The sequence below is a fragment of the Phaethon aethereus genome (genome assembly GCF_964289735.1).
Source record: "Phaethon aethereus genome assembly, chromosome: W".
Lineage (NCBI taxonomy): Eukaryota > Metazoa > Chordata > Aves > Phaethontiformes > Phaethontidae > Phaethon > Phaethon aethereus.
This window is the reverse complement of record NC_138581.1, coordinates 1,361,564-1,649,921: the sequence shown is the minus strand read 5'-3', so window position 1 is coordinate 1,649,921 and position 288,358 is coordinate 1,361,564. Positions and strand designations below refer to the sequence as shown.

At 47.4% G+C, this 288,358-nt stretch overlaps 3 protein-coding genes across 4 annotated transcripts; 2 read left to right on the top strand and 1 right to left on the bottom strand.

Moving 5' to 3' along the window:
* Window positions 1–54,012: 54,012 nt before the first annotated feature.
* LOC309415164 (thioredoxin-like protein 1) lies at window positions 54,013–72,988 on the bottom strand (the record flags this gene model as incomplete). Its single annotated transcript, XM_082012600.1, has 8 exons — window positions 54,013–54,153; window positions 61,112–61,216; window positions 64,051–64,223; window positions 65,491–65,560; window positions 65,940–66,062; window positions 69,349–69,522; window positions 70,609–70,705; window positions 72,891–72,988. 8 exons carry the CDS (start codon window positions 72,986–72,988, stop codon window positions 54,124–54,126), a joined length of 870 nt encoding a protein of 289 aa, XP_081868726.1. The 3' UTR covers window positions 54,013–54,123.
* A 15,247-nt stretch (window positions 72,989–88,235) lies between these two features.
* LOC309415201 (WD repeat-containing protein 7) lies at window positions 88,236–220,958 on the top strand (the record flags this gene model as incomplete). Of its 2 annotated transcripts, XM_082012652.1 has the most annotated exons (27): window positions 88,236–88,397; window positions 89,571–89,677; window positions 92,899–92,977; window positions 93,526–93,700; window positions 95,576–95,652; window positions 98,757–98,876; window positions 99,059–99,204; window positions 100,247–100,349; window positions 101,354–101,495; window positions 102,028–102,276; window positions 103,813–104,033; window positions 104,767–104,962; window positions 106,095–106,309; window positions 111,459–112,228; window positions 112,786–112,874; window positions 116,546–116,635; window positions 118,637–118,755; window positions 120,326–120,449; window positions 127,651–127,764; window positions 150,827–151,048; window positions 172,825–173,011; window positions 183,220–183,337; window positions 184,155–184,304; window positions 184,948–185,030; window positions 193,108–193,207; window positions 218,003–218,107; window positions 220,755–220,958. In XM_082012652.1, the coding sequence occupies 27 exons, from the start codon at window positions 88,239–88,241 to the stop codon at window positions 220,956–220,958; spliced, it is 4,464 nt and encodes a 1,487-aa protein (XP_081868778.1). The 2 variants fall into 2 exon arrangements, with proteins under 2 accessions (XP_081868778.1, XP_081868777.1); XM_082012651.1 differs by lacking the exon at window positions 116,546–116,635 and having other exon boundaries at window positions 88,239–88,397.
* A 60,481-nt stretch (window positions 220,959–281,439) lies between these two features.
* On the top strand, window positions 281,440–286,144 carry LOC309415243 (alpha-N-acetylneuraminate alpha-2,8-sialyltransferase ST8SIA3; the record flags this gene model as incomplete). Its single annotated transcript, XM_082012708.1, has 4 exons — window positions 281,440–281,618; window positions 282,301–282,423; window positions 284,587–285,144; window positions 285,862–286,144. The coding sequence occupies 4 exons, from the start codon at window positions 281,440–281,442 to the stop codon at window positions 286,142–286,144; spliced, it is 1,143 nt and encodes a 380-aa protein (XP_081868834.1).
* Between the last annotated feature and the right edge of the window lie 2,214 nt (window positions 286,145–288,358).

The following is a 288,358-nucleotide window of genomic DNA, read 5'->3' as shown; positions in this document are numbered from 1 at the left end:
TGCAGCCGGCGGGCCGCGGGCACTACCTGCTGCTGGTGAAGAGCCCGTGTCCAAGCAGCCACTGCTATACTGATTAAAGTGGACTTGAACTTTGAAAAAGCGTTGGAAGGATTTATTAGCACTGAAACTGCATTCTTGCGTGGAACAAGGACTTCTTTTGATACAGAATAATTTCTTTCTGTCTAAAACCTGGAAATTTAGAAAGCCTTTCAAAATGCATTAGCTTTATCCAAATAATAAGTAAATTCAGATGTTAATGAGTGTGGCTTCCTGAAAAAATGGGGGAAAAAAAGCAACATAGAAGGCTGGATCTCCAGCAAATGTAAAAAGGTTGTTTACACTGCTGTAACTTATTTATTTCCTGTAAAAAGTAACTTCAATGTTTTTGGCCTTCAACCTGCAAAAATATGAGCCTGTGCATGAAGGAACAGCGTGTGAAAATGCCTAAGGAGCCATAGGTGCTGCATCCTTTACAGCAGTCATTTCTGCTAATAATTATGTTGCAGACAGATTTAGCTGCACCCATTTTACAAACAGGAAAACTGAAAAGCAGCTACATCTGCTTGGCAGCTGTGTCAGCCTGAGATAGGCACAGAAATCCCAGTTTCCACATTTATTTTTATCCAGATGAGATGGAATTGATACGAAAAGCTCAGTGAAATAAATATGAAAAAGAGGCCATCGCTCTGATGGTGAGGAACCCGAAGTATACTGTGCCGAAGATCGTCTCTGTGCAATATTAATGATTATAGATGATGCAGAAAAATGTTAAGCACTGAAAAAAAAAAAAAAGAAGAAAAAGAAAACTTCAGATGTGCCTCACTGGGAAACTAGAAAGGACACAGCTTCAAGTAATGATTATTTTTATTTAGGAAAACATTATACAAGGGACTCTTTCCAAGGAAAGCAATCTGGGTTGTGTCTGGGCTGAGTACACAATGTCATCCTGTTGCAAAAAAAGCAAACATCGTACCAAGACGTATAAACAGCAGTGTCATGTGTAAGACACATGAAGTAATCCTCCGCGCCAGGCAGCGGTGGGAAGGTCCCAGCTGGAGAACCGTCTCTGGTCTGGGCACCGCGTTTGGAGGAAGCCGGGCACCAACTGCAGGGAGAGCAGCAAGAACGATCGGGGGCCCGAAAAAAATGACCTGAGAGGAAAGATTGAAAGAGTTGGGCTTGTTTAGTCTAGGGAAGAGGCGGGTGAAGTAAGACGTGCAAAAACTCTTCAAACATGTTTGAGGCTGCTGCAGAGCGGAAGGTGGTGGGCTCCTCTCAATGCCCGCCAAATACAGGGCAAGGCCACGTCCATGCCGGCCAACCTGCCGCTGCCGGGGAGCGCCTCGGCAAGCACACAGAGCTTTCCAGGCGCAGCCGCCCGCGCCGCCCGTCTCTGCTCCCTCCTCCAACGCGCCTTTCTGCCGGGAGAAACACCGTGCAAGGCAGCTCTCCCGGAAAGCTGCGGCCTTGGCACGCGGCACCGTGGCATCTTCTCGGGGGCTCGTGGCAGCAATGGCTCCGTGGCAGGAAGAGGTGGCGGCCGGGTGGAGCCTGTCGCTGCCGGTTATCTGGGCGAGGAAGAGGAGCTGCTGCGAGTGGAAGAAGTTCCCTGTTCGGCGACTCTCTGTGCTCTTGTCTTGTCTGCGGTGATCTCCGCACGCTCTTTTAAGAAGCCTTGAGATCCTTTGAGATGTTGGTTCATGTCACTACCAAGCTAAAATCAGAGATATTGAAAACTAATTGGAATGGACCAAAAAAGAAGCAGCACAGTTACCTGTTTTCTTTCCCTCTTTTTTCTACCCACGACAGAGCCAGGGAGTTAGCAGAGCGTATTGAGCCGAACTTCAGCACGGAGGTGGCTAATCTCTCCTTCATGCTTCTGTACTTCTAAAAAACTGTGCAAGTGAGCAGAAATTCACTGTCTTTCAGCTATCCTGCGAACAAGGTTGTATCCCAGGACAGCTGCCCCTTGGGGAGGAAGAAATTTGTGACCTCGTTTAGCTGAGCAAGCACATCAGCTGCTGGAGTAAAGACGCTGTAAGCATTTCCAGCCCAGCTGGAAAGGAGGTCACGTCGCAGGCGGGCTACCTGCCACGCGGGGGGCTCACCGTGGGTGCCGCGCGGCCGCCGGGAAGGGCAGGAGAGGCCAGGGCGAGGCAAAGGGAATCAAAGCAGTTACGAGAACTCGCAACAGAGAGAGGAGAGCCATGCACAGCGGCTTGCAAAGCTGGGAAATAACTTGTACCGTCAATAGTGCCGCTTCGTTTTAACGCAGCCGGCCGGCAGCGTGAAACCGCCCGTCGGCGGGCAGCGTTACACTCCCGGGCGCCTGGGGAAGGCTCGGAGTGACGAATAAATGAACGAGCAAGATCTGCTGTTTGCTGCAAGCAAAAAGTTTACCTAGCTGAAAGGATGCGGCAAGGAGAGTTAGGCTTCTGTGAGACCCGTTTTCATTAGGGTTTACATCGCAATTTTGCCTAATTAGTCTCCAATAATTAATGCTGTGAGTGTAACAGAGATGTAATCAGACAAAATGCTGGTAAGTAAACCCCATGGAAGCCATACATCTTTTGATAGTAATGATTATGTTCTTTTTTATTATTAAAGATCCCATTAGAAAGAATTTATGATTTTTTCCCCTTTGTGAGAGAAATAATAAACATTACATTGGATGCTCTTATTTTTGGTATTGAGCAACCGAGTATATGTAATTAGCCACAGTTAAAAAGAAATTTTGCCTGAATGGCTTTTGGGGAACATTACATCCCAATTACAACCCTGTGGAATTTTTCATGTGAAAATACACTATCAATAAATAACTCAAATACAGTTTCTTTGAAAAAACATTTAGGTCCTGAGGAAAACGTGCAGGGAAGGAAAATGATGGCGCTGAGGACCTGAAAACCCGCGGGAGAGAGGGTGGTACCTGCGCCAGCGGTAGGTACCATGGCGAGTGCCTTCCCGATCCCTTTTCCAGGGGATTTCTTCACTTCCTGGGAATTCACCCGCGAAGGCTGAAGCACCAGCGCGCAGCAGACCCACACCGCGGCACGCTCCGCAGAGGGGACCCGCACCCAGCCCCCTTCGCCAGCCCGCGTTTGCCCACTGAAGCTTCTCCTCGGCTACAGTCCCATTTCTCTCCCACTGGCGTTGGGCTGGATGCTCACGAGCACATTAAACATCTCCCCCCGACGAAGCCCCAGCCCAAAAAGACTCATTCAGACAGAAGAAATTAGCCGTGCAGCTTTGCTCCAGTCAGATTCAGGGCGGTGCCATAGAAGTCCGAAGGACCTGACTACATGCAGGAGACGCAGCGCTTGATCCTGCGGGTTTCACAGTGGAGAAACAAGTGCCTGTTGGGTTTGTTAATGTTCTCTGGAATGTTTGAGCCCAGTCCTTGTGCTGTACGTGTTATCTGTGTCCTTCACAAGTGTGGCCATGACCATGATCTGGGGGGAGTGGTGCTACCCCCGGGCTTTCCATGGCTTCTGTGACCGGGGGAGGAGGAACATCCCTTCGGTTGCACAGTGTGGCCTTACGTGACAACCAGACACGAAGCACAACCCAGGCAGTTCATGCAGAGCCTTTTGGTATGAAGCTGCCTGACCTACATGCCGAGATGCTTCACAAGCATTATCCCCACCAGTAGTCAATAAATGTGACAGCGGCAGCACTACCTGCACGGGGAAGTGAGGCTCCTCAGCATCTAGTGATAAAATGTCACATAATACAGCAGCCAGCGAGGGAGAAAATGAAATGAGAACTGTTAAAAATGCCAAACGTTTGTTCTTTGCTTTTTGCCACAGAGAAACCCCCGGGGTGCTGGCAGCAACCTGCAGAACGGTGTGTTAACACCTCCGTGTTGCGTGCTTCCCTCTCTCCTACCGCAGCCTGGGAGGGACAACATACAATGGGGCAGTTTACGGAAAAACAACAACCCTGGAGTATAGAAGCCCATCAAGAATTCCTCTTCAGGGTATAAAGGATGTACCTACAGCTGGAGGGACACCAGTCAACTGGGAGGAACGCAGATGGGACAGGTGGAGAGAGGCCATGAGGATGAGCAAGGTGCTGGGAGGTCTTCCATGCATGGAGACCACCAGGGCTTGGCTCATTCATTCCAACGAGACTGAGAGAGAAGGATGTGAGCTGTCCCTCGCAGTGTATCAGGGGTGAACACTGGGGAGGAAGGGGAGCACTCTAACCAAAAAGATAATGTCTTATGGAAAGAGAAATGGGTTTCAGCTGCCTGGAAATTGGAGATCTCACTGTCAGAGCAGTAAGGTTTTGCCTTCCAGTGGGAGAAAATGCTTTTAATAAAAAATCGGGTTTCATCAGAAGGTTCAATAACAGGGAATGTAAGATGGGATCCCAGGATCCAGGGATGAACCTCATGGAGGTCCTGGACTGAAACATGGACCCTGGGCTCACCTTCAGTGGCAGCTTCACAGACGACAGCCACAGGCGGTATGGCACAGAAAAGCTGCAGGTAAGTGTTACTGCTTTTATCCGCATGTCAGGATCGGAGAGTTAATGCACCGGAACCCAGGCTGCTCCACAGCTTCCATTCGCATTCTCATAGTGGGATACGATGAGCGGTGAGCAGCAGTGTATTTGCTCACGTCAGTGATGCCTACAAGAGCTCAGGCTGCTTTTGAGGGCCCCACAAGCCACCAGAATGAAGATGATGATGGCTGTGCTTTCAGTTAACCGTCAGGAGGTGTTCTGTCTGCGTGAGAGGCTGGGAGTCCGAGCGGATCGCCGCCGCCAAACGGGGACAATTGCCACGCTTGTCGTAAGAGCAGCAGCTCCAAGAATTGCCCCTTCCTTCACAAAGGTGTTACTGAGACTCGCCCAAGCATATATGAAAGTACAAAATTGCAGAACTTACTGAGGGGCTCTGAGGAAAGAAAGCGAGGCAGGGAGATAATTAGGAAAGCAAGGATGATTAGGGCTGAGGAACAGGTATGCCAGAAAGCTTTGTGGCTTTGCAGAACACGAACAGAGACGCCCGCTCAGCCAATACTATAAAAACGCCATCACCTGTGCAGCTCAGATGCGAGCTCAGGGAGCACCAAGTCCTAAGCATAGTCAGAGCTTACACCGTTACAGGCTCTGCAGCTCAGCAGCTACTTTTTGAACTCAGAAGTCAACGGCCAGCTTTGTGAGCATGAGAAATCGCATGGCGACGTGATGCAGCCACGGAGATCTCTAGCCAACTCAGTCAACGTGCTCTTGTATTCTGGACAAACTCCAAGCCTTGAGAGGACACAGAGTGCTCCCATGATGAGGTGATTGCCTGGATGAACCAGCAAGCATGAAGAAAAAAGTCACATTGAGGAACTTTCTATGAAAAAAAAAAAGTGGTTCAAAACTCCCATCCTGTCAGTAATGGGAAACAGGAAGAAGGAACAACTTCATGATAACGATGACCTCTCTGAGAACAGGATCTGCATTCCCAGGGTGGAGAGGCAATGTTCCAGCCGATGGCAAAGCCAGGGACTTCTGGGCATTTCCAGATACCACTAAACATCCGATCTAACACTGCACCGTGCCTTCCTCGAACAGGGAAGAGCCTACACCGTCCCCGTGTGTTGCCTCAGGGGGATGCTGGAAGACTTTCCCTCATGCCAAAGAGTATCTGCTCCTTCTGTGGCATCTCATGTCTGAACAGGTAACAATCACTCTGGGGGGATGTCCACGTGGGGATGCATGTCTTCCAGCTTTGGGGGGAAAGCTCTTTCTCTGTTCCCACCTCCACCTCTCCAGCAAAGCTCTTGAGTCCTTCACCCTTTCAGGCAGCTGCACTGGAGGGGATAACCCCTCGCTCCTTTGCTAACTTGCACACCAGACACCAGCAGAGCTCTGGAGCTTCCATGAGAAAGCAAAAGGGAGAATATGAGCCTTATCGCATGGTCACGCACCTGGCAGAGGCTGCAACCCAACCAGTGATACCTGACGGTGGAAGAACTGAGCATCAGGCAACAGATGATGAGAAGTTTCTCTGTGCCTGGTGTACTGGGAAAACACTGAGCTGAAGTATTGTGTTGCTGTAAGGTGGGTTTTACAATGAAGTGGACATCCAAGACTAACCTCGGAGTGAGTATCCTCACCAGGGAGAGCTGCAGCCAAAGGCCAGGGCTGTACTGGGCCCGGTTCAGCACTGGTTCTTGACCCTTGGTCTGCAGCGTTCACCAAGAGCAGCTCCGGCAGAGAGGGAAGGAGTCAGGTCTGCAAACCCTGTGCCTCCTCCACCAGGCTGCTTCTGAGACACAGCTTTGGTATTTCGCAAGTATGTTGTCAATGGTTCCAGCTTTGTCCAGACATAAATAGCAAATTTAATGGGACAGACGCCGTTTCACCCCCCACAGCACCGTGCTTTCACAGCTCAAGGTGCACGTTCATTCCTTCCACGGGTGCCGTTTCTGCAGCTGCACTTGGAAGTGCTTTTAATGGAAAACCATTACAAGAGGAAATCATTTTGAGATCATTCACATGCTCGGAAATTCTGCTTCAGTAGACATTTAATGCAAATTTCAGTCAGTATCCACACTGAAGTCTTCGCTTGTTGGGAGTTGATAAATTTAAATGGCGCTTGCCTTAAGTGAAAAGATCTGTTTTATACTGTAGTATTCGCTGTGGATCTTAAAAACAATGCATGCACAACTTCCGTTTAATGTATGAGTTCATTTTTTAATTTCAAAAACACAGACACTTTTTTAAGCGACGTGCAGCCATGAATTTGGCAGACTGCTTAATTCCGTATACAGTAAGGATGCAGCAGCGAGCCTTTTCCATTTTGAATCAAATGGAATTTGTGATTTGCATGCACCTTTTGAGTCAAAATCAAACATTTGCCCTGGATTGGCCCTAGTTTAATTAAAATGATGAGGATGTGTGATATGCTTTTGGTCTAAGGCAAAAAGGATGCACAGCACTGAAATTTGGAACAAACATAAAAAAAATTGAGAAATGCATGGTTGGAAGTGATAAGAAATGCCAAGACTATGTATTACATGGGATCACGGGATGAAAATAGAAAATATCCTAAAAAAATTCTGGCTTACTGTGAAACTGTTGTCGGAAGGTTTGGATAGGATTACATGCTTTATGGATAATGTTCCTGTAACTAGCACTGTCGAGGTTTGTAATCTTTTCTGTGGTCTTTCTGTAGAGCTGACGGGGATGCTCATCGGTGTGAGCAGATTTGCCCCTCTCGGTTTGGTGTAAGGGACAGGGACGGGGATTTTATCTTGGACTTGGGCTGGAAGAACTGGTGGGTATCTTAACATTTGCACAGGTGTATTTGCGTATACATATCCATTTCTTTTTGTGGTAGAGGGCACCTCTCTCATAAATGTAAGGTAGCTCATTTCTGATGAATATCATCCATCTTAAGACGAGGCAACCAAAGGTTCTCCCTCAGTTATTCCCATCGCCTATGTCTTTGTGCAGTGCAGGATTCAGGAATTCTGGGTATCAATATTTCAAGATCTTGATAAACTGGCTTTTGAAAACCTCTAAGCATGAACTTCCCTTCAAATCACAATGTCCAGAAATGAGAAATAGGGGCATGAACTCCTACCCCAGCCTGCAGCAGCTTGCCAGCAAGGAGGAGGTGCTTGCTGTGAGCTGCTCGAAGAGCTCCGTTTCAGTGCGTGAATTACCGGACGAAGAACTTAATCCCGCTTCCCGATCATCACTTTCGTATAACTACGTCTGCTTCATCCAGCCTCGCCGCGCTTGTTCTCCACTGTCCCTTGTGACTCACCTTCTTGAGTCACTACTCGGGTTGAAGATAACCAAAAGCGGGGAAGGGGGGTAATGTTTTAAGAACATGTTTTCCCAAAAAAAGTGTATTTTAAAAAATGTAATTGCAAAAGGCTGTTAAAAAGAGAAGATGATAGAAATAGGTTTTGTTTTCACAAGAAAAAATTGCCAGTTGAACAGCTGAGTTATTTATGGTCTAAAAGCCCGTCACTTCTAAGTTGCCTGTTTGATACCAATAAAGGAAAGAACAAAGGAAGATTTCATCTGCCCTAATTTTAGCCATCCAAAAGCTGGTCTCTGGTTTACCCTGGTCACTCTGGCTGCTTTTGCAGTCATCAGAAAGACCTGGGCTCCTCCACAGACGTTCCATCCCGCCTGCCCTGGACGCGTACCCCGGTCGTGTGCCGCCGGCCGTGGTGGGAGACGGCAACGCTCTGCCTGCCGTGCGGAGGCAGGAGCTGCCCCAAAGGGCTGACATTGCTGCCACAGCTCTGCAGCCATGCACATGCACATGAAAGAAAGCGAAGTGAAGATACTCTCATGCTGATATTGGTTTAAAGGGTCATTTTCGCAACCGCCGTTGAAATTTAGTGTCAGCTGCATACGGCAATTTCATATGATAAAATTCCTTCCCATATTAATTTCCCCCTTTTATGAAGAAACCCACATTGGGTCTCCATCAGCCCATCCCATTTCCTACAGCACCATGAGATCTGACTTTATTTTAATTTGTAAATACTTTGATGTCTGTGGACTTGGCTCTTGTACAGTCCTAAACTACCAGCAGGAGGTAATAGTTTCCAGGACTTAACTTGACTTGATTTCCCACTATTCTTCAGGCTCCTTGATTTGCATTCATCTTAAGGGGGAACTATTAATTTTCAAGCTGAATTTTCTTCTGCTATTGGGCTTGCTGCTATTCCAGGACTCACGCAAGGCTCCGCTCTTGCAAACCAATCCATACACATGGCTTGAGAAGAATGGGTGGAAATGTGAACAGAATGGGCCGAGCAGCGAAACTCCAGATGATTTGGGAAGGAGAGAGATGCGAGGCGTAAGAGCTGGGCTGGGAATGAATTGGAGAAACTGGTGAGGACTTGTCCCGCTGACGCTCATCCTGCCCTTCATGCAGCATCTGAAGGGAGAGGAAGGTGTAAGAAAACTTCCTTTTTTTCCCTATATCTGCAGCAATGTTTCCAGAGGACCGGGTTCCTCCCCTCCCTCTGTCACAGCCCAGGGTCTCACTTTGAAGGCAGGGCCAGTCCAAGAGCACAGTTGTTCTCCTCCTGGTTTCAGTCTCCAGGAGCCAGCGGGCTGCACTCCCCAGGAGCCACATAACATACCGAGGTTTAATCTGAGCCATCAGCCTAACGAGGTTAAACCCTGTGTGAGGATAAAGCCCAGCTCAGCCCTGGCTCTTGCCCGTACAGCAAAATGCCCGGGAGCTAGAGGAGCAAGAGGAATTGGGGGCTGAGAGGAGATGTTCCACCCCCCTGCGGGCAGCTTCGACCAGGACAGGAGGAAAACTGGGCAAAACAGCTCTGTGTGATCGCCTTGGACCCCGGAATGGTGAGTCCCGTGCCCCCACCAGCGTCAAGCACCCTTTTAAAACCCGTAGCGAGTGTACCCGTAAAAACGCCAGCCAGCGCTGCTGCGGGCCTGCCGCGCACGGCTCTCGGGCTTTGCAGGCTGCCGCCGGCACCGCGTCCCTCGGGGAGAGGTGCGGGCCCAGCGCGCAGGCGGGCCCGATGCAGGGCGGCCGGTCGCTGGAGGGAGCGGGGCACAGACCCCCTGGAGGAAGACGCCTCCCGCAGCCCCCAGGCTGCTTGGCGTGCCCGAAGGACCGAGCGCCTCGCGCGGAGGAAAGAGCCCCCGAGCTTAATGCGATTTCGGAAGAGGCATCTTACTCGCCCTCCCTCAAACCGTTTTGGTTAGGCGCCCGGAACATCTGGTCACCCTGTAGCCTTTTTTTTGATCCGATAAATGATACATTTTCTCAGCACGTTGCCGACTGCCAACAGATGAGCTGCAACTGCTGGCACCGGGGAGCCGGCGAGACGTTAACACGCACGGCGTCTCCGCAGGCAGCCCCCTCCCACGCCGGCGCTCGCGGGTGCTGCCGTAGGGCCGCGACGGGCTTTGCCAGCCCCGGCCCTGCGTCGCCGCGCACTCGGACTAAACATGCCCTCTCGCGCAGGGCACGCTCGCTTCCCCTGTAGACAAGAGATTTAGCCCCAGCTGAAGGGAAGGGGGTTCGCTCCATTTTGAGAATGGCGTAGGGTTTGGGCGTTTGTTTTACAGCGAGTCCATATGGCTGCGCTACATGCCCACGGCAGCAGCCCCGCGCCCCGGCTGTGCCGGGGCTGGGGACCGGCACTGGCTGCTGCCCCTGCCACCAGCCACCAGAGAGCAGGAACGGCCCCCGCCACCGCCGACGTGGGTATGCAGCCCCCGGCTGCTTTGGATCTGGAATTGTCGTTACTAGATTTCTCATGCAAACAGAAATCTATTTCCAAGACTTTCATCATTAGCCGTTTGTGGAAGTAAGGAACGCTCTTCCTTCAGAAACTCCCAGCAGCGATGGGCCCCCTCAGCCCGTGCCGGCGCGTGTGAAAGTTACCCGTCACGGCTGGTGCCGGCGGCCGCAGCGCTGCCGAAGCAGCGGCGGGTCCCCACCGGCTGCTGGGGTCGGTCCTGCGCATCCCCAGGCAGCGCACACGCGCCTCGGGCCCGTGCCGGGGAGCGTTACGTCGCGAGGCGACCTCCCCCAGGCACGCGCTGCCCGGCGTGAAAACCACCCTTAAACCCAACCGCGGGCGGCACCGGGAGGGAAACGGGTGCTGGTGGTTGCTTTGCTGCGACACACCTGCGGGAGGATGTGCCAAAGCCCCCGGGGCTGGGAGGGCACCCAGGGCCCGCGGGACCCCCGGCACACCCTGTGCGGACCTCAGAGAACCCGCGCCTCCGCTGGGGGCCCGGCTGAGCCCCGGCCCCGCGGCGAGGGCCCGTGGGTGTGGCGGCAGCGCTGGGGAACGCCTGCGCCGGCTGCAAGCGACAGCGGGAGAGGCACTGGGACGCCCCGGAGCCGCTCCCCGTCCCGCGTGCATCACCCGCACGCTGCGCATCTCCCGTCACTTTGGGGAAGAAATGCCTGACGCGGCGGCTTTCTCCCGGCGGGACGGCCGCATCCAGCCTTGCCACGAAGCACTTTCTCGCCGGAGAGGTGCAGGGTGTGCTCCCCCGGCACTTCGGGTGAGTTGATAACCGGTAGCGGTCCCAGCTCACCCCTGGCTCAGTCTGGGGGTCCTCTGGCACCTGCCACCACAAAAGCCTCGCTGCACGCAGTCAGATGGCTTCAGCACATGCTGCGGTAACCTGACTTTTCATCTCTCTTGTGTATTCCCCTACAAATTTGTTTAAAACGTTGCTATAATGTCAAAAAAGACCCTTAGGATCATCAGGTTTCAGAGGCCTAACTTAAAAAAGAAAAAGCCCAAGGACCTCAGCGTGCCTCGCCAAGCAAAAGGCGTCAGAGCCGAGAACGGTGATAAATGGGCTCCCCAGCGCGGCACCGCCGCCATTCCTGCCTGCTGCCTCGGGCTGCAGGCACCCAGCGAGGAGCGGCCGCTCCTCGCTGCCCGGCCGGGGCGGACGGCAGAGCTGTGCACAGCCACGGCCACCCCAAGGGAGCATCACCGCCGCGCCACGGAGGCAACCCCCGGGGCCAGGAGCAGCCGTGCCATGCGGGAACAGCAGTTGGGGACAGGCATCCCGCAAAAAAGCTCGGACTCCGTCGCCTGCCACGCGCCGCCGCGGCGTTTGCTCGCCTTCGCCGCTCCTCGGTGCCTCGGTTTGGGCTGACGTCGCGCTTGTTTTTTGGCAAGACCAGAGAAAGAGGAAGCCCCGTGAAGCACGAGCCCACAGACGGCGGGTGGGGGGCGAGGGGCCTCTGAGCCCCGAGGTCGCATCCTGCTGCCCAGCGCAGGGTGCGGGAGCCGCACGGCCCCGGGTCTCCTGCGGGAAGGAGAGGGGCCGGTTCACCGCGCGGCAAGGGGAGAAGCCCAGCCGAGCGCAGCACTGTTTGGGTTAGCGATACCCTAATATTAGTACAAATCGTAACATTTTAGAAAGTGCAACAAAATAAGCAAATGCTTTTTTCAAACCTCACCTCAGTCATGACATAAGTATTTCAAGATGTTCACCAAAGTATTACAAATCACAGTGTGGGCCATCAATCTGTCAATGAATAGCACAAGCTTTGGTATTTTCGAGTGATATTTGAAATCCTAACCCCATAAGAAAATTAAGTCAGGCAATAACATCCTGTTTTCCGCAGAGAGCGTTCCGCTTCCCCAGCAGTGGGAAAAGGCTGCCGGAGCTGCGCTCCTCATTCCTTAGCAGAGCATGTAATGCAAAGCGCCAAGCATTAAGCCCTTCTGTTTTACACTGCACACCGATTTGGAAGCAAATACTTTTCCGACGACATCACCGAATTGAAAGCACTCTGCAAATCCGAAACCCTCGCGCAACACTGAAAATCCGAAACCCTCCCGCCCCGAGCCCACGCGGGCCTCTCGCCCGGCTTTTCGGGGTGAAATCCGGCAAAAGGCGTCCCGCGGAGGCGGCGCTCCTCCGTCGCCCTTCTGCCCGGCGCAGCGGGGGAGAAGCCCCGCAAAGCGCCTTCCCTCGCCCGCGCCCCGCAGAGGAGCGCGGCCCCGCGCCGCGGCCGCCACGCGCTGCCTTCCCTCGACGCTGCCGTCGGAGCGTCTTCCCGAGGGCGGCAGCGGAAGGCGAGTGTGGCGACCGGCGCCTGGAGCCGAGAGACAGAAAAGCCGGAGGCACAACGCCGCCGCGGCCGGCGACGCCGGCGCGCGGGTACGAGGCGGTGCCCCGGAAGGGGGGGCTGGCACCCCTCGGGGCACTCCCGAGGTGGGCCCCACGCAGGGGTCCCGCCTGGCCCGCACGGAGAGGCAAAAAGAAATGCAGAAAGCAGCGAGTTCCGCCCTGCCAAACCAGCCAGGCAGGCTGGTTCTTTTTTTAGCTGTTTTGTGACTGAAGGGTCTTCCAAGAAAAGAAAGAAGAAAAAAAAAGCCCAGCAGTTGGACTGAGGCTACCAGTGAGAACAGCTGAAGGGCCGAGGACGTAGCCTCAAGGGGTTTTGAGAGGGTTTAAATCTAGACGATTCACGACAAAGAATAAAAATCGTTGAAAAACAAGAAAGAAAAAAAAAGTTTAAAATTGTGGAAAGGCAGAGCGAGACACCCGAAGCAGCAGGAGCGGCGCCTGCCCGCGGCGCAGCCCGTACCCCCAGCTCCTGCCACGGGCGGTTTGCAAAGGACCGGCAGCAGGCGGCTGGGGCGAGGGCTGGCCCCGGAGCCTCACCTGGGGGGCTGCCGCCCCCCTCCCCGGCGCTCAGGGGAGGGGAGCATCGGCCCTCTGAGGCTGGAAACAAATATATGGCAGATGGTTTTAAAAAAAAAAAAAAGCAATTATCAAAGGGGAAGATTTTGGAACATATCCTTTGAAATAAAAATTTGTTTAGCATTTTTAGCAGCTGAAATAATTTTCAGAACATCTGATGAGAGATTTAAGTGCTTCATTTCCTCCTCTCACTCGCCAAGCCATCCGTTTGAAGATTGTCTGTGGCACATCTAGTTCTCTGTTTTATTGCTATTGGTATTTTTCATTGGATAATGGTAGAATTAGAGATCAATGGAAGAGAGGTATGAACCGCAATATTCCCGTCCGTTTGAATGTGCGGGCGCTTTTGAAATGCTCCGCGGCGCTGCGGAAGATGGAAGAAACGTATTCTGTGATTCTTTAAATACAACTACATGAAAGTATGTCTTATTACATCTTGCCTTTCTTCCCCACTTTTCTCTGTTCTTCTGTTCTTCCTCCACAAAAAAAAAAGGGGGGGGAAAAAAGGAAGAAAGAAGAGGGAATTAGCCGTCTACCTTGTCCGTTATCCATAGGAAGTGCCAGATCACTGGAAAAATTAATAAGATCACGTACCTGAGGGTGAGAGTGTACCCCCCCATCACAGGCTGTGCCACGTGACCTCTCTTTGAGCTTTGAGATGGCATCTTCATTTAAAGGCTAGAGAAGAAAAACCGTCACTCATTTACCCAAACGTTGAGGACAGATCGCAGCTAAAAATTTGCAATTTCTTTTTACCTTGAGTGTGTTAATTTGCAGTTTCAAAATTTCCAGCCCTTTTCTTCACAGGCTGCTGCTGGAGTCGGAGCCACGCCGGTTCTGCCGCCCCACCACCCGATACTTGGTGGAATGGGAATTCAGGTTAAATTCACCAGAGCTGCTTGCAGCTGCCACTCGAGATGACCAATGGCTGGAGATCCGTGCAAGAGGCATTTTTGTGTCAGAAGATGCTTCTTAAGAAGAGTGAGAATCTAAGGGCTTTAAGGACTAAGGTAAAGAGGAAATGAGGCAAGTTCCTGTGTGCTGCACTCGCCCAGCGCCGATTTTTAGCATTTTCTGAAACTTGGGACTAACTGCTAAAGCATCCTGATGTTTGACAACTGCTCCAAAATATTCCAAGCCTGCACAAGGAATCTGGATTGCACGGAGTGAATTGGAGTATGAACTCAAATAGCTTCCATCAAGGCAGATCTTGAGTCACGAAGAGGGCTTCCAGCCCACCCAGCGCAGGCGAGGGTCAGCTTACCTGTTGCAACTTCTGGACTCCGAGTACAAGTAATATTCACAATAAAACATTCATTACTAAAAGACACGCAGCAATAGGAAGCACTTTCTCCTAAATTCAGATTCGGTCTATACGTAATCACCGGTGCCAAAATTCAAGACGAGGTCCCAGCTGCCATGGATTTTCCACCCATAGACGGTGGCCGCCTTCCCCCTGGCACCCGCCCGAGCCCATGCGCCGCCAGCGAATGCGGACGCGGGGTCGGCAGCGGGTCCTTGTGACGGCAGAGGGCACCCCGGTTCTCCGGGGCCGTTAACCTCCGCATGGGGGATCCCTGGGAAACGTCTGGAGATGCTCCTCGTTCGATGGCGTGAGCCTTGGGAAAGAGGACAACAGGGATAACAAGGCCCTGAGCGCCAGGAGCCCACTGCCGGGGCCGGGGCGTGCGGCCGCGCCGCCCCCGGCAGAGAGCCGCCGCGGCCCTGCTCCGCGCCGGGCGCCGGGGCTCCTCACCGCTCCTGCCCCCGCGCCGCCGCCTCGGACCCCTCCTGCCTTGAAGCCGCAGCAGCCGGTGCCCGGGAAATCACCACCTGAAGAAAGGGGTAAGCAAAGGTGAGGAAAAAAGCATTGAACTACAGTCCTGTCCCCGGGGAACCGAGCGGTCAGAGGTGCTTAGCTGCAAAGGCTTCGCTTCTCATGGGAAAAGGAAGGATAATTAACCTTAGAGCTAAATTCATCTAATGAGAGACTGAGAATAGGCGTTCCGAATGTTCAGTGTAGTTATACCTAGGCTGAAGGATTTTTTTTTTTTTAATTATTTGTTCAAGCACTGGCACAGGCTGCCCACGGAGGTGGTGGAGTCACCGTCACTGGAGCTGTTAAAAAAACATGTGGATGTGGCACTTGGGGACATGGTTTAGTGGGCATGGTGGTGTTGGGTTGGTGGTTGGACCTGATGATCTTAAAGGTCTTTTCCAACCTTCGTGTGGTTCTGTCATTATTTTTGCAATGTAGAGCTGAGTAGAAAAAAATCCCAGATGTCAACGAGTGGACCTAAGCGCCGTGGAAATTACAACAGAATCCAAGTGGGCCACAAACCCACAGTGCTTCAGGGGCAGAAATGCCGCGTGGGAGTCAGAGAGGCTTGGCGGGACCGTGCAGTGTCTGGCAGGTTTGCTTCGGGAGGTGCAGCGGGGCTGCGGTGGCTGTGGACGCCCTCGGGGCACGAGCCAGGAGCAGTCTGTCGCGCGGCGGGTGCTGACCCTCCGCAGGAAATCGCGCCTCGCTCCCGGCTACAGCACATGCGATAGGAATTCGCCCCCCGGCATGAGAAAAACAGTTTTCCTGAAATCCTGCCGTATCCCCGGGGCGTATCCCCACGCGGGCCATGCGGCGGGTCAGGATGCAGGGGAGCCCGCAGGAAGCCGATTCCCTGGCCGGCGGCAGCCGCAGCCCCACGATGCCAGGGAAACATGTGAGGGAAATGAAGCAAGTGCTTTCAGGGGAAAACTGAGGAAACGCCACGCTGGAGTCAGAGGGATGATTTAGCAACAACTGAAACGCAGCCATCGGGAGCCGGGGCTCTGGGGTGGTGTTCATGCTCGCGCTCCCTGAGAAAGGTGCTAACTTTCCCGGGCGGACGCTGCCCGGGGTTCCGCGAGGGGCCGAGGTCAGCGCCGTGGCAGCCGGGCTCATCGCAGGAAGGGTGCTGCTGCAAAAAGAGAATCCCTTTTTCGCCCCGATTTCGCTTAGCTGAAAGGGCGCGCAAGGGCGGCGAGGGGCTGGGCGGCACAGAAGCCAATGCACTTGCCTTGGTTCAAGGACCGGCTGGGTACGGCAGCCGGGGCTCCGCGCACCGGGAGCAGGCACGGGGCAGCCCCGGCCGCAGAGCGCGACGCCTGCTGCGCACGCCGCCTCTGTCCCGCCCCAGCGAACCACTTCGGTGCGTGGGACCCGGCGCCTTCCCTGGGAAAAACTTAACTTAGTCTTGGGGCGACTTCCCAGGTCTGGGAGTTCTTTTTTTATTTTTTTTTTTTATTAGGACTCTGATGTAGGCAAATCTGTGGCTTCCTAGGACTGAGATAAACTAAAATAAACATGATTTAATCAAGGAGACTCAGTCATGAAAGATGAGTGCAAAGGGGGGTCGTGTCTGGGAGTACACTAAATCTTTATGGATTTTGCTGTGCAGCTACAGGGGGACCAAAACAGGCGGAGATGTGACTCACTCCAGAGGCATGAGGTTCTCATTTAAAGTTTTCATGCCTGTCGTCTTTCCCTTTTAATATTTTATTTTAATTTTTTTTTCTTCTGCAATAAAGACTGGAGTGGCTGTCTTCATCTATTTCGCTCGTAGATTTTTCTGATTAGACCCCCAAGGAAAATGAAAAATGCATTGGGCATCTAAGTGCGACTCGTGTTTCCTTAACCGGAGCGTGCAGCTGTGTGTGCTCAGCAGCTACTCCGTAAGAAACCAGGGTGGTTTGGAAAAAGGCTCCCGCCATCTGGCTGGGAGGGTGCCCACCCTTTACAGGACTTCCCTGGGAAGCTTCAAGGTTCAGAACCTGGTTTCTTTTCACCTGACATCCCCGAGTAGGAAAGTGCCTCTGATGAGCGACGCGGTAGCTGCTGCAGGCACGCGTTTAGGAACGAAGCAGTTTGGCCCCGAGCCTGGGCCTCCCCGGGCTGGCCGAGGAGCCTTGGCAGGGCGGCAGGCTCCAGGGGCTGCGCCCGCCGGCCCCGAGCATGCGGCGTGGCCAGGGCTCCTCCTCGTCCATCGGTGGCTTTCCATCCTCCGGAGACTCCTGAGACAGCGCGAGCTCCGCTCAACGAAGCCTCCCTGTTTCGGTCACCAGCTGCAGGGGATAGAGTGGGATAGAGCTTTTAAGCTCCTTTTTAACGCTTAGTACTGATTTCTGCATAATTTTCTTTGCCTATTCTTATTTGTGGATATCAGGGAGGTGTCTGTTTCTCATCCAGGACAATGCCAGTCATTCCAGAAGCCTTTACCTTCAAGCGTGCGTTGCCAGCACAGTCATTGCCGAAACCAGGCAGCCCCTCAAAAGTCCGAGGCACTGCTCACGGCACTCTCCTGCGGGAAACGTGTCCAGGTTTGGACCTGATATGACACTAAAACATTGAATACAGAGGAACACAGAGTATTAGCTAAAAAAACCCCCACGCTATGCCTTGTAATGGTAGCGGAGGAGCGTCTCCTGGAAGTGGTCTCAGACGGGCTGTAAGGCAGTACAGGTGGCAGGGACCCCCCGCCGGAGCAGCGAGAGGTATCGGCTCTCCCATTGCGCAAAGGCTGGCTGGTTTCTGACGTCTCACTTGTCCCCAGCACTCAGACCTCTGAATTACAAAAGGAGAGGCTATTGGCCAGAGAAGCCGTGCAGCTGGACGCTAGCCGGCTGGCAGGGGAGAAGCTATAAGATTTTGCTTGCTCCTGCGTCGTGCAGGACCGGGCACCGCTCTTCGTGGCTTTCAGAGGCCGTCACGTGCCGCTCGGGTGAAGGGGCGGGAGGCACAGTGCCCGGCCCGGTAGCTTATCTGTGTGGTGCCCTGGCCGTGTTCGGAGCCTGGGCCGGGCTACAGCAACCCCAGCAGAGCCCCTCTGGCCCGGCCAGCCCACACGCGTGGTTTAAAGCCTGCTGGAGGAAGAAACGTGGTCCCGTCGCCGGGAGCCCGCAGAAAGCTCCCTGCATCGCTGCGGTTCTGCCGACGGCCCCCGAACCACAGGGGTTTTACCCCTTTTTCATTTGTCCGGCGGGTTGACACATGTGACGTCCCTGCAGCGAGACGCTTCCAGATTTGCTGAGAGTGGAACGGGTGTCCCCGCACTTCTCCGCTGTTCCGAGGCGGCTGCCCCGTGGCCGCCCTCCGGCACCGCGGCCGGGGACTGTGCCGGCCGTTTAGGCAGCAGCAGCAGCGCTATCTCAGCCGGCCGGCATCTTCTGGTGCCAGCCCCGCGCTGCTGCTCCTGCGGCCTCCCCGGAGGCAGCCGGAGCGGCTTCGGTGGGAAGCGGTCGGCGTCTCCATGCGGGACAAGGTTGGCCAGAGCGAGCCAGCCGTGCCCAGGAAACGGAGGTGCCGGCGCCGGGCGGGTTTGCCCACGTAAGAGGAGCCGCAGGGCTGAAAACTGGGGCACGTGGTGAGAAAGCTGAAAGCTACTGCCTGGTGTGGGGCTTCTTGTCCGCAAACGGTACATTATGCTAAAAAATAAAACAGTCTATGAAGAAAATTCATTGAGTTGAGCTGGTATCAGCGATTCGGGATAAGTGAGTCCAAGGAGATGAAGCATGTTTAATGTAATTACACATCCACTTCTTGTGATGTACGAGCACGCCAAGCATCACTAATCCCCCAACAGATACCTGCAGGGAGGACGATCACGAACAGCTGTTCGGACCACAAGAAGTGAACCACACGAGCTCCCGGTCCTGCAGGCGTCCCGCAGAGGCGCTGGGGAGCCAGAGCTTGTCCAGCAAGTGCAAGATTTACAAGGAATTAAACAGTGCTCCGTAAGGAAGTACATTAGTTTCTTATATAAATCGCACCGCCAACTCATTTATTATTGTAATAACCTTCAGCATTTCCATTATTGGAGAGGACTTCTCCTGAAATGAAAAATGACTTCCCTAACTCAGCGCATGGAACTTGCCGTCATACCCGGTTTGGCTTCTTATTTCAGATGGCACGAAAGAAGACGAATAAAGCCTTACGCCCGAAGAGTGCTATTGATTGCAAACTAATGCGTTGTGTGAGTTTATTGTGTATTTGAGAGTTAATAAATAAGAGAGATAATAATGCAAACAGTACCTCTCCTCTTGGCTTACTCGAGAAATCCCCTACTTGGTGGCTGCTGAGGACAGTTAAGCCGCCAGCACAGTTGTTTACACGTAGCCCATTTAATTACGGGTACCTATAACCTTTCGATCATTTCCAGCATTATTAGAATGGTTTTGGAGTATATGAACCACAGAAATTAAGTTAGTGGCTCTTTGAAATAGGGATGTATCAGGTATGACACATACTCATCCAGGATACACTTGCCACAGCAAACATGTCCCTGTAGCTAGGAGGATTTTCTGTAGTGATTCTTAGAATCACAGAACCATTAAGGTCGGAAAAGACCTTTAAGATCATCAAGTCCAACCATCAACCCATCACCATCAAGCCCACTAAACTGTGACCTGAGTGCCACGTCTACCACTCTCTCAGTAAAGAAATTTCTCCTAATCTCCAGTCTAAACCTCCCCAGCACAACTTGAGGCCATTTCCTCTCGTCTTATTGCTGGTTACTTGGGAGAAGAGACCAACCCCCACCTCACCACAACCCCATTTCAGTTCTTCAACACCTGGACTTGTTCAAAATGCAGGAGTCGATCACGAGCTTGAAAAAAAGCATGTATATTATAACCATTTTGCATTCTTATGATAGGAACGTATTCCCTCACCGCAGCAAGCTGGCCATGACCCAGCCCTGCCACGTGCCGAAGCCTCGTGAAACGGCTGAGCCCCGAAGCAGGGCCATGCCCGGGCGGGTACGTGCACCCCTGCCACCTCGTACAGCACCTCCGGCGCTGCCACCCCCACCTGACGCCATACTTCATCACTGCTAACAAAAGCACATTGATACCTCAGCTGTGTTCCGCCCTAAGCATGTGCGCACAGGCAATAGCGCTTTTTCTACCGTTACCGTCCGTGCGCACTGTGAGCGGTAGATATAGGTCAGGGAACCATTAGACCGGATAGAAATCAGAATTGAGATTGGTTTTCAAGACAGATCTGATCAGTTCAGATAAAAACAAAATCTAGCCATGTTTGTATAAACAACTCGGACATAATTATTTTTAAACTATTGGCCAATGTACATGTTGCCATGTGTGTCCTCCTTTCAGGAATTAATGTCTTTTACTCATAAGCCACCTACTGCTGTTTACTTTATTAATGACATTCTGGTCATCTCTCCTGAGGGCAGTAAATGAAAGCTAAATTTGGCTCACTGTCTTCATTTCAATGATTTAGTCTATCAGGCACTGACTTTTTATAAAGCTGCGCTAAACGTGGGCAAATATAAAGAGAATTATTGTTTACTGCTAATGAGCAATCATGTGGCAATAGCTCTGTTTTGCTGCAGGAATGAAGAGAATTTTCCATTGTTCTTTCCCAAAGACAGCGCTGGTGTTATACGTGTCTGATGGCTCTTAGTCACGACCTCCGGTAACCACCGCAGAGAGCAGCCGTCACCCCACACATGTTGCAAAACACCCAGAACCACCCATCGAGATGTTTCGGGGAGGCTGGATAGTTTCACTATGAGCAAAAACGAATGAGTCCTCCTAAAAGAAAACATATTGACATCCTCTAAACAGGTCACTGCCATACTAGACGCGATAATACGTTTCTTAAGCTATACATTTTCTCCGGTCCTTTAGATGTTCGATAACGCCTGGACCACCCAAGTTAATTTAATGCAAATGTAATTTAACAGATTCCTTGTGTACGTCTTCGAAATGTCTCCAGCTCCTTGCAATGCATCTGTCTAAAGAGGAACAGGATTTGACGCTAGCCCAATTCTTTAAAGACAGGGTGGAAACGTACAGTAAAAACCTATTATTTACACACGCGCACACTTCTCACGGATCTGATGTGAGTAGCGATTGGATCATCACGGGCTCCTTCCCAGCACTGCTGCACAGGCATCCCTGCGGGAGGATTATCCAGGACGGGAGCGGCGGCAGGAGCCCACGCAGGTCCTCCGACAAGGGACAGACATTTTGAGGTGGCAAGAAAAGAAAGGCAGCACAGGTACCGGCTTCCACCAGCTTTTAGCTTCGGACGGCGGCGGCTGAGAAAGAAAAGGCACGGCGCTCTCATTCAGACGGTGCAGCACACGTCTCGCAGCCAAGGACATTTTCCAGCAGCATTAAAATTTGGTGCATCTCAGACAAAGCGAAAGCGCGTGGGCAGGATCCCCTCCGGGCAGCAGCGCGCCTGGGCGGGCGACGGGCACATCTGCGCCCAGGCGCGCCGCTGCCCGGAGGGGATCCCAACGGATCCGGCGCTGGGCACCCTCCGGATGCTGAAGCATCCACTCGCTTTTCTAATCCTCTCTGGATGCTGAAGCATCCAGAAACCGCGGCAGCAAGAAGCAGCAGGCAAATGACAGCTACGTTTTTACTGTACTCGATGGAAACCAACTTGACTCACCAGACCAAACATTTCAGCTCAAATAATGATTCCCATTAAAGAAATGACAACCCCGCCTTATAATGTGCAGTGTGTAAAGGAAGGCATTTAGAGTATGGAAAACTAATTGGTTGAGGAATCAAATTTGAAAAATGCAACATCTTCATACAGCAGTGGGAGTGCAAACACTCCTATTTTAATGAGCTTCCTCTAAAGGAGGCTAATGTGTAATATTTCTCTGTATGAGTTTGCATTAGAAATCTGCTGAGGTGGGAATACTCATTACCTGCTACTATCTGAGCTTTGCACAAAAATACGGGCTTCTCCTGAGTAACCTGACGTGATTATCGATGGCTTGGGGAAGACATCGTGTGATCGAGGCCTGAAACGACCGTCGCGATGTGCAGGTGTGCAGTGAAATTTTCGCAAAGATGCAATGACTTCTTAGAAACTACGGACGACGAATATTAAACGAATCTGGGAAACTCTCGGTCCTGATGTCTCAGTTCAGCCCCGTCTTTTCCGCTTGCTTTCTAATGAGTCTCGTTTATACTGCTGCAAATGTGTTTTTCTCCTCATTTCTCCATAATTCTGGAGGACGTGCACCAACTTCAGCGGGGCTGAGGACCCCCTCGCGCAGGCGAGGTGCGGTTGTGCCGCCCGCCGGCCGGGCTCGCGCCGCAGGCGGGACACCCTGGGCGCTGCAGCCGGGGTGGGAGCCGGCAGCTCCGGCTGCGTGCCGAAGGGTAGCCCTGCTGGGTCCGGCGTAGGCAAGAGGCGGGATGAAACATCAACGGACGTGTGAGACTGGCTTTCAGTAGGGACCGTGCCTACAGGTTATTTGCTCTTATCTTTCCTTGTACAAAACCCCGCGAAGCCAATTTATACAGCGCAACGCTGACCTTTGAAAAGCGTAACCGCAACGTTCAACAAACGGCATCTTTGCAGCTGTATCCTACTGTTGTCAGCCTCCTTTCCTTCAAAGGCGACGGCATCCACGGCTTCACCAGGACTTGCAGCATCTCCCTCCCTGCTTCGCCACGCGCCGGCTTCTCCTCCAGCTGGCGCCGAGCTGGGGCGCTCCTGGAGAAGGGGCTCCGCGCCCGCCAGGCGTTTCGCGGGGCTGCCGGGCCGTTTGAGCCGTGGAGATTGCCGGTGCCAGAGGCCCTGCGGAGGAACGGTCAAACGATTTCTACGCCCAACAGCGCTTTTCGAGTTGATGAGTTTTTTTGAAATTAATTTCTGAGGGCTGACTTCTCAACACCAAAATAGAGCCGCCCAGCGCGTGCAGACGACACAGATTAAGGCTGCGGGTACGAGCGGAGAGTCCAGCTGTAACCGAGACGTCCGCAGCGTATGGAAAACACTGTGAAAAGGAACCGTGGCTACTTCTGCTGGCCGCTTAAGTGGGAATTTATTAACAAATATTGAAACAATAAACACAAACTCCTGCTATCCTGAATCTGTAGACCAAAACGGCCTGAAATGAGGAAAACCTCAGGCAGGTGCCGTGTGTGCCCCGCAGCTGCCGCAGCCCTGCCCTCGGCGAACCGCGGGAAGCCCCTGCCCGACCACGGCTCTGCCGCCGCCGGCTGGCGCCGGGGGCCGAGCCCAGCCCTTCCCACGGGGCTTTTCGTTCAGCAAGCAGAGCGGAGGGAACAGTCTTGAGCAGTTAAGCATTGTGATCTACTTCACACAGATCACAGACCCTTCAAGAAGCAAAAACCACAGGCATTTTGCTGGCAGGAGAGTGTATGAGGCTGGAACAGGTTGGTTGTTTCTAGCGGGGTGTTCTTCTTTTATTATTGGCTTTATACCAGGATGGACCCCAGTGTCCATCCCAACATCCGAGCAGACCAGGAGAGCTGTGCAAGCGCAGCTCCTGCTCTACGGGGCTGCAGCTCTGCCTGCAGCCTTCACGAGAAGAAGAAAAGGTGACGTCTGTGCTAGCAGGGCTTTATATACGTTTACATTCCTTTTATTTAAGATTAAAATCCCTTTCATGGTGATCGTATAAATTTCCGTGAGTAAAATTAAAGAACTTTTTCCTCACCTTATCTTCAAAAGCTGTAGCCAGAACTGTTAATGAATATGCTACTATGCTTATTAGAGCTGTTGTTTGTTTGCAGTTAGCTAAAATAAATTTGAAGAAAGGCTTGCCAGATGCCTTTTTAAAAACGGTGGTAGAAAAAAATGCCACTTGGGCATGGGTGTTTTGGAAAGAATTTTATTTGCATGCCTTTATTTGTTTTTGTTTCCAGCTTGCTTTTACAAATGTTGAGAACCTCAAAGAAATCTGGCCTTGCTAGGGCTCCTTCTCCAGCCCGCGGCACTGTGCTGAGCGGTGCGCAATACTTCAGGCTTTGCACGTCACCCTGAGAGCTGTTTATAAACCACAATAAACGGTGCATTTATAAGGAATGCTTGAGCTTTCCCACAGCAGACACTGCTCTTTACCTGAATGCGGAGTTTGGAACGTGCTTCTTCATCAGAGTGTTGCAAACCCAGAATAACTGCTGGGAAATAACAGGTAAATCCCACTGTGAAGCACTTGCGGTCGAGCGGGCTGTGAAGCCGGGTAGTAAGACCACCCTCACAGGCATGGGAAAGCACAGTCTTGCCACCCCTGCAGCCCCCCACCATGGCCACGGGACCAGCGTCTTCGCTAGCCAAGCCCGGCTGGAAGGTGCCCTGGCTCCTTCCAGTCACATGGAACCGAGGGGCACCTGCCTGCCTGCTCCCCGTGGGTCCCCAGCTTCTGCTCCTTGGACCACCGGTGGTCCATGGACAGCAGCGTGGCAACCTTCCTTGAAGCCTTGAACCTTCCAGACTGGACTTCTTTACAGAGAGAGTGGTCAAAGCCTGGAACGGGCTTCCTAGAGGGGTTGTCGATGCCCCACACCTGTCGGCATTTGAGGCGCATTTGGACAGTGCCCCTGATAACATGCTTTAGCTTTTGGTCAGCCCCGAATTGGTCAGGCAGTTGGACTGGATGATTGTTGTAGGTCACTTCCAACTGAAATTATTCCATTCCATTCCGCTCTGCTCCTGTTGGTCGCCATGTCCACAAAAGGCAAGGAAGCACCTACCAGAAGTGTCAGGAAGAGGTGACAGTGGCCTTGTTTCAGAGGCTGCGTCTTCATTTCCTTCTCTGGCTAGGGAGGTGGGGGAGGCACCCGTGGCGGGGGCTTCATCTCCTGAATGGGGCAAAGAGAGGACGCTTAGAAGAGCGGTTGGAAAGATCGGGAGAGCACTTTAAACCTGCCTCCCGGCCACCTTGGCATATGCTGGCGGGTCTTCTGTGGCTGGTAAGCTCAGGCAAAACTGACCTGGCAGCGGGACCTGCCGCGTCCCCTCGACTCGTCCCCCGCCCGCTGCGGAGCGATGCCCGGAGGGAAACTGGAGCGTCAGCCTTCTCAAGCAAAGGGAAAAACAGGCATTTTCCTGAGTGGGTGGTAGGAAAAGACATGGGAAAGAACTACGACAGAGACAGGACAGTTAGTCCCGACTGACGGAGATGCTTGGTTGGTTGATAGTACCCAGACACAATGCTGCCTGTGAGGCTTATCAAACTGCTAGGTCAGCACATAAATATTTAAAGGAAAAGACTAAACTGAGTTGCTGTTTGATAGAGAGGGCCATTACCAGTGTAAGTGCGAGCAGCACCACGCTGCGGTTCAGCCACGCAGGCTAGCAGGGCCGGACCTGCAAACGCGGGGAGCCACGCCGGCCCCGTGGGCAGCCCGGGCAGGGGTGCCCCCGGACACGGAGCCAAGACCCCCGGGAAGCAGGGCTGGCCGGCCCTGGGGTGCCTGTAGTGCTTTTGCGGCTGCGAGGCCACGGCCCGCAGGGGCAGCGCTGGCTCCCTCGCCCGGGGGGCTGCAGCTCGCAGCCACGGACCCGCAGCGGGGAGCAAGACCCCTCCTGCCCCCCTGCCTCATCGTGGTGCTTGAGCCTCCGCGGTTCAGTCCCTAGAGATGCCGCTGGCTGTGCCCAGGGCAGAGTGGGGCCCCGAGCATGCCGGCACTGTGCTCGGGAGGGCACCGTGCCCTGCCCCTGCCGGGCTGCCCCGCGAAAAGCACCGGCAGCCTGAGGAGGGGGCAGAGCAGCCCCCCTGGGACACCCCAGCCCGGCCTCGTGGCGGAGCCGGCGGTGGCACTTACTGGCGGAGGAAGCCCAAAGCACGCACTCGCCAGCGCCGTGGCGGGAGAAGCAAAACTATGCTGCACAGCAGGAACAGCAGTCTGCACGTGGGGGGACAGGAAGGCAGCTTCGAAATGAAAAACATTCTTTTGTCGAGAAAGAAGAGCCCCCGATCCCACTGCCAGCCTCGCTGAATCCCCCGAGGTTGCGAGGGTTAAGGGAGAGCAGAATTTGGCCAGTGGCTGAAATAGATAAGCCATATGTCTGCATGCTCCTGGATGTGGAACAGAAACAATTACGTGATATTCCTGCTGATAATAAACCTACTATCTTACCACTAGAAATTACAGTTTTTCACACTTATTTATGTTTTCAGTAAAACACGTTGCAAGAAAATTGATACTACGTCGAAGTTTTTGTTTCGTAAGGAGCATGCAAGGGATTTGCCATGGCAGCCTTCCTCGGACCTGAGGGCAGCTGAACTAGACGGCGCGGCAAGCCGCAGCCAGGCGGCGGGAGACGGGGGCTCCTGGGAGGGGACCGTCCTCCGAAACGTGGCGGTGCCCGGCCCTGCCTGGCCCCCGGGGCCCGGCTGCCCACCCGGGGCCAGGGTGGGAGGGGAGCGTCGGGCGCACGGCGGCACGCATTCCTGCCGGGGTGCCCGGCCACGGCGGGGGCCGCCCGGAGCCCGCCCCCATCCCCTGCACGCCGGCCCTCGGGCGCAACGGCAAGAGCATCCCGGGGCCGACGCTGCGTGGCGGCTCTTTGTGCGAGGCACGCTGCGCGCCAGCTCTCACCAGCTATACGTGTTTACATTCCTTCTGCTTAATATCTCTGTAATCTTCTCTGGCATCATACACTAGTAATTTTTCTCCTCCTACTTCACACTTCTGATAAGCCTTCTGGTCCCGCAGCAGATGCATTGTGAATCTTGTACTTCTAAGTATCTTGCATATGTTTCATTAAAAGTGTTTGTTTCTTTGATAGGCTTGAAGTTCTTACGTGAAAAAAAACTTTTTGGACTTCGCTTGGCAGCACCCGGCCCCGAGACGAGTAGCGGCGTCTTGGTACAGGCAGTCACTCACTCGGGGTCCCAATAGCCGTCATTTTGCCAATGGACTCGCTCGTCCGACGACGACGGCTACGATGTGCACTGGCACCCAAAGATAGCAAACGGGCTTTTTATCCGCTACCCTGTGCGTCTGCACATGAAAGAACATGGTGGGAGGTGCCAAATGGGAGCAGCAGCAATCGGGCTGTATTTCACCCGCCGTTGCCTAGCGATGGGAAGCGCGGGCAGGCTGGCATCTCCCGCAGCGGGGGCACGAGCCCCCGCGCTCCCACCCACGGCGGGCCAGCCCCAGGGAAAGGGTGGCCGGAGGGGAGCGGGCGGGGGTAGGGCACCCTGGACCCCCACACGCACCCATGGGGAGGGATCACAGGATGACAGAACCGTTAAGGCTGAAAAAGACCTTTAAGATCATCAAGTCCAACCGTCAACCCAACACCCCCACACCCACCAAACCATGTCCCCAGGCGCCACGTCCACACGTTTTTTGAACGCCTCCAGTGCTGGTGACTCCACCACCACCCTGGGCAGCCGGTTCCAACGCTTGACCATTGGCTTGCGGCAGGGCTGCTCGGCCCTCTGTGGTAAACTGAGGCACCGCCTGCGCCGGGGACCGTCCTGCCTGTACGCGGGTGGAAGGGCTGCCGGCGCCCGCCCTGCACCCTGTCACCCCGCACAAGGGCGGCACGTGGGTCCCACCACGCCTCACGGGTGCCTGGTGCCCTTGGGGCTTCAAGGAGCCGCGGGGCAGGTTGCAGGGACTGGGACAGTCGGGTCGCATCCAAGCCGGGAAGAGGCTGGAGCGCAGCGCTGCCAGCGCGCGCCGAGCCGCGGCCCCACATCGCTGCCACCACTGCCAGTGCCACCGCCAGTGCCACCGCCCCCCGGCACAGTGCCAGGGAGCCGCCCGGCTGAGGGGTCACCCCGGCCGCTCGTGCTGCGTCTGAGCGCCGGCGCAGGACCCGGGCAGACACCAGCACCCGGCCCGTGCCCGCTGGATTTTGGGCTGCGCTGGCAGCTGCCCTCCCCGCAGCGTTTCACCTGACGCCGGCAGAGCCTGCCCCGCAGCCGGCTGGCCGTGCGCGCCTCCCGCCCGGGCTGCACCGTGCCCCCGCAGGGCTCGCCTCCGGCCGGGGCGAGGGGCAGGACCGGGGCCACCCTCTGCCCCCCACACAGAGAATCTCTCCACAAAGCGGCCACCTGAGGCTTTGCCCCTCCGCTCCCCCGTGGGAAACGGGAATAATAATTGCAATAACAACAGCAGCAACACTAACAGCGATGTTTTCTTTTGCGCTTGTACCCAGCTAAAGTAACGAGCGCGGCGCATGCAGGTGCAACAGCCACACCGCTATGAGCCTTAGTATCGCTGCCTGCTTCTCGCCCCGCGTGATTTATTTATTGCCATGCGTATTACCATCCCTTCCACGTGGTGCAGGCATAAGTCTCTTCCAAGATAAACTAACTGTAAAAATCAGTTCTTCCAATTATTGCTGAAAAAGGTGCAATTTAAAGGTAGAAAAGGGTGAGCATCTTTTTTCTGCCTCGCCGGCAGAGACCAAAGTCTCCCCACGCCCTCAGCCAGGAGGAGTCAAAACGCTTCCGCAAACCTCCCTGCAGGCGCGGGAGGCCAGATGATCCCGCGGGTTTCTGCTCGCTCCGATGGTCAGTGAGATGTGGTTGGGGCAGCGCGGGCGCCGAGGACTTGAACCCTGCTCCAACCACCCCGCGCAGCGCCAGCAAAATTCCTGCCTGGATTAATAGCACTGTGTGCATATTTTTGTTGAATTACTCCCAACACAGCTGCCATTCATAAAATACCTAGGCCTGTACTTTTATTCCTGTTGGAAAATGTATTTAGTTACAATTCCTATAAATGTGGAGATGTTAAAAATAACACAGTATCCTGCAAGCCCTAACGCATATGGTATTTTAACTTCCACTAAGTAACAGAATCAGAATCACAGAATCACTAAGGTTGGAAAGGACCTTCAAGATCATCAAGTCCAACCATTAATCCAGCGCCACCATGTCCCCTAAACCATGTCCTGAAGCGCCACATCCACATGTTTTTTGAACACTTCCAGAGATGGCGACTCCACCACCTCCCTGGGCAGCCTGTGCCAATGCCTGACCACTCTCTCAGTGAAGAAATTTTTCCTAATATCCAATCTAAACCTCCCCTGGCGCAACTTGAGGCTGTTTCCTCTCATCCTATCGCTGGTTACTTGGGAGAAGAGACCAACCCCCACCTCACCACAACCCCCTTTCAGGGAGCTGTAGAGAGCGATGAGGGCTCCCCTCAGCCTCCTCTTCTCCAGACGGAACACCCCCAGTTCCCTCAGCCGCTCCTCATCAGACTTGTGCTCCAGACCCCTCCCCAGCTCCGTTGCCCTTCTCTGGACACGCTCCAGCACCTCAATGTCCTTCTTGTAGTGAGGGGCCCAGAACTGAACACAGGATTCGAGGTGCAGCCTCACCAGTGCCGAGTCCAGGGGCACGATCCCTGCCCTGCTCCTGCTGGCCACACCATTGCTGATAGAGGCCAGGATGCTGTTGGCCTTCTTGGCCACCTGGGCACACTGCCGGCTCATGTTCAGCCGGCTGCCAGCCAGCACCCCCAGGTCCCTTTCCCCGGGCTGCTCTCCAGCCACTCCTGCCCAAGCCTGGAGCGTTGCGTGGGGTTGTTGTGGCCAAAGTGCAGGACCTGGCACTTGGTCTTATTAAACCTCATACATTTGGCCTCTGCCCATGGATCCAGCCTGTCCAGATCCCTCTGCAGAGCCCTCCTACCCTCCAGCAGATCAACACTCCCACCCAGCTTGGTGTTGTCTGCACACTTACTGAGGGAGCACTCGATCCCCTCATCCAGGTCATCTATAAAGATATTGAACAAGTCAAGTAAGAGTATCCTAGATTATCTAATTCCACATCCCTTTACAAAAGCAGGATTACACCTCGTTTCAAGATGCGTTAGCCCTGGCGAGGAGCACGAGGCCGTGGCTCGGCGCAGAGCCGGGCTGGCGACGGGCGACGGCACAGGTCCCGCGCCCCATAGCACCCTCCTCTCCGGCCTCGCGCCCTGGGGAGAGCCGTTGCACAGGGGGATCCGAGGTTTCTCACCACTCCGACCAACTCTGAACCTGGAATTGCACCTGATGAAACCCTGCCCTTCGCCCGGTCCCTACCGAAGCGGCCGGGAGGGACCGTGGGCGTCGCACCGAGCCACAACATGCGGCAGCTCTCTTCGGGGCGAAGCCGGGTCAGCACCAGCAGCCCCGCTGCCTTCTGCGGGCAGGCAGCCGCACCAGCTGCGGGCAGCGCAGCCATTTTTTACGTCGACTCCATCTCACCTTGGCTTCCAGGCGGCGAGAACTTAGGAGGGGCCTCCGTCCTCGGCAGTCCATCACTGCGGCGCTGGCGGGGAGGAACAGATGCTGCTTGCTGCTCACGCTGTCCTGGAGGCTGCCGAACAATTTGGGCGTGATGGATGCGGCGCTCCGAGCCGGTTTCCAGCTGCGCTGCGGGCGGCCCCGGAAAGGGGCTCCGTACCCGCCCGGCCACTGCCCGCCCCCGGCGGCTCTTCCAGCCAAGGCCCCCGACACCACTCCGGGGCAGACCCGTCGGCAGGCCCCGCTCAGGCGGCTCCTCCGGATCCTACGGCTGCTCTTCGGCGCGGCGCGCGTGCGGTCCGCTTCAAGCCGCCGGGCCCGTCCGGCAGCAGCTCCGGCGGGTCTGCCCCATCCCCTTCCCGGCAGCTGCCGGCGTGCCCTGCCCCACCGCCCGCGGGAAACGACCGCTTTCTGGTCCGGCTGGCTCAGCCCTTTAACAGAAAAGCATACGCACCCGCCTCACTATATTAAGACCCCGTGCAACACTCAAGCTTAAATTTAATTAACTGCAATTATTTGCACAGAAGTCAACGTACCTGTTCCCGTCCCTAAACGTGTGGTAAGCCCTTTAAAGCAGCGAGGCCTTCGTTTGCGCAGCGCTTTCCCGCCGCCCCCGGCCCCCCGCGGCCTCTGCCTCCCCGCGCCCGGCACGGCTGCGGGCGGGTCCGCGCAGCGAGAGGTCCGTCGCTACCCCCTTTGCGCCCAGCGGGGGCTAAAGCCCAAGTCGCCGAGGAAAAGGCCGGACGGCGCAGCCTGTCGCGCCGACCGGCTCAGGCGGAGCCCTCCCCGCCACCGAAAGTCATCCTGCCCCCGACTGTCCCGAAGTTTCACGTTCAATTTTTTCTGATGTCGTTCATGAAAAATGGTATTTCCTTACCCGTCACAGACGATCTTTTCCCCGGCAGGTATGCTGTCGAACATGTTGCATTCACAACACGACACGAAGTCTAAAAATCACAGAGAGACTAATTACTGGAGGAAAATTACACCAAAAGACCGATTTCCTGGTGATGGAGATGACAGCCCGGCGCCCGGCCCCCCGGCCGGTTTGGGCAGCTCGCCCGCAAGACGCTGTCACAGCCCGCTGCCCCGGCCCGAGGCCCCCGCCAGCCCCTGCGCCCCGGCACCGCTCCCCTCCGGCGAGGGGAGGTCGCGCCGGGATGGCTCCCGCGTCCCCTGCTCCAGCGGGCGCTTTGCAAATTCTTACGCGGAACGGCGGCTCAGCTCATGCCGCAGTAGTGACAGAGGCAGTCAAGTAATCCTTCAACCGTAAGATGTTACAGAAGAGCAAAAATGCCACAAAGATAATTTATATGAAAGCTGAGGCGCGGTTGATGAAGTAGTTCGTATTTACCTAGATTATGTACAATAAATGTAATGTATATCATTTATATCTATATAGTTCTAATTTAGTCGGAATCGGAAAATAATGCGCCGTGAATTCACATGAAAAACAATTTTGTACAGGAAAATTAAAATGGTAGAGCATATTGTTTTATATGAAATATTGAGCTGTGCAATGATGTTGTCGTATGCTTTAAGCAGACTTCAGTAGGAAAAACATATTTGTTCCCTTTGGAGCTTCTTTATAAGTGTATAAAAGCTTTAATTTCATATGGTCATAAACGGTGGAATTTCACAAAAATGCCATCAACATTTTTCTCCCTTTTCCCAGCAACATTAGAACGTGACAGACAGATACTCAGAAATGCACCACCTCAAACTTTGTTTCTTCTGTGTCAAGTTGTTCGGAGAGCTATTCTTGCCCGTTAAGAAACAACAATTATGAAAAACTACTGAAGATTTCTAAAAATCACTCTTGGGGGGGAAAAAAGAAACCCAACACACTTTGCCCGCTCCGCGGTGGCACCGGAGGCTTTGAACCGAGCGATGCCCGGGCTCTGCCTCGGCGGGGGTTCAGCCGAGCAGGCGGCGGTCGCCCCGGGGCCACGCCGGCAGATGCGCGGGGGCCGGAGCGGAGCCCCGGCACTCGCCGAGCGCCGCGCACGCCCGCAGCCCGGCGACCTCCGGCTCCTGGCCATGGGCTCGGCCGACACGCAGCCCGCTGCAGCGCGAGCGGGCGGCCAGCAGCTCAGGGAAAGGAGGCCCCCGCAAGGACCGTCACCCTCCTCACCACACCACGCAGCGCCCCGGCATTTTTTATTTAAGCGAAGCACGGTGCCGCCCCGGCACTTCGCCCCGCGAGACGGCTGTTGCCGTGCGTGAGGTGCCCGCAGAGCACGCCGTGCCCCTCGCCAGCCGCAGCAGATGCGGCCGAGGACAATGACCTCCCAGGCTGCAGGAATGAGCGAGAAGCTGCCGGCCACCACCCGCCGCCTCGTGCCGCAGAGGTACCACCAGAGACCAGAGAGAGCCTGCCGAGCTCTGGAAAACCTCAGGAAACGAGTCCAGGATTTTTAAAACGTGATGGGGAAACTACGGCGATATTGCTGGCTCCTGGTCCGCTTGCGGCCAAACAGAAAGCAACTGCGAGCGCCCGAGCTGGCGGGCGCCGCGGGCAGACGGTGCTCGCCCCACCGCGCTCGGGCTGCCCGTGGGCCCCGGCCTCCCCTGTAATATTCAGGCCACCTCGGCGTGCGGGGCGCGGGCGCGGTGCCCGCGACGGCTTGCAGCAACGTGTCCCTGCAGCTGCCAGCACATCGCCAGCCCGCGGTAACCGAAACCGGTGCCTGCAAAGGCACAAAGCACAAGCCACCCCCTGAACCAGCATGGAAGTTCAGCGGCTCACGGAACCGCTGCCGAGGTACGGCCAGAGCCTCCACCGCGGCAGACTGGGGCCGGAGGGGACAAAGCCAGTGAAATAAATGGCCAAGAGAAGGATTTTCCCCATAAGCTCCATTTTGAGACCCCACCTTTTCCCCTCCTGCCTTACGGGAACACTGCGAGTGTTTTAGCAACAAGCTACCTGGAGGTATGGCAGACAAGGAGCAGCTTCCAGCATCACGTGGTGTAAAAAAGACAAACTAGAAAGAGAGAGCTAAAACAAACCGCAGGCCACAATAACACCCACAAAATCCTAACGAAAGCCAGCGGCTGGGCTCGGGGGTCACATACAGACCCCGACGCACGGCCTCGGTTTGCACGTCGCTCAGGTCGCGGAGGTAAAGGCGCCTCTGTCCGCTCCTGACGGGGACGGGGGCACCCCAGGGCCCCCGGGCAGCGGGGGCGAGGGGCGCACCCGGGAGGAAACCGCCGACTTCTGCCAGATTTTCACGTACGCTCAGTCAGATGGTGGTTGGGGGAAGAAAGGGAGCTGGGGTCATCGTCGCAGCTTACGCCGTGTGCCAAGCCGCCAGGACGCTGCCAAAGATGACGGCGTCTTTAAGGTGTCGGTTGAAAACCCCTGGTATTATGAGCTGGAAAAGAACTAGCCTTGTGCAGAGGTAGAAAGTAATTATGCGATTCTTACGTAAAATACGCAAGCTTATTTTCCAGGAACGATGCAAGGCCTTAAAACGACGTCTCGATTTCTTCCCATTCTGGAATACCCCGGGGATGTCTCGCTCTTCCGGCTCTCCAGGGCCAGAGCCGGCTTTTTCCACCACTGGAAGCCAGAGCCAGGAGGACTTCTCAGAGGGGAAAAAAAAAAATTCTTAGATCAAATAAATTTTAAGCAGCCCGCGTATCTGTGTGTAGCACATACAGCTCATCCAAAACGCGTGCACGTGCACATAACGCACGTAAAAAAGATGAACTTGGAAAAGAGTAGTTCCGTATTAAAAAAATACGGAGTGTTAACACAGATGAGGCGTGAGACGCGGAAAGAGCGCCGAGGTCAGAAGCGCCACGACCAAGGCCCCAGCCCGCCGCAGCGCGGGCGCTTAGCGGCTGCGGGAAGCAGCACGACGTCTGTTCCGCGTTAAATGGCCGGCGCCCCGCTTGCGGAGGGAAGCGCGAGCCGCTCGCCTTGGCTCACGCTCTGGCTGACTCCTCCTGTCCAGGCTGCGACAGACCCCCGGCCGCCCGGCCCAACGCCCGTGCGCCACAGCCTGGGTTTGTGCTGCCGAGCCCGCGCCGCTCGGCGAAGCCGCCCTCCTGCCCGGGCCACGGCCACACGCGCCCTCATCCCGCCGCACCTCCCCCCGGCCCCGCTCGGGCGACCCTGCTCCAGGCAATCCCGACGCGCCTTTTCCCCTCCCCGTCCCCGGGGCTGCCCCGCAGGCACACGGCAGCGGCTGCCCCGGGCCGGGCCGGCAGCACGCGCGGCATCGCCACCTTCACGTTTTCGAGCCCTTCGGGAACGGCGTCAGGGGGGTCAACGGCTCCTCACCGCTGCCTGGCAAGAAACGGGGAAAGAACCAGGCTGAGGTAAGGTACAACTCGCCGCGCAAGTATCTGCTGAACCTGCCCTGGGAGCTTCCCGGGAATGTGTTTCCCCAAGCTACCGCTCGTTATTTTAGACTATAAATAACAGGTCACCTGGCCGTGAAGGACGCAGAAGGCACTAGCTACAGTCACACGCTGCACTACAGTGATGTATGAAACGTGTTTCGCTGGGAGTTGCTGTATTACTTACAGTTGCAAGCAAGGTCTAGCTTTCAGAAAAACAGAGTGATAAAATACGTATTTTAGATCTCCAAATAGATCTTGCCAGCTCTCAAAATGGCCCACAAATTCATCTCACAATTATGACTCCCCTCTTTTCTTTCATTTAGCACCATCCCCTCCAGGAAAAAAAATTCCCCAGGTTAAAGCACTTTGGAAAATATTCCACATATGTGCTCACACATAATTATTTTTTCCCTCTCTCCAGTCCCTCCTTCATCCACTCAGTTCTCCTCACCTCTCCAGGTTAAGTACTTTCCTCTGCCAAATACCCCTTTGAAATCCATTCCACCCGAAACGTCGATGGCTTTTAACCAAGAAATAAGGGAAGGACCGGAGGGGGAGCGCCGGTGCAGCGTACCTGGGCACGGCGCGGCCGGCAATATGCCAGGAGCGGCCCTGGCCATGCGAACAGCCGGCGCATGGTCCTCCTCCCAAGTCAACGACGGCCTGCAGAGACCTCGTAGCCGTGCGGAGCAAACCCCGCTGCTGGCGGGCACAGGGGAGGGGGTGTGGAGTCCCATATTGCGACATCGGTGGCCATGGTCTACTCAACCCCTGCAGGACCCGTCCCATCAGCAAGTCTGGGCAGGCCGCAGTGTCACCAAGGGGTACCCAGCAACTAGGACAGATGGTTGACGAAGGGCAAATGGAGCAAAAACGTTTGCTTTTTATTAAGAAAACTAATAAAGTGCACAGGCGTTAGTTTAAAACAATTACTTGCTGCTTTCGCATTAGAAGTTAGCTTCTCAATTAAAAATCCCAAATTGTTCTTCTCCTGCTACATCATCTCCTCGTCTTGCTATCTGCCAGTTGTAAGAAGTTCCTTCTTGTTCGTTTTCTAGTTGCCACTACTCACGATTTCGCAAGGAGAGAACACGACCCTTATCATTTCTTGAAGGTGCAAAGACTGAATATAACCAAGAATTATTTCCACATGCCTCATAAGCGAAGCAGTACAATAGTCATAATTGTAACATCCTCCACAGAACAGTATTTCTGTTCTGAATAGAGCAGTGTGAGAAATTCCTATTAAAAAACTTTCATTTTTTCAGTTGTAAGCCATCCTTTTCCAAACCTCCCCCCCTTTTTTTTTTGCTTTCCCTCACAGACATCTTTTTAGTTTCCAGGTTTGCTTATCATTCAAGTCACAGGCCTCTTCCCAGCCCCAGGACAGAGACTCTTTGTCCATCAGTGGGACTGTGTCGCTTCCGTTTATTGACCTTTTCTGGCTCAAGCAGCAGCCCCAAGACATTAGACTTCTGTAACCATCAATTTTGCACCTCAGCGCAAACTGCCCCTTACGAAATAAGGGCCCAGAGTGCAAGGTGGGCCAGGGAGGAAAGCTGGATTGGACGGTCACACAACTGGGTGGATTGTCCACGTGCTTGGTTAGTTAAACTTCACTTTTTGCAAGATCTAAGGCATGTCTGTGTTCTGGTGATCGGATTGATGATCAGACGATCACCCCACGCCTGCGCTTACCTTGATACCTAGATCACCATGCAGGACTTCAGACTTACAAAGATATAATCCATGAAAAATGAAAAGAGCAAAAGACTAGAAATGTGAGAAAGAATAAAGTAATACTTCCTGAAAGTTCACTTCAGGGAGAGAAAAAAAAAAAAAAAAGGCATTTTTGCAGCGAATGGTGTACTTATAATCTCGCTGTTTCACTGCCTGAGACTGTAGAGTGGTCTTGGTGAGTAAAATACATGTTGCAAAGGTTAGAAAAAGTCACTGAGCAATTTCTATTGTCTGGTTTTTTGTCAAGATGCTGAAAGTTGAACAGTTCCCCCGGTGTTAATAATACAGTATTAGTTACACATGACTGCTTTACTGGAGTTAAACCAACACGACTCCTGCTCACTCAGACCTGAATTTCTCCAGTGGCCAGCTACTTAAGAAAACAAAAGCCTTCATAATTTGCAATATCGGGCAGTACTTAGCATGACAGGAGCCTTAACAGAGCAAGTGCTATTTTGAACTCTGAGCATTTGCAAAACATACCACAGGAGTATCTCTGCTCTGAGGTGAAAATTTGGGAAACCGTGAGACTGGGTACTTCAGAGATAAGGCTCCTAAAGAATTCCTGCTTGAAAACAAACCTCATCCGAGTGGTAGACTGATGCACAGATGCTCATCTATAAACCAGCACAGCTCAGATGGGTCCAGACCATTTGTTTTGATGATCTGGGCGTTCACAAGTTAAAAAATCTACTGCTGAGACTTTCCAAGAAAGATGGACTCTAGCAAAAAAAGGGATTTCCCGAGGGAAGGTCAGCAGAGCTGGCAGCCCTCAGCATGCTCCCAGCAGTAGATTTCCTCACTTTGCAGCGCCAGGCAGGTAGGTTTCCTTGGCAGCTCCTCCAGGATGATACCTGTCTCCGTAAATCCAGGGCTGTCAGGAAAGTTCACATCACACATCATCATCATCATGGGAACTGGAGAAACTCAATTTCCCTCTGCACTAGATGCTAAATATTTTCCATCTTCTGTGTTCGGCTAGGTTGGTTTCATACTAGTGTGTCTGAATAGAAAATTAGGCCCAGTAGATTTAACAACAAAATTAGAAACATTTCTAGCAGAAATCAGTTTTAACTTACGCATTTACATGCTCTTCAGTAGACGCGACAATATTATTTTTATGAGCAGCAACGAACTCTAATATTCACCGATAATAGAAGGGATCCTGGAGAATCCTCTTCTCCAGCCTTCCACGTTGTAAGACCAGCATTCGTAGGGCGAGCACAGCGGGGGCAGAGGTTCCTGGGCTGAGCGCTCAGCCGTGCAAAGGGTGCAGCCCGGTGCGGAGCCGAGCATCTCCTCTGGCTTTACACCAGCTGTGAATGTGCCGTGGAGAGCTCTTCTCTCCTGTCTCCATGCTTTGTCCCAGGCCTCGCCTAGGACAGCCATTAGGGGTTAACCCTGGAGGGCAGCTTGGCCCCCCAGCCGCTCGCTCACCCCTCCCCAGCACGACGGGGAAGAATCAGCCAGACAGAAGTGAGAAAACCGGTGGGTTGAGATCAGGCGAGTTTAACAGGTAAAGCACCTCCTTCCCCAGCTTTTACTGCCGAGCGATGCCATGTGGTCTGGGATATCCCTTGGCCAGTGGAGTCAGCTGTCCCGGCTGCGTCCCCTCCCAGCCCCGTGTGTCCCCCTCCCCAGCCTGCTCGCTGGCGGCGCAGGGCGAGGAGCAGAGAAGACCTTGACACTGTGCAAGCACTGCTCAGCAATAGCTAAACCATCCCCGTGTTATCAACACTGCTCTGCTCATGAATCCAAAACATAGCACCATACCAGCTACTGTGAAGAAAACTAACTCTATCCCAGCCAAACCCAGACAAGAGCAGACAAAAGTTATAGACAGGGTGTCCTCTGCTCTTTCAGGAACATCACTGCCAAAACCAGCCGCTCTTCCGAGGAATACGGGCTCAATTGCACGTGAATCACCCCACCACAGTACGGACAGGCAGCCCTGACCTGGTTCAGCACAGGTGAGCCCCAGCTTGCCTACATCGAAACACAGTCAGGAGTTTTACTGCAAACAGCTCCAGAGCTCTGCTTTGCTGACCCAGGATTTGGGAGCATTTATGGACAAAAGGCGGGAGCTTTGACGCTCAAAAGTCATCTGCTTGCATCCCTTTCACCATATACCAGCGTTTGCATCCGGTACAACTTTAAAAACACATTTGCTCATCATTAGCTCTGCTATTCCGCATGGAATCCCATAAATTACAGCTGCTGCTAGAAAATTAAGATGTATATAGGGAAATCATTCACAAACCCTGTATCTGTTGCATCTGGAAGTTCTGGAGTGTTGATTAGTTAAATACGTAATTATGAGATAGCCTTAAAGGCAAAAATTGTAGGCAGTGACTTTTGCTAAGGAGTCTCCTGTTGGTGTTATCATATAAAACATAAAATGCTGCGAGTCTAAAGAAGAAATTTATCTTGAAGAAAAAAGTTAAAAGACTTGTGCTGAAGATAGGACTTCTTTAGAACATTTCTTCACAAGTTAGATAATAATTAAATACAAATTAATTACTCCCACAAAGCATGTCATTTAGGCAAAAGCCTGCGTTTTTGAGGACTGTCAGCATCTTGTTCTGCAATTACACAGCTTGGAAACATACAGTTTGGTTCCATTTTTCCCAGTATTGCCTCTAGACTCTATATGTTAGCGCCAATTTCAAAAGAACCCATTCATTCCCACACGTAACATGTCGGCAATACAAATAACATGTTGGCGCAAGCTAGACCCAGAGGGACTGAAAACCAGAAACCCAGTATGAGCACCGGGAAGCGACCCAGAGAGCCAGCAGCATAACTGAAACCGATCTGCTAGCTCCCAAGTACGGGACAGCACTTACCCGAGGATGGAGCCCCGCAGAGGGGAAGGGACTACTGACCAGCTTGACGTTACGTCCATGCTTACGCACTCCCTCGGACAGAAACCTGAACAGCAACATCAGTTGTTTTTAAAGTCCTTCCTTATTTTTTTTTTTTTTAATAAAAAACATGCTAGCAAGGCAGATGTTTTATTCTTCCCAAGAGTGCTTGCAAAGTGGGGTTCAGTAACCACGTAACGGTAGCCTGCCTTGTGCCTGCCTTCAAAGCGTCAAACCAGGACTCACACAACATGTGGATGAAGGGCAGGCAACACAATTAAATGCATCCAAAAAAGTGAAATTTTTGCTGTTAGAGAAATTGCTCCATGGCAAAATTTGGCTTTGTATTGAATCATGAGAATCCAAAGGCTAAAAATATTTGTGTAATGGAAGCTCCCAAATATTTCTGTTTTAAAATATCAACATGACCTTACGGAAATAAAGCATTTTGACCATATACGTTATTTTAGATACTACAAAATGCTATCCTAAAATCAATCAGAAAGGTCATTTTCCATTTTGTTTGTGAATACTTTCAACATTTCTTTCACTGAAAATTTTATGAAAAGTGCAACGTTCCCATAAACCATTTCAGCTTCAACAAAAAGTATATTTTCCAATGAAAAATCATTCAAATGTTCTTTTCTGCCAGCTTTAACTGCTCTGACTTGTTGAAAAAAGCTCCGGGAATTTCTAGGGGATAATTGTTTTAACCATTCAGCCTCACAGCTCATTATCACGAGTTCTTTATCTAGAAGCAAATCTCTGTGAACATGAGGAGTCACTGGGAACTCTCAGGTGCTTTGTGCCTTTGAAAAATCAAGCCATTTTTTTTTTCCCCCTCTGCCTTCTGTACTGGAAGCAGAATTATATTAAATTACATCATATGATAATTTATTGTTTATGCATGATATCGGAAGTGCTGATTGAATATCCAAAGTATGACATTTGAAATCACATCTTTATTTCATTCCACAGTAATAAAGGATTATCGTACCCTGACATATTTATAGCCTTGAATGGAGGAGTCTGTTATGTGCCAGGTAATTGTCTGTTGGCTCAACCCACAGGCCCTGGGACTTACAAGACAGAAGCAACCCATACGGATTAATACCAAGTGTGGCTGTGCAGCTCGATCTCGCCATCAGCAAACTGACGCGAAACCTGGTCCACGGACCCCCGTGGCTGCTCCGGCACCCTGCTCTCAGTCTCTACCTTCCATTTCCCCTCTTCCATCTCAAAAGATGTAAAAAGTGGACATAATCAAAAGACTTTTTTTTTTTTTTTTTTTTTGGCAAAAGAGAGAGAAAATTTCTGCTGAAGGCTTATTTATTTAAATGAAAGATTCACCAAACAGTAGTAGGTTCCTATCTGTATTTTTTTTTCTGTCAGGGATAACTGACACCTTCAGCTTTTTCAAATCAACAGCTTTAAGACATATTTAGTTACAAACATTTTTTTTTTCACTTAAAAGTCAAAATTCAAATTAAGTGCTACAGGGTTAATAGAGGAACATTTTGATAGCTTTCAACTTTTTTTCCTTCAGTTTGTTGATCCATAGGAAATTCGGGCAGTTTTTGCCCTGATTTGGGCTAACAGCATTGTTGGAACCTAGAAAACCGCAGTGGGACCAGTTTTAAAGAAACTCACGTGTTTTAAAGAGGTTTTAAAGGAACTCACGGTTACCTCTGCAGCCAGAACTGCACCGTAGGCACTCGCTGTCGCATGAGGAGCGACAAAACAGGTACCTCCTACGTCGTATTGGAAAGAGAGGGACCGCACGTACACAACAAATCCAGGTTTCCACGGTTAGCGTGGGGTGGGCGATATTCCCCCTGCCTGGCGCCGCCGCTCCTGCTGCCCCCGCGCCCCCCAGCCCTCCCTGCCTGGCCGGCCCTCCTCAGCGCCGGTGGCAGAAAGAATGCAACGCTTCCATGGGCAAAGACGCTCCAGCAGCGCTTCACATGCAAGTGGATGTGAAGAATCCGATGAAGTGCTAGATTAGGGCTTTTAAAATAATTGTGATAAATGATAGCATCTGCACGCACTAATTTCCCTCAAGATGTGTTAGATTAATTTTATGAAATTAACGTCCGGAATAGCAAACATTAGCCATTTGTGTGACCAACGCTTTGAATCCGTTTGAGCTCTCGCAGTTTTGCATGTGCTTCCAAGCATTTTGAATCCAGGGAACAACTCAGATTTAGCAGGGGAACCACGGAGGGAGCGCAAAGCCGGCCTTCTGAGCAAGTTCTGGGGAATTCACGTTATGTGGGTACACTGATAACTTGGGCACTTCAGTGTCTACTGGAGCTGAACTGAGCATCTAACCAGGACACCCAAATTTCAGGGCTTGGCACTAATATTTTATGCTATTATTCTTACGTATTAGCATCCTTCAGTTGCATGCCATGCTGCTCACGCTGAAGGGTGATGGATCCTTTAATCACGTTTGCTGAATCCTGTGAGTGACTCACGGCTGAGGACAGGCAGTTCTCAGAGCTAGATGGGACCTGTCCTGGGCTTTTCAGCACCGTGCATATTACTTATTCCCACAGAAGACACAGCTGAAAGGGATGGTAGACTATCGGTTCACTTTCCTTTTGACAGACTGCAAGGAACAGAAGGTGATTTTTAGTGTCCAGAGACGTGTGAAGTGCTGCAATCCCCTGCTCCTCCTTTTTCTCACGATCTGGGACTAAATCTCCAACGCCACCAAATTGACATGGGTTTTTGAATACACACCGACTTCTCATCTGGTTCAATGTGCTTCATCACAAGAAACGAGATGTCTGGGAGATATGAGCATCTGGAGGAAGAAAGCTGAGCTGAAACTCAGCCCAGAGGAAATGGAAGTTGGAAGAAATACGATAACACTTAGCAGAGCAAGCCAAGACCACGACTCTCTCCTCTGCTGAGGGAATCCACACTCCTGCTGCCAAAATCTGGTTACTGCAGGCATCCTACTCTGCTGGTAGAGCTGGACTGTCATCAAACAAGGAGATGATCCATGTACTGGCCCCATCCCTTCCAGACCTACCAGCACCTCATCCAACACCTACAGAATGAACTCCAGGCAGTCCTCCTACCTGAAGATCAAACCCACCAGACCTCTGCCAAACAGCAAGCACAAGGGAAGCAGAACAGGTTCTGTAACTTTATCACAGTGGTGAACAAGGCCTCTTTTGCTGTCCTGCTTCTGGACCGCACCGGATCCTTTCAGATCCCTCCAAGTAAGGGGGCTTTTTAATACAGCAAGACCTCCGGGACTCAGACAAGGAGGGGCTGCAGAGCAGCCAGAGTCAGGGCCTCCCATTAGGCCCGTGGTGAAACAGAGAGCCTTGAGCAAGAGATGAAAAAGGGGTTCTATGAAGAATGCAAAACTGACCCCGTTATTCTTTGAAGTGCCCCTGTACCTATGTATATCAGCACTCAGGCTAAAACACGAGTTACCAGGAGCTCACCTGCACGGGTGTCTGCTGCTGGCTCTGCAGGTAGGGCAGAATTTCATTATGCCCTACAGCAAGATTCTTTACCACCACTTTTGCACAGCGCTTCCAGAGCCAAGGACATAGAAAACTTAGAGAAAAGCTAAAGAGTGAAAAATAAGAAAAGACACATTCACACACCAAGATAAGAGACATACAACAGCCTTAACTGCGTACGGCAGACGTACCTACACCTGGAAAGAGGTCCATGTTCCACCTGTTTGGCATTGAAGGTGCAATGGCCAAGGCCCCCTCCTGAATCACTGAAGACTTTCCAGCTGGACACTTCATTCTGAGAAAGAAAACACACGAGGTACCAGGATCACTTCATCTGCACTCGAATTCGTACCTCCAACACAGACCCAGCAGAACACGCCTCCGTTTCAAAACCCTTGTTTTTTCCTGTCCACTGTATATTCCATCACGAATTTCAAGATGAAGCAGACGCCTTGTGCAGGCAGAACTGATGCAGCCCTGAGTCACAGCGTTCAAAAAAGAATGCTTAACAGTGATTATCAGTGTCTGATAACAATTATCAACTCATGTTATGTATTGAATGTATTTGGGTTTATTTACCCAAATATTTCTGTAAATTGACCATAGGAATTTTTTTTTTAATAAATATTACACACACACATAAAACATTTACATAGATGTGTGTGTAGATAGATGTATACACACACAGGACTTTCACACTTATGTGAACTGGTTATTGAGGTTGTATCATGATTGCTGTCAGCTCTTGCTTCCGTTCTTGGTTGTGATCTGAGGTCCTGACCTCACCCATAGACGTCCCTGTACGGTCCCCAACAGCTGCATTTCAGTAGAGCTCTCCGCATACAGAAGTAGTTGTCCGTAAGTGTTGTGTTTTAGCTGCTGTATCACCACTACACAAGTACTCTCCTCTTTGCAAGCTCATGCATATGTATCAAGTTAATTTTCATTTTGCTAATTTTGAGGAAAAAAAGCTGACTTATGTTAGAAGAACTTGGGCTTGGGAATGGAAAGTGACAGTAGAGAGAAGGATTTGTGGGGCTTTGGGGTTTTTTGGCTGGATTTAGCTATGAACACACCAATGATGTAACACAGTGACACAGGTACCTGCCCAGCCCCACTGAACACATTTTGTTTGGAATCTGGCTCCAAGATGGCCCGACGGGTCCCTGGGATGAGCTGGATGAAGAATTCGCTGTTAGCAGTAAGAGCGTGCTGCAGCAAGCTGCTGTGACAGGATCCATTGAGGGCTACACGTCCAAACAAGCAGATTGTTTCACAAGAGAAGAGGCTGGTGTGCAGCATAAAGCACTGACACGGTATCTGCCAACCCCGCTTTGCTCCATGGCTGGCAGCACTGGGACTGGTGGGAAGGCAAGTTTGCTTTTCTTCTGCTACCTTGGGCATGAGAGGAGCTGCCGGGCAGGAGCAGCCCAAGACAGAGCTGCACAGGCAGCACCTGCTAACCAGGGGTTAGGCAGTGAGTGCAGGCAGCTCATGGGGAGCAGGGAGGGGGGGTAGCTACAGCCTGTGGAATTAATCTTCAGCTTTTGGGACACTTACGAGTTTTCTAACGCAATATGTACTTTCCTGAAGCATCGATGACTGTGGTTACAAGTGGAATTAGGACAGGAGCTGCATAGATGGAATTTGGAGAACCCTGACCAGAGACAGGAGGATGAAGGTTTTGCAGGAGCAGCAGTCCAAGTGCATCGAAACAGCCCCTGTCTGGGTTTTTAACCTTACCTTCACAGGTCACAGCAGCAGAGGCCATAAGCCACGCTCCAGGAGGCACTCGAGTGCAGCATTAGCCACTCGCAGCTGCAGTCTCTAGTATTTGGTGGCCCTTAACAGCCCTAATTCCTCACATCAAGCCACCTCTAACATCTGCTCGCAGCCCAAAGAGAAAACATTTAGAAATAGAAGCTTGTTCTACCTTAAGAGACAGGGCTAAATACAACAGAGCACTTCTTGTAGTTTTCCTGCAAGGAAAAACTTTCCCTTCTCTGATGCAATTACGCCACCCCAGCAGCATCCCTCCAACAGCCTGGGACGCACCGGCATTCAGTGCTGGAGGTGGGCAGGCCTTGCTGTGAACCCAGGAAGACCTTCCCCACCCCATCATTGGTACCACACGGTAAGTTATGTCCCTACTGTCAGAGCACTCCTGCTGCCACGGAGTCTGCAGAGCACGGGAGTGGTGAGCAGGAGATGCCGGCTGCGCGGGCCGTCGCCCTTCGGAGGAGCATGCCAGGATTAAGCTGCCAGTCTTGCGGGGCTCTGTCCAAAGCAGAGCTGCAGCCTGCGAAACAAAAGACAACAGGCAGGCTGGAGGAGATCAGTGGAGAGAGCTGTTCTTCATGGCTACGTGTGCAGATATGGGAAGAAAAAGAAAGTTATTTCCCTTCCACACCTCTCACCAGGGGTCCTGCAGCAGCAGGCAGGTTTTGAATAAGCCATCTAAATGTGGATTCACTCTGTCAGTTACAGATCTGAATTAGAAAAAAAACATTAGATTATCTGTCAGAGTGCCTAATAGAGACACATAGTTCAGATACCTCTGAAATGTAGGTGAATTAATTTAAAACAACACAGACATGCAAAATCATACAAGTTAACCTTTTAACCAGATACATATAATTTCCTCTTCTTTTCACATCTGCAAGCGGAGAGGAAATTTCCTGGATAAAATGTAGCTGCTATAGCAGGGCTGAAAGGAAATACCATGGTAATAGAGCCAGGGCTATTCAACATTCGTACACTGATGGCAATTCTGTCTCTCACAGTGCCGTATTTTCAAGGACTTCCATAGATCTACCTGCGTCTCCCACTGTTTTCACGCCTGCACAGAACGCAGGCCCTGCAGAAAGAATCTCTGCCATCTCCCCCTTCTAAACTGGGTCCTTTTTCTGTTGGAACAGCAGTGTTAGCTCTTTCTGCCCACCGAGAACACCGGCAATATTCAAAATGAAAAATAACATTTTACAGGTGTGGAAGGACGCTGGCGATGCCATTGCCTCGGTGCCTGGTGTGTGCCATCCATTCCGCTCCCATTAGCGGCTAGAACTCAGCACACATTTATGAGCAGTTTGATTTTGTCTCTGCATTGTTTTCAATTAGAGGCTTTTTTGCATGTGACGCACCAAGGGAAAAACAACACTTAGAGTTAGAACTAAGGTACTCCCGGAGACAAATATGATTAATGGGATAATCTTGTAGATTACAATAGTTAGAGGCAGTTCCTGCCATTTCCCACTCTCCAAGGACTGGTTCTACTCACATCCAACACAGACAGCTGCAGATTCCTCAGCACCATTAGTATCCAATGTAGGACTATGTTTGACATTTTAAAACTCCTGTAATGTGCATTTCTATAATTGTGTATTGTCTAGACTGAGTTTTACAAATCTGATCTTAAACAGCGTAATTTCTCGATTGAGGGAATTTTTGCAGTGCTAGTTGCATACATGCTCACCTTTGCATAAATATATGCACACACACACCCGCAGTGCTCACATCAATTGTAAATAATATCCTTAAGTTAATCACATCCTAATTAAACAATGTTCGAGTCTTATTAAATAACCCCATTGTCAGTGAGGAGTACCTGACGGGTACAGAAGTGATGGCTCCTGACTTCCACCTGCGTTTCCCTTCAAGCAGAGGGCTGCAAACACATGTCAGGAGGCACCTGATGAACTTCAGGGCAAGTTCCTTAAGCTGTAAAAGTGGACACCACAGGAAGGATTAATTGTGATAGCTTTTGTTGGATTAAAACTCAGGTGTCGACTAAATTAAATATGGCCAAACCCTCTGCTACTGAATTTGGGTTATTTTTCTCTGGCCCTCTACATTCTGCAGCACTCTAAAAAATAATGACAAAAGATAGAACATGTTTTATCACGGAAAAATAATTTTTGGCAACTATCTGGCAGACCACCATTTCAGATTCTGGCATGAGAATACAAGATTATTATTTCCAGTAAGGTGATCAGCAAGAAAAATCTCTCTGTAAACACTGGCACACAGATTATCGGCACTGGGCTTCAGTCAGCAGCGCGGTGAAAGGAGTGAAGCAGAGCGCTTGTTTCAGAGGTTTGTTTCCGATCAGCTCATAACAGCTGTGGCAGCATCACCCACACACAGTCACTTCATCAGATGGCTTTGGGGCTTTTTTTGTTGGGTTTTTTTGTTTGTTTGTTTGTTGTTTTGGTGTGGCGTTTTTTTTAAGTGTTCACCACTGGAGGTGGTGGGGGAAGGAAACACCAAACCAGAGCAAAACTCAGCAGCAACTTTCACACTTCCAAATTTCAGAAGGCACAAGATTCAGGTGATATATTTTAAAATAACATAGTTGATTGAACTTAAATCACCTAAACCTTTGCAACACTCTGCTGTTCCGACCAAATGCAAGCAGGAGCACAATTTAGGCACAAGCCTGACAAAAAGGTGCTGAGCGACCTCTGGGCTTCTCCCAACCCCTGCTCAATACAGAAGCGTGGTGTAATACGTATTTTTCAATCTCAGAACTGAGCGCTCATTTTGAGTACTTTGAACATTTTTTTTTTCATTTGATGCCTGCATAAACTATTTATTACTGCTTACCATAATTCACATGAAGGTTTTTTTTCAATTATATATGCAAACAGAAACTTCCTACGGAGCTCAAAATGTCACCCGCTGTCCTGTGGTACCACCCATCTCACGGCTTCTGTAATTGACCCTCTCCGATTGAAACATTTCTGCCCCAAATACAAAAGCAGGAGAACCTGGAAGCGAAGGGGTAATAGCTTTGGGTTTTGGCTTCAGCTCTGCCAAAGCCGGGGGGGTTGCTAGTTAAAATTTCATTTGAAGTTACTCATCTGGCCACAGACAGGTTCTTCCGGCGTTTGCCCTAACTCGATTTTCGATCGACGCGGGCTTGCTCTTGCCCTCTGCCGTGGGGAGGCCGGGCAGCAGGGGCGCCGGGACGGAGCAGCGAGCGTCCCTTCCCCTCCGCCCAGCCACCCGCCAGCCCGCGAGGAAGAGGTCCCCACGGCTCCCGCGACCGTACGCCCCTACCGGGCGCGACGAGCGCCCCTCGATCGCTTCAGCACTTCCCGATTTTCGTTTTTGGGGTTTTTCCGCGCTCTGCGGAAGGGCAGTAGCCGGGAAGGCCCTACGCTGCGCCCCGCCGCCCGCTCAGCCGCCTGGCTGCTGCGCCGCGCTCCGCCGGGCCGGCAGCGCCACCTGCCGGGGGTGGGCGGCAGCGCCCCGCCGGCACCGGCCGCGCCGCCCTGCGGGGGAGCAGGGCTGCGGGGCGCGGGCGGGCCGCGCCGCCGGCTCCCCCAGCAGGGAGAGCGCGAAACGCAGCCCGCGGCCCCGCAGGGAACGGCCGCACCGCTGCGCCTGCGCTGCGCGGCCTGCCGACCCTGCGGTGGCGCAAGGGGCTGGCGGGAAAGGACCGCCCAAGACCACCTAGGCCAAGGCCATGCCCGGAGAAGGGACATTGGGGTGCCAGAGCCTCGTCCGGGCCTCCCTGGGCAGCCAGTGCCAGGGCATCACCACCCTCATAGTCAAAGATTTCTGCCTTAGATTAGTCCAAATCTTCCCTCTTTTAGTTTAAAACCATTACCCCTTGTCATACCGCAACCGGCCCTGCTAAAAAGTCTGTCCCCAAACAATGGGCATTGCTGTTGTAATGAAGAATGCCAGGGCAGGCCGCAGGGCAGGCCGCAGGGCAGGCCGCAGGGCAGGCCGCAGGGCAGGCCGCAGGGCAGGCCGCAGGGCAGGCCGCAGGGCAGGCCGCAGGGCAGGCCGCAGGGCAGGCCGCAGGGCAGGCCGCAGGGCAGGCCGCAGGGCAGGCCGCAGGGCAGGCCGCAGGGCAGGCCGCAGGGCAGGCCGCAGGGCAGGCCGCAGGGCAGGCCGCAGGGCAGGCCGCAGGGCAGGCCGCAGGGCAGGCCGCAGGGCAGGCCGCAGGGCAGGCCGCAGGGCAGGCCGCAGGGCAGGCCGCAGGGCAGGCCGCAGGGCAGGCCGCAGGGCAGGCCGCAGGGCAGGCCGCAGGGCAGGCCGCAGGGCAGGCCGCAGGGCAGGCCGCAGGGCAGGCCGCAGGGCAGGCCGCAGGGCAGGCCGCAGGGCAGGCCGCAGGGCAGGCCGCAGGGCAGGCCGCAGGGCAGGCCGCAGGGCAGGCCGCAGGGCAGGCCGCAGGGCAGGCCGCAGGGCAGGCCGCAGGGCAGGCCGCAGGGCAGGCCGCAGGGCAGGCCGCAGGGCAGGCCGCAGGGCAGGCCGCAGGGCAGGCCGCAGGGCAGGCCGCAGGGCAGGCCGCAGGGCAGGCCGCAGGGCAGGCCGCAGGGCAGGCCGCAGGGCAGGCCGCAGGGCAGGCCGACACAGAGGGTATGCACGCAGGCACAAGGCTACCAGCAAAGCTGCCCTCAACTGCTGCAAAGAAGCAAGCCTGCTGTTTGCTTCTTTGTGTAGAATAATCTACCTCTTCAAACAGATTTCAAATTAAAAAAAAATTATAATTTCTTGTTCAAATAAGGTCAACCATTACAAGAAAGCTGTAGCCACTTGAACTTAGAGAAACAGTATCCACCCAGACTTAGCACGAACCAGTAAGATGCCAATCAAACCAGCCACAGGCATTAGGTAGCTCCATTCAATCAACATTTCATCAACACATAAATTAAAATGGTGTTGTGGTGCATTATCTGTGCAGCCTTGCTAGGTTCGTTTCAGGAATACCCTGCATTTCGTTAAAGAAAAATCAAGAAGTGAAAAACTTTCCAAACTCTGCCAATATTCAAGGCCAATTAAGTAGGAGTTGCTTTGACATCAGTCCCAATTGATAAAAACTACAACCAAAACAAAAATAACAGAAGTTTGAAGATATCAAAAGATAATCAAGAGGCAGGAGTACAATTAATGCCGGTCAACACAGCTTTATAAAAAAAATACGACCTTAGCACACTAACTCATCTATATACACATTTTTTAGCAAGATTCCATACTCAGAAAGGTAATTAGATATTTATTTCTTCTATCCTGCTCAGCTTTCTGATTAAAACTGGCATTCTGACACCAGTAAAACAATATATTAAGTACTTTAGAAAATAGTCCAGAAGTAGCTGGAATAGACTCGCTGCCTCCACACATGTTCACAGAGAAGCTCCCTGGAAAGAAGGTGGTAAAACCAGCCCTGCGCAGCGCTCCGACCGGGGATTCAGAGCTCAGCCTGGGACCATCCTGGATACCAGAATCCCAGATAACGGAGAGCAGTGCGAGAAGAGTACCTAAGGATAATGCACAGAGCTACCTGGACTGCTCAGTATCAGACCACTGCAGCAAAATGTTTCCTTATACAGACAACTTGGATCCAACTCTCTCCAGGCATGCTTCTGTACGTGCATTTTTGTTTAATGAAAACCTTGCATACTTTGTTTTATTTCAGGTACAAAGCATGCTGAGTCTTGAATGCAGCAGTGAGGAAGAGCAGTGGAGCAATAGTGCATCCACTGTGTTCTTTGCACAACATAAACTTCTCCTACCATTTACCACTAAAGAAGAAACCTTATTCCATTGTTCAGTGTTTTCATGTTGTGGAATTCAAGGGAACTTTACTGGAGATTTGATACCAAGACAACCATTCTGCCATTAAAAGCTACAGGGGAAGAAGAAATCACACATAACTATGTTCCAAACCACCTTTCCAACATGCTGGCATCAAACAGGGGAACACTCTCCTGAACTTTAATAAAAATACATGTTTTAAGAATTATGTACAGAACAAGTCACTTAAAGTGTCTTCCTTCATGCCATGCATTTTTGCATGCACCAAAAATTAAGAAATACCCCAGTTGAAAAGACTGTTCCAAAGTTTCATCCACAGGAAAAAACATATTTGGTAACAGAGTAATATCTTCAGTAATAAATACTCATGTTCCCTAACGCAAGTGAATTTTATACTATGCAAAGAGCTGATACTTGAGTCAGTACCTAAGTATTTTATTGGCATATCTCAAAAATATTCTGCTAAATCCAGTTACAAACTGGCTGTTAAAGAAAACCTGTAACTTTTTCAGAAGTGGCATTTGCTGCTGGTTAAGTTATTTAAACCCTTTGGACATTGGGAGTCTTCTCTCATTGTATGTACACTAGAAGGTCACAAGTAATAAAAAGTGCTTTTTTAGGTATAGAAATCAAAATACCACATCCATAAAAGCAATGCAAGTTCTGTCAGTGTACTTCCCCCTACACATGCTTTAACTAGCCCAGGACATTTGTCTTCAAGACAAGCCAGTGTAAGACATTCATACAGAATGGGTTCTCCACCCACCAATTCCATGACCAAGCTGTTTCATCGCTCCCAGCATTGCAAAGCTGGCCTGAGAAAAAAGGAGGAGAGGAGTCTTCGCATTTCCACTTCTTTATCACCTCTGACCATACTCTTGGTTTCCTCCTCACCACGCTTTAAGAGGATGCGTCACGTCTCCTATTGCCCACAAAATGTTAAAAGCATCTTCAGCCGCGAAGATGACAGAAGTAGGAAATGTGATATTTTGAAGGAATCGGGCAGATTAAAGGTGAACCTCCTTGACCGCAAGCGCTTTTTCAGGCTTTAGCTTCTAACCATTATGACTTCTTATACTTCTTCCATTAATTCAGAAGCCAATCAGTATTTAGAGGTTAGTCTTTCAGTACCTCAAACTTATCAGAAGTAAAAACATTGAGGACTATAAACATGACAATAAACAACTTCCCTAGTGCTGTATTCACTCTCTCTAGCAGTCTTTAGATCAAGCCCAGCAGCTCTCTGGTAATATATGCTTATTAATCTCAATACGCAAGTAACATAAAGGACAAAGACGAGACAAGCCTACATCAAAGCTTCCCAGTGCACAATATCTGCTAGCAATTCAAGTCCCTGTTCTTGGTCTTTTCAGTGCATCCACCCAGGAACGTTTTAACATGGTGATACTCTCCCTAAGGGCTCGCACTGCAGACGAATTCTGTCATGCAGTCCCCATCCCGATACCCTGGCCAATATGCCCAGTCCTGGGGAACCCCGTGACTAAAGAGCCTCTTGGCATTTAAAGACACTAAGCAAACTTCACGGCCAGCTTGCCAACCCTGAAGGAAGCAAGAGAAGGTTCACAGTTAAAACTATTCTTTAAGCCACCAGTTGAACTAGGACGCTTGCTATAAAATACACGTGCACCCACAGATTTTCAGCAACCTTTCAGCGTTTCACTGAAAGTGCAACAGATCAACCTTTGCTAGAAACAAAGCAGCACGGGGTGGGCCAGCTGAAGGGGACAAGGGGACAGGGCTGCTGGCAAAGCTGGGTCAGACCTTGCTTGTGCATCAAAGCACACCAGTGATTGCTGCACACACGTGCCACTTACCTCAGCAAGATTTCTGAACACTATAGCAGCTCCTTCCACCATCCTGTCCCAAGCAGACACCAGCCTTAGGGTGTGTAAGTCGCAAACTGAGCGGGCAACTGATGTAACCTAAGGACAGTGAACATCAGTCAGCTGTAGCTTGGCCTAGCAACAAACCATCACAGTCTCTGCATTATTTGAACACAAGCGGCATTACGGTTCCCTTTTAGGACTCCCATTAAGTTACGACACAGATAACTCGTCAGTGTGACTTTTCCCGTCAAGAACAAAACTCAGAAGCCCCAGGCCAAGCAGCTGCATTGCAAGCACTCATCCTGCGAGACCCACGTGCACCCACAAACGCCACGTATGGGTAACGCTGCTTAAAAACCAGCACTGCATCGTAACTTCAGTTTTGTGATTTTTAGCTCCTTGTGCACAATTCTACCCCATTTTCCATTAAGTGAAACATGTGACAGTTACCTCTAAACATTTATTTAGATCTATGTACATCATATAATTATGGAAGATAGGCATCATGCAACCAAGGAAATCATAGAAGAATCTCAAACAATATAAATTTGACTAATCTTTTACAAAGATGAGAATCACCAGCTTATCAAATCTCTCAGGTATAAATATTATGAGGTAAGCAATACTTAAGATGAGGCACTTAAACAATAACCCAGAAAGGTAATTAGTGTACAAAGTTATAAACAGGAACAGTTATTCATATTGCCCTCAATTTAAAAAGGATTTATATTCTATATACAGCGTGTTACATGCCTTACACCCCTCACTGAAGCAAAATATTAAGTATGGAAGAAACCAAGTCATCGCATGCCATTGACTGTAAGACACGCAGAGGAGTATCTTGGAGTTTGCAGTGATACAGCAGGGGAAAAAAGTGCCTCTCAAAGAATGTTTTTCTAGACAATCCCCAGTTTTCTGTCTGGAGAAAATATCTATGCTAACAGAAAGTTAACTTGGTATTAACATACAAATCTGCCAAGCCAGAAGAGAACTACCCTACTGCGTTCAAGGAAGGAATGCCAATTAGGACAGGATTTAAGCCTTAGTGGGATTTATGGTAATTAGAAATGTAACAAATTTAACTTTACAAAGAAATTAATTATGCCAATTAAAACACTTAGCAAATTTTACTGGGAATTTATACAGTATTATACATATATGGTGCTGATCAATGCCCGATTTATTAAAATTACTTAGGGCACACTTCCAAGAAAATTTACAAAAGTAGTATAGCAATTCCAATTAAGATGCAAAATTAGCATTTGCAATAAATATTTCCTTATCAAGATCCAGACAGAGGAAAAACACCCAATAAAAGAAATAAAGGATTTATTTTCAGGTGGGGTGCACAAACATCTAAAGCTCCATAGCTGCACAGCTTGCTGGAGTCTTCCTGAGAAACAAGGTCTATATTTTCTAACAACATTAAAAAAAACCAAAACACTTGCAAAAGACTCAAGAGTTCTCAGAGCTGAACAGCTTGCATCAGCATGCTCTTTGTGACAAATCTGCAAATTAATGGAATGGTAACTTAGAATACGCTCCCTCCTCCGATGCTCTTTGAGGTGGGGAAAGAAATAGAAATTTCCAGAATAGGTGAAGTTATTCCTAAGTATCTGTGTTTTGTGGGAACTTGATCTTATAACAAAGTAGCTTGGATTTTATTTTTTGATAGCCTCTGAAGGCCATCTATGTTTTACTTATATTTGACATTTTAAACTCTCTGAACACATGCAAGCTAAAGTTACACCTTCTGTTTCTAAAGACAAGCCAGTTGAGTTTCGCAGTTTAAAATGGAACAAGGGAAGAGCCACAGTTACTAGAATAACAAAATTAAACTTAGCAAAAGTAATGAATTTTATTTACAAATACATGTATGAGGATTACAAGAGAAACACACTAGGGAAACGCCATCTCAACAAAAGCAATGATTTATTGGTAATGGCATTAAATGAAACAGATTGACAGTCTCTGGTTATCGTCAAGCAATTATCCAGGAGTTGTAGATAAAAGTGAAGATCTCTCTAATTGCGATAAGGCCTTCCAGTGTCTTTTGCGTCCTAGTGGCTTTCTCCTTTTTTGCCAACTACCTGATAAGAGGAAAAAAAACAGAAATAATGTTCAACCAAAAAAGTCCTGCCAAGTATTGTTTAAAGTAAGTCTCAAAATAAACAAGTGCAACTGAATTTTCAACTAAGTTAATGCATTTAAGCATGCATAATTGTAGCACTTGCAGAAGCCATGATTCCCTTTAAAAGTTTAAGAGGGATGCTAGACACACCAGAAACCTTATCTTTAGTACTAATACAGACAGCAAAGCATGAGTCTTGTTTTGAGAAGAGTTAGAAAACAGTAACTGCAAAAGAACAGACTATGCTTAATAACATGTTATATAAAAAGCATTCAACCTTAATACACTACATAAAATACTACAGTCGGAAGAGAACCACTGGATGCTCAACTGTAAGTTTGTTCATATCTCTTGGCATCCTTGCTATGTACCTCACTGAGAATGTTTACCCTATAATGCAGTTCAAACTTATAAAGCAATCTGGAAGTCACCTGATTTTCAGTTATTCCTTGTCAAAACATTATTCCTTACCAAGTCTCCTTCCAATCTCCAATTCTGCAAACTCCACCTGGAATCGGTCAGCTTAGTGCTTCCCTTTTCTGAAAAGATCACCACTGCCACCAGACTGGTGAGTTGATTTGCCAGCCAACAGCAAGTGCGACTCCAGCACTCTATATACTGCTATGCAGGTTTAAAGTTAGCGTAGTTCACTGCAGAAGGGTATCCAGTCCCCTTCGTTAAGATAACTGAACACAAAATCCTGAGGGCAGGAAACGATGCCATTGTAGTCACTTTTCTGAAAGGATCCACACAGAATTCTAGTGCTCTTGCAGACCCTTGAAAAAACAGCCATTTATAAGCCAAACCAAAAGAAAATAAGTCTTCAGGTCAAAGACTTCAAACTGCAGGAGGGGCCTTGGGCAAGGCACTGATTCCCAACTCATTTCTGTCTAACTAGAGAGCAGCACTTGTGGCTCTGGCAAGGTGTAGTCAGAATTCACACAGAGAGATTTGAAGATCACACTAACAGAGCATAGAATTTCCCATTACTACTCATAATAATGCTGAAAACTGTGTAAAGCCCTTCTTGCATTCTAACCAACAGACTGCTATAGCAAATGTGTTAAGTGTTAATTACCTCTGCAGTTAAATAATAATATACCACACAAGATTCATGCAGGCAAAGTGAAATAGAGAACCAGGGGCAAAAACAAGAACAAACCAAAAATCCAAAATCCAAAACACCCAGAGTCCTGAACTAGGGAAGCCTCATGGACACACTGGAAGAGTTCTTCTTGATCCTTCCCCTTTTTTCACTGCTTGTCAAACTTCAAGAGGGAGACTTTTTCCACTATCCAGCTGCTTTTGGTCAGCTGAGTTATCACCATCACAAAGTAATTGATATCTACTGACGAAAAGTACTTTTAAAAACCATTTTCACCTCCAAGGAACCCTTGACCAGGAGCATTTCACCAAGCTGTAAATTCAACCTAATGCTTAAGGTCAGGAAAATTCTAATCTGACAACATGAGGGAAGAAGAAAAAAAAATCAGAAACCCGATCACTTGCATTAAGATCCAATTAATCAAGTTTAAAAAAAAAAAATAGTTAAAATTGTCAAGAAGCAGTATTTATTCTTTGTGTGTTTCCAAAGCAAACAACTGTGTTCACACACAGATTAAGCAAAAAAAAAAAACCAAAACAAAACAAAAAAAAACCCAAAAACCCCACAGTTAAGAGATTAAAGATTAGGTGTTAGCAAGTGTGGAACATCAATGAAAAATATTGCTATACCAGTCCGAATCAGAAATTGACAACTCGCCCATGTGTATTATCTGTGAAAATCAATCACACTGATATGGACATTTTGTAATCACAGGTCAAAGAAACCCATTTTCTGACCATCCCACTCCACACATTCCCAAAAGTAAATGGGCTATTTAAACTCAAACCAAACAACTGTCATTATTATTTTCGCAGAAGTAGATACACTTTCCTTCCTTTTAAAGAAAAAACCTGCCATCTAGTGCATTCTAAGGTAGTGGTTACAGCCAGTCCCACACAAAAGATGACTGTTTTGGAGCAGGCTTTTCTTCAATCATTCGGCTTTTTCCACAAAGCATCGGTCTCGGACCTGACAGTGACAAAGACACAACCAACTCTATGGTTCGTTACCAAGAGTAGGACCAGAAACACTTTATTACTGAACCTTCTGGAGCAGAGTTGGTTTTGTTTCTTTGTTTTAAATATATAGAAAGAGGTCGAGCAAGTTAAAGTTAGTAGGATGCTGTTGGAGAACCCTAATCAGGCCCATATGTACAAACACTCACCAGCTCCTCACTGTGTCTTTCCTGAGCAGATGCCCAGTGCCACTAGAGGCACAGCAGAGAGTAGTACTTTGCAGCCCATTCTTGCTTGCCTACTACTACTGACGGGTCACAACGAAGAACACCATTAAGCTCCACTAAGATACTAAAAGTCAAGTCCTGGTAAAGCATTTCACAAGCTGCATCTCAAACAGCTTTATAAAATTCAGTATGGGCTGAAAAATTAGTTACAGAAAATAATTTGTAAAAGTACTGTATGGTATGCCTTTAAAATGTCAAGTTCAGGATAACAGTGGGACAGAAATTTGGTAAGACTGAAAGGTAAAGAAAAGTGTTTAAGGTAAGATTTGGAGTGGGGAGTGGAGGGCAAAGAGGAACTGATGAGTCAGAAAGTAGAGAAGGCTTTTCCTGATGATAGAAGGTGCAGAGAAGGTGGCTCTTGCATCAGTGCTGAGATTGTGGAAAGGGTGAAAGAGATGCTAGATGAGCAGAGGGAGCAAAGAAGGGAGTAGTGCAAGACCACTTCAATCTTATTATTACTTTTTAATTTCTTCTGCCTTTTTAGTTCTTTAGAAATGGGAAGTTAAGCTGAAAAACAAACAAACAAAATGTTACAAGAAAAAAAAGCAGCAGCATGTAGTGCAAATAAGCAGTTCTGAGTAGAAAGAAAGCCTTCATTCAAGAAGGGACAAAAAAATATCCCACAACCTGTTGATATTGATCTATGTCCCAGCCTCAACACTGAGCAGCAGTATGTTTTATTCACTAATAAAAGTGAAATAAGGAAGAACTATACTGGACATCAACAGTTGCATGCTCTTCCAAAAACAAAAGCATGTTTACAAGTTCACCACAAGATTCACAGGAACCCACATAATACTAAGCTATAGTAATATAGCTAATACTAATCAATAGTAGAAAACCCACAGAACTTGCACCTTTACTCTACAGTTTTAGCTGCCTGTCCAACAAAGTAGACCAGCTGAGCATCTCTGGGCATCAGAAGCAAATCTCAGATGCAACCTACTACAACTCAAATGCTGCCCACTGTAGTAGTTTGCATAATCATTTATGCCTTAAGCCAGACCCTGTGTGGACAAGAAACAGCAGCATGAACACTTCTGGTGTTAAGGATATTTTTTAAAACAAACAAACATGCCTTTAAATCAAGCTTTTCCAAAAGCATTTCAGAATATATTAAATACATATAAGAAGGGAATATTCATCCTAGTCCTCTGCTGTTGAGGGCCTCTTCATTTAAACAGGGCAAAGAATAGGTCTCTCCCTACTACTCTCTGTGCTTAAGTCACTACACTGTAGTCAGTTCTACGCAGAATTTTTCCTTGGTGACCTTTTCTTCCATCACTCCGAAGACTTCCCTCCTCCCCAGAGGATAAAAGTCAAGTTGTACAAGAAGCAGGACACACACAACAATATTAAAACAAGTTTGAAAGTAGCTTTTATAATTTTACTCACTCAATTCATCAATACCAACTACATGCAAGAAAATGAAAGAAATTTTTTTTTACAGTGAGACAAATCAATCACTGGAACAATCTCCACAGGGATGCGGCAGAGTCCCCATTGCTGGAGGTTTTCAAGATCCAATCGTACAGGGTGCTAAATAATCTCATCTAGGCTCCCTTTCCCACACAAGGTTGGATCAGGTGATCTCTTGATGTCCCTAACAGCCTAAGCTGTTCTGTGGTTCTATCCATGTCCAAACTAACTTGAGGCCAAAATCACTAATGAAGGACTGACTTAACTATACCTGCTTAGTACTTCCGTTCTTTTTCAGAGTAGATAAATTTCAGCTGTTTGATAGTACAGTTTTTACGTACTGGAAAAAAATGCCTCATTTATATTAAACACATGAACTGACTCTGACCAACAACAGGCAATTCTTCTTGCAACCCTGTTGGGGTCAAGCAGAGCAAATATCAGTTTTCCTCAACTGTCTGAAGGACATGAGACCTGCAGTTATGCACCTTAATAATCAACTGCTGAGCAGTGAGCTGCTATAACTAAAAGCATGCGTTCAGATCCCACCCCAAATGGGAAGCAAAATACATTAGCCTGATCCTTAGCACAAGTCACTCAAACCAACGTGTTGGTTTTGGTTTTTACTTCAAAACTGAACGTGCATACAATCAACTGAGCAGCGATGTGATCAATCGTAAAAACGTGACTGAAATCACATCCATGTCCACTTCTTAATTCAAGCCCTGCAAATAAAATATTTAACAGATTCTTACAAACACTTCTCAAACTCAAGGAAAAAAAAGGCATTCCCCCATCTTGTGGTTCATGTAGCAATACTATTTCTATCCTAATTAGAAGAGACCTATGAAGAGTAGAGGCAGACTGAGATGAGGGAGTGAGACAGATGAAAGCCGTGGAGCAGTGTGGGTAACTACTCAAGGAGATGAAAAGAATAAGGTTTCCCAGTTAACCTACAAACTTAAACATAATTAATGTCCAATGCTATATTAAGGTGTCACAACTGGCAGGATCACTGAAGAGAGGAAACACAAGTTAAAATTCCTAAGAGCACTGTAACTCTGCCAGGCTACACATCCCATTTGTTATGATGAAATATTTTAACAGCCTAATACTAAACCTACATATTCAGGAAGCAAAATAGAAAAGTTACATATAGAGTCAGTGAGTATCAGAAATGAGACAGGATTAGCCACTTCATAACCCAGTAATGCCTGCTCCTCTATTTAAGGCTGTTCTGACCACTTCCTCAGCATCCTGACGTTGCCAGCGCAATGCTAACACCATGGGACTGTTTGGTGTACATATAGTCTTGTATGTAAGTTTGTACACCCTCCCTTCCATTTAAATGTGTCAAGCCTTTGTGTCTTGTGACACACTCCTTGATGGTGCCAAGACATTCATTCACCTGCAAACTTCAAGGAAGCTAGAATTGTTAACTGGCATAGTATTTACCGTTTACCATAGTATTACCACATAGCAGCTTCCAAGCATCCACACTGTATCTAAAACACAGATCTGTAAATCTCCTCTAACTACAGTAGAGGGATGAGATGCCTGGAGACCCATGCTATTTTTAATGCCTTTATAGGCTTTGTGTGAGGGCAAGGGTGAATTAAAACATCCACTCCCCACACAAACATGGACTGGAGCTCTGATTGTTCCAGCAGTCAGTTTCAGGCTAAGGCAGTACTGTGTCCACCACACTAACACCTTGTCCATGCAACTTAAATCACTGTAGGAAACACATGTCATGGGGGCTCAACACTGGTCGCAAATCCATGTAAAATTCTACAAAGAACTGCATTGCTTTACCAAGTGCACCCCAATCAGGATTACCAATTCAAAAAAAAAGAAAACAAACCAATCACTACTTTAACAATCAGAAGGTCAGGTTTAAAAAGTGCACTTGTTAAAAATAAACTTCCTGTACTTTTGAAAGCAAAACTAATTTACAGAGTTTACAGAGAGCTGCAAGTGAGACAGACATCAAATACTGAGTCAGAGTCCCATCCCCCTCACAACAATACCAGAAAGTACTGCACATTAAAATAGTAATTGCACAACTCATTGCAGGGGGTGCAAAAAAAGCCATATAGAACAAAAAAATGTAAGCAGATTGTAGATCTATTAATGTATTTCTAGTTTTGGGACAATTGGAAGTGCTGTATTAGTAAAGTCTAAAATTGATATCCAGTTAACTTCAGCACATTAGAACAACTTTTTCAATTACTTCCAAGTAGCACTGAAAGGCAGCAAACTGTTATTAACTTATTACCTGCGAAGATATTAAGTTTTACATGTAGAAGTTAAGATCAAGTTTTGATGTTAACAATTCCAAGTATGTGACAATTTGGCGAGTGTTAGCGTTTTTAACCTTCTGAAGTTATAGGTTATTTGTGTAATAAATTCTGTGGTGCTTTCAATGTTACTGGTCACACACAGTAGTTTCTAGGCAGGTGTTACAGCAGTATTTGCCTCTTACAAAGGCTACTAAGTTTTAAAGCAGTTTATTTTAAAAAGACTTACTACATTTTGAAAAAGTTGTAAGTAGCTTTAAAGTGTAAATCCTTTCAAACCCGTTTCACATTCTCAAAAAAAAAAAAATCAAGAATCTAGAGTGCCTTATTGTCTGGGCTGTGGAGGGTGTCTAAAGTCATACTGTAACAAGTTGTTTGCTTCTTCATTTCCTCTTTAAAAAGCAGATATGTTTAATATAAACAGACACCTTGTGACCAAATATTCTCCAGGTCTCAAGCTTAATGTTGCCCAGTGAATAAAATCCTTCAAAGTAGAAGTAAAATCAATCACAAGGAGTCTGTTTTTGTACATGCAATTGCTTCTCTACTTCCTGAACTTCATCAGAAGAAAGTTTCAAAATCATTAAAAAAACATACACTATAGACAACATTGTAACTTGACACTCCCTCAAGTTTTCACATATACATTCTTATCATTTTTTAAAAAGTCGATGAACAAAAACTTGTAAGCAAGACGAAAGATCTGTAAGATAAAGCTACACATTTTCTTTTGGATGCCAAAACTACCTTAAGTTATGGAACTGTAATAACAGCCAAGTGTATTTCTCCTGTCAATACATTTTTGAGTAGGTTTAAAACATTCAAAAGTGCTTTCAGGAAGAGGACTCACTCGCTTGAAGTCATTCATATTTGTTGCTTGGACTGGAGTTCCAATAAATGTGAAGTATGTGATTCTTGTTGTCTCTTCATCGCCATGATTGGATTGGACAAACAACTAAAGAAAAAGACCCAAATACAAGAGTTAAGGTAAACTGTCCTTCCCTGAATTAATATATAAAAACGTTAAGTGCCCAAGATATTTTAACTAACTAAATTAACACTTTTTCCAATCACAAAGGCCTCTGTAACCTTTAGAGAAACTACTGTACTCTTATTTTAAATAATGATTACATAGAATGCTGTTATTTTCCTGGTAATTTGTTGTTTGGATTTTCCCAGCTTTTACCTCCTACCTGAGACCACATTCGGCAAGCAAAAACAGCATTTAAGAAGTCATAATTCACTATTCACTGGAATCTGCCTTGAAATGAAGTTAAATATCAACTTAACTATGCTTGCTGAAGCCCCCAAGACTATTCATGTGTAGTTTACTATTACAGATTGCATTATTATGTGTTTTACAGCATGAATATTAAATCTATGAAGTTATTTTAGGGTTTCAAAAAATACCAAACTTCTTTTGAAACATGAACTAAGAAATTATTGCTGGAACCACTACACTTTAAAAAACGGACAAATGAAAGAACAATTTTTTGCATGAAGTAGTATTAGTAAGGAACTTGGAGCAATGAAGTGTTTGTGGATCTTTCCACACTTCATTGTGAGCATGGAGAAAGGAGGAATGAGAAAGAGAGAGAGTAATGGCATGAGAAGCAGAGGAAAAAAAAGGCGAGGGAGGACAACAGGTAGGCAAGGGAAAGCATGCATCACACCCTTTCCACAAGCCATAGCCCATACCTATCAAGACGCCCTTTCTGCCTCCAAAATTGCCTGTGCCATAGACCACTAAATGCTGGAGGGTACGCATCACCACATGCCTGCCTTATAAATTTTTCTGTGACAACACTGGATGCTTGCAAGTGCATGACAAGCAAGACGGACCGCTGATCTAGACCAGTACAGACATTCACCCCTCCAAGCAGCTTCACTGTAGTTGGAAGACCGTGTATTTTCCTACACAAACAAGACCTATGGAAGGTGAGGGTTGAAATGCTGAAGAAAGTACTCTTCAGACAGGAGCAGAAGAGCATGTCAAGGACCAACTTTTGTCAAACAGAGGTGTACTGCAGTGTGTTCAGAGATTCTGTCTCAGTAATGATATGAAAAGTTCAACAAGTACAGAGAAAACAAATGCCACGAAGTAGCAGTAATGAAGAGAAGCACTCAATGAATAGGGAAAACCAGCATTAGAGGTGATGAATTATACGGATTAGCAACTACAGGGTATAGAATTAATAATTAAAAAAGTTAACTAACAAACCTAGCAGCGAGATAGATATGTATCTATGTATGAAGTATGAACTTGCTAATACTGACATGGAAATGCTCACTAAGCATGTCTGATTATTCATGGCAGAAAAACAGGACAATTTGTGTATATGACAACTTTGCCTCCTCCAATTCATTAAGAACCAAATGGAAGATTTTTATTCACAGGGCTATGTAAGCAAGCAGAGCTTCATCACCTGCGCTGAAAAGCTAGGTGGAAGACAAGATGATTAGCTGTCTTGGTTTTAGGTCTTAAATACAGAATTCAGGTTTAGCCTGGAAACTAGAGGAGTGCTACTGCAGCACTCACATGCAAAGAGTGCAAACAAGCAGAACATCTATTTGATCACCTTATCACTTGCTTAGTGTTTGCACATCATCCTGTCTAAAGCTGACACAGGATTTTATTAAAGAACAAATACGTAACTTGTACTTGTCAGCACAGCTTTGTAGAATATAAGCCTACATGACCTACCTCCATTTCATTTGGGGAAGGATAAAGTTGGTCACAAAGGGTAACTCCATAAAAATAACAGGTGTGAAAAGGAGTTACTTAGGTTTGTCTCCCATTACATTTAAAATAATTGCTAGTAAACTGCTAGGCATGAAAGCAGCTGACTGATCTGAAATGCAGTCCAACAACAGTGGTTTACAAGTTTCAGAAACTTTTTTACAGAAGAAAAAGTACGATGGAAAGATTAATGGTGGATCAGTGTTTTGGAGTTACCTGTAACTCATAATAAGCTGAGTGGCTTCTGTGGCCAGCCTACTAAAATATAATTTAATTCAATCCACTGTAAGTCCATACATTGGCAAATGCATAACTCCGGCCACAAAAAGCATTTCCATAGAAAGAATTCAGGGGTCATATTGGAAAAACAGTTCAATGCAATACTGCAGGAAACAAGGCTAGCATAGCACAGGATGATGTCAAGCATAAAGCAATTCCAGCATCAATTTAGTCATTGCACATATTGCACTAGAACCTGTATTTTTAAAATGGAAGAGGAGAAACTGCACCTGCGTTTAAGAGTCAAAAACCCTATGTGAAATCTGCAGAAAGTCTCTTACAGCAAGAGAATTAGAGAGTTCATTAAAAGACAAAGGTGCTGCTTTGATTACAGCACTTAAGAACCCTCTCAGAGGGCAGGTACTGAGTTTAAAGATATGGCAAGTGCTTCACTTGATACTCAGAAAACTGTCATTTCTGCAATCAGGTTACTGAGAAAAAGGATTCCTTGTCTCCTCAACTCTTCAAATGAAGACAAGATGCCTTTTAAGAAGGTGTATTAGTAAAAATGCAAGTTGTGTTAAAACAGCATGCTAACTCATGAAGAGGTGAAAGCAAACCTTATGTCTCATACTAGGTCAGAAGAGACGCTGCATGCACATGGCCTTGTGTCACCTTCAATTCCTGAAATGCTTTTAGCACAAACATACAGTATGCAATTGGCAGACAGAAACTAGGAACATTTGCAATGAAAACAACAAACATGCACAGCTTTAAAAGCAAATTAAGTTTTCAGCCTGCACAGACATCGGAACAGCAGCTTTACTTACAGTTACACTGTTAACATTCTGAAATTTTACATAGCGAAGCTGGACAATACCATCTTCCTTAATATCATCTGGTGTCAGCTCCAGGGCTTGAGTTGGTTCACTTCTTTCTGCTTCTTCAAAATCCATAGATCGAGGAAGGTTGATAAAGATTTTTATGTACTTTGGACCTTGCCCTGTGTTAAAATATAGAAGTGGTCTTCTGTTGTTTAAGTATATTTTCAAAATGCTGCTTGAGAAGCCCTCGCTTATCAGTGTCTAGATGCCACTCAAGGAAGACATGAGCAGAAGTTCTAGTATCTTATCTGCCAATCTTACATCACCACCCTGGATACTGAAGGACGTCCAAAGCTGCACTACTCATGTATGTGTCAGAGACAGAATTCTACAGAAAAAAATCCAATACAAAATCTAAAAATAATAGTAGCTTTGTTGTCATATAACACCTGAACACTATGTAATTTTATAATGTAAACTCAGTTACCATAGAAACTAAGCCATGCCTTTCAGTAGCTCTTACATTAATTCTTGAATTAAATGTAGGTTTTTATGTCTTGGTTTAGCCCACCTACGGGCTAAACACTAGCAATTGCTTTGTCCCCCGAGAGCCCCCTCTCAGCCGAGAACGGGGAATTGGGGAAAAAGAGGAAACTTGTGGGTTGAAATAGAAACAGATTTAATCTAACAATAAAGCGAATATCAATACTAAAGCAATATAAGGTACCCAGAGTTATACTCAGCCCAGACAGTGGTGGTGAGCTGGGCGCTCCCAGCAGCGAACGCCGGCTGGCAAACCCTGCGAGCGGCACAGCTCCCGTGCGGGGAGAGCCGGCCTCGGGAGCAGAGCAGCGGGCGAGACCCTCCAGGGATGGAGGCCATGGAGAGAGAGCCGCTCCCGGCAGACTCCCCAGCTGCTGGCAAGCACGACATTTATGGTATGGGACACTTGTGTTGGCCAGCCCAGCTCAGCCGCCTTGGCCTCACTTCCTCCCAGCTTCAGCACCTGGCTTTCTGGAGACTGCGGGAGGCCTTGATCCCTTCAGAAACCCACGTACCACGGTTGGCCACGAACTAACCCAGAGTGTCTTATCAGCCTTGTTCTCACAGTAACAGGTGCTGCGGTCTTCCTAGAAATGCAGCTTTCCTGAACAGGAACTGATTTCATGATTCTATCCCAGCAAAATCAGGACATCTCTTTGCAGCATATCAAACTGTAGCAAATACTTACATTTGTGTCATACCAAATATCCATGCATCAGGTCAGTGAAAAAATTAATGAGATAATTTGTTATGCAATCAATTTACAACAAATTTACTAAAGCTACTGTGGAATTCTCAGAAGGTAAAAGGTTCCAGGGACAACAGTGTCATTTTTAGAAAAATCAGCTAAACATGGGCAAAGCTTTAGTTTCAAAGATATGATTAAGCAGACACTTCACTCACCGTTATCTGGCCCCTGAATTTTCATAGAATAAAGCTTGACAGGTTGACTAAAAGCTACAGTAATAAGCAGCTGTGGAGAAAAAAGTTGCTGTTAAATAATGTTTTCTTCTTTCTTCTAAACAAACATAGCACAATAATTAACTGAAAGTAAGTCTGAGCTTTGAAATAAGTTTAAGCACTCACCTTCAATATATTCCACACATGCGCTAGTCTATCACTTCAGAATATCACTAAATGCTACTAAATGCTTGGAATTTTTTTCCATACATAAAGGGATGTGAAACTGGAATGCTACAATGTCCTTTGTATACCAGTATTACTTACATCCTACTACCATCTCCCATTCTTTCTTACGCTACCATAACAATATAAAGCAGACAAATTCCAAGAAAAATGCTTGCAGACCAGACCACCATTGAAAGTATCTCACTTAAAAATATCTACTGTACCTGCTCATCACAGTCTGATTCCAAGTAGGTAGAGTCTTTACGTAAACAATTATCAAATCCATGTTCATCACTCTCATTAAGACATTCACAGCCGGCTTTATTGATAAATGGCATTAAATCCATCTGGAAGTAAAAGCAAGAGTACTGCTGAGTGCGTGCGTAAGTGCACCATGAACTCATCTGGGATTAGTAAGCGTTGGAGTGAATGAAATTCTCCATTCAACAGATTAGAATAACAAGACACACAGAAAACCTCAGGGGCTTATATCAAAAGACATTATGAACAAAAACTATGAATACTATAGTACTCTGATGTATCCAGTTCATAACTGAACAACATTTTTGCCCCTCTATTCAAAATCCCCACCCCTGCAATACATGCCTGCCATTCTGAGAATAAGAAATTGGGTACAGGGAGAATTTTCAGATACAGTTTTGATAAACAAGACTACAAAGTCCTAAATCACCCCACAACATAGACAAACTGACATTAGACTGGAGCTATGATCAACTTAACAGAAAAGAAAAAACAAAACAGAAACAGGCCTCCCCAAAAATATACAAATTAAAAGACCACCACTATAGTTCTTACCAGGCCTTACATGCAAAGCTAGTCTTACTTTATGTCTTTTTCAGCACTGTATACAAATTAACTTTATGAAACCTCTTCTTACTCCTTTCTCTATACGCTTCGGTAAAAACACAGAACAGAAGACAGAAGCTACAAAACTCACCATGAACCAGTTTGTTTTATTGCTCAGCTCTTTTGTAAAGGGTCCAGCTAAAAGCTTTAACATACATGCATTCTCAGATCAAAGCAGGCCACTAACTATGCTCCAAGCTTCAACTAGTTAAAAGGTGGTATTATTGCAGAGGCAGAATAATCTGTATGAATTTCCAGATAACCAGAATTTTTTGCCTGCAACTAAAGTAAACTAAGTCCAACTGAAGCACAGTAAGCCAGACTAAAAATCAAGTATTTCATATCTTAAGGCCTAAAGATAGAGTATCAACATCTCACATGGTACAAGTGGTACAAACTCAGGATCAGTGTACAGGCATAGAACAGTCCAGACATAAAAAACTAAAGGAACTTTTAGGATGACAGCCAAAACCAACCTTCTTAAAGGCATATATTAGGTCACAAAGAATAATATGCCACTCTTGGGGAAAAAAAGCACACACTAGCTTGAAAATTACTGCGTACAACAACTCAGGCTAGATCTTCACTGTACAAACAGAATCCAAACACAGGCTGCTGCGAGAATACAACTCATTTCCTGTATGCTGCTTCCTTTAGCTCTTGCAACTATGTTTTTCTGAGCAAAAAATACTTATCCCCCTCCCAGTATCCAAATGAAGGCTTCGCTTGCAACCCACATGCTCAGTAGATACAAGGTAAGGAGAAGGAACACACAGCTGTGCAAGAGAAGAAGGATACTTTCCTGGAGCCAAAGGCAGTCCAGTTTGGGTCAAGCATATCCTAAAACAGGCCTTCAGCCTACCACTTACAGGTCAAATAGAATTCCTGCTTGGCTCATACAGCCCTGAACATACTCAGGGCTTGATTTGTAGGGGTAAGACACCACCTCCTGCAAGATTAACTTTTAATAGAAGATGGTGTGTTCATCTCAAAACCCATCTAACTAAGCAGACCTGAACTTGCCACTTCAATGATTTTCAGTGTGTTTAGAGCTCCAAAGCTAACAAGCCAAACCTTTGTCTTGACGTTCCCATAGTTCCACAGAGGATTTCACAATAATTATAAGTGGAAGCATTCACACACAAAGCGAAGTGCAACGCATACCGTACAACAGTTAGCAAGTAGCTAACAGCTAGAAATTCAATTGACCTGTGCTCTTGCAGTTTATTTAAATGAGAAATATTCAGCTGGATTTGCACCCTGCTTATGTTTGCCTGATAGGATACAGCTAGCTATGAATTTACTTAACCTCCAGAAAACCTGGTTTTGCATTTAACAATATAATTTTGGGTTCTATAGATACTCATCACAGCTAAGTCTAACATGTAAGATTTGCTGATGCAAAGTACTGTGCACACTATAGCAACTAGCTAAGCACTGAACTGTGACATACGACTTAGGTGAAATGTAATACACTGTGTTTATACTTTTGGGAGAACAGCAGACAATCTCATTTAAGGAGTAATATTACACCAAGGACTGCTTGGAGAATACCACTCTAGGAAGGTGTTTTGTCACATTAGAGTTCTCATTTACATGTGTTTGTTAGTACAGCTGTCAGACAGGCTTATGATTTGCAACACACCATTGCTTTGAGGTAACATGAAAACATACAGAACATGGTGAAAATAATTTCCTGAGAGCACCAGTATTTCTAAACAGATTGCTCTCTTCCTGAAACTTTGGCCAAAACTCCAAGTATCCCTACAAAGTTTTGATTTACCTAGAAGACATGGGCAAATCATGTAATGAGAAAAAAAATCTGTTCATGAATACCACTTTTTAATCAAAGAAAATGTTACAGTCAAATTTTAGTTATGAGAGATTTTGATGCAAGGTTTAAAAGCCATTCAGTATTCCTGTGATATATTATTTACTTTATAAATTTTTATATCCTTGTCATTCTTCTACAGGCAAGAAGAAATCCAAAAAGAACACTCTGTAGTACCATCCACTTTCAAACATTAGCGATTAGGCAAAAAACCCCACCATATCATGAGAGATGATTTATCTAACAATACTGCCTCAAAGGCATCCTATTTTCAGGGTAAGCTGCTACAGAGGAAGATGGAGCTGAATTGTTATGAAGGTTAATTCATTTGGCAACAGAATCTCTCGGTCTTTTTTTTGTTTGGTTACCCCTGCCAAGAGAGATGAAATAAAGAGGATTAAAGAAAGGGTAGGGAACAAGAAAGAAAAAGGAAAACCCCAAATGAACCTACCACCACATAAACAACATCAAGGATTTCTTAAGGAACAACTAGAGCAACTTTTCAACATTTTTGACAACCATGTTGAGCAACGTATTTTCCCATGGACATTTTTACACTTTTTAAAAAAAAAAGTTTTAGGAAGACAGTTCAAATGTCTGAGAAGAAAGCAGAATAAGCAGCTGCAGCAAAAAGTTCATCATAAAATATTAAATTCATTATTTTAATGAACCAAGGGCTATGTGTGGAGATTTTTCTTAAACATTTTACAATTCTATAACTACACTTACTAAATACGTACATGTTAATTTTTTAATTTTGTCTGAAAAAGGAAGCCCAGACAAGTGATCTTATCAAAGCCATGGGGAACTTGCAGTTTTGCCTGAAGTAGCATTATTTGACTTAAGAGTATGTTTAGAAAGCAACAGATTTTTTTTTTAAACATTCAAGTTACACAAACATTACAAAAAATTATCTTAAGAGAAGACATGCATACATATCCTTTTGGGATATCTGTATCTTCACTGTTTCCAGGATCATTCTCCAGGTGCTGTTTAATTTTTTCTTCTAAACCCACAGCATCTGCTCCTTGATACTGGTCGATTCGCACTTTGTTTCGGAAAAACAGAAATGTTGGTGTTGCTGATATATTATTGGTAGCAGCTGTTCCCTAGAATGCATAAATTAGTTACAAGTGTTACCTAACACAATATTATCAATGCTTCACCTAGATATGAATGCACACACCAGATATTAATCAAGCTCCATCACCTCAAATAGCACAAAAAATATTTGTTACTTTTTTTTTAAATTGTTGTGCAAGTTAAAACTATTTAATTAATTTAAATTCTTCAGATCTTCCTAAACTCTTATAGACTTGGGCATTCTTTGGATGGACTTCACATTGTCAGCAGATTTGTTAGTACACCATAAAAATCACTTGCTCTCAGAAGCAGAGGATGGCTTAATTTAACACTTTTATTTTACAAGCTTTCTTTACACCTGCATTCCTTCCCCCTCCCAAGCCACATTGATGTACACCCCAGAACTGCAGCACAATGCTGTAGAAGGTGAATTCCATTTGACTTCTATCTGTATTCATACCTGTTAAGCACTCATAGTAGTTTTTCCAAAACTTTCCATAATTTAGTGTCATTTGCAAACATTGTTACCACTTCTATATTCATCCCTCTCCATTATAATTTGTAGTAATTCAAGATGCTTCCTTTCAACATACCATTGTTAATTTTTGTTAACGACCCTTAAGTCGATCAATAGCTCATCTGCAACACTGTTGTCTGTTAAAAACAGTTGAGTAGTACTTGAGAGGAATCTAGTCCCACTAATCATATCAGTTTATTGCATTTTTCATTTTGCTCAATAATTATGTCAATATTTGTTTGGAAAGACTTACTCTTTTTAATTCATACTGGTAGTATCTTCTACATTTAACGGTATTATCTAAATAGTACAAGCAGCAGGAACTGTTAAACCATCTGTACGCTGCTTAAAGGAAGGACACCACAGGGGTAACTGCAAGAATACTTTTCTAAATAAAAGTGCTGTTTGTTCACATCTTGGTGCATATCCTAATTTTGGAGAACTTCACAATATGGCTATCTGTCATTCACCAAACATCAATAGCCACAGGATACTACTCTTAGTATACCATCTGAACAGTTTTTGTTCAAGTTTCCCATTCACTACATTACCTGCTCTTCCTCTTACAACTGAAAATATGTTTTTGAATACCAACCTGGCATTGATGCACATCTACTTCCAAAAAAGTTGCCTGGGGATATTTGTTACTCAGAGCATTGAAAGCTGGCGCTATCCTTAAACAAGGGCCACATCTGTGAAAACAAAATGTAGTTTAAGTTAACTTAATCTTTTTTTGAAAAAAAGTCTGCCCCAAATAGAATTTGCACATTCATGTTCTTACTGATATCCTTGGTAAACGTAAAAATAACCTTCCTACCTGGTTGACAGATGACAAGCAATCCTGGTGATACAATTAAGAATGACATTTAGAAACAAATCATGAGGTGTTAATTCCCACTTCCTCAGACAGTTTCAGTGTCACATGATTAGCTTCACCTATTAATACTAACTTCATATTTTTCCATCTAACGGGTTTAGCTCCAGCATCTTTTACCATAAGCCAAAGTCCTGCTAACTAAAGTGACACAAGTGAAGGCAGAGTTACCTGCTTTTCCTGAAATAGCAAAAAAATACAGAAAACTAGTACTAGTGCTTCACGTTATCGCCTGTGAAAAAAACAGTATCCACAGTAAAATCTCCACATATGACCTGAAATATTTAACGGTAATAATGTATTGAACCTTTAGCAGGACTTCTTTCTAAGTTAAATCTCACCTACTACAACTGTAACCAGTTACTAACATACTTATCTGACCCTGGTAGAGCAGACCTGACTTCTGCTGACATAACTATCACCATTGCTGAAAATACATATTTGTTAATTACTGTACCTTTGCTGGCATATATGAAGTGTACAGACACAACTACTCCCGCAAAGAAATATTCTCACAACTCAGCTTGCTGTGAAAGGAGCTCTTAAAAAAGCAAAACAGCAAAAAAACCCAGTAGAAACTCCCTCCAACAGCATATAACTGTAGAACGGCACAGACAAGCTCTGCTCCACCTTTCCTATTCTATCCTGACAGCGAGGGTATGGATCCATAGCAGCGTAGCAAGGATATTTATATGCTAAGACATCAAGCCATTAAACTAACTGGAACCTAATATATTGGGTCATCTGTAACCAAAACTTTTTCCTGGGCACACAAGTATGCAGTATTAATGAGCTCACCAACACCTCTACAGTTATGGGTGAAGGTGACTTACCTAAAAAAATAAACCCAGCCCCATAACTAAGCAGCAAGCAGTCAGGCATCATATGTGTGTATATTAATGCTTTTTTCAATACCCATTTGGATACACAGCTAGAGATTCTTGCAGCCTCTTCTTCCCAAATATAACATCTTTCACCAGCTCTTTCACAAGATTAGATCTGAACTCTTTTGAACTCCAAACAGCCATTGGAAACAGAATGGTTCAACTGCACATTTAAATAAGGGGTGGAAAGATGAAGAAAAAGAGTATAAGCAATACAAGCTAGGACTTTGACAATAATGAGGTGCGCTCTGAAGTCCAGGACCCCCAACACTATCACTACTCTCCCTAATGCTGCAGATTACTCTGAATAACTGCATTTCCGATATTTTCTTTGGTCACCAATTCACCCAGATTGCACCACGGTTGTACCTGAAGTCCCTGCTTAGTAGGGGGAAAAAAACCATCTGCTTGCCCTGGGCAAAAAGGATGAGGATCCGGCTAGGTTTTATTAAGGTGGAAAACGTTTTTAACAGAAACCAAGCAAGCAGCAGTTGCCTGTACCCTCTGTGAACAGTGGCTTCCCAGCCTGCAACCCGGTTTTATATTAGCATATTGCCCCATGTCCTCAGAGCGCTTGCAGAATGACAGGTTCAGAGGGCAGGGGAAGTCGGCTCAGCTGCAAAAAAGGTAAATTTAACACCAGAAATAGGAAACACCGTTACAATGCTGTGACTATACTGATATGCTACAGATAGGGAGCATCACTTGTGCTAAAAAACAATTGATTCACAACTCTTACCCGCAGCAGCCGGCTAGTGACCAAAATGATGCAGCATTTTACCAACTAACTGCACTTCTCAAGTTCCAAACCTTGCCTCAAAAATTAATAAAAACACCAACTCCCTCCCCAGGTTCCCAGCGGTTCTCTCGATCCCGAAGAGCCTTCTCAGCCTCAAAGCGGGACGGGAGCGGCAAGATCACTGACGGGGCGACGCAGAGACGCCTCCCAGTGGGCCAGGCCCAGCTCCCGCTCTCCGCCGCCTCAGCGGGAACGAGGCCGCGGCGGGAGGCCTGGAGCCAGGCGCGGCGCGGGGAGTCGGCCGCTGCCCCGGGATGCTCCCCGCGCCGCCCCTGCCCACCGTGAAGGGATCGGGGAGCCCGTACCCCGCCCTCGCTCACCCCCGCATGGTGAACTTCACGACGGCCAGGCGGGAACCGGCAGCACTGAGCTCGGGCTGGAACTCGGTGTCGTTCGCGATCACCTTCACGCCCACCATCCTCACCGGGCGGCGGCGGAGCCCCGCACTAAGAGGCGGCGGTGGTGGTGGTGGTGACGGCGACAGCGGCGGCAATACCGGCCTGCTATCTGCAGCGTCACGGCGGGAAGGGGACGCCCGGCATGCACCGCTCGGCTCAGGGCGCAAGCGCGCCCGCCACGCCGCTCCCAGCCCAGGCCCACCGGGCGGACATGTTGAGGGCGGGGCGCTACCTCTCACGAGCGCTGTGCCCGGTAGCCGCCATTTTGAGAGAGGGCAACGAGAGAAGGGGCGGGGGGGGAGCCACCACCATGCTGTCAGCCATTTTAGTTAGGGGCAGGCGCGGCGAATTGTGGGAGGCGTGGTTTTGCCATCTTGGTTTGGGGCGGTAAACGGCTGAGGAGAAGGAAGAAGAGTGGCTGTAGCCTGGCCGCGGGTCCTGCCTGCAGGAGGTCTCAGTACCACGGCGGGGTGCAGTTACGGAGCTTGCTGAGCTGGCAAGGAACTAGACGCCACTGCCTCCTCAAAAACAGGGAGGACAGCCTGTGCGTGGCCTTCCTGCTCTGGGACCCATGCCAATGTTTTGGCCAAGACTGGTTCCAGCGATGTGGAATTAAAAATAAGCCGTGTTTTATCCTGCAAGTCTTCTGTTAACAAGAGCTGAAACAGAAGAAAGTAGGTCCTACTACTCAGCTCTGATTTTTGAGGATGAGCGGAGCAGCACTCTGAGCAATGCTAGCTGCTGAAGCTGCCTTTGAGACTATTAGTACAAGATGTACAATATGAGCAAAGGAACTCACTTGGTTGTCAAAACACCCCATCCCACCTCCTTGACAGATGTTTCCTGCTGTGTCTGAAGCTCACCAATGTGTGTGGCATACTATAACAACAGAACTACAGAACTGCTGCAGCTGGAAGGCAACCTGAGAGGCTGCTTGTGCCCTGGCAGCTGCAGGTGTGCCCAGGCAGCTCTAAGCATCACCAAGGATGGAGACATCTCTGGGAAACCTGTCCCAGTCTTTGACTACCCTCAAGGTAAAGAAGTTCCCCTTCAGTAAAGACGGCATCCCTGAGCCTTCTCATGAATGTCTACATTGGTGACACAGATAAAACAGTCTAGTTAATGTTTAAAGTAACAAAATGAAAATGGTTAACACTTTTATTAGCACCTTATTTTAAGAAAACTTAATGCTTTCTGTAACTCAAAAAACATCCTTGAAGCCTTTTATAGCAGCTATCTTAAAACAATCTCTCTAAACAAGAGAGTAAGAAAAAATACCTACTGCTGTTGTGATACAATACTGCATGACTTTGACCAACATTGGCTACAGGAATTTATTATTATAGGACAACTGGAGAATCTCGATTCTCCCAGCTGAAAGTAATTCATATGCTAAATAGGCTGCTGTTAACACACAAGCATCTGTTCTTGGATGATGGGGCACCCATACTCACTGGCCAGGAGTCATGTGGCTGTATGTAACTGGCATATCTATACAGATATATTGATATATCTGAGCATTACTTTTATCATCAAAAACATACCAATGTAGTAACAATGTCTATCCATACTTTTATGTTCCACAGTTGAACTGAAATTGATTACTAATTCAATGGCTATAAAAATTTGGAGTTGCTTTGGTAGTATGGAACGTATCTGATACCAAGTCCCCATATAGGGAATGTGTTAGTTTTAACTGCAGAAATAATTTTCCCTTTTCTGCCCTAAACAGCTGCCCTTCCCATATTGATGTACACTGTTAAACAGCTGATGGGAAAAAGAAAACCACCACTGAACTGCCATTAGCATCAGCATTTTTGATGATTTGTACATAACCAAAAGCAATTATTCACACATACCAAAAGTTAACAGTAAAAATGTTGGTTTGGTTGCAAAGAGAATAAAGAAATACAGTCAATAGCATACCACACCTTCTTAGCATGGTCTGTTGACAAGGCCCAGAGGACAAGCCCAGCTTATGTAGGCTGCAATCTCCAAGACCTCTGCTTTATTTCATCTAAAAGTTGGAAAACGTGTAGGGTAGGAATTCCCTCAAAATGTGCTAACTTAAAAAATTGTCCTTGTTTTGTCATTGACTGTTTTTTGTGACATTATGGGGATGACAATTCTCGTTTGGAGACAGGTATTACTTTTTTTTTTTTTAGGGTCCTGATACTATCTTTTTTCATAAAGCAAAGTGACTGCAATAACAACTGCAAAAATTAGGAGTCATAAATGCTTAGAAGCAGTAAGGGGAAAAAATAAAGAGGGATTAGTGGCATATATTAACCATGTTCCAGGATACACTAAGTAAAAATAGAAATTAAACCCAGAACTTTCTGTACCCCATTTTGCAATGTCATTACTGACAACTTACCAATGCGCTTTATACACCCCGCACACGCTTTTGTATAAATTTCCCCTCGAGCAGGCGTCAGAGAACCGCATTTTTCACGCTCAGAACCCGACGTGTTTCCAAGATACCGCCTGACGACTTCCATCATTTATGAAGCCCTTCAGAAACTGCTAAATGTAAGCTACTCCTCACGGCTCTCCCCTTACGAGCGAGCCCTGCCGAGGGGCGGGGGACGCGGCGAGGCCTTCCCCTCAGCGGGGCCTGCAGCGGCTCCGGCGGTTCCAGCTGTCCGCTCCGGCCGCCGGCACCCGGCCCTCGCGGCGGCCCCGCCTCCCTGCGCCCCTCGCCTGGCCCCGGCCCCGCCGAAGGCCCCAGCCCAGGCCGCCTGCCTTCCGGGAACCCCCCCGCCGCGGCGGCAGCAGAACGGGGCGCTCCGCCGCGCGGTTTCCATGGCGACGCTGGCCGCCTCTGCCTGCCGTCAGTCACGACGGCCGGGGGCTTTGCGACAGTAGTGGTGGTAGGAGTCGCGGCAGCCGGCGGTGTCAGCTGGTTGCCGCACCGGCCGCTGGCGAGTGAGCGCGGCGGGGGCGCGGCGCTCGGGGACTGGCCCCACCGCCCCGGCGGGGACAGGTGAGTGCTTGTCGGCTGCCGACAGTCTCCGGGCGGAGGGCAGCCTCCCTCGTGGGCGGCGGCGGCGGCGGTGCTGGGTAGGGCTCGCTGCCTGCCCCGGCGCTGCCCTGGCCCCCGGCGGCTTGGCGGCGGCCCTCAGGACCCCCAGTGCGGCGGGGCGGTGGCGCGGACCGCCATGTTGTGCGGGAGGGAGCGGAGGCACCTGCCCTGGGGCTATGGCGGCCTGCGCTCCTGGCGGGAGGGGCCCGGCGGGCGGCCTGCGGGTTCCCGGCCCCCGCACGCGGCGGAGGTGGGCCTCCCCGCAGGGCTCGGCCGGGCGGCGCGGGTAAACGGAGGTTTCGTGCGCTGGGAGGAGGGGGTCAGTCACTCCGCGAAAAAGGGTGGCGGCAGGACGCTCGGTGCGCGGCCGCGCTCGGCTCCGCGCAGACGAGCGGTGGGAGCAGCGCGGCGCGAGCCTCCGGGCCTCCTCGCCGCAGCCCCATCGGGGCCCTCGGGGCCGCCGCAGCCTGCGGTGGGAGCCTGGGGTGGCCTCGCTTGCGCGGCGGTGGCAGGAGCCGGCTGTCCGCCGTGACGCTGGACCTGCCAGCGGGCTTCCCCGGGCCTGTCCTTTCGGTGAGTTTCAAGCCACAACGCACCGTGGGCTTTTTGTAATGCCTCGCGTGGGTGGTGGGAGTCGGTAATAAGCGACCGCTTATTAATAGGGTGGAGAACTCTTGCTCTGATAACGGAAAGTTATCTAGGGAGTGACTTTTCATACAGAAATATCTGGGGAATAATCATTTGTAGGAACTTGAATTTCTTTTAATGACAAGTTTTCATTACTTCACGGCCTCTCTATTTTCTTTTTCTGAGACAGCCACGATATTATTGGCCACTAGGGATGTGATGTAGGGTTTACTTTGCAACTGCTTTGGATAACTGTCCTTCATGTGATCGTGACAGTTTTAGGCAGGAAAAAATATATGTGGATTTGATGTGTCATCAAATTAAGTGTCAGAAAAACCAGCAAAGAGCTTTCAAAGGTATCTGTTAACTACAATGAAAGATTTGTAGTTCCAAATTATTATTTCCTGCTCTTTCTTGTTTTATAACCTTCTGTGTATACAGGGAGTGGTGGAGTCTTTTTGGGGGGATAACCAATCTTTTTTTCATATTGTTAAATATTTTTAAATCAGACTTTTGTAGTCATTCACTCAGCTGGGGCAAAGGGCAAGCAATAATCCTTAATTGGATTGTCACTGTTGTTATTGCCACCTAAAGGTTAAGGAAGAGCTTGTGTCTTAACTATTTACTTTTCAATTTCTGGTTTGAAACACAAGTTTGTATTTGTTGCATTTGTTTTTGATCCTGAGTGTATTGGGATGGCTTGACAGTAACATTTACAATATTTTTATTTAAATTACTGTAATATGCAATGACCAATTCAAGACATAGAGCCCTGTAACAAGTATTGTTTTGGGGTGCTTGAAATAGAAATATGTTGTACGATGTAGCACTGCAATTTGGAGATAGCTCTTGCAGGTAAATTGACTTTGGGGGACATAGAGGCAATGGCTGCACAATGTTATGGAGAAACTCCTGATTTAGGGGAAAAGTGAAGAAGCCTTGAGGTGATGGAATTTTGAGTCAACAAAGTACATGGGGATGAAAGAAGGCCAGGTGCTATTAATGTTTTAATCCTTGGCCAGCATAATGAGAACAGTGGTCTGGTTTGTTAGTCATTATTACCTTGATGGAAATCACCTTTTCATTTCACATAAACTTCAGTGTAACCTAACAGTTTTGACCAAGTTCAAAATAGTAGGTTAGTTTTCTCCTGCAGATATGCTTAGTTCTGTTTTAATGAGTAGGGTTAGTGAGGTCAGTGTGAATACTCATAGTAGTAAAATAAGTATGCTGTGTTTCTGAAATTGGTGCCTTTCAAAAGTCCTTGCACCTCTTCATGATGGAGGGATACATCAGTTCTCCTTCATAGCTGTTGGGGTTTTATTGTGTATATTGAAAAGAATGTCAAAATAAACATGGTTGCCAGTTTAACTCCCCAGCTGCTACCCCCTTTTGTGTGTATTTGTGTGTGCATGCATGTCCATGTGCATCCGGGTGGCATTAAAACTGCTGGTTACCTATCTTTGGTTGCTGTCACCATGAACAAATTGTTTCTTGATTGTATAGTTAACAATTTATTGCATTCTTCACCTGTTTACTCATACCACTCCCTTAGTGAAAAATTACATTTTTTCAATACTTCTTTTTATAAGCAGTTTTTAGCATAGTGTTGCAATAATCTTTTTGTAGTTGCAAAAGAAAGTGTGCTGTTAATTGGATAAACTATAAAGGTACAGTTGTCATTCTCTAAGTTTTGCATTCAGTGCTTACCATATGCAAGCTGAAATGATAATGATTTGATGCATGTGTCAAAGCGTAAGATCTGTCCTAATAGATTGTTTGATAGTATTTTGTATCGTGCAGACCAGGTCCAAAATTTCTTTTAGCTAAAAAAACCCCAACAATAAAAAAATCAGGGATTTATTTGCTGAGAAAGTATTACCTTTTTAAAAGCTTTCACAGACTTCCCAGTTGGCATCGATTTACAAAGGGTGAGTTGTGCATAATGAAGATGACAGCCTCCTGCGATGAGATGACGAGCAGTGAGTGTTGTTTAGCTTGACTATAGTAAGGCTTCAGCACAGTTTCCCATAAGATCCTTACAGACGAGCTGCTGATGTATGGGTCTCGTTAAGTGGACTGAAAACCCACAGAATGGTCGGGCTCAAAGGGCTGCTGTTGTCAGCATGATGTCCAGCTGGAGGGTGGTTGAGCACTGAAACAGGTTGCACAGGGTGAGGTTGTGGAGTCCCCATCCTTGGAGCTATCCAGAACTCCACTGGACACAGCCCAGGGCAGCCTGCTGTAGCTGGCCTGGCTTTTGCAGGGGTCTGGAGGGTGTGATGTCCCGAGGTGCCTGTCAACCTCAGCTGTTCTCTGATTCAAACTTGCTTTGTTAGATTAATGATAGGTTAAGGAAGCAAAAATATTTCACATTTGATCCCTTTGTAGTGATTCAGGACTAATTCCAAAAGAGACTGAAAATTACTGACAGGCCTTCAGCGACAAGCAGAATTTAATTGACATAGTAAACTTTACTGACCATTTGTATTTAATAACAGAAATGTTTATTTTTTCACAATATATTTAAAGAAAGGCATGATTGTCTAAATATGTGGGTTCTTAGAGTGAAAAATCTCTGCAGCTCTGGGTGAAGTACTTAATTTTCTTCTCCCTACCTCATTAATCATTTTTCTCCATCCCCAAGTATTAAATGGAAAAGGTAACTTGTAATTAAATCATCAGATTTTTAGAAAATGGACTGGATTATTCAAATGGAAGCCATGATATAACAGAAATGAGCCTTTATCATAAATGTATGATTGTTTTTATGTAAATTGTTTTAGGAGGGGTGTTACAATGCTTAACTAATGTCTTTACGAATGAAAGATTCTGTATGCATGAAAAATATTAGGCATAAAAATTGCTGTTCACTTGAAAATATGCAATCCACTTAGAAGATTTGTCCTGATGTCATGGATGGCAGCCATCTCTGTACTTATTGATGGCAACTCTGAATAATAATGTAATTTAAACACTGCTGAAAATACAGAAAAATGGCATTACCATGTGCTAAACATTGATAGGTTAAGAATAAATCATCCCTTTCCCTATCTGAGTTGCTTTGTTTGAACATAAGCACAGTTACATTTATTTAAAAGCAGATGTTCATTTGGAAGCCTTTAATGGTTCATTTTGGAGCTGTTACATACTGAGAACGTATATGATAAAGAAACAGTCAATTCATAGATGTATTTCTTTGGCAGATTCTTTTAGTGTCCACACATATCCTAAGATTAATTCTTTATATGCATGTGCTTTAATTGAAATAAATGTGTTTGGAAAGAGTTGCTCTTGGCTTTTTGTGCTTTTTTAAGACTAAGGTAGATTTACTTATCTTTTCATTTCTTTCCCAAAAGATGCATTCCTTTCTCCTGGCCTGCCTCATATCCCGCCCTTGTGCTTGGCGTACCAGGATCTGTCTCCCCGAGGAGACAGGCTGTAGCGCAGCACAGGGCTCACTGAGCTCAGTTCTGGCAGCGTCATACCACAGTGCTGTAATGGGACATGAAAGTACTAATCTGACTGGGTTTATGCACAGCTGATACTCTCTCTCTCTGTTTGGGGAGATATCGCTGTGATTTGTTCCAGACTGCAGTAATTCCTAGCGCTTAGGTGTGCAGTGCTTCCAAAAGTGCCCAGGTAACTCTGAATTCCAGCAGGGTCACACGTGGCAGATAGCAACGCGATGATTGCTTATTGCTCATGCACGTAGACTACACCTAAAACAGGTTTCTTTTTGGTGACATAACTGAAGTTACTCTCCTGATTTTGTAATTCTAGCAATACTAGGATTTTTAAAGTTATGTGTGCAAACTGTTAGGGCTAAGTGCTGTAAGAGGGTGAAGAATTTGTGTGGTTCTGCCTGCCCTGTCTGTGCTTTGAAAGTCGTCAGCGGATCAGATGAGTTGGGCAGTGGTGTTTAGTTGTACTGAAGGACGATGTTAATTGTACTTTCTGGTTCTCTCGCCTGCAATCCGTGTTCTGTTCTTCTATCCTTTCCTTTAGCTTTGTTTTCTGCTTGTGCAGCCTGCAACATCATTATCCCTGCTGCTTCTTAAACCTTTCCTCATATATCTACCCACTGAAATATTTGAGGGCAAGGAAATCTACGTACGCATCAGATGCTGTTCTGGCCACAGCTGTTTTTCTTTCCCTGCACACAGGGAATGGAAATACTGCCAGCTAGAGCATTATATCCACCTGCTAATGACAGGTGCAAAAGGAAACTGGTTTTATTTTCCCAGGGCAAGGCAGAGGGGAAAAGTTATTCTCACTAGCTCCTTGTCTTTCTACCATAAATTAATTTTGGTTTTGTGTGCTTTTTCTGGCTGTAAAAATCCTTATTATGGATGCTGTTTCAGCGCAAATAACTTGAGGCTTGCAAGGTTTAATCACGTTTCAAGGCTTCCCATCATGACTGGAAGTTGTGGGAAGACTTGAGGAAATTGCAAATAAAATGTTCCTTCAACAGGAACAGTTTGTATACAGGTGGAGGAAGGTTTGTGGATTTATTATTTTTTTGCCTGTCTGTTGCTGTCACTTGGAAAGGTAAAAGTATGTGTGAAAACTGAACGGACAGGAACACTAAGCATTTTTAAAAATACTGGAATTCGCTTCCAAGCGTGAGTTGTGGCAGAAGCTAATAACCCATATGATAAAGGCTTTGAGTCCTGCTGTGGTTTGTATGCAGAATCGGTTTTTTTGGGTGTTATTCTGGATTGGTGCATATTAGGTTTATTTTATATGACAGATAAAGTAGAGGAACAAAAAAATTACATGACTCTATCTTTAATCTGTTATAGAAACAATTGTTATAAAGCCCTCTGACTGTGCATCTGACCTTTGTCTTTATACCTGTGGCTATCCTACCTGGTCATTCTCCTGACTGTATTGAACGTAAGCTACTGTTAACTTGAAAATTTTCTATGCATCTGCCTTGTCACTTCATCATCAGACTTTGATTTGACATTACTATTATGTTTTCTGATTGTAATTTCGTTCAATAAGTTAGCTGTGAATAGTTTATCATAGCTTACTAGTCCTGAAAGTGCTAGTTAGTGTTTAGAGGACGATGGCTTGAAAGATGTTTATGTGAGTCTTTGATTCAGTATTTAATATGTTGTACATAAGAAATCAGTTTAATAGCTTTACTCAAATAGGAATTTATCCCAGATTATGAAATTTGCCTAAATACCAGCCTTAAATAGTGCAGCTGAAAGAGTCACTTGACTGTTCTACCAGATCAGCATATTATTTTTTTACTTTTTTTGGATCATCTGCTAATCTAAAGTATCACTTCCTCCTCAAATACAAAGAGCATAGCTGAGATGTATTTGTCTATATCTCTAACTGGCTTATATTTTGACAATATAGTGGACCTAGTAACGAAAGCATGAAAAAGGCTGAGGTACTCAACGCCATTTTTGCCTTGGTTTTCACAGGGAAGATAAAAATCTGTAGGAGCAGAGAGTGGCTAATGTGATTGGGAGGCTGCTCTCTATGGTTGGAAGGTCGTGGTGATGGCGCGAAGTCCCTGGTGGCTGTGGAAAGTCCTGGATCTGAAATGGCACACGGGCTGCACAGCAGCTTTGCAGAAAAGGAGCTGGGCATCCTGGTAGGGAAGCAGCTGTGTGTCCTTGTGGCCAAGAGAGTTGCATGCTGGACTGTACTAGCAAGGCTGTGGCCAGCCGGTCAAGAAAAGGAGGCTGCACTGCGGTACTGTGTGCGGCCTGGGGCTTCCTGGTACAAGGAAGCTGTTGGTGTGTTGGAGTGATCTGGTGGAGGGCTGCCAGGGTGGTTCAGCCTTCATGTCTGCAGTTAGGTAAAGATACAGCAGCAGAAAACTGGACATCTAGGATACTTCCATTTAAATGAAAAAAATAGACACATCTTTATTTTATATTTCTCTAATTGTTCTGCCTGGCGAAACACGCCTCACTGCTCTGGACTGTTCTGGTACACCCTCAGAGAGATAGATGGTGACGCATGGGTGTAAGTAGCGGTTATCCGCTGTAGGCAAATAGCGGAAGGGCCAGCTTTAGAGGGGATTTGAGAGACTATGGGTTTGTTCAGGGTTGTGCAAAGGGACTGAAGAAGAGGGGCTTTGACTCCAAAGATGTGAGTGGAAATAACTTCCTAAGGCACTGCAAATGGGAGTGCTGCTGTGATTTACATTGCAACTTTCACCTTATGAAAAAGCAAATATGAGGGAGAGAAGAGATCCTGTGTTGTGGGGCAGAGAATGAAAAAGAGAGCCTCCACTTTTGTCAAGTCTTTTCAGGAGGGTCTTTTCCCACATCCCTGCACCTGCGTATTGTCTCTTTGAGACAGGTAATTTGAAAGTGAAGTAAAATAACTACAGGTATGCATTTGTATATACACATGTCTATATACACACATACCCCCCTACATACATGCAGTAACACCAACCCATTCTTTTATTGGGAGTTTGGAGGAAGGAAACTGGGATTCTGGCACTCACGGAAGTGACAGAGAAAAACTTAACAATCCCGATGAAGACAGAGGGGTATTAAGCAGGAAGAACTCAACTCAGTTTGACATCTCCATTTTCCAGTTCAAAGTTCCAGTTCCCTTTTCTGCAAAAATAGTTTATTCTTGAAAGGTATAAATGACTAGAATGTGGGATTTCATTTATAATGACTCACTGTGTGCTTTTTGACCATTTGTTAGTTGTACAGTGTTTATTTGCTGCTGCAGTTTGTGATCATTGATGTAAAAAAGTTATTGATTGCTTACAGACAGTGAGTGAGTTTTGGTTTTTGCGGGGGATGTATTCAGTGTTTGCCAATGATAGAGAAGGGTTGTTCTTTGTAGACTGAAGTCTTCAGCTGTTAAAATGAGCTTGTGGTACTTCCTGAAAACGAAGTTTTTAATGAAGGCATTGCGGTACCATAATAAAAAACTAGAAGGAAAGAGGTAGTTTTTCTTTTTGCTCTCTCTCCCAAGGGTTGATATGAAATATTTTAAGAATTCTGCTTCTCTTAGATAAAAGTTTTGAAATATGAATATCTGTAAGCCTTTAGAAAGTATTTTGCTGTTGATGTTTTCAGTGCTTTCTCTGCATGGAAAATATAAAATACATTAAGTTACTTATATGTGCTAATACTGTTGTGTGTTGTAATATCCTATATGTTCCTTTTGAAAATTCAGTTTAAGTATATATTTATAGTGCTATTGATTTTAAAGTTTTTTTTATCAGTAGTTTGGAAGAGCATTAAACTGACTGCAAAATTTCAAGGAGCAATTTTATCCCCTGGTAGGGGATCTTCTGTATTTGTTCAAAAGTGCAACCATTTGCATTGCTGAAGCAATCAGGTGACATGTAAATACTGTGACTTGGTCCCTGAACTGTGAGCAACAGGAAAGGAATGAGAACGTATTTTTACATTGCTTACCAGCATTTTTCCTCATACATTTTTCATCTCTGAAATTATTGATGGATTGCTTTATTATCCATTAAAACTTAGTGCATAGATCACACTGCTGATCAAACCCTATTTACTGTCATGAAAAAAACACCCTTGGAGGAAGTGTGGTCGAACAAGTGCTTTTGAGATCACCGTGAACCAGCGTGTGTTCTAGTCGGGGGTGAGAGGAGCATGCTGTGTGTTACCTGCGGGGGCTGCCGTTGTGGCATCTCTCAGGATTAATCTAGGCAGTTTTGCATTTCTGCTCCACCATAGTGGAGCTGCTGAAGGGAGCTTTTTGCAGGTAGCAAGGGAAAAACACTCAGTAAAGAATATTGCACCGTGATTGGTATTCAAGTGCTTTAATATATATAAAGCAAAGAAATTTCTGTCTCTCCCTACCTTTCCTAGTGTGTCCTTTGTTTTATTTCATTACAAAAACTGGGTGATAAGAGTTAGATGGTGATTTTTGTTCTTGTTTATGATTGCATGTTTTTGTATTACATCTCAACTCTTTATTTCTGTTTTTCACTGTATTTTTATGGTAATTTCACTCTTAAATCAAGTATTTTTAGAATTGTAGCTCTTAGTAATGTCACCATGTTCTTTAAAATTTTTAAATTATTTAACGGTTCTGTATTGTGATGGCCCAGACAGAACAATTGATCTATCATTGCATAACAATTAACACTACATTTACAGGCATGTTTTACAACTACTAATTCCAGGGCAGCTTTTAGGATGTTGCAGTAGATTGCAACTGCTTGATTGTTGGTCTTTATTTATACTTATCCATTAAATAACAACTCTGACTAAAATAAGTAGTTGTTAATAAAGATAGTCCAATTGGATGCAAGAAAAGAGTTGGCATAAAATGACATTTCATAGTAAGTGAAATTACTGCCTTTATGTTACAGATTTTGTGAAAAAACCTTAACGCATTTCTCACTTTTCGGAAGTTCGAGTACCTCTATCTGGCCCTGTAAGGTGTTTTACGGTTCGTCATACTTAGCTATTCATTACACTGCTCTTGCTGCCTTCCCTTCCCCCATTTTTCCATGTACATTATCAGGTTCGATTTCTCTGGCTGCAGAGGTTGGTTGCACTAGGAGTACAGGCAGCATTGGTCAAAATTAATTAAAAAAATACTTTCTTGTAGAAATCGCACTGTAATTTTCATACATATGAGATTACATTAATTTATGTTAAACTTCATGTAGTATTGTAAAAAACAATGTTCTGAAACAGAAGGTATTTTTGGTACAGAAAGCACTTGTTTAAGTGTGGGAGTCACCACTAGGAATGGCCAGGGTATTGTAAGATCAAAAGGTCAAGTTCGTGGCTGGTACAATCAAGGTCTCTGTAGTTGCCTCTGCTTATATCAAATCTGAGTTTGTCTTAAAGGGGAGACACCAAACCTTGCGTGATAGTTTTCAGTGGAACAGAAGTTTGATTAAGTTCCCACAACTTCCATGGAAATCTGGAGCTCATGCTTGTGCTCCCTTTGCTAAAAGGGCAGGCGGGATTGCTTTGTGGTGGTTGGCAGTAGCTGGGCAGAGGCTTAGCACGACTCCACTAGGTTTGCTAGTTAGTTCCGTATAACCATGGCGGTTGTCTGATCAGAGTATCACGGGGACACCAGCAGAACTGTGGTTATCACAGTGGGGAAGTAAAGTTCTAGTGAACCCGACTTGGATTCAGGATGACCTTTATTCTTCCTTTGTCATAATTCAGAATTTTTTTCCCTCCTCTGAAGTGCTGTAAAATAGGTTTACATATCTGTGAACAAATGCAAATATTGCCGGATTGTTCAGCCTAGAAGAATATGTATGTATCTCTAGAAAGGCAGGAAAATACACATTTTAAAAGATATTTCTTCAGTCAATCTTGCCTGTTTGCTGTGTTTTTACACCTCTAAATTGGAAGTTCTGCTGTGGTTTGAGCTGCAGTAAGTTCAGAACATAAACCTCTGCAAGGTAGTATATAAGGAGCATTTCTTTTATTTATTTAGTACAACCATTTTGCCCATTCATTTATCACAAAATTCTCCAAGCAATAACTTTATATAACTAAAACTTTTACCGCAGTGGAGTGGCGTAACTCCTACAACTCTGTTTGAATCCGGAATAAGAGACCAATAAGAAAACATCAGTAATTCTTGACATATTTTCTCTGCTTGATGGTTACACATATCATTTTTCAGTTGTTTCTGAGAGAGTAATAGTAACTGGAATAGCTCTTACGTACTTCTTATATAAACTTATCGTTAGTAGAATTGCACTATAACTTAAATTCCAGCATTTTTGCAGAATATACATAAAAATATACCCAAATGAGTTATGAGCTCAGCTGGTTACCTGGAAAGCAGAAGAAAGCCTTGTATTTACTAGTTCCTTTCCCTGTGCGTGGGCTTTCTTGTGTTCCCTGCCAGGGGGGTGCAGGCAGGCAAGGAGGCAGGCAGTTCCCAGAGCTGCTGCTTGCATCCACCCTTGCCCAGCCATTGACAACATCAGTATAAGCAAACTCACATTCAAGGATTGTACAGAATCAAAACACTGAAGTGGCTGGCAGGCTCAGAATGCTGATAACAAAAACAGTGGTTTGTTTTGGTGTTTAAATCTTGTGCTAATCCTCCTAACTGGTTTTTATTACTGCAACTTGAATTTCTATCATTTCTTCCTCTCTGAAGTTACGATTCAAACACGTTTGTTGTTCTCTATTTCCCAGTCACCAAGAAAATTTTGGCTTTGACAGATAAAAATTTTCCCATGTTACTTGTGTCAATATACTTATAGGATACTAAATGTTGCTGTGAAGATAGTGTTGCATCTATTTCTTCTTGGATAGTGCCCAGAATCTTGTTCAGATGGCAAATCACAGTGATTGAAACTACCTTCACATATTTAATAAGCACATCTAGTGCTACTGTGCACATCTAGTGGATCCTGAAGTGCTATAGTGCAGGGTGTCGCAGGAATAAGTCAGTGCCTGCTTGTTGAATCTCAGTCTCTAAATCCCTTCAGTTCTGGTTTGGGATTGGGCTCATGGTGGTTGGTAGCGGTGGAGAAATGAGAGAGCATCAGAAGTGGTCTGTATTTGCTGTATTCTTTCTTTCCTAGCTTTCCTTAGTTCTAAATAGTGTTGATAATGCTAGTAAGGATTTTTTCCCCTCAAAGCACATCTTTTGATATTGCCTGTTCTCATTCCTTTTCCATCACCCCATCTAAGGAGCTTTTGCTTGCATCTGTCTCTGCTAATCCTAGAAGGCAGTCTATAGAAGTAAATCTTGAGCCACCGACATTAGAGAGGCGACACTTTGAAAACATTTACCACTCGGGCTTAGAAACCAGAAACTGAAAGGTTCAAAACTGACATACATTTTTAATTACACTATTTCTATTTCTAATTGGCTTTTGTTTGTTTAGTTAGCCTCTTTAGCTGTGTGAGAGGTGGTATGAACTATCAGAGTAAGAGTATGAGTTAAGGAGTGGCGTTAACCTTGAAAATGTTTTCTCCCTCTAATTTCACCTAATGCAGGGTACTACATATTCTGACACAAATATCCATTTGAAAAAGCTATGTCAGTGTGACACTGTTCTAACAGAACGGTATTTTTGGTAAGTGCATCGTTGTCTATAGAAAGCTCCAGAGCCTATTTTTGACTAAAGGTGATTGCATTTGCAGATGGGGATGAACCCTACTATCGGGCATATAATAGCTGCTGCGGCCCTGGACTTAAAGCATTTGTTACTTCAAAATTGTTCTAAAAGGAGTGATTGTGGCAAAAGTACCTGCGTGCATAGGGATATATATTTGGTACCTATACATGTAGGGAAATTCCACTTTGAAAAGTATCTTTTGCAAAATGTGTAAGAAGTCAAAATTGTGAGGTTATAATCCTATCGCAGTTCACTGTGTTTTTTTCAATTCACAAAGAATTGTATTTGATCCATATACGAAGTTGAATGCATTCTCTGATGAGAGTAGGGGTGAGATTGTATACTGTAATTTATTTGAAGAGTGGCATACATGGTGACTATGTTTCGTTTGTGTAAAAAGTTTATGAAGTTACTTCAGACCAATTTTTAAAGTTTTTGCGAGGATAAGAATGTGCTAAGTGCAGGAATGGCATACCTGCTGAGATGTAATATTTATTATCTTGATTACATTGGCAGGAGTGAAAGCAAAATGGCAGGAAACAGCCTTGTTCTGCCCATCGTCTTGTGGGGCCGCAAAGCCCCCACGCACTGCATATCCACCCTGCTGCTCATGGAGGACGCGTCAGTCATTGTCACAGGATGCCACGATGGACAAATATGTCTCTGGGACCTTTCTTTGGATTTAGAGGTAAGACTAAAGTCTGTATAATCTTAATTTTATTTGTGTTTAAGGTGTGTACCATTGTCGCCAGTGTGATTTTATTCTTTGATATTATAGTATCCATTCTGGTCTTCAGTTCTTTCTACACCCTGTTCGCCTGTCCTTTCTTCTTCCCTCTTATGAGCCCTGTATTGACGCTACATGCTTCCTGTAGTGAATATTTCAGACTAGCAAGAGACACTTTTGCTCTTGAACTTTATTGCTGCTCCTGCAGTAATTTTTTTTTTTAAGTAATTACTTCCTCTTTTCCGGAACTGCTCTAAACTGGTTGCTAATCTCAAGTTTAGCTGCTTAATATTGTTTTGTGAAAACAGATGCCAGTGATCAGAGGACTGTACTTTAATAACCTTTAAAAGTTCTCTTTTTTATTCAACCATTTTTTTCCTTGAAAGCTGAAAGAGAAAAAAGCCTAGTAGCAGAGGTAAAGGTTGATGATTAATTGTTTTATGCCAGTGGCTGCCGTGCAGTAGAAACCTGCAAGTGTCTGTTTTGAATATGATCTTGTAGTTTGCCTTGGTACAAAGAGTTTTAAACTCTTGGAATGAAATAGCAAAACAATCCTTTCTTTGAGGGGAGAGAAAAAAAAAGGCAGCATGCTTCACTGAATACCTAAAAATCTCTGAGTTACCCCCATAAATTATGTTTGTCTGGTGTATTTAAAAAGAGAGACCAGGAGAAAGCAACTAATTCTTTCTAGAAAGGACAAATAAAGGGCAGTTTTCTTTTTTATCTTTATGTAAAGCCCATGCATAGATTAAACTTATTTATGAATATATAGAGTTGTGAACTATACTTGATTGGGGGAGAAAGCTATTGTTGCAGTACAACACAATTTTTTCATTCAAATTGGGCCAAATTCAGTTTATGATTTAAAAATATAGATAGCATGAGTTTGCAAAATGCATTTTTTCACAAATTTGCATTATGGTATTAGGCAGAAACTTTTTTCATGTTACTATAGCAGCGTTCTGTGCAAACTCTTAAGATTATATATCTGCTGCTATGCTAATTGTGTGTATATAGGTATTAACACACATATATTTATATAATAGGTAAAATGGATATCTGGAATACGTATATTCTGGTTAAGTAATAGTGCCTATGCTGTTTTTACTTCACATTTTATTTCCCTGATTCTAGATTAATCCCAGAGCTCTGTTGTTTGGTCATACAGCCTCAATTACTTGTTTATCAAAGGCCTCTGCTTCCAGTGAAAAGCAGTATATAGTGAGCGCATCAGAAAGCGGGTGAGTTTCCTGAGGATTTATTAATATGCAGATCTGTTAAAAAATGGAAATTGAGGGTAGAGGAGAGATCAGTTTGTTTACATACACAGTATTTTTTACTAAGTATAATGTCTCTGTATAATGCCTAGTATGGTGTCCAAATGGTGGTACTTCTGCACTGTAGATACTGAGTGTGGTGTGAATTTTGGATTCGTGGCCTGAAAAGAGCATAGGGAAGTGCCGGTGATGCTGGAGGGCTTCCTCTGATGTTTGTTGTACCTTGGGAGGCGGCGGCAGGATGCTGCATGTTGTACGTAAAGCAGTATGTGGAGCACTGCGTGTGATTTATGTTTGGATGGGCAGTGAGATGTGTGACGTTGTTTCCTTCAGTCAAGCAAGGCACTTCTGTGCTTTCTGTCATCTTTTTGCTTGAGTGAGTTGGTCAGTTCAGTTGACAGTAGATCTGTATTTTGCACCTTTTTCTCAGCTTATCCAAGATCTGTTTCTTGAGTGAAAGCAAGCTTGAGTTGTACTGTAGCTTGTTGGCAGGAAAGGATTCCTAACATGTTTCAAATGGCAACCTGTCACACAATTTTTCTGTATTTCTGTTGTAATGTTTGATTTTTATCCTTAAGAAAAAGAAGTCAAAAACATTTTATTTTTAAGTGGTTTTATTTACTAATCAGAGCAACTGTTTAGAGGGTGGAAGGGGGAAGGATTTCTCATGCAATTGACATAAATGGGGATTGCAGTCAGGTAATTTGAAGAAAATAAAATCTTATTCTAACTTTTAAATATACTTTGTACACTCACATTTAAGCCTAGATTTTTGGCTAATTTCTGGAGAAGATGCACAGTTTGATAAATTGCAGGTCAAAGCTTTGGGGCCAACTAGTTTTGCGGTTTATTAACTCACGTGTTATTTCCCTCCACGTCTTCTCCTTCCCATCCTCTACCCCAAGCTGAGTACAGGATCTTTAGTAACTGACTACCCTCTGCTGAGAGAGCACTTTCAGCTGGCTAAATAACTTGTCCTACTGCAGTTTCATGCTGTAGCTTTTGCTGTCTGAATTCAGTTCCCCTCCCACTGTGGAGAGATTTTCCCCATGCCCCTGGGCGTTAGTAGCCGGCAGGAGCTGGAGCCATGCTTGGCAGCACAGCATAGCTCAGGCCGGACGGGAAGAGGGCCCAGCTTAAACAGCCTTGCAGAGATGAGGAGCCCTCACCGAGACATCTTCCGGTGCTTTCTCAAGAGCTCTTCAAGGCCAGACAGCAGTAAACAAAGTTGTTCGTGAGCCCAGGCCAGCCCCTGCAAGTGGGAGGATGCATTCCCTGTGTCCTTGTGTATGCACTCGTACTCTGGCTGGCTATATGAAAGCGAGTCCTCGTTACCAGTGAGCAGTTTCTAGGAAACAGGCCATGGTCTTGGTCTTCTGATAGTATCATTCTGGAAGGCAGGAGACTTTTTTTCCCCAAAAATATGAGCCTAGTTTTCATTCAGGGAGTTGGAGTAATTACTGCTGTTATCAAGCTTAGAATAGTTTCTGAGTTCCTAAGTAGAGGTGCCAGCACTTCAGTTATAAATGAATTGTCTTCCTCAATGAACTTGCATTGAACAAGATGGGTTGCCCTTCACTCAAGTCTTATGGCAGGCCTTCTCATAATATTGCTGATTTTTAGCACCTCTTTCTTGAGTCTTAACAGCACAGGGAATGCTATGTGTTGAGGTATGGTATAGGTTTAAAACGGATTAGCTCTCTTTGTGGAGATGGTTACTTTTATTCCAGAATAACAGTATTTTGGAAAGAAGTTGTAATTACACATCATAATATTCCTTCTTAAACTAGTGAAGACATTGAACACTTTAATGTGGTATGCATGCGCAATTTCTTTTTAAAACATGCCTTTCCACTTTGCCTTTTCAAAGTTTGCTTTGAAAAGTTAACATTTCCAACTCTGCTGCCTTTCATTAGGCAAAATATTTAACCTGAAAGTATTTGCCAAGGTATTCCCTGAGCATCAGTCTGTTCTTGAGGGTTGCTTTTTCATTGATGCATGGAACTTGCTGTTGACAAAAAAAAGCCAAAAAAGTACAAAAGTACTGAATGACAGACTTTTCTGCTGTGCAAAACAAACTTGTAAAAGGAAAAAGAAGTTTGTGAGGCTGCAGTTTTTTTATTTCTTTATTTGCTTTGTTTTTAAAAGGCTGTTTCCCAAAAGGTGGATCTCCAGGCTGAGGCTGATTTTGATCAACTCTGGTTGGGGAGGAAATTTCTTAACCTCTGCCTGTATAAATGTAGCTGGCCAGGTGTAGGTCTGTTACGTATCCAAATAAAATAAAGAAGTTTTTCATCTGGAAAAGGTGGGGAACAATATGACTAAATAATCTTAACATGGAAGTTGATAGTAGAATGTGTCAAAACTTAAAATTTCCACCTTGTACTGATTTCAGTACTAAGTAATCTTTTCCTTTGGATTTTGAACCAAAATATGTTTTTTGTTGTAAAATGATATATCTGATGTAAAGGGGAAAAAGATGAGAAAGCAGCCGGCAGATTCTGTTCTGATTAAATTTTAATATACATTTTAAAGTAATATTTTTTAAATACCATAAATGGGGGAATGGCTGCTAATTTGAATGAATACATAGGGGTAACTGTAATCTTTGCTTATAAGAATCAGAAATCAGAAAAGTATCTACTGGTACTATTTATAGTTTGTTGCTCAGTGCTTTCAGTTTGCCCTTAGAAGTGCTGAAGAGTAGCAGGTGATGCTTCTACGTCTTAACAGCCTGGGCCCTCAGAAAAACCCACAGGGCCCACTGCCATCTGACACAGATCTGTTTTCTGTAATACTGTTTTCTTCCTCACAAATGCAGAGAAGGCAAGCTAATCTTTGGGTGACTTAGGGCGTGTGGCAGAAGTATATGTAATGACCTGAAACATTTGTGAGAAATTCTCAGTTACCTCCTTGAGTTTACTTAATATTTTTTGTTTACGATGCACCTTGACATTTGACTTGTTTCCCCTTATCTTTTTATGGAAGAAGAGGTTGTGTAGATTCAGATAGAAGGACTGGAAATTCAAGTTGATTTTGATAAAGTTTTCTTTATCTAAATACTGTCCATATAGTCACTAACAAATTGTTCAAATGGTTAAGTTTCTTCCAGTGTAAAGGATTTTTAAAACCTTGGAAGACTGAAATATTTTCCGTGTAGTTTTAATTTGCCTTTTCTATTTTAGGGAGATGTGTCTGTGGGATGTGAATGATGGGAGATGCATAGAGTTTACTAAACTAGCCTGTACACATACTGGCATACAGGTTAGTACTTTGTGTATGTTTCAGAGGACCTCTTCTACATTGTAAAGCATAGATAACTGTAGATTAGTTATCAAAACAAGGCTGTTTGGTTTCTTTTTAGGCTTAATAATGACACTATATGCATACTGAAGTATCCCATAAATAGTTTGTGCTGTATCATCAAATGTCCTAAAGCTGGAAATACGTGTGTGCCTCAGCATTTGAAAAAATGTATCATAATTAATGAGAGAGGCTGGAAAGAAAGGAGGAAAGGGAGAAGATTTTTGGAGGAGTACTGCCAGGGGAAGTGGGAGCATGAGGATGATCTTAGCAGGGAAGGCTGAGGCAGGCTTTTGTCAGCTACAGGAGCTGGGTGTACAGGGCAAGGATTGCCTTGGAAGGGTAACAGGAGAAAGGAGGCCTCTGCAAAAAGTTCTCCTCATCAGTGCAGTAATTTTTAAACATACAGGCATTAGAATATACTTAGGAAGTCATGGTTTTGATTAAAAATGAAGTAATCAATGTCTCAGAAGGAGTGTAACTTTTGTATTTTGTTAATATCCATTTAGTTCTATCAGTTTACAGTTGGGACTCAGCGTGAAGGGAGACTATTGTGCCATGGACATTATCCAGAAATTCTTGTTGTGGATGCCATCAGCCTTGAAGTTCTTTATTCTTTATTATCAAAGATATCCCCTGACTGGATCAGCTCCATGACTATCATTAGATCCGATAGAACACAAGGTAATTATTTTAGTTGCTTTTATTATGTCTTTGCCTCCCTTTAAGAGAAATGCTATTTTCAACTTTTCCAAGAACCTGGGGAGTAGCTAGACTGTTACTTCTTGTGAACTTGGACAACACCCAGCAAGCACTAACCCTTACAGAAAAGCAAAGCATACATAGTTGTTTCTAGTCCCTGAAAAAGAGGCTAGGTTATTATCTATGCAGTATTGTCTCTATTGTTGTTCCGTCAAATGGGAGTTCTGGCTCTGGCTAAAATGTAACTGCTTTCTCATGAACAGAACCTAAAATTTAGCCACCACTCTGTGTGCACACTTGACAGGATCCAGGCTCACCTAGTGAATAGATTGAGTTCTGTCATCTTCAGCGTGTGCATGTGCTGAAACCTGAAGGACAAGGAACCTTCCTATAAGAAGAGTGTGTTTTTCGTTTGTGTGGGTTTTTTGTTGTTTTGTTTGTTTGTTTGTTTAAATAAAAGCGCTTTCCACTAAGGTGATAACTTGTTTTCTCTTTGAGAATTGGGAAAGAGATCTGGAGAGCACTCTGACAGCTAGAGCCTGGAAACTGGCACAAGACTGAAGGAAGGGGTACAAGCACTCTAAATGCTATGGCTGTCATCTGCATTACTAACGTGATGTGTAGAATACATTTGAGATCATTTGGCAAACTATACGTTATAATTTTTGAGAAGATACATACCACGAGTATTTCTTTGCAATTAGTAGCTTTATAGAAAGCACTGTGGTAACATTTTCAAAGCTATTATTGTGGGAAACGTGTTTAAGGAATGTGCTGATTAAAGTACACAATAGGATTAAAAAGCCTGAAGACTGTAGAGGGAGGAACTTCTAAGTGTAATGACAGTCAGTTTAGTGGAGAGGAATGTCAGTAGGCTTATGTTCGGTGGTGGGTTGGTTGACACAGTTTGAAGTGATACCTGTCTGTGCATCTGTTTTGCTCTGCTAGTTTGTGTTAATTTGCTACGCTTTAAATTCTGACAGCTGAGCAGGAGGGGTGTCGCATTCAGGTATTCTTGTTGTGGAGACCATAATTCCCAAGAGGTTTGGGAAACGCTAAGGAAGAAAATCCTGACTTTTATCTTGAATTAAGGCTGATGGCAGTTGTATACTGAGTGTTGACAACGTCCTGTACTGGGAAAGCTCAGATGCTGTCCCCACAACATCTAAGTTGCTGGAACAATTGGAAGTGAACTCTGGTATTAAGTGTTTCCTGATACTGCCTTTAATTTTATTTCTTTTTTTTTTGTAATCAAGAAGTTACCCCTTGGATTTTGGTCTTACACCAGACTTGTCTGGTAGAAACAGGAATGTCTAGAAAGTTTGACTAGCACTTGATATACCTTTTTCTTTCGTGAAGGTAATGACTGTAGTGGAGTAACTTTACAGAGATGCCCTTTGGGAACCCACAGTCAAGAGATGCTTGGGCAGCGATACAACTAGAATATGTTAAAATTCATACTCCCCACGCAACTTCAGTGTCCCCGCAGGCTGCTGTGGGCAGGCAGCTAGGCATAAGCAAGAAATCCCCTCTTGCCTGTGGGGAGAGTGATGGGATAACACACAGTGTCTGATAGTCGTACTAGAAACAACTGTGACTTCCCCTCCCCCATTTAATTTGAGCCCTAGTATTAATTAAGAGAGAAGGGAATGAGACTGTAAACGCAAAACCATGGAATTTGTGTATGTGCATGTGTGCTTCTGGAATACCTCTTTGCAAAGCAAACACTTCAGGAATGTTTTGATAAACTTTCATGTTGAGGTACTCTCAGTACATTTTTGTACTCGGATATGCGCAAGTGTGCAACAAAATGAAGACCACCTTGTACTTACCAGCCTAATGTTTGTTTTTCCCCAGAGGATACTGTTGTAGCAGTCTCGGTGACTGGCATCCTGAAAGTGTGGATAATAACCTCTGAAGTTAGTCGGATGCAGGTAAACAAAGGTTTCTGAATTAATGATATTTCCTGTTGTGATGAAGGGAGAACTTCTATTAATGCTGTTTCCTGTTCTTCCGGCTACCTAGTGATACTACCTTTTTTTCCTCTTTGCCATTTGAAAATCAACTTCCTTGATTTTGCTTTGCTGATTCTTCAAGTTACCAGCAGAACTCCTAATCTTTCTCATGTTTGGCTTATCAAAATTATGACTAGGATAATCTCTGATTTCTAAATTTTTTTTTTATTTGTACCATGTAATGATTTGTGTTAATATACAAATGTTCTGTACACATATTTTTCTTTTAATTTTTCCCCCCTCTTTAAAAGTACTTTTCTTTTGTGAAGTCATCTTCTACTACATTTCACAGGACTTTTGAGTTCCAAAGGGAATTTAGTAACAAAGAATGTTACAGTAATGTTTAATTTTCCAAACTGATACAGGTGCTGTACTGCATGCATAACTTTACTCAGTACAGGCAAAACTTACACTGCAAGGTCTTGCGTATAAAAGTACTCATTAGTTGAAAGAGATGATGCTAACAAATACATGTTTACTCTGTATAGTACAGGTAGAAGAAATAAGTCACAGAGTTAAAGCTTGCCCTGTACTGCACAGGAAGTGTGTGTCTTAATGTGGTGGTGCCATTATAGGAGTGACTTTATCACAGTACTTTCGTTTTTAAGATTAAGTTCTCCGGCACATTTCTTGTGCTCTTAAAGATATCTACATTTAACATCTAAAAATTTTTCATTATAGTTTTATTATACTATACTATATTACTATTATTAATAAATTTAGTATTAAATTTTATTTATTATTAAATGTAGTATTTTCTTTGAGAAAGATAAGTGCAGTGTTGGATTACCTACAGTTTGCTTTGTTATTTGGCAGTTCCTGCCTTCCTGTTTACTAATGAATAAAAGTCTTAAAGGAGATTTGATACATGACTCGTAGACCTCTGGCAAATTAGCTGTTTGCAGAAACCTCTTGTAAAAGATATACCCGACTATAGGTGTTTATGTCGTGGTTTCCCAGCAGCGGGAAAATAACATGATATATAAATGAACTATTTTTTTATGAATGTGTTTATTTCCAGAATATTTATAATGCAAAAGCAACACAGTTTGCATTAGCTTGGAAGACCAATATAAAGGATTCCTTGCTTTTGGCCCTGTCAGGGCTGGAGGTGGTATTCACCTTTGTTTCATAGTTTCAAACTTGGTGAAAGTATGTTTGCTCTCAAAGCATTTTCTGGAAACCCTTCTCATGCAGCTAATAATGTTTCAGCTAACATCACATTTAACAGTTTCACTTTAAAAGGCAACTGTGAGCAGTGAGGAGTATTGGCTGTTATGAAAGTAAGAAACACAAAGACATAACTAAATGGGATCTTATCACAGTCTAGTCTATCTGGGATATGGGGAACCTTGAAAGAATGAAATGTGAGCTGAATCTGCTTAGTTTTTTGGCTGATTATCTGGATGCAAGGTAATTCATTGACACTGATGATACTAAATAGGCAACACTAATCTGTCCAGCTGGGGAATTTGTTAGACTTAAGTGACAAAAGAGGATACCACATGTTCTTGCAGGTTGTCTTATGAGGAATAACAGAATAATAACTTCTACAAGTGTTTGATTTTTCCTTAGAAGTTAGCCATCTAGCATCTTATGAAACAGCATAGTCCCTTTTCCATCACATGGTCTCTGCCATGTTCCTAAGTTCAACCTGAGCAAGAAAAAGAATCAGCTGGGTATTTTCTTGTTATCCAATTTCCATCTGCATGTTGTGCTGTGTTTCTGTGTTTTCTGTGAAACTCAGCTTCAGATGCTGGTTGCTGTCACACTGTCTGAGCACTTAAATGGTTTCTGTGTAGAACAGAATGCTTATTCCCCATCTTGAAGATGAGGAAATAATATTTTGGGAAAATAATTTACTGCAGAGGTTTGTAACAGTAAGGAGTTATGATCTAGAACATCTGGGTCCCTGCTTCTCCCTTAGTTGCCTGGCTATCCTGGTTTTCTCTGCCCTGTCTCAATACAGTGTTTTTTTTATGAAAGAGAAGAGCCCTGTGAGATTGGTTAAAGTAAGTGTCTTTGCAGGCAGGTCTTTCTGTAAGTCTCCTGTTTATACCCACAGCAGGGTATCTGCAACCTTCTGTTGTTTCAGCCAGGTTTTTGTAACTGTAAGCCAAACCCTTCAAATGATGAATGGCATGGCTGTCCCTCCTTCCTTCAAGGTATCCTAAGTCAGAGTGAAGATGGACAATCAGTCAGATGTGCAGCTCACAACTGTGGATTAGGTTGGGAGCTAGTTCATATGTGTTCTGGATTTGGACAAGTTAGCAGTGACCACCCTCAATACAACCAGAAGAGAAGGTTTTGCTCTGAGATGGGCTCAGACGAATCAAGGTACGGAACCAATGTGATGGACCAGTCTGATACTCAGACTCAGCAAAGGGTGTTTGGCCAAATGGTTAAGCTCCCGTGCTATTTGATAGTGCTAGATTGAATCTCAGAAGAATGTCATCAGCAGTGACTGAATCTTAACCTCTGGCCAAGGGTCAGTCTATGGCTGAAAACTTTGCGATGTGGTCGTGGTAGTGGACATGAGGAAGGGAACGGGCTCATGTGTCCAGCAGTTCAGCGCTCTGGCTCTGCTGACATGCTGGTCGGTTACTTGCACCTGATTACGGTTAATACATATACTCTCTAAATAAAAGTGATAACCTCCTGTTAGTGTCACTTTTGTCTGTCTCTACAAGCCAATTTCTTACCTATCACTTCTATTAGTTCTGCGCTTCGGCATATGTGCTATTCTTGTACTTGTGACAGAGTCTGCAGGTTTGACTCTTTATCATGGGAAAGTTGGTATTTTACATATGATATTAATCATAGGAGCATCAAAATAAAATATTAAGTGTTTAAGTTAAAATTTACAGAAACAAGCTCATGACTTAAGCAAATTTAAAACCATTGAGAACTGTCTTTTTTGGAGATGTGGCTATTACAGAAGGTAATATGGCTGTCTTTTTATTTAAAATGATACACCTGAAATTAATGTGGTTAATTTAATGTTGGTTTTGTTTGTTTTTCAGGATGCAACACCAGTATTTGAAGAGGAGTCAAAACCTATTTATTGTCAAAACTGTCAAAGCATTTCTTTCTGTGCATTTACCCAGCGGTCGTTATTGGTAGTGTGTTCCAAATACTGGAGGGTAAGGCAAGCTAGCTGCTTTTTCACTGCAGAAGCTGATTTAATTAAATTTACAGTAAAACATTTAGATCAAGATGCTTTAAGTCCTTTTAATGTGGCTATATTGAAACTGAAATTAGCTGCTGTCCGGGCATTTTAATCTGTAGTTGGTTAATGACAACAGACTTCTCTGTTTCTTTTCAGGTTTTTGATGCTGGAGATTATTCCCTCTTATGTTCAGTCCCTAGTGAAAATGATCAGACCTGGACTGGTGGTGACTTTGTGTCAGCTGATAAAGTGATTGTATGGACGGAAGATGGACAAAGTTTCATATATAAATTACCAGCCAGGTAGTCAATGATGAAATACTCCATTTATTTATTTTTTGAGATAAAAACATGAGCAACTTTGTATCAAAATAAAAGCCAAAGATACTCAGTATTTCTTCAAAGTCATATAGATGTTGCAGAAACTACTATTCCATGAGCGTATGTTAAAGTGTGGGTCCCCTGAATGTATCATGGTGAAGCAATGCTCAGTAATTTAGATTGCTTCAACCAAGATTGCTTCAATATTTTCTGATATTACACTCTTTTTCACTTCCTAATGGAGCTGTGTGATGGGAAGAGGTACATTTTGCTGTTGAACAAGTGTCATAAATTACAATAAAATATAATTTAAATATTTCCTTAACCAGGTCCAAATGAAGAAGAAATAAGATTTTGCTATATGGAGTAGAATGGAAATGATGATTGTATTGTTGTAACAGTGTGTTGTTTCAGCCCATTAAGAGAAGGCACCAACAGCTGAGTTTGTGCATGTAAATGTGAAAATATAAAATTAATTTAAAATTAGTATCAAAGAGGCTAGATAAATGTAGAATGACAAAAGTAAAATAAAAACCTTTTTTAGTTTTCTTTGGACATCTTCATGACATGCAAACTTCTCTGTTCTGGGTAGACATACAGTTTTATCTTGGAGATCTTTGAATATTCTCACATAAATCAGGCGAGGACTGCTTTCTCACCTTCTTATGTGATAAGAGCATAAGGATGCAAACAGATCTATCTGATGATCTGTCAGAGGAGTCCTTGGGTTTGGTGTGTTTTGGTCCTGAGTCTGAGGCCAGAGGTGTTGAAGCCCAAAGCAGACCTAAAGCCAGGCTTCCTTCATTTTTTTTTTTTTCCTTCAATTCTGAACGTGTGTGGGAACCGAGCTGGATACATCTAATGTAATGTGAGTAATCATCTGCTTTATGCTGTATTAACAGTTGAAAAAATATAATGTTTAAGGGCTTGGGTGTTGTTTTTGCTTAGTGTTATTCAGTGATGTAGTAATGGCTTTCTAGTAATGTAAGGAATTTTATTCCTCTGTCTTTGTTCTTAAACCCAGCTGTCTACCAGCTAGTGACTCATTTCGCAGAGATGTGGGGAAAGCAGTAGAAAATTTAATTCCACCTTTATTGTACAGTGTGTTGGACAGAGCAGATAAACAGGTAAAATATATTTGTTTGGGGTTTCTTTTATGGACTTCATTTCTCTTTGGGAGTTGAAACATGCGTACATCATGACCAGTTCTTTTTCAAAGTAGACCTTTAGGATTTCTTCTTTCCCTAGAGAAAGTAAACAGATGCAATTTCCGTGCTGTTTAGTTTGGTTTGGTTCTTGTTGGTTTTCAGATAAATGCAGAGGTTAGTCTCTAGTGAAGTGAATCTTCAGTTCCTATATACTAACAGTTTATCATTCATCAATGCCTGGAGAATTAGAAGTCAAGTTGTGATGTGCATGATGATTAGGCAATAACTGAGCATGTACTTTTAGAGTCACAACTTTGAATTTGAAAGCTTAAATCCTTGCGAAGTAAAGAAAATACACTTTTGTAGGCCGAAGTCCTCACTGAGCTATACTTTATTTTTATATTGTACTGTGAACTGTATCTGCTATAAACTAATACATCTAAGACTGCTGTATAAGTAACTCTGATTTACAAATGCTGTTATTACAAGACTATTGTAGGAATCCTTTTTTTATCTTAACCATTTAGTCTGTTGTCAGATTTGGACACTGAAACATTTATATGCTTGTGGTTTTTTTTTTTTCTTTATACTGTCAATCAATATTAAAACTTTGCTTCTGTCATGGACTGTGTTCCTTTTGAGCAGTGTGTCTTCAGCTCACCACTGCAGTTAGAATGTTCACAATTGTAGAACAAGCACACACATATATAACATGTTCTAAATATATTTAGAACAAAACCATATGTATATAAAAGTCTTTTTTCTTCTCCCCTAAACCTGTGACTTATTTTGTAACTAAGCACAGTTTCTTGTGATTCATATTGCTGTATTTATTCTTTCTCCTGTGAGAAAGATAAAGCATAAAGTAGCTCGTTTTTGTCCTGCTTTTAGAAGGTACAGTGGATTATGTGGGGCAAGTATGTTTTGAGGTTAGTACCCGATTTGCATGTGTTCTGAGGTTGTTAATTATGTTTCTTTAACAGCTGCTAATATGTCCTCCAGTTACTCGGTTCTTCTGTGGACACAGGGAGTTTTCCTACAAGCTGTTAATCCAAGGCGATTCTTCAGGGAGACTGTGTATTTGGAGTGTGCCTGATACTCCTGAACAACAAGGTAGTGCAAAAGGTATACTGAATTAACAGACATCTTGCCAAGTCTTTTAATGGGCATCTCTCTGTTTTGTTATGTGTTTTGTTGCTGGGTAAAACATTGCTGCTTTTTCTACAAATTCATGAAGCTGGCTGCTTTTTTAATTGTTAGCTTCTTGTAAGAGTTGTAGTAACTTAATTTTTTTCATATATGCTCAATATCTTAATTTACTATGAATATTTTTCAGGTATTGAGTTTTAACTGCTTTTTTCTTTTTTTCAAATACTAGCTATGGTCATTGCTGTCTGCCTGTGTAACTTCCTCTTGCAGCTTAAATCATATACTTTTCCATATGTTGTTTCTGTGTTACACAGTCAGTAAATTAATCTCTAGTATGTAACTTTTAGTTTGTTCAAAGTGTTATAACATGGTGTATTTGAAGTTTGAGATCTTGCCAGAAAAGCATTCCTAATTTCTATTTTTTTTTTTATTTGGTTTTGTTTAAATCCTCCTCCTGCCTTACCCCTTCCTTTTTTTTTTTTTTGTGTGTGTGTGTCTTTTTAAACAGGGCTGCAAACAATAACTTCAATATCCCTCCAGGAAGCTTTTGATAAACTTACTCCTTGCCCTGCTGGGATTATAGACCAACTAAGCTTAATACCAAACATCAACGAACCACTTAAAGTTACAGCCAGTGTGTATATCCCAGCACACGGGCGTTTGGTTTGCGGTCGTGAAGATGGAAGCATTGTTATTGTGCCAGCAACACAAACAGCTATTGTTCAGCTGCTGCAAGGAGAGCATATGCTTAGGAGAGGTATGCGAATAAGCTTCGAAAAGCATGGCTGGGTAACAGCGTGCGCCTGTCACGAGATAAATTAAAGTACAAAATAGTTGCATGAAGTAAACGTTAAGTCATTTTACAGGTAGAAGTCATAGAATTGTCGTCTTAACAACTCTGATGTTCTATTATGTAATGAGAAACCTATTAACTGTGGCCAGCTTGCATCAATTTGAGGGGCGGTCCCTTCACTGGAAAGCCTTGGATTTTTCTCCTGGGTTTTTGAGATGCAGTAGCAAAGATGTGGCATGGGACATCTCCTGTCTCTTCCAGAATAGTTCTGGCACTGCGTTCAGCTGGGGTGTCTTCGTGGGAAAATAACACATCTGAAAGAGAATTCCTCTTTGTGTATTTTGTGGTTAGTTGAGTGTTATGCATTGGCCTGCTTTTGTATATTTTGGTTCCATATAATGTTATTATAATACTTTTGTGATCATAGTTGCAGAACAAATATTTGGGTTTTGATTTTTACAAATGCTGATAAATGAAAAAGTAATACGTAAATATATTTCTGTAAATATACCTATGAGCTTGTCAGTTATATATGAAGCTGTTTGTTGTACTGTTTCCTTTCTATAACTGATTTACTCTACATAACTTCATACAAAAATGATTTTTTTCTTAATGTGAAGTTTAATTGCATCGAAGTTGATACATTATTCTGCAAATAAGCATTGGTGGTTCATACCCTCATAAAGATACAAAAGTACCTGTGTGAATTCTACGTAAGGTTTGCTGTGCCTGCTAAAAAGCATAATCACATAGAAGAAAAAAGTTAAGCTATACCATGCAGGTATTGCATAGAATACTTGATGCTGGTATTTAATTTACTGGGCCCTTTTTGTCGTATTTACCATCTAAAGAAGTCAGTTTTTCTAAGCATCTTTTGCAATAGTTAAAAGGTTAGAATGAGAATGATTTTACTATTGTATTTGATCTCAGTGAACAGAAGACATTCTTGCTCTGTGTTCACAAAAACTATTTTCCTATTTAAATTTAAAATTGATGTCATTAACCTGTTCTGCACAAGCACCAAAAGCACAACACTGCAGACTTGCATGCTACTGTTGTGGCTGTGCAGAACAAGACTATGAAATTTTGCTGGTACTGGTCCTTTTGGTTACAGCTTTGGATAAAAGTCATCTGTGATGGGGAAGGAAATTTATTTTTCATATCTTTGTGGCCTTTTTAAATTATTTGTTTTTCTGGGATATTTTTTGGGGGGAGGAGGCTGTTTTAAGACAGCTGAATTACTTTAAAGTGAGATTGTACAGCAAGACAAAAGGGATTATTTGGTACATGTGCAGTAAAAAAAAAACTATGAACATTTAAAAAAAAGACAGGCCTAATTCTATAAGAACTCTGTCAGAAATTGCAGTATGTCTGTATTTTTTTTTTTATCAAGAACAGTGTTTTGGATTATTAACTGTTCTATTGAATTATATTTTTTTTCTCTGTTTTTCTTTTTTTTTTTTTTCCTTTCCCCCTACCACCCCTTACCCAATTTCACAGGCTGGCCACCTCACCGGACTCTCCGAGGCCACCGAAACAAAATTACTTGTTTACTGTATCCTCATCAGGTTTCTTCTCGTTATGATCAAAGGTATTTGATCTCGGGTGGTGTGGATTTCTCAGTCATCATATGGGATATATTTTCTGGAGAGATGAAACATATCTTCTGTGTACATGGTGGAGAAATCACACAACTTCTAGTTCCACCAGAAAACTGTAGTGTAAGTCTTACATAATATGTCTGATAACCTGTCTCACTTTCCATAAATGGTACAACTCCTCAGATCCTTCTCGATAATGTGTGTAATATGAAATACTGAAGATTTAGTACTGTCACAACGTATAACTCTTGCAGACGCTTAAAAGGAGTTTAATTGTTCTTTTAATCTTGGTTTTGTTTGCATCATGTTTTAGCTACATAAAGGATTAAAAGCAGTGGAGAATACTGAGTAGCAAAACCTAGCTAGTGAAGGAAATGCTTGGCATTTTATCATATACAGCATTAACAGTGGGAGGGGATTTCCATGACGTGGAAGCAGTCCTTCCCTGAAGATGTTTGAGCATGTAATAAGCAAGCATTCCCCACCCGTCAGCCCATAGGTTTTAAAGGCAGTTTTGTCTTTCCTAACTTGGATGAGTCGGTAGAATTTAATGAACAAAATGACATTGATTTACTTGAAAATGGTGCTTTCTCTTTTCTGTTCAACAAAACAGGTTCTAGTACCTGTTTGCTCTTAGTGATGTGCAAGGGATGGGATTCAAGTGAGTTTCTGCAAGTGAAATTCTGTTTCTAGTGGCCTCAATGAGTTTAGCCATAGATTTATGAGCCTGTTTCTTGTTTATAAAATAGGTTGTTGATCACCATGCTTGGTCCAGTGAAGAAGAGACTATTAAATGCAAACTCTCTGCATTATGGTTAAGATTTCTTTTCTTTTTTTTCCCCCCTTTTATTAGGCAAGAGTCCAGCACTGTATTTGCTCTGTTGCCAGTGATCACTCAGTAGGCCTTCTGAGTCTGCGGGAGAAAAAATGCATCATGCTGGCATCCCGTCACCTTTTCCCTATTCAAGTAATAAAATGGAGGCCTTCCGATGACTATCTGGTGGTAGGATGTTCAGATGGGTCTGTGTATGTCTGGCAAATGGATACTGGTAAGGTTAAGTTCAAAGATGTTGATTAAACAATTTTTTTAATATATATATATATATATATGGTTATAGTTCTGTTTAAGTTGCATCTGAGAGAAGAGTTAAATTTTTTTGCACATTTATATTTGGAAATTTAGCACTCCACACATTCCTGAAATTTGTAGATTATGCAAGCTTTTGTTAAATATATATTTTAGTATTTGGAATAACTTCTTTAATTTTGGAGAGGTATAGCTTGCTGTGGCTATCTTCCCTCTATATGTTTTCCTAGTTATCTTTAGAGACACTAGTTAATGTTGGCTGCACGTGTAATGTCCTCTCAGTTTGTTAGTGTCTGCTTCCTCAGCAGTTTTCTTGAAAGCTTGGTGTGTATGTCCAACACCTTGAATCTACAATAATTTCCTTCATCCGCAGAATGAAGAAAGTGTTTGTCTGGGTTTTGTTGTTTAGTGTGGTGTGTTTTTTGGTGTGTTTTTTTTTTTTTTTAGAAAGGGACTGATGGCTAGTTTAGGAAAAACTAAAAATGAGCTTGAACAGAATGAGCAACAAGGCATAAAATAGCTTTGTTGCAGAAAATTTTGTGATATTTGAAAGGGAGAAAGTGAGGGGAAAAATGTATCAAAATATATGCAGTATATAATTACCTTTTAACTCCTTAACTCACTTAAGGAAAAACCACAAACCTGCAATAATGCCTGAATATTACTTTCAGCTTATTGTGAAAATTAGATGAGCATTGTTTTTTATTGAAGCTCTAGGAAGCAAAGAGGAACTTGAGATCTGTCGTGGAAAATTTAATCCACACAGGTGTTTGGGTGGGAGAGGGAAATCGGAATGATTGAAAACAGCCTTCCACTAAAAATGCTGAGCAACTGCAGTCATTACTGTCTGGTCAGTACAGAACCATACTGTGGGGTTTTCAAACTTGACTTTTGTTAATGTGTTTTTTCCTTACGCACTTCAGCTTCATGGAAATTTAGGAGAATTTCATCCCTTTTGGAATATTAGTTCTAAAAATAGCTGCTAACACAATGGAAAACTTTATGCATTGCACCCTGTAGTATAAGTTATTTTTGCCTTTTGTTGTACTTGTGATATTTTGGGCATTCTGAATTGTTTCTGCTTTTCAAAATAGGTGCGCTGGACAGGTGTGTGATGGGAATAACAGCAGTGGAAATCCTGAATGCTTGTGATGAGGCAGTCCCAGCGGCTGTGGACTCCCTGAGCCATCCTGCCGTCAACCTGAAGCAGGCCATGACTAGGCGTAGCCTGGCTGCTCTGAAAAACGTGGCGCATCAGAAACTACAGACTCTTGCCACTAACCTGCTCGCTTCTGAAGCGTCTGACAAGGTAAGTTGTGTTTCAGTTTGTTTTTAGTGCAGCACCTGGAACATTTATTTCCATAAATAATTGAATAAAATATGGGGAGTCTTCATCGTTGTAACTGACAGGGTCTTATCCAATGCTCTCTGAAATTTTAATAAAGACCTAAACTAGCTTTACCTGGCCTGGGGTCAGTCTCAGGAGTTCACTATCCTTGAACAAAAAGTATCAGCCTGCTACTTACCACTTCGGTATGTGCTCCTCTGTATTTTTTCAGGCTGAATTTATTTAAAATCTGGATTTAGTAGCATTTCATGGAATCTAGACTATTTGCTCAATTGTGTATGTCCTGTTAATTTATGGTATTGATGGGTACACAGGGAAACCAGCCTGTGATCCATATCCATCAGAAGCAAATCTCTCCCTTTTGTTTTGTGCTAACTTTGAGGAATGGAATCAGCATTGATATGTTGTTTTCCACTTTTTCCCCCCATATTGGACATGCTTTATATGTTCCTGCAGGTCTTGCTAAATGTGGAACTGGAGCTTGATTTTATTTCATTTTGGTAATAGTTGCTGTGTGACAATTCAGAGAAAGTATTATTAAAATATATGTACAAATAGATATAAATAAAGCCAAAATAACTTAAATGCTGAAAATTAATTATGGTTTGGGAAATGTTTTAAGTGTTTAATGCTAGAAGATATTAATGGGCTTAGTTGATTCCTATATATTTCAATGCTTAATGTTTACGGACTTTTTAAAGTTACGTGTCTTCATTTAGAAAACACAACTTTACAATTTATATCGATGTTACTGACTACAACAACAGGCTACTTGCTGATCTGAGGAATAAGTAAATGCTTTTCATTAAGAACTCTGCTAAGCAGACCTTTCTGATAATACCATAATGTATTTTCGGGTGTTAGAGCAATAGCTGGACAGTGATGGTAGTTTAGTGGTGGGCTCAACAGCATATCAGTGCAGATCGTCAGAGAGCTTTAAGGAAGACCATTCTCTTGGGCTTTGCATCATGCATTTTTGTTTTGGCCAAATACAGAGAAAAGGTAAGTCCTGACCTTGTGAGCGTTCTATGAGCTTTGTTACAGAAAAAATATGACCCCTGACTTTTAGATTTTTGCCTTTCTGTTAAAGATTAATGGAAGGAAGTGCAAAATTATCTTGAAGGAAACTAGGGTAAAAAATCCTTAGAGTGGCATATTAGAGAAGTAAGAAAGAGGCTTTCCTTGCCCTGAGCAACTTGCCCTAGTGGATACAGCTTTGAGCAGGGGTTGGATTGGAGGATCACCAACCTTAAGTGATTCTGTAACTGCATCCTGCTTACCTTTGCTCTTATTGATGATTCCAGTACTCTACCCTTCATAATAACCTTTTTCCTAATAAAGACCTGTCAGAGTACACAGGTAATAGAGATACACAGGTAATAAATTTGTTTATTCTATCAATGCCACTCAAAAATGTTACCCGAGTTCAAGCAAAAAGAGCTTGTATTCTCCCTTTTCTTTCCCATTAACGCAGACTTCTAATGTTCTGGTCGCCTGGGCTGCGACCAGCAGAGAGCAGCAGAGCTCTGCTCCCGAATGGGCTTTTATCGCTTGTTTGTTTATTTCGCTTTCTTCCCTTATATTCTGCTTGGAAAAGCATTCCCTAGAACACCACCATCGTGTTTCTACAAATATCTTATGTGCTATTCCTGACTGTTCATGTACATAAGTATGAATGTTGCACTTGTACGTGCTGTGCAAATGTATGTGTTTTATGTGCAGGTTCCTCACATTTAATGGAGGTATTGCTGCCTACAAAGGCATGATACATAGCACAGCAAAGTGTGTTCTATACCAGAGGTCAATGATGATCAATAGCTAAAACATTTTGCTTATATTGTTGCTTCTAATTTTACCATTATGACCATCACCAGACACCATTTCATAAGAAATTACCTGCATTACATTCTGAGGAAAAAAACTAGGTTTTTTTTAAAAATAAATAAGGAATATGTGACTAAATCAGGCCGTTGCAGAAGATAATTTGCAGCTATTATTTATTGACATTTAATTATTTCTATTCTGGTTTCTATTATTTGCTTTTCATGGCAAATTTATTTAAGAAGCATAGTTTATTTGTTCTCCCAGTTGACCACAGGGAAAGGAGCAGCATGTGGCTATTTGTGCTAGTGTTGATTGCGTTAGGCCCTGGTTGCTTGGCTGGCGCAGCAAGCGAGCCAGCGCTGCAGCTCCTCCGAGAAATGTAAGAACAGGGAGCGAGAAGGATGGCCTCTGTTTAATTTTCCTTTCATAATCCCTGTGACCAAATGTGAATTTTCCTTCTGGTAGTGCCTTGACTTTGTTACATAAGTGAATTAATTGTAATGTGAGGACAGACAGAAGTTAAAAACTACTTGAATCTAGTGGAATAGCAGTTGGTATTGAAGATTTTGCTGGGTCTGTATTGCATTTTTGGAGAGTCTTTTGATGTGTTTTGAATATTGCTCTGTACGTGCGCTTTTTGTATCTGGTTTGTTCTTTACAAAACGAGTGCATTGGAATAATGTAAAATATTTATGTGTGTTTGTTGAGAGTCATCCTCTGAAAGTCAGGAAGAACTAGTGAGTGCAGCAAGCAAACCAGTAATTATACTTGCTCTTCTCCACTTCAACACCATGCAGTAAAATATACGTGGGTATTCATTTTAAGTAAGCAAAGTATTAGCAATCTGAAATTAAGAGGCTACAGATGAAATAAAGTATTAGTGTGGTAGAAAAATGACGATTACAATATCAATTAAGACTAACATAGTGGATTGTTTTCGATAAATACACTTCCAGTGTATTATGTTTAGACAGGATTAAAGGAGCAGTTTTTTACTCTTTTTTTTTTTTTTTTTCCCTTGGCGTCTTGGTGTGAAACGGTCAAGGGAAGAGGTTATTCTTGAGTTGCTCCAAAGTAGCACTCCGAAATGAATTGCGAAGAAGCTGTGGCTGGATCATCAGCTGCTCAGGGTAACAGAGCCTCTTTCAGATAGATCGGCTTCCAAATATAAAGCTCATGTAAAACTTTGGAGGGGCCAATTCTTCCTGTGAAAATTTTTACTGTAAAAAGCAATCTCACATTGTTCAGGGTTATACAGTAACCCATGGCCACAGAAAAAGCAGAGTACAAGGGAGAAATCTGTGTGCATGAGAACCTTGAGAATTAAAATAATATGCTTATTTCAAAGCCAGGTTCATACACTGGACCAATAACTGAACATGGTGTGTTAGATATTATATTCTTTCATGTTAACAGCATTTTGGGGGACTTTAAAGCTATAAAGGAAATGGAATATAAAAAAACTACTTCAGTTTCCAAACACATGCTGTGAAATTTGTACAAAACTTAAAGCAACCAAGTAGTTGTAGGACTAGAAATGCTTACTGTCTTGAAAGAAAGTCCTTGAGAGCAAATAAATGGTACATATGCACATCCAATTTTCCAATTACATGATGTTAAGTAGAATATACATCTGTTTCTGTGATTCATGGTGATAAACGTGTTAGTGTTCAGAAGTAGAATAAAAAGGGTTGAAAAACGCAAGATTCTACCAACGGATGTTGGTAGAAATAATGTAGTTTTACAGCTCAGCAGATTTTCAGTGGTGACCGCTCCCATGGCCCAGAGTATTTAAGGCTTCATAAGATGTGCGTGTTGCTTTACGTCAGTGAACAAAGGAAGCACTATATCAGCAGGTACATAGAACAGGGTACAAACCTATTACCAGTTCGTGTATGTATACAGAATATTAACATTTTTGTGTTACATGTAACGTGTATGTTATTTGCATAGTCTGTGTATGTGTGTATATGTAGGCATACCTATTTGTAACTATATATACAGTGTATATATAAAAGCTGCAAGCTTTGTTAATTTCTAAATAACTATCCTGCTGTAAAATGTGCTTTTGTGGTTTAAAAAAGAACATAGAGAATGGAAATTGGAGAGCCTACCAAACCGAAAGAGTTTATATTAATGTTAAGGCTGTTGAGTTATGGATAAGAAAAGATTTAGGAGCCCTTAGCTGTGTTGCTTTTATTGGTGATATATTAAGAACTTTTGGGTCATTTCTAACTTCAGTAAAGGATGATGTTTTCTGAACAAACCATTTAGCCTATATCAGTTGTGGAAAAAACACCATTTCTCCTGCAGCCCTTCTTAGGCTTGTGTAGGGTGATGGTTTTTATGTGCTCCCTTAGATTTAGCTGTCGGTTGAGCACAGGGTTTAACTTCCGCAGTGACTAATACAGGCATCAGGAATGCTTTTTCATCACTGAACCTAGTGACTGCTTCTCCTGCAGGTTTGTCTTGCTCTGACTTTGTAAGTCCGTGCATCAAACATGCATATTCAACCTTAAGTCTTTCAGGCCGTTAAGTAAATTGTAAAAAAGGAGAAATAATACTTTACTTACATTTGAACAAGGTTTATTTCTGTTAAAAGTTTGTTTTCCACTTGTTTGAGGAAACTAAGTACTTGAGCATAACTCTGTGTTGCTTACGGAGAGAATAAAATTCTCACAGTACTTAAAAACCTATGTTAATGTTCTTTTGTCCAATCCCGTCTTCTGACTTTTTTCAGCTTTTATCCCTTAGCATTTTACTTTGCTCTTTCCTTCCCACCCCGCCTCTCCCCATTGGGAGGAAGGGAAGGACAAAAGAAGTAGACTTTAGTGGAGTGAAAAGTGACACACTATTTGCATATCTGGACAAATTTATTAGTAGCTTCTTTTTCAATGGCATAAATTGATGCTATACTTCCATATCCAAATATGAAATATTTAATGAGTTTTAAGTTTAATAACAAAATATTGAAATTTTATTGTTTCTTGGAGTATTAACTTTTCTTTTAGATTTCATGAGAAAAAAATGTGAACCTCTGTTTTATCTAGAGCTCTATTTATCTGATAAACTGTTAAGAAGTCTGAAATTCCTGACATTGTGAAAAGTGCTGTAAAATTCTTCACTGATGTTTTCAAAACATTTGTCATAACGTGTTTTATACTTATGCGCAAGTTTTCGAACTTTGATCATCCAGATCTTCCTTATTTTTTGAATTAACTTCATGGAAAAAAAAGTAATCCAATTAAAATTTCAATTTTTTTTTTTTTTCTATTTTTCTTTCCAGGGGAATTTACCTAAATATTCACATAACTCCCTGATGGTTCAAGCTATAAAAACTAACCTAACAGATCCAGATATACATGTGCTCTTCTTTGATGTAGAAGCACTGATTATTCAGCTACTGACTGAGGAGGCCTCCAGACCCAACACTGCACTCATTTCTCCGGAGAATTTACAGAAAGCCTCTGGCGGGTCTGACAAAGGAGGGTCCTTTTTGACTGGTAAACGAGCAGCTGTCCTCTTCCAGCAGGTCAAGGAAACAATCAAAGAGAATATAAAGGAGCATCTTCTTGATGATGATGATGAGGATGAAGAATCGGTAAGACAGAGAAGAGAAGACGGTGATCCAGAATATCGCTCTAGCAAATCTAAACCATTAACTTTATTAGAATACAATCTAACCATGGATACAGCAAAGCTTTTTATGTCCTGTCTTCATGCCTGGGGCCTGAATTCTGTTCTAGATGAGCTTTGCCTTGATCGTCTTGGGATGCTTAAGCCACACTGTTCAGTGTCTTTTGGCCTCCTGTCCAGAGGAGGCCACATGTCTCTGATGCTTCCTGGCTATAATCAACCAGTAGGCAAACCATCGTATGATAGCATGGAGTTAGGCAGGAAAATGTCCCTTACAGAAGGACTGGGAAAAGGGACGTACGGTGTGTCACGTGCCGTCACGACTCAGCATCTCCTGTCTGTTATCTCACTGGCCAACACACTGATGAGTATGACCAATGCAACTTTTATTGGAGACCACATGAAGAAAGGTCCAACCAGGTATGGCACATGTTCACTTCAACTTGTGATAACTTTCTTTCGGAGTCTTTGTTTTAATACAGTCTTTTATTTTGTTTAATTTTACTGTGGGGTTTGATGTATGAAATGGCTATGGAAACCTTTAGTACCTAGATGGAGTTGAGTGTATTTCTTCTTTCTTCAATGTAGTATTTTTTTATGCCACAATAACTATATTGGTTTGAATTGAGTTACATAAATTACAACATTAATAGAATATGGAGTTGTATTAATATATGTGCCAGCAGGTCTGAGAGGCCGTTTTTGTCCTCCTTTTTAGTGTTTATTCTTTTTAAAACGTTTTTATAATGAGGAGGTCAAATTCTAAATAAATCAGTACATCGAGATGAACTTTTTAATCACCAAAGTATAAGCTTGCCTAGGAATTGTAAATGAGTTTGGTTTTTTTCCCAATCTGGCTGGTTTTTACAGGGTTGCTTTTCGAAGTTTGTTTAGTCACAGTATCTTTAGCAAATAATCTTTTTTTTTCTCTCCCCTATTCTCTTCCTTCTTCCCCTTGATGTACATTTTGTGTTTAGGCCACCTAGGCCAGGCACTCCTGAGATGTCAAAAGTGAAGGCACCCCCTTCAATTTCAAGTCATGCAGTACAAGGACAAATTAAGCAAGGTAAAAAAATCACTTGCTTTGGAACGATTTGATATGTCATTTCAGCTCTTGACATTGAAGTTATTGCCTTACTATCAAGTGATAAAAGTATTTCTAGCTTCTATGTGGGAGTAAAAAGTAGTGTAATATCCTAGATAAAAATTCTAATGACTAAGACCTTTTTAAGAATCAATATAAGATGCTGATACTGTCATGAAGTCATTCCCTGACAATGAATTTTTGCATATTTTAAGTGCTCCCAAATATTCTGGTGTTGAGGTGATAGTAAAAGGTTTGAAGTTGTAACAAAGGGCTATACAGACTAATACAAAAATGGTTTTGAATGTTATAAACTAAAGCATAAAGGTAAACACATCTTAAGTATGTATACATTTCCTGTCCTTCTTATGAAGGAGGAACAAACACTTTTATTTTAATGCTACTTCTACCACTGCTGCTATTTCATCACGTGCGGTTACGAAAGATGGCAGTGGATGACACTGAAGGATCCTTTAATAGTCTGCATTGTATCTTTCCTTTCACGAGTATAATGGTTAAGTACAAGAAGTAGAACAACATGTGATGTAAAAAAAGGATGTACACAAGATTAGATGTGAATTTTCCACTGGGGTAGAGTCAAGCAGGGACTAGAGCTTCATCCGAGCAAGTAGGAGCACACGGAAACGGTCCTGCTGGGACTGGAGAGATGAAGGAGGAGGCACCTGCCTGCTCCCTCTCTAAAGTAGAGCCGCTGTTTGGTGGGGCAAATGAGCTACTCAATGCCAAAAATAAAGTAACTGTAAACCACAGTGACGTGGCCAATTCTGACTGGGCTCAGGAGTAAGTGAACTGTTGGGAAGAGTGTGGGGTGACTTGGAGGCAGCTGGTGCAGGCTCGTGATATGCCTGCGGTGCCTGAAAGAGAGGGGTAGGACTTACCCGCTGTGTAACAGGGGAGTAAAATCCACATGGGACCAGGTGAAGGTTGTTTATGGCTTGAGGAGAACATATTTTTGTAACCTTTGCCATGCATGGTTTGCTGTATGATAAAACAAAGAGGAAAGGTATACACATCATTGCTCTTTTTACAATTCTTTGGGATTTTTGTGGGTGTGACCCCAGCTGTGTGCATATACTGTAGGGCAGAAGACGGAAGGTTTTTCTTTTTTGCGATAATGTGTTTGATTCTCTTTTTAACCAATCTACAAAGCAGATATCCTTCAGGACTTATTTGAAATTTCCTTTGAAAATTGCAATTATCTTTTATTTTTAACTTTTAACAATTAAAGACTTTTCAAGCTATATGAATACAGAAAAACTTGCAATTTGTAAAATGATTGGATTTTGCAGCATACAAATAGTTTGTGGTAAATGCCACAATGACAATGTACAATCTTTAATGATGTATGCACATCTTTAAATATATCTTTAAACTGTGGAACTGCTCCTGTATTAGAGAGCTAGTAAGCACAACAGGTAACATATCAGCTGTGTGATTTTTTCTTCACTCACATGCAAAAAGGGGTGATGTTTATATCTGAGGGGGGAACTTGTGCACCAGCAACATTTGTGGGTAATTATTCTTTTCCTAAATATAAATATTGATTTACAGTGATTTCTGGTTGGAAAGGGAAAATCAGTTTCAGGAGTGGTATGCATCAAGTTTTTTTTTTGTGATCAAGCGTGCTGTGTAAATAGAGAAGTAGCAGTGGGTAACAAAAAGCAGAAATAAAAAAAAAAGGGCTCTTGTCTCAACATGTGGGGCTTTTTTGTTTATTTGTTTTGGGTGTTTTACAGCCATTTACATTTCCTCATTGGGAGATAATTATTTGAAAGGTCAGGATTTCTCAGAGATGGTGTCTATACGGCAAATTCAATACAAGAGAAAACATATTCATCTCAGAGAGGGTCTGTGTTTTGTTTTTAAATATATAGTTCATTATGGTTTTTCTTTCCAGAATGATAACTATGTGACTTCTCTTTGAAATAGCTTTGCTAATTTTGGGAATAGACATACTTTAGTTACCTGGTGGAAATATTTCTAACTTCATGAGAAACAATTGATAAAAATGAAATTCTGTGTGCTGTCAAAAATATGGAAAAATACTCCTGTTCCTGAATTGTCATTGTCTTCTCTGCCTGGTGGCATGTCTTGCATGCTCATGGGGGAAGATGGGTTTGTTTCTAAGTGGTACTCTGAGGTCATAAGTTTTCTTGGTGTCTTAGCTTTTTTTTCCTCATTGTACACTACTTGCAGTACCTTGCTACTCATAAATTTCTAGTGCTATTTTTCTTAGAAATCAATTAGAGTTACAATTAATGCATTTTATGACATGCTTGATCTCCATCAATTTGACCTGTATTTGTCCTGAGTTGAGCACAGCTCTGGGCTACTCAGCTACTGGGCCAGCTGCTTCCAGTACAGTGACTGTTGTAATCACTGATGTTGGAAGAGAGCTGACAACAACAAAACAGGGCAAAAAAGGAACTTCAGAGTAAGACTTCAGTTTCAGTATGGGGTGGGTTTGTGTTTTTATAAAGACTTTTTTCGTAAAATAAATAGCTTTTTTAATATGCCTATTGAAAGCAGGTTTTGCTGTCATGAAGTGATTTACGCTAGTCGTACCATCACTGTACACGTGCCATCATGATGCATTTGTGTGGAAAGTATGGAAAAAGTAGTTTTGATGCAGATGTCCCACAGTGACAAAAGAAGTTCACTGCATGAAAAGCAAACAGGACATTCAGAAGACAGTGCTTAATCGGTTCCGGAGCTTGAACCCATTGTTGTTCTGCAACGGAATAAAAGAGGGGGATTAATTTGAAGATACTGGTGCACGACATATGGTAATTTCCCTATAGGAAGGAAGTGTCAGATAGTGACCTCTAAATCTCCATGTTGACCTCAGGCTGTAGCATGTGTATGCCATAAGGTCTGCGCATCTTTTCATGTGATAATATTAAGTCATGAAGCATTAGTGGAAGCATGATGTTAAGAACTGCTTTTAAATTATATTTGCACCAAGATATGATGCAGTTCACAAAATAAATGTCACAGATACTGCTTGAACTGTGCTTTTCTATATTTGCTTGCCTGTAGTCATACACTGTACGCTTTGTGTGCTTCTGCTTTAGATTCTTAGTCCTTTCTTTGGTATAGGCTTAAAATTATTTGAATGGGGACACATGTAAAATGAACCTGTATTAAAACTAGCCATCGGTAATACATTCGGTGACATTTTAGAGTGACAGATGGGCCAGCCCAGGTTTAAAAGGGGTTATTTCTGGGGTTATTGATGAGTACTGCAAATTCCAAACCTATCTAAATATGGGAAAAGCAAAGGAAGCAACAGTGAAACTCCTGGTTTTAAACTTCATAGTCAACTGTGTTGTCGAACCACATCTAGCTATCTAGAGACACATTTGTAATCTCTTTATTTACAGGTACTTTTGTCTTTTCAAAACAAAAAGCAAATTTCTGTTAGTGTATCTGTGTTTCTCTGCAGTTGCATGTCTTCCTCTCACTGGCATTGCACTTCTTGTAAAACCTAGAATTTTTTTAAGTTTAGTATTATCAGTTTCCTCCAGTTTTTTGTTTTTCATTCTTCAGTGATACTAATCTGTTTTTCAGAAGCTGCTCTCCTCACTTTCCTTTTTTTTTTTCTCTTTATTTCTCCTTCTTTCCTGTGCAAGTTGCTCCTGCTGTTTCTTCTAGCACTGAAGCTGGTCACTCTGGCTCTGACACTGCTCCTACTTTACATACCTGTTTCTTAGTCAATGAAGGTATTCTTTCCTCACTTTTCTATCTATTTGTCTTTTACTTTCAACTAATGTCCTTTATCATTGTTACGACATGACTTTAATTTGATCTATGTAGGAATTTTTCTTTGCAAAAGGGAGGCAAGGGGGGGTTTGTACTTTGCCTTTAATGCTGGCAGAGGGTGAGCAGATCTAGTTTGTGTGTCATGGCTGGTCTGTAAATTCAGTTCTCAACTAGTGTATCAAAGATATTTCAGATCTTGTTTGGGTTTGCTGTTGTCTTTTGACAAAAAAATCTCAGCCCTTTTTAAGTAGGGAAAAATACACGTGCCTTTACCCATCGGTAGGTCGTATGTGCAGGAGAGAAGCCACAATATATGCAGTGTGTTCCACGCTGGTGCCATGTCCTGGCTCCCCACTGTGGGTGCGAGTGCCGCTTCTCCGCATGAAGGTCCAGCCCCCTGTAGAGCCTGCAGAAGACCTGCTGGGATGAGTGTGGGATGGTTCTTCCACTCCTGAGATGAACACCAACACTGTAGACCAGCTAACAAATGGAAAGACTAAACATTTAATGCTCCTCTTAATGAAACAGAATCAGTTTGGTGTAATTTAAATGTTCTTTTTGGTGTTTATGGAAACTTAGTGTTTATTTGAACCACTTGGCTTATGTTTTTGGGATGATTTTTTTTTCCTAATAAATATTTATCCACATTATGAAGGATTCCTTCTGCCCAAAAGATTGGCACAAAAAACAAACAAGCAAACAAAAAGCCCTTGTATCCCTGTAGGCAAGTTGCTTTAAATCAGAATTTTTATGCCTTATTACTAAGCTATAAATTCCTGCTTTCATGCATCGCAAGTAGTAGAAACAGCACTCTCTTAAATTGGAAATTCCTTTTTTTAATCCATTTTTCTGTAAGGAAAATTGATATAATGTTTCTTTTCTTGTAGCACCATGAAGAGCTTTATTAGTGAAAATGTTTAGATTTTTATGCTCAGTATTGCTGACAATTTAAAAATATAGATCTATATGCTCACCTGAAGTATTTTGCCAGTTTCTCAAGTCAATGTAGAGCATAATACTAAAAGAATTCTTTTGCCTAGGGTACTTCACAAGCATTTTTACAAGCTATGTTGTTTGAGCTTGATATGCTTATCTTAACTGGTTTTATCTACAGAATATGGCAGACTTGTAGTATGAACGTACCTGAAGTAAGTATGCTGAAGTAACATATAGCTGGAAAAATAAGGAAAGCGGACAAATGTGCACTTGTTCATACTTGCATACCTTTTAAAACAGGACAGAAAATTCTATGGAGTCTTTCTAGTGGTAATTCATATGCTAAGTTTTCTGTAGTTGAATTATATCACACTTGCATGTAGGACGTTAAATATCATGATAAGTAATGCTAATTATGGTTTGAACAGGGCATCTAAGTTTTGAACTCAGAACCATGGCTTATGCTTTTGAAAAAAATCATCCATAATACTTTCAGGGACTTTTTTGTGTTTAGTATGTATGTTGAATATATTCTTAAGGCTGCAAGTTTAAAACCCAAGCATGCCACTAGATACTGAAGTCTTTTTGAGACGAGATGGGGAGGAACAGAGATGTCTGTGTTTAATCAGGACTGACTTCAGGCAGTCTTCTGCTGATGTCTCTCTTGACCCTTGCACATGTTTGAGGTCTGATCAGCTACTTCATGAGGCGTGATTTATGCCTGGAGGAGCTCATTCCTGTTCTATACCGAAAGCACATGCTCTGTACAGCCTGCTCTGAGGTCAGCTGGAATCTGTAAAGATGGGGTGAGCCCCGGGTTCCCACGGCAGAGGAAACAATTCTGTTGTTCTGCTGCGAAATTGGTTCTATTTTTTTTTTTTCTCTCCCTCTTTCTCCCACCGTCTCATAAGACCTACTGCATACCAGGCCAGTGGCCAATGTAAATTTACTTGATGGCATTTTAAACTTAAAATTGCTTAAGTGTTTTATTATGTTTATCTTCCTGTTGTGATGTGTTTTAACAGGGTGGAGCCAGCTCGCTGCTATGCATTGTGTAATGCTCCCTGACCTGTTGGGACTGGATAAATTCAGACCACCTCTTCTGGAGATGCTGGCTCGCAGGTGGCAGGATCGATGCTTGGAGGTGACTTCAGTAGTGATTTTGTACTGCTAGGTTTTTGGGGCTTTATGTTGTTTTTTACTGATCACGTTTTCCCTTGATATAAAAAAATTTACAATTAATTTCTGACACAAGTTCCTGCAGGTTTTTTTCAGAGTCAGTAAGTTAATTTTCCAGTTAACCAGTCTATGTTGAAAAAGCAATCATGTCTAAATATATATATGGGAGTTTTTTCCTTCTGAATGCTGTACATGTTTGTTTTAAGAAATTATTGGATTAAAAACTTTCAGCATTCCATTAAGAATTTTACTAGGATTAAAAACTAGGCTATGTGTTTCAAGAGACTGCTGAATTGCTTTATTTTTTGGAGCATGTGTACAGTGGCCAGTAAATGGTTTGTCACCCAACTGTTTGATAAATGACTACTGGGCCTTACCACTACACCTGTGCTGTTGTGGCAAAAAAAATTGTTGACTGTGCAGCTTCCCAAGTAGGAAAGGAGTAACAGAGCTGGGCTGTAGACTGTCAGTCCTCAGTGGTCCTGTAACTGAATTGGGAATATGATTTTTGCTACCTGAGTGCCTGTTCTTCTACTAGATAGTATATGATGAGAGATGGTTTCCTGAGAGGGTAATTACTTTGAAACTCATTAAAATTTGTAAGCAACAGAAGTCCAGTTACTGGATATGCTTAGGTGTCAGGGTAGTGTGTTTATATTCCATTTGTCCACAATTTTTTATTTTAGCGTGATCAAGTCACTTAACTTCCTTGTGCATTAAATCTTTCAGACTGAAAACAACATATGTATTTATGAGTAGGTGTTTATGAACTCTTCAGGTGGAACAAGTGTTATTAATGGGGGCAAATAGTACAAGATAATATTTTATATTGGTGTAAAAACACAAATTTTTTTTTTTAAACTTTCAGAAACAATTTATGTATGTTTTCCTTGGCTTTCATTGTTCAGTCTTCCGTTACATGTAGTACATGAGTAAATCTCATGTGAAAAAAGAATTTGAGGGGTTTTCTTTTTGTTATGCTCTTATATTGCAATATTCATGACATTTAGGAGACTTTACTCATTGCACATTTGGAATCTTGGACCGCACTTTGGATATGCTGTAGAGAAGGGTGATCACAAATTGCTTCTAGAAAACTAGAATTTTGGTGGCCTTTCAATGCCTCAGCATGAACATAAGGTTCAGCCTTATTTCCCCGAATGAGAAATCTGTGCTGCCGTTCCCTTCACGGGATGGCGATGGCCTCGGTCGGTCTTGCTGCCTTGCTGCGAGAGGCACGTCTGTGGAGGCCGGCAGGAGGTACAGCTGTTTGGTTTATGCACTGCACTCGTGCCAGGGACCGAGTTGTGACGTTCATCCCCTGGTTTTCTCAAGGGGCTGCACATCTTTGCTGTGTCCTGTTGAGAGTTGTCACAGTGGGAGGAAGTCCTACTCATGGTTATGTTGCTTCTGTGTTTAAGGTGTTAAAGCTTTTTCTTTTAAGTGGTGCTTTTTGTTCTTGCTTAATTATACTGAAAGCATACTGATAAATATTTGATATTTGAGTTTGTGTGACACTCCTATTGGCTTTACAGGTAAGAGAAGCTGCCCAGGCCTTGCTGCTAGCAGAACTGAGAAGAATCGAGCAGGCAGGTCGGAAAGAAACCATTGATGCTTGGGCTCCTTATTTACCGCAGTACATTGACAGCGTTATATCACGTAAGTAGTGCTGTGTTAAACCTCAAAATAACTTGGTTGCTAGATAAAAGGAAAAAATGCATTTTGTACACGAAATTATCAACAGTACTACCAGTATTAACAGTACAAAGAACAGCCTAGGGGAAAAATCTAGCATTATATAGAAAAGTTTCTTGAAACTTTCAGAGTAATTTCACAATCTTGAAATCACTTAAGGTCATGAATGTTGATTAGGTAAATCGAACACTTCAGTACATACCATGGGGAGTGGAGTGCCTTTTGCAAAGGCTGCTCCTGCTGTTGAGGGGCTAGGCTGTAGTTTGGAGGTTTCGGGGAAGAAACCTGCTATGGAAAGGGCTGATAAAATTACAAAGTACTGGTGGTAAAACACTGACATTGCTTTTCAAAGAATATATAATTAGATTATAGAAACTGTTATCAATGCATCCTTTGGCACCTCAAGACTATAAAAAGATTCTGAAAGGATCAAAGGAGAAAAGAGCAAATGCAGGATCATGCAGTATATGTCCATCAGCATCTGTTAAACATTGGATGCAACTCCTACCCAGTCAGGTGTTCAAAGCCATTGGTTACCAAGTGCTGCAAGGAGATACTAAGTAAAGATTATTCTCGAAATAAATTAAATAGCTACTGACCACTATTTAATCTATTGTATTTTTCTCCAAAATACCTATTTTCATTTCATTCATTGTTATTAAAGCAGAGGTTGTACACACTCAATAAAAGTATATTCTTGGAAGACCTGTCAGCGTCATTGGATACTCTATTCAGTTATCCAGCTAGACACTTGCCTTTATAAAATAATGTCCAAATACATCTGCTGTATATAACAAACCAGTAAAAATTTATATTTTCTTGAATGAAAATGTTTGCTTTTAAGTTGTAGGTGTTCATCTTTCTTAAAATGAGATTCTTTTCCCACTGAAGAATGTAGTTTCTATTCAGAGAAAGATCTCTATTAAATACCAATTGATTTTTGAGAGATGTGTAATAGTCTTATTAAATCTAAATTGAATGCATAAATTACATGGAACGTGGTACTTTAAAGTGATGTTGAGAATTTGTTGGTAGGACTAAGCTGTTGTTAATTACAGCCTTTAGCCATGTAGCATTTGCCTTATTACGGGGATGATGTTGCAGAGTTAGATGTGCAGCCAAGCAGTGAATAATAAGTAAAAGTATGTTGTGTATACATGCCAAAGAGCCTTGATTCATACTGATAGATATTTCTGCCATTTTGTATGTTAGGATGTGTTTTTTAGTTGATCATCTTCTGAGGTTGGTTAAACTCAGTTTGTAGTATACAGACAGCTATAGTTGTCCTTTACTCTCAGGAGTAGCTGCTATCGCAACTGTTGAGGATTACTAATTTCGTTTCTCTGGACTGATACTGTATGACCTTGTTGGGTGCAAGGTTATGGACATAATTGTGTTGGTGAAGTGTATCTAAACCACGCTGTAGTGCCTGCTTTAGCCAGTTAACTGTTTCAAAAAGGAACTTCTTTTTAATGTACTTGAAAACAACCAGTAAGTTGTATTAGTTTCAATAATTTGCTATTTCTGGCACTCCTCATTACTTAATTACATTTGAAAGTTTTAGGTAAGAGTGTGCAGGTCTGTTTTGCATGTGCATCATTTGGAAGCATAATATTTTGTTCTGCCTCTTGTGCTTATGTTTGTGATCGAGTTAGAAGCATGGCATGCGTTTTTATAGCAATGGTCAGGGACTAACTGGCTTAAGAAAAAACTTGAGTATTTTGTATGCATTCAGTTCAAGTATGCATACAGCAGTATTTTGACCTTTGTTAGCCATTAGCAAATCAAAGCATAGCATTTGTTTTAACACTAAATTAGGGTATGCTTATCTATTGGAACAAGAATGTTTTAAAACATAGGGAGAAAATATAAAATAGAGAAATCAGCTGAGCGTGGCTGAATTAATGACTTGAATGTAAATGTTCAATATTGTGAAAGCACTGGTATTGAAAACCTTTCAAACAGGTCACAACTAGCAAATTGGAATTAATTTTTTGTATATTAATGGTGTTGAAAACTATGTGAATTAAGGTTACAGAGTCTGTGGTTCTCCTGAATGACGGGGCTGAGAAGGCATTTAATAGTGTTACTGTCTGTATGAACATACACAAAGATGCTGACAGTCTGAAGAGCAATAATAATTACAGTATCAGAAAGGAGAAACAAAATGAGGAGCTACAAATGTTGCTGTTGTTGGTAAAGAGTGAAGTGTATATATTAGTTACTTGTTAATTATGTCTTACAATGTAACATGGTTTTTAAAGGAGTTATAAGAATTATTTAGGTTGGCCAAAATGGATGCAATAGACTTCTGAAAAGTAGAGTTTTATGCTAGAAAGGTAAAGAGAAGAAATATGAAAGATAAAGAAATACTGCTTTGATTCCTTCATCCTCCAATTTTCCCAATTTTGCCTCTTGATATAGGCGCATAAATTACTGGCATATTTTTGTGTCCAGTATTTGTTATTACTCTGCAATAGTTCTTACATGCATGATGTAGAAACAGTGCTTCTATGACACCTTAACGGGTTTGTTTTGATTAAAACAACCAATAATCACTAATAGAAGCTTGCTGCTAATACAAGATACTTTGTCATATGCATTTGATTGGCTCTTGAATGAATCAACTGTGTAGTTCTAGCGAACAGAGATGAAATCTCTTCTCCATTTGTATATTCAGTGCTCGGATCCAACAGCAATTTTGGGACATGACCCTACTTGTACAGATCAAGCAACTGGCATGTCTCGCAGCGTTTTCATAAAAAGCGTTCAGGGGACTTGAAAGGGATGCAAACTTGCACAGGGTTATCTCTTAATAATGTTTTAACCCATGCAAAAGAGATTATTGTGCCCCCATAGATGGTGGGGTGGAGGAGCGGAGAGAGGGCCGAGCAGATCTTATTTTCTCTTTTGTGGGTCTGCCAGCACACCACAGCTTGCGCTGCGGGGACCGCCTGGAATGGGCCCCGTTAGGCTGTCGCCGCTCCGAGCGGCTCGCTTACAGCTGCCTGCGCAGCTTCTGCATCACACGATTTGCAGTTCAGGTGTTCGGACACTTTCGGCTTCGTTTCACAATGCCTTGTAGGGGGAACAATAAATCTTTGTTTTATTTGGGCCTTCAAATCCAAAATTGGCATGTCAGCTTGTTGACCCCGCATCAAATGGGAATGGATGTATAAATGATGCTGTGAATTAAGCCTATGAGAGATGTTGCAGGTGTTGGTATTTTTCAGGCTCCCACAGGGAGGAAAACAGTTAAGCTTTCAAAGCTTCATCTTGTATCTACTGAGATTATGTCATGCGGCTGTAAATATTTGCCGTGGCCTCCTCTGCTCCTCATTTGCACAGCATATGATTGTTTCTGAAACGCTACATAGTCTGTGGGGCGTTTGCCACGAGGACATGTTTTCAGGTGGAGTTCAAAAAGAGAAAAATACTACTGCCTTTTTCTACCTGCTTATTTTTAAGAGCCAGGGCTATCTTCAGCATCAAACTGATTCTGTAAATTAAATTATCTTTTTAAAGGGACTTCTTTGCTGAATATTGTGTTTCTGTTTTATTTCTTTTATTTATTTATTTTACCTTGGTCAGTGTAAATGTTACCTTAAAACACTGAAGGCACTGTTTTGGGGCGCTGTGCAGTGGGACACCTCCAGGCTCTCGGTGGTGGGTCTGTCCTCCAAGCCCTGGAAGGACAGATATATTTTTAAATATGTGATGTTACTGCAGATAGAAAAATGGCTACTAGGGCTTCTACGGCTTTAATGGCAAGCAAAAGGTTATCTTGTCCTGGCCTTTGTGTGTGTGTGGGATGCGGATGGAGCCGGCAGACAGGCAGCGCGCGTGGCGGCTGGGAGCTGCCCGGGATCGATCGGAGCGGTGTGGAGTGAATTAATGCGAGGCAGGCAGGCTGCCTGTCATGGGCTGCCAGGGTGCAGGCAGTGCTGGTCAGTCTCTACAGAAATCCATTTTCAATGCATTCTGCCCAGAAATTCAGTATAGACACTTCTGTTGCTTCCCATATTGCTAAAACCCAGTTCATTCAGGTAAATGTTTGAATCAAATTACTGTTTCTTTTTAAGTGAAAATCTTACATGTGGCAGCATAAAATTAAAGAAATTTAGATATCCTTAAATTGTATCTCTTTCTCTCTCTCTCAACTGCTTCAAATTACAATCCATGTTATCACTGGAAAGCAAAATAAATATGACAAGTCTATAGTAACGAATATGCCATTGTCAGTTATTTATCAATGTATTTCTGGTAGGCTTATATTTCTGTTAGAAAGTTTTATTTAAAGCCAGATTAATTGAGTAAAACTTAATTAAACTTCCATCGATTTAAATGTGAGTTTTCATTGAGTAAGGATAGTTTGATTGGACCCCAAAGGCTTTGCTATTTATATATGTGGCTGATCGTTTTCCTTGTGCAAGTTTTGGCTTAAAAGTGCACGAAGAAGTAAGGCAAATAATTTTGTGCTGCAACATTTTAATGTATTCAATGAATAATGAGTTTAAGATGACGTAGTAAATAGTGAATTGTAATAATGGTGTAAGTTTCTAATACACTTGTATCTTAATTGTCCAATATTTTTGAATAATGTCATCTGGCTTATTTCTAACACATTCAGGGTTTTATGATCTTTTCACTTCTAAAACGTGTTTCTAAGATATTTTTTGAGAATTATGTAGAAAACACTTGTGTCCAGGAAAACATGTTCCTTCCTACTGGATTTTCATTGAGAGGAAATGATTATTTACTGCCTGGCATATTTGTGTGCTTGCTATTTTTCTCCCCTTTTGGCTTTATCCATTCGGTGGCTTTTGGAGAATGTTTAATCATTCTGATTAAATAGATTTTGATTTACACTTTTATTTTAATTGTATAAAATTGTAAGAAACTTCTCTAATTTTTTATACACTGTACTTAGCATCAACTCATGCAAAGGCACTTACGTCCTTCAGTTGTGTTATAACTAGCCTCGCTAAGCTCTTTAGAAAGGTGTAGCACCTTTAATGTGGAAAATCAGCCTCTTTTCAGCAACCCAGGGCTAGAAAGCAGGGAAAAGAGTGAGATAACAACTAACTAAATAAAAGGCTTTGAATTTCGGCCCAGCCTAAACCTACTGTTTAGGGACTGCTAGACCCTTGGCTTCTACTGACTTGGGTGTTCAACCACAGAAAATGGTCTTTGGAGATGAAAGCTCAGCAGTCAGAGCCTTCACACTGTAGTTTTCAAAAGGCATGCTAACTCTTCACTCTTGGCTGGGTGTGGAAAGGAATCAAAGAATTTTAGACTATGAAAGTGATATTTAGGGAACAGCTAGATGCTTGCTGTGCCTGCAGAGATTAGCAGCTGCTTATACTAACTGTAATGCAAAATGTAAAGCAGTGATTTCAAAAATAACCTCCTCTCTCCCCCTTTACCCACAGACTGACTCCAGTAGGTATATACAAATAAATAGTAGTGTTAGAAAATAGTTGGAACTTGAAGGTGAAAACCAAAAAGTATTTTGGCAAAGCGGTGCTGGAATCCTGATGTCTGTATGGATGCTGGTAAAGACCCCAGGGAGAGATGCCCACGGGCTGCATCGGCTGCACCATAACAGCGAACTCCTTATTTTTTAAAAGTGTCCTGAATAAGGTTCATGTGCAATTTGTAATTGCATGTGATCTCTGTACAGTCATGCCAGCATGTTTAATGAAGTGATACGCTATTGATTTGGCAGTGTGTTCCAATCTGGTTGTATATTTGTTGTCACTGTTTTCCATATGTGTTGACACAACAAAATGGATGTTCAGAAAGTTATTAAAAGGTACTAGTTTCTTTATAAAGAGGTTATGCCAGAATAAGGTTAGAAATTGCTGTCAGACAATCACTGTGTTGAAGTAATTACTTTGCTGTGAATACTCAGTGTTTAACAACAGTACTGAAACAAGTAAGATCTGGAATACTCATGAGAATGTTAAAGTTTCTGAACTGGTTTAAAGATGACCCAGAGTTAAATGGCGTTTGGGCGTGGATTCACAAACCTTGCTGTACCCAGCCAACAGAGATTGCCCCCTTGAGATACTGTCATCTTTTCATTTATCAATCACATTCATATGTTTGGAGAAGACTAGGAAGTTATTACATGAAAACTACTGAGAGCTGAGGTAATGCACGTTAATGATTTCATAAAGATGATCTAAAAGCAGAAGAGGAGCAGCAGCAGGTACAGTGGGCAGCGCTCAGTGCCGAGGCGTTGCATGGTGTGTGTGTTGGTCAGGGAGGGCTGTCTGCAAGGCAGCCATTTACAGAGACTTGATGTCTTGTTGAAATTTGGTTGGTGCTGGCAAAGGGCCGTGGCCCTTTTTTATAATGGGGACTTAATGCCGCTATGCATTGCAAGTGTAATGCCACAGTCCGTAAAGCAGGAACCTCTTCATATAACAAGATTTGTGATAGTATAGGCTAACATAGAAGATGTATTGGGAGGAAAAAAATCGTATCAGGGCATCCCTTCAGTCTGCTTAAAGCTCTTTGGATAGGCTATTTGTGAGACTGTACTTTTTTTACCCTGAGCAAAACACTTCTTTTGACAATGATTGAATTGTGGTAAGGCTCATATAGGGAATAATTAAAGATTATAACTGGTGAATTCTAACTTTAATCGCATGGTGTTATGTGGCATGATTTGGTGTGCACTGTGTAGCTTCTAATAGCAACTAACAGATGCATCCCAACCCAAATGACATGGAATGAGTCAGCTGAATTAATATACTCTGAAGGTCATCTGGAAAAACACCACTTTTTTGGCAAGAGATGAAGTATTGAGCGGGGATGTAAGAGAAGTTCTGCTGGAACTCTGTATTTTGTGGCTAAATAAGTTGTTAGTGTATAATATGTGTATCTATTTGTAGTGATGCTAGAAGATGGCAGAAAAAGAAGAAAATACAGAAGAGATGTTTACAGTGTAGAAAAGACTTTTAAGATGTAGATTTGTGAAAAATCTGCATACAGTATGAAGGGAAACCAGAAAATAGTTGCCCTTTGTTTTATCTGTGTTTCCTAGAGTTACATTGCATGGTTCAGAATATCAAAAGATGATGACTTTTTTTCCTGATCTAAGGATGTTCTCTGCAAATATTACTGACTTTTGCGGGTGTCCGGTTGTTTCTTTCAGCTGGAGTAACCACAGAAGCCATTCAAACTGGTAGTGCAAGCCCAGATTCATTGGGAACAGAGGGAAAAGTTCAGGAAGAAGAGCATGATCTGGTTGATGATGACATCACGGCAGGTGAGCATTAATATAATAAGTTATTTTTTGATACACTAGGTACTGTGCAAAGGAGATGGAATACTGTCTGCCAAATAGCATATTTTTCATGAGAAAACGAAATACTAAAGTTGCTTATGAACAAGAGTGTGCTATTAGAAACAAAGTTATTCAAAAGTAGAAAAGAGCTGTAGACAAAAACTAAATATGTGCTTAACTGTAACTTCCATAATATTATTGTGTTACTTCTGAATCATTATCTGAATTTTAATATATGTGTTTTGAGCTTTTAAGTGTGCCTGCAACAGACATGTTTAGCTTGTAGTTCTCAAAGATTAAAAGCTTTATAAGATTCTTCATAGTTATCCTTTAAATTATTTACCTTGGTGGAAGATCTGATGTAAGGGTGCTACAATCAGTCTGCTTGATTGAATTGAGGGGTTTTTTGCAACAAGTAAGCACTGCGATTTTGTTGCACATAGAGTTCAAGTGTATTTAATTTCTAAAATACTCATTCCTTTTTTACTGTTGCTCTAGTTTATTGTAGACTGGCAGGTAAAGTCAAGAGTTCTGGTCCATCAAGGCATATTCTGAAATGAGAGACCATACAAAAAATATGCATTTAATTATAAGCAGTTATCTTTTGAGTCTTTTTTCATGTTTACTCATGCAGTGTCCTAAGGAAAATACCTATATGCTAGTATCAATATCCTTGGAATTTGAATTATTACGGTATGTGTTTTAGCATAGCATCCTACAGATCGTAGAGTGTGAAAACTATCTTTTTTTTTTGACTGAGCTTTGTATAGATTTTTGTGGAAGTCTAAAAGAAAACTAGTTATTTCTATTGACCTAAAGATGGTTAGTATGACCAATCTAGTTTTGGGTCAAGTCTCTAGTTGAAGGTGCCTGAGACAGGATTATTGCTGGTGGAAAAACAGCCTGTCTGGAGTAGGGACTGGTAAGACCTGTTGGGGGTAAAAGGCTAACTGGAGATAGCCAAGAGGGAGGTAGGGTGCTGAGAATGCCTTTAGCAGCTAGGGGACAATGCAGGACTTGTCAAGAAACAGCAATGAAGAGAGGATGGACCCTTGGAAAAAATAAACAAATAAATGGGCTCGGCATACGTCGAAACATAGATTTCAGCATGTCAGATCAGTGCTTCCTTCCGGAACATACACCATCTCCTTGGCTCCACATCTGTTGGAGACCTTCTGTTTCTTTTTCTGGAAGCTTTAGCAATAGTAGTATTATAAACAAGCATGTGTTACATCTGGGACAGCTTTCTGCCCCTTCAACGTCATATGTTCTTTTCATGGGAAAGAGGTTGAAGATGGAGTAAGTTCCAAATTATGTATGTTTTTTTGCTATGTGCTAGACTGTCGAGTTTTGAGGTTTTCCAAAAACTTAACCACTTAAATTGGTACTGTCTGATGGTAGTAACAATTTTATTTACAGAGAAAGTGTTTCTGTTTATTAAAATTGGTCGAGATTTTAAAAAGTATCCTGAGTAAAGATGAAATTTTAGTCTACAGTTGAATACAATTAGTTTTGTGTTGGTAGAATACAAAAAAAGTTTTGAGACAATTTAAATTTAACTTTACCTTAAAATGATGCAGCTTCTTTCTGTAGTCCTACCAAGGCTAATATTTAATGATTGACTGCACAAAGTAATGCTGGTGTGCAGTGGCCAACAGGATTTTTTTTCAGTTCAAATTGAGATTCACTAAATGCTTTCATTTATCCAAATAATTTCTTAAAAGGATCACTTTCACATCAGTCCTTTTAGAGATTAAAGCATTTTAGCTTAGCTGGCTGAAAAGCACTGAAGCCTGTTTCTGGAAAATACTTCAGTAATACACTACAGTGCCTCCTAAGCATTTAAAAACACACACGCAGGAGTTATTTAGAAGATTGGGTCTGTCTTCAAATGCACTGAAAATACATGCAAGAATAGTCTTCTGATGTAGTAGTAGTATTTATTGCTATCTTTAATGCCTGAAAGGCTTTTCTGGATAACTAAAACTAGAGCAAACGCTTTCCTCAAATAGTTCATGTATGGACAACAGCATTTTTTCCTAGTTGGGCGTAAAATCTACTAGCTTTAGTGGTCAACATTTTGTAATTCATCATGATGGTAAATTGGCTTTTTCAAAAGAATTATTTTTTACTTTTGTAACTTGTGATCTATTTGTATTTTCAATGCAAATTTGGGATCCAAGATAGCATCTAAGTTTTATTTTAGAAATCCAAATAGGTTTTTCCAATAAATAAAGGAAGAGCAAGATACTTTAAGAAGAAAAACCAAAACACCAACAGCATAGCACTGTTAGATACTTGGAGATACAAATGCTTGTTTTTATGTTTTAACATAAGTGCAGCAGCATCTATAGGGGTAGTAAAGCAAGGACGTGGCTGAGCACGCAACAGGGATAAATGGTCAAATGTCACCGAGGCTGTGCAAAGGGCAGCACTGTAGTGCTTTGCGGGAGAAGGATGGACTTCACAACTCTGAGAGTTATATTCCGAAGCCGTTTATTGTCTTGTCTGACTCCAATATATATCATAATTTTTGTTTAGTCACCGCGCACACACTCATGATTGGTTACAGCTTGTTACACACGTTATTGCAATTGGCTATATACAAAATATCACGCGCTGTCCACGCGCCTCTCACACAGTCAGGATTCGCTGCTTGCAGGTGTTCCTGTATTCCTTGCTGCTTCTTAGTTGTTTACCACAGCTCCTTCTCCTCAAGGCCGAGCAGTACAGAGTGATCCCAACAGGGCATCGCTACCTCTGACCCATTTATTCACTTAAAACGAAAATGATAGGGCAGCACAAACAGACTGCCTTTAAAAACCCGCCAAGGTTACTGTGTGGAGCTGTTTGGGAAATGAAGAACTTCAAGGAAGTAACTTCCAGGTTTGCAGGAATGTTTGCCTCCGAGGTGTGCGACGTTACCTTAGTAACGGAAATAACTAACATATGACACACACAATGACATGTATATTCTGAGTATTGTATGGATTGCTCTTATACCTAATCAACAGAAACTTCTAGCAAGTTTAGAATTAATTTAGTTCGAATTAATTCCCAGAGTAACTGTAGATGTTTGCAGACTTAGGCAAATGTCCTGTCGGTGGGTTTTGGTGTTGCTTGTTGTAATAGGAATGCCAGGACTCAGTTAAGACCTTGTGGTGATGGTGCCACATACAATGAAAGATGGCTCTTGCCATGAAAGGTTTATTCTTGTCTCTTTTCCGCTGACTTAGATAATACCACCAGCCTCTTCAGCACTGCATAATGTGGAATTTTTCCATGGCAATCGCATTTTGTAACGATAACCTTATTCACGTTATTATTGACAATGACACTTGCAAAGTACAAACCCGTTCCTCCTTCTAATTAACCATTAATTTTTTAAAATTTTTTTTCCCACTTCCTTGAACTCTGAATGGCATGTAGAGCCATCTCAGCTGCAAAGACTATAGAAGTATTGACTACCTTGGTTTTGTAGATACCAGGTTTTCAAAGGCATACCTCTGTTTGTTAAATCTGCACCTGGACCATTCTGTGAGCACCAGCAGTCAGCTCAGCCAACTTCTTTTCCACTTCTTTGGTGGAAAAGAAAGTACATGCTGGAACTCATCTGGGCCGTTGTCTGAAGCAGTGGGACCACGTACGTGTGTGCGAGGTAGAAGCAGAAGCAAGCCCTAAGAGCTTTGCTAGATGGTTTGCCTAGTTCTGGGAGATTTGGAGGAGTTTTACGTAAGACACACGGCTCTTGCGGAGGGAGAGTTAGATGTCCTTGGAATGCCGTTCCGACCTTAGCAAACAGATTTTGTGCCCCCTAATTGCTTTGGTTACCGACTCTGTCTGCTATTAAACAGTAAACAGTTTATGGGTTTTTTACACTTTGTTTTTAATAGCTGTATGAAAATAAAGTGTCAGTGGGTGGGAAATTCAAGAAACAGACTGCTGTGACTGCTCTTGTGCCTGCTCCTAGGAGGTAACACTGCCCTGAGGAACAGAACCGTAGTACTGACAACTCGCTTAAGCTGGCTTGTTTGTAAAATGGTAGTGCTCCAACAGGTGGCCTGACAGGTAACAAATTAATTAAATATGCTGTTCTTGGACCAGTTATTCTGTTTTGGTATTTCCATAAATACAAACAGTGACAGATACAATTCTCATTCAATTCTACTTGAGCCAACATAAACATTTATTGCTTTAGGAAGCACTGTGGTATAGCATAGTCAAGTGCTGCATCAGGATAATGGGGAATTGAATTGAAATGCAATTTATTCCTAAGGATCTGTCATTCCAAAAAGCTGGGAGGTAGGGCATGTGGACTGCTTTAGCTACAGAAATAAGGCTTACTATTTGGTCCAGTCCATTTTCTGCTGCATGCTGCCGTGAGATGTTAGTGCACAGAAAGGGAAGAAATAATGGTCAGCCTTCTTGTCCCTCGGTGATCCCTTGCACGGAGGGAGAAAGATCTGTTTGAAAATGTCTTGTGGCAGGGTAAGGCAGTAAACAGGTGCTTTAAAAATACTCTTTGTTTAGCCATGTAATCAAAAGGAGTCTCAGTCAAGCAGACTCTCATCTGACTTGTGCATTGTACAGACACTTTTTTCTGATAAGAGGCTGTCCCAGCAGTTGTAGTAGTGCACATACAAAGGTTTATACAGAAAATAAAATCTGGGAATGCTCCTGATAAATGTTCGTCAACTTGAAAATTTAATCTTTTAAATCTTCTGTCAATATTCACAAATCTATTTTTGTGCATAATGAGTACTATTTTTTAAGCAATAACTATCCTTTAACCAGCAAAGTCAGAAGCAGGAAATATTGCTAGATTAGCCTATAGTCTAAACTTGAATATTGTCACTGATTAAAGAGCTATTCTTGTCTGTGTTAAAGATTCAACAGTGTAAGGACAGGGGTTCTGTTTCTTGTGATTCACGTTGCGTCTTGCCGCACCATCGCTGCTGCTGAAGTGCAGCAGTATATGGAATGCATTTGCAGATGTTTTTAACTTCCAGCATTTTCTCATATCTTGCATACTTCTTATTTTACCCGAACTGTCTAGGCTTTCTGATTTTGGTACCATCTAACTATTGAAATAGTTTTAAATTAGTTCCTAGGTGATATATTTTTCACTGTGTGTTGTTACAGTTTCTTACTCAAAGGCTTACACTGTAACAGAAGAAAATATTTCAACAAACTGTGAGCTGAATGTTGTGGACGGTCATCTGTTAAGTCATATACTATGCTTTTTTTTTCTTAAATTTTTTATAGTATGTTGAGCTTCTGGACTACTTTGGTGGTTTCTCTTCATTCTCTTTCATACTGCTGGAGCTGGCTGCTTTGAAGCGGGAGCGACAGGTGCCCTTGCCCATTGCATCCCTCCCGTTACCAGCCAGGCTTGCACTGAAAATTTGGGGTGGAGTGGAGGTACACAACAAATGACACCATCTGTCGTCCCCAGCAAACAAGCCAGTGGCCCAGTGTTCAGCACAATGAGGGTGCCAAAAGAGTCAGTCTCTGGACAAAGTTCCTGCTGGGTTTCTTTTTAAGTAGGTTAGGCTGAACCTGAGCACCTTCCACAAACCCTGTCACATACATTTTTGTATCTCCAAAGCCCACCATAGAGAGATCAAAGAGGCTTTTAATTTGTATTTAATCACTCATTGGGAAACCATCTACCGTATCATGCGCTGACTATTGTGTAAAACGCCAGAAAAGTGAGGTTTTATCATCTAAAGCAAACTTCATCCCTTTCAGATGCTAATTACAAAAATAGAGAAAATACGCACTGACCCGTCTTTGTCACTTGGGACTTCTGTTACAATTAAAAATGGAATGTGAGTTCAGACACAGGTTATTTAATGTGTAAAAGTTAATTTTTGATCAAGTTTTCTTGCATACTGACATGAATTCTGAAGCACCGCGAGTAGTGTGTCTAATAGGTAATTGTACATCAAGTTAATTGAGAATCTAGGTTCCTAAAATTTGTAATTAGCTGTCTACAAGGAAGCATGAAATTATGGGTAAAATTCTGTTTTGGTTGTTTTTTTTAAGGAAATGTAATTCACGTAAAAACAGGGTTTTTCAACAAAGCTGCTTGTATTTGAAAAGATACGGGCATGTGCCAGTCAGGCAGATGTCACCCCGTAAATGCCATTAAGAGCTCTGCTCCCTGTGAGGGGGTTACGGACTTGACATCTGTCTGGATGGCATCTGTCAGCGGTGGGAGAGTGCCGCGTGTACTCATTAAGGAAGCACGAATTCAAGAAAGCTGGTTTGTCTTGGGGTCTGCTGGGGCGGTTTCTGGTGAAGGGAGCAGAGCAGTTGCGGGCTGTGGGCCATGCCGAGCGCTGCAGCGGCAAGGTCCGTCCTCAGCCGGGCCTGGCAGCTGCGGCAGGAGCTGGCCAAGGGCTGCCGAAGAGCCAGATACAAACCGGGCTGCCAGCTTGTGTTTGCTTGTAACATTTACATTGGTTAAAAAAACCTGACACTTCTAAAATGACCCTAGATTTAAAAAAAAATAAAAGGCTGAAAAAGTGAGTAAACGTGAACGAAAATTTCAAAATTATTTACTTAACAAAAGGCAGTATACATAGGTTTTAAGCTCTAACTTGTGTTGCAGCGTTGTTAAATATAGTTGTGCTCTGTAGGAAGCAGCATCAGTTTTTCTCCAGCTTGTGAGCCCACGGAGCTGTAAAAAGTAAAACTCGGATGCCTGGATGGATGTGCCAGCTTCACGGCGTTCAGCAGCTGCTTGTCTGCCGGCTGGAAGGTGTCCTCTCCCCGAGCTGTGTCGCAAAGGACATGCAAAATTTGGAATGCAGTGTCCTGGTTTCAGGATAGAGTTAATTTTCTTCCCAGGAGCCAGTGTGAGGCTATGTTTTGGATTGGGAATGAGAAAATGTTGATAACGTGCTTATGTTTTTAGTTGTTGCTAAGCAGTCAAGGACAGTCCAGCCTCTCGTGCTGGCCGGCCAGCAAGGAGGCTGGGGGTGCATGGGAAGCTGGAGGGGACACAGCCAGGACAGCTGACCCAGGCTGGCCAGAGGGATATTCCATACCATACAACGTCATGCTCGGTATATGAAGCTGGGGGGAAGAAGAAGGAAGGGGTGGAGGTTCAGGGTTATGGCGTTTGTCTTCCCAAGTCACTGTCACACGTGATGGAGCCCTGCTTCCCTGGGGATGGCTGAAACCCTGCCTGCCCATGGGAAGTGGTGAGTGAATTCCTGCTCCGCTTGCGTGCATGGCTTTTGCTTGACCTATTAAACTGTCTTTATATAAAACCACAAGTTTCCTCACTTTTCCAATTCTCTCCCTCGTCCCATGGTGGGGGAGTGAGCAAGCAGCTGCTTGGAGCTTAGTTGCCGGCTGGGTCTAAACCATGACATGTAGTTACCCATGTGCTGCAGGTTTTCTGCAGTTGAGGACTAACAGTGAGAGCTGCTGGCCGGGAGGTGCAGGACACAGCCCAGCCTCTCTCCCTACCTCCCACGAGGGCAGCGAAACTGCTGAGGGTAAAAACCCAGCAGAGTTGCTATGTCTAGAAGGTGGATGTTTCGGTGTGTTAAGCTTAGCATTCTCTCTATGTCTTTACACCGTGATGTCCTAGACTAGAGGCCGTGACTTATCACAGGAGAAGGTAACACTTCAAATTTTAAAATATTTACTTCATCTATCACGTATTTCAATGAAATCAGTATATCACATGAAAGCAGTATTTGCAGACAGTGCAGTTTTGAATGAAGGCTATTAAATACTTATTTCTTTAGTGTAGCATAAGAAGCAGTGTTTAACATGTATTCATCTACAAATACTTTTGTATTTGAAAACATAACTTCTTTCACTTAGTTTTGTATACTTCCTGATATCCATACTTATTTGATGATATACAGCTTAATACTAAACTTTGCGTCATGTATCTAAGTAGTATCAGTCCTTCCACCATCTTACTTTGTGCGTGTAAGTGGGAAATCAGCATCAATGAGTGCTTTATACGTCAGTACTTTGTGAAAATTGATCTGGGACTCTTGTCTGAAATTCTTTTGTTATTTTGGTGGCAGATGTCGTCTTCCAACACTATGCAGTCTCCCTCTGTGCCACAGTTACTCTGAAAAATCATATTAACTTGGGAAAAGTTAGTTCTCTTTGTCTTAGAAAAACACTTATGCCTTAATTGTATTCTTTTGGCTGCTCATCTTCTTTCAGTGATGATAGGCAGAAATGCTTCAGCATGGTGTTTTCCTTAACTCAATCAAAGACTTTTAAAGATTGTTACAGTCAAAAGAAAATTATTTAGAATAATCTCTTCAGGTGTAGAAGTGGAGTTTTAGAGAGGCACAGGTTATAAATGCAATGTATTAAAATGTGTTTTTTCTAGTATTCTTGAGGGTCCTCATTTTTTGTTTTCTTTTTATTCTGTTGTGGTTCATCTTTGGTTAGCATTGCAAACAAAAGCTTCGTAAGTCTCATATGCTCTCTGTTTTCTTTTTTTGGTTCTAATAATAGCGTAATGATGTTAAAGTGTGTGGCAGGAATATGCTGAAATCTATGTGGCATTTTCTTTGATTGCGGAGGCCCATGAGTGTTTAAACATTTTCTGCTTCCTGTCATTGCTGGATGATGCATTTGGGACACAGCAAGGCCACCAGCTTTGGTACCATTCTTGTCCAACGTCTTTACAGAAGTTGTTTTGCCTAAAAAAAGGCTATATTGTCATCTTTGTCTTACATTTGAAGAATGCCTTCAGAAGCACAGTTTTTGCATTCTAACATTCGACAAGAGGAGTTCTGCTCCCCTCATGGTACCTGAGGAGGCAGCGGGCAGGGAAGTCCCTTGCAGTGTGTGCCGCAGCGCTAGCAAGGAGTGCAGCAGCTCGGGCGTGAGACACCGCTAACACAGGTAACGCCACTCCCGTGCTGGCTTTGGGACGTGCGACAGTATCGGTACAGCTCCTTCTTATGTCCAAGCACTTCAGAACTGTGTGTGGTGACAAACAGTTGCAAATACCTGTGCAATTTCCCTTAATCCACCTCAGTAAGCTTGATTGCATGTGCTAAATGTAACAGTGCTGGCAAGGTGTAAGTGTTTTGGGGTAAGTCAGCTTTAGTCATGGACCAAACACTTTAGGAGGCTGTTCTGCTCTTAACGTGCATGGTATCCATGGCTTTTAGCAGTATTTACTTGCATAAATTAACCATTTGTCTGTGGAAGACAGTTCTTACAAAGTTAACTACTGGGGTCTAGGAGTTTCCATGTGGAGATTACTTTCCCAGAAGCTTGTGCTGGTGGTTGTTACCTGAATCTCATAATTGATGACCAATATATTGGTAAATATAAGGTACAACTTCCTTAAGATTTCCATTAGTGTTGGAAGCAACTTATGAAATTTGGGAAGGTTTTTTGTTTAAGTGTAGTAGACATCTGTAGTGTGAGATCACTCTCTTGTGTTTTATGCAACAAGTGAGCTGTTTTCTATTTGTAATCTTATTAACTTCATTGCAGAATATGAATTTACTGCATCAACAGTACAAATAACAATTCTGAAATGGCTGTGTTTATTACTTAGATAGGTAAGTGCTGTTGCCCTGAGATTATACTAATTCCTGAGGCAGTGAAGTAGTGATGTAAAGCAAAGACCTAAAACCTCTGTACTTTTTTAATTTATGTTTTTGGACTTGCCGGTGAAAAATGACATAGATGTTAAATAAGGTTTAAAATGTCAAGCCGCAATTTCATTCATAATTACATATAGCTTATGAAAAGAACCAAACATGGGCAGAGTTACTCGTGTGGGTACAGAACATCTCTTATGACTGAGAGTTACACTGCTGGTGCCTTAGGGACTGTTTTGACTCATGGAGGAAGAGATAAGGTCTGCATGGATGTGGTGGTCTCATCACGCCTGGATGCATAACCCTTTCATGTATCGTCTGAACACTTCCTCTAACCTCAAGAATACATAGACAACATTTCTTGGGGTAATCCTTTCAGAGGTCCCCACTTCATCAGTTTAAAACACATTTGCTCTGTGTACTGCTCTTGTGACTTCAATGCCTTCTCAGCTCCTCTGACCTATTTTCCTTCTCAAAAATATCAGGTGTTGTCTCAGCACTACGTCAGTCTATGTTGAACTTAAAAAAGAAGAAAATATTTCTCTGCGTTGAAATCCCAGAACTTGCTCTGCACATCCAGTAGCACAATAACCTGCTGAACAGAAACTGTTGACCAGTCAATGGTTTGTGATAGCAGAACTGTGGTCTGTACCAGTCTGCATGGTATGCCAGGATGAGATCATAAATACTCACTGTAAAAACCCCATCTTTCACCGTCCTGCCCAAGGAAGGTTTTGTCTGGTCACCCGCACGTAGCGGTAGCTGTTTAATCCCATTTGCCTGAAAACTTTTGTCTTTCTTGCATGAATGAAAGTGCTGCGGGGAAGCTCTGGTTCTCTCTTCAGAAAATCCTCCTGGCCCATCTCTTTTCATGCTGTGTAATGAGCCTCATGGCTCAAAGCAAGCAGGAGGCAACCGTAACGCTGTGAGCCTGGCAGATTGGCCCATGCCTGTAGAGCTGTCCTGAGCTTTGTCAGCCGCTCTGTCTGCACCGCAGCCTGCGGCCAGCCTCTCGTCCTCCCTTCTCCAGACCCCCAGAGCCTGCAGAGCGGCCTCTTCTTCCCGCGCTCCGGTCGGACTTCCTTCGTACGCGCTTTGTAGCGTTCCAGGTGTTGCTGTCTACTGGTAAGGAAGCCGTGCTGCGAAGGCAGCGCTGCTCGCGGGGGCACTCCATTCCTGCAACCGCGCCAGTCCCTCCCGTGCTACAGAAATACTGGGATGCGACAGCCTGGTTAAATGCAGACGTGAAATGAGAGACGTAGTCGTAACCACATGATTTCCTTACGAGAGGCCTCTTCCAGTGCTGGAAGAGTAAACTCTTCACACATTTAGTTTTGGTTACTTTTTCCATCATTGGCAGATCTCTTTCGCTACTTCTCAATAATTTTTAAAGTGTTTTTAGCTATGCATAACTTTTCACTTTCTATATGCAAACCACTCCTCTTCACGCAAGTTTGCAGGACCTGATGATAGAAAGAACATAAAACAGGAGGGTTTTGGCTGAGGTCAGTATTAAGTGCATAATGGAGCTGTTACCAGAATACATAGTCGAAATCTTACATGATGTAGCAAGTGAAGAATTGCAGCTGGCTGCACTAGACCTGTTTGAAAGAATCTTGTAGTTAGACACAAAAAGAGAAATTGTGCCCATTCACTTGTAAGAATTTTAAGGTTTACTATTTGATACGTGTATATGCATTGTGTTAAGAAATCAGCCAGACCCTTTTCCATGGTTAACCATGTATTTTAAGTGTATGATTAGCCACAGCAAAGTTAAAGGATGTTATTCTTAAAATTACTTCTATTCTACATTTTTAAATGGTATTTCCTTGGCCTGTGGTGCAGTTTTTCTAGGTGGATTGATGAAAACAGTTTTTAAGTTTTAAGACCCGTTCCTGTTGGTACTGTCAGATCTTGATATATTCTAAGCAAAGGGATTTTTCATGAAGGCCAAGGTCTGGTATGAAACTTTTAGCAGTTTTTTTGTAACATGTTTTAATAGCAACTGGTTTTATAGCATTTTACCTTTCTTCTGGATAGGTTTTCAAACTCATGGTTTCAAAACAGCAGTTATCTACATAGTGTATAAAAAAAAAACTGATGGAAATTTAAAAAAAAAAAGCAATATCTTACTGCACTGGAAATTGCTTGTTTTCACATTTCAGCTGTCGTTTGGACAGCTGTAACTACTAAAAAAAAGATATAATGCAAACCCATTGAATTGCATTAAAAGACAATAATTTCAGTAGTACTTGTTATATGCAAAAACTTTAATTTTACCTACTTACGCAAGAGGGAAAAGATTAAATTTCATACATTGCATTCTTTTACCAGTCTTTGCTCTTTGATAAATAAATAGATCATCTAAGATTCAATAGGCCAATTGCAGCATATAATAGCTATTCAGAGGCAATTAAACTGCCTTTTTTCATGCCGGCATGTGAGCCTGCCCTTTCACAACCTTCAACTTGATTTGTGGCGATTCAAAATTAACTTAAAAGTCTTGTTTGCTGACAGCTTAAAGCTTAATTGACTGAAAGCCAAATAGAGTGTGTTCTGTATTCAGCGCTGGAGCCCTCGATAAAGCCGTGTGTAAATCGCGCGTGCTGAAAGGCAGCGCCGGGTCCCTCCCGGCCCGTGACGTCGCCGCGTGGGAACCGCTCCAGGGGCCGCCCGTCGCACCGGCCGGCCCTGGGGCTCCTCGGCCCTGGGGCTCCCCGGCCTTCGGCTTCCGCAGGGCCGGTGCGGCCCTGGCCCTGCCGTGGGGCTTCCTCCCTCCCTGCTGCCGCCTCCTGCTGCCGTGCGAACCGCGCCTGCCTTTCAGAGGGGTGCCTGCTTTTCCACTTGCTGGCTGTATTGGGTGATCGTGAATCAGAAAATGAGATTTCAGTCTTGTTGGCTTCACCGTTTCATTAAAACGATCCCACTGAAAGGTAAAGTCTGCTATAGTTTAAACAAAATTTTTGTGACTGTTAAAAGAATATTGGTCTAAAGACTCTCTATATTGCTAAACAAGCAACAAATAAATATTGAAATACGTGTTTCACAGTGTTAGTGGAATTCCTTTCCATCGGAAGGTGCCGGGGGAGATCTGAAGTGTGTGTGTACTTAGGCTGCTGGAACAGGACATACCCAGAGTGCAAAGACTGTACGTGAAGGCTCTGGGACAGTGCTGAAAAGTACCTCCCTACGTGGTCGCTTGTGGGTTAGGCTGGGGGGGAGATTCCTTACGAATTGTAACCCTCAGCTCAGTCTAAATCCTCTTTGTTATGCTGCTAAAAGCTTTCCTTTTCCCCTGAATGTTTCTGTATGGAAAAACTTGTGGGGCGCTGCTCAGCGCTGCGCGTCGCGTCGTTCCTCCGCCACGGTTCCCCGAGCGGAGCGCGCGTTCGGCGCCCTTGGGGCTGAAAGCTCCCCCGCCCCTCCCCGTGATGGCTGATGCAAAGCATCGTAGGAGGTGCCTGCGGATAAATATCTGGCGGTGATTTTTTGTGTTATAGAACGTCCTTAAGGACGTATTAAATAATTTCAAATCAAATAATGTCTTTAAGCAGTGGGAATGTGTTTTAATCTGTCAAAATCAGAACGGTCTTGAAAACAAAATACCTTAAATTGTCTGACATGATATGATAGGTCAGAAAAATAAAATGGCACCTCACATGTTTTCTCCTGTAAATTCTTAAAGTTCTGTTCACATGCAAGTCAGATTTTAATATGTAAAAGTTAAAGAACGTGGTTTCTGATGTTGGTCTGTTTCTTATTGATTTCTCGGCAAATCATAGCTATCTAATTTTGTCTGCCTTCCTATTGATTTCCAGCAGGAACAACGTCTTTTCATAAAGCGTCAGAAAAGTTGCCATTTGGTTTCAAAATTACTATAATGTAAAACAGTTTTGCTCTTAACGTTCCTTTCAATAAAATAATAATCATACTTCAGAATGTGAAATACAGATCTGTACTGTTTTTATTGACATGTTACCTACGTCTAGAGAGATCTGAAACTCAACAATAAATTTCTTTAATTGTCTCTTATTAACAGCTTACTAAATGCTGTTGAAAAAAATATATCTTAGGTTTAAATTTACCTGTCTTTAGTTATGTTCAAATTAGTTCCTTCTAATGCAGACGTTAATAATGCAGTCTTACACTATTCTGTAACATTTGATTTCCCCAATGGAATTACAAATTGTGTATGATTTAATTAATGGTAGAGTTAGTTAAATGCTTTGAGTTGACATACATTTGGAAAGCTGTAAGAGACACATCGCCCTGTAATTTTCATAAGGCTGCTGGGCTCATGTAGGAAAGGTGCTTTTCTACATAGAGTAAGTATTTTTTGTGGCCACCATTATAATCTGTTGCAGTTTACCGGAATTTTCTCTTCCGCTGTGCCGTTCCTTTTATGACAGAATATTTCACTGTGCTGCAGCTCTGGGAGCACAAAATGGGTGAGGATGCTGCTTCCTTGCAGGGCTGAGAGCAGGGAAATAGTCAAAGACAAAATGGATTCTCTGCTGTTCAGATGGGGAAATATTGAGCACATTTTTTTCAGTGTGACTTGCTGTTTTTAAAGCATTGAGTTAATACATCAGAATTTCCCTTATTAGAAGTGACATTAAAGTGATTATAATCAAGATTTTGAACAGGTACGATGAATGTTTAAAATGCTTTTAGTTATGACTCATTTATGTAGACAGTAATGAAGAGAAATACAGATTTCTGGAAATTAAAGCACACAACGGCATCTAAAAATTGAAACAGCAAGGTTAGGCACAATTAATACTTGCATAACTGACAGCTGTGGTTTTCAGATGTGGTACGAAACAATGTCACTGGTAAAATTAATTTTCAAGTTATTAAATACTTTGGGCTATATGGCTTATGACAATTAAATTAGTTTAAGATGATGCTTGCTTAGTGGAGCTTGTTGGTGAAAACGCATTCTGAAGAGAACGGCTGATCGTTTGCTTGCTTTTTGAATGTGAACGGATGTTTTCAGCACAGAGTTCACAAAGCATTGGTAAAAAAAGGAACATTTGCTAAGAGAAAACACGTTAGCCTCTATGCCTGTATGTCCCAAAAATGAAATTGATTATTGCTTTGTGTCAGGTATTCAGTAACCATTAAATGTTTTTTGGTTTTTGATTAGTATGTTACAGACAGCCCCAGAATCTGCAGTTAAACAGAGAAAAGCGGTGTGCTGCTGTGTCATATAGCCTCCTTCCAAAGTAATAACCGGCGCTCACGTCAACGTTGCCTACTGCAAGAAAGGTTGCAGTGAGGCCAGATAAGAATCTATAATTGCATGAAAGTAATTGATACACGTCATCTATCACTAGCCTTAATCTGAACGCGTGAAGCAGCCTGGGATTTAGGCAGTGCTCTTCAGCTCTTCCAAGGTACAGAACGTTTTTGGTAAGCGCATGGCTAAACACATAGAGCCGTACCACGCATTTGTATTTTTTGTTGCAAACTGAAGTCAAGTGACTGAAACGCTCATTTGCAAAATGTTCAGGGTGTGCTCGGGGCCTGAGACAGGCTTGGCAGGCTGGGAGGCGTGAGCGCCGTGCATGCGGCGGCGCGGCTCTTTGCAGGTGCGCCGGACCGAGGCAGCACGTTGTTGGAGAGCGGCGCAACCGTCCCGAAGCGCTAATGAGCGCGGGGGCTGTACTGATACCTACTGGATACTGAACAAGTTCAGGCGTTGAGCTTTTTGGGAAGAGTGAATGATGGCTAATGATTATTTAATGACAGATCTCTGGACTGAAAGGCACTTAGCACTCGCTGTGTACTGCAAAGCCTATTTCTCAGAGCTTCCGACAGGTTTATTTGGTCTCACCTTGAGTAGAGCAGTGCTGTATTGATTTCATCGGTGTGGATTTAAACACACTATTGGCTTAAAATAGCACCACCTATGCAGAAGAAAATCAAGTGTCTTAACCCTTAAGGCTGCCACTAGCTACCATGTAATGCTTTGACTGGAGGCTAACAGATTCCTGACAGGTTTTGTTATCCTGAGAACCACCATTTTTAATTAACAAGTACATTGCAATTTTTCAATAGCACGTGTTTCATAGTGGACCATGTGGATAAGCTGTGGGGATTTACATGTGGGCTCTGACCTCCCCGGGAGTCTGACCTGAGGTCGTTGGTGGGGTCAGACTCTTTGATTTGAGATAGGATCTTAAATGAAAGATTTAACAGAGATGAACTTTTTTCATTTTTTGTAAATCTTTTGGTGGCTGCAACAGTTTTTTCTAAAATAATACTCTATACTCATCTGAGAAATATTATTCACCATGAGAGGTTTTACAGTTCTCCTGTCTTTCAAAGTTGCTGTAGCTGGCTACCTGCATAAAACTACATTACTAGCATCACTCAGGGAATATATTATCAAAAAATAAACCGGAAAATGTCCTGCCTTTAATAATACAAAGCTATGTGACTTACTGGTATTTAGTTATTAAACTGGTCTGTTGTAAGATGTCCTATGAAATACTAGAAAAATAAGGTTTAAACCTTTCCAGTTTTTACAGTAGTAATAAAGCTCCATTATTTCAAATACTTTGCTGCAGACACAAAAAGAAAATAGCAAGACAGGCATTATCAAATAAATCAGTTCAGTGTGCCAATAGGGAGGAAAAACAAGACAAAACAAAGCCCCCCACCAAGCCATCTTATGTTTTTATTCCAGAGGAGTTATTTTGCTCACCCTTACCTAAATTTATTTTCAAGTGGTGTTTTCAAGTCCTCTTTCACTATCACACATGCATATCTTTCTTTAAAACATGCATACCTTATAGTGAGAATAATAGAAATGTCCAGGAAATTTTCATTAAATGTATTAGGTTTTTATGTGGTTCACTTCCCTGTCTAATAGTTTTTTAGCAGATATCTTTATAAAACACAGCAAGAGATTTAATTTAAAAATACTTACTGTTACGACACTAAAATGCCTGTTCTTCTTGAGTAAATTTTATTCAAACAGCGTGCATTTCAACTCTGTATGGGTAGTGCTGCAGTGTAGTTTGTTTTTAGTCTTCTGTAGTTCTTGTCTCAATTGTAGGAATCGTAAAAAGACTGACTACAAAATGTGTTATGTCATAATGAGCAAGCTACTGTTTGAAATTTTTGTTTGATTCTCCCTCTCATATTTCACAGAAGTACTGTGAAAACAGCAGAAATTAAAATGGTAAAAAAAGCTTAATAAACAGAGAAGATAAACATTAGGTTTCAGAGTTAGCCATCACACATAGTCTCTTTAACCACTGTATTGCTGGATTTCTGTGTTGTGCTCAACCTCCATGTATTGACTGTCATGGTGACAAGCAAGTTGGAAAATCTTTACTTGTTTTTTTAATGTGGGAGGGGAAAAAAAAAAAAGTTTCACAAAATCCATGAGCTTTCAGTCTGCACTCAATGTAGATCTCATAAATATATTGAAGACTATGGAATTGCTTTGGTCTATAAGATGTGAGGGTCACAACTTCAGGAATGTGTCAGTTCTCCCTATTTGCAGATATTTTTTCCCTATCGGTCAACAAAAGACTGAAAATAGAAATAAGTTGCTCCGAAGAAAAAAGCTTTATATATTTGCCCTTTCTTGTAAGTGGTAGGAGAATGAGCGCATAAGTTAAACCTTGATAAAGATAGTTTTAACTCTGGCCCACGCTCAGCAGCACGCGGTGACAGATCTGCCCCGGGTGTATGTCCTGTCACAACTTTGCTGTACCTGTTACTTCATCAGAAGAGGTTTTTCCGTGATATTTAGCACTGTCTCAGTAGAAGCGTTCTGAGTGTATCTAGTGACTGAGGAAATAAGGAAACGCGTTGTGAGAATTCAGTCCTGGAAGTGGGCTGGCAGAGCTTGCCAGGAGAAGGTCCCGAACTTCCCGCTGGCGCTGGCACTTCCAGGCGGGAACTTCAGCGCCGGAGTCAAGGCTGTGCGCAGCGGGCAGGGGTCAGTGAAAACGTAGTCTTAGGCACAGATTTCTCTTTCCTCTGTTGGACCAAATTTTCTTAGTGTATTGCGTTTACACTCTGATAGTAGGAATAAATAATAATTAAGAAAATATAAGTTGAATTACCAGGAGTGTATTTCGCATACAAGTGGTCTGTGCTAAAGACCTGCGTCCAAAATCCACGCTGTCCAAATCGGGTGTGGTGTTGGTTTGGTTTGGTTTTTATTGCTGCTGCTGCTATGTTGGGGGGGGGGGTGTTTAATTTTTGTTTAAAAAAACAAAACAAAACAACAAGGAGGTTATTCCAAACTAAGCCAAACTGCTGAGATGAGAAGAGATTGTATGGAGCCACTTAATTACTTTTTTTTTTTTTTTTTGGTAAGAGATTGAGAGTAAGCTGTAAGGAGCTCGATCAGGTGAGATGGTCAGAGCATCGCACAGGGGCTGCTGCCCTCCCTCCGGACGAGGGATGGACCCTTCTCTGCTGTGCCAGTGGAGGGAGCTCTGTGTGTAGGAATGGCTACACTTTCAAGCAATCAAATACTCTTAATAATGTGAGGTTAGTAATGAGTAACCACAGTTCTCATAAGGTTAGATAAACTAGATTGTTTCCTGTCTTTCTGCGTTTTCCTCCTGCTCGCTTTCTGTGTCTCTATACTGTTTTTCAGTTCTGATTTGTTGTGAACTCTCCGGTGTTCTAAGCTTTAAGGAGGTGCCGAAATTACTGTAATTATTCTTCTGTATATAATCTTAAAAACTATAAATGTAGGCAAACTCATAGCATGGCTCTGACTGGTTTAAGGATCCTGAACAGTTAAAGGTAAGGATAAATATCTCTCATGGGCACGTTTAGTGTATAGTTTTCTTGAAGTTTTTTGCTATTTCCTGTTTAGGTCACAAGCAGAGCATTATGTAAATTTATTTACAGTAAGAAAAGAGTACAATTGACATGAAGAAATACTTTACATTATTGACAGCCAAGACGAACGTAAGAAAAATTGCATTTCCCTCCCGTAGCTCTTGTGTGTTCTTTCATAATATCCCATACAGTACAGAGAAACTACTACAGTTCCAAATGCAAACAGTTTCAGTGGTTGTCACCGGTAAGTTCTGTCTCTACGTTTTGGTGTGTGTTCGCTTCCTCTCTGGCATCTGATGGAAGGGCTGTGAGAATTTTCTGAATTTGAGTAACTATATATTTTTTTCAGGCCTGAAAGAGAGAGGGAAGGCAGACTAGAAATGCTTATCTCAACCTGCCCAGTTACAAACCTTCCCTTCATAAATAAACAGAAAACTTGACAAAAGAAATGCAGGAAGAGGGACCTGGCAGGCAGGAGGGAGGAGTGACGCTGCTTTCATGGAGTTCAGTTTGCAAGTTTTCATCTATAGGTAGCGACTCCTGATTGTGTTCGTTCAGCACTGGGAAATACGAGCTGTGACAAAAATCGAGAGCTTGGTTATGACTTTTCTTTGTACCCTTAAAATACCAGACTGGGATGCAAGGTCTGAGTTCTCAACCACATTTGATGCAAAGTACATTTGTGGTGTTGAGCAAATTATTTTATTCATTTCAAATGTATCACGTATTTTCAAAATACATAATATTTTAATGGGCTAACTGCTGCTGAAAGCAGATGTACCTGGCGCTGTGCATCTGTGCCGTGTTTGAGCTTAGATGAGGATTCTCTCTCGGCTGTCGGAGAGGCTACCGCAACATCTTTCCTAGGTTCTTTCACTTTAAAGAATTTTATGCCCGTTAAATGCTGTGCCTAAATCTGTGATTACACCTACATTTGAATTACTGGACGTAATTACAACCCCACAGTTCATTGCGTGGCGCTGTCGTTCGCCACGCTGTGGCTGGGTGGCTCTCCGTGCCGATCGCCGTTTGATGGAGCCGGGCTGGGGCGCGGTTTTGGTGGCCTGGGGCTGCCGGAGACCGCCCCTCTGTGCGCAAACCGCTGCGGCAGCGCCGCAGGTTCAGGCGGTACGTTTGATGACAACGACTGGGTCTGGCACCTACTTCCCGTGAGGCTTTGATACCTGATACAGTACGGGAGCACCGTCGGTATGCGCCTAATAGCAGGTATAAAGTATCTGGTAGCAGTCCATCTCTCATAAAACCCCCTTCAGCCTTAATTCACATCCATTGATTCCTATTCCAGTTAAACCTGGAGAACTTAATTTGTCTTTTAATCCTTTTATTGTAAGCTAGGATAAAATTAATTTTACCCAAGAACTGTGCAAAGCCAATTAACATGATCTTTTGAGTTATTTAGTAAAGTGCTTCAAACTGTTAAATTTATCCTGACCTCATGGCTGCACTCTCTGACTGCTTTTTAAATGAAGTAATCAATATCTCGCAGCCTTTTAAACAATTTAAACTTCTGAAATATTTTACCTGTATTTTAAACACTTCACAAATATGCTTCATGCTGTCTGTAAAGCTGTCTCCTCTCAGCAGTTGTGGATGTTATCTCAGTTTTTGAGAATTAATTTTGAAATATTTAATGTGGTCGTTTTGTCTAAAGAAAACCCAGCTGGGTAAATGTATGGACACGATAGGTTTCTCTTTTGGTGTGTAGATCTGGAAGTGTGTTATTTTTACAACTAAAATGTAGAACATTTTTGTCCTTTCACCAGTGTAGCTTCTGTTTTCCACATAGAGCTATTTGAGGTTATTAATTTTCTTACTGTGATAGGGTGATCAACCGTCCTGTCAAGAAAATGGATCTCTGTGTCACCCTTTAGCATGATTAAATGGAGGCATGTCACTGTGAGAAAATACCAAATTTTCATGAGACAAATGAAACTGTAGAAAGGACTAGTTTTATGGACATTATTTCATTTTAAAATCTCCCAAATGGCTGTCAGGTTATTTCTAGGAAATCGTTGCAATTAATTGTATGTTTCAGTAGTAATTAAAAGACAAAACAAAAAAAAAGGCAAAAATATTTAACCTTTGTTTTTTTCCCCACTCATCTGGAGCTTTTGGGGAGGGGTGTTGCTGGGAAGAGGGCTGAGATTTTGTTGTTTTCGGGGGTTTTTGGCGTTGGGGGGGGGGGTTTAGCTCCTTGGTTTTGGGTTTTTTTTGTGGTAGAAAGTCCTACACTGCAGCAGTGAGCAGGATAAACACCAAATAACTAATGAAACACTCTTAAGAATATTTCCCACCCTGTTCTGGTTGGAATTTATTGTTCGGTTAACAGTTACCTCGACATCCTGGGTGCTGGAGTCGCGGTATCAACAGTAGGAATTAGCTCGGCTGCAAGTCTGCGCCGAGCGTGCGGCACCGCGCCGCTGCAGGCCCGGAGGTTCCCTGCTGTACCCTGTATTAACTGCAGACGAACGTGTCGCCGCGTGCCGTGCGACGACAGCGCTCGGTCTGCCCACGGGAAGACGGAGGCGCGGGTTGAGAGGGGGCTTGCGGATGCCCGCTGGTTCGTTACTTGCCGTTTCAAGCCGAAATGCGAGGGCTCTGTTGAGCCAGGCCTGTGATCTGAAGGATGCTCTGCAATCCGTCCTTCGGGATCTAGTGAAGGGTTAACTTCATACTGCTGTAATCAAATGAAAGGCGGGCGGGCGGAGGGCGCAGCACCGAGTGCCCCCGTGGTTTAATTTCCTACTGGAAGCAGCACATGTGTTCGCTCTTCCTTTCTTCCCCGCCTGGGAGCCGTGGCCGGCGCGGGCGGCGCGGCTGGGGTCAGCGCCTCGCCTATTGATCAGCATCCTGCGGTCCCCTGCTCCAGCATCTGCTCCGCTGCCTGCTCCCCGCGCCTGCTGCAGCACATTAGAATAGAAATCCATAACCAGAGCTGTGCTCATCCAAGCAGGGGAAGAAACTAAATTAAATGGTATAAAACAATCTTGGATCAGGAGTTTGTGCCAATTCATCTTGATCTAAGATGTCACACCGGGCTCTGTCTGAGCACCTGGGCTAGAGGCGGCCGCAGGGAGCCGGGAGGGAGCCGCCATCCGTCACCGGCCGGCCGGCAGCCATGCCCTACGGCGGGGGCACCCCAGGAAACGGGGTGTGCCGGGCCACGGCCGCGCAGGGGCTGCCGTGCACCCGCTCGCGGCTCTCGTGCTCCCCAGGCGCCGGGGAAGAGCGGCTGCGGTCCGGGGCAGCGTGCAAGCGGACTGCATGCAAATGTTAATGGGAACCCGGTGTCTGCAGGTGGCGGGAGTGGGACAAGCAATTGCTAAACAGTTAAAACTCTCACATTTTTTGCTTTGTCTGTTACAGCCCATTTTCATCCTTCTACCTTTGAAGGCAGTTGCTATTGATTTTTTTTTTTTTTCCCCCCTCCCCTACTATTGTTAAGCTTTCTGTTGTTTTTCTCTCCCTTTTGGCTGGCATGTTGCTGTCACAGCTGCAGAGTGGTTGCCTGAACAAGGATGGTCTTCTAACACAGGTTTCAAAATTTGGTTAGCTTTCTTGTAGGTAACATTTAGCTTCCCATCGAGCCGTGTGAATGTCGTTACCAGAGAAAGACGTACAGTGTGACTCGCTAATTCACCCTTCGTTAATCCACGAGCCTGATTAAGTCTCATTCTAGTGCCAGGTGGTGCCTTCCGACTTCTCGGCAAAGGTTTAACAGCGGAGTGCTGTAAGAAGGATTAAGACTTCATTATTTTTGTAGAATATATGGTAGGGCATTTCCTAGTATGCTGTGAATGAGTATTATAGATAAAAGTGAACTGTACTTGTCAGAGTTCTTTCCAGTCAATTTCTTCTTAGATTTTGGTTTTTTACTCAAAAAAAAAAAAAAAATTAATGTGCTATGCTAGACTAATGATGTAGATTTCAGTTTTATTTAAAATTCATAATAGAGTGAGTTTTTTCACTCTTTTGAAGAATGTTTGTTAAAATACCATATGCCACATTTTAGTGTACAAAAATACTGGTTTGGTTTAATGGCATATATTCTTAGGCTAAAATTTAGTAAGAATCTGAATGTGATGATGGATCCTAAAACAAAAAGATGCTTTTATATAATACAAATAAGTTATCCTAAAAATCCATCTTTTAATAAAAAAAAAAATTACAACTTGTTACACAAATTTAAAATTAACAAAAAGGAGACCAAAAATCACCTTTCACAAAGGCTAGACAAGCACAGAATTCCATGGATCTTTTATCAACTGAACAAATAAAACTATGCAAGTAGGCAGTTTTCTGGTGGCTCTGTTTTCCCTGTGATATCTTCACAGTTTTTTGAAGGGTGGGTTTCGTTGAAGACAAAGCTTGCAGTAGCTGATATTTAGACTTTTATCGTGCATTGTAGGTTTTGAGAAGTAAAATGGAATCATCTCTACCAGCTGAAAATCCTGGTAAGGGCAGTAACAGTCCAGAAGACATGATTTAAGTTAAACAGAAACCTCTTTTATTTTCCCTGGGAAACACAATGTTGTTTGGAGTATTAAAGAAACCCTGCTTCTGTTTTTTCTCATATTTCTTGCTTTTCATTTTAGGTTGTCTGTCTGGTCTCCCACAAATGAAAAAAATATCTACGTCCTATGAAGAGAGACGGAAGCAAGCCACGGCCATCGTCCTGCTGGGCGTGATCGGGGCAGAATTTGGAGCTGAAATTGAACCTCCAAAACTTCTCACTCGGCCACGTAGTTCCAGTCAAATTCCTGAGGGATTTGGTTTGACTAGCGGTGGATCAAATTATTCCTTGGCAAGACATACGTGTGAGTATCCCGAGTACAGTTTTCCCTGGCTGTGGTGTTGGGGGCAAAGGGGTAGGGAGGAAGGGGTCTTATTTACATTTCAGTACAAACCGATTCATTTAAAATATCCTTTCATTGGAAAAAATAAAGTTTAGACATTTTGAATGTGCAACAAGCAACACCACAGGAAGAGGTTGCCAAGAAATCAGCGCTGACAGAGCGGTGGGCTGGTGACTGGATGTGGGGTGACAGTGGTGCTTCTGGGAGGGAGGCACCGACCGCGGGGGAGAACCAGTGCAGTGTTCTCTGGTGTCGGCCAGCTCTTCTGCTGAAATCCTGGCATCCTTTATTCTCCTCCCAGTCAAACCAAACCACTTGCATTTAAGACTGCAGTTATGTAGTTCTTTCTTCTTTTTATCCTGAAAACACTCCTTGCGTTAGTAGAGGGAGAGGGAGGAGACCATCAGCGCTAGTCCTGCCTCTGCCATTGACTAATCTTTGTTTTCAGCAATTGGTGTAGGTCTTGCTCTTAGTGGAGCTTTTCCCCCTGTGACTGAGCACTGGCAAGTTTGCATACTTGACACTCATACGTTTTGGGACGTGGATCAGTAGGCTATAGAAAAACATACTTGGCGATGAGGTGAGGGGGAAGCATGCAAGATGTCTCATGTAAAAATCAGAGACAGGTGAATTTAGCAGAAAATGGTGGAATTCAAGATGTGCTATATCAAGTGTTAATTCTGATCCTATATCAAAATTGCTTCTGCAGTATTGATGTAATTATCCTTAGTATGAACAGTAAACGTGATCTTATCCAAGATGGTTGCTTATCTATGTATTGACTGTTTGATGTTAATGTTGCAAAATCTAATAGAAGCAAACGCAACTACAGCACCCTGGTTCATACAACTGTTTTGGCCTGGTAACTGAGCATGCTAGTATTTGTTTGTTTTATGTGGAGTCTGGGAAAAGTCTCCTTTGTCATCTCTGTAGGATCTCTCGGAAGCACTACAGACTCATTGCCAATATTGCCTGAAAAACTATCTGCAATCTGGTTAGCTATAAAATAATTCCTCAGCAGTGGATTTCTCCTCCTGCACTAGTTCAGCCTTCACCTGATGCCCAAGTGCCTTTGAAGGAAGAGTGAAAAAACCCAAGTAATTGAAAACCAGCGTATTGTCTCAGCTCCAAGCTATTACAGGGGAGAACTGGTAGTAATGATAAAAGAGGTGGACTGTCCTTCCATCTGGAGCCCCGGTTACATGAGCTGTACACGCTTCCATCCAAAGTGCACTGTTCAGTGCATCAAACCTGAAAATGACTGGGAGGAGCGCTGATTGTCTCACGGTGCAGTATTCTGTCCCTTTAGCACAAAAAGTCTTAAAGGCCTTGTCTGCCGCAGCATGACTGAGGACATGCTTTGTATTGGTTTCATTTCTTACGTTTCTGCTTGCTTGTACTGGAGAGCAGGCTCACTCCCCGTGTCTGTATCAGGCTATGAAGACTTCTGGTCAGAAAAGGTGCAAATCTCAATTCTGTTGTGTTTTTTTCTAGTCATTTTTTACTCCACCTCATTTTCCTATAAAATATGCAGATAATGAGTTTTGTAATGATGATAAATTTTATATTTTTGTTGTAACAAAGTGCAGGGAAAGTGCTGCTTTTTTAGTTACATGGTAATGTAATACTATAACAATAATAGATAAAGACAGCTTTATTATATACTAATAGATTAAACATACTATAGACCATTCCCTTCTGTTGAAGTCTGTTGGCATGATATGGTTTGCAACCATGCTGATAAATTCCCTTAGCTTTCAGAAAAGGAGGGGATGTGCAGCCTGCCCACAGGGAATGGGCGATTGCCCACACAGCCCTGAGCCATGCCTGGGGGTTGTCCGGGAGGCTGTTGGCTGGCACGCAACAGCACTGAGCTAGCAGCCATTTCAACTAAATTGTAAAGATTGTGTTGAGAAGCTCAAAAACCTTGTGGAGCACTGCTTAAGTCACTGGTGTAGGCACAACCTCCATCTTCCACGCAGTAGGTGGCTGAAATTCATTTTCCATGAAGCGTGGCGCTGCTTCCACTGATTTTTTGAAAGGCAAGGGAAAGGCTGGTTGACTGAGCGCACACACAGTGCTCGCGTCTGAAAAATGTGCAGTCCTGGTTGTGACAGCGTGGAAATGTAGGGTAGGCTGTGCAGCGCGTCACAAACCAAGTCATATCTCTGAGAAACCTAGGGAAAGATCTGTCATTTTTTTCAGCTGACATCTTCATAGAACTCATTTGTAGATCCACTGCTTTCCTAAACAGGACTATTCTGTCAGCCCTTTGCAAACCGAAATAAAAAGTCTGGCAGTTCTCTCCTTCCTCTTCTTTTATTGCACATATAGGGAACTCTGCTTTAAATACATGTATTTTTAATTTCTTTTTAACTGGGGTTGTTGGGGGCTATGTTGTTTCTTTCTTTGTTTCCTACTGTGTTCTGCATTATTGCCCAGTTTAAGTTTCTAAGCTATTTCCCTCTTGAAATGATATCAGGAGATGAAAGGATGGAGAAGGCTTTCTCGTGTCCCTGGATGAGCCAGCACAAGGGATTGTCTGTCTTCAGGTGGCACAACAGGTTCTTCCTTGCATCTCTGTTACAATGCAAGGCTGAGTAAGACTTCTTACCCTTCCAGACTGATATTTGGGCACAGGGTCAAAATATGCTTTGTTTGTCTTTCAGAGTTTCCTAAAATAAGAGGATGCTTACATCTTAGACTCTCAAGCAGTGCAGAGTGCTCTCCACATTGTTTGGAAGCTGTTGGTGATGCAGAGATCATCTTTCTCTTCTTCAGTCTTACAGTGGCACGCTCCACAAGCGAAGTCAACTTCATTTATGCTTCAATTCCAAAACGCTATTGAACCTAACATTGCCTAATCTACCATGGAAAAGAAGTCCAATCGTTTCAATCAACAGTGCCGTATCTTTCCCATTCTCACAGTTGTATAGATCTGATGCGAGCCCCTAGTTGATGCTGTCACTTTGTCGGAGGCATGGCTGAGACACTTGGACCTGTCTTTGATACTCACAAGTTCTTTCCTCCAGTGTGTGTCTTTATTTGCATGTTATTTTTGTTACATTAGGCTTAACAGTGTTATAAACTCCAGCTTTGAACTCCTATTAATCATAATCTCACCAACACTGCACAGTTGTCTGGCTGACTGATAGGTTGAAATACAGTCTTTCATGTAGATGAAGCTTGACATATTAAATGCTGAAAACTTAGATCGAGGCCGTAAAGTAATATCTGAAATGGATGAAGAGCCAGATGAAGATCAGTTTTTTCCTCCTAGTTGGAGGAAAAAAGTACCAGAGATAATGAGTTATACTTTTGATGATGGCATTGGCAGTAAACTTGATCTTCTTCATCACATTTTATATACTTTGCTAATTATAAGAATTTGATGTAAGTCAGCATTGCTGTCTTGCTGTTGTGACGTGCCCTGAACCCACAGTACCAACTCACATTTCCACAGAGGTGGGAGGATGCTATTTTCTCAGATGTTGTGCTCAAGTAGAGCATGATATGCCAGTACCTCTGACAGCAGGTATGGTACTGGGAGCAGCTTTGTTTTGAGGCGTGTCCACCACACCCATCTGTGACACATCTCACTTAGAGTGGGTTCTTCTGATAGCCATGAAGTAGAAGGGTGTCGGCGTGATGCCTCAGACAGACGTTTGCTGTTGGGGGTCTGCTGTGGTCCTGTGGGAGCCTGGTCCCCAGCACAGCTGTGCAGGGCTTGTACCACAGCGAGGTGCTCCCAAAGCGGGGCAAGGATAGGCGAAGACTCGCTGAAAATGGAAATACCGCGTGCCAGGAAATGCTGTTCTTGGGATGTTTTTTCTTTATATGATCATGCTTGCTAAAAGGCTATTCTCATCTTTACTCCACATATGTAATACTGCAGAAGGAATAACTTTGAAAACTGGACAGTTGTTCAGGGATTCAGTTCTTTGAACAAGAAAAAGCAAAAGTCCTAGTATGCGCTCAGACTTAATGTTTTTTCTTTTTGATATATGTCCTCTGATGGCTTTCAGAAAGGATAGTAAAAGCATACAGTTATTTCTTTGTCTTCCAGCGACACAGAAAATATTTTTGGCCTTTCAGAACAGATGAGTTGATAAGGTGTAGTCCGGTCTTGTGAAAGCTGGCTGTAGGATGTAAGCGATGGTGCGAACCAGCAACACTTAGATGAGGAAATCACCGGTTTTCCCCCGTTTGAAGTTGGCTGTTTGGCTCGCGGGTGCTGCAGCGCGCAGTACATGCTGACCGAAGCCTGGTGCAGGGCGGCCGCCCTGGAAGCGCTCCTGGGATGAGCGCGGCGTGCTGCCCCCGTGCGCTGCCGGGGCCTTCTGCCCGCCTGTGCGACAGCGTTTGCAGAAACCGTTTCTGATGATGCCTCTCCTCCCCTTCAGTCTAAGGTGTGATACCTTTAATCGCCATATTCTATGGTCGTATGCTGAAACTGTATGCCGCGAGTTGTCCAAAGTAATGAGAGAAATTGCACGTAGCCTAAAGCCGCAGTATTTTCTGTTTCAAAATAAGTTATCAAGATGGATTACTTCTTCATTTACGGTATTAATGCATACGGAATTTTTGCTGTACGAATTGTGAATGTTGTGATCTACTGTATTTAAGTAATGATTGTGATTTTGAGAAGGTAGAATTCTCTAGAAATCCACTCAGTGACCTGACCTGACATCCTGCATTAATCTCTGTTGACCTTACAAATAGTTCATGGGATATTTAATTATAAAATGCCACCCAAAGAATTTCTCATTACAGATGCACCACATCACACTTAAACTGCAGCTAATGCTGTGTTTATGAAGTTAATGGGCTGATAAATCTGAATGACTATTCTGTCCTGAATATGAAAATACTTGATTCTGTTGTTAATGTGGTGTATTTTTCAAAGCATCTGCCATCAACATAGTTATTAACGATAAGTGTTTTGCCCTTTAACTCAGTCAGTGTCATATGCGACAGCATGTTCACGGCATTGAGTATATATTGGTTTTCCAGGCTACGCGTACATACCTCATTCCAAAGAAAATTTTAGGGTTTCCACGTCGCGTAATGCATGGCAGTCGCTCGAGTGTTGCTGGTTTCTGGATTAAGTAAGCCAGCGGTTATGTTCCTAAAGCAGACTCATGAAACCATTTTTCATTTTTTCATTATTATGTCCCAAATTTATAGCAGATGACCTTCTTGCCTGTTAGGCAGGAGAGGAGCAAGTGAAGTTTCTGGACAGAAGGAGAAATATATGTGTCTGCATAGTTGTGTGGGGTTGTACTGCCTGGTGTTAAGAAGCTTTTTCCATTACGGGGCCATGTTTGTAAAATGATACACTGTTCGGCCACGTCTCTGGAAGCCCTCAGCCAAAACAGTGTAAATCGTTAGGTTAGGATGAAGAAAATATTTATTTTTCAAAGCAAATACAATTTCAGTGACATTGGAAATTTAGGACACCTATGCTTAAAGCAGGGATTTGCTGTTAAGGACATAGCTTTTGCGTTAAGTGTGTGTCCACCGTGTCCTTTTCTGCCCTCTCCCAGGGAGCTCTGTCAGAGCGGAGATGAGGGCAGCGCTGGCAAATGCGGAGGGCTGAGCTGGGCTGCGTGGCAGCGGGGCTGGAGGTGGAGGAGGGTGGGGAGAGGATGAGCGGCATGTGAGGAGGATCACAGGTCAGGTCTCTAGTTCTGATCAAGGACCGTTGCCGTATGAAGTGGATGAGATATCGCACATTTGGTTATTTTCCTCAATTTTGGATTTTTGGGGTTTTGTGTTATTTACTGCCTGATATTCAGGCTTTCACGGCTCAGTAATATCTTCTAAAAGTCTCATCACTGCAGCCTATGAATGCCTTTTCTGAGCAATATATTTATTTTCGTGACATTTCTATTGCTACTGGAACTTGTGTGTGTATGTTAGAGAGAGGTTTACCTTTCAAGATGTGCCGTGACTGCAATCCATTTGTACACGTATGTAGGCACACAAAAAGTAAGCGAGTACAAGATTATTGGGGTGTTGTCAGGCATTTTACATGTTTTGTTAAATTGGGGTTTCCAGCATTACAGGTTTTTGTATAGTATCTCCAATGTATTTTGTCTGAAAATAGAATTTAACCTGAGATAAACTTGAATCCATCACTCCATCAACTACCTTGAAACCTTTTCTAATGTCTTTAGATCTGTTAGTTCTGTAATGTGAAAATATTTAATTGCCACTCGAGGCAAGGAGGAGACAACCCCTGTGAGGAGGAGGTCGCTCCCCGCTAATTGTATGCACCTCCTGCAGAGCCGATAGGCTGAGCTGGCAGCAGCAATTAGTACAGATGAGCCCGCGCTTGGGATCATCACTTACAGAAGCAATAAATCAGTTGAGCACCTGAACAGCAGCCTTTCAGAGCAAATTAGGCAAACTGGCTCAGGAACTTAATTTAAACAAAACCACAACTGCGGGATTAAAGGAAATAACTGATTTTATTGTTTACAGTGAGCCTGCCAGCATGCCATGCTGTTGGCTGTATTTTTATATCAGCTATGCAGAAAGCTACTCGGGTTTGCGTGGATCCCCTGTTTCATGACATTATTTTCCTTATTTGGATCTGTACGTTGCAGTCAGCATACTGTGAAATTCCATGTACTATTAAGTCTAAAGAGTGCTTTTTTCCCTGAGTTGGTGTGATTAGATCAGTGTCTCGAGCAGAATTTTGTCCCTGAAGGGAAAAAAAAAAAATATGGAGAAATGGTGGTTTATGAAAATCTATATCTTAGCCTTAGAGATAATATTTAGAAAAAATAATCAATCTGTATGGCAGAAAGCGGTCAATCTTTGTGGCAGATATTATGCCCTAATTTAGATCTGTTTTTTTGCTTTAGCATCAAAATCAAATCTTAAAAATTATATTCACCTCTTTCCCCCAGTCCTACAGGAGAGGAGTGATTTGAATTACGTATTTTTAATCAGAGGTTTTCTTTTTGCATGTTTAATATTCTGGCTATTGTAATAGGTTGTATCAACGAACTAAAAATCTCTTTGTGCTTGGACTATGAGGGAAGCTGAGCACCAAATGAGTCACACCACCACCACCCGTTGTGTTTTCCACCAGTCCATACACCTCCGTAAGTGAAGGCTCAGCTTTGTGACTGATACCCTGTTTGGGGGTAGTAAAAAGTCAAAGTACGGTATCTTTTCCTCCAACTTCAGCTTTTCAGAGTCTTGCAGGCTGCTCGGACCAGCCCCGGGTCGTTCCCCAGGAGAGCGTCAGACCTGCCGAGAAGTCTCTAGTTGGCAATACTGGCAAGATGCGGGCACTGCCACCAGAGAACACTCATGCTTTCATCTAATGCAAAAGAAGCCAAAACAACCTGCTTTTTTCAGGCTGCTTGTTGGGCGGCAGCGCTGTGGGACACAGCATGCCGCTGGGTGCCAGCAGACAGAGCAAAGCTTCGTTAGCTGGGGCAGGGAGAGGCTAAACCCAAGGAAGACGCCTTGGGAAGGTGCCTGAGGGAGAGCTGAGCCTGCGCGGGGCCGTGCGAGCCGCTCTGCCCACGTGCGCGATGACGGCACCAGGAGAGGAGGCACAAGCTCCTTTGAAGAACATCACGGTTTTAAATTTAAGCACTTAAAGCGCAGCCTTCAGCTCCGCTTTGCCGTGGGTTGCGCCTTGTCACAGGCTGCAGCTTCACGGCAATCCCCATGTTCACTCCACTAAGCGCACGGCGGGGGCCCGTCCCCGGGGCGAGACGGTGCAGCGAGGCCTGCCTTGTGTGCGGGAGAGCGCGCCGGGAGTCTTGCGTGTCCTGCCGTACCTGGAGCACGAAGCACGTGCCCGCTCGGTGCTGGGGCCTGGGCTGCCCCGCGGGCCCCGTGTCGAGCTCCGCGGGTTGATCCCTGTCTCCTGCGCTCTTTCCTCGGCTGGACTCGGGTCCGCTTTGCCACCAGCTGAGTGTTTGCAGGTGCAGCTGGTCTCAGGGGAAGCTGTTCTAAGCTGAAAGGTTTGGTGTAGTATCAAATATTGAAACCTGCTCTACAGATGTGTTAAATATGAGTGGGGTTTTTTAAAACTTAAAGGGACAAAATTACTCCCATTTTACAGATAAGGAACAGAAGTTTTTCTTGTAGAAGTATGTGAGGGTAACTCAAATATTTGAACAAAGAGTATGACAGGAGATATACACACTAGTAACTTCAAAAAAACCCCAAAATGTGTATGATTTTGCCGCTGGTCTGAGCATGCCATCCCTTAATACCCTTTGAAAACACTGCTGATGCCACCAAAATTTTAGTTTTCTGCAGTTCTTGTGAAATGGGTGGCTGGATCATGTTGATGTCTGACGGAAAGGTACGGAGAGCACAGCCCTGGTGGCTTTTGGCAATCTGAATTTATGATGGTTTATGGTGAGAGGTAGTTAAAGTTGGATTCTCTCTTTTTGGTCCAGACAGGAGAGCTCCCTTCTGATGTGACAGGAGCAGGGAAGGGGTTCTGGGACATCTCACGTCAGCCCTTAATACTCCCAAGTGTGCTTTGCAGGACAGAGCGCCTTGTGTTGCAAGGGGACCTGGAGGATCAGCCCTTTGGGGTTAGGTCCGGTCCCCCGATGGTGCCATTCCCATTGCTCTTCACAGCCCTTACTCGAGACAGGGTGAGATATGTAACATTGCTGCAAACCTCGCAGCATTTGTGAGGTGTGTAATTCCTGATTTAAGCTCTTATGACTTCAGCCTTACAGCCATATGTTTTAATGTCCTCAGGGAAATGTATGTGCAGGAAGCGGCTGTAGTTCAAGAGGAGAACACCTGCCCAAGTAAATGTACTGTCAGGCTAGCGGGATGTACTGTGGGGGCTTGGTTTAGCCCACCTCCGGGCTAAACGCTAAGCAGGAGAACCCCCTCTCAGTCGAGAATGGGAAATTGGGGGAAAAAAAGAAAACTTGTGGGTTGAAATAGAAGCAGATTTAATCAAACAATAAAGCGAATATCAATACTAAAGCAATATAAGGTACCCAGAGTTATACTCAGCCCAGACAGTGGTGGCGAGCTGGGCACTCCCAGCAGCGAACGCCGGCCGGCGAACCCTGCGAGCGGCACAGCTCCCGTGCGGGGAGAGCCGGCCTCGGGAGCAGAGCAGCGGGCGAGACCCTCCAGGGATGGAGGCCACGGAGAGAGAGCCGCTCCCGGCAGACTCCCCAGCTGCTGGCGAGCACGACATTTATGGTATGGGACACTGGTGTTGGCCAGCCCGGCTCAGCCGCCTTGGCCTCACTTCCTCCCAGCTTTAGCAGCTGGCTGTCTGGAGACTGCCGGAGGCCTTGACCCCTTCGGAAACCCGCATACCACGGCTGGCCACGAACTAACCCAGAGTGTCTTATCAGCCTTGTTCTCACAGTAACAGGTGCTGCGGTCTTCCTGCAAATGCAGCTTTCCTGAACAGGAACTGATTTCATGATTCTATCCCAGCAAAATCAGGACATGTGATTAATTTGAATGTTTTTTATATCCATGGTTTTGCAAGTGTATATGCTTTGGGACTCCTTAGCAAACAGCACGTGTGTAAAGATCATGGCCCAGTGGCACGCATTTCTCAGCGTGGAGCAGATCTGCTGGGGTTGCTCAGTGTGCCACCCCAAGGCAATAGCAGCTGGTACCCGCTCCGTTAGCTGGCTCGCCTCTCCTCCCTGCCTCCCAAAGGGAGCACCTTTATCAAGTCTCCTTGCCTATGAGTAGCTGAATATTTAAAAGCAGTTCCTGTAACATCGATTTTTGCGTTTAGATGGGAAATTCAGAAAAATATATATTCTTTTTTGTTTATACAGCTGTTTTGCTTATTTTTTATTAAGTTTATTGTCAGAGAAGCAGAACTGATGCTGCCAGTACTACTCATATCTGAAGGAAGGTGTAGCTTCAGCTCCAGCAGCGGGTAACAAAGAGAACCGAAAGCAGGGATGCTTACCTGTTTGCTGTGCTAGATAATTTTTATATTTTGCAGCTGTGGTTCATAATTGCAATAGATGTTTTCTGGCCGCAGGGCATTGTGATCGGGCATATTATCTGCGATTCATTCTTTCCTTCCTGAGGTGGGTGGTGAAAGGTCCTCTCTATTGGAATCTGATTACAATTTCCATTTTGCACAAATAGCCAACCGGTTGGGAGGCTGATGAAATGTGCTGAGTGCCATTGATGGCACAACAAGCAGTAACAGTCTTTAGTAAGACAGATCATGTACAAAGTCTAGATTATCATTCCATATTGGTCATGCGTGTTCCAGCTGGGATAGCTGTTCTAAAGGGAAAAGAGGAATTCTTTCCCCAAAAGAACTCTCAAAAAAAATTGTAGTGTTGTAGTTTTATTTTGCTGTATTCTGTATGGCTGATATCTGCTCTTAAATGAAGGTTACATTTAGAGATAGTGTTTGACACGGCAAGTGAGTTGTATGTAAATATTACAGAGGGCTTAACCAGCAAACAATGGTGTGCTTTGACGATTCAGTTATATTATCTACGTGCAACGTTAACAGCTTAAAATATGTATTCTTCGTATGTCAAATGGGAAAACAAAGCTATGTATCCTTTTTGCTGTTTAGTGTCTGTATCTAAGAAAATAGTGCCCAAACATTGCCAATCAATAGTTTATATGTTTAAAAAGCACACTTCAGAATAACTTTTTTTATGAACTGCTACTTCATAAGCTGTGACAAGTCAATAAAACAGCCTGTGCTTGCCTTTGTAGTGAGTGAGATGAAGAGAAACTCAGAAATTAATTTATTTCATCATACAAATTAACATTATTTCCTCATTAGGATGCAGATGCCAAGCCAAGCATCCTTACTTTAAAAGGATAGGAGAGGAGTTGGAGTTGTACTGTCTTAGAGATATGTGTGGTAAGAATTGCAAACCTGAGAAAAACCTGTGAGATACTATACTTATTTTAGGAAGGAGAAATGTGGTAGGAAATAGACAAAAATAGTCAGCTTTTGAGACAACTAGCAGGCATTTGGATTTTCAATGAATGGGTTGATTAATGCTTAGTATTATAATTGTTGGAAATTATTTCTCTTAACTGTTTTGGAGTTTCTCTTGACTTATTTTTAATTAATAGTCTTTGCTGGGCTCTCTTGCCCTTCTTGGGAAGAAGGTGAGATTTGCTGAGTAAGAACCATGTGAAAATCATAGTTGTCTTTTTCTTGCCCTTGTTCTTCAGAGAAGTACCAGCAGAGTGTCAAAACAGCAGTCAGGCAGGAGTGCTCTGATCTCAAGCTACGCTCCTGCTGCCATTAGGAGCAGAGTCACTTAGGGGTGCTGCCGGGGCTCCCCTCCTGCTTCTCTATCTCTTCCCCCAGGCACTCTCTGCTGCTCTAGCACCAAGCACCTTGTGCAGGCCTGGGGAACTCATTGCTTGAAGATGTAAGCAGGGGTAAGCATTTATGGAATAGCAAGGAGTCGTGAAAACTCGTAAATATAGGGTGTGTTCGAGGGTATAACCCTTAATGCAGGCCAGCCTGCTGACAGGGAGTGGGAGCGGGATCCTGTGGGTTTTGGGGCAGTTCCCCTATCTACTTGTCCACAGCAGGAACTTCTAATAACTGCTATACCAGTGGCTCACGGTGGTCAGATTGGGTGAGCAGTCTTTTATCCAATGCAAAATGGCACCTCCTGTCTTCACATGTATGTGAGTGCATATGTGTGACCATAAATTTTCAAGTATTTTATTCTTCATATATGTTATCAATATTATTTTCCAACTTTTCAATATATATGTGTTCTTTCCTTATAGGCAACAGAGCTGCATCATTGTGCACTTACTGTAAAAAAAAATCTTGTTTAAATATGTATATCCCTTGTTAACTTTGAATTTCTTTAATTTTATGTTTTATAAGCAATTGCATTCATTTTAAATTTATGAAAGATCATAGCATAGGAGCACATAATCAACTCAAATGTGTATGACCTAAGTATCATATTGGGGCTTGTCTCTGAGCTGATGGTCCACAGCTGGTTGGAATAAATTGCTATTGAGAAGAGCAGTAAAAATTATAGAATCATACAACATCTCAGGTTGGAAGGGACCTCGAAAGATCATCTGGTCCAATCTTTCATGTGAAAAGGATCCTGGACGAGATTACCTATCACCATGTCCAATTGCATCTTGAATGAAAGCCTCCAGCCATGGGGACTCTACCACATCCTTGAGGAGGTTGTTGCAGTGATTGATTGTTCTCACTGTAAAAAAATTCTTTATGTTGGTGTGGTGGGTTGACCTTGGCTGGAGGCCAGGTGCCCACCAAAGCTGCTCTATCACTCCCCTCCTCAGCTGGACAGGGGACAGAAAACTTAAGGAGAACCTTGTGGGTGGAGATAAGGACAGGGAGATCAGTCAGCAATTACTGTCATGGGCAAAACAGACTCAACCTGGGGACATTAGTTTAATTTATTGCCAATCAAATCAGAGTAGGGGAATGAGAAATAAAACTAAATTTTAAAACCCCTTCCCCCCACCCCTCCCTTCTTCCCGGGCACAACTTCACTCCTGATTTCTCGCTCTCCTCCCCTGCACGGCGCAGGAGGACGGGGAATGGGGATTGTGGTCAGTTCATCATGTTGTCTCTGCTGCTCCTTCCTCCTCAGGGGAGGACTCCTCACCCTCTGCCCTGCTCCAGCCTGGGGTCCCTGCCATGGGAGACAGTCCTCCATGGACTTCTCCAACATGAGTCCTTCCCACGGGCTGCAGTTCTTCACGAGCTGCTCCAGCCCGGGTCCCCCCATGGGTGCCGTCCTTCAGGAACAGGCTGCTCCAGCCTGGATCCCCCATGGGAGTCAGAAGTTCCACCAGCAAACCTGCTCCAGCCGGGGCTCCTCTCTCCACGGGTCCTGCCAGAAGCCTGCCCCAGCGTGGGCTTCCTTCGGGGTCACGGCCTCCTTCAGGCATCCCCCTGCTCCAGCGTGGGGCCCTCCCCGGGTGCAAGTGGAGATCTGCTCCCCCGTGGAGCTCCATGGCTGCAGGGGCACAGCCGGCCTCCCTGTGGGCTTCCCCACGGGCTGCCGGGGAACCTCTGCTCCGGCGCCTGGAGCACCTCCTCCTTCCTTCTGCACTGACCTTGGTGCCTGCAGGGTTGTTTTCACGTATTCTCACTCCTCTCTCCAGCTGTAAATGCTGTGTGACAGTTTTTTCCCCCCTTCTTAACTGTTATCTCAGAGGCACTCCCACTGTCGCTGATGGCCTTGGCCTTGGCCACCAGCGGGTCCGTCTTGGAGCCGGCTGGCACTGACTTTATCGGACTCGGGGGAAGCTTCTGGCAGCTTCTCACAGAAGCTGCCCCTGCAGCCCCCTCCACTGCCAAAACCTTGCCACGCAAACCCGATACAGTCGAGATGAAACCTCTCATGGTGCAACTTGTACCTGTTGCCCCTTGTCTTCTCCGTGTGGCTCCTTGTGAAGAGAGACCCTTCATCCGCTTTGTAGCTGCCCTTTAAGTACTGGAATACTGTGATGAGGTCCCCCTGAGCCTTCTCTTCTCCAGGGAGAAGAGATCTAACTCCTTCAGTCAGTCCTTCAGCCAGTCCTTGTGTCCCCTGCAGCATAAAGATCATGGCATGTTGTCGAGGAGGACAATTTCAAACTGTCTTGACGTGGCTAGCCGCTGCCAGGGAAGCAATCCATCAGCGCCGGCACGGGGCTGACACCGTCGTAAGCTGGTTCAGAGATCTACGTGTTGGAAAACTAATCGCTGCTTGCGTGGTTATCTTTCTGTTGCTGTAGTTACCAGTTTAGCATAAGAGATGCTATTGCCAGAGGCTTTGTTTCAAGCTATGGCTTGAACGGGTTGTAATTCAAAATGTGTATTTTTGCCCTGCGTCCTGGCCTTTGGAGAGCTTTGATTTCATCTTCAAACTACTCAAGTACAAGCAAACATAACCCCTTGCTCCAGTAATGCTTGGTCACTCAGGTTTTACTTTCTTCAAAGATAAATCTGGTTGAATCAATTACTGGGGCGCCCTGTAAAGAGCCTAATGACAATGACATCAGCTGTGACACAGACCCAGCTATAGGTGTGTTACCAAAACTGAGGGGATGGGCACCTTTGGGGTGACAGAGCCTAGGGAGAAAGGAGCAACTTAAAATAGCTGTATTGCGCTGAGATTTTGTGTTGCTTACATGGCTGTGCAGTGGTTGAGAATAAAATACGGATGGTTGTTGGTGTGGGTGTGTTTATGTACCAGACACCGGTGCTGTGGAGAAGGTTAAGTCGCGATCCCTGACTCCTACAAGTTGTTGTGTTGACTTGACTTAGTTCATTGATATTGTGCATCTTCCACTGTTACATAGGTCACGGGTTGTCCAAAGTGCTTAAGAATTATAATTATGTGTAACAGGAGAAAAATTCTAAGATGAACGTATGGTTTGGTCAGCGCTATGATGGGTAAAACAGCTACTTCCTATGAAATAATGATCATTTTAATGGAAATAGCTTTATTTAGAAAACATTATATAATTTAGATTAAAATAAATAGCGTGGTTTAATGGAATTATGCAATTAACAGGAATGACAATACAAAGTTTAATGCACAGTTATGACCCGAGTCATATTGGCTTTCTCCTTCCTGCTAGATTATAAACAAATTTGGGATTAAAATAATGATCGCTTACTCTTTCTATAGCACTGTAATATAATGTCATAGTTGGAGGAGGAATGCATTTAAGCCAGCATAGTTGGGTTCTCTCCATAAATTGAAACAAGTCTGATCTAAAACTCATTTACTGTCTTGGAGCAGAATTGATCTTGCTTTCACATTTGATTCCCCCACTGCAGATTTTGAGAGGAAGAAAAATGGCATTGTTAGGTTGGTTTAACTAGGCCAGAGTTAGACTGAAAAGACTGGGAAACGAGCCGTTATAAACATTTTCTTCTTTTTCTTTTGTCTCTCTTTCTAATGAATTATGCAAAATCTTACCAAATTTTAAAACAACTTAGGGGCAGCGTTCGTCTGGCCCCACTTAGGAATATTCTTTGCTGTCTGTTCACTTCATGTAAAATGCAATACACGTTATGCTGCTTAATAGAAATGCTGGGAATTTACTGCGTCCGGGATTGGTTGCTCTGGCCTGTTCAACCTCTCTTAAATTTCCAGAATTTACATGGATAATTAACATGAAGGAAATGTTCCCTTTAAGATTAAATAACATTTCTGATATTTTCAGAAATCACTTCAAAGTGAACAAGAACACTTCCTTTCAGATCAGATACGAGGCAAAAATCCTATTTTATTTCCTTGTATTGTTGAAAAATGAGATCTAAACTTTCCAGTAAGAGATGTGCTGCAGAAACGCATTCAATTAGAAGACATCTGATTTCCCAAACCCTGAGAGGTTGTTAGGAATTTCAGGACAGCCTTTGCGGGCCGGGAGCCGGCGGCAGCGGTGGGACGGTGGAGCGGCGCTGCCCGGCTCCTGCGGCGTGTGCAGCATCATCACCTCTGCTCTGCTCCCGCCGCCCAGCTTTGCGCCTCTGTACATGTACAAACAGTCACCTTTTCGATACAAACGCAAAAAAGGACTTGCAGAGAGTCATAAATGTCGCTTTAAATGTCCGTGTTTGCCAGTCCCAACTTTTGCTCTTTTTTCAGCTACCGGGAGCCTCAAGTGACAATTTAAACGTACTGACGGAATAAGCAGGGACTGCCCTTCTCTAGATACTTTTCAAAACCGTGTTAGTCCTCGAGTGTTTGTGACAGACGGGGCTGTCCCCCGGCCCTCGGAGGAGCAAAGCCAGAACCGCAGCGGCTGCGTGCCGAGCGGCGAGCCCGGCGCCTGGGCGCCGTGTCCCTCGCGGCGCGGTGGCTGGGAGGAGCGGGTGGGGGCTATCGACTGCCTGTGCAGCCCACCTCCTTTTGTTCTCGGCCGCCAGCAGGTAGGGGCAGCCCCTGCCGCGTCCTGCCGCGTCGGGAATACTGGGAACTAATTGTGAATTGTCGCACGGCGAGTGAGGCGGCGTAAAGCGACCAGCCGGCGAGGCAATCTACCGGGCCTCGCCTGAGCACGAGCCGCAGATAGCGATCTCGCCACTGTCTTGCCTGATCTGCGGAACAAAATGGCTGCACAGCAATCCAGGCTCTTTTAAGTCGGGTCTCTGCCTTTCCCACCCGGGCATCCCCTCGGCCGGCAACACGGCGCAGTGACAGCGCGGCTGCCCCGGCACCACAGCTCGCTGCCGGGGGCGTTCGGCATGGCTCTGACCTGTAGGGATGGGGGATTATTTCTTTCCAGCCTCTTTGCTTGTCTCCTTTTATGCAGGAGCAACGCAAATTTAATTCTAAATGGTTTTTTTACTTCGACTAAAATGCAGTCTGGTTGCTGTCATGCACAGTAACCGCTTAGCTTCTTAATACAAGACCGTACTTTTGCAAAGAAATAAAATACTTATTCATGTCAATTCTGAAATTACCTTAAAGTTGCAGGCATGGTACCTGTTGCAAGAATGGTACTCTAGTGACTTAAAGAGGCCATCAGCAAAAGGAAGTCTCTCCTAGCATAAGTTCAGTTGAAAAAATGTAAGTGTCAGAATTATATTAAAGGCCAAAAAAAAAAATGTTGGCAGTTAATTCTGTAAAAATTAGGAAATTAGACATTGAGTGCGATTGCAAAAAAAAAAAAAAAATCTTTTCTCTTTAGGAAAAATTCTTCAAATAATATGACTAGTTAATTTTTAATTTAGACCTAAAAATATCCTCTGGTTTTATACCTGTCTGACAGATGACAGAAGAGATGTAACAAAAAATCACTACACTAGAAGTAGGAAGGCATTAAGGGATGTAGATTTTTAACCCAGCTATCCAAATTTATATTTCTGTCTTTCTGTGGACATTTCACACAGGTATACATCAAATCATCCAGAAAGTATCAGAACTGGGTTTAATTTCTTGTAGAAAAACGCTATGCCTGTGGACACAGGGAGAGAGAGCCAACTGAAAAAAAAATAGAGCTAAGGTTCTCCACTTTTTTTTTTTACATAAAACCAAAAAAAGATGCAAAGCAAGTTAAATCATATTCTTAGAGTCCATCATTTTTATTTAGTTGGAACTTGATCTTATGGCAAATTATGAGAATGGGAATCAGAATTATCAGTGTCTCGTTCATGCCTGTGCTATTGATTTTCCTGAGCAAATTATTTAATTTTTTTAAATCTATCGGCAAAATGGGGATAACAATGCTGACCGATGTAATACGGTTAAAGCTCTCGAGATTCAGCAAGGAGAGACATTTTAGAAATCCAAGCGGGTATATGCATTGAAAATGACCGATGAGCTTTAGTATTCATGTCACATTTTTGTTAATAAAAATGACAGAGACTCAAACCTTTATTTTAGTGTTCAAGTAAACATGTGAAAAAGTAGGCGGATTTTTAACTGTGCCGCTGTTTGCTGGATACATCTTTTTGCACAGGTATCTGTGTGGGGTGTTTCCCATGAGGTTATACAGAAATTATTTCAGAGAACTGGCAGATTTGCTATCTCTGTCCTAAATTCTGAAAGCACTTCAATACTTGTGTTCAAAATTTTATCCTTCTCTACTGGTTGAGAAAAATCCACTCTGGTTTTGGTGCTCCTGATAACTCCCTTGTACTGACGAGGTGATCGGCTCTGTCCAGGGACAAAATCACTGCCTGCTGCTCTCCGGATTACCTCCTCTATGGCTTCTTTTATTTCCATATGCCTGTGACATACGTGTACCAATGCAGAATAAAACATCTGGAACAAAATTGTGTTTTAATACAGATCTATATAGGAATGTCATTTCCTGAGCTACGTTTTTGCTAAGTTACTGCTTGAAGTAATTCTGTCTAGTAAGTCGCACCCTAGTTTTTAATGAAAGGAGCTGTTGTTGGTTTGTTTCTTAATGACGTTTTCTAACAGAAGGTATGTGTAAATCATCAAAACTTAGTTTTTACTGGGGCAGATTTTTTATTTTTTGTTTAAAGAGTATGAGATTTCCAGCAGGAAAGACAACACCCCCTGCTTATAGTAATTTCAGTATGCCTTGAATGGACGAGCCCTTCCGAAAGCAGGAGGAGCACGCTGAAGCGCAGTCACAAGCTGCATTCTGGTTCGGGAGGATCTTCTCTGTCACATCACTGTCTTGGCCCAAACTTCTGCTAAAATACCTTTAAATGGATGTTCTCTTGCCCGTTTGATGGTAGTGCGAGTGTGCAGATTCACTACAAGATGCTGAGTCAGCGCCTGGCGTGAGCAGGGACCTGCCCTGGGCTGCGCAGGCGAGGCTGCGGGTCCTGGGGATGCACCTCGGCGTGGCTGCTCCCGCTCCTGCTCTGCGTCATGGGCTCTGAGGTTAAGAGCAAAGGATCTCCGCAGCCCCAATCAGCAGAGCTTTTCCAGGGCTAATTACCTCTTTACTGCGCTGACTCTAATGTGACATGTTTATTGCCTTAACTAACAACTCATTAGCTTAGTTGATGTTTTTGTCAATATTAATTCGTTCATTTAAGCCAAGTCAAAGCTTAAACAAAGATGTCCAGGCTGAGAAACGGGCAGCAAGATGACTTTTGTTTAGTTCATCTTTTTCCTTGGCTCGATTTACACAAGGTAGGTGTCAGCAGGAGCAATGCTGGGAGGATTGCTATGAAAAAGGTAGGCATATTTCATTGTAGTAATGTTTGAGTCGTCACGCTTTTTAATAAGGTTCTTATATTTGAGACGTAAAATTCACACGAACTAGAGCTCCGTGGCCTGCTATCACTTCAGGGAGAAACATAAGGCGTTAGTGTGAAGGGACTAGAAAAGCGGGTCTGTTGTTGGCTTTTCGGAATGCCTAAAATGACAGGCGGTTTATTTAAGAGGCAACTTACAGAGGACAGTTCTGAAAGCTAAAGAAAAACCTGTTAAAATCAGTAGGTTATCTTTATCGCAACAGCAAGCTAAATAAACATTATTAAGCGGCAACAAATAATTACGGAGACATAATGATAAATTATCTTTATCTGGAAGCGTTGCTTGTTTTAGCCCTCCTACATGTTTATCTAGATGTAATTATTTTTATTTTAAAATAGTCTATTAGGTGAAATGTTTCCTCAATATGCAGAACCTGGATTAGAATTGAACACGATGAGCGTTGAAGTTGTTTGGGACATCATTTCTCCCCCCCACCCCCAAGCTATATTTCTCTCTAAAATTAAAAAGCGGGTGGTGTGGGGAGCAGGGAGAGCGCGTTAACGAGGACGGACGCCAACGCCGTGAGGTAATCGTAGCGCAGCGCCCGAGTTAGGCGCACAGCCGTGGCGAGGCGATGCTGCGGGCGGCTGACCGGCCCGGCAGGTGCCTTCCAGGCTGCCTCTGCTGCCCACGGTCCTCCGCGCGGCGGTGAGAGCAGCTCGCGTAGCCCGTGCTCTGATGGGGAAATTCATTTGCCTTGTAGGTCCGCGTTCTGCTGCCGCTTTCTGCAAGGAGGGGGATCATTGCCAGCTTTCGTTAGTCTTCAAGAGGTGACCTGAGGGGACCATGCTGATGGCAGAGTCCGTCTTTAACGTAAACGTCTAAATGGCCAGGACACTCAAATGTGACAGAAACGGCCCGAAATGCAGTTCCTTCACCTGTGAGAGATGCATGTTTGAGCTTACATCTCTAACTGACCTTAGCCACCAAAACAGAGTCCTTCAAAGGTGGAGACATGTCCAGCAGTTCCCGCTGAAACTCCGCCATGGTTATTCTTTAAAAACATAGAGTTAAAGGTCGAAAAGCAAGTGCAGCTCTTCAGTCTAGGGCTCCGGAGCCTCCCCCGGTACTGGGCACTTTCTGCCCTTTCTGGGAGCTGCCTCTTTTATCCACCAGTGCTCAGCACCGGGAAGATGGCACGGCTCAAAACAAACCACAGCCCTGCCCCAAAACCCGAGAGCACTGCATCAGTAATAATAGTAATCATAATTTTTTTTTCTTTAATCTTCATGTATAAGATATGCATGAGACAAGACTGGCAGTGAGTCTATAAATAATGGACTAAAATGGAGTAAGTACGTTTACTATTTGAGAGCAGATTCTCAGTTTTAATTGCTTTTTTATATATATCTAATGCTCATTTACTGAGGTGCGACACTGGAATGGTGAAAATTACAGATCTCCTTGTGAACTTTCAGGCATCTCTTTTCAACATAGAGCTTATTTGTGGGCCCCACGTCAGGGAGATTTCGTCTCGGGTCTGTAGAGTGGTGGTGTTACCGAAATGCTAGTGTGCTGTCGAGGGTTTCCGCAGCAGAAGAGCCGGGCACGGTTCTGGAGGTGCTGAGGTCTGGGAGCAGAAGCGGGCACAAACAACATCCCGACGGAGGGGTATGGAGGCTTTACAAATAATTTTGTTCCCTTTCTCAAATAAAGCATTGCTAATCCCCGCGCATCTGACGTTGAGAAGGTGTCGGGAGGAAGTGTATTTTGCAAGGAAGAAAATTCCTTGCTGTAACATTGGGTATCCGGTTCCGGTATCACGCGCGTCTGGGAGCCAGCGCTGCCGAGCGTCTCCGGCCATGGAGCTTTGCTGGGTTATCACCGGCGCTCTCTTCTCTGCCACTTCCCCATCTAAACTCATACTGGGGCAAGAGCAGGGCGAGTGGGCGACCCCCCGAGGCCCCTGTGCCGGCGTACCAGCTCGTCAGTACATGTTTTGCGTGCGTGTTTCTTTTTCTGCTTTGTGAGAGGTTTGCTGGCGGGGCCAGCGGGGCGGCTGCTGCCGGGGAGCCGTGCCCGCCGCGGGCTCTGGGGAAAGGGGAATCCGCTGTCGCACCGAGACAGCGTCGTTCTTGCGGTGTTAAGTCACTACAGCTGTGTCCCCAGATAGCTAGTTCACTTAAATTAAGCGTCATCTCTGCCGATTACTGAGGTGATGTCATCATGGTGTGGCACAGGTCTTCAATTAAAGAACGGAGCTGATCGTGCCACCTCATCTGAGCGCCGCACGAGCAGGCCCATGACACGATTGGAAACGAGCAGTTGTTTTGGTGGAGAGTTTTGGTGACTTTGACTTATTTTTGCTGTTTCTCACTCAGTTAAGCACATCTAGCGTGAGCTGCTTCTACCTGTAACCAAGATACTGATGCAAAAGTGTGTAATCTCAACGTGGTTCATTTTAACTGGTATTTTCCCAAGTTTAATCTTTTAAGCTTGTTTTTCTTAAACATCCTTTCGAAAAGATGTACCTTTTTTCCTGGAAACGTTATTACCTATGTATTAATATTGTTACACGTTTTCAGTTTTCTTAGCAAGCGTCTGTTGAAAGGAGGAATTTTTTTTTTATCATTTCCATTTTGTTTTATTTCCATTTGTATTTACTCTGACTTTTTTTCACAGTTTTCAGGTAGAAGCATTTAGGTGGGTAGACTTCTTACATTTTTTTCAAAAAATACATTTACTGCTATGTCTTTTGTAGTGAAAATACTGTGTGTAAGACTCCACCCTGGCAATATTGTCATGGGCCTGTTTGATTCAGATCACTGTGCCCCGTGAACTGATGCGTTGCAGTAGCAAACTGGCCATCGTTGCCACTAAGAATGCTTTAAAATCGCATTTTTAAATGCAAGTCCCTGCAGTTGTAAACTTCTGTGCTTTCTTGGTGAGAGAAAGCCTATAATGGTGACTTATGATCGGGTTTCTGTACTACATGTTTCTCAACAGCAAGTAGTTGGAAACAAGGCAAACCCAATTCTGCAGCTGTCTTTACACTGTCCCCTTCTCTCCCGTTCTGCACGGCAGGCAAGGCGCTGACGTTCCTGCTGCTGCAGCCGCCCAGCCCCAAGCTGCCCGCGCACAGCACCATCCGCAGGACCGCCATCGACCTCATCGGCCGCGGCTTCACCGTCTGGGAGCCCTACATGGACGTCTCCGCCGTGCTGATGGGCCTTCTGGAGCTCTGCGCTGATGCGGAGAAACAGCTTGCTAAGTAGGTTTCTCATTAATTCAGTTACAGACGCGCACTTATATCACTTCCGACCAGGGGATCTAGGTTTTGCCGCAGTTGGTTCAAATCCTGAACCAAGGTGGGACAAGGAGTGGCGCCTCGTTTCAAGTTTTGCATTTGAACCAGTACCATCTACACTATAGCTTCAAGTCTGCTTTAGTCTGGGTCGGTTTGCAGTCTTGGGCGGCTCCGTGGGCAATCTCGGAAAGGAGAGGGCTTAACCACGGCGAGAGAGTTCCGGTCGCTTGTGCGCGGCGGCACTGCGGTGCTGGCTTCTCTCGGCGCTGTGGGTGACCCCATCTGAAACTGGGAGACCCCAAGCGCTTGGTAGGTGTTGCCTGGGGCTGCACAGCATCTACCCTCTGGCCATATTGACAAAAGAAGCGAGTTAAACATTTATAGCTAAAATATGTATGTCTGTCTTGAACGTATTTTTTTTTTTCATTCTTTCTTAACTGTAAGAGTAGTATTTTCAGAAGGTGTTTTCCACCAGCGTGTTTGAATACGTGGGTATTTTTCCCATGGTTTTAACAAGCCATCCCAATTGTGAATTGTTTTGGGAAGTAAATTTTGGAAAAGATGGTTATTTTATCAACAGTATCACTATTAATAGCATCAAGGTAACTCATAGATTTAAGCATTGCTAAGAATCATAAACTCAGTAGACCACAGCCTGTCTCTAGGGTCAGAGAACAACTTATTAAAGTGTCCTAAATCAAGATTTATATGGTATGCTGTCTTGTTCCTCTGTTCTAACCTCCTTGAAATAAAATCTTCTTTCAATTAGGTATTTGTAATTGGGGGGGCGGGGGGGCGCAGACAAATTGAATGAGGAAGACTAATATTTGGACATAGAATGCACAGCAAAAATGTAATACTGTTTATATATTATTATTTTTTGTGCATGGAATTCTAAGTGCCTATTTGTTGTACAGCTTCTAGTTATGCATACACAGGTATGTACGCAAGTTGTTACACTCGATAATGCCATGTACCATCAATCAGGCCATCAAATAATTATGGCTAAATGCGTAAGGGAAGTCATTAAGATGACTCGTGTGATAAAGGTAGCGTCTTGCCTTTTTTTAATGCATTTTGTGTTAAGATAATGCGATTCTTGAATATAGCACTTGGGATTTATTTAATGTGTGCAACTTTGCAGGACATGAGTAGCGTTTTTGTTAAGTATCCATGAATTTTATGATCTGAGGCCTAAATGTAATAAATTTCAACTGGGGCCCTGATTCTCACATGAGCAGCCTTTATTCACACCATTAATCTGATTAATGACAACAGGACTATTTGCACAGGAAAGGGTTTTGCAATATACTCCTTATTTTTATTATTGTTTGTTGTAAAACTGATCATCTCGTCTGAAATTTATTCTAAATCTCTATCTGAACAATTTTTTCTGTATTTAGCTTTTATAAAAGAAATCAAACCACTTAAACATGCAAAAGGAGAGGCTGTGATTTCTATGTATAAATAAAGAAAAAATACAAAGTCACTTTTTTTTAGTGAAGCAACCACAGTAGGCTGTTTATATGAAATAAAACAATGATACTATGCTTTATGTAATTGGCTTTGAAAGCTATTTCAAGCTTCCTGCTTTTAATGGAAAACCTTGAAAACTATAAGTGGATATACATTAGTGCCGCTGAGACAAAATTTTCATTCGTAGGTACACGGCTCTTGCATAGGAACGAATTAGTCCCCAGTTAGGACATACAAAACATGTAGCTCCTGCTGTAGGTAAAGGATTGCCTTGAGCAATACAAATTCCGTATTTATTTGGTTGTCAGGATAAATTAATACTGTAGTGTTAGAGTTCTGCAGACTTCCACTTGGAAAATGACTGTTACTAAAAATACTTAAATTCTATGTGATGAAAATTATTATTAAATAGAAGTAGCAATCATTGCTGTTTTTTCTAATAAAGCTCAGCACATTTTTGTTGTCAAGCAAGATCATGTTCTTATATGCGTAGGCTGTTTCCACGCTGGCAGTCCTGCATGTTGAATCTGTGCTGATGGGCTGTGTTTCCCCGCAGAGCGTAAAGCAAAACCTTCAGCCGGCGTGGATCGTGAGGGGGAGTTTATTTCAGTCGAGCTTTCCTAACCTGCGCTAATTGCAATTTTAGTGCTTTCTGGGTCTGGCGTCCCAAGCACTGGGTGAATATTCCCTAGGCTTTTTAACATATTTCCTGCTTAATTTTTAATCTACGTGGTGCTTTCTATATAATATTTTAATTAATGGTATTCCTTAAGAGTTAATCTGTAAACCACTCCGTAGTTGATAAACCGTTCGTTAATGGGAAGACAATTCCGTTCCTAAAGGAAGACGGTGGGCTGGTCCGTGACATTTTCTTTGCAAGGTTTTTGCTTGGGGGAGGGGAAAAAAATCTAGTGTCTGAAATTGCTGAGGTCATCATAGTTGATTATTTAGGTAATAATTTTACTGTACTTTCATAAAACGCAGAGGTTCATTTCTCAGCAGGTGATATTTTGCTTGCTGGCGTTGCTAGCATCTGTCAAGCACTCTGGGCATATCCTGAAGCGTGTGGGAGAGGAGGGGTTTGTGTCAAAGGAGAAGGAAATGTTTGCAGTACTTACAACTCCTTTAAAACTGGGGTGGGTCTTCGGTGGTCAGGTGAATACTCATCTACGTGTAAAACAGTGTGCTTAGTGGAAGGAGGGCGTTTGCTTAGCTTGCGGGTATTCTCGTTTATAGCATAGCAGTAAGGACGTTACTTCAGGTATTTTAAAAAAAAGTAAACGTTTAGCCAGTTTTCTCGTTTATTCTAAGGCTATTGTTTGCTAAATTGCAGCAGACACTGTTCTTTTATGTCTCACTACATGAAACTGTAGAATACCCTTCTAATTAAGAATTAGTCGGGTGTTTAAACTATGTATTTATATTCTTAGTTATTTTTCTATTTTAGTCAAGAATTTCTTTTGCTGGTAGCAATAACATTTAGCACCGTGAGCACTTTTACACGCCCGTAGCATTTAACCTTAGAATTCGGTTTCAAATCGTACAATTCTGAAAACTGTCTATTATGAATGAATTTTACTTTACAAATGTGTTTGCGAATGTTTGTTTAGAAACAAACACATTTTAAGTGCTACATGCAATAAGGAACTGACGAGGGCTGCCTTAATACCATGTACGCATTTTACAATCCGCCTGCGGAGCTGTTAAAGTTTCTGACTTTTTTACATTATATTAAGGCAGATATTACCCATTTTATATAACAGCTTTAATTTCCTCAAGATGTAAAGAATGAATGATTGCTGTGTGTTGGGGGGTGTTAATGGAGAAATATGTACAAACTGAATTAATATTGTTATTTGTCTGAACTTCAATTATTTCTCGTGACAAAAGGGGCCAAAATGTTTTCCCTTTACAGAGAATCTCCTAAGCCCTATTGTATGTAAACACAGACTTACAGAAGCCAAGCAAACGCAGTTCTTCAGAAAGTCGTTTTCATCTTGCGATTACATCCTTAGCTGTCATAAAGATTAGTATGGCGCTCCATCCACAGAGCACTGAATAAATGAATGTATCAGCATGTAGCCTTGAGGAGCCCGATGCAATTTTCATCATGATAAATTGCATAATAAGCGAGAAAGTGTTTGCTTATTAATCCATAACAAGATTTAGATTGAAAATGGCCTGTTACATTCATGATAGATACAGTACCGTCTGCAGACAGACGAAGATGGAAAGAAACAGAGCAACAAAGTGTGCAGGGGGTTAAGTGTGCATCTTACCCTCCTGGTGCCCTGCTGAGCTGCCCCTTTTTGTGCCTGATTTACCATGTACACAATAACAGTGCACAGCTGCCTGGCTTCTCTCCCTGACGTTACAAACATTTTATGAAAGAGCTTTTATGTCAAGCCTCTGCTTTAAAAAAAAAAAAACCCACATTTATTGACCAAAAAAACCAGCAGTGTTTTTCTTTTTTCCCTTCTGAATTAAATAAATATCTGAGCTGTTATCCAAAACTCTGGCATTTATAACTTCTCCATTCTCCCAGTTCATCCTAGTCCCCACAGGTTATACTGTGCTAGCCTGCCATGCCGAATGAAACTGCTCAATTGTGAGGGCTAAGAGTATTTTTCTAGCATTTATTAGGCTTTGATTTCTTGGCATGGATGGTGGTAGGGATCATTTATGCCTGTTATTTTTTCTCTTTGAATTACGAGCTACGGTTTGATATAGATTACGATACAATATACTAAAATCAGCAAATTGCATTCTAATCAATCGTATGTTTATATCTATATGTGTGAGTACTAAAATTATTAGGCTAAATCTCTTTAGTTTTGATTGTGTTTAGTAGAAACTTTACTATACTTTTATATTCTTATGGATTCTATCTGTGGAACCGTTGGGTATATACTAGGGACATCCCTAGTTTTCAAGTACGGTGGAACATTTTTAGAACATAGCCTAGCCAATTGCTGAAATTGAGTGTTTTAAAGGAAAAAAGTGAGCTGGATTACTTGGTCCTAAAGGTAATGGGTCAAGTTACCTCATGCTGCCACTACAGAAATTATTTAAACGTGGAAACCACAGGGATTTGTGTCCGGGTCAGTTTTGGTTTAGACCTTAGATTCCAAGAGGCTGGAGCTCAGCCTAGATGAGCCGCAGCTGTATCACGCGAAGGGCGGTGGTCTATCAGCACCCGCAGGCTCTCATGGAGGCCGAGGAAGAGGAGTACCACACTGGCTGGCTTTACGCCACAGAAGGAGTTTGGCTTCTCCCGTTCGTTCAGCCATCACTTCAAGGCTGCCCATATGAAAAAGAGTGTTTTTGAGGTGTATTGATGTAGAGGTTTCTGTTAAATGAGATGGGATATACCCACCTTCCCTTTCTTCCCTTCCGATGACCTCAGAGCATCAAAGCGAAGTCTCCAACCAGAGGAAGGAGAAGGGGCTGAATGTCCATTTTGCAGAAGAGCGGCTTTCCCTGGAAGGCGAGGTGGCCCCATCTCTACACCCTTCGAAAGATCCCTGTGCAGTCACGTCCTTTGTGAGTTCCCTCTCGGATCCCTGTGCGACCAGCTGGGGCGGTGCTCGGCTTCCTGCGTCCAGCCACCAAAGGGATGTTAATCACGATCATTACCTCTTATGCTGAAATTTCACATTTTTGGTCCCGTGAAGGTTTATCTGGCATTGCTTTATGGAAGTCAAGAAATGTAGAGATCTGATTGCTACATTTTCTGTCCATTTCCATCGAAACCTTTTCTGTCTACCTTTTTCCTAGGTATGACCTATAGCTCTTTCCAAGTAGCTTGTTGTTTTCCTCTTGTTTTAAGAATCAGCTTTTTAAATGCGTCTTCCTTATTTTTTGTAGATAGTGACGTACATAAATGTTACTCTGAAGTTGTGATAACTTGTGCTAAACATATAAATAAGTTACCTATTAAAAAAGTCTATATTTCATTGAAAACATTATTCAGATAGCATATTGGTTCCCCAAAAACTCAAGATGTTCGGATTACTGGCATGGGGAAGGTTGGTGATGGATATGGGAAAAGAGGGAGCATCATTCCCTGATGATGCAGGGTACTGGCCACTGAGAATCAGCCCTCTGGAAATGAGCGGAAAGGCACAAATGAAAAGCACAAATAAATACGGTAATAAGTCCAAGTTTTTTACTGTCGTTTGCAGGTAGAATATCATCTCTGGTGTTAAAGGCACGCGTTACAGGACAAGCAGCATTTTGTGTTACGCATACCGAAATGATCCTTCAAATGTCCGCTTACAGTGCGGCGGGAAGTCGGGGGGCAGGATGAGGGCAAGAGGGACGCCACATGCTGCCGACTCTTGCTGGACATACCCAAGTCCTAAAACTCATCAATACAGGAACAGAAGTCTAAGTGTGAAAGCCAGCATTTCCCTCCACACGTTAGTTTGGCGTCTGCTTTGGTTTTGCCCTGGGTTGCGGTGCCTGCCCCGTCTCGCAGGGCTTTCCTCTGAAAGGGGCCGTGCAGAGCAGCTGGCCCAGCCCCAGGAGGGGGTTAATCTCTGCCCACATAGTACCACTGCTGAGCCATGCTAATGAATTAACTAAAAGCCTGTTGCTTTTCAGGAAAATGCACGCTTTACCAGGCACCCTGTAAGGGAAAATACTGCTGGCAGAAACACGAAGCCTTTTTAGAGGAAAAAAAAGTACTGAAGTGCAGGGGGTTTGATTGCTTTCGGGAGATAGTGAGCCCCTCTGAAAGCCTGGCTTTGATCCCTCCTCCTTCCTGGTTCATCACTTTTGTCTGTAACATTCGTACAGGATTTTTTAAGTTATATTCAAATATGGTTTTACAGGTAAAAGGCCAATGGGGATGACTTTATTGTTGCGGAGACTTTATTGGTTTTTAAATTCAGTAGTTTTAATGTATACAATGATGGTGAGGAATGGCAAAGAAAATTATAATAAACTTTGGTTTGTATTTATGTGAATTCAGGTTGGTAAAACGGTGACCGATTCAAACCTTATCTTGTGTTGCTCTGAAAAAAATAGTTAATTTGGCAGAGAATGCTTTAACCACCCTGAAGTTCTTTGTTGCAAAGTATTTGGTTTGTAAGCTTTCACAACATTAAATCATATATTGCATGTAGAATTATTTTTGAAGACACTTAAAAAAGAAATCAGGAGAATGTATTGTCCTCTATAGACACCTCTCTCTCAAAAACTAAAAAAATTAAGTAACTGCTCAGTTACTATCGGCTACCTAAACCCTCTACAAAAAAATCATAAATAAACTTTGCATTAAGCTAGCTTGGTTTGCAAACTTCTGTTACTCTTTACCAAAAAAAAAATCAATAGAAGAGCACAGGGGAGGAGGAACCACTTCAAATAGTGCCCAAGACATTTTCAGTGCCTCTGAGGAAGTGCCACGTCACGCTTATTTTCTTTTAATCACGTTTGCACATGTGGTTTCTTGAAGTGTTGAGGGAGAAAAAAACACACCTTTTGTCCTCTCCATGCCGGCTCTGAAAATGTAGATTTCCTCCTGTCTCCCTTCCAGCTAATGTCATTGTGAAGTCTGGGATAGGAAGCATCAGAATAACTGCTGTTGAAGATAGATAATTTTTCTGGTTTAGCTCAAAAGAAGAGAATATCTCAAATGTTAATGTCACAAGGTGAATATGCAGATTAATCCAAATTAATATTTTTGGAGTTTGAACAAGTGAACTGACGCTTTTGTTTGCCTTTTTGAGTCCCGTGGGTTTGAACGTGACACGGGCTTTGTGCTGTGGCGCGATGGAACAGTGCCACTGTGGTGTTTGTGGGACCTGTACTGGATTTCCACGTCTTTGGGGTGGTTTCAGTTGCTCCTTTCCCTCATTTACTTTCAAAGCAGGTTGTGTTCGAGACTCTGTTTTCAGAGTAGAATTAATTTTGTTGACACTGATAAACCAGTTTTTACCAATTTGGAAGCACAGAGAGATGCTAAAAGGGTAGAAACGTGGGGTGGTTATACTGTTCTCCATGGCTCTGCTTTGCTTTTCTGTGGCTTGCTTGCCGTAGAGGTTGCTGGCAGGTTTAAAGAAGTCTTGAGGAGCCTCTAATGTGTAAGGGCTAAGCCAACCAGCCCAGTGGGTCCGGAAGAGTGAAAAAAAGGACTTTTTTGGCCCTTCACCTCCCGGGTATGCTGAGCCAAGTGGACACAGTGGAACCGCTGGCCGGCGGCATCTGAACTAGTGCAGGCAGGCTGGGGATTTGGAGCAGCACGCTGCCGGCCGGCCGTTCCGGTAGCACCTGACGTGTAAAACGAATGCAGTGCGAGAGCTGGAAGCGGCAGCGCTGACTTAAACGCGTAATCCTCTGGCAGCGCGGCACGGTGCGACTGTGCGTGAGGGCTGCAGAATGGGACCTGGCTACGGTTGCTGTCGGCGCGGCGCTGCCAACAGCTCTCTGGTGTCCGTTGTCACCCTACTGTGCGTTGTAGCGAGCCGGAGCGCACCCAACCGGGCCGACCTCGGCATCTGGAAGTGCGCGGTATTCTTCTGGGGCTGCAGATTCTAGATAAGATTATTTCATTGGACTAGCACTCATTTTATTGAATGTGTTTTTATCTTGCGTACATCTGTCGAGGTATTAAACCGTCTGAAATCACATTGATAGCAGGGAAAGCTGCAGATACTACCTCTTTTCATGTAATGAAGCTATCTTGTGTTGTTAACATGCACTTGGATGACATAGTTGCTTTAACAAAAAGCTTCACTTTTTTTAACATTTAGCGTTCATGTATACTTGTAATATAACCAGCTAAGGTGTCAGAACAGCTTTAAAATTCGGTGCCCCTGTGTTGGCCGGTTAGTGCTGTTCACTGACACGTGTTCGGCAGCGGGAGTCTTCTGGGCAGCGTGGGAGGATCTGCTCCCTCTCTGAGCCTCAGAAACAGCGACTGCTGCCCGTGGCCAGATGCAGAAAAGTACTTCATTTCCACAGAAAAGGAGTAAACTTATATATGTTGTTTAGAGGTTAATGCTTTTTGTTTGTTTGTTACTGAATCGCTAAGTAAAATAACAAAGAGAAAGGTAGCTGAGGAGGGCTTTCAGTGCATTCTCAAACACAGTTTTTCATGACTTGGTAAAATCCGGGGAGAATCGCCACATACTGGAATGGTGGACTGATACCAGGAATGAGCAAAAGAAGCTATCTTTCTTTTGTTTTGTCTTTTCTTTATTTTAAAAAAAAGAAAAAAGGAATCCCAACAACGGTTAGGGCTACCGCTTGGTGGAACTGTGGTCATAGCAGCAGAATTAATCAGACTGTATGTTACAGGAAAAGTTTAAAATGTTTTAGAGCTGGCAGACTGGTTTGTGGTCTCTCTTTCCGTGCTGCAGTAGTCACGTCGGAGAAAGTTTCCTTTGTGGGGTAGGCTGAATGTCGCAGGTTAATCCCAACACACCCTGGTTGTCAGGTGTTCCCTCCCCTTCTGCAAAAGCCCGATTCCGTATCGGAGCACGTTCATCCCTCGTGTCCCCATAGCTCTTTCCACGCCATTTCTTCCCCCTGCGCTGCTGCAGCGTTCCCGGGGTGAAATGTCCTCTCCCAGGGCGATCTGCGTGCCTGCCGTGTATCGAGGCCAGCGCTGGCGCGCTGCCTTGCCGCAGCACTGCCCTTCCCTCCTGCCCGAGCGCCTTTCAGTGCTGCCGAATCCTGTACTCTCCTATTTAGACATGGGTCAGACGTGTCTTTATGTATTAGCTTGGTGTACTAAAGGCACAAGGTTGTTGGCCTGGAGAAGTGCCTGTGCTCTGGGCCCATGGACTGGTAGAACTGCTGGATAACGTACATCTGGCCTGACAAAACTGGGCTCTGCTGTGACGTACACGACAGGGAGAGTTAAAATAGGACGATTTTAAGAAAGGAAGCTTTCTTAGCCTATGTGTCATCTTTGTCAGGCATGTATACTCTCAATTACCAGATACAGGATTTTATTTTTGCTTAATTTAGTTCTTGGGTACTTACTACCTTATTGTTTCTTGCATTTATCTTGTCATAGCAAATAAAAGCATTGTGTATGGAAAATTTAGATGCCAGTTAATCCCTTACTGTTATTCAAAAAATTGCAGTTAAAACCTCAGTGTTAGAAATTCTAAAGAGCTTTTGAATAATTTCAGTAATTAGAAAGCGTAAGGTATGGGGCTGTCTGTCATCTCATCATGCTGCTGCAACTGAATCATGCAGTAAATAAAATCAAACCAAACAGATTTGGTGATTTTAGTTCTTTAAGAAGCTTCTTGCTTTTCTCTCCTATAACCAGTGCTTAGCTGAGTTAAGGGGAATTACTATGAACAGCGTATTTTTCAGGCCACGTTTAAAATGTGAAAGAATAAACCATAAATTCTTGGGAAGACATTCTGTGTTTGCCTTGTCCTCAGTTGGGTGATATGTATTCAGCACATACAGATAATTTGTTAACAAGGCCTTTTTAACACTTTGGACAGATGCACATACTGTTTTCAATCTTCATGGTTAATTATTCGATTTTGTATTTGATGATAGAACACCCTGACTCCTAATCACTGCTCATTGTTGGAAGTCCATTATATTCTAACTGTTTGAGTGCTCCCGTTGACCTTGAACTGACATTATAAGCTGTTTCTAATCTTTTCACTCTATATTTCTAATGCTCCTTTTCTTTCTCCTCTCTTTGTCTGGTGCCCGTTTAGCATCACAATGGGGCTGCCCCTGAGCCCGGCCGCCGACTCTGCCCGCTCGGCGCGGCACGCTCTCTCCCTCATTGCCACCGCCAGACCACCCGCCTTCATCACCACCATCGCCAAGGAGGTGAGCAGGCCAGTCGGCTCGGCTGCAGGAGCTTTTCCTCCGGGCTTTGAGGCTCCAGGCTTATGAACAGAAATAGAGATTCAGATGTCCCTCCCTTCCTCCCCAAAAAGGGAGACAGCAAGTGTAATAACTGTGTGCCTACAGATATCCAAATCACCTGTAATTTATGACAGGAGCAATATTTAACTGAGTCTGATGAGTTGTGTCTGTCTAATTTGTTGTATCCTGGTTATATAAACTTCCACTAGCAAAGTGTAAAATCCTGTTTTCATTAAGCAAGGCAGGCACAACCCCATTAAGTATGGATTAAAACGGAGTGGAGACTTAGCCGTGGGGTTTGGAGGGTGAGGAGGAAGGGACGCTGCTGTGAGGTTAGCGTCGGCTGGGCACGAGCTGTCTGAGTGAACCCAGGTACCGCGTGGAGCTTTGGCTGAGCTAAAGCAGTAGGATGGACCATGTTCAGTGGCTGGCCAGAAAAAGCCTGTCACAAAGCAGCTCTCTAAAGATAGATGTTCAAGTATGTGAAAATCATGTAATCAAGACCCAGGCATTTGCTTATCTTGACCTTTAGTTTTCTGAGATTAAGAATGACTTAAAACAGGTAAGCCCTTGTTTAAAAACTACATTGAGGATCACCATTAGTGGCTCTGCTGATTATGAGTAACTGGGCAGGGGAAATAATCCACAGGTCTCAAAGTAAAGCAAAACATTGTACCTAGTACAGGCTCTTTTAACGTAACACATGCGTATAACTGTAAGCACAGATGGAGCATATTTAGAGTCCCGAGTTTCCATGTGTAACCCTGCTCTTCGGTAGGTGCACAGACACACTGCCCTCGCAGCGAACACGCAGTCTCAGCAGAATATTCACACCACCGCTCTTGCTCGGGCTAAAGGAGAGATCTTGAGAGTCATTGAGATACTTATTGAGAAGATGCCTACAGATGTTGTGGACCTTCTTGTGGAGGTAAGGCTGTTCTGCCACGTCTGCCTGTGGGTTTGATGCAACAGTCAATAACGTGTTGGCCTGGAGTTGAATTGTAGAATTTTTTTCTGTGTGGACTGTAAACCTCTCTGTGTGTGAAAAGGGTTTGTTTTATACCACCCAGCTCATTTTTTGAACTTATTTCAATTGCATTGTTGGAGAAAAAACCCAAGCAAGAGTTTTTACTGGAAGCACAGTGTGCTCATCGCACTCATACCTAGACATGCTGGGGCATCACGTGTATGTCTTTATCTGTTGCGCTCATTAGCGCTGGTGAATATTGTTGAAGAATGGTACGGGTGATGTTACAGATTTGTAACTTAGATACTGATGCCTAGAGGCCTTTTTCACACCAGAGCTACTTATAGAGCTCCAACAGCTTATGTTTAACAGTAGTTTGTTGTTTTATAACTGCGAACAGGTACTCTGAATGTTGTCGGTACCATCGCTGTTGTAAACTCTGTCATATGCAAGACAGTTCTTGTTTCTTTTATCCCAGTTGTATTTTAAAGTCAGATATCAAAGATGCAGTCAGGCACAGAAATTCGCTGGTTTTGCCTGTTAGAACTTTTATTATGAAACGTAAAATACAGTATGTCAAATGATTTTAACTTTTGTTTCCAAGGTTATGGACATCATCATGTATTGCCTTGAAGGATCTTTGGTTAAGAAAAAAGGTCTTCAGGAATGCTTTCCAGCTATCTGCAGGTGAGCTCTTCCTCCAAGAATACTGTGAAGAAAATTGTAGGGTCACCAGCAGGATACATTTCTTACTTAAGAGTGAAACAATCTTTAACATGATGCTTGCCCCTTAAAACAGCAAATGTGAAGAGTGTTTTTAGCTCACCCATTAGCCTTTGTAGGCTTTTAGTTCTCTGCCATATCTGACAGAGATGTGGATCAGAAAAGCAAAGCACTGACAACTCCCTGAAGTCTGGGTATTTTAGAAGTCCAAAAAGAGGAAAATATTGTGTAATCTCATGAAAAACTCTGTCCTGCTACCCCTCCATATATCGTAGCTGTTCCATCGGAACAGCCACACAAGCTGAGCAGCTTTCTTCAAAGGATTTATCAATGTCTTCATTGCTACAAAAATGAGAATAATGTACTTGAGTAACAGATTAGATTCCAGTATGCACAACCTACCTGAGTGAATTAGTTTCCACCATCAAAGCAACTGGGGAAAAAAGAAAATGGTGACAGCAGAAAATAAGGATGTGGCTTGGGGGGCTTGGTGGTGGTGTTCCCAGACAGCCTGTGCGGGGGGCTTGCATCGTAGTGGCTTGCACAAACACCTTGCAGACCACTGCTGTCCGTTAGTACATTCAGACCAAGCCATGAGCAGCTGGGGTAAGGTCAGAGTGAGATTTCCCAGTGTGCTGAGGACTCGGGGCTTGTCAAAGCAGCTCTTTACTTGCGTTTCAAGATCTGTTGTCAGCAGCACAGTCCTTCAGGAAAGCATGCTCTCATACCAGGAGTTTAGCCAAATAGCAAATAAACCTTTCATTCGTAGGAAGCTTAAGCCTGACTCAGTTTTGTTCTCCAAAATATCCTGTAATGGACAATTTTGAGAATAAATGTTATTTCCTTTATGGCAAATAGCTAACTGCTGTAATCTGCCCAGTAGCTGGCAGTAGGGCATAGCTGTTGGAGGAGACCATGCCCTGACCAGCACTTGCAGGTCCTTCAGACCTGTTTGCACAGGTGCATAGCAGTGCTATCCCATAGGAAAGGTCGGCAAAACAGAGATGATAAAAAAGAGAAAGTACCAAATGCCTTCCTGGAGTAGAGCCTTGCTTTCGCTGCCCAGTGCCTGTCTCCCAGACATCCACCAAGGGAGCAGGTCATGCTCTAAAATCGTTGTTTTAAGCAGTGAATGTCACCCTCACCCTCATGGTAGGAAATTTTCCTCCAGTTTTGGAAACGTTTTTGGGATGCTTGCACTGAACACAGGGAAATCAATTGAAATTAAACCTTGCAAAGTGTAGAGAGCACTGCTGGTCGCTTAGAGCTGCCCCGCGCTCTGTGGCATGGGGAAACAGCTTTGGCAGCCTTTAAAGCTCTCCATCTGTGGCCACAGGCAGCTCAGTAAGAGAACAAGTGTGAATTTGCACAAAATCAAAGGGAAAGAGGAGCGCGGTGGCTGTCTTGCGCTCGCGTTGTCGGTGACTCAGCAGTTCAGAGGACGCTGAAAGGCACAAGTGGCAGTTCAGCCGCCGGCTCCCACTGCCCTTCCGCGGGAGTTCGGCATCATCAGTCAGCTTTGGCTTGGGCTAGTTCTACTTCACTCTTAAAATGGTACTTTTACGTAGTAAAATGTGATTTATAAAATGGGAACATTTACAGTATCTTTGGACTGTGATAAATAGCCCAGTTATACTATTAAACTGGTACAACCAATAAATTATAATAATCATCTGTCAACCATTACATTTTAATTTAGTAAGCTATTAAAATATTGAATAGTTTCAAGAAAAGAACAATTATCCTGTTGACAGGTAGGATACTAATAGAGGTAATCTTCCTTCTTCCTGATACTTTAAAAGGCTTACCTTAACATATAAATGTCAGAGTAAGTGGAAATTAGTGCAAAAATCTCCCTATTCCTGTTGTATTTTTATAGTGATACGTTATCTTACAATGTTGTTAAATTACTGGTAATATTTCCTATTCTACATAGTTACAGCCATTGTAAAAATGATACAGCACCCCACTGATGTCATCAGTCAGACCAATGGAAATTTTCATCAGATTTTGGCAAGTGGTTGAACCTCTGGAGAGATTCCAAGCGGAAGCACTTTGACATAATCCTATTGTTAATTCTTTTAGTATCGCAGTGCTCTTTCTGTAGCACTGCATTATGTGCACCCCTCTAGTGGCAGAATCATTCAGGTGTCTCCATACTTGGTGTGCAAGCTCTTCCTCCTCCTCGGACATTATAGAAGTACCTTACTCGTGGCTGTAATGGCAAGCGATTCTTGGTGCCTCTGAGGTCTCTTGGAAGCGACGTTTCTGTTCAACAGAACGTTAAGCCCAGGGCTGGGAGCAGCAACGTGCTGGGTTGAAGTACCTGATTATCATTCCTCTCGGGTTTTCAGGCTTTTTTACTGTTGTACAAATGTAGCAGTCATGTCGTTAATTGCTGGGAGCGTGACTCAATCCCGATGGGTGGTGATGAGGTAAATCCATCGCTGTGGGTATTTTTGGATGTCGTATCTTCCAGCATATGATTATGGTGTCTAGTTGTTTTTCCCATAAGTGTTAGTCTTTATAGAGGATCGTAATACCTTTTGGCATGCTCTATGCAAACCCATTCCTTATCAGAATAAAATAAGTACTGAAGTACAATGCAATGAATATGAAATATTTCTGAATGTCTTTAAAATTGTGAAGGATAATATTGAAGGCTGCAAAATTCTGTTTGACTCGAGCATTTTCCAGATTCAGCAGTTGCATTACAGCTGAGTGGTCCCTGATGGACTCTGCTCGGTCAGGTCATGTATTTAGTGCAGGCTGCTGAGTTAAAGCAGTCTGCGTAACGGTGTAGTCCCACGCGGGAAGATAGATTAAATGTAAAATAACAAGTGTTTTATATGGCTATATTCAGATGTTAGAACAGTTGGTGGGCCTCAACGGTGCTGCCGCTGCCTTCTCCAGTATCGGCCTAAACGCGATCCGGCCCAAGCAGCCCCGTTTCCAACTGGCAAGTGTGCTTGCTTGGATGTGACGGACGGAGAAAGACCATTTGCCTGATGGGTTGTTAACCCAGCTTGCTTACGCCGAGTCCGCGCCCTGCCGCGTGGCGTCCAGGTGGTTGGCCTACCGCTCGGCGCCAGCTGAGCTCCGCTGGCAGCCTTGGCAGCGCGTTGCCCTTGTGCCGCCTGGCTGGGACCCGCGTTGCGGAGGACCTGAAGGTACGCGTGGAAGAGACTGGTGAGGAGATCACAGGGGATCTGGATCATCTTTCTCTTTACGTACCTGGTTTTCATTTGGAAAAGGCAGGAGGGAAGGCTGTCTGCCGGTCACAGCTCCTCCTTTAATGTGGGGGGTGAGCTGGTACCGGCAAGAGCGGCGCAATTCTGTCGCTTCCAGCAGGGTTCCTCCAAAAGCTGGAAGAAGAGGTCTTGGGCGACAGAAGTTTCTCTGCAGAGCGCTCGCGGGCAGCACTCGGAGCAGGGTCTCTGTTAAGATGCCAACTATGGATATGGATGCACCAGCCTGTAAAAATGAGTTTGTAGCATAGTCTAAATATATGCTGGCACATCATTCTCTAATGAACTCTACTGTACAGATGTTTAGAAATGGGTGCAAAGGATTAAAATATTGAAAGCTATGTGTTGTAACAATGCTGAGCTAATTAAAAGATAAAGAATGAGGCTAAAGAGCTGACAACTGAATGTCAGTTTAAGGAGTAATCTTTTTTAGAAAAATTACCGAAAAAATTAAATTCAAAACCAGCTATTTCCTTGAAGTTTTTTTCCCCAAACCCTCTGTTGTTATGTAGTCTGATGGATTCTTCTTTTCAAAGAAAAATACTGTCTCAGCACTCTTGTCTAAATGGGCATTTAAATGCAGTAAGGAGAGAAATGCTGTTTGCTTACATATAATAGTATGTGATATTCTCTTTCTGAATCTATTGGAGGAGACAAGTGGACTGTGCCCATTCAGTAGTGCAATAGAATTAATGGGGTTATAAAACAGTTTCTATATAAACTTTCTGTTGTAGTCCATTTTACTTGTGATGATCAAGCAGTGTGTGTTTTTTTTATAAGTTTATATATAAAATCCTGAGTTTGCTGGTTATATAAAATAGCCTTAAAAATAGACCCCTCCCTGTTCACCTGGGGTACCGTGTTAATTGTGCAGGTGTTTGCAGTTTGACATGAAATGGTGAAAAATCAGAATGCTCTCTTACTACCGTCCCGTGCCTTATTCACCATGTGTGGGGGGCTGTAGACCCTGCGGGTGCCTGTTTGCCCGCAGCATTATCTCTTTTCTCTTCTTTTTTCTCATGACTGGCTCCTGCCTCTCCTGGTCCTGAGCTATTTATCAACAGCTTTTGATTTTTTCTAAGCATTCCTTTTTGTCTTCTTAATAATAAATGAGAAACTATTGTTATTATTCAATAATAAATAAGTTGTATGGCCACCACTGACTGAAGGACTATGAAAAGGCGATTGAGGCAGATGCTGGCTGCAAAAGAAAGTAACAGAGATGGTATGTGATCTGGAAATACTTCCATATCCCAAGAAAACGGAGAGTTAAAAAGCTGCCCATCGTCCTACTTGTACGCTTTGGGCAGAGAGGGTTCTGTGCTGGCCACGGCACACGGCGGTGTGGGATAGCACATCTGGTGGCTTGTAGGCTTTCCTGAAGGTCTTTGCAATATTGGTTGGCCATGCCAGGTAGGGTAAGGAAGTAACTGGTGTAGCCTTGAGTAGGTTTTGTCTTCGTCTTGTCCTCTGGGCTGGGAATTACTAGCAGAGCTGTCAGGTCCTTCATGGTCGGCGCCTTCCCTTTGGTCTTGCTGGGACTCACCTGCGTCCCTCTGCTCCAGCTCCTTCTTCTGTGCAGGCGCAGCAGGTGAGCCTGGTCCAAGACACCCGGGAGGGGGTGCTGGGGGGCACTGCCTCAGGAGGGCCTCCCCACGTCTGCCCACGCTTCACTAGGAGTTGTGCACTCACCCCCCCAGAAGGGGACGGGGAAGGGCAAGGGCAAGGGGAGGCATTGAAGGGCAAGGGGAGATACTTCATGGAAGGTCCCTGAGAGTCTGACAGCGGTGAACCGGGGAGGGATGATGGGCATGGCAGACATCCTCAGGGATGGGTGGACAGGGATGCAAAAATGCATCTGAGCTACTTAGTCGTGCCCTTGCTCCTGCACAACAACTAGCAATTTTCTTCTTTTTTTCTTTTTTTTTTCTTTTTTTCTCTAACACCCATGTTTCATGCTGGTTTTCTTCTTGACTGCCATTCTGCAGAAAAAAGTGTATAATACCCGTATGAGAGCAGTTGCTGTGGCACTCTGGGAATCCTAACAAACACGGAGATAGATCATTCTAAGATATGTTTGAAGCCATAAATATGGTCAGCAACGTATTTTTATAGACTGATTCTGGAAATCTCTGGCAGATGTTGTTATAGTAAAATCTAACTGTAAAAATTAAAATTGAATTGGAAACGCAGTCAGCAGTTTGCACAGGTCTGCTCTTGCTTTTAGAAGAAAGACATAATGATGTTCCCAGTGCATTTGAAATAAGCAATTGGACTCTCTTGTGTTTCAAGGTGTAGAAATTCCTTGAATTTTGCAATTGTTTGAATTCAAATTGACAATCTTGTTAGGTCAAGCAGAGACAAAATTAGAAAGGTGAAAACCCAGCTAGAGCTCAATCTGGCCATGGTCGTAAAGGATAAGAAAAAATGCTTTTACAAATATTTTAACAACAAAAAGAGAGGCAAGGAGAACCTCTATCCCTTATTGGATGTGGTGGGGAACATTGTCACCAAGGATGAGGAAAAGGCTGAGGTACTTAATGCCTTCTTTGCCTCAGGCTTTAATAGCCAGTCCAGGTATCCACAGGGTATTCAGCCCCCTGAGCTGGAAGATGGGGATGGAGAGCACCATAACCCGCCCATAATCCAGGAGGAAGCATTTAAGGACCCGCTAAGCCACCTGGACACCCACAAGTCTATGGGACCTGATGGGATCCACCCGAGAGTACTGAGAGAGCTGGCAGAGGAGCTTGCCAAGCCGTTCTCCATCTTTTATCAGCAGTCCTGGTTAACAGGGGAGGTCCCAGATGACTGGAGGCTTGCCAATGTGACGCCCGTCTACAAGAAAGGCCGGAAGGAGGATCCTGGGAACTACAGGCCTGTCAGCCTGACCTCTGTACCGGGGAAAACCATGGGGTGGTTCGTCTTGAGAGTGCTCACAGGGCATGTGCAGGACAACCAAGGGATCAGGCCCAGCCAGCATGGGTTCATGAAAAGCAGGTCCTGCTTGACCAACCTGACCTCCTTCTATGACCAGGTGACCCGCCTAGTGGACAAGGGAAAGGCTGTGGATGTTGTCTACCTGGACTTTAGTAAAGCCTTTGACAGCATCTCCCACAGCATTCTCCTGGAGAAACTGGCGGCTCGTGGCTTAGACAGGTTTACTCTTCGCTGGGTGAGGAACTGGCTGGATGGCCGAGCCCAGAGAGTCATGGTGAATGATGCTAAATCCGGCTGGCGGCCGGTCACAAGCGGTGTTCCCCAGGGCTTGGTTCTGGGGCCGGTCTTGTTCAATATCTTTATTGATGACCTGGATGAGGGCATCGAGTGCTCCCTCAGTAAGTTTGTGGATGACACCAAGTTGGGTGGGAGTGTTGATCTGCTGGAGGGTAGGAGGGCTTTGCAGGGGGATCTGGACAGGCTGGATCGATGGTCCAAGGTCAGTTGTATGAGGTTTAACATGGCCAAGTGCCGGGTCCTGCACTTGGGTCACAACAACCCCATGCAGCACTACAGGCTTGGGGAGGAGTGGCTGGAGAGCTGCCCGGGGAAAAGGACCTGGAGGTGCTGGCTGACAGCCGGCTGAACATGAGCCGGCAGTGTGCCCAGGTGGCCAAGAAGGCCAACAGCATCCTGGCCTGTACCAGCAATGGTGTGGCCAGCAGGAGCAGGGCAGGGATCGTGCCCCTGCACTCGGCACTGGCGAGGCCGCACCTCGAATCCTGTGTTCAGTGTTGGGCCCCTCACTCCAAGAAGGACGTTGAGGTGCTGGAGCGTGTCCAGAGAAGGGCAACGGAGCTGGGGAGGGGTCTGGAGCACAAGTCTGATGAGGAGCGGCTGAGGGAACTGGGGGTGTTCAGCCTGGAGAAGAGGAGGCTGAGGGGAGCCCTCATCGCTCTCTACAACTGCCTGAAAGGGGGTTGTGGTGAGGTGGGTGTTGGTCTCTTCTCCCAAGTAAGTAGCGATAGAATGAGAGGAGATGGCTTCAAGCTGTGCCAGGGGAGATTTAGATTGGATATTAGGAGAAATCTCTTTACCGAGAGGGTGGTCAGGCATTGGCACAGGCTGCCCAGGGAGGTGGTAGAGTCACCATCACTGGAAGTGTTCAAAAAAAATGTGGACGTGGCACTTTGGGACATGGTTTAGTGGGCTTGGTGGTGTTGGTTGGACTTTAAGATCTTAAAGGTCTTTTCCAACCTTAATGATTCTGTGATTTTGTGATGCCTGAATATTAAGGACTATTCTGTTCTTCTCAGTTCCTTTTCACCTGAAGGATGTTACTAGATCAGAGAGTGTTTGATAAATTTTCCTTTTCTTTTTTTTTTTTTTTGCTCCCTAATGCCAAACAAGAGTTTATGAGTTTGCATATTTTTCCTTATCCTTTCTCATTTGATTTTCAAGGAAAAGTGCTTAGAAATCATACAGGGTGCCAAGATTGTCTTGTTCAACCGTTTGACATCCAGCATTATTGTGGTCTTCCGCTGTAAACAAGATATGCACGTGGACATTCAGGGAGCTGGTGATTGTCACATAGATTATTCCCAAACTCAATGGAAGTGTTCAACACTGTGTAATAGAAATAAATAAATCTGATCTGATTCTATGGTAATTTATCAAACATCAGTTGGCTTTGTTTGCTGAATGCCAAGTATGAAAACTGGCAGCTGATGGATTTTTAAATCAAATCTCTGTTCTAGCTCTAATGTTAATTACCCAATGGCATTGCAAATTAATTTTAACATCATGCAGGCAGGTCAGATCTCACCTGTTACTTGTTATAATGTTCAATTCAGGTTCTACATGGTCAGCTATTACGAGCGGAGTCACAGAATAGCAGTGGGAGCTCGCCATGGTTCAGTGGCCCTCTACGACATCCGGACTGGGAAATGTCAGGTAAATAAATCATTGTGACTTCCTCCCCATAAAGTGTGGAAGTTATTGAAAGGAAAGAGCAGTGAGCTCTGCATCAGTTGACATGCTGAGCTGCTGGAACATTATGGATAATGCTGAGGGGATCAATAGTTTAATGAAGGACTCGAAGTATATAGAGCCCTACTGTCTTCATTCACTGGAACTGAATGGGTGCCACAGATGGGTTAATAATGAAGGCCTAAAGTTAGGTGGTACCCCTGCTCTGAAATAAATGAAAAATCTGATTTTTAAAAGTTAGAGTTTATAGCAGTATACTTAACTACTATAGAAGTCAAGAAAATCCACTGCGGGTTGGTTTTTCTTCCTAAAACTCCTCTCTAGAAAATGCAACGATACTTATGTTTGAGGTATTTACACTTTTATGATGTTAAATAAGATACATATTTTCTTACCAATTACCAGTGCCCTAGAAGAGGATGTGTTTAAGATTGATGTTGAAATGAGTGCTTGGAATTAAAAATGTTATATGATCAAGCTTTTGCCTTTTCAGAAAAGTTCATGGGTAATGTTCTTTATTATTCCTTGTACTATGTGATCAGCTATTATTTCTCATTGAATTTCAATAGTCTTTGTGTAAAGCATGGATAAAATATCTGTATTTTGAATCTGTCGTCTTCTGTGTGTGTGTGTAAATATACTTTTTTGTTGTTTCTAAAAGCTGTAATCTTTAGTCCATACAAAATGTGCATTATAGAGAAGATAGCGTAGATTTCTTCCTGCTAGATCTGTTGGCAGAACCGTGTGCTTAGATATACGTGGCTGGTTTATTTTCAGCTTTGAAATTTTGGAGTTTATTTCCCAAATCTCATAGCTAACAACATTGTATGTTCTGGTATTTTTTGTTTAGACAGCCAAGATGTCTTGTTTCTGGAAGTCTTGTTTATGGATGTCTTGTTTATGGAAGCCAAGATGGACAGACTTATTTTATAAAAAGCCATACAATGTAGGCAAATAGAAAATATGGACTGCTCTATCTTGTTTTAGCTTAAGTCATTTGCATCATGATTTCTTAATTTAACTATAAAACGGGTCCACAAGAACTCTGTGTATTGATATAGCCAATGTCACTGAGCATCTTTGCTGTCCTGAGTCCTAGCCAAGATGAGCACCGTGCTGCAGAGCCGTGCGTATCCCTCTTTCCCGGTACGTTTCCTGGATTGTCTGTGCAAGGAGCCTGAGTGTGTTGCAGGACGCTCTGCCCACTTATTCAGCAGCTGGTGTGGTGACGCAGCGGAAGATCTGCTGGCCATGAGCGGGCACTGACCATGATCCCGTTCAGTGTGCATCATCGCACTGAGAAGGGAGAGTGCAAGGTCCAGATGAGTCTGGGAGGTCTTGCATCTCAAGCTGACAGCTAATTCCTGACGCTGTTGGAGAGGTGAAGAGCACAGCAGCTTTTGCCTTCCGTTCTTTTAAAACGGGTTCTGTGTAATACCCACCAGCTGTTTGAAGGGGATTGTGCATAGCTGAGGCTTGCCAGCCCTGGCTCCGAAGCGCGCTCTCCTCCGTGGCAGCTGGCAGGCTGTTCTCTTGGGCTCCTGGAACTAACTCCAGATTTCTACCAGTAAATTGTCCGAATGATTCGCTCACTTAATTCGATGTGTTGGTGAATATTCACAACACTTTCTTAAAAAGCTTCCGCATAGGCCTTGGAAAGCAGAGATGGGGATGACTGAAGGGACTTTGGGGATAATTAGGGCAGCGTCTTTGGCAGATTTTATTATTATTCATGAGAGAAAAATTTTGTGAGTGCCATATGTATGATTATTAGGGGGCAACGCCATCTATTGGATACAGGTTTCGTGTTCCAAATCTGATCTTTTAAGTTATTTCTCACAGTTGCAGCTTTCAGGCTGCTCAGAAGACGTGAAATAATTTCAGGATCGTGTAGATGAAAAGGTTTTGAAATTGGAAAAAAAGCTCTAATTGTTTACATTTTTAAAAAAGGTTAAAGCCTTTCAAACCGCTTAGCAAAATATTTTATTTGCCTTGGTTTGTTTAAACCGAGCATGAATTAGAACACTTTACTTGGGGAGCACCCGTGAGGATCGGGGCCCTGCTGTAACGCAGCGCGAGAACGGGGCGAGCAGGCGCCAGCGCTGGACAGCGCGCGAGAGCCCTTGGCCAGCCTCCCTCCCTCCCGCTCTCCTGGCGGGACCTTTTCACCATCTGTACTAATCGCTGCTTCATTTCTACCAAGAAAAATGTTTGTCTAACAGACCATCGTCTGCCTTAAGCTCATTCTGTTCCCTTCTGTTTGTAATGTTTCTTGAACAATGTTACAAGAAACACGCTATGAAAAAATTGCATAGTCATTCATTATTTTAAAAAAAGATGATTCTTCGAATCCTTCCCTGAAGCCATAAACATAATTTTGCAGTTAGTAAATACGTTAGTGTTTTGAAAGTAAAAGTTTGAAATACACGTGCAAGTTTTTTATTAGTTGCCCCATCACAACTTGCACGTAAGCTGTTTGTAATCGGCCATCAGAATTACTTACTGGATAAGAAGAGGGGGAATAGCTTTCCCCTTTCTTCCCCGCCGTTTATACTCATCGTTAAGGATGTACGTTAACTGAGATAAGCAGAAGGGCAGAAAAATAACCTGTGGGTATTGCAGGTGGGACCTCCTTGGGACATGAAGGCTTGTTGTGCTGCAGGAGGAGTCACCTTTTCTCTTGCAACAGCTGAGCAAGCACTATCCGAAAAAGCCATGTGTTTCTCGACGCCCAGTGGAAGGTTGTTCCAGAATATTGATGGGTTAAAATATCAAGGGTTAGAAATCTTTTTTTTTTTTATTCCCACACCAATATAGTTATGGCTATTAAGTCTTTGTACCACTGTTGACCACTAGCTTAAATATCTGGTTCCTCCTTGGTTTTTACCCTTCTGCCTTATTTACAGGCAGCCTTAACGCCTGCTTTCAGCCTTTGTTTTGAAAGGTGAAAAGAACAGAGGACTCTAAAAACTCCTTCTCTGTAACGTACTCTCCCTTTTTCTTAATCCTCCTTAGGCAAAATATTCGTTTATGTTCTGGGCTGCACACAGACTGACTTCAGTCTTACGGCTGAGCTTCCCCAAACCTTTTTTCCCTTCTCACCTTCTATCAAACCACACGAAAGCAGACCTTTGAAAGGCTTTTTCTCTGAATATTATTTTGCCAGATGAAACTGCACGTCGAGGCTCACGTTTTTGACATGAACAGTGACGTGACACTGAACAGTGTGGCGTTTTGCGTTACATGAAATCGTGTCACAGATTTAACACAGTTCGTAGTTTGTAGAAAATTTTCTAGCAATTATCAGCAGTAGAACCAGCTGCTGGCCTAAATATGCACTCAAAATGTGGTTGCTTTATTTTCATGCTACGGGTAAAATAGGGTGCTGGGGACAGGGATTTTATGATCTGCTTGAAGAAAAAAGGGAGGCATTTAAACTGTAATAATAGGTACCAAAAACATTTTGTATGGGATTTTTTTTCGTTCCAGCACATTTTCATTCTGTTTTCAAGAAAGATGGTGTACATACTGACAGAGAAATTACAGCTAATGATTCATAGAATGATGGATGTCAAGGATCACCTTTTTTAACAAATAGTAAATCAACATTTACATACGATAGGTTTTTTCCAGTAAAATTTACAGTATTAGTATCACTTAACAAGGTGTCGATTATTAATGCTACCAATAAAATGTTGCCTCAAAGCCAAAGTTATCTGCATTTCAGTATTTTGCTTTTGGTTTGCATTATTGCAGTTGTACAGATGTGCCTATCAACATGTGAATGCTTCCTAATATTTTTTAAGGATAGTTTATTAATTATAATATTTAAAATGTTTAAACTTTTACATTTAATCTTGCTTTCAAGCAAATATCTTATTTCAGGGGGTTTAGATTTTCATTTATTTTTAAAGCATTACATCGGAATGAAAATTGCAGCCCTTTTGTATTACATCATGAGAATTCCAAATACATATCTCCTTTTACTGAATTTTTACCGTAATTTAACCTAGAGATTAGGTTCTTTCTCATCTTCTCTTGTCTATCAAACTATTTATTAATACTTTCCAAGCGTAAGTTGGTATCCCCAGCGCCCAGCGTTAGACACAAGCGAAGCTGGAATCGGTTGGGTTTCGGGGTGTTCTCCTGCAGTAGCAGCGGTGTGTTGTGGGGAGCCGAGCCGGGCAGCGTCCTTCCCATGGCGGTATTGATTTGCCCTTCAGCTGTTTGCGGCGCAGAGAGAACCCGGGGCCTCGTTGTTGATTATCTGCACAATGTCTCGGTGAACAGTATTGACCCATTGCCGCTCACTGCCTATGGCTCTTGATTTTTCACACCGTCTCCATGACACTCATAATAAAACGCACCATCCTGCTGCTACGCGGCTCCGGAAGCCAACCGATCTCCCCGAAGAGCCTTTCTGGAGAGCGTTTCGCTATTCGGGGCAAGGCGTTGGGGCTGCTTAGGGCTGGCTGGGTACCCCGTTTCAGGGGACCCGTACCCCGCGCTCGAGCTGCGTCCTGCGCGGCGGCGGGGGGCTTGCAGGGGCGGGGGCTCGTTTGGTTGCGCTTCGTTACTGCAGACCTCGCGGAAAGGCTGCGTGAGGCTCTGCCAGCACGGCCTTTGAAATGTTTAAATAATCAAAAGAATTCGTGAGATTTTTAAGGAAGGAAAAAACACCCCATTTGTTAGGAAAAGCAAAATGATACAAAATGTTGAGATTGCTCTTAACATTTTAAATGCTTTGATAATAGGTTCCAAAATAATTATGACAAATAGAAATATTAAGCAGTTTAGCTGCTTTGTTTTAGTTAATAAGTTACCAGCTTTTTTCAAATTCTTTATGCGATAATTTACTATTAAATAGCCATATTTTGGCAGAGCTTATGGGGAGGACTCTTTTGCAATAGTTTTGTCTTTCACACTAACGTTATTTTACACTGTGCTTTAGATAATTACTATGAACTGCCGCTATGGAGGGGTTTCTTTGTTTTTTCCATAAACAGAACTGTTCCACACTAAGCCATTTTCTGGTATTAAACTGCCCTAGGAACTCTGTTCTGAAGCTTAAATTAGAATTGTTTAAAATACTGGCTAAACTTTGGCGTATTTTCATACAATATCTGCTGTTGGATCCATTTAGCATTTTCTGTTGCTGTCAGTTTTGTGAACAGAATATTTTTAAGTCCTTCAAAAACACGGTATGCTGGGACAGCCGGTGGGAGGTAAAGGCTCTGTGGGAGGATTTCCCGGGCCGGCGGCGTGCGGAGCAGCCGCTGGGGAGATGCTGAGCCCCTCCGCACCCAGGGAGGACCCAAGTTCCCTGGAAGAGCAGATTCTTTTATTTTTTAATAGTGCCTGGTGCCCCATCTGTCAGAGTGACATCGACGGTCTCCGGAGCGGCATTCAGCAGTTCAGTGTGTATTCGTCACGGGTGATGTCTCTCTCAGGAAAGCAAAATTGTAAATGGAGGGAGCTGATGACTGGCGGCTCCTGGGCGGAGGGAAGCAGGGAGTGAGGAGGGGTCTCTGCCATCATCAGGTCTGACCTCCTGCATGGGACGGGGCGCTTAAATCTGGCGTCGCTGGGCAATAGATATCTTCAGAAGATCATCTCTTCTTAATCTTAAATTTTCCAGTAGTGGAAAATCTGCCAGAATCATCATAATTTGTTTCAGTAGTTAACTATTTCATTATTAAAGCTGTATTTTCTTTCTAGTTTGACTTTCCTTTAGCTTCAACTTCTGTCCTGTTTTACATTTAACTATTAGTTTGCGTAAGAAATTGTGAATTTATTTTCCACATGTTGAGTGCTGCAGGCGGTGGGCAAAGTCCCGCCATCGTGCTTGATAAACCAAACTGGTGAGGCTCCCCCGGGCTGGAGGGGTGCTGGCAGGCCCAGCCAGCCCAGGATGCTCTCAAGGATTGTGCCCTTCGGGTTTTTCCTCCCCAACCCCAAACCCTCTCGGTGTTCTCAAGCTCCATCAGCAGCAGCTTTTGCATGGCTTTTAGGTTAGGGCAGGCCCTTATGGGGCTCCAGGAGAAATGCACCAACTCAGCAGTTTTTCTGTGTACAGCTGCATTCCAAGCCACATCGATTAACCAATATTTAATCCATCTAACAGCCAACCTGTTCGTTACGTATCATTTTCCTTTCTCACAGGAATGTATAAGACTGCACCAAGCATCTTTCAGAAGTCTTGCCACATCAGGGTTTTGACTTTCATCATCAGAACCGTGCATTTCAGAAAGCTAGCTTGATACCACCGCTTTTCTATAAAACTGCATTGTTGACGATGTTTATATTACATTTATATAAATGTTTCATTAGTATAAATTTAATATGAAACATGCCTTCATTTGGGGAGATTTACATCAGGTAGGTAAGCCTGTAATTGTTCAGGTCTCTTTCTTTGTTCTTTAATGTACAACTCATACCATAAGCTTTCTTCTTTTCCCTGGAACATCCTTGTTTTTCTAACATTTGGTGGGAGTCTGTGTTAACCAGCCATGAGCTCTTTGGCCGCTTCGCTCAAAGCTCCTACATTTGGCTACAATTATCGGTGCACATCTTATTTGTTAAGTCTTTTATTTGGAAAAGCAAATTATTCTATTGCAATTTATTCTTTTGTCTGGAGAGAAAATGCAGCAGTTTTAAGCCAGAATCTGAAAATACCTGGCAGTGGGTATACATAAGCCTTTAATCTTGCATATCTGTTCCGGTTTTGCCAGGAAATAGACATTAATTATCATTTTAGTCTTCCAGGGTCTTCATGTGTCTCGTAGAGGTTGAGACTGAGACCTTGAAATGGGCTAAACAATGTACCAGAGATTCACTGTAGGAAAGGGACGACAGATACGGTGTTTTGACAATAACTTGCTGAATTGAAATGCGAATATATTCCGAACTGGTTATTGGTTTCACATCAGTTTTCATAAGCCTGAGGCCCCAAAGGGTAATTTTTTTTTTTTTTTTTTTTTCATTCGGGGTCCAAGTGGCTGGTTTTGAGCGGAGCTGCAGTTCTGGGTTGGCAGACAGGGTAGCTGCCTCTCTTGCAGCTGAGGTGGGCAAAAACTTCACCCAGCTGCAGAGCTCAAGAACCTCCATGAGGTCCATCCCTCCATGATGGGAGAAGAGTCTACAGGGCTGTGAGCTCGTGGAGGACCTTCTTTCTCCTGCCCCACCTCGTGGTGCGGCTTACCTTTGGCAAGGGTGTCCTGCATGCGGCTGGCGCTCGGCACAGCCGGCGCTCAGCACGGCCGGCCCTTCTGGTTGGATTTCGCTGGGGAAGAGCTGGGACGCTCTCGTGAGTAAGGCAGCGTGAGGGCTGGCTCGTTCCATCGCGCATCTTGTGGTGGCCTGGAGGTTTAGGACTAGTTTTTCAGTGATAATGCTGAAAGGTATTGCCAGATCCTACAGCATTTGTGGAAGTTTTATGAAGGCTTTCCAGCTGCCTAATCAAAAGGCCAGACAGCCTCTGTGTTACTTGCTCAGCCTGACCAGCAGTGAACTTCCACAGCTGCCTTGAGAGCCGAGAAAGCAGGTCAAGGTGGAGGGCTTGGTCTGGCTTGGTTTGCGTGCGCGTGTGTTTAAGGTAGCGAATATAAACGCCGTGGTGACTTTGTGCTTACGTGTGCTTTGTCTGGTACCCTTTCTGTGCTCTACCTAAACGCTGTTGCAGCCCAGAAAATTAGAGACGTTCATTCTGCTTGAAATTCCCATTCTGCTTGTTCATGTGACTTTTTCTCAAATTCCTATTTCTAGAGAAACTGATGGATAGCTAAAAGGGAAAATGTATGGCTGGATCACCTCTCCATTCTTCACAGGGAAGTTATATTCAGGTTGCAGATCTTATGCTCAAAACTGAAAACCCGGTACAAAATGTTTACAACCTTATTCTGTGCCTTAATTCCATTTTGAAAAGAAATTATCATAAGAGCAGAGCTGAATAACAACTTTAACAGAAAGGCTGCTACGCCGTTAGCCTAATGCATGTATGTTTTTATACTTTTTTTTCCCTTTGTCTGCGTGATCTCATCCTGCTTTTATTCTGGGTAACAGAAAGCTACCTCCATTTAAATAGACAAATACTTGCTGGCAATTTTTCTCATGTTCCTGTTCGTCGTTATGCACAGGTTGTCCTTTTTAGGCTGGCCTTTTACCGGTACGGCTTTAGGACCGAGCGTGGCTCTCCCTTCCTGGAAGACGAGGGTGTGTGTATAAAAATCCCCGAACCGCGGTTGCGGCGGTTCTGTGCCCGCCGGCTTGCTCGGTACCGGAGGGGTGTTTGATGGCACGAGGGCGCTGCCCACTTCAGCCGAGCGATGCCAGCGGGGTTCCGAGCAGCCACAGCTTTTAAGCGTACGCAGAGCCGCCTTTAACCGTGTCATAGTTATCAGGTATTGCGAAGGTTAAGCTTTATCAGCTGCGCAAAAAAAGGTTGAGGTTTCATCAAAAACTTCCAACCTCACAACCTGTCGACCACAATTTGATGATGATTATTGATTATTTCACAGCCTTTCACTCACTCTGGCACTGCGGCCAGCCTTGATATACAGATAGGGCTGCAGTCCAGCTAAAATAAGACTCCATCTTGATAATGGACTGAGATGAGATACTGTTATTTGATAAAGATAATTGATGTTTCACGGTGAATTGGAAAACAGTTCTGAGTGCAGCGGGTCTGTGGCTGCTCCATCTGCAAATGTGGCCTTTGTTTACAAAACATAGCAGGAGACGCGCGGTGCAGCCTCGCCGCCGCAGTGCTCCGCGCAGAACGCGCCAGTCCAGCACGGCTGGCAATTTTTAACCAAAAACAAAGCCCTTACGCCAAGGGGATTTGTAATTTTGCAGTCACGATGAAGTTTCTTGAAGGCGTGTGTAGCTTAGCACGCTTCTGCGGAGATCTTGTTTCTTCTGCTTCGGATGTAGTTGATAATTTATTTCAGGTGAGCTGGTACCCTAAAATCATTCTTTTTTTATTTATCCATGGCATTTGAATTGGGCAAAATGCTACTTGAAAACATTTAAATTTGTCAAGGAAAAACAAGGCATAGCATGTGCCTAGATTTCTTCATTCTCCCGAAGTTTTAGCTCATTGATGTAAAACACAACGCATGCTTGTGGTCTCCCATCTACGCCTGGGTTGACTACACATGTGCAGCCCCCGGTTTTGCATTGATTAAGGTATCACTCGTTGCAAGTTCTCTTCGCCCAAGTTCTTTTAGTCCTATTATAACCTTTGTAACCCCTAATTAAGCAATAGGAGATGGCAGGGAGCGGGGTTATCATGAGCTAATGACACCCCAAGTGTGTTGTGTGGCACAAGGTTCATCTGTGTGCTGCTAATCCTCTGGGGGAGTGATTATCTAATGATAAACGTGCCACATTGCAGCTCATTGATGCCGCTGCAGTCTGCTCCTGCCGCTGCCGGTGTGGCTGAATTAGGCTTCCCATTCCAGACGTCATTTTTTCCATTGATTTTACAAACTGACAGTTTTGAGGTTTTCTGAAGTGACTTCCATACTGTACAAAGTCATGACCCAGGAGACGTGCTGCTTTCTTTTCTTATTTATTCTTAATAAGTACGTTTATTAAGAATATGAGGGGGAAAAGTGCATAGTCATTTTTGCTAGACTAGAAGCAGTCTCAGCAGGTTGGACACAATTAAAGGTTCGTGTTAAATTTACAAGGAATTGTTAATATTTTGCATAACACAGTTGAAATTCCTGTATTTAGAGGTGCAGTAATACAGAAAAAGAATGATACTCTGCTACTTTTTTTTTTCAAATTGGACACTGAATCAGTATGATCAGACTGTAGAAATATGTATTTCAGGTAACTAGATTTTAGGATACATGATTGTTACTGACTTTGAAATGATGTGAAAATATTAATGTCTGAAAGTTTGATTAATAATATGTTGCTCATTGGAGTCTTTAACACTGTTTTATAGCCCAAACAGATTTAATGTCATTATTCATTAATTATGATCATGATAATCCACAGGCATTAACTCAGCTACATTCTTTCAGTGGGGGCTTTTCCTCATTGTGCCCGTAAGCAGCGGGCATTTCATTTAGCTTGTGTAAGGTATCTGCCACAGAGGGGTGCATGAGCTCCAGCATGAGGCTTTCGAATATCAGTTTCTCTCATTGGCTCTACGTGGAGCCCAGAAAATTGGGGTCAATGTCATTATTTCTATTTAAAGTTACGTCAGGTAAATTCCTGCTGGGTAACAGTGTCTGGTCCAAAATCCCCCAATTAACCCATACATACAAGCTATTTGATACCTTTTCTTTTCCTTTGGGAATGTGGGGGGGTATATAACGAGGGACTGGCCCTTACAGAGTCACTAATCAGAAGACTTCGTTAGCGCGTGAGAGCTGAAGCTGCCCGCCGCTGTTCCAGCTTCTGGGCCCCTTAACCAGCGTAGGAGGTGGAGCCTCTTCCAGAACAGACGTCTTGGGCTCTTCCCTCCAGGAGGGCGCAAACCGCACACGTCCACGAATTTTACGGGAAAATATCAGCGTACCTCCAGCACTGTTCTCATTTTTAGGGGATTTTTGGCTGTTGTCTTCAGCCTGGGTATTTTGCCTGCCTGTCCATGCGTTCCTGTTGGCTGGGGGCTCCAGTCTTGGAAGCATGGAGAATTCCCTCTGAAAACAGAAACTCCTCACCAGCACTGAGCTATAGATGATATAGGGTTGTATATGTGGCTGTATATTTTGATGTGTAATTTACGAAAACTTTGTCTCCTGTAAAGAAACCTGCGTAAGCCAATGTCATTGCTGTTACTGATACGGTTACGCGTACGCTGAGGGGTTCCCGGGGTCTGGACACCAGCTGGGACTTGCACTCGGGTCTGTGTTCCCTGTGAGCAGAGGATGGCTTGGTAAAGAGCATGCAGCGAAAAGCACACAGTATAGTCAAGAAAGCTATAAAATATTCTATTTTCATTGATTAAATCTTGGTTTTCGTCATAGATATTTAGAACTGCATTTCATAGAAATACTCGTAACTGATACTGAAGTGAGCCGTGCTTGGTGTAAACCTGCTGTACACCCGTAGTACTGGATGCACAACGGGCTTGTCATGAAAACAAATGGTTCATTTAGCTGAGTCGTATCTCCTTCTTTAGGTGTTTTCCTCTGTAATGACTCCCTCACCCTGGCGCTTGCTCCTGCCCGGGCGAGTGTCCGTGGGGCCGGCAGAGGGTGAGTAGCCGGGGGAGCGCCCGGTCCCCTCTGCGGGATCAGCAGGGACCCACTTTGCTTCGCTGCCTCAGGGCGCTTCCCCGGGGGGAATCTGCAGATGATGCAGCTACGAGCTTTTGTACCTAAAAACTCCATCGTTTGCACTGGAAGATTAAAGAGGAGCCTGGGTTTTGGTTCGGTTTATTTCAAAGCAAAAGATGCTTTTAAACGCTGGCTAGAATCAATACTGTTTGGTCCAGGGTCCTTTATTTGGCTCACTGCAGAATTAAAGTCAGAGCTTCAGCAGTCCAAGCAGTAACTGAATTGTGCATAGTATTATTTTATTTCAGTACCTACATGCCTTTGCAAATTTTTATTCTTATATAAGGCAGAATTATATTTGGAATGACTACTTGCTGATGTCTGATGGCTTGTTTTAGTTAACTTTGATTACCGAATAAAAGCCACTGTTCTCACATATGGGATTTTAAAGGTGGAAAGATAGCTATCCTGCAATCTGAACCTGTAAGTGCATTTCCTGGCACTGTCACACTGACAAGTTCAGGTGAGGGAGGAAAACTTGTTAGTAGAAACACATCTTCAAATTGCAGGTAAAAGATAATTACTGAGTGTAACCTTTTAATTTCCTAGGCCAAACTCCTGTTCTCACCGGGGGCGGGAAGGGAAGCCGCTAGGCTGCAAGGCGAGGGCCATCGTGCCGTCCTCCAGGCACGCAGCAGATGGGCAAGCACATTTAGTGCAGTGTCCTCGGGCGCTAAAAACGCCCTGTCACGCCCTGCCGAGGTAGCGTGCAGGGGGGCTGGGGGTGCCTTCCGTTCGCTTTCGTTTAGAGTCTGACTCACATAAGCAATAGCAGAGTTCACAAGGGAAAATCCATAGTAATGCAATACAGGGTAGTAATACGTGCATCGCTGGCAAGCGGGGCAGGAATTTAAGGGGGCATGCTCCGGCCGCACCAGGGCTTAACCGTACTTAGATTTTCATGTCCTCCTTGATACGGGTGCAAGCCTCGCTCTTTAGTTGTTCTTATATTGTGTTTCCAGTGCGAGACAGCCTCAGCGCAGAAGGCAGGCAGCGTGCTATCCTGTGTGCTGCAGACCCGTTTCCTCTGTAGCCTGCGGTAGCTTTACCCTGATTTTCTAAACATGCCCAGCAATACAGTCGAGGGATTTTACTCCTTTTCATCGTAACAAGAAAAGGTCTTATCCTATCAACAGCAAATCCCAGCTACGTTAGGCATGAAATAGCAAAACAGCCACTTTTTTCAAGTTTCTAAAATGTCTTTTAAAAACAGAGTTTAATTATTCCTGGTTGGTTAGGTGGTGGTAATTTAGCAGCATATTTTATGGGAGTAAACTGTGCTGATATGCTTCTACACGGGAGGCTGGTGGGGATTTAGCCAAGGTGTGAATTTACAGCACGCTAACTCCTCTGCATTAACTCTCCACTTGAATATTGTTGATCTGCACCAAACCTGCCTCTGTGCATCACAGATAAATCTACTTTGCACATATAAATATATGCATTAAACCACGAGTAACAAATGCAAACTGAGAGTCCTCACGTACAGCCTAGTGAGTGCACTATAAATTCATACTATAACTCCAGTCCAACTTTCCAGCCTCGGTAGGCTCGGTAACGAGGCCTCAGGAATCACAAAATTTGCTTTTTAAGTCATGTTGATCAGAAACATTAGTTTGCTAAAAGACAGGGGTTTTTCTCTCTCTGTACCTTTTTCTAGTTGATTTGGAGACTGGTTGAAAGGAGCCAAGGTCAATTGTATGAGGTTTAACACGGCCAAGTGCCGGGTCCTGCACTTGGGTCACAACAACCCAATGCAACGCTCCAGGCTTGGGCAGGAGTGGCTGGAGCTGCCCGGGGAAAGGGACCTGGGGGTGCTGGTTGGCAGCCGGCTGAACAGGAGCCGGCAGTGTGCCCAGGTGGCCAAGAAGGCCAACAGCGTCCTGGCCTGTACCAGCAATGGTGTGGCCAGCAGGAGCAGGGCAGGGATCGTGCCCCTGTACTTGGCACTGGTGAGGCCGCACCTTGAATCCTGTGTTCAGTTTTGGGCCCCTCACTCCAAGAAGGACGTTGAGGTGCTGGAGCGTGTCCAGAGAAGGGCAACGGAGCTGGGGAGGGGTCTGGAGCACAAGTCTGATGAGGAGCGGCTGAGGGAACTGGGGGTGTTCAGCCTGGAGAAGAGGAGGCTGAGGGGAGACCTTATCGCTCTCTACAACTGCCTGAAAGGGGGTTGTGGTGAGGTGGGGGTTGGCCTCTTCTCCCAAGTAACAGCGATAGAACGAGAGGAAACGGCCTCAAGTTGTGCCAGGGGAGGTTTATGCTGGATATTAGGGAAAATTTCTTTACGGAGAGAGTGGTCAAGCATTGGAACAGGCTGCGCAGGGAGGTGGTGGAGTCACCATCACTGGAGGTGTTCAAAAAACATGCAGACGTGACACTTTGGGACATGGTTTAGTGGGCTTGGTGGTGTTGGGTTGATGTTTGGACTTGATGATCTTAAAGGTCTTTTCCAACGTTAATGATTCTGCGATTCTGTGACATTGTTGTCAGTCACCTCTGTGTGTAAGAGCTCTTGTCCTTTTTCCTAAAGGACTATCACTTCCTTTAAAGAAAAGCTGGAACAAGAGTGCGTGCAAATAACTTTTAAAAACAAAATTTGAGTCTAAGGTTAACTCCAAATTCATAACTTGCAAAATCACATTTAATTTATATTCCATATTTTAAGTAGAAATAGAGCACTAGTATGCATTAAATGGTGATGGTCAAATCTGGGTTTCTCCATTTAGGGTTGCCCATGGCCAACAAGCACATATTTAAACACGACTCTCTGTACATGTCCAGAGCTGCTTAAAGTGATGTTGCTAACACTTTGTTTTTAACTGACCTATTTCTCCAATCATGACCTTTGTGAATGCATTTTTGCTTTCGGGGGTCTGTTCTCTGTTAGGGAAGAACACAGTGCTGAACTGGGGCTTTGTGCCCGACTGCTTTCTGCTTCGCTTCTCTCATCTGTAAGTGCGAGACCCGTAGGCACCCAGGCACAGGGAAGGGCTGGAAGCCCCATGGAGCTGGGACTCGGTGAGACCTGCGGAACCCAGAGGAGAGCTCTGCTGCCAGGGCTGCGTTTCTCCCGCAGGCATCGCAACACCTGCTTGTGATTCAGCCCCAGTGTCGCCGCGAGCGGCTGCAGAATGGCTTTTCAGCTGGGGATAGAGAGGGACTTACAAAACCTGCAGTGAAGTTACAGCTTTTAATCCAGATATCAACGTACATCTCGGAGGGAATTGAAACAATAATTAACACCAAGCAAAGAAAATCTGTATCCCTGATGTATTTAATGACTCATAACCAGAAAAATTTGTGAACGTGTCATCTCTTATACTTTGTCAATTATTGAGTAATTATTGATCACTAATTTGTTTTAAAATCTTATAGCATATAATGCTCCAGGTATTATTACTATTATCACGAATTAATTTCCCTAAATTTTAGAGCAGTTGTGTGGGTAAATGGCCCTGATGCTGTTCACAGGGTTTCTGAACGCCCAGATGCGCTTTGAACGCCAGGCTCGGAGCGCTTCACACTCTGCCCCTCCACCCATCCCCGCTGGTGTTTAGCAACGTTTTAATTGCAGAATGTTGTGGAATATGCTAATGCCCATGATCTGCATAGTATAAAAATATATGCTTGCTTGACAGTAGAAAAGTGAAACTCTTACTAGGTGGAGGACTTAGTTCACTGGGAGGTGACGGCAAGGAGGCACCGCGGTTCTGCTGTTCCTGTCTAGCACTGCTTGCGGTGCCGCGAAGGTGGCACAGTGTCCTGGTGGAGATCACTGGATGTGTGTATTTGCACGTGAGGCTGTAGCCAGTGTTCCCAGTTAGATCTCGGCAGATGCTGAAAGAAGCATAAATTATTTAAAAAAAAAAAAAAAAAGTCAAAAAGCTGCTGTGTTTTTCAAATACGATGACATGGCATTGCTAAGTGTAAACCATCGCACGCAAAGCACTCCTTGGAGATTTAGACTTGTAAGATAATGTTCTCCAGAAATTTTTAAATTGAGGACTTGGAAGTCAAAGTTTCCACTTGTTTTGGTAATCTTGATGCCGATGCTTGTGACCCTTGGAAGAGGATGCGAGTGGTAGCTGTGGAAGGAAGGAGCAGCATTAGGGAGTTCTGCAGAAGGTGACAGTTTGCCCAGGAACGGCTAAAGATCTGGAAATACGCTCATTAGAAAATTAGAGCGAGGAGTGGCGAGAATCAGAAGGCTGGCTTCAAAAATGATGGCAGAGTTGCTTTCCCAGGGTCCGCAGGGCAGAAGACCCCTCCAGAAGGATAATTAAGTCCCCAAACCCCACCGTCCTGGCGGGAAGCACTGATCTCGTTAGCTTTTCCTACGCCGCTGGAGTTGCTGAACGCTTTTCTTTAAAGTCTCGGGTCACTTGGGAGCTATGGATTTGTGCGTTTTGCAAGTGCATTGAAGGCTCTGGAGTCAAAGGTTAAAAATACTCTAGTGCTCCAAATATGACGGTGACATTGTTCTAACTAGTTTTCTTTAAAATTTGAGTGAGTAAAGCTGGAGCTGAAAGGGAAGAGCTGCATCTTAACAGAACTGTTTGAGGACGAGTGCTTCTTGGTGCACCCAAAAATCCCAATGCTCTCACCGTTTCATCTCTACTGACACAGCTTAGAATGAATTTTAGCCAAAGGGTACCTTAGCAAAATGCACTTTGCCTGGAAGGACTGAGAAACTTAGGGGAACATTGTGCCTGGCTGCAAGTCTCGTGACAGCTGCTTGAACGGGAAAGGAGGAAAACTGGGATTGCAGTGACCACATCTACCTCATCACCGGAGACGTTTCAGAGGTCAGAAATGCTTCATGCTCCAGCCACTAAACCATGCTCTGATTATCGACTACCAAATAGAATGTGTAGGGAGGTGAAAAGCAGATATTTAATCAGTTCAACTCCTATTATTAAACATTATTTCTATAACAGTAAGTAAGTAACTAGGGAGAGGGGATGCTCCATGTATTCCCGTCTCCTGCTAACTCATTGTAGGGCAGCATTTCATTCGTAGTCTAGTTGGAATTTTTAATAGCTTTTTTTTGAATAGGGACTGATTTTTAATGAAAATTAGGAGGTTTTGACAAACAGTATCTGTAAGAGAGCAGATTCTCACTGTCATCACTGTCACTGGCTGTAGCCATACAGGGTTACTGAGGTGACGATTTATTTCTTTACCTAAGTGCCTTGTGTTTAAAAAAGACTCCGTTCTGTGAACTCGGCTGTTCCAGTACAGTTCAGTGGTAAGTGTTGTATCAAATTTACATGTTTACTAGGAAAGTAACGTCACCTATCCTATCTGCTCCTGAAATCTGTTTTAATAATACTTATTTTTACTCTGACTTTTTATAATCACGAATCATGCCTGAATGGTGTGGCCAGAATCCATCGTTCTGCTCAGTTCATGTCCGTGGGTTGTGTGTTCTCCTGTGGCTGAATAACGGAGGTGACCGGGATGCGCTTGGAGCACTTGCCGTGCCGTGGCAGGGGTTGTGCGGGGCGCGGGGGCAGTGCCTGCGCCTTTTGTGCCGGGGTGGGGGTACCGGTAGCCTCCACGGGCTCCTTCCCTCTGCCAAAGCTATTAAAGAAAGGAAGTATTTTTCCCTAAGGCCTTCAGGTAGTCGCTAAATGAACTAGCTTTGTTGCCTTCATAATTGAAGATCCATTAGATTAATCTCACAAAAGTTTCTCGCGCTCCATCCGACCAGCGTGCTCCTACTCTTGCCGCCCTCCTCACGGCGCTCCGCTGCGGTGCAGCCTCCGACCGGTCGTACACCAGGCTGCTGGGGCTGCTCCGCTGCGGTGCAGCCTCCGACCGGTCGTACACCAGGCTGCTGGGGCTGCTCCGCTGCGGTGCAGCCTCCGACCGGTCGTACACCAGGCTGCTGGGGCTGCTCCGCTGCGGTGCAGCCTCCGACCGGTCGTACACCAGGCTGCTGGGGCTGCTCCGCTGCGGTGCAGCCTCCGACCGGTCGTACACCAGGCTGCTGGGGCTGCTCCGCTGCGGTGCAGCCTCCGACCGGTCGTACACCAGGCTGCTGGGGCTGCTCCGCTGCGGTGCAGCCTCCGACCGGTCGTACACCAGGCTGCTGGGGCTGCTCCGCTGCGGTGCAGCCTCCGACCGGTCGTACACCAGGCTGCTGGGGCTGCTCCGCTGCGGTGCAGCCTCCGACCGGTCGTACACCAGGCTGCTGGGGCTGCTCCGCTGCGGTGCAGCCTCCGACCGGTCGTACACCAGGCTGCTGGGGCTGCTCCGCTGCGGTGCAGCCTCCGACCGGTCGTACACCAGGCTGCTGGGGCTGCTCCGCTGCGGTGCAGCCTCCGACCGGTCGTACACCAGGCTGCTGGGGCTGCTGTTACATATTGCGGTTTAACTTTGTCCTTCTGACAGTCGATGCAGCCGTTCCCGTTAAGGGTATGGCTTGCGTTTTGGTGGCTGGTTAGACGAAGTCTGTGCAATAAATGGTAAATCTGGTCCATGTCAGGACTTCTGGGGAGCGTTCGATGCCTCTGCTCCCTGGGAAGTACTCTCTGGCGCTGGGATATCAGCCCAAACTTCCTCACTGCCATTGAGTATCAGCCTGGAGGGGTTTGTGGTGCAAGACGTAAAGCTTTACAGGGCTTCCAAGCAGTGAGTGTGCGCAAACCCGGAGACCTGGTGTTTGTCCAGTATGAACTCTTGTCTAGATTCTTATCTATACTTTGTATTTTTTTTACACAAACTGCTAATTACTATTATGCCCCTTTTAATAGTGATTTGAATTATTTTATCTCTCACAAAATACTATTTAAAAATACGGAAAAAATATCGAGCACTTTCTTCTTCCATTTTTACTGATAAGAATATCCTAATCATACTCAGAATTCATATATTAAATTATTTTCCTAGAAGTTAAAGCATAAAGCTTAGCCTACAAGCTGCTGAAAATCCTCTTTTAAAAACAGCAGTTGTCAAGGAGATGGGAATTTTAGTAACAATACCAAGTTGTCTAACAGGTACTCGTGCAGATAGTTTAAGGATATATTATAGTACTATGAAACTTTATTTAAAGTACAGCGGCATTATTTTCGCAGAGGAAAAACTCACTGCTGATGTTACGGACTGGTGGTTTCTATGTTCAGGGGTAATTAATTGCCGTATGGATTTTGACGGTCCACGTGGAAGTCTGGAACCTGTTCGAGAGCGTACGTCGCGTCTCCGCGAGCATGGGGTGTGTGGAAGGCAGGCTGGGCTCGGCTCCGCGCTCCGGGCGCGCGCTGCCGTCGCAGCCGTGGCTTGAGGGGAGAGAAGGCCAGTTCTCGGCGCTTCTGTGCGGTGTCACGATGCGGTGCGGGGCTGGAGCCATACGATTCGGGGACCGTTTTAAACCGTCCCGTGACACTCGGGTGGCTGCAGCTGTCATCTAATTTTTCCTGGATTAAGTTCGGTTCAGAAAGAAGCTGCCTCATTTTCTGGTTGTCATTTGCCCAGGAAGTAAAAGCAAATTGTAATGAGGGACGCGCAGCGGGAGAACCTCCTAACAAATGAGAGGCATATATTGGCTTGACAGCCGGCCTGCCGCGCCAGTGATAAATGTATTTTTATACGCAGCCGTTCAAGGGCACTTTCTGCTCCCGGTGAATGCTGCCTGTCAGATCGTGCACGGCACATTTGAATACTGAGTAATTGTAATGGCCGATGCAAAATTGTATCGCTGTAAGGTTAAAAATTAAGTTACGTTTTTTAACTTAATAAAATATAATACATGCGCTTGGACTTTATCTTGATATTACTGAGAAGTCACTTGAAGGACGGGAAGAAAATTAATTTAAAGATGCAAATGCACTCTTTTTCTCACTACTGTCTTGAAATTTTTCCTGCAGTCAGTATGACTGGAACTAACCTAGAAATTAAATTATTAAAGATATTGAGACTGATTTAAGTTAATAGTATTTTAGATATTTCCACTAAATTGCTTAGAAAGTAGGGATTTATTTTTTAAAGTGTTCATAAAAGCCTTTGAAGGGCTCTCTTGAAAGAATTTACTTTTGGTATGAAAAATGAGGCAACATTTTAAATATCTATTCAGGTGAAGCAGTTTAGTTTTGTATAACTTTGCTTTTACGAAAACCAAAAGGATGCCCTGTCCCACCCACCCCCTCCTCCCCGCAACTGGCCGTGGCTGTGGCCATGGCCATGCGTGGGGGCCAGCGTGGTGGCTGGGGGGGCACCTGGCCTTGGCGAGGGCAGCCCGCGGCTTGGGGAAAGGCTTTGCTTGGCTGGCTCAGCCGGTGCGGACAAGCTGTGAACAAGTCTGTTTCCTTCTGTTTTAAACACACGGACTAGTACACTTACTGTATCTTATTCAAGACTTCTAAGCGTAGGACTTCTAGTTTCATATTATTCGGAATCCATCATATTTGTATAAAAACAGAATTAAAATATAGTAAAAATTTCCATAAACCCTACTCGTGTTGGGGGTGCGCAAGTAGGTTATTTCCTCCGTGTTTGCGTGGTGATTTCGTACGACCCCTGGGTGGGTGGCGGGGTCCGTGGCGGTCGCCATGCTGGCTGCAGCGTGCCCACACCGGTCAGCTCCTGGAGGGCCAGGGCTGGGGGTCTCAGAAGCCTCTCGACTGCAGGTTAATATGAAGGAGTCAAAGCGGTAGCGACTACTGTTGGAAACGAAAGGTCAGGAGCAAAATGGCAAATGGAGACTTCCTACCATCTGTTGAAAATCCCCCGTACCCCTCCGTTGCAGGGACTGATCTTAAGTGCGTGTATTCTGAAAGAAGTAAATCTGTCACGTGGAAGCGCGATGTGAAGAGCCATACAGCAAAAGAAGACAGATGCGCAGGAGCCCAGGAAAGAGTGCTGCTGCAAACAAAGATAAGACTCACAATCTCTGAAGAAAAAAGAAGAATGGGTTCTGGGCATAGTAGATCGCAGCCGGGCGAAGGTGCTGTTAATCTCCTTGGGACTGAAGCGAGAGCAGCCGAGCAGGCACCGCAGGGCCCGAGTTTACCTTTGCAGCAGTCGTCGAAGTATTTCTTTTTATATATTCTCTTTGTAGGTCGGCCATTTTTATTGTTATCTCAAAGGCCGATATTTATTCCTCTGTATGGTTTGGGCTCTGTATATGTTCCGCAGGGTTTTGCATCCAACGTTAGCATTAAAATCCAACTCGTAATTTTTAATTAAAAAAAAAAAGAAAATGTTTGCGTGACATGGAATCACTCGGTGCGTGCCGCCGCTGGGGGACCTCGGAGGTGGTGTATGCATGGCAGCGAAGCACTGCTAACCTGTTTTTTCTTTGTGACTCATTCCTAAGAAGGACTGATCTGTCAGACCTAGCTCTTGTCTGTTAAGATCTGTTCTAGAAGTGCGTTATTTTTTATTTAGTTGGGGGACGAAGTAGAGGGAGAGTTTCTTTTTTTCAGTAGTGCCATCAACACCGGTGATTTTCAACTTAACATTTCAATTGTTAATTGTCTTCTATTAAGCTTTGCCTTTAGCATAATGAGCTTTAGATCTGTGATTTATTTATGTTCTTGTATAAAGTTGCCTTTATGCCTGCTTTCTAGAGAACGCTTCCAGGTGGCTGCTGTGGCAGATCGCCCCAGCTTGGCTGCTGAAATTGCCCATGAAGTCGTTGCCAGTGACTCCTCTCTGGTCGCAGAATCGCCGCCTCCTTAATTTTCAAATACCCATTCCTTGCCCAGAGATGATTTGTATCCCCTGCAAAAGTCGGAGCTGATGTTTTCACGCTGCTCCGTGCTAAAAGCAGGCACAGGGTAGTGCTTAGCCGTGACGAACCTCTGCTTTTGTACGTCTTTCACGTGATGGGGACTGGAAGGGCAGTGCTTCTGGGGGATGCGTTAGGCGTGCTGCTTTCTCAGTGAGTGAGTTCTTTGTTTCACTTTAGTTAAGGTACCCCTAGAGATGGGGGTTATAAATATCTACTAATAAAGGTGGTAAAATACTAGTATGTCTCTCTAGCAGTACGTAAGTTACTTTATCAATTTAAAGTCTGCATTTCAGTATATTTATGAAAATAAAACTGCTGCAGTGATACACTGTTTATTTTTTATGTCACCTTTAACAGAATATTGCAGTTCAATGTAGAGTTTACCAAATATTGGACTTAGAATTAGGTTGTCATAGCTTCAGTATATCATGTGGAACAGGACGACGACGGTGGCAGGTGCAGAAGTCAAATAGTCTCCCAGGAGCATCCTCCCATTAAAAAACAATTGGTCGGGCAGAGGGAAGCTGCAAACAGCTGCACTTTGTCCCACCATCTCTGCCGTTCAGAATTAAGACTTATTTCCAAACCGGTATCGCACGGGTTTTTGCATACTTTTCATTGCGTGCTAATATAACCGCTTCACAGCTGAAAAACTGGAAATAGTAACTTGAAAGCAGCCCCAAAGGATGAGCGTTTGCTGTGCGTTCTCTGCCGAAGCGTTAGTGCTGTCATCCATTAATGCAGCGCAGCGGTGCCGGCCAGGGGAGCCTGAGCACCAAACGTGTGGGTGCAAGCGGAATATTTTGAATGAGCAGCAATGGTTTGTTTCTGTTACGCTTACTCATTGGCCTCGGGAACAGGAGAAGAGCATTGCAAAGCACACGTTTAGATAGCGCACTAAAAAATAAATCTTGGCTTGAAAGGATTAGCATCAATTAGAGAAGCGCTTCCTTTAAATAACAAAGCAGATTAATTCCCTTAAGGATTGTACTTATTGGAACACATTTTCAGTAGTAAAAAGAGCAACAAGTGTGCTAGTACTATTGATTTTCTACCTTTGTATTACCAAAACATATTTTATTGACAAGTATTACTTGCTTGTTAAGTGCTAAAGAGTTTGATGGGTCTGAACATTGGATCATCTAATTAATTGCCCTTTCAAACTTTCATCCTAAGCTGTGGTGATTACATTAAAGAGATAGGCTTGGGATTCTATGGAGTTCACTCACCTTTTACATGATAAACAAGAAATGAATATATTAATGGGTTCTTAATATATAAGGCTAACGTTAGATGCAGGGTGCCATTCTGAGTAGGTCTTCATCTTTTAATGTCCCAGTGATGGGTACAGGAGCACTACTTTTATTTCTGCAGCCTAATTTTATTCAATGAATATTACAAAGTCTTTTTTCACACGGTTAAGCCCTGCCAACTTAAAGTTGGCGCAGAGCCTCTTAATGCAGAAAGGGCAGCTATTGTGTATTTTTCACGTGCTTCATGCGCTTCTGATACTCGCCCCGGTGCTTGCTGGTCATCGCCCCGGCACTCGCTGGAGCCCGTCCTCGGGCCAGATCCCTGGGGAGCTGCGGCTTCCTCTGCTAGCTGGGAGGAGCCAGCCCTGGGTGCTGACTCCACGGGAGAGGCTCTCGATTTTGTACCGCCGGGGTATGAGGTGGGAGAGGAGGGGAGTACCTGGCATTGCCAGTTTTAAGATCTCCAAAGCGTTAGACAAGACCTAACACAAATGAGTCTGTCTTGTGTAGAGCATCTGCTTATTTTGCGGTTGTTGAACAGGAACCTCAGGTAATGAGTAAATAAGATCTTAACGATGACTCTCACCATGGAATAAGTGAGTAATTTTTCATGGTGTTTCTGACACGTGTTTATATTGTTGGATATTGTAAAAAACAAGTATTTGATGCTGGTGAGACCACAGCTGTAAGTGTGGCATGTGAGCAGAAGGGCGTGCGACTCGCTGAGCCGACACAAGCGACGGGCGGCGCAGCGCCCGTCTCCTGCCGTGCCTGCGAGGACCCGCCGCTGCCCTAGCGCCGCGCAGAAGGGTGTGCCGTAGGGGAACGATGTACGTAACCTTAAATATTGTCAAAGATTGTCCGGAGCTAGGAGACCATTACTTGGCCTTGCAAAATTATTTTTTGGCAAAAGATGCGCACCAGGAACGTGGTGCATGTCTATGCATCTGCGATGCGCTGCCGTGAGAAGGATGTGTTTCAAGTAATAGTTCAAGCTCTAATCTGAGAAAATACGAGGTACCTTCCAGTTGTGTTATTCCTGAAAAAAAAAGCCTTACGTTTCATCTACAACGTAACATTTGAACTTTTAATTACATTTATTATGGCAATAGTCCGAAGGATTTTAATTCGCGTTTCTAGCTGAGTCAGGATGGGGCACGAAGGATGCCCTGGCTGGTGGGCAGGCCAGCGCTGTGAGGGGCAGCTGTGCCTGCTTTGCCGGACGCTTCCACTCCCCGGGTCTGGGGCACGTTCTGGGTAAGCATACCTGGGTCCTGTACATTGCAGTGGAAGTAGAGAGGACTCTCTCGGTGAAACGGTTGTCTGCGCGCAGCTGTGAAGGAGGTGGATGTAATTCTGCAGTCCGTCGTCCGCCTCTCGGGGGGGGGTGGGTTTACAAAAATGTGATTACGTTCCTGCGCCACTGGAATGGCGTTTGTGGTCCTCTCGTTGCTGCCTCTGTGCGGAGTACGTCACAGCTGCGCTGAAGGAGGAGCAGGGGCGTGAGTGCAGTACCTTAAACCAGCGCCGACCGCCGGTGCTGGGGAGCGGGTGCTGGGGCACCTGGGCGCGCAGCCGTGCTGCTGCCCGGCCCTGCTCCCGGCCTTTCAGCGGCCTCTCGTGCTGCTCCCAGGGAGCCGCCTGGAGAAGCTCTGAACGGAGTGGCGTTTCCCTGAAGGCTGGTTGTAAAGGCAGCAGGGTGGGCTTGTGCTCCTTACCATTTCCCTGCCCGCTGCCTAGCCAGCTGGAGGCTCCTAGACATCCGATTTACAACCTCCTTCGGGGCGTGTAAGATTAAATTTTTTTAAAATTCCCGTTAAAGGCACATTTATGTTCATATACCTGACAAATTACTTTGGTTTAAAAACTGGATTTGGCAGGGAATGTGTTCATATGATGATTTAATTCCGGTTTATTGGCTAAGCAGCTATTAGAACACTTAAAAGAAATTGTCGTGTTATTTAACACTGAGCGGCATGTGCTTAAGTCCCACCTGACAAGACATTTCAGTGGTGTGCTTTCATGTTTCGGCTTCTCTGGAGGCATTTAAGCGCTCTGAGGAAAGGGCGTTCTCTGTGCTGAGCACAAGTCTCTGTGCGTGACAGGGCAGGAGTTACGTTTTGTGCCATTCCCTCGGGTGCGTGGGAGCAGCACGGGCCACTGTCCTGTCCTCCCTGACTGACGGGAACCAACCTCTGCAAAAGAGCTTTGCCTTGGGCCTCGGGTATTTGCCGATTGACACAATGACAGTCAGAAAATCGGTGCTCGAATAACAGAAAATGCAGGTGAAAATGAAGATGTATTTCCACACGGTATTTAATTTTTACTGACAGTAATGGTGTCCCTCAGTCTTCCAGAAAAGGCTTCTAGAAGTTCATGTACTCGTGCGTTCGTGTTTGCTTAAAAGTCTGTTCAGCATCATCGTGGTGACGGGTGGTGAATCTTCTACGTTCCTGTTCTCTCCCCCTCTTGCCAGACTATCCACGGCCATAAAGGACCGATAACTGCCGTGGCTTTTGCCCCCGATGGCCGGTACCTCGCCACGTACTCCAATTCCGACAGCCACCTCTCCTTCTGGCAGGTAAGGGTGCGTTACCGTCCGTCTGTCTGCACACAGATGGCTAACGAACTCATCTTTGGGACTGTCTTTTAACGTCGGTCAGTAGCGGCGTAATACATAAGGAAACGCTGACGACAGGATAGTCCCAGAAGCTAGGGCAGAAGCTGAAACCTCAGCACAGAGTTTTTTTGTTCCCCAGCCCGAGCCGCCGCGGGTCCCGTGCTGCCCTCCCGCCTTACCCGAAGCGAGCGTGGCTGCTCTGCCTTCAGGCACCCGCGCCGGCGGGGCAGGGGTGGCTGCCGGGCTGGGGCTTGGGCCCCCAGCCCCTGGCGCCTCTCCGCTGTGCGGCCCTTCCCTCACCACCCCGCGGGCCTGTGAAGGCAGCTTTGAGTGGCCGTGTCCCTGTAACGCAGGGGCTTTTTCCTATCCCTGTTTCTATTTAAGCAGTTCCTGCAGCTGTCCCCGAGCGAGGGACGGGGCTGTTTGCATACACGTCAGTACGTCACTTCTGGGCAATCAAAGAGCATTTTCAAATTGTAAACTTTCATATTTGATGCTCGACGTTTGAGTACAATACTACTGTAATAGCTCGCTTTCACATACCGAAGGAGCGCGCCGGGTAAAACGTAGACCCGTGTAGGTTTCTCCCCGGTGCCTGTCCCCTTCCTACCAGTAAGGAGTTTTCTTCTCTAACTCCTGCAGCCCCATCAATTCCAACAGAGCGAGCTTCAGGTACATACCTCCTTTTCATTTTTTTTAAGCTTGATGCAAAACTGTGGGAACAAAGGCTCGTTCCCAGCGCCGCAGTGCCCGTGCCCCTCTGCCCAGCTCTGCTCCACGCCCGTGTGTGGTGGGAGCGTCGGCGAGCCCCGTGCTGGGCTGTGCCGCGCAGCGTGGCGCTGTCTTCTGTTTCCCTAATCGTGCTGAAAGCAGGAGAGCTGAGATATAAACAATATAAAGAGGGTCTGAAACACAAGGAGAAACTGAGAAACAGGCCACCATTTTGTGAAGTATCCAGAGGTTTATTTTCTTTAACATATGAGCAAGTTTTTTTCTTTGTAATCTCGTGTTAGTAGGAATATTTTTTGTCAGTTGTAGACTGCTGCCTACATTTCCCAAGCAGGATTTTCTTCTTCCTTCAATGGCTTTAGACTTAAAAAAATACTTTATTTGGAAGCAACTGATCTGATCGAGCAATGTGCGCTATCAAAATCATTGAGTCTTACAGTAATCAGACTAGAAAACGTAACTCGGTATGCCCATGAGTACCAGTTATACTCTTTAACACACTTCCACGGTTTTCTGTGTCATTCGGTAGTTCTACAGGTGCCATAAAAAGGTTACTAAATTATTATCCATCACTGTATTGTGTGCTTTCTGAAACAAATGAGAACAGCAAGGATCTTCATTCATCAGTTACGTTTGTTCAGTTTAAGTGCTCAGGGAAAATCTGGAAAGCAATCGGACCGGATCTTTTAGAATTGGCTGGGAAAAAGAGTCACGCTGGAGTTCTAAATTGTGATCTGCCACGCTTTTCCAGGTGTGTAAATGTTCACGTTAAAGTGGCTTTTACATAAAGAGTTAAATATACCTACACATTTAGTTTTAAAATGTGACCTCGTGCACCAGTGATTTTTCCCTTCTGTGTGCTATTTGGCACTATTATTAATGCAGGAAAATCAGTAACATTAGTCATCTTAAAAGGGTTATTACTCAAGATGATTTAAATTGTGAAAATGTCAGTGGTGCTTGCATGCTCCCTGCTAGAGATGCCATGATTTACACTCTCTGACACCGCTCTGCTGCCGAGAAGAGCCAGGAAAAAGTAATGGCTTGTACTTTGTACTGATCAGAATTCAGGACGTGGCATCAGCAATAACGCACCTTAAATGTCCCAGGATTTGCCAAGGTTTCATGGGGCGTGTCTCAGGGATGCGGCCGGCCGCCTACTGATGGAAATCCTAGGGTTGCAATGGATGCGGATGGAAAGGTTTTCGAGAATAAAGCAACGTTACAGAAAGCGTAGGATTTTGTGTATCTCGGTGGGTTAGATCAGAGAATCTCATATTTAAAAACATGGAGCTAGACAAGATGCGTCAGCAGTAATTGGCCTGCTTTCCAAAGAGTGTAACTCAACAGATCGCTTCTGAATGGCCTCTTGATCTACCAGACAATAGAAAAGCTCTTGCTTTTGGTTTTTCTCTGTTCATACCTCTCATGAGGATGGCTCTTTATTCTGCATATCTTCAGCTCCAGTGTTTTTACGATTTTGATAAATAATAGTCTAGCATAAATATAATCTTACCAATTTTTCACATTTTTTCCTTAAATTCTGAATGTGTACGCTTCTGCATAGCACGCCTTTATAAATTGTCCCCAAGGAGCACGGTAAGGTATGCCCGAGTCCATCAGGTCTTCCGTTGCGCACGGTTGTGTGTCGTGGTCATTAACCACCAACCAGACCACCCAGTGCACCGCCTAAACGCTCAACTACACTCCCAGTAAACGGCGCTGCTTGGCCCGACTAACGGAATTTTACTTAAGCCTGGTTGGAGACAGCACTGGTCCAGGGCATCACAGGGATGTCGGAGTTTGGGAGGAGGTCCAGGTGCGTGTCGCGGGTGGTGAAGCCGCAGGCAGGGTGGGTCACCCGTGGGTGTCTCTGCAGATGAACACCTCTCTCCTGGGGAGCATCGGCATGCTGAACTCTGCACCCCAGCTCCGCTGCATCAAAACCTACCAGGTGCCCCCCGTCCAGCCGGCCTCTCCGGGCTCCCACAACGCCCTCAGGCTGGCACGGCTCATCTGGACCTCCAACCGAAACGTCATCCTCATGGCTCATGACGGCAAGGAGCATCGCTTTATGGTCTAGGGTAAATCCCCTGCGCTGGAAATCCATTTCTGTTTCAAAGTTCTTTGTAATTCTCCCTCTCTGTCTCTCTGCTCCTCGCACGGGATGCCCACAGCAGTGCCCGCAGACCACCGGTGGGCTCCCGCCCGCTCTGCGGGGCAGCTGCGCTGACGCCGGCTGGTTTTTCCTTGCAGTGGGGAGGAGGAAGGCGGCGGAGCTGGGGAACGTGCTCCTTGCGTGGCGCAGCAGAAGCGGGGGATCGGTAACGATGGCGCTCCTCGGCCAGATCCGCGGCGGCAGGAATCGAACCAGGCTTGGCAAGCGGGCTGAACGCGCCCCTCCTCGCTGCACGCGGGGTTCACGCAGCAGCCCTCCTGACACACCTTCTTCCTGTGGAGACTCTCGCGGAATCTCAGTGTTTACCAAAAGGCTCGTGTTTACATGCACTTTCTCCTAGTGACCACTGAATGATGGCAGGTCTGGAGCGAGGCACTTGGCTTTCCTAACGCGGGGCTGATTGCCTCGGGACGGGGGATTGAGCCGCCAGGGTGGATGGCCTGTGTTCTGATCCGAGGGGCATGTTTCCTCATACAAAGTCTTGGTTTTCAAGAGAATTGGAAGTGCTGCTGTGCCCAGTCGCTGTTCGCTGTAGTCAGGAAGAAAGAATAATAGTCCACGTGTAAATAAAAAAAAAAAATCTCTTTAAGATGGAATAGCAAACTTGAAGAAAGGAGTATTTATATATAAAGGTGTTTTTTGCTACCAATGCAGGTATTTATTTTAAAAAAATAAAAGACGAGAAGCTTTTTCTTCCAAAAGCCGCTCCCATTTGTGCCGGGACGTGCAGGGCGGCGCGGCCGTGCACCCCGTCCGCGCCGCTCTGCGCCGGTGTCGCAGCCATGGCTCCTGCGGTGCCTTCGCCAGGGGACCAGCGGGGAAGGGCCCTGGAGGGAGGCGGCACAAATGGCACCGGTGGGGAGCCGTTCTGGCCGGAAAAACGATGAAAAGTGTGTAGAAGGTAAGTTATTTGAATGGATGTATTGAAACATTTTCTTCACTGGGAATATTCCTGTGTAACATTAGCTGTGACTGTGTTTCCCTCCTCTTACATATCTAATTTTGTGAAATATTTAATAGTGTGAAAGTATGCTGGTTTATGATCGCAGCAAAGAAAAAAAATCTATGAAATACTATTTTATTTAAATATATTGATGTATATGTTTGTATAGCTTTTTCTTTGCCATTTTTGTCTGAAAAGCTCACAGAGGTAAGAAGGCTGTCTTTACATAATAAAGTAAAAATGGTACTTATAGAATCTTCCCTTTCCCAAAAAGGAATAAATTAATTTTAAAAATGGCTTCTAAATATAAAAAGCATTGATTTTTTTTTTTTTTTTTTAAGCTGGTCTGTGTAGTACACTGTACATGAAAGTGAGATTTACAGTCCAGAAGCTACATATCTGTTTGCTGTTTAAAAATAATTTTTAAAAAATTAAAAAGCAAGAAATTAAGACCATTAGGAATGTGTAACACAAACTGCCATAAAGTTTAATCTTTTCTCTGGCAGGAATGTAGTGTATAGTGGAGAACTCTGTAGTAGTATATCAGGGTCTTAGATTCTAAGTGAACTAATGCAACATGCATGTACATTGTGTTTATACAGGTATATATGTAACCTCGGAGATTGAAAAAAAAAAAAAGAGGCGAGCTAACAGAGATTTTCCATCCGTAGCATGAAATGCTGCAATGTTCAGTGTGGGCTTATGAGGAGACCACTAAGGTACACCGTAAGCGGTCTCCCACCGGTATCCCAGGACCCTATCCATTAGGTTATGGTAGATATCACACATATATATATATATATATATATATATATATATATATATATATATATATATATATACACACACATATATATATGTGTGTTTACTTTCAGAACAAAAGTGCAGCCCCAGTGGGAATGTGGACCATGCCCCTGCAGTGATTTCCTTTATGGTATAGTGAACAAACATCTTGAATTATGTATGCATTAAAATGTTTGTTTTAAGCTAGAAGTGTAATGGATTTTCTCAAATGCAGAAGAGAGCTGGTAATTTTCCTCGCAGTCCTGAATATCGGTTCGTGTAGCAAGAGCCAAAGCACTGGCAGCGAGAGGTTTGTTTGCTGAGGGGTCTCCAAGCCCCGAACTGCCTCCGACTGTGTTTAAAAGCAGGCGGGAGCCGAGCCTGGCCTGCAGCTGGGCAAGGGCCGGCGCGGTGCCCGTTGGAGATACCTTCCCATCTCACTGGGACGTGCGCACGGGTTAAAGCCAGCCCTCCGCTCGGTGGCTCTGGTAAGCCTGGTCCTGAACTTCTGCCCAGCCTCGCGCTCTCGGCGCTGCAGCGCGACGTGTATTGTCGTTCCAGTGTAAGCTTTTAGTGCTTTATTGATTTGTTAGTGCTGTATTTGGACTTGTCCTTGTAAATGTAGAGACGTATGTGGCTTCATTGGCAGTTTACAAGCAAAAGATGACATGATGAGACACCTGTATGAAAATGTTGTGATGATTGAAGTCACCACGTATGGTGAATGGTCCAAGTGTCTGCCTCTCCAGCAACTTCTTGACAAACCCACTCCCCATCCTCTGTGTATTAAGCTTCCCGGTGTAAATATGCTTGTGAAATAAAACTGAATTGTATTGAAGTGTTGGTTTCGTGGCATCAGCCTGATGTGTAAACAATGGCCTGCTGCTGATTTACGGGCCAGTAAGCCGAAGTCTTTTCGCCGTGTAACAAACTTCTTTCTTTTCATTTGAGAACCAGCCTGAACGAGAGCAGAATGAGTCACCATCAGCGCAGGCGGGGGGTCACGGGGAAGGGACTTCAGCCTTCGTTACAAACGGTGAAGGTAGGAGGGTGCTGAGAATAAAGTTCTCTTAACGCCCAAAATAATGTACCTGGGAATATTCATCTTCCAGCAGTTCACCAACACCGGCGTGTGGCAGGTGATGCTTTCCGTGTCCTCTGGTTTGCACTCCCCCAAAGAAAGCAATAGAAACAAGTCAAACACGGGGATTTTTCTGAGGTGCCATGCAGGATTACTAAATGTATTTAATGTAACATCGTGTTTGGGCTGGAATTTGCAATAGGCATTATTTTTTTTAAATGGCAGTTGTGTTTGCCTGCGGCTTGCAGCTGGGCGAGCCTGCGCGGCGCGGCCGGTGAGCCAGGCAGGGTCGGACGTGACCTAACCACCCTTCAAAACGAAAAACCCACAAAGGAATCGCCTGCATCCTCAATTTTCGAGCTGCATGAACGTGTTAAAACATCTGCGGCTCCAGCTCTTCCTTAGCGGTAAGGGGCGCGGGTAGCGGCTCGCGGGCGATCCCGGCCGGCTGCGAGGCGGGCAGGGCTCGGCGGCGCAGGAGGCAGCGCCGGGCGAACTCTCACCTCTCCCCTCCTCAGCTGACAGGCAGAGCTGAGCCTTGAAAAATCAATACTTGGGAGCCAGGAGGGAAATACTTCCAACCTCTAACTAGAGAATGTATTTTGACAAGGCCAAGATAATCCAAGCTGCACAGGAGGAAGAGAAAAGAAGACTCATTTTTAAAGCTTGACACTTCAAGGTGTTTTTGTGCAATGGTTTAGAGAGAACATCGACACATACAAATACCAAAGGTCAGAAGGAAAAGCCAGAAGAATTTCAAAAATCAGATGCGCTGATTTTGCTGTTTACTTCGCAAAATATAAACTGTTCGGTTTGTGTAGGGAGACGGTCAAATGTAGCGAGCTCGGTGCTCGCTGCCGTCTCCTCATTTAATAGCAATGAAAATATACTAAAGCCTAGATTATACCGTAAGCGATTTACCTACAAAAAGTATGTGCCTATTTCCTGCTATATATCTGCATTCAGGGACATTAATTGTTTTTGATTTGGCATGATTGCATTTTGATGCAAAAAGATCAATATTTTTTTCATTTATGCAGCATCATTTTTTGATAATTAAATATCTGGCTGCGTAACTCGGGCGCCGCGTGAAGTGGTCAAAAGCGCCACGGCCCTTCTTCCACTGCTTGACCAGGGTTTCCTTGGCACCGAGCACCTGCGGTTTCTGCTGGGTGAGGTAGGTCTGACCGAACTGTGCTGCCGCCGCTGAGCCGCAGCCATGCCCGCGCCGCCGGCCTTCCTGCGGAGCACGGCGCGGCAGGCACGTTGCACGGGGCGAAGTGAGCGAGCGGAGCGGTCCCCCGCCGAGCGCCGCGGCCGTGGGGCCGACCCCGTCCCGGCTGCGCCTCTGGGCAGGGTGTGGGCAAGGGGCATGACGGTGGAGGTCGTCCTCGGCCTAACGCCGCGCTGGCTGGGATCGCCGGCCCCAACCTGGCGCTGACGTAAAACCACACCTTTGGCCAAGAGGCGTAAGATCACATCAAGACTAGTTTTGCATGACGAACGCAACGCAGAGCGGCGTGTGTGAGTGGGACGTCGCGCTGGATTCATTTCATACTGATCCGAGTACCAAAGCCGCCCCAAAGCGTTGCTCGAAGCCAAGCAGCGCCTTGCGTAACCCGGGGCGAAGGAGGGAGGACGCGATGCGCGCACCACGGCTGGCAACGCCAAGGACCGACCGGGACGCTGTGGCGGCGGTGAGGCGCTCCCGGCCCGAGGTAAGGAGGGGCCGGGGCAGGAGCCCCGCGTTCCGGGTTGGAGCCGGAGGAGCAGCAGCAGCGGGGCCGAGGGGGACACGGTTAGTGCTGGAGCGGCTGTGCCAGCGTTCAGAAGGCGCTGGGGAGGGCTGGGCAGGACGGACTGACGGACGGCTCCTGCCACAGAGGAGCAGAGGGAGGGCCAGATGAGATCAAATGCAGAGGCGCGCCCTTCCCCGGCCTGGAGGAGCATGCGGTAAGGCGGAGGGAGACGAGCCGGCCTGAGCGAAGGTGATCGAGATACGTGGCGATGGGCTTGTGCATTATTAATGGCGTATGCGCGATTGTCTCCAAACTGTCACACCATATTCTGCCTGAACCGATGCGATGGAGATTGCCTGTCGCTAATTAGTGTTGTTCAGACTAAGATACTGGAAGTGAGAGTCCACTTGAGAGTTATAGAAAAAAAGCCTCTAGAAAAACTACACCGGGCACTTCAAATTTGCTGCTTTCGGTGCGCGAAACAGGAGCGAGGGCTCCCCCGCTTCCTGCGCCACGGCTCCTCGCGCAGGCGCTGGCGGGGGACGTGCTGGGCGGCGAAGGGGCTCTGCCGGCCCTGTGTTCGTGCCTCCCGTCCGGAGGAGCGGGGAGCCGGGACGGCGGACCCCGTCCCGCCGGCTGCGCTGCCGCAGCTCTGCCGACCGCAGCAGCAGCCGAGTCGCATTCGAAGCGTGCGTGGGCGTTCGGTTGATGTCATCCTCAAAATCCGTCAGTCATGCCTAAAACCAAAGCTGTTTGAAGCTGCGGACCTCTGAGGTCAGTGTAAACTCCATCAAATGTATTGATCGGGGTTTTTTCCGAAGAGCACGATGTCACAGTTGTACGTGGCGTGTGTCTTGCCGACGATCAGCGTTCCTTGCAGCTGACTCAGAAATCCCTCCCTGCGCATCTCGCTCTGCCCAGCCTGATGTGAAGGGCGGGTACGGCCTTTCCCGCCGCCCAGCGTCATTCCCCGCGCGTTCAGGCCGCGCTGAGCCCCGTAGGGCGCAGTCAGAACTGGCGCCTCGGCCTGGTCGGCCCTCGGCAGGTTTCTGGGCTAGGCCCGCCTTGGGATTTGTGGTTCCCTGAGGTCCCGGTCGCCGGGCAGGCATCTGCGTAGAGCAGCCCGGTCCCTCTGTCCCCAGAGCAAGGCTTCCCCTCCCACGGAGAGCAATGCGGCCATGAAGCGTACGAGCGCTCGGGGTGCTCCTGCTGCACGCTCCTCGCGCTGGATGTGCCCCACTAAATGCAGCCGGGGCAAGGCCGGTGCTCAGAGTACGAACCCTTTGGGAGCGGGCTGGATTTGGTTTCAAATGGTGATTTTTTGTAGCCAAAATGCTTTTTCAAATTGCCGAGTCGCATGCAAGCAAGGAAGTGCAAGTGGAAGACCTTCAGTGCGCTTAGCAGTAGCTGATGTATTTAAAAGCCAGTGCATTAACAGCAGAAATTGGAGGGGACCCAAAGGTATTTTGTCCTCTGGGTGCTGCAGGAACTTCCATGAGCAACCAACGTGCAGAGGAACCCAAAGTGGAATATGTCTTCCGGCCATCACCTCGCAAGCCCCAGGAGCTCTGCGAGTGGCCTTTCCCTTCAGAACAGAGAGGTCCTGGCCAGCTGCGGCCCTCGCATCTCTCCCTCTGTTCCCAACGCCAGGAAAGCACGAGCAGTTCCTCTTCCTCCTCCTTCCCTCCCGCGTAGAGGCAGCAAAAGCGACGGCCAGGTTTGCTGTCCTGGGAGCACGGGAGGCTCCGGGGCAGCTTGGGAGAGCTCGTGGGCGGCGGGGAGCACACGGCAAACCGAGATGGGCTGTCGCGGGCGTTCAGTCCCGAATTGCAGTCAAAGGTTTGCAAAATTGTCAGGACCCTTTGTGGGACATCGACTCTGTTAAGAAACTCAAGAGTATCCCAGTTTGTAAATTAAACCTTTCAGGTGGTCGTCCCTGTGTCGAAGGCCTCTGAGCGCGTGTGGAAGGAGCACGCATCCGACAACATCTGCGCCGCTGTGATTGCAAATCAACGTTCCCTGGCGTGATGTGTGCTAAGGGAGCTCGGGAGGTGCCAGGTGCCCGACGCTGGGCAGGGCCAGCGCTCAAGAGGTTCCAGGGAGCTGAGGAGAAAAGAAAACAGGGGTTTCTTCGGTTCTCCAGCAAGCTATCCCGGCTACGCCCCGCTTTGAGCAAACACCGAAACTTTACCAGCGATAAATACTTTTGTCCGAACAAAAATACCAGTAAAAATCTGCATCCAAGCCTTCAGTGTGATAAATTGACACTTGATGGCAATAGTTGCCTGGAGTGCTCTTTGAACAGGAGGGCTCCTGGGGGAGCTTCCCTCTCTCTCTGATGTCTGAAAATTAAAAATTAATCCTGTATGAAAAATTAAAAGGTGAAACTTTCTGCTGCAGCAGCATAGCTTTTTGAATGTTGATTTTGTTTTTAAAATGACGGCTGAATGACATCTACGGGAAGATTGTTGTTGGTTGTTACATTTAGAATATACGATTTTGATTTTTGTAAGTTGGAAACCTATTTGCAAAGGCCCGGAGTAGCTTAAAAAGGGGTTGAGGGTAGGTATTTATTTACTGAAGTACATGGCTTTAAACAGGCGTTTAGTCCTTCCTGCAGAACTACTCCCAATTTGCAATACGGTAAAAGACAACGGCTGGTTTTGTCATCAAAAACAATGGTGCAACCCGCACATCTTGCAAGTTTAGATTTGATTTTTTAACAATCCCCACCCTTCTGGCACCAAGGAGTGCCTCCTGCCCCTCGCTGGTCAGGCGCGGGCCCTTGCGTGGCAGCGTCGCCATGCGGTGCCCCCCCCCGGCCAGTGCCGCGGGCAGCCGGGGCTGCCGGCGTCTCCGGCGGGGCTGGCCGCCGGGAAAGCTGCTGCGCTTTTGCCCCTGAGGTCAGTCTGCCTCTGGTCAAAGCAAGCCTTGCGGTTGAGTCTCAGTGATTTTAGCGAGAATGCTGCTTCTTCCAAGTTTATCTGGAGCCAAGGGGGAGAGAAGTTGAGTGCGCTTCTGTTTTTGTCAGTATTCTCATCCCCATCTCACCTCTTGCGAGTTTGTTTTAAAAGACCCATTTCTTCATCTTCTACATGGCCTAGGACTTCAAGGGTGCCACCAGCTGAACTGAGCGGAAAGCTTCTCTTCTGGCAGTCTGGCTGCCTTCATCCTGGCGTTGCTTACCCGTCTGATCCGCAAAGATACAGCTGATGAGAAGATACCCCAGTGACAGAGGTCTGACTGTCTGTGGATGGATTATCTGGGTGGAAGATCGATTGGGCCGGGACTGTGAGAATACCCAAGGTCTCCTTCAAGAACCCACTCGGGACCTGACGCAGCGTTATGGCGTTTACACCTGCAATATCCCGAAGATTTCTGGCTGTATTTATTCTGTTACTCTCTGATAGACCACGTTCCTACACCTTGGTTTATGCACGCGTTACCCGTGTTTGTCAGCTGAGGTTGGTAGCAACGTGAGAAATGTGGCATCTGCGTGTAGGCACGCTGGGGCCATCGCTGCTCGTGACGGGCCAGCAGAACAGAGCACGGGAGGGAGCATCCCAGCTTGTCTGAAACGCAACGGTGGCCTTGTCCAAGAGCACAGCCGCTGCCCCGGCCATCGGACCGCCGGTACCGGGCTGCCTGAGCCAAAGGGAAAACCAGAAGAGAAGAGTCCCCACGGCTGGGGGTGCCGTGACCAGCGCTGTTGGTCAAGTTCGTGGAGGTTCGTTTGATGGTTGATGAGCATCCAGGGTAACGTTCTGCAGTTCTCGCACCTGACTGCTTTTATACTGTACGTTATGAAATACCGTGCATCTTACCAAACAGCGACATTGTAAAACCACCTCAGGCTCTGGGGCCAACCCCAGCCCTCATCCGCTTCCACTGACGGGAGTGGGGTGACACCATTTATTAACTTAGCCCAGGCTAGAGTATGAATGACATTGCCTTCATTCAGCTCTCGGTAAAAGAGAAAGCCGTGTCTGGCAGCCCGCAGGAGCAACCCTGAGGCATTTGGTTTCACAGTAACCGCAGTCCATCGCGCCCCTGAGGTGCCGGTGCCGAACTGGGCACTGGGGGATCTGCAGGGGTGGGGAGGAGAGCGGGTGCTCTGGAGGTCACCTTTGGGGATGGCATGTCCCTGCTGCCGCGCGGGCTGCTTTGCAGCCAGCTGGCCGCCCGGCAGCGTGGATAGCTGTGGGAGGAAGTGTTTTCTACCCTTCTGTCTTGAAGGATAAGGTGGACCCATTTTTAATTATCTTGTTACTCCAGGAGGATCTCAAAGGTGGATTTTATGGTATTTCAAGACAGAGATTGTATGGCAATGAAACGCAAAATGGCGTGGAGCCAAACGGGAACCTGTTCAGCAACGCAGAGCACCGCTGCAAAGTTGCAAAAAAATATTTGTTTCTGCTTAAGGACAGAGAAGTTTTTAAGACAGGCTACAGATTGTCACCTTGGTTGCAGTTTAGCCAGAAAGCTAATTAAAATCTATTTTAAAGCAGTCCCAGATAACAAATGCGACTATGGCTCTGCCAGCTGCTGGCCGGCCCCGCTCGAGGGGAAGGCGGGCAGCAGGGATGAGGGTGGGGAGCAGAACGAACCCCGGAGCCAAACGACCAGAGGACGACTGTGAAGCGTGTGGCTGAGCAGCAGCCTTTGGACCGAGCACCAGACGCGCCGGGGCCAAAGCCAAACCCCAGCGCGATCCGCCGAGCCGTGCCGAGCCGTTTCCCTGTGCGTGCTGAGCCCTGGTTTTAAGCCTAGGTCATGTTTTTTTTATGAGAGTGGACTGCTAGGCCTCCTGTTAGCTCTGCCAAAAAACTTGGGCCAGGCAAAGTCAATTCAGCAAATCATTGTTTTTCTGGAAAATGCTGTTTGTGCAGCCCGGTTCTTCAGACAGGCGAGGTGACGCTGGCAAAGAGCGCTCGCCACCACCACCAAAAGCAGAGTCAAAGCCGGGAGCGCTGGCGTGGGGAGCTTGTGCTGGGCAGGTTGGGGGCTGGGGAGGAGGTGTGATGCTCTGGGTGGGGGTGGGCGCTGGGAGACGGGACCCCTCAGCCTCCTCCGAATTTGGAGAGGACGCTTGGGCTGCAGCGTGCCATGCAGCAAGGGGGAAGGAAGCCGAACGGCTCTTCAGGCTTTTCGTATGGCTGGAACGTTTTCAGGAGGAGAGATGGAGATACCCCGTCCAGGAAACCTTCTCACCCAGCGCTTGCGCTCGCCACCGCTCTGACGTGCAAGGCAGCCCGGCTTGCCCTTGTCCCCGAGCAGGGCCGTGGGGGTCTGAGCCCGGCTTTCAGGTTTGGGTGAGCTTGCTGGCCGGCGCCGGGCAGCAGAGGGAGAAGGGGAAGGAGGCGGCTGCGAGGGAGCTCACGCCCCGGCGCAGGCTGCCCTGAGAGGCCGTGCCCTCTCCACCCCTGAGGATGCTCCAAACCCTCCCGGCCGTGGCCGCGGGCAGCCGGCCGTGCCTCCTGCGGGGTGGCTCTGGGGCAGCCCTCGGCGCTGGGTTTCAGGGTGGGCGGCTCCAGGAGGAAAGGGTCTCTGAGAGCGCCCGGGGAGCCGGGACGGGCAAGGCAAAGGCAAACCACAGGAGATGAGACAGCTTTGGGGTGAGAACGTGCTTTGCTCTGCTGGGGGTTGCTTGGGGACGGTGGCTCAAGAGAAGCCCCCGCTCACACGAAGTGCGTGTGTAAACGTAAGGCGGTCGCGCCTCGGGGCGGGGGGCCGTGGGAGAGGGCAAGCGGGGGCTGCCTGCGGTTAGGCAGCGAGGGCAGGAGCTGCCATAGGAGCCCGGGCAGTGTCCGCCACGGAGGCGGTGAGCTGCAGATTGGATCTCAAGGTGATGGTCACCTCTGACCTCCCCCAGGTCCTGTGCCGCTGGTCATCCATCTTGCGGCCGCTCTCCGGCAGCCCCTGCTCTGCTCCTGCAGCCCACGAGCCTTCACCATCGACCTCATTGATTAAAATCCGCATCTGCCCCGGAGTGAAGGAAGCCATCAGCATGCCCAGGGACTCCAGGCTGGGCTTTTCTTTCCCCTCCTGGTGCGTTCATCAAGAACAGGTCCGTTTTCTGCCCGCAGGCTGCATCTGAAGAACATTTGTTTGTGGGTGTGAAAGATGCGGTGCGCTGGGGGGTCTCGCGCCTGCAGCGCCCGAGGAGAGGCTCCGCAGCCAGCAGCGCCCGCTCCCAAAGCTTGCTCAGCAGCCCCACGGGAGCGAGAGACTGCCCGAGGGGCGCAGGGGGGTCTTACACCCCGAAACCATCATTAGCTCTTCCCACCACGTGCTGACTTTTAGCCGAGCGTGTGCCCAAGGCTCCACCCTGCTCTGCCCGGGCGGCGGCGGGAAGCTCAGCCCCGGGCGGCAGCGCGCTCTGCCCAGCCGCCCTCGTGGCAGCGGGTGGCCCGAGAAACGCCGGTTAAACGCACGCCAGGGGCCCGGCCAAGCCCAGCCGGCCAGGCTGGGTCAGGAAGGCCTGCTCCCGGGCTGGGGGTGGCCTGGGAGGAGGCGGGAGGTGGGAGGCAGAGCTGAAGGAGCATCGCTGCAGCAGCAGCGTCTGCCTTACCAGAGCGCAGCGCAAACGCCCGTCTGCTCAACTTCAGGGGCCTGGAAAACGAAGCCGGACGTGCGGCGGCAATTGGAGAGGAGGCGCGAGCGTGTGAGTCCTCTGGGCTGGTGCTGGCCCGGGCCTGGGGGCGGAGGGTGAGGGGTGGACGGTGGAGGGCACGGGGGCAGAGGGGGCAGCGTCGGGGGCAGCAGGGTGGGAAGGGGGTGAGGCTGTGCCCAAGGTGGGTGCCCCGCCCTGGGGTGGGGGGCACCGCCCTGCTGGTTGCAGAGCAGTAGTGATCAGTGTCCCTGCGACTTCTTCCATCCAAACTGCTGTCCTCCCTCCGTGGCCGCTCGCTCCCCAGCCTCCCTCGGGGGGCAGCGCCGGTGGCGTGGCCGCAGCCCGAGTCACAGGCGGCGGGCAGGGAGGGTCAGCAGGCAGGAGCCGTCTACCCACGCACCGTCACAAGCGTGCCCGGCGCTGGAGCGGCATCCTTTAATCACCGTTATTTTAAAGACCGAAGCGGACCAGAGCAGAGATTAAAAGCTAACCTGACACGAAACCAATCAAAGTTATCAGCAAACCATTAAATTGCTTCCAGAAACAAACTCGCTCGTCTGGGCAGGGGGAAGGTGAGATGGAGGTGCCTCCCCGCTCCCGCCTTTCCCACCGCACCCCTGCCGCTGTGGCCGGGGATGGCTCCCACCTCCCGCCGGACCAGCCCTGGCTGGGCACCGGCACCGCCAGCCTGCGCCAGCGCGGGAGCCTCGGCCCCAGGCCGAGATGGAGGTCGGGTTTTCGGCAGGGCCTCGGTGCCGTTTGCCCCCTCGCAGGCAGCCCCACGGCTCCCTGAGGAACCACGATTTTTCCCCGGATAGCGCTTGAGCCGCCGTGGCCCCGGTGCTGCGTGGCACTGCCCGAAGCTCAGCACCGCACTTTCGGGTGCTCTGTCAGGTTTTTGTCCTCCCGAGCCATGCAACGTCCCTGGCCGGGCTTCGCTCCCAGCCTTGGCGGGCGCAGCTCGCCTGTGTGCCGCTGCTCCGGGGTCGCTCCGCGGCCCCTGGGACATCCGTGAGCGGAGGGGACGGAGGTGTACGTCTGCAGCGCTGCGGCCCCCGCCTGCCCTCCCTGGCGCGGTTGGTGCCAGTCTCATACAGGCGCCCCGTGGCCCGACGGGACCGAAGCCTGAACTGGGGAGAGGAGGAAGCCGACGCGCCGGGATCTCGGCCTGCCGCGGCCACCGCAGCGCTCGGCTTTCCCGGGGGGCCCTCCGTGAGCCCCGCCGATCGCTCATGGGGTGCCGGGCGGCGCGCGGGCCTGTTGGTTTTTACTAGCCTGCTAAAAATCAAAAACGGGGGTGGCAAACGCCCTTAGAAAGCTGGCATTAGAGCACCGTTTCCTGAGCAGTCGTTCCCCAGCGTGGGTTCCTTTTAGAGGAAACGCGATAGACGCGCCCGTGTCTTCGGCGAGAGCGAGGGTAGCGCCGGACGGCGTTTGTTTCGCAGGCGAGGTCGTCTGCCGAGCCCCAAGGAACGGCAACAAGCAAATGAAACCCGGAGCGCGAATCCGAACGCAATCTTCGAAAAGCTGCGTGAGCGAAATGGATTCAGCCGCCGCTAAATCGGCAGTGGTGCCGCCCGGCGATCGGCGGGGTGTGTAACCGGGGGAGCAGCAAGATGAGTTCCCATCAAGTGCATTGGCTTGGAAAATGGGGAAAGTTTAGGGTCAGGCGCACACGTTCCCAGGGGAACGCTTACCCTGGGACATGGGAAGCGGAGCGAGCTTCTGCCAGAGCCACCGTGATTACTCGTTTCAGCGTCCATTTTCTGTACTTTTCGGTCTCCTGAAGACCCCCGCCTGCTCGCGAAGCGCTGCAGGGCTCTGGCGGCGGGAGGGAGGTTCTTCCCTTCTGCGAGGCGAACGGTAATTAGCAAAGCCTGCACGACCCTCACGGCGGTTAACGTACGTATCCCGCCCCACGGTTAATGCGACCGCATCGCACCCCCCGCCGGTAAATGAAACGACAGCACCGCTCGCCGTTCTCGTTCTCCTCGCTTGTACCCCAGGGGTGTTTTTCCCGCAGAAGAGATATTTCGACTACGTACGTACGGCAATTCTTCTTCGCGTATAAGCCTGCCGGTAAGGCCGATTCCAGCCCCCCGATGGTCTGCTGTCTTACAGACGATGTGGGGTATTTGGACGGAGCGGGAGCGGGACTCGTGAGCTCGGAGCCACCAGCCGCCCGTCAGGCACGGCTTATTTATTCCACCTGCGGTGGCCGGCAGTTGCCCTGTTCGGGAGGGAGCGGTGGCCCCGGCTCTGTACCTGCCTGTCACACCTCTGGCAGCCCTTCGGCACCCCAACCCTCACGCTCCCCGGGGCGTGGGTCGGGCACAGGCGAGGCTCTCCCAGCTTTGGGAGAAACCCCCTTTCCCGTGACTTTGGGTGGTTGCGCCAGTATCCAGAGGATGCAGGAAAAAAATGTTTGGGAGAAAAACCAGATCACGCCATTTTTTGTTACTTTGAAAGAGATTAGCCTAAAATTTGAGTGATTTGTCCAGACTGGGGGGGAGGGGGGCGGGGTCCGGAGCTTTTGCAGTCGCTCGTCCGAGCCCGCTCTTGCACGACAGCAAAGCAGCAGCCCCGGCCCTGGCTCTCCGGCGCACCGAGCAGAGCGCCGGCGAAGGGCCGTGCTGGGAGCTGCGCGGCGGCCCCCGCGCAAGCGTCCCCGGGTTTATTTTGCAGAAGGTAACGTCAGCCTTGAGTTACGTAGGCGAGGGACGACCCAAGTCACTAGAGCTGATCTCAGTGATGCGGCTGATAATATGCCGCGAGCAAGGTGGATGCAGCACCAAGCGACCAGCTGCCACAAGTCCTGCCCGTGCCCCGTCAGGGGCTGGAGACCGACGGCTGGAGCAGCGACCCGTGCGCCCGCCGGGGCAGCAGGCGCGAGGGCCTGGGACTTGGCAGGACCTGCGGGTCCCTTGCGTCCATGTGAGATTTTTAAGAGCCCTTCTTGTGAGGCGGCTGACAGCAAAGCTCTCCCGGGCAGCGCTTCCTGGGATTTATGGAAGGCTTGTTTACAAAACAACGGCCCTTCGTTCGGTTCTGTCCCAAGGGAGGCGGCGCGGGATGCCGAAGGTCGTGGTTTTTGGGTCGGAGGCCCGAGTCACAAGGGATTGAAAGAGATTAAATATCTTCTCCAAAACTGGAGGTTTGGATAATTAATTGCTCCCTAAACATGGAAGCTTTAAATGATTGCCAGATTCGTTCTCCTGCCCTCGTTATTTGTCTCTGCAGGGGAAAACACATGTGGATGTTAAAAAACATTTCTCTTTTTGTAAAACATGGTCAAAATTTTGCTAGTCTTGCTTACTTGACTTTTCCAGGTAAATCAGTGCTATGCTTAAAATTAAGAATTCCTACAAACTCTGCCCAAGCTGCTTAGAACTGCCAGCGCAGAACAGCAGCCGGTGACAGGCAAGGGCCGGCAGCCGCTGCCGAGGAGGGGACAGCAATCCCTTTCTGCCTTAAATGCCCGGCCCCTCCAGCATCCCCAGCACCACCGCCCTTGAGCGGAACAGAGCCCTTCCCGCAGGGCAAATAGAATAAAATCCCCCCAGGGGAGCGTCGGTGCTGCGGGCTGAGCTCCTGGAGGTGATGGATCCTCGGGCACTCGCCACGGCAGCCACGTGCCGGGCGTGGGCTCTCTGGCGCTGCGGCAGCCGCTCACGGGCTGTGCCATGCCCGCACGCCGTGGGGCCGAGCGCTCCCTCCCTGCTGTAATCCCCAGGCGTGGACTCCGGGCCGGGCAGGGGCCCCTCGCCCCATCAGGGCCATGCTCTTCCCCAGCCAAACTCGGGGCTTGTCAGAAGAGGATTTCGGGGAGCGGCGGGGCTGCCTGCTGAGGGGTGCCGGCTGCACGGGAAAGGCAGGGACCCCACGCCCGGGGAGGCTTCCAGGAGAGGGGACAGAGGGGGGCCTCCAGGTGCGGAGCACGTCTGGTTTGGGATGCTGTGCACTGCTGGGAAGGTGCGCTGCAAAAAAGGATAAATACAATGCAGCATGGCTCGCATTTACTGCGCCTCCTTCCTCTGCCTCTCAAAGCAATCCAATGTTTTGACAAGAGATGTTTTTTATCTCCCCACCCCATTTATGGGCTTCCCGCTTTGGGTTTCCCTCTGGAGCCGGGCAGGACGAGGGAGCGGGCAGGGCGATGGGGCCGGGCAGGACGAGGGAGCGGGCAGCCACCCTTCCAGCCCCTGGGAGCCCCCACGGCTTCGCCTCCGAGCATCTTGCCCAACTCCGCTAAGGATTTAAACACACATTAAAATTAATCTGCTGGATAAAACCTTTTCTTCATAGTCTTTCATTAATCATCTGTCCTTCCCATATTTCCGTGTAGGAAAATAGATTTTTAAACCTGTCAGATGTGGTTTTGTGGGATTCATTTTGTGCCTTTTCTGTCTGTTCTTCTGCGCTGCCAGGGAGGAGGGAGACAATTAGCTGATCTTTTAAAAATGCAGAGCACTCATTACTGTACTTAGCTAATAGATGTGAATTATGTAACTATTGGACGCGCTTAGGGTATTAAATATAGATTTTTATTTTGGGATATTAGGTTTCCCAGCAAGGCAGGGGACTGACACGGCTGAAAATTCAGTTCCCAGCTGTATATGAAACAGATAGTTGCAAAATCTGGAAAAAAATAAAAGAACAACCGGCAGTAAAACCGGCGCTAGAAAGCCACGCTGCGGGGTTCGGACAGCCCCGCCGCCTGCGCTGGGGCGGCTGCGCTGGCACCGGCGGCGCGAGGCCGGGCGACGCTGCGTGCCAGCCCGGGGGCTCGCCCAGCTGCCGGGACCCCGGGGTTACCGCTGGGCACCGGGGCAGGCGCCTTGGGAGAAGGAATGTGGCTGTGAAAAGGCCGGAGCGTGGCTCCCGTCAGCCGCGCCCGCTCCTGCGCATGTCCACGCCGTGCTGTGACCCCGGCAGCTGGCCGCTGCCCCGGGGGACGCACAGGAAGTCCCCGGCTCGGAAATGCGCGTTTCCGAGCCGGGGCTGGCTGGGCACGGTGCCGCGCCGAGGTCACGTCTGCCGAACCCCCCCGGCAGCCGCAGCACCCCGAGCACGGCCCCGCCGCGGGGCGCCGACAGAGAGGGGCTGGTCTGCCCAACGTGGGGGCCTTCGCCCTCGGACAAGCGCCTTCATTACACAGCTTTTAGACTGGAGTTGGCCATTTGCAGCGAAGCGCCCCGATTCAGCGCTCCCAGCGTGTCCGCTCCTCTTTCTGGGTTAATCTAGACCCTGGCTGGCTTAAACTGCCCCGAGCGCACACGGCCTGCTTGGCTCGGCGGGGCCCGGGCCCGCGGCGGGCGTGGCGGCGGCGGCGGGACGCGGAGGGGCACTTGTCCCCAGGGCCACCCTCCATCGCGCCCTGGCATCAAGCACGCAGGGCCCGGCGCGGGAAAACCTGCCGGGGGGGCGGCACCGGAGCCCTGGGGAGGGCCGCGACGCGAGCGGAGCGAGGCTGCCGCTCCCTAGCCAGCCGGCGGCCATGGGCGGCCGTCGCTGACGGGAAGGGCGTCTGCTCTGCCAAGCTGCTATCAAGCAGCTTTAATTTGTCGGGAGCGTGAAGCCACCCTCTGAATAAACTGCTGGTGGATGAGCTGTGGGGGACCACGTGGATCCCAGAGGGTGCGGAGAGGGATGAAATGGCGGCAGGAGAGGCAGCAGTGGGGGTTGCCCACTTCGCTGCCAGCCCCTCAGTGGGTCTCACCCACCTTGCTCCAGGGCAGGCTCTGGTTTGGAAACGCACCATTTTACAGTTATGTGTTAACCTAGGTAGTTACATTTCTGCAAAGCAAAGCTGAATTTGCGTTTTCTAGAGGATTTCTTGCCCAACTTCTTGGGCAAGAAAGGGCTTTGGGGCTATTAGTAAGCTTTTCTGCGCCCCTTGCGGTGGCCCTCTCCAGACGCGTGCCCTCGGCGAGCGGGCGGCTGTGCTTTTGGCTTGGGAGGTGCCTCCTCGCCCGAGCCAGACAGAATGAGCGAAGACCCTAACGACGGCAGCAGAGATGGGCCCGAGGTAAGACACGCGGTCCCGGCCACATGGAAACACGTACCTTCTGAAGTATGACAGCTGGTTGAAGAGGCTGAAAAGAGAATCATGGAATGGGTTTGGTCAGAAGGGACCTTTCAAGACCATCTAGTCCAACCCCCTGCCACGGGCAGGGACATCTGCAACTGGATCAGGGTGCTCAGAGCCCCGTCCAGCCTGACCTGGGATGTTTCCAGGTACGCACAAACATACATTATACTAAAATAATGCCGGTACACACGTATTAACCACCAAGGAGGTGTCAGACACAGTGTGAGACGAAGTACCTGAGATGTCATAGCTGTCCTGAGGAGGGTATAGGGCAAAAGAACTAGTACAGAGGCTAAGGACAACTGGGAGTACAATTGGCGGGACGGAGCGGGCAGGGTGTAACGGGGGCTTCTAAGGACCCCAGGTCCACAGCGATTAATGGGACCAGGAGTTAAAACAGAAAACCAAACAAAACCTGGCTGGGAGAAAAAAGCAGCTAAAGACCTAACAGAGCTGGAAAACAGCTGAGGCTTGGGATCAGAGTCGAGAAAGAACAGCGCAGGGACCGGCACACACAGAGACAGGACGAGTCAGGAGAGCATGCCGCGAGAGGGAAGATGCAGGGAGCTTTGTAAAGGTCTGTGAGCATCTTGCAATAGAAAAAACGACGTTGCGGCAGTCAGAGCAGCGTTAGCCAGGAGGACTGGCTGCGGTACGCAGCTGCAGCAGCGGGCAAACTGGAGTTGCTCATTTCAGCTGGGATGCAGACGCTCAAGTCCGCGTGTTGGTAGGAGCAGCAGCCTTGTCAGGAAAGGAAAAGCCAGAGGTAGTCGAGGGTAAGGAGAGAGCTCTCACCTCACGGTGATGATTCCAGCTAAAGGAGAATTTGAACTAATTCAAGGAGGAAAATAAGAAATTTCCTGTCTGGGACTAAAAATCAGCATGAGAATCAAGGGAAAAGCACCTGCTGCAAAGGAAGGCAAAACCGTGGCCGGAGGGACCCTCTTCAGGGCAGAACAATCACGGAGGAACCCAGGGACAGCGGGGAAACCCCCAGCAGGGCACGGAGCTGAGCCACGGTCCCACGGGCCCCACGCTCCCGCCTGTGGGAGACTCCTGCCCGGAGTCAGAGGCTGCAGGAGGGCTGGTACCCAGAGCACCGGAAGGAATGCAGCGGGGTGTGCTGGTCTCTGGGTACACACCACCGCTGCCAGGAGGAAGAGCAGACCCTTCCCGCAGCTGCATCCCGAGGAGAGTGCAGGAGCCATGTCAGGTTACAGGCAGAGCCAAATATTCCCTATGCCGGCACTCCGGCATCGTGTCACAAACTGCCAGTGCCACCAGCGCGACCCAGGACGGCTGTAACATCGTTGCGTCCTGCCTTGCTCAGTGCATTCCCCTGCTGCAAAGGGGACCGGGTCCACCCCACCGGCTGAGCTGCTTTTATTCATCTTTTAAAATGGTGCTTGAGGTAGAATCAAGATTTATTTATTTTTACGCTCCCATGGGAAGAGTAGGTGTTGTGGAGCATCCCCCGGGCTCGGCTCCTGCGTCGTGAAGGCATCAAAAACAATGAAAGTTTTAAGCGAGTTACCGTACTTCTGGCATAGCTCTAGTAACTCGCACGTGTTACTGCCTGCTTGCTGTTTCAGGTGGGAGAGGGAGTCCAAATGCTGGGCAGGAGCAGTCAAAATTTGCCAGATAATCAAGTGATTAGGAATTATTTGTTCGGCTTTGCTAACCACGCTGGTGCAGCAGGGGATGAGGCTCCATGCAGAGGCTCAGGGATGAGAACCAGAAGGGCAAAGGAGTCAGGAGCCCTTTTCGGATCTGACCTGGTCTAATTAAGGAAAACGCAGAAGTTTCTAACACAATCTCGGATTTAAAAATAAAGCAAATTAAAAAATGTAGATCTTGAATTGTAAATGAGCGAAATAGAGCGTGCACGAATTTCGATGCATCTGCCCTACAGCTGTATTTAGGGTGTTAGATGTAGGGCAGCTAACTGTGCACATGGCTTGCCTATGCATGTCCTAGCAGGGGGAATATCGAGCGTTGCAGGAATTGCGGATGGGCACGTGCGCAGCAGGTGGGGGCCTGGCCCGTGGGCCATTAGGAGAAGGCGGTCGGTGTGCCCGTGGCCTCAGCCCTTCCCGGGAGAAGGCTGAACCCCACTTGCTGGTCCTGCCCCGGGGAGCACCCCCCAGAGGCCAGGGCACCTTCGCTATCGCCCGGGGCGAGGGGGGCGAGAGTCGCATCAGCTTTCGGCCAGCAGACAGCAGGGTCACCCCTGGGTGGCCAGAGGCATTGCTGGGTCTAGGCCAGCCCTGCTTCGAGCAGGCCATTGGGCTGGAGACCTCCAGAAATCCCTGCCAACCTCAATTATTTATGAAGCTGTGATTCCAGCCTTGCACAAGCCGGTGCCTCTCGGCAGTTTTGCTTCGGCAGTTTTTGCTCCTTGGGGTAAGGGACGGTCCCGGCGTGGGTGCAGGTGGAGCTGCAGCCTGCGCCCGGAGCTCAGGGTACAGCTGCAGCGGGGTTTAGTGTGCCCCGTGGTGTAAACGTGAGCTCCTGGGCGCCAAATGTCCTCGCGCCCACAGCTGGCATCCCGTGCCGTGCAGCCCTTGCGCGTGACACGGTTTCTGCCCCGGCGTTCGCACCCGAGCCGGGCGCCGTGCCCCGAGAGAGCGGCTGGAGGCACGGGCCCCGCTCCAGACAGGCTGCCTGGACCCGACGGATATAAAAGAAAGTTTAGATGCTCGCAGAGATGTTGGATTAAGTACTACGTCTTCTGAGGCGCTCCTGTAAACTTCAGAGGGGGCTGCCCGCGCGGGCCGTGGCTGCAGGAGGCAGCAGCAGCAGGCAGCCGTGCTGGGGAGCGGTGGCGTGCCTGGGACGGCGCAGTGCTGCTCTGCAGCCCGGCGAGCGCAAAGCGGCTACGAACCCCACCGGCACCGCCGGTGCCGAGGGATCAACTGCTCCGTGTGGTGACACCCGCGATACGATGTCAGTTGGCGGAGGGGTTTGGTGGCGAATTGTACGACGAAGAAAGTGCCGTGATTCAAAAGCTGTGACCAAGAGGAACCTCTGCTCACCATAAACAGCGCAGAAGTCAGCCGCTTTAATAGGATGCAAACAACGTTGTCATGTACCGGGTGAGACAGGTCGCAAGTCAAGCTGTCATATTCTAGGACAATCGAATTGATTTGTGTTTGCTATCTTGTTTTGTTTCTAAATGGTTTGCATGGTAAAATATGAGGACACCGGCGGTCCCGCGCGCTGCAGCAGCTTTCACAGCCGCCAGCTGCGGCGGGGCTCGTCGCTCCCGCTGAAACGGGGGCAGAGACGTTGGACCTCTTCACTCCCTTTAAATTCAGCATTTGGCCAATGCTAGAACATGATAGGAGAGAGGGGAAAAAAAGGGTGCACCAAATTAACCCAGAGAAACCTGCCCTGCTCTTCGTTCTCTGAAGAATAAACGTGATTCGTGGCTTTGTCGCAGACTGTAACGTCTGGGAAGAGGAGGAGACGTGCTGCGGGTGACGGCAGGCATTCAGCGAGCACCGCGGGGACCCCCAGTGCAAGTAAAACGTGGGGTAGGGGCTCCTGGGGGCAGTTCACTGGCACGTTCCATTTGTTTCCCACGTTTCTGAGGTAAATCCCTGAAGTCCTCAGCCTGAGGTCCCCACGTGGGAGTACCGGCCAGAAGCCTGAAAGCCAGGCGTGTTTTCCAAAAGCAGCTGTGCAGCGTAACGCAGCAGCAACCACCACCACAGCCCGTAGCGCAGCGGCTGCGGTTTATGCGACCACTCGTTCCTCGGCCGCTGGGAAGCGTGGGCGAGGACGGGAGACGGCGGCAGCCGCCGGATGGCCGCGGGGGCAGGCGCGCGGGGAGGAGGGGGCGCGGGGAGGACGCAGGGAGGGTTTCGGGGCGCATGAGGAGCCCAGGGCTGGGCGGCATTTTGAACTGAGCTGGTTTTGTGTCTGCTTTTCCCACCTTTGCGGGGTGCTTCTGGGAGGGGACAACCTGCAGCGGCAGTCTCCCCGGCGCTGAGTCTCGGGAGCGGGTAGGCAGCTTTGGGCACGCGTCCACGTCCGGTGCTCAGAGGAGGCGCAGTCTGCCCGGGGCGTCTCTGCCCGGAGGGGCACGGTGGGCTTTTGCCCCACGCCTGCCTTGCAGAGCGGCACTGCCGCAGCTGGGGCACTGGCACCCCGCAACTCCCCAGCTTTCAGCAGCTGCACTGGCCCGTATCGGGACTTCCAGCCCGGGGGCACGGCCCACGCCGTGGCAGCGCGTCGCCGCGCGGCTGAGCCCAGCGCCGGGATGCGGAAACTGCGGCCGCCAACCCTGACCCACGAGTCGCTTCTGCGGGCTTGCACTGAAAAGCCCAGGATTTCAGCTCTCTTCTGAATTTCCTGGCTTTCAAATGTTAGAACAGCTACTTTCTGCCTGATAAACGTCCGTGGGTGATGCTACGACTTCACAACTTTAAGCCTTGTTTTAACTGCACTTTAACTGCGCACCAAGCTGTGCAGCTATCTGCAGCCTTACCTTAGGCTGAGTTTTCCATTTGTAATCTATTTTCTGCCCTAGGTAAAGGTGTTCGGCAAACACCTGACGGCAGGTAACCCCGCTCCAGCACCCTCTCCTTCTGCTGGAGGTGTGGCATCGGGCTGGGACCGCGGCGTCTGTCCGCGTCCCCCCCCAGGGTCCTGCGGGTCCCCTCGCTCCGGAGGGCGAGCCTGGGGAGGGCTCCGAGGCCGCTCCGGGCGAGAGGCAGCTGATCGCTGGGCTCGTTTTCGATAGAGAGGAATCTATACACACATGGTGACATTTTTAGGGCACGCTATTTTTGCCTTACGAGTGGGCTGGAAAAATCAGAGTGGCTTTCAAGAAATGAAAGCACCTTATTTATTCTGAGAAAACAGCTCTCGCTGATTAACCTCAAACTTTTCCACAATGTCTCTCGTGACATAGGACTTAATCCCATGAGATCTAAGGTTAAAAGGACAGGTTTAGGGGCTAAGTTTGAAGACGCTGTGGCGGCGGGCCAAAATGGGGTTTACAGCCGAAAACCTCTTGCAATTGCTGACTGTGGCAATGTATTGTAATGCTGTCAAATGGTTACCCTGAAGGATCGCCACCCCAAAGCTGGAGATCGGTAGCTGTTCATCAGAGAGAGCAAGGTGGCACAATGGCACGGGAAGTGACACAAGTGTATTCTCCAGTGGAAACTAACTGGGGATGTGGATGGACAACGGAAAATGGACAAAGGGGCAAAAGGCACAAAATAAATTACCCCAAACTTCTTCTTACACTTCATTGACTCTGGGGTTTGCAAAATTTCTCATGTGCATTGATTTTTTTATGCATGAAATTCCATGAAATTTATGACAATTCTGGGAAGTGAAAAATGGCACGGATCACCCGTCTCTGGGGGCGTATATATGGCGAGGGGAATTTAGCTCTTCTTGTGACGCAGAGACATACAAACTGCGGTGTGGAGAGGCTCCCAGACTTTCTTTTTCTTTTTTCTTTCCTTTTTTTTTTTCAGTGGGATAATAATAACGGTGTCAAGGACACCATTCAAGTTGATGCCTGGAGAGCTATTCAGTATAGACCTATTTACGGCCATTATAAAATGCCTGTGGATAGTTCAATGACCGATTTTCAAGAGTCTTCTTCTACCTTTTGAAGGATCAGGAAAATCTATCAAACTGGAGAAATTAAGCTATTTTTCTTCAGGGGAAGAGATACAGAGTAGGGAGCTTCTCACATTAAAATGCTGCCGTAGATTCCCGATGAATGAAAAATTGGTCTGCATAATAATGAGCTGGGAGATGGATTTTTAAACGGCTTAAACCCACTCTTCACAGCTGCTGCGGCAGCGTGTGGGATTTGGGGCGACCTGCCTGGGTTTTGCTTTATGAAGTTGAAAGATCGCCCTTCTCCGGGTGGCTGGCAGCGGATTTTTCTGCTCCCGCTGTCCGTCGGAGCAGGCAGGGAGCAGGCAGCGCTCGGGGGATGCAGGCAGGCACGGGCTGGTCTTCAAACGAGCATCAAACGTCGAGCGCGGCGCGACCAGGGCCGTCCTTCGCATCGCGCGGGGCGAAGGGCAGCTTCTGCCGCGGAGGATTCCTCTCGGCTGCGGCGGTGGCTGAGCAGCCGTCCCCGCCGGCCGGCTGCCAGAGGGCTCCTGCCGGCGCGCCCACGGCCGCGCGGAGAAGGAAATCGCCCCTCGCGCGCCTGCGCGCGCACACGTCTCTGTCTTCCCAGGGGCGCGTCCCCTAAGGGACAGAACGCCGCTCGGGGGGGGCACACCTCGGCCTGCCCTTGCCGCCGCCCTGCCTGCCTCGCATCCTTCTCCTGGCCGCTGCTCTTTCCCTCCGGCTCGTTGCTCGTGCTGCCAGCCGCCAACGTGTGTCGCTTGAAAGTATCATACGAAGCAGTTTGCTTCAGAAAAACGTGGAGTTTGAGTAATGCGTGTTAATTACTTGCACGATAAAAGTCGATCGATATGCTAAACAAACAACTCTCTCTGCGCCCAAATGGGCTCCCGTCACGATTTTGTTATCAAATGCTTGCCCTCCTGCCATCCCGAAGCCATAAATGGAAGCCCATTTTCTTTTCCAGTGCCTTAAGTTACATTTAATTGAGTGGGAAAGACATTTATTTTTTCCCCTTAAAAGATGCCAACTCCCTCCTGCACGTAACCACAAAGAGCATCACCTCCCGGTCCCCCGCGGCTGGCGCAGCGCGGGCCGAGCCGTGGAGCCAGCCTGCTTGCCCCGGGGCCGGGGCATCTGCCCGGCACAGGGCGTCGCTGGAATGATCCAGGGACACGTCCTTGCCTGCGTGCACAGCACGTGCTCCTTCCACCCTGCGTTTGGGGTGCGCAGGCTCTCAGACGGCGGGCAAGGGTGGTCGCAGTGCCCCGAGTCATTCATTTCCTGCGTCTTCACCAGATGCGGCCGCCTTGCTCGTGCTCCGTGATTCTCCACCCTCTGGTTTGCTGCCTGTGCCCTGTTGAGCCGAGCGGGGCCGGAGGGGCCGGCGCTGGCACGTCCCAGCCCCCGGAGGCTGCCGGGAGGCGACGCGGGCGCTGGGACGCGCCGCCACGCCCGTGGCGCCTGCTGCCGCCGTAACACCGCGGCACCCGCGCCCTGGCGATGCCGCGGTACGCGCTGGGTCCTGCCCCGCGCAGCTGGGTGTGCTGCTCGGCGTTGGAGGTACGCAGAGGTATGCGGGTCTGCTGCGGTACGCGCGGGGTCCGGCCCCGCTCCCCGCGCCCGGGGAGCCGACTGCGCTGCGCTGAGGGGACGAGCACGTCACCGGGAAGGTACTATTTGCAGCCTGGGTTTGACCGCGAGCTCAGAACGACAATACCAGTTTGTTACTTCTTTAATTTTCGCATCGCACCAGCCAACGTTCACGTTTCTTTTTTTTGCAGAAAATCTGAAATTTCGCTTTGTTTTCGGGATGTGGTTTGCAAGATCCTGTTGCCATTTCTCTCTCGCATTCCAGCCTAACCCTGCATAGCAGGTTTCCTTTTTTTGTGCTTTATGAGAGGTAGCAATCGATTGTGTCTCTCTTACAAACCAAGAGTAGGTACAATGTGAATATTAATAAATAATGACGTTTGGATGAAGGGGATTTGGATCTGCCACATGCTCTTTGGGTAAAATTCTTTACTTTAAACATTAGCCTTCGCATGTGCCACTTCTGCATTTTATTTTCTGCTGCGGAGGATATTGCTTCCCGTTAGACTGTGTCTAGGAAACATTTTCAAGGCATTCCTGTGGGACGATAACTTGGACGGTGAATTTCCACAACTGACATTCTGCTGTAAGTGCTCCAGGACCCGCAGCCCGGTCTTCGTTTGCTTGCTGAGCTGCAGCCCGGGCTCCGGCCGCCGCCTGCAAACGCTGGGCCCGGGGCCCGGGCTGCCGCAGTGCTCGGCGAGACCCGCGCCTAACACCGAGGCAGAGCCGAGCGTCTGTGCCTGGGGCTGCACCGCGGGGTGACGCTTCGCTATAGGGGCTTGGTTTTACATCACAGCAAGCATGCGTTTGCACCAGCGTGGGTCGCGGGAACGCCGAGGCGCTCTGCCGCAGCGTGTCTGGCTGCCCAAATGCCGGCAGGGGCAGCGGTTGGGGTAACCGTCGCCCGCTGGGCTGGGTGCCCGGGGCAGAGGTGCCTGTGGGAAGGTGCTGCCCGTGTCTTGCCCCACGCTGCTGCCCAGAGCGGGTGCCGGAGGGATGGGGAATATCTCGCAGGCGGGCAGCACCGTGGGCTTCACCAGGCTTGTCCCAGGGCTGCGCCCACAAAGGGCAGACGGGGAAGGGGTTGAACTGGGCTGTGTCTGCTGGTGCCCTGCAGAACCGCTTTGGGGACAGGAGTGGTCCCAGTCTCACCAGCCTGGTTTGCTGCATCCACAGAAGGGTCATGCTGCAGCACAGGGCTCCCTGGGACTGCTGTCCCAGCCCGAGGGCTCTCGCCAAGGTCACAGAAAGGCTTTTAGCTCCTGGTCAGGTAAGGTTATCTGTTCTTCACTGTAATTTCTGTCGCTGCTTGCGTAGCCTCCGGATGCATTTACTCCAGGAGAAACTCAAAGCGAGGTGCCCGGGAAGGCTCGCCTGGGTACCCTCGGGAAGGAGGAGGCACTGCAGCCGAGCAGCGGGCAGCGTTTGCGGATGCCAGGCTCACCGAGCCGAAGCCCAGGTCCCAGGCTGGGTCAGAAGCCACGCTTGTGCCTGGGCACAGCTCCCACGGTGGCACAGGGTCTGGAGGAGACGGGGTGCCTGGGCTCTGCCTGCCTCGCTGGGCAGGCAGGGCAGGCACAGGCAGGGCTCAGCAAAGCTGGCCCTGTCCCGCCGGGGCTCGGGGCGACGAGAGCTGCCTCCTGCCCCACGGGCGCAGATGTCCCCGTGTCTCCCACAGCCCAGCCCCTCGGGACCGGGGTGTACACCACACTGCTCTGAGGTTTCCTCCAGTTTTTCACCCCCTCCCAGCTTGTGAGAGGCTTGCCCAGGTTTTCCAGTGGCGATGCAGACACTTCTAGCTCATCTTGACCTGTAAAGAAAGGGAAAACCCCTTGCTCCTCGGAGTCAGGCAATAAAATGTCATCGTCACCAGCTGCCTGCCGGGCGCGATGCAGCAGCAACCCCGGCAGATCTCCCTTCTTCACACGCAGCACTAGATACACGCGGTCCCACGCGGCCCATCTCAGGAGCAGGTTTCAAATCCCTTTATGGAGTTATCTCTGTCCAACAGCCGGAGAAACTGAGGCACAGGGCAGGGCTCTGGCTTTCCTGGGGGCAAGGGGGGCTGAAAAATCCCCGGTGCCCCTCAGCCAGCCCCTCTGGACCAAGCTCTGCCCCACAGGAGCCACGGCTGCCCCGCGGTTCCCGGCAGGATGCTCCGGTGGGCGAGGGCTGCTGCGGGGCTGGTGCTGCACTGGGGGGAGCGGTTTGGGGGCTCCCCCAAGGCAGCGCTGCTCCGAGGAGCCTTCGTGGCCCCCAGCCCGGTGATGGTCCCCGCGGGGCAGCAGCTGGCCGCTCCCGTGGGAAAGGCGTGCTGGCGTGCGGCCGCCCTCGGCTGTCGTCCCCTTTTCTGCCTCCCGCCCGTCGCATGACTTTGTTCTTTGTTAAAAGACACACAGTTGAGGAGATGCAGCCGCTCTTTGTGCCAGCAATTTGAATTTGACCCTTTCCAACACCAAAAATCAATACTCCCATGGAGAAGCAGTGGGTGCTATTTTTCTAAACCCTGTTTACAGCAGTACAGTCCTTTAAGGCAGATGCTATCTGCTCCGGAGTCGGCTGCATACTTTACCAAATTTTACAAAGCATTTTCTGAGCACATAATGACAGTATTATCTTTTGTCCACCTGCTGAGAATAGCAGTGGGCTTACAATAAATATCTGCTTCCAAGATGTACAAGTAAGAGTCCATCTTATCTGTCCAGCTGGGGAAAAAAAGCCCCTAATTTACATCCCAGAAAGCACTGGGGTGTGACAAAGGTCATCGGCTGACACCGTACCCTCAACCTGGATGAAAAATATATGAGCCAGGACTGCATTGTTTGAAGGGGAGATAACTGACGCCGACCGCTCCTGCCGTCTCTTCTGCTCTTCCACCCGGTGATGCTGACCCCAGCCCTGCGCCCGACTGCCGCCCGACCCAGCCTCCCGGGGCGTGCCCTGGCCGGCCGGGGCAAGGGACGCGTCCCCGCAGGAGCGTCGGCCTCGCTCAGGACGTGTCCCCGCGGCTGCCCCGGCCGGGGTGACCTCGTGGCCGGGCAGCCGAAGGCAGTCCTGCGCGGCGCCGCCCGCGCCCCTCCTGCACCTGCGGGCGCTGCACGGCCGGCAGCGGCCCCGGTCGTCGTGCTGAATCCCAGCTGGCTTGGGTTTCAGGGTGGCAGTGCCAACAGGAGGGATGGAGCTCAGATCTTCAGGAGTGCCACCCCTGCCCTTGGGGTAGCAGAAAATCGCAAGTGCCAAGGGCTCGACGAGCCAGCGTGCCCTCAGGGCACACAGCTCGGCTCTCTTTTGATTTCGTACCACATGCCGTGTTTGCACAGGTCCCTTCACGCGAGGCTCCCGGGACACCTCTGCGCATCAGCGGCAGTGGAGCAGAGAGCAGGTCCACATTTCTGGGTACCAGGTGAGCTGCTGGCATCTGCACCACCCTTAGCTGGCCAAAGGGTGGGCCACCCCGTGGACCCATCCCTCCTCGTGGCCGTGCCAACAACGTACGTTCCTGATGGTGCCTTTCCCGTTTTGGGGGGACAAGACTTCTTCAGATCTTCCCAGCACACGCGCCACCTCCCACGGAGCCCGTGGGACCTTGCTCCTGCTAGCTGGAGTCCTCCCTCCATTTCCTCCATTTCCAGGAAATTTTCTGAGCTTTCCCAAATACCATGAGCTAGTTAACGAGCTCATGAGGCAACTCTGCCCGGCTTCCCCCACGTCTGAAAGCCCAGCAGCATCCTCCCTCCTCCGGAGGCAGACCCCCCTCTTCTGCTTCTCAGCGCCAGACCGAGCGAAACCGCCCCCGGCGAATCCCCGGAGGCAGCAGCCCATTACGGCGCGGCCAGGTTCCTGGAATTAGTTGTTAGATTAAGAAATGCGGCCCCAGAATTAGCAAAGGCGCGTGTGATGCTGAGGCGGGGCCACATGGCAACGCGACGGCTCCCGTGGGGCCCGGAGGAGCCAGGTGAGCCGCTGCGTGCCGTCCGGCAGAGCCGGGGCCGCCGGGGTGGGTGCTCTGCCCTGAGGGGCCACGGAGGCTCCCGGCCGCTGGGGTGCCGCTGCGGGAACGCGTCCGGCCGCCCCATTAAAGATGAAAAAAGGACAAAGAAAAATGAGGAGGGAGTCAGGAGGGAATATAAAATCATTAACAAAACTCCTAATACAGTGGGAGAAATGTCAATACGAACACTGAACTAATGGGCCAGTCTCCTCAAAAATTTTATTATCTCTGAAGTTTTAAATAATGCATTGCATTCAGATCGCTGATGTCCCTCCTGCCATTAATCTTTGATCCTCCAATTCAGCACAAGCGAAGTGGTAAATCAAAGATACTGACCCTTGTCTACACATTTTGCAGGTAGTAATTGATCAAAGATTTATTTATTAGCCAAGCCATGATTGATTTATAGGAGTTTTGCTTGATCGAGTTAATTACAAGCAGTAAGTTACTGTCCTGGCTGCCTGGGAAGAACGGCAGCCAGGTCCCGCTGCCGCCGTTTGGGGGGCGATGACGCCGGCAGAGTGATAAGATACCGGCTTGTGCCTGGTTCACCCCGCGGTTTGGGATCAGTTACCCGCAGCAGATAAAGTAGCTATCGCTATCAATAACCAGCTCGGCGTGGAGCCAGAGGATTTAGCAAAGTCACAGTTCAAGTGTTACTTCCTCAGGGCTTCGTTTTCAAACAACAACAGGAGGAGACGGTTAAATGGTGACTTATTCATGACGCCACAAAAGGCAAAAACACCTCGGTGAGGTTATTCTACGCTACAAGAGAAATCAGTCCAGGGAAGCCTTTGACTGTTGTTTTCGGCACAGGGAGCCGGTTGAGAAACGGTGCTGGGCGGCAGCTGCGGGAGGGCCGGCTGCCACGCCGGCGCGGAGGGCAGCCCCGGAGGGGACAGCCGCACGTGGCGCTCCGGCCGTGCACGTCCGGCCCTTCGGGAGAGGAGCAGCAGCTCTACACCCCGCGGAACGTGGCCAGAAAGGGTGGTTAAAAGGTAAAGACGGGGCTGACGGGATCCCCGGGCTGCTGAACCCAGCCTCTGCAGCGGCGGCTTAGCCTGCCCGTAACCTCCCTCCAGGGCCCTGCTAGCCCGCGGCCAGCAAGGGCAGGGTCCCGCCCCTGCACGGCCTTGGCTCTCCTCCCCATCTCGGGCCCCTCCAGGCTTCCCAGAGGACACTTTGGGTCTCCCCCAATCCAGCCATCGCTACGTGAGCTCGGTCCTCCCCGCGCCGAGGCCAGACACACGCAGCCTGGGGCCGGCTCCCCCGCCCCCCCAGCATGGCCGCCACCAAACCACCGACGCGAGCGCGGGGTCGCGAGCCGCGGCGCGGCGGCCAGGACGGCACGCCTGGGCCCCCGGCTGAAGAGCCCAGCACCGCACAAACCCGACCGGGGGCCGGTCCTGCCCAGCCCCGACACTGCGGGGCCATGGGCAAGCACCCCCGCATCCATCCTGCTCCCAGCGCTCCTTCCCGCCTTGTGTCTCTTCCCAAAACCAACGCAAATAAAAAGGTTTTACGTCATCTCCTTGCTCTCGCCCCAGCTCGTCGGCACGGTAACTTTCCAGCCAAGACACCACCTCGGCAAAGCCCTCGCCGCTGCCTCTCGCGTTTCACCCCGTAGCGCGGCTGCCATCCCTCGCGGCGGTAGCTACGAGTCCCCTAAACTGGGGAAAACCCGCCTGCGCTTGACTTTCCGCAGCGCCTCGCTGTGGGGCCAGCGTCACCCTCAGGGACCCGGCTGGCCGGGGCCGGGGAGCCCCCCGGGGCCGGGGCGCTGTGCCGAGACCCGCCAGCAGCGGCGAGGAGGATGCGCCCACGGCGGGGGGCCGGGCAGGCTCCCCTCCCCGGGAAAGGGAGGCGGAAGGCGAAAGCCAAGGAGCCACCTCATTTCTGAGCCAACGCACATCTGAAAAATTAATTTGGGGCCGGGATTTTCATGATCTTGCGGGAGCTGGGCACTTAACCCAAGTGAAATGCTGGCGGCTTTGACATCTAAGAGCTCTTTTAAAGATCCTAGTCTTAATTGTTCGGATTTTTTCCCTACCTCCCAGCTGTAGTTCAGGCTTCCAGCCTTTTCCAAACAAGTTTATCCACCCTTAATTACCGCCGAGAAAGTGACCCTGCGTGAGCCCCGCTGCCGCTCGCCTCGGCTGACAGACAACTGCCAGCCAGGCGAGAGCTACTAATTAGTAATTGATAAATACAAGTGTGCTGCCTTCCCCAAGCAGAGTCCCGCTTGATGACAGTAATTAATTGTTCATTGATCCCCCGGGTTGACGGGAGCTCTGCCGAGGTGCTCCCCAGCCGCTGCGGCGCGAGGTGGGCGCTGCCGGCGGGGACGGCCGGGGGAGCCAGCGGTGCCCGGCCCCGCCGCGGGAGCAGGGACACGGCCCTGCCTGCCCTGCCTGCAGCACCAGCCCTGCCTGCTGTCTGGCAGGTGGCTTTAGCCAGAAGAGCGTGGGCCAAGCGAGGATACCGCGGAGCAGCCCGCAGCCGGGAGGAGGCCGGCAGGGGAGCGCCGGCCCGGGGGCCAGCGCTGCGTCCCCCTGCGAAACAGTGATGTCAGAGACCGCCACGGCCCGGCTACGCCGCTCTTCGCGAAATCTGGGTGTCGGGTTAAAGCTTAAACCGGGCCCTTATTTTAATCCTTCACCTTTCGTCTAGTCCTTCATCATTGCGCGTATTAAAGCAATGAAAAAACATGCAAAAAACGAATAGATACATTAGAAAGGATGAAAAAGGCCCGGGGCTCGCAGACGTCCAGGCACAGGCTTCGCTCTGTACGCGTGAGCAGCCCCAGCATATCCTCACGCGTTCAGGGCTCGAGCCCCGCGGCGGTGGTAGGTGAGCGGGGGGACGAACGCGCACGCGTGAAGAGGAGCTATTCTTGGGCCTGCTGCAGTCAAGGAGCATCTGCCTTCAGCAAGAACAAAAATGAGGCCTAAAATGCTGACCTGAAAATAGATTTGCGTCTTGTCATGACCCAAATACAATTTTTCCAAGAGGAAAAACAACCAAACCACTTTAAAAAAAAAAAAAACAAACAGCTTAACTAGATCTTTAAACTACATCTCCCAAGGCAAATACTTGAATGTCAAATGCCATTCCCAAGGATTTTTTGATTCTCATTATCACCCTATAAACTCCCTGCACGAGGGGTTATTTCCTGGCCAGGCGGCCGGGTTTGCCACGGAAAAGCTGAGCAGGAGCAGGGCAGACAGGCCGTGCGACGCGCGCTCCCGTTGGGAAACCGGCCCGGCGCGTGGCTTCTGGGGCCACGGGGTGACGGCTCAGCTGGCTGCCGGCACCCGAGGGTGCGGGGTCCTTCCCGGGAGGACTTTCGCCTGCCGCCCCGGGTCCAGCTGCAGCCCCACGGTGCCCCGTCTCAGCTTGGGACCACCCGAAACGTACCCCGGGCCGCCCTCGAGAGCGGCACGTGCACGGCCACCACGCCTGGGTCCGTCCCCGCCTGCGGCTCTCAGGGGATGTCGCTCTCTCAGGTTTTAATTAATTGTCTTTCTACTTTTTTCGCCGTTTGGGTCAGGCTCCCAAGCGCCGATCTGTTTGATGGCACCCTGGGGAGCCTTTTGTTCTGAATAGGTGAAAAATTGTACCCACAAAAAGAGCTCCCCCTCCGATCAATTCCCTCTAACAACTTTATTGATTAGCTGCAGTAACATTTTTCATTTATTAATTATGAAGAAGATGTTCCAGCGGTTTCTTAAAGTTAACTGTTGTGCTTTCCCCCTCCCCTGCGCCCCGCCAGCCCAGAGCCGCAGGACGGCTCTGCCCGCGCAGAGCCTCGCGCTGCAGGGACGGGCGCCGCTCCCGCGCGGGACCTGCTGGGCACGACCCCCGCTCGCTCGGCCCCCAGGAGCAACGGCGGCTTTGGGGCGGCTGCCCGGGCCCCTCTGCCCCTCGCCCGCCTGCGGCCGGAGCCGGGAGGCGGCGGAGAGAGAAAAGGGGGGAAAAGAAACCCAACCGCAGGAGTTCAGATACGTGAAGTCAGCCGGGACGTGGGGCCGAGGGCACAGAGGCGCGTTGGCTCGGCAGCTCCGGCCATCTCGGCGGCGATGGCGGCGTGGCGCAGGCAGCTCAGCCCGGTGCCGCTCCGGCAGAGCCGGCCGGCCCCAGCCCCGGCCCCGGCTGCCACAGCCCGCCCGCCCGCTCCCCACGCCCCTGAGCAGCAGCCGCGTTGCTGCTCTCTGCGTGGGTTTGCGCTGGTTTGGAAACCCCCAGGTAGGTCGCGGCGTGACAAAAAGTACCGCCAAAAGACGAGCTCCACCCTGGAGCGCGTGCCGATCCTTGGACAGGGCGGAGGGGACGGCCGGCACCGTTTCGTAGGTAAATGAGGGTTACGGAAGGACGACGGGCTTTGGCCAGTGCCACACAGCCTGCAGCAGAGCCACGGCCTAGAGCTGCTGCCCCGCGCCTGCCAGCCTCACGGTTTAATTGCCGCGCTGTCGCTGGGCAGCCCTGGAAAACCAATTTTGCCTCCGTGCTTTGAGAGTTTCCACTGGATGAACATGGAGGGAGAGAAACTCGTCTTGATAAAAGCAAGCAACCCAGCCGGCACGGGGGGAGAGGCACCGCTGGAGCCATCTGCGGCCAGCACGGGCCTCCCCACCTTCGCTGCAAGCGCCGAGACCGAAGCAGCTCCCCGTGAGGCAAGCAGGATGAGCCTGGGGGCCGCTGGGCGCTCCCGATTTTCAAAACCGGCTTGTTCTGTCCCAAGCAATCCGCATTTCCCTCGGGACACACATCTCCACCGCAGCAGGACGCTCATTGCAGCTGGTCGGAAAAAGGCCATAATGTAGCTGCCCATCCCTGTTATCGCCAGCCCAGGCTTCTTAACACGCACCGAGCAGGTGCCCCTCGATCCAGGAGCCCGGAGCTGACGTGCAGAACCCGGCCGCGGGCTCGGCGGCCGCCCTGCAGCGCAGGGACCGAGTGGTCGCTTTGGCCCCTGCAGGTCTGCACACCGGAGGAATAGGATGTCTCCATCGCTTCTGCTGTTGGGAAATACTGGTGTCGGAAGTGGCAAATCCCGACGCCAAGGTCAGGAGTCCTTTACACACGGGGACGGGATGCAGCAGTGGTTTAAATGCCCCGGATGAGCGATTCTCCACGTCCGTCACTGCGCGTCTTTGTCAAGCAACGTGTCCGGCTCCAGCCCGGCAAGGGGCTGCTCCCGCCTCTGCTCCAGCCTGGGGAACACGCCGCCCCGCAAGCCCCAGCGTCACCGGGGCTCGAGGGCGTTCATAAACCGCGCTCACAGCGTTAAGTTGAGAGAAGGAGCCAACGGAGGGCAAAGAAGCACAACAGCAAGCTGGAAGGAGGAGTAAGGAGGGAAAAGGAAGGTCGGAAAGAGGGTAATTAAGGGAATGCAGCAAAGAGAAATTATACAAGAGAGGGTTAGAAATGTACAATTGGTGTCGGTACCGGGGAACATAAATCACACAGAGTTGGTGGAAGGAGATCACACAGTGCTGAAGGAAACCTAAGGGTGATAGTGGACTGATTATGAGTGTGAAATATGGCATGTTGGCAAAAAATCTGTGATGATTTATCTTCTGTCACAGGCTATCCTGGGAAGGTGGCAGGCCTTTCCCATATAGCTCTTCCGAGACCAAAACTCCAGCGCTGAATTGATTTCTGAGTCTACCAGTCTGCGCTTGGCTGAAGATGGTAACAAATAACACAGAGAAGGAAAAATTAGGAAATCAAAACGGAGATTACGGTCATGGGAAAACAAATGCATCAAGCACACCCTCAGCACAAGAGGAGGACAAACAGAGGTTTGGGTACTGGTTTGCTATTTACACCCCTATAAAAAGACATAACCCAGACAATTACCCAAAACTGTCCTTTAACATGGTACCATGGGTATAGAAAGGTTTAATAACTCAGTTTTGCAGTCCCACCCAAACCCACTAGTGATAACCAGTCCATGTACAAGCCCAAGATAAAAATGTATACTTTTTGCAAATATCTCTGTCTAAAAATAAAAAGGGAATACAGATCTAAGTAACAGCGATCGGGAGGAGTTAGTTAGAAGCTGAATTAAATAGCTGGGTTAAGATATGAAAGGCTCTCTGAACACGTGCTATGCAGCAATTACAAATGCTGAGCGGCCGGTCGGCACGGTCTGGGGACCAAACTTGAGCGGCCAGGGCCAGGGCTGCCTGGGAGCCAGCAAGGAGGACCTGGAAGGGCTGTTAGGTGCTGCGGTGGTGGTGGGAGGCAAATTAGACCCTGAGCTTCCAAAGGAGCTGCTGGCACGAAGCATAAACCAAAAATATGCAGTGGCAGGAATAAAGCTGAGTGGGGAAAATGGAGAAGATGATCAGTACCTGAAGACCAGAAACAAAAAGAGAACTGTGAACAATTTTTATTCCTGACCCTCCTGACATTCAGGGGCCTGAAGACCTGTTTTCTCTGAGAGAAAGTGTAGGCATAGTCAAAAAATGAATCAGATTTAAACGAGGGCATCAGCCGCAGGCAGTGCATTCAGCACTCCTGAACTTTCATGCTGCCAGCCTGGATGGAGGTCCTGACACAAGGGCAAGGGTGGCCCCAGGCCACCTCCGCAGGCTGGCCCCACCGCCTGGACACAGTCCAGTTCAGGGAACAGGGAACGTGCCCCCATCCCAAAGCAGTGATCGGCTGATGGCTGCTGCTGCCCTGGAAGCAGCAAAGGCAGCATGACCGCCCCGAGCGCAGGCAAGGTCCGGGGGCCCGCAGCCAGCTGTGACCATCGTGTTCGCCCAGCCCTGCTCACGAGCCACAGCACGACGGTGCATCGGGAAATACAGCGCTGAGCCGGTCACGCCGGATGGATACAAGGCGACAACATACTTATTTTCATAAAGTGATATATATAGCTCAAGTTAAAGCAGCAGTGCCTAGAGATGGTTGATTGTGGCTTGCATGTCGTTCATCATCTTTAGCCTGCAGGTCCATGAGGTCCTGAGCATCACCAAAGACAGTGGACAGGGAGCAACATTCTCCATCTCTTCCACAGTAAGAAATGGGGGCCTCAAACGAAGCCAGCGGGGGAGACTTCAAGCCAGGAGGAGACGCATCGTCACACAGCATATAATCACAGCGCAGGACTTGTTACCAGATGCTAGGGACCTCAACCAGACCCCAGCCTGATGGCAGGCTCCAGATCTCCAGCTATGGGATCCCGCAGCCTCTCCAGCAGACCTGCATTGGTGCTTAGCCATCCTCCCCATTAGGGAAATTCCCCACATTTCCCAAAAAATTCACCTAAATCTTCCCTGCGCTTCATTAGCAGCAATGCAGCACCTCAGTTTTCGTGCTGTCCTAGTTCCATGCTGGCTCCATCTGGGTGACAAGGAGGTCAAGGGACTGGCTCGGTCAGCATCACTGCGTGCCTCGTTGGCACAGTCGGGATTAGAGCGGGAGAGCCCCAGGGTTCATGGTCCTTCGCCTGATCCAGGCTAAGCACGGGACTCCTGCTGTAAAACAGATGGTAAGGAAAAATGATTGGAGAAGATTAATAATAATACTGATAGAAAACTAGATAGAAGGGATCAGGACATCACAGAGGGGCTGAACAATAATTTGATGCCTCTGCAGTAAATGAAGAGGACAGATGCTTGCTTAAATTTGGGGATTAGATTTTGTAGACTAAAGAAGATAATAAATAAAATTATTACAGTATTAAAATGTTGGTCCTCCAGTGGACAAGCAGGTTAGAAAGACCCTCGTCATTAAGAGCGGGGGATGAGGGGACAGCTCTTTGCGAAAGGCAGGGCTGAGGTTTAGGGCACTTGCCGGCCGGGCACGGTGGTGACGCCGACATCCCCAGCCCGGTCGTGCCCCTCTCGCCCCCGCCCGCCTTTGCGCAGCATCATCTCAGCTCGTCTGGCCGGGAGCAGCGACAAAAACTAAACCCGTCACTGACACGGTCACGCCTGCAGCGACAGCTCCGTGCCGCCCGTGGCCCCTCTCTCCTGCCTCCTCCTGGGCCCCAAATCCGCCTGGCGGCGTGCGCTGTGCCTCCCGTCCAAAATCGGGGACCCCGGGCGTGAGGCGGCGCGCCGCAGCGCATGGCGGGTGCTGCCACCTTCGAGGCTGTGAGGCAGGTCGGGGGGTGGGAATGGCCTGAGCTGGATGCGTGGAACTGGGACACGGGCTGGGCTCTGCGGCGGCTTCCCCAGTGAACGCCCTTGCAAGCAGCAAAGCAGTGAACAGACGTGAGCGAGGTACTTGAGCCCGGGGAAAACTCACTCTGCGAGGGTTCCCTGTGGCGGAGGGAGAGAACCCTTTTGCCACGGTTTTTGAGGAAAGTTTAGCACAACGTACCTCTTTCCCTCTTTCTAGCTGGCTCTTGCGCTATTTGGGCTTTGGGCTTTGGTGAAAGTCGTGTCATTTCGCGGGGTAGTCCAGGCGTATGACGGTAAGGCAGATACAGGAGCACCTCACCCGCGTAACTGGGAGGGGGAGGACGCGCGGACACCCCGAGCCCAGGCCGCACAGCAGGAGCGGGCGATGGCCCCGGGGCCGGCGCAGCCCCGCCGCGGCTTCAGCCCGGCCTGGGGCCGGCTGCGGGGCTGCCCCCGCGGCGCACCCGGACCCCCGCTCCCCGCGACGTGAGCCTCCCGGGAGCAGGGAGGGCACCGTCCGCCCGGCTGGCTCCGCCCCAGGCTCTACACCTGGAGAGGTGCCCTGAAGAAAGAGGGGCTTTTGCGTTTGGCGTTTTTTCCTTGCTTTTCCCACAGGGTTCGGGCGTGGAAATGGCCCGCGTGGCACCACTTGTCATCAGAGCTAGAGCCGAGGTGGGCAGCCAGCCCCACAGTCCGCAGCTCGCTCTCAGGGGTGCCGGGACGGCCGTGGCGGTCTGGGGAGGCTCCCGCGGGCTCGGTGACGCGGCCCCGCCCTGGCCTGCCGCGCCTGGGAAGGCTGGCGCTGCCCCGAGATCCGGAGGGATGCCTGCCTAATCCCTCTCTTGTGCTGCTTTTCGGCTCCTGCTCATTGTGAGTCTAATTGGTACATCGAAGCTTATGATAAAGATCAAGCCCACCGGGTAATGGCAAGTCCTGTAGCTGCCGGGGGTTCATTTGCTGCAGTTCCTGTGTTTATTATTGCTGGGATTAAATAGTTTCCCATGGAGAAATGGCTAATGATGTCACTAAAATATGAGGAGGGAGGAGGCAGTTACAGCCGCTCCTGACCTAGCTGTTCTTGCTCGGGCAAACAAAACAGCCTTGTTTGCTGCGTGCGGTACGAAAGGCTGCGGTGGTGGGCTGCTCCTGGCGAGCCCAGGGGGAGGAGGAGGAGGAAGGGGAGGAGGAGGAGGCGGAGGAGGAGGAGGAGAGAGAAGCGCTTTACAAGGGGAGAGTCTCCTCTTCGCGCACAAATATCTAAAAACTATTAATTTCAGGCAGCAGCTAGGAAGAAATACATGAAAGGGAAATTGATTTCTATTTAAATGGTATGTTTTCATCACCTTTTTTCAGAGCACGAACATTCATCTTTGAGTACCTGTGCTAATTGATTTCAAATGCAATTCGACGCAATCACCGCAGAATAATAAATCTGGGGGCGAAGCAGTAAAAGGAGGGCTATCGGCACGGCGCGGCGGGGGGCCGCGGCCGGGGGGCCACAGCGTGGGGGCAGCCCCTGGCCCCCACGGCGCGAGCAGGGCCGGGTCCCCACGCTGGCAGCCCCGCGGCGCCGGGGACATCAGCCTGTCCGAGAGACAACGGGTACGCGGCCAGCCTGCAAGAGGTGGGCGCAATCCCATTAGAGGAGTCGCGGGGGGATCGAGGAGGTTTATGGCTAATACGAAGGGTCCCGCTAATCCATGTAAGCTCTCGGGGGAAGAGGAGATTAGGAGGGAGACGGGGCATAGGACCAAAAGGAGGAAACGGAGCCTGAGCTGCTGAGGCGGCGCCAGGGCTGCGGGGTGGGGAGTGCCGAGCACCCCTGGGTGCCGCAGCCCCCCGGCCATGGGGCGCAGGGAAGAGGGGCTTGCCAGGGGTGGGAGAGGGCCTGGCTTTGAGGGGAGGCAGAGGGGACTGCTGCCGCCGGCTCCTGGAAGTGGTCTGTCTTTTATTGAGGGTTTTGGTGCTCTGGCACGCTCCGCAGCCACGTCGCTCCGTGCCACACTGGGTTCCAGCACGCTGGGATGTAAAATACCATGATGCAAAATACCATGATGCAAGCCTCTGCAGAAGGGAGGAAGTTAAAAGCCGCCCTTGGAGCGCTGGCAGCGTGAGCCGCCGCTCTCAGGAGCGCCGTTAGTCCTCGCAAGCACCTGCACTGAATTTATTGCCGAGGATATTGGCTACAGTGTCTCCCCGCGCAGGAGAAAAAGTAAATAAAATTTTCTTCAGGCCCATTGATCTTCACCGTGCGCTGCCTGAGGCTTACGGAGGAGGTGAGCAATGAAAAGAGGCGACCGGCCCGCGGGTGAGACGGCGGCCGCCGCGGCAGGGGCAGCGGGCTCTGCCCACCCCGCGGCACCCAGCCCGAGAGGGAAAGCCGGGGGGGAGCTGGGGAGCCGGGAGGGAAGCGGCAAGACCTGAAGGTGAAAATAAGGGTTACCTGCCATCGAACATTTACGACGTCCCCAGCGGGGGCTCCCGGCAGGCGTGCGGGGCGCCAGGCACAGCCCTGGGGAGCAGCCGTGCGAAGGGATGGATCTGCTGCGGCGGGCGCGCTCGGACCGGCGCGCTCCGACAGCGTCTAGCGCGAGGGGCGTGAATAGGAGGGTACCGCAGAGGAGACTACTCTGGGGAGCAACGGCTCTGAAAAACACCTAGCTTTTAGGTGTTTATCCTCAAATAAATAATGGAACATGATACCCAAAAAGCTGCTGTGGAAAAATGGGCTAATGGAAACCCGGGCTAAATGTGAGCACGGTGGGTGAGGAGGAGGTGAGCTGCCTCTGTCTCAGCATGCGGCACTTGTAGACAGATATTGCAGTGCTATAGCCTGTTGTGGTACTTACGTCTCAAAAGGATGTTGAGAAAGTGGGGAGGGAACAGAAAATAGCCATAAAAACTACTTGCAACCCAAAAATACACTGCACAGAAGCCAGCTAAAAGAGCCTGACATGTTGAGCTTGTCAAGAAAGAGTGAAAGATGCCCTGATTACAGAATATGTGGACTTCTGCAGGAAAAAAGTTATGGAATAAAAAGACATCTTTAACCTGAGGCCTGCTCCACGAGGAAAGAGAGCCTCAAATTAAAGCCACGGGGACAAACTGCCCGAGGGGGCAGTAGCTTTGGTGTCGTCTGCCAGGCTGCTTGCCCTTCCCCACAGACCTTCTACACGGGCACAAGCTATGGGGCACCACGTAGGATTAATGAGTGAAAGTTCAAAAGACTTTCATAAATGAGCAATCTATGAACTTCAATACAGCACTGTAGTATAAAAGCTCAATAGCAATATCCATATTGAGTTATCTCCCAATTTATGGTGCATAAGATTGACTGGTTTGACTCTCATTTAATCTGAGTCATTTCATACATCCTTGGGAAGCAGACATACGAAGAAACTGCCCAAAATTGAGATTATGCTGCAAATTATATGCTCTTTTGCACTCTCCACTGCTGGGACTGAGCGGCGCATTTTCGCCCACGTGATAGCTGGACCATTATGAAGCAGTATTGCGTGGGCATCGTCTTCTCCGAACAGACGTGGCTCGTTCCTTCCCACGCCCCCTCAACCGCAGCGCGGAATCACGCCAGGCAAGGCGCGTGGGAGCCCGGGGCTGTGCGGAGCCGCGGCGGCAGGAGGAGGCTGGTGCTTCCCGAAACGAGGAGCCACGGGGAGTCAGGACAAAGCTCGGGGAGCACATTCCTCCCTCTCCGTCTTCCACTGCCTCCTTCTCTCTAGGCAAAGGACCTGTAACCTTGCCAGGGAGAGGGCTAGAGCTTAACAAAGAAACCCAAACCACCCTGATCACTGCTACCACAATTAAATGCAGAAACACTTGGAATGCTTATCTTGATGCAGCTGGGACCATAAGCAAAATACAACTAGTAAAATAATGGCCAGCAGACAGTTGGAGACCATGGAAAGACCAGGGCAGACCTGTGGATTACCTGGGAAACGGGGAGAGAGGAAGGGTACTGCCCGCTCCCGGCAAAGCGCGGCCCTGCCGCAGGGCTGGCCAGGGGCACGGCCCCATGGCCACCAGCACGGCCCCACGCCAGCCAAACAGTGTTGTTTGAAAATGTGTTTATGGCTTCACACCGCGAGTCCGCACGGAGGAGGCCAGCGCAAATGTGCGGCTATAAAAAGAGAGGCCCTATAACACAGAGTGAAAATGCAGGTGTAGCAGTGTCAGCATAAAGAAAAAGCCCAGGTCAGGAATTCGCACCGTTACACATTCCCGGTGTCAACAGAGGGAAAAGTCTCCAAAGTTTTACAGTTAATTTGTATAATTTACTGTGGGTGCCACGGAAAGTATAAAACAACCAAAGACAACCTCAGGATAAGCGCACAAAACTCTTACCAAATGCCAAGCAAGAACGCCAGCGCGGTCTGTGCACCATCAACCGGGTTCTGCGTTTTCGGCAAAACCAGCCATCAGTTCAAGCAGTTAGCTCCACGGTTGCTGGGGCTTTGTGCCAGCCAGATCTAAGCTCCCGCCGCCCCGCAGGGCTGCTGCGGAGCAGGCGGGACGTCGTGGCAGGACGGCTCGTGGGGTCCGGCGAGCGCGGTGCAAGGAGAGCCATCGCTCACGGTGCGGCCGCCGGCCGCTCCCCAGCGCGTGCTGCGCCGGGGAGAAGATTGCCCTGCGGCTGCACTGCGCCGGTCCGGAGGGCTGATGTATCAGCGAGGCTGTATGTGGGACTGTTATATATGAGTGGCTGTCTAACGGGTCTCCGTACTTACAGACTTACTCCTCCTGAGAAAAGGAATAAAGGCAACAAATCAACCTCAAAACAAAATTAAAAGCAGCGTGCTTCGCGGCCCGGCGAGGGCAGGGGCTCGCTGTGCCTGCCTGCGGCGGAGGGGACGGGACGCTGGGGTGCTGCCGCCGCTGCTGCAGCCCGGGGGGACAGTGGCACCCTCCCCCAGGTCCGTATACCAAGCTCTGCCCCATAAAACCCTCCTCAAATCACGAGTGAAATAAGGTTACTGAGCCACAGAGGTGCCAGGAAGGGCGGTGGGAAGGGGCGGGCCGGGCACGCTGCCGGGCACGGCCAGGAACAGCAGCCCCTAACTGCGACCCCCCCGCGATCCATCCACCAGCGTGATGAAAGCGGCGGTATTTGTTGAGAACGTTCACTCGAGCTGCCGGCACATCCTGCCGAAGGATTCCGCAGGCAGAACCCGTCTGTCCGTCTGGGAAAGGCTGCCGGAAGCATCGCTCACCCCCGGTCCCGAGTGCGAGCCCCACGGCACGCCGGCCGGCTGGGCTGCCCCGCGGCGCTGCAAGGCAGGCTTCACACCGGCTACCCTCTGCCTCCGCGGTAACAAAGAGATTTCACTGCGAGTTCAGAGGTCGTGAATTTGATAAACTGTCTCATATTTTTAAATGAAAAAATGATACTTCATCTTTCTAACGACAGAAAACTTGGAGATGGTTTACAGTAATATATGCCTTTTTTAATACATGGCTTGCAATCTCAGGCCAGCGGCTGTATGAGGAATGGAGTAGCAGGCAAAAGGTTAATAGAGCATTGGTCCTTTTTTAATTGAAAAAATGACTGAGGGACCATGTAGCAGACCGAGCAGTAATATTATTACAGGCTGTAAGTACTGTTCCAGAGACTTACTGTTCATCTGGGAGCAGAGTAATGAGCGGCGGGCGCTGCCTCCTGCCTCGGCAGGAACGCGGGCTCGCTCGCCAACAGGTGCGTAACCAGCTCACCCCTAAAATAATCTCCGAAAAACGGAGATTATTTCGCAGTGTTTGTCTTCCTTCGCAAACTTTGCGCGTGGCGCAGTCCTGCAGGAAGGAGCACGCTGACTCACTGGCAAAACCCATTGCCCCAAATCGCACCCCACGGGCATCACACCCGATCCGCGCTGGCGCGAGAAGGGGCTCGGGGCCGGCCTTGGCGTTTATGGGGTAGCAGGATGCAGCGCGGCGCCTTCCCATCTAGCGTATTTGGCAACGCTCCTGGGCGTAAATCGGCACAGCAGTATTGATTTCAGGTAAACTACGGCAGCTTACGTCGCCGGTGGATTTGGCCCCCGTGCCCTGCCCCGGCGCTGCCCATCCTCGCTGCCGCGAGCCCAGCGCCGGCAGCATCCCGCGCCGCGGCTGCGCCCCGGCTACCTGCCCTCCCAGCCGCTCGGCGGTCCCGCTGCAGCACCCACCGTGGCGGGGCGAGAGGGGGGGTGTCTCCCCAAACCAAGGGAAGGGGCTTGCTTTGCGCCAACAAAGTGGAATCGCTTCGCTTTTCTGCTATAAAATAATTACGAGGCTTTTATACCCCCGTCTTATCAGGCTTGATAAGTCTTGTAGAGCAGGGAAAAAATCACCACAGCGTAGCTGGTAAAGCAGCCGGCGCGCTGCTCGCTCCCCCCGCGCCCGGTCCCGCGGGAGGGGCTGCCCGTGGCGGGTGAAGCGTGATCCCTCCCGTGGGCACCCGCAGCTCCCAGGGCAGGCGGCCGGCTCGGCGCCTCGCCCCGCAGAGCCGTGGCCGTGCCCCGCGCAGGGCCGGGTGCGCCCCCGCGGGCGACGCGTGCGTACAGCCCACGCCGCGCAGGCTGTGCCTGCGCTGAGCCGGGCAACCTCGGCGCTTAAACCGGAGGTTTCTCCTCCAGCGGCTGGGTTTGAAACCGCAGGGAAAACCTGTGCGCACCGATGGAAGAACCGAAGATAATAAATGAAGCCAGTAAGGTGGGGAAAGCTCTCCGAAAGCCTGCAAAAATGGGCCTTGAGACTAAAACCACCCTGAAATCCTCCAGGGGAAAGATGCTCAAACAATAAATAAAAGATGAAACTTGTATAAATTATGGCAGTAAATTATAATGTGAAGAAATACTGAGCTTAATGCCCTGCTTAAAATACAATCATTAGCCGCCGAGCCCCCCGAAGCCGGGGCGTTGCTGAAGGAGGAGGAGCCGGGGAGGACAGAGGAGCAGAGGAGGCGGTAGGGCACCGCGATTCCTTTTAAAATACATGGATGCGGCAGGAAGCCGGAGGGTCAGGGTCTGCACGGAGGGTGAGGGTCCCCGCTGTGAGGGCGGCCGGGCTGGGAGGGATCCGGGGCTGGGGTGACCCCATCCCCACGGCCCCGCGGCGAGGGAGCGCGGTGGAGGCAGAGGCCGGGGAGGCCAAACACCGGCGACGGAGGGTTGTGGTGCTGCGCGGGAGGTCGCTAATGGGGGTAGATGGCCCTCGGGACCAAGTGCGGCGGGGAGGCTTCGGCAGCCATCGCACGGCGCTGGTGGTGGGGCGTGCGGCCGCCCACTCAGCCCCGACATCCCGCGGACGCGCCGTGGTCCCGCGGTGCTGCCGACTCCGGAGCCCAGCAACAGGGACAAACGGTGGCCTGACAGCCCGGAGGGGAGAGAGGAAGAGGAGGAGGAGGTTCTCCCGCAAAACCTGACGGAGGAGGGGAAGGCACTTCGGCCTGCAGGGACTAAGGGGACGCGTCCCTCCGTGGCGGTTCGCGCAGGGCTGGCCGGAGGAAGAGCTGGGTGACCCTTGGCGGGAGGCTTATTCGGGAGCTGGGGTTAGTACCCGGCTGGAGCCAGAGCGGGTCGCGAGGCTGCGGCGGGGAGGCTCGGCGGCGCGGGCAGGGCTGACGGGTGAGGACTCGCCATCAGAGTGCCGTGTCACGCGGCGCGGGCGAACTCTGGGCTGGCTGGGAAGCAAGGCTGAGGCAGGCTGTGGCGGTGCTTTGGGCTGCCGAGGATTTATGCTCCGGAGGAGCAGCTCTATCCGTCATCTGCGAAAAGCCTCATTTACAGAGAGACACTGCGAGGAAAGGCAATCAGCCCGAAACCTGCTAAGCTGGGAATTTATAACTGCTCCGCGAGGGAGAGCCTGTCCCCCCGTTCGGCAGGAGCCGCGGGAGCGGCAGCGGGAGGCAGCCCCGGCAGCTGTGGGGACCCCCTGGGAGCTGTGGGGGCTCCCACCGGGGCTCCCCGGTCCCCCAGCAGCCACCCTCGAAGCTCGAAGTCCGGAGAGTAAAAAAGGTGACGGGCTTCCTAACCAGGCTGTGCTGGGAGACGGCCGTCTGCGGAAATAGCTGGGAGCACCGCCGTTAGGCACACGCCTTCCTGCCTCCGGCGGGCAACAGGGGATTCTCACGGAAAAAAGAGGGGAAAGGTGCGTTTGGGAGGTGCTGCATAACCCCTGCACCCGGCTGCTGCCTCTCGTGCTGGAGGAGGACCTGCAGGCGTGGGAGCTGGTGGCTGGAGGCGTCTCGGTGCGGACGCCTCCTCCTTCCCGCGGGCACGTGGACCCCCGGGCCTGCAAGGACCCGCCGCGCTACCGCGAGCCCACGGTCTGAACCCACCGCCGGCGTCGGGGGGACGTCTGCACCCGCCAGCGGAAACCCTCCGGCTCCTGTGGCGCTGCCTGGCCCGTGCGGAGCGGGGCGTCCCACCGCGTCCCCGGCGCTCCACGGGGAAAGCTGCACGCGATAGCCGCGTCTCCCAGCCGGCTCTGCCGGCCACCGCTCAGGGGAGGGGAGGTGGTGGTGGTGGTTGGTTGTCACGTTTATTGGAACCGCTCCTGGCAAAGCGGCAAGGCTGGCAGGGCACGCCGCAGGAATGGCGAGTGCCCTCCCCCCCCGGGGCCCTTTCCCTTCCCCTCCCCAGCCCGGGGCTGAGTGACCCGGCACGGGGCTGCGACGGGGCCCTGCTCTGCTCGGCGGAACCAGCCCTTACAAAACGCTGGCCTTGTCCCCTCGCTGCTGCGTGGCCACGGATACCACCACTTCGGGGAGAGGCAGGGGACCCGGAGCAGTCACCCGCTTCCCCGGGCTACCCTGTGGGGATTTTAAATTTTTTACCATCTGTGAATATTTGCTGGCAGTGGATTATCAAGGTTGCACAGGCACCTGCATTAGCAGAGCCCACACTCATCCCGCGCTCGGGTCCTTCCGTGATGGACCTTCATATAAAGCCCCTGACTGAAGGATGGATCGCGAACATCATCATTTGTGCTGCATTTTTCTCCCCCGTGGAGGATGAGCTCCAGTTACTCTCATCCATCTCATTCTTTCAAGTCATCTTCATTCTGCAATTTCCCCTCACCCCGAAAAGAGTACAAGATCGATCCGCTCCTTTCCAATTTCAGGCCGGGAGAGGGAAGGAGCCCGGCGAGAGGCAGAGGAGGCCTTTCGCCGCTCTCCGCACGCGCCTCTCCGTGTCCCTCCCCATACCCCACACACTCCCCGAGCCGAGCGCGCGAGCGCGGCCGGCCGGGAGTATCGATTCCTGCCCGGAAGGTGCGGCAGGCTGCGCTCGCACCCTGACCTCCAGCTCACCCTGCCAGAGCCAAAACCACACAGCTTCAAGCCTCTGCAAGGCAAAAAAACCCGCAGTTTCTCCACTCGAGAAGGTGAAGGCTGTCCCGGCAGGACAGCAGCCCGCGAGCTGGCGGCGGCGTGTGCCCCGGGGCTGCGCGGGATTGCCACCGACACCGGCGACCGCTCCACCTCTTCTCTCTTTCCATTATTTCTGCATTTCAGTGACAATCCTGTGCCATATTTACATGCACCTACAGGAAAATGATTCAACCAGTGAAAACCACCTTTTCCTTTCAAAAATAAATAAATAAATGAATAAAATAAGTAGATAAAATAAAGCAGTCGCTCCCATCTGTGCCAGGGGGACAAGTGCCGGGTCCTGCACTTGGGTCACAACAACTCAACGCAACGCTCCAGGCTTGGGCAGGAGTGGCTGGAGCTGCCCAGGGAAAGGGACCTGGGGGTGCTGGCTGACAGCCGGCTGAACATGAGCCGGCAGTGTGCCCAGGTGGCCAAGAAGGCCAACAGCATCCTGGCCTGTATCAGCAATGGTGTGGCCAGCAGGAGCAGGGCAGGGATCGTGCCCGTGGACTCGGCACTGGTGAGGCTGCACCTCGAGTCCTGTGTTCAGTGTTGGGCCCCTCATTCCAAGAAGGACGTTGAGGTGCTGGAGCGTGTCCAGAGAAGGGCAACGGAGCTGGGGAGGGGTCTGGAGCACAAGTCTGATGAGGAGCGGCTGAGGGAACTGGGGGTGTTCAGTCTGGAGAAGAGGAGGCTGAGGGGAGCCCTCATCGCTCTCTACAGCTACCTGAAAGGGGGTTGTGGTGAGGTGGGGATTGGTCTCTTCTCCCAAGTAACCAGCGACAGGACGAGAGGAAATGGCCTCAAGTTGCGCCAGGGGAGGTTTATGCTGGATATTAGGAAAAATTTCTTTATGGAGAGAGTGGTCAAGCATTGGAACAGGCTGCGCAGGGAGGTGGTGGAGTCACCATCACTGGAGTTGTTCAAAAAACAAGTGGATGTGGCGCTTCGGGACATGGTTTAGTGGGCATGGGGGTGTTGGGGGTATTGGGCTCATGGTTGGACTTGATGATTTTAAAGGTCTTTTCCAACCTTAATGATTCTGCGATTCTGTGACAAAACCTGATGGGCACCGCCACCTGAAGAGCTCCAGCCCAGCCCTGCCCTACGGCACTGGGATGGCCTGGCGAGGGGGAAGAGGGCCAGGCGGGAGCGTGGAGCAGCAAGGCTTCCCGCTGCAGGGCTGGGGAGCAGAGCCGTCCCACGGAGGAGCAGGGAAAGGGGGTGGCGGAGGGCAGAGTTGAGCCCCATGGCCGTTCTGCTGCACCGTAGAAAGGATTTAGCAGCTGTGTTAACCCCTTGAAGGAGATGGATGGACCCTGGCCCCGTCTTCGATGAGTTGTGTTTGACTTCAGCTGCTCTGTACAGTTTCCCACAGGCGGGACCTCTACGAATGCCGGCAGAGCGTGCTCCGGCATGCCGCGTGACACACGCTTTTCAGAGGATTAACAAAATAGAAGTCAAATACACGCCGCATAACGTTCTAGAGGCAAATGTCTTTGCCGTACCGTGGCTACTAAATTTATGCTATAATATATCACTATTGTACCCTGTGCCATATCTGACAACAAATATGATTTTAGGTGTCATGCAGCAGGCATTTAATTATTGGAGACGTGGGCTTAATGGTGTTTGTGTCACAGGAGTGAACGGTACAGATGTATCTTGACTCAAGGAGGCTGAAATGCTTGCTTCAAAACTACCTCTCCTGATAATAGGTAATTCTACAAAAATGGTTAAATGAATCAGATTCAAACAAGGTCTGTTTTTTTCATCTGATCAATAGATCCGAAAGAAACAATGCCAAATTCGTGAGTTATTGTGCAGCACTGATGACTGTCAGGACAATGGGAACAGCAAAGACAAATACACACCTTCTCCTCGGTTATTACTTTAAGCCTTTTATTATCATTATTATGGGTGATTAAAAATCCCATTAATCAGATGCTAAACAGATTAAACTCTATGAATTAATTTTCTGGAAATAACTAAGACAAACATTCTGTGCAGAGCTCATTTAATGAAATAGAAGCTGTTTATCTGCAAAATTAGGGCTTGCGCATTATCTGAGCTTCAGCTAGAAAAATCCACTACCGTGTGGGCACGGCGGGCGCAGGCTGGAGGCGCCACCCATTTTTTACCCATTCTAAGTAAAAGAAAGACCTTGCTCTGAGTAATTTATGATTCATTACACAAAGAGCTCATTAGATAGGACTAGAAAATAAAATTACAGTCATTTAAGAAATAATTCCTTGATTTAGTGTTTAAGAAAAGGAGGCTTGCAGGACGGAGGGAGCGTGTGCCACCCGACGGGGACCGCGGAGCTCCAGCGGGAAGGGGGCTGCCGGCAGGGTCTCGGCGCAAGGCCCGGGCACTCGGCACAGCCATGCCTCTTCCAGTCGCGCAGCCCTGACGAAGCTGAGCCACCTCTGCCCTTGTCCAGCTCTGCCTTGCGCTCACCGCGTCCCCGCCCGGTGCCGCGTTGCACAGCCCGCGTGCGGCGGGTCGGCACCGGGTCCCCTCCGCGGAGAAGCCCCTGGTCTCGCCAGCGTCCCGGGGAGCATCAGCTCCGCTCACCAACAGCTGAGCTGGCACCGGTCGCCGTGTGCTGGGCGAGGGATGGCGTCCTCGGGGTACGCCTCTGCATTTTGGACACGACGGCTGACGTATAAAAGCCAGCACCAGGCATTGCCTCGGGACTAACGGCGGCTGCCCCAGCGCCAGCCTCAGCTCCAAAGTCCTCCTGACTGTGAGCCTTGCAATGACTCACCAACGCTAAAACCCGAAGCCTCTACTTTATTTCACCTTTGCACTTACCTGTGCTATAAAACTACCATAAGTAATTTGTTACAAGTTGGGTATAATAATAAGTAATGTTTTAATTGTACAGACACATCTCTACTGGTTGAAGTTTGGCCTCTTACTCATGAATGTAAACAGAAAGGGGGGGAACAATCACAGCAGCCGCCCAGGAGCCCACGGCAATGCCCGTTGTCTCATCAAAGACCAGCACAGCACCTTTGGTACTGCCAAGTTCAAAATCCCCTCACTCTACACCACCCTGATGGACCCAGCGCGTTCGCTGGTTGCAGCGTCCCAGCTTCCTCAAAGCTGCTGCCCAACGGTACTGTCAGGAGGACTTGGCAGCGGATGCCTCCAAGACAAGTTATGTTTTCTTGTGGGGGGTGGTGGAGTCGCCATCTCTGGAAGTGTTCAAAAAACGTGTGGATGTGGCGCTTCAGGACATGGTTTAGGGGACATGGTGGCGTTGGGTTAATGATTGGACTCGATGATCTTGAAGGTCCTTTCCACCCTTAGTGATTCTGTGATTCTGTGATTCTCGGAAGCAATTTCATAATCATGTTAGTTCATTATCATGGATAATTGCTGACATTTTTTTAACATGACTGTATATCGCGTAGGTCCTCCTTGTGCACCTGCTGCTGGGTCAAAAAACCTTGTACCTGGTACTGCAGTGGAGACCAAGAAGGATGACCTTGAAGGAGCACCTTAAAAGGGAGCTCCCTAAGAGGAGATGTCTTCTTCTGGTATGCCAGCAAAACATAAATCCGGGGAACTCCAGATTGTGGCCAGAGGTTGAGATTTACATAAAAGGCAACATGTTTTTCTCCAGGCTGAAGTGCGTAAGGCAGCGGAGGAGTACAGAGAGTTTCTTCGGATTTAATTGCTCAGTGGTCTCAATTCAGCCCCCAAAGCCCATTGATGTAACAGTGGTCATGTTTTAAGCCAATCTGAGGATTTTCTTGTTGGTTTATCTACACCTGCACTCCTCTGCTAGTCACATCCTCAAACTTTTCTCTGTAAGCTGGAAGTAAACGGGACCCAAGATTCCTGTGTAACCGTTTTTACGTGCTAACGATTAAACAAGAAGATGATTCTCATCAGTTTTGCCATTAATGACAATGATATAGGAAATGAGCATTAATTGATTTTTCACCAGTATCTTCCCCTCCCACAATGATGGAGCTGCCTTTGAGTGTAAAATATTCGAGTCAATGTGATAAAAAAGTTTCATGTATGGTGAAATAACGCCCAGGCCAAGTGATTAAGCAGCATGACAGTCACATAATTCGCCTTCATAGCTTGGGTACGCACGTGACACATGAAGCCCCTGCCTCATCCCACGTGAAGAGATCGGCAGAGCAAGCGAGGGGGCCCTGCGGTTCCCGTGCCGCCCCACAGCCCCGTGGTGCGCCGTAGCCCCCGTGCTGCCCCATACCCCCCACGCTGCCGTGATGTCCTCCTCTGCGGGTACAAGCGTCCATTGCCGGAGCCGGCGGGATGCGGGCGCTGCACCCACGGCCGTGGGAGAGGGGACAGGAGCGCTCCCTGCCCCGCTGCTGCAGCCCTGCCTTTGCCACAGCCCCCCCAGGGCACCCAGACCCCCGGTGCTTGTTTGGCGCTGCTCTGTACGGTGCACAGGCGTGTTGGCACTCCTGGTCCTGTCTGCTGTGCCGCGGCGGTAGTGCCCTCCTCCCACAACCATCCAGCTACTCGCGGCCGTTATCCCATCCCTGGTGTCACGAACAATCCCCGTCTCTAAGGCATTTTGTTGGTTCCTAAATAATGCTTTTGTCTTAAAAAGAAAGCACTGGAGGAGCTTTTATATCCAGTATCCAACCCTTAAAGCATCATCAGAGAGAAGTGGACCTTCTGTTTGCATTCATTTATAGCCTTCTCTAGAAATTGCCTATTGAATTACTATTTCTTGTGCCTGTTTAAATAAATAGGCGTATTTGTTATTGCTGTTGAAAGTTCCATGTTTGGCCTTTTTAAGTCATTTGATTAGGAAGTAGAGAGAATATTTTAGCAGCAAAGGCAGCACTGACAATCAGCACTAGTAGGAATAATCCAATTTTCTTTGCGAGGAAGGGCAAGGGTCCTCCTAGGAGGTCAAAGCTCCCTTAGCACAATTAGAACTTTAATTAATGAAATTGGTTGAGCCTCCACCAGCGAAGGCAGGATATTTGTCCCTGCCCAGCAGGGATCTAGGAGGAGAGACGCAAGCTCCCCGTGCCGCGGGGTGGTGGGCTCTCCCGGCTGGCACAGCCGCGGGCAGAGCCGTGCTCCCCCAGCTCCCCCCTCAACGCAGCCGGAGCCCCTGCCCCGCCGTGGCGGCCATTTACTGTAGAGATGCGTCTTTTGGGCTCTTCGTTTAATGTCAAGAGCAAAATTGGCCTTCTTCAGCAGCTCTGAGATGAGCGGCACGACTCTCGGTATGTCATGCTGTTCAGACATGCTGTCTGCAATTAATATTGCATAACGGCCTCCTGATTCCTAAATTATGTATTTCTCCTTCTCAGCATTGTGTGTTTTTCACAGGGTTAATTATTTTCCATCATTCTGCCTTTAGCAACAGTCGTCTTAATTAAGGGGGCCAAGTTCCGCTCTCATTTCTGCCTGGCGGATCCTAATGAAATCAATGGAGCCGCACGGTGTAAACGGGAGAGGGACGGTGGCCATCTACGTAAAAATAAAACCTTCCCTCCCTTGCTGATTAACGCGTAAAATTAAACCAAGGCATAATCTCCAACTCCTGGCCAAATGTCAGTGAGTAAATTACTGCACACCCCCGCTCGGAGCGGCTGTCCTTGTGCAGTTCAAGCCTCGCTCGCTCCCCCCGCTGCCCGGACCACCGCGGGGGCCGAAGGGCAGCGAGACGCTCGGGCGCAACCCGGCCCCTGCGGGAGCCGCAGCCCCGCCATCGCGCCGCCGGCGGCCGGACCTCGTGGCTTTGCTTTTTGGGGGCCGAAAAGGAGTGCAGTGCGATGCCAAGGTCACCGTCACCTCTCCTTCCCCCTTCCTCCCCACCCCGCCGAGCTGTTGGACGCCCGGCCCCCGAGCTGGGCACCCCCCGGCCCTCCCTGCCCAGGGCTGGGCGCTGCGCCGGGCCGCGCCGGCACCCTGCGTCCCTCCTCGCCCCCAGCCGGGCTGCGCGCTGGCTACCGGCGGGGCCGTGCTGGTGGTCCCCGGCCCCCGGCTGCTGCCCGGGGCTCTGCCGGCCGGCAGCCCTCCCGGCGCGCCCGCGCCTTGCTTTAGGGCCGGGAGTCAAACAGTGGGGGAAAAGGTTTTTCGGAACGGCCCGTGCCCGCCGGCGCCCGCCTGGGCCCGGCGCGAGGGGTGACCCGCCAGGCTCTCCCTCCCCTGCCCTGCTGCCCGCTGCCGCCTGACAGCCCGGCGCTGCTGGCAGCAAAAGGGCTTCTCTCGAACTATTCCTCCCTTGCTTGCATTTCCTGACAGCCGCCTATTAAACCAGACCCAGGCACCCACGCAGCGGAGGCTCCAATAAGTGGATCCGCATGCAATATTCATGGATCACTTCAGAATAGTTACAGATCCATCACGCTTGGCAGCGGGACGGCGCGCGCTCCTCATGCCGGCCTTAAGCACCTTTTTGAACAGGAGCCCTGAGGATGACCACACGGCCCGGCCTGGAGAGCGGCCGAACGGCGGCGATGCCCACCGTGGCCTGGTGATGCCTGGGGGACACAGACATCCCGGAGTCTCCTCTGACGGTGCCGACGAGGCCAGAGTCCCTCCGGAGATGTTTCCCGTAACAAAAGGCAAAGGTCTCTGCAGGGGACAAGGGCCACCAGGCAGTGTCATCAGCCTGTCCCGCCTGTGTCCCCACCGACACCACACTCGGCGCAAGAGCACCGGGATGCCCGGCGCTGGCCCGCCGGCAGCACGGCTCTGTCCCGCCAAAGCCCCCCGCCCGCTCTGCGGCCCCCCGCCCACCTCCATCGCAGCCGCCGGGGAAACCCAGGGGAGCCCTTTGGAGGCCTGGGTCTGTGGGGCATCCCCGGCCCACCCAGCAGAACCGTGGCTCGTGCCGCTGGCTGACACGATCAGGTAAGCCCCCGCAGCGTGTCGAAACCACAGGAGCCTGACCGGAGCTTAGTGCCCTCGCTCTGGGAAAGGTTTGTTTACCAGCTTCTTATATGTCTGGCCAGCACCACACTGCAGCTCCAAAACTGATCTCATCCCCCAGGATTAATTTTTACACAATCATTCCAGAGTCTATGATAATCACTCCATAAAAAAAGAAGAGATTGAGGATTTTTTTCAATGCAGAGGATTAGGTCTAAATACAAGTAATCTGCAGGAAGCTCAGCTGCATGCACACCACTAATCGCTCCCTTACTCTTCCCAGCTTTAGCCCTTTCATTAGTATTTTCCATACCAGAGCTGTTTGTCCTTGGCGAGGTCAGGCCGGCGCAGGCAGGCAGACATGTCCCTGAGGGCCGCGGCCATGCGCCAGCCCGCAGGGGTTTGCGCGGGGGGCAGAGGACAGCATCCACAGCAGCTCGGGCGAGCGGCAGCGCTGTGCACTGCTGCAGTGCTGTGCGGAGCTGCACCGTCATGGATCCCTGCAGCGCCATGCACCCCTGCAGCGCCATGCACCCCTGCACCGCCATGCACCCCTGCACCACCGTGCACCCCTGCAGCGCCATGCACCCCTGCAGCGCCATGCACCCCTGCACCGCCGTGCACCCCAGCACCACCATGCACTTCTGCACCGCCGTGCACCCCTGCACCGCCATGCACCCCTGCACCACCGTGCACCCCTACAGAGCCGTGCACCCCTGCAGAGCTGTGCACCTCTGCACTACCGTGCACCCCTGCACTGCCGTGCACTCCTGCACCACCATGAATCCCTGCAGAGCCGTGCACCCCTGCACCACCATACACCCCTGCACCGCCGTGCACTTCTGCACCGCCGTGCACCCCTGCACCACCATGAATCCCTGCAGAGCTGTGCACCCCTGCACCGCTGTGCACCCCTGCAGAGCCGTGCACCCCTGCACCACCGTGCACCCCTGCACCACCGTGCACCCCTACAGAGCTGTGCACCCCTGCAGAGCCGTGCACCCCTGCAGAGCCGTGCACCTCTGCACCGCCGTGCACCCCTGCACCACCATGCACCCCTGCAGAGCCGTGCACCCCTGCACCACCATGCACCCCTGCACCACCGTGCACCCCTGCACCACCGTGCACCCCTGCAGAGCCATGCACCCCTGCACCACCGTGCACCCCTGCAGAGCTGTGCACCCCTGCACCACCATGCACCCCTGCACCACTGTGCACCCCTGCACCACCGTGCACCCCTGCAGAGCTGTGCACCCCTGCACCACCATGCACCCCTGCACCACTGTGCACCCCTGCAGAGCCGTGCACCCCTGCACTACCGTGCACCCCTGCACCACCATGCACCCCTGCACCGCTGGGCACCCCTGCAGAGCCGTGCACGGCTGCAGCGAGCAGCAGAGCGGGGCTGGGGGCACGGCTGGGCTCGCTGCCTCGTGCTCCTGGCCAGAGAGGGGGCTCTGGCATGGGACCACTCACGCTCTTCACTCTGGACTCCTGCTGGTTTGCTTTGGGAAGGAGGTGCAGTGACTACATGGGAAACTTGTCATGCAGTGCCACGAAACAGCTGGTTTAAAACATAGTAAACTATTAAAAGAGATGACTAGCTTAAATCCCGAAGCCTTTAGTAAATTCCTGGTGGTTTAACGAGGTGAAGCCTGAATAACAATCTGGGAGCTGGCGACTTCCCCAGAGCTAGGGCAGTTGTCTCCGTGTTCCCCTGCGTCCCCGGGAACCTCCTGTGGCTGTCACAGGCCTAACACTCACCTGCCAGGCTTGCAAAGCCCCGCTTAACTAACCCTTGTCTTGCATTTATAGCAGCAGCGAGCAGAGGAGGTAACTACGGGCACACCGCTCCCTCCCGGTCAGCAGCCCAGGATTATTCCTGGGTTTTGACGTTGTTTCCCGCTGAGGCTTGGGCCTGAATTCCCGCACGTTCCCGGTGGGATGTAAGCAACGCGTGGGCCTGCCCGTGCCTGGGGCTCAGGGAGACCGGCAGCGGGCTCACGGGGCTGCCAGAAAAGTGAGGGCTCAAAGGCTGAAAGAAAATACTCTATGTAGTAAAGTCAGAAGGAGATGCGTGCCCTTTATGTCCAGCAAGCGTTTCTGCAAATATAATTAAAATAAATACATATCTGGGACTGGTCTGACCGCAGGTATAAGGATGCATTGCCAGATTTTTAAAACAAAATAACTTAAGCACTTAGAAAAGGGCTCAAGCAGACTTTGGGTACTTATGTTCAAAATAATTGTCCCAGGAAACCCAATTCAGCAGCCACCCGGGCTGAAAGCACTTAGGCACACTCGGGCAGGCATTCAACAAAGCATTTAGCTACCCCAGCGCCGCATCAGCAGAAACCTCCGGGCCTTCCTTCAGGGGAGTGACTCAGGGAAACCGCAGGGGCTTGGTGCTGAGATGGCCGGGTCCCACCCGGTCCCGCCTGGGTCCTGCTTGGGTCCCGCCTGGGTCCGGCCTGGGTCTGGCCTGGGTCCTGCCTGGGTCCGGCCTGGGTCTGGCCTGGGTCCTGCCTGGATCTGGCCTGGGTCCTGCCTGGGTCCGGCCTGGGTCTGGCCTGGGTCCTGCCTGGATCTGGCCTGGGTCCTGCCTGGATCCAGCCTGGGTCCAGCTTGGGTCCCGCGTGGGTCTGGCCTGGATCCAGCCTGGGTCTGGCCTGGATCCGGCCTGGGTCCCGCCTGGGTCCGGCCTGGGTCCCACCTGGGTCCCGCCTGGGTCCCGCCTGGGTCCCACCTGGGTCCAGCCTGGGTCCGGCCTGGGTCCCGCCTGGGTCTGGCCTGGGTCCGGCCCTGGGTCCCGCCTGGGTCCCACCTGGGTGCAGCCCGAGTCCCACCTGGGTCCCACCTGGGTCCCGCCTGGGTCCCACCTGGGTCCCGCCTGGGTCCCACCTGGGTGCAGCTCTCATGCTTATACAGCCACTAATCCGCAATTTTTGCAGGCATCCTCTGCGGCTGTCACGGCCCGCCCTTGGCGCGATGTCCCTGCCAGGCACAGGCGGCAAAGCCTGTGGGATGCCCACCCTATTTCAGGTAGCTCTGCTGGGCTGCTCCTGCCATGACGGCCCCAGGCTGGGCTCTGCGTGTCCCCGCCGGAGCGCGGACCAGGCCCGAGTGCCTGCAGCGGTGCCGTTCCCTGCGCCGCTCTCTTTGTGGCCAGCTCCTGCCTCTGCTGCAAATGCTTTAAGACGTGGGGAGAGGGTGGTTCCTCAGCGTGGCAGCGTGACGGCAGCCGCAGGTGGCTCGCTCCTCACCGCCTTCCCCAGGGACGCATGTTCAGTACAAGCGGAGACGCTGCAAACCGGCAGCCTCGGCTGCTAAATGCGGTTGAGGAGGGAGAATGCTTCTGCTAATAAATTCATAGATCTTCACACACCAGCAGGCTGACAAGCACCTGGTTTTAAAGAGACTTTAAAACTAGTTTGGGTGCAGCCAGTCAGACCGAGACCCCCTTATGCTTGGAGACCCTAAACACCAGCTTCAAAGGAGGGAAGGAAACCACAAAGATAGCCCGAAAAAGGGTGATTTCAGTGGGGGCAAATCTTCAAAGCACAACTTTCCTGTAGGGTTAAAAAGACCTTGTCCCATTTCCATGAATAAGTCAAAAAGTGGGAACCTTTCCTAAGCACCCATCCAACACAATGGGTGTTTCCTCGGTCGGGCTTGAAAGCGGATCGATGCTCCTGGTTTCTTTTATGTGGTGTAGCTGCGCTCCTCCTCGCTGCAGCGCCGTCTCTCCTCTGCTCCGGCTGGTTGAATCCTTGTCCCTGTTTCAAACATATTTCTTCCCCAGTGTCGGCGAAAATCCCACCAGATGCACCTGCTGGAGGTTGCTTTCTCACTGGCAACTGGGCAAACGCTGCTCGTGGCCGAGGGCTGGCGAGGACCTGCAGGCTGGTCCCCCTGCCCTGCCCTGCCTCGCACCCACCGCTCCCTGGCAGCTGCCCCGGACACGATGCTAACGCCGCTCGCAGTCACAGCCAGCCCCGCTCCCTCTCCCAAACCCGTGCTCTCTGCGGCGCCGGGTGGAAGCTGCGGCGAGGCACTGGCCGCAGGCTCCGTCTCTCATTGCGACAGGCAGCGCTGGCAGCCCCGGGGCTGTGCCGGGGTGCCAGCCCGGCCGGCCCCGCATGGCCGCGGGTCTGCACGCTGCCAGCCCCACGGGCCGCTCTCCTCCTTCGGGAGCCGGGCAGGGAGTCCTGGCCGGGTTGTGTTTTGCTGCAGCAGGTACAATTTTTTCATTACTTGAAGGAGGTCTGGAGGAATACTCCACCCAGAGCTTGCCAGGCACGCACCGGCTTCAGGGACATCCAGCACCTCCTCGTCGGGGACAAGCACGCGGAGCGCGTCAGAGCCAGGGGAAAGAGCACTCACCCCTTACTGCGAGTCGCTCTGCGCCGGCGGTGACATCTCCTGTCAGAAATCCCCGGCCCGGGTGCCGGCTGGCGGGGCAGGGCAGGGCGTCCATCGAGCAGCCGGGGAGCGGGGTCTGTCCCGCCACCTCGCTGGGGCACTGCGGCTGCAGGCGGAGAGGTTTCATACAGAAGGCACATTCCTCCTTGGAGACCCTCAAATCTAATCTAAGCGGTAATTCCTACAGATTTCCTACTGCGCACCACCGTTGTATTTTCTAGCAAACGCGCTCACTTAAGGACGGGTATTTGTCACTAGCCAAGGGCTCGGTGTAACCTGCGCGCCAGGGCTTTCACCACTACTGCAGGGGCGGTGGGATGCCGCTGGCAGCCTGAAGGCATGGGACACGTCCTTCGCTCCCCCTTGTCTTCAAAGCGGCTTGGAAATCACCCTGTGAATAGTGAAAACGCCAGCTTACCGACCCACCACCTCTTTCACAGCTTCACACAAAAAATAAGCCACCTAACTGAGGAGAAACGTTCCCAGGCTGTGGGGCAGGGAGCTCTGTACCTGGGCCTCCCCACTCCTCGCGCCCGCAGCCTCCGGCGAGCCGAGCTTCTGTGTCAATTACGGGAAAATCAATGAAGATACTGTTCAGGACTCCTTTTCACCATTCAGCACGGATGATATCCTTCACTTTCTAGCACTGATTCATTTACTTTCAGCCTCTCCAGGGGCTCCTGACATATTGCTATCTCTGAAGAATCTGAAGCAAGAACTGCCTTTGTTTCCACTGCAACTTGTTGGCGTGCGCAGGCTCCGGGGACGGCGCTGCCGGGGCTGGGGCTCACAACGGGGTCAAAAGGAGAGCGGCGGCGGCACACGGCAGGGTTTTTAAACTTTTCTTGCCAAAGCACCTTTCCAACGTCCTCTCAGAGCTCATTTGCACAGAGAGGTTGGGCAGGATCAGTAATGGCTGGTCAGATCACCCGCTACTGTGGATGGTAATGGGTCCAAACCCGGGGCCGGCATGCCGTCGAGCTCCTTCCTCCAGCTCGGCGCCGCTCTGGCTGAGCTGTCCCCAACAGCAGTGACACAGCAGCACTGCTGCTCCTCCCGCTGCCCTGCCATTGCCCGCACATCCCTCTCCGAGCATCAAAGCTCTGCCTAGGCCATGTCTCCTGACAGAGTTCGTCTGCCGCCGCTGCCAGGGGCTTTGCCCAGGCCACCGGGACAGAGCGTAGCCTTCCCATGCTGCTCACCCACTCGAGATAAAAAGCCCCTGATCCACTCACACCTTGTGCCTGACCGCCGGGTGACACACTTAGTGTGCTCTAGGACACCGCAGGGCCAGCTGCAGAAGGGGGAAAGCCTCACTTGTCCAGCAGCCTGTTGGCAATAAATACTCCACGCTCGCTCATTAACCTTCGCAGAGGCAATTGGGAGTTTTGTACAAAACCCAGCAGCTGGGAGTTCTCCTTCTGCCTGAGGAGTGCCAGAAAATTGGAAAGATGCACGACACAAGGGCTGTACAGTCTTACTCTAGGGTTTATACCCAGCCCCAGGACGCATGGTCAGAAATTACACAATACAATGTTAAGTATTATAGAATTGATTTACAAAATATCTAAAGGTGAAAAGTTGTGGATTATATATCCTGGGACGCTTGGGTAGATGTGTTGAAGCTGGGGACACCATGTACTAGGTGGATGACAACAGAAACCACATGAAGAGTCATATAAAAAAAATATCTTCTCCTATACCAAAACAGTGTTCTTTCCTATATTCCCATCCTTTTCTCTCTCCACCAAAGCCGCAGGCATCCCACAGGACTGGGATATAGACCTCCGGGCCATACTCAGGCCGAATTCCCACTGAAGGCTGAAGAGCCATGCCGTGATGTAAAACCCAACCCTGCAAGTTCCTCATGTTCCTCCTCTTCAAAGAGAGCTTCATGCATGGAGAGCTTGTAGGATATAGCCCAGAGCAAGGATGCTGCTACAAAGACAGTATTTATTATTTATAAGGCACTTCTATGAACTCAGGGCTCAGAGGCAGAGCTGTCTATGGGGGTGAGATTTACAAGGAAAAAACCATAGCTTGAAGAAACACTGAAAGTATTGCAGCATGAAAAAGTCATGTTCGTAAGAGACATTCCTCAGATTACAGAAGTCAGGCTCTCTTGGAGTTCACATGAAATCTGCTCTGTGATTTATGGGGCAGTTTAATTACTGGGAGGGTTCTTCTAGGTGGTAGCGTGCCCTAAACAGCAGGCTTTTAAAGAACGAGGGGTCTTCTGAGCCAGCATGGGGTTTCACATTGCCCAGGTGCGGGCTGTAGTGTAGGCTCCCACAGCGCTGTACGTGCCATACGGCGATCCATAGTGTCATGGGGCAGTGCCGCGGTCCCGCGGCCCCTGTGCTGGGGAGCAGGGGGACGTTGTGCCCCCACACGGACACTGGTCCCCCAGTGAAAGCACAGGGTCCCAAGCAGCCTGGGCTCCCCGCGGCCCAGGCAGTGGTGCGGCTTGCAGCCATGCTCGGCCCCTACATGCCACAGGGCTTGGGAGTCGCTGCGGCACTGGGGCTGTCGGGGCGGCACTGGGGCTGCCAGGCTTGGCCACACCCGGTCTTTTGGGGGGTCACTGCAGGGCATCCCAAGGCGGTGGGAAGGGCACTCTGCCGGGGTTGCCGGGCATGTCAGGGTGGGCACACTTGGGATGCCAGGTCGTGTACTCGGTACTGCCAGGGAGGACACCCCGAGGCAGTCACACCCCAAGACAACCAGGGCTGTTGGGGGGCACGCTGGAGCTGTTGGTGGGGCACACCGGGGATGTCAGGGGGAGTACCGGGGCTGCTGGGGTGGCACCGGGGCTGTCGGTGGGTCACACCGGGGCTGTCGGGAGGGTTACCGGGGCTGCCGATGCAGGGGCCGTGGTTGCGGGGGGGCTGTCGGGGGGGCACGGCGGCGCTGCCGGGGCCGGGACGGCGGGGCGGCCGCTCCCGGCTGCCATTTCATCGCGCCGCCGCTCGGTCCCTCCATTTTCTCTCCGGCTGCCGGCGGTGGCGGCCCCGTCCCCGCCGCCGTCCCGCGCCCGCCGCCCCCGCGCCCGCCGACCCCCATGTAGCCCCGCGGCAGCCCCCCCGCCCCCGCCCAGCCGCGGGGCCGCCTCCCGGCATGAGGAGCTGCAAGATGGTGCGGGTGGCCAGCGTGCTGGGGCTGGTGATGCTGAGCATCGCGCTGCTCATCCTCTCCCTCATCAGCTACGTCTCGCTCAAGAAGGACAACATCTTTGGCGCGCCCCGCGCCGCCGGCCCGGGGGGGCCCCGCATGTACATGTTCCACGCGGGATTCAGGTGAGAGCGCGGCCCGGCGCGGCGCGGAACGACCCGGCCCCGCCGGGCACGGCGCGGCTCGGGGACGGGGCTCCGCGCCCCCCATCCCTTCCCTTCCGACCCCCGGCTGCCTCCCGTGCTGTTCCCGGGGGCGGCCCCGGCTCGGCAGGCGGGCCCGCGAAGGCCCCGCGGCCACGGCCCGAGCGCTGGGCGCAGCCCCTCTCCCGCAGCGCGGATGCGGCTCCCCCCGCGCCCAGCCCCGGCCGTGCTCCGCGGAGCTGCCCCCGGGGCCTGCGGGAGCGGGAGAGCCCCCCCGGGACCGCGGCACCGAGGAGCACCCGGGCCAGGCATGGGAACCGCAGTGCCGCGGGGGTGCTGAAAGGTGGGGGGCAGCCCGACACCGCCCTGCCCGGCACGGCCCGGTAACCGCCCGGCACAGCCCGGTATGGCGCGGCCCGGTACCGCCCGGCCCGGCACAGCTCGGTGCGGCCCGGTACGGCCTGGTACGGCCCGGCAGAGCCCGGCCCAGCCCGGCCCAGCCCGGCCGAGCCCGGCCCAGCCCGGCGCGGCGCGGCCGGTGCTGTCCGCGGTGCTGATGCCGGGCCGGTCGGGCACGGCCAGTAACGGGCTGCGTGTCGATGCGTTGTGTGTCTGCGTGGGTCTGTGCGTGCCTGTCTGCGTGGGTCCGTGCGTCCGTTTCCAGGTCCCAGTTCGCGCTGAAGTTCCTGGACCCCTCGTTCGTCCCCATTACGAACTCCCTGACGCACGAGCTGCAGGAGAAGCCCCCCAAGTGGGCCTTCAACCGGAGCGCGTTCGCGCAGCAGAGGTGAGCGTGCGGCCAGGCGCTGCGCCCGCGCGTCCCCTCCTCGCCCTCCCGGAGGTTGTCCCCTTCCCCCCAGGATTTAAGAAAATACAATCAGGGACTGCTAAGTACTCTGAGCTCTGACTAATTTGCCAGCAGTGAGACACAAAGGCTGAATCAGAGCATTTCCCCAGATGGTTACAGCTATCTTGGAAGAATTGATTACTTCAGGGCAGGACACCAGGCTGCAACACGCATTATTTTAGCAAACGGAATGTGACCCAGTTTCCTGGGGTGCAAGTGAAATTGTCATTACCTCAAGATAAATGGCTGAGTTTTTAAAACTTGGAACAAATCGCACTGTAACAGCCATGAAATGCTGTGTTCATGGAGGCCAAAGCACGCCCAGCTAAACTTCCCAGCTAACTGCAGTTCTGAGCAAGTGCAGTGCTGCTCTGCCTTCCAGCACCGCTCTGGCTGAGGGGGCGGGCAGAGTGAGGGGTTCAGATGGGGGCCTTCGAGCCCAGATCCACGGAGACATCCTCTTTGTGCATTGCCTTCTGCCCCCTGACCGCAGGCTGCGCTGACTTCCCCCTGGGTGGCAACGGGAAGGGGTTCTGGGTTCCTCCCGCTTACTCAAAGCTGCTCTGTACTTAACGGGAAGTAAAATGTGCTTTCATGTTTCTCACTGTGACCTGAACTCGGTGATGTTTGGCCAGCCTCTTTTATTTGTTTGCTTTACTGAGATACATATATATAAGTAAGTATATGTTTTATACATTTTTATATATATATTTACTAATACATATGTATATGAAGTTTGTATAAACGAAAAGCAAAACATTTTAGCAATGCCTGCTGTTTTTGAGACACCTTGTAACTCCGCTCACATATCCCACTTGAGAAGCAGGAACCCAGGCCCCTCAGCTCTGCAGCCAGGCACCTGGTGGAGTCAGGGGGGCTGCTGCACCCCCTCCGTGCTGGCGGGCAGGGCTTGGGCTTCTCTCCTCCCTTCTGGTCACCCTCCAGTCACAGGTCAGCACTGTTGCCAGCACAGCAGGGCACATAATGCTCTTCTAGTGCCAGCAAACATCGCCCACTGCCCCAGGAAGCCACGGGCCACAGAGGGGAGTTGGCACTTTGCCTGCCCCATCCTTTCCCCGGGACCTCCCAGGCTGGTGTGACAGTGACCACCCCTCAATATTGCTTCATTCCTGGCACCACCAACTCATCCTTTGTAAGTCTATCTCTGTGCCACCCCTCTGATGATTTTAGCTGATGCCTCAGGATCTGCCTTTGCACTTGTCCGTTAGCCATAACCCATAATTAGGGCACCCAGTGGGACTCCATTAATGCTTAGACATTGGAGGATGCGAGCTGGGAGGTTGGTTGTTTTCCATAAACATGAGCAAATAAAGTGGTATTGGTTTTCTGATTTTATGCTCTGCAAGGGAAATTCCTGAGCAGGGTTGGTTTTGTTTGGTTTTTAAGTATCCCTAATAACCCTTGTAAAAATGCCGATGTGCTTGCCCAAGTAAGACATTAAGGAATTATATTTACATAAATGGAGTCAGCAAATGTCACTTGTTTTTGTGATTCAAAGCTTCTTAATGAGAACACACAAAAAAATCTGTATTTAAAAATCAGCTCCTGTTAATTCAGCTGAATATCCTGGACCGCTTGGTTTTACTTCACATGCCATACAAACATGGGACCCATCGTTACCAAAGATCTGCGGTCCCGTTCCAAGAGTGATGTGCACGCGGAGAGAACCAGCAGAAATCCTACCCAGCAGGCCTGTATGACAGCCCAAACAGAACTGTGCTGCGCACCACCCCTCAGCACGGTGACTGCGGGAGGGGCGTACCGGCGGCTGCACGCCGCAGACTTACATGGGGAATCCAATATTTTAATCCTGACACTGTTCCAAGAGACACAGACACATCCTTAGCTGGCGTCAGCCAGGACTGCCCCGTAGAGCCAAGCAGAGCTCTAGGTGAGGAGCCAGCTCCATAATTCCTATCTATTTATATTAATTTAAAAGCCATTGCACCACATTGCTCAGGAAAATACTTTACTACATTAAAAAAAGAAAAATGTAAGTCTAGCTGGAACGAAAATCTCTCCGCCGCAGGAAGAGGGGAAATATAACTCCATGTTTTCTTTCCTTCTTCTGTTTTATTTCAGGCAAGAAATCCTTCAGCATGTCGACGTAATAAAAAATTTTTCTTTGACCAAGAATAGTGTTCGGATTGGGCAGCTGATGCATTACGATTATTCCAGCCATAAGTATGTTTTCTCTATCAGCAATAACTTCAGATCGCTGCTTCCCGACGTGTCGCCGATCCTGAACAAGCATTACAACATTTGCGCCGTGGTTGGAAATAGTGGGATCCTGACCGGGAGTCAGTGCGGGCAAGAAATAGATAAATCTGATTTTGTTTTTCGTTGCAATTTTGCTCCAACTGAGGCTTTCCAAAAAGATGTTGGAAGGAAAACCAATCTTACGACCTTCAACCCCAGCATCCTGGAAAAGTATTACAACAACCTTTTGACCATTCAGGATCGCAACAACTTCTTTTTAAGTTTGAAAAAGCTGGATGGGGCCATTCTTTGGATCCCCGCTTTTTTCTTCCACACGTCAGCAACGGTCACGAGAACACTGGTTGACTTCTTTGTTGAGCATAGAGGGCAACTAAAGGTCCAGTTGGCTTGGCCAGGAAATATAATGCAGCATGTTAACAGGTGTGTATTTTCGCCTTGCATTTAACTTGTCAAAATACATCTCCCTCTCCGTTTTTCTATTCGTGCCTGATCTGGCAGGCGCTGTCTAGCAAGTCAGGACCCAACACTGCTTGGTTGTAGAGCAAACGCAGTTTTATTACTACTTCAGTAAGTACTTCAGTTAGTTCTTTACAGCTTTATACACGGCCCAGCAGAGGCGGGCTGGTTGTTCGCACCGGGGCACGGTCCGTCACTGGGCTCTGCTCCTGCTGCTGCTTCCACAGGGGCGGGAGAGCGGGGGAGCTGAGATGCCGCACAAGCAAAGCGCCGCTGCGGGAAGAGCTTGCTCTTCTCAGCCAGCAAATAGGGATGCTAACAGACAGCTGCAGGGTGGCCCAAGGAAAACTGTAATAAGTAGGAGGATAACGTTGCCACCTCTTTAGCAAATGCACGTGTGAGCAGGAGCCAGTGGATCGTTCTTTTCTGGGTAAGGCACTACCTCTCCTGGTCAGAAACCAAAAACATTCGGAAGGGGACCACAAGAGGCTATCGATCAGAGTGCTGCTAAGGTGGTTTTGCACTCCCGGCCGTTACAGACTGACCTGAAGAGCAGTCTTTGCCTTATTCAGGCTATCAGCTCTCAGCCCTGACGGTCTCCAGGCAGTGACTTTTTCTTCTTAGAGCAAACCTGTGGCATTACTTGCGCCCCAGGCTAACATGCCTTTATTTTTTTCACAGATACTGGAAGAACAAACACTTGTCACCCAAGCGGCTGAGCACAGGTATTCTCATGTATACCCTTGCTTCTGCCATATGTGAAGAGATTCACTTGTACGGATTCTGGCCCTTCGGGTTCGACCCCAACACGAGGGAGGACCTCCCGTACCACTACTATGATAAGAAGGGAACAAAGTTCACGACCAAGTGGCAGGAGTCCCACCAGCTGCCTGCAGAGTTCCAGCTGCTCTACAGGATGCACGGTGAAGGACTGGCCAAACTCACCTTGTCGCATTGTGCCTAAGAACCTAAATCTTGAAGTGCCAAATGATTGTCTAAAAAGTGCCCAACACCGAATTAAACATTCTTCAGATACAATTCTAAAAAAACCCAACATACCATGCCCTAAAATATTTTCCGTAATATAAAGATGCTTTTTAGTCACCCTTGTCACTGCTCATCAGAGAGTTTAAGTATATTTAGCAGTGCAGCAGCATTTATCAAATTCTGTGGATGCTATTCATGCAGCAGCAAAGTTGAAATATTTTGCATATAGATATTCTACCAAGTATGTTTTAAGATACTGTCATATTTTAGCATTCCACTAAATGCCCTAAATATCTTAATTTAATTGCCCCTTCCCGATTAGAATTAGAAATGCTAATTTTAAAAGGTTCTGCTTCTCTTGTATATGTTGCTATCGATAGCTCAGCATACGTATATTGCTGTGGCCAACTGAAGAAGCCACTCGGAATTCCAGTTTATTGTCACTTGCAAGTTCTTCAGTGTGGATCCCGATTTCCACCGCTTGCATATTTTCGTATTTACTGAATTTTACATTTTTTTAGGAGTAACGGGAAGAAGAAGGTCACAATATGGCTCGTACCGTAGCTAGGTGTTTGTATTGCTCTAGGGATACTTCAGCATTTTAATTCAATTGGGGCCAAATCCCAGTCCAAATTAGCCAGGCTGAAGCACGGCCATTCCCACCCGTGTGATACTATTTATTTGGTCTGTTGATTTTAAAGTTAAACGGCCACGATAAACGGCATTAGGTTTCTCTGGAGATCTGTTGGGCGAGAAGAGCCCCGACCCCCGGCACGGGCGCACCTCCCTCTGTGCCTGCTCTCCGCACCCTCTGACGACGAGGGGTCCGTCTGGAGGACGAACCCCCTGAGCGGGGACCCGTGCACCCACAGAGCCCATCAGCGCTCCCCGTTCTCCCCTCCCTGCGCACGCCGCCCCACCGCGGGCCGCGCCCCACAGCGCCCTGCGGCAAGGAGCCGGCCGGGCGCGGCGGCCGCCCCGCTGAGCTCTGCCGGGTGGCACCCGCCGCGGCGGCTGCCCGGCTGGCGGCGGCACCCGCCGTCCTTCGTCCGTCCCGAAGTGCCAGCCAGCCCGTGGTGGCCAGCGGTGCGTTGCTCGGGACGCCGCCTCTGTGGGGAGCGGCAGCAGCCTTTCCTAGCCCAGCGAGCGGCACTGGGGCAGGCGAGGCTGCGGGCGTCCCCCCGCCACAGCCCGTGGCAGCGGAGTTTTGAAAAACGGTTTTTAAAGGGAAGCGAGCGCAGGAGGAGCGCAGGGAGGAGGAAATACAGTTACCGGCTTTCCCCACTGACATCCCCAAATCCGTGCTCAGACAACTGAACGAGTGGCCCCGTTTTCTGGTCCCAGCAGGCAGCCGGGGCAGTCCCGGGAAGAGGCTTCCTGAGCGCCGCTGAAAGCCAGGCTGCGTGTAGAGAGGACAAACCTTAGGGTCACTTACGGTTTGAAAATCTTGGCCATTATGTCTCAGGATAAAGGAGCCTGTGAAGTAACTGGGTTTCTTATTACCACAAGTATACTTACAAGTATTTTAACATTTTTCTACCGTTCTGTATGATGCTGAGAGCTGACTATACGCTGAAAGAAGATGCAAAATCCAATTTAAAATCATACTTTAAAATGGCACGTTTTAATTTTTCTCAGCCTCCTTACCTCCAAGAAGACGTAGGAGGTGAGGAAGGAGATCTCGAGTACAGCACCAAACCTGAGCGGCCTGGAGCACCTCCCGGTGCCCGCCGCCGCCGCACGCGGCACCGCAGCTCCCCCGGCCCCCCAGGCCATGCCTCCCCTCTGCCCTGCGCCCGGGCGAGGGGGAGCCCGAGGCTTCCTTGCCCATTTTAATTAACCCACATTTTCTGGCTTTTGCTTTTTCAAAGGCTGTTCAGGGCTGGTGCACGTGGTGGAGGGGCTTGGTCTCCCTCGTACCGCGGCGTGCGCAGACCCGCTCCTGCGGGGAATCGCGGCGCTTCCCTCCCCCGCTGCCAAGCCTGGCTCCGCGCTCCCGGGGGCTCCGGCTGTCGTGCTGTCGCGTTGCTCCCGCGCTCGTCGCTGTCCCTGCAGCAGAGTACGACCTTTAGCAACTGTTATTACGAAGACATAGTCGTGCGGTGATGGTGGTGTCTTATGCCGTATGGTGCCATATGAGTCGTTCGTGATGTTACCGTGTATTATTCGTGTCGTAGCCACGTGCGAGGGC